Below are 272,500 nucleotides of genomic sequence, written 5' to 3'. Positions count from 1 at the left end.
TCTATCAATAATGAATGTATATATATATATAAATATATCTGTTGTTATTGGGTATTTAAGTAATGACATTTTATACTTATTTATAGAAAATTTGTTTTTTTGTGAGAGAAAGATAATTGGTAAATAAAACTTTTGGAATTGTGTTTGAAAATAATTGTTATTCTGGGTTATAACTACAAAGAAACTAGGTAATTAATTAAGTAATTATTTATTTATTTATTCCTAACTATATTCTGAAGGTATTTTTTTTACAATCATTCATACCCTAATTTTGGATTAATACAACATTATATTCTCACAAAAAAAATCAAATCTACCAGAAAAAAATCACAAATTTACGAGTATAAACTCTAAAAAAGAGTCAGCTCTTTCCCTCTCAGAATATACAGAGATAAAGTATATTTCACTGTATTTTTTTTGGGAAAGTAGCAATTCTTTTCAAGTCAACAGGCTGAAGTCCAAGTGAAGTCTTTACTTTTTGTCATGTCGAGTCAAAAGTCATCAAATTCATGACTCGAGTCCACTCCTCTGCAGAAATGTAAGACCAAATAAAAAAAAGATCTGCAGAGGGTCGAGTACGAAGGTGAAGGGCTGAAATCTATTCGCACAGTTATTTCTTATTTGTTGGGAAATTAACAAAGCAACATGGAACCAAGCATCTGTTTGATTCGTATTCTGCTCTGGTGTTCACCAAACTAATGTGGAGAGAAACGGTCAGAAGGAGCTCCTGTTGAGGCAACAACGTGTCGATCCATTATTTCCACAGACGATGTGCTGCGATCAGACAGCTGTTGAACCACAGAAGAAGAGTCTTGATGCTGCTACCACCAAGGAAATATTCAGTTATTCTGAGCAATATGTTGATAAAACTGCAGCGTTTTGGTTGATTTCCTTTAATCGGGTTGAATTCTGGTGGGATTACATTCACAGTGAATCAAACCACACTAGTGTCCGTTTGTAAAAAGAACAGAGTCCCTCTCACAGGAGGTCTGGGACCGGTTGTTCTGGTCCAAACCAGACTACGACTTGATCGTTCACAAGAGACCAAACGAACTGGAACGGAAGGATTTATCAACCAGAGTTTGATTACAACGGACTAAACTTTGGGTTGTTAAAGTAAGAGACTCTTTCAGTCTTATTATGTTCCACTCTGTCCACTCAGTCACAGCCACACCTGGTGGTAAAATTAGTAGTCCGGTCGGGTAAGTTCCTCTGCTGCTGGAACCGCCCAGAGACCCTCACAGGAAGTCTGGGACCAAACCAGAGTACAACTGGAGCGTTCACAAGAGACCAAACGAACTGGAACGGAAGGATTGAACCACCAGAGTTTGATTACAACGGACTAGACTTTGGGTTGTTAAAGTACCCTAAGAGACTCTTTCAGTCTTATTATGTTCCACTCTGTCCACTCAGTCACAGCCACACCTGGTGGTAAAATTAGTAGTCCGGTCGGGTAAGTTCCTCTGCTGCTGGAACCACCATAGTTCCATTTAAACGGACTAAACTTTGGGTTGTGAAAGCTTACCGTCGGCTCACCAAGATTAAATAATTATGATTTCAATATTGACCAAAATAGTTGTGATTTTGATTTCTGCCATAATCAAGCAGTCATTTAAAGACTTATTTTAATGCTGTAAAGTTTCATATTATACCTTTAAGTTTGAATACTGGATCTTTCTTTAGGTTGATCTGTTACGGCACAGAGAGCAGCTGAGGCTGATGGGAGCTTCATCAGTTCTGCAGGTTTTTTGATACAAACTAAAGTGTTGGAGACGTTGACATGTTGACCCGATGATAGAGCTCAGATTCACCTAGAAGTTGCCATGGTTCATCCTGAGGGGAGCATGAATAATAAATCACATTTCATAACAGAGTTGTTGCTGCCGCGAGCCTGACCAGAACCAAGACGGACGGAGTGAGAAAATGTTCAGACTCAGAGAGGTCAGTCAGTCACACACACACACACACACACACACACACACACACACAGATGAGCAGAGGGAGTGTGCAGATTAATCCGTCTCAAACGTTTTACAGTCCAGATTGGAGATGAGTAAATGTTGGAGCGAGCTGAGCTTCTTCTGGAGAATCTTTCTGTTTAAAGGACGTGATGGTGGAGTTGTGTCTCCTGGGAGACAGCTGGACGTCTCGAGTAAAACTTTATGTAAGAACGACACATGAACGTTCTCTGGAGCCAGTTTTAACAATAAAACCTCATTAATCAGGCTATAAAAGTGTCGATCAATCACGCTGCTCATTCTTTTTAAAAAAATGCTTCATTTTCTTGCAAAAAAACTGATTTTACATGTGAAAAAAGTACAGTTTATCAGCAGGAAACCCTGAATATAGTCAGGAGCAAACAGCATGTGGAGCAAATAACCGTCTGATATGTTTGTTATATATGGATGATGGGGATTAAAAAACAATTAATGGGAAAGAAAAACAAAAAGCAGCAGGATAGAGTCTCTGAATGTTTGATAATTAGAACTAAAGCAGCGACTGTGAAATTCTTGGCCGGTGACCATGTTTTTTGTTTTTGTTGTTATTGATTTCCCCCTTTTTCGTTCCAGTGAAATGAAGAAATAAGTCAACCGTAACAAAGTCAATTAGCATTTCATTACACTAACTGTGAACGAAGCACGAATTTAATCATATAGACGAATGAAACGACCTTCATTCTCACCTTCTTTTCTTAAAAAGCAGCTGCTTTAACAGACTTAAACTAATCCAGTCAATGAAGAATGCTACAACAACAGAAACATTTATTTTGTGAAACATTAATTAAATATCATTAAATGTAACTGTTCAACAATTAGAGACATGAATAGGACGATCAAATACCTATTTATGTACAGAATATAAAGATCCTGTTAATGATCTTTCTCAGAGACAGAAAACAACTCTGACTGCAAATAAGTTCAAACTTGAATAAAACTGAATGTGATCATTTGCAGATAAATTCAACTGTATAAGACGAGATATTTAACGTTCAAACTGATTACTTTTTTATGAAGTTTTAAGAACTTGGATGCATTTCTAGAAGTGTCTTTCTACATGTTAAATCTATTTTTGTCACATTTAGTGAAGTTTTTTTTGCATAGACAGCTGTTTAAATCACAAATATCCCATTGTGTTTGTGTTTAAACTTATTAACCTTGTCTACGTTTATTGACTCCCGGTCTGTTTGTGTTCCTGTTTCACTACATGCAGATTTCTCTCACTCACAACTGTGGGCAGAGAAATAAAATCAATATAAACATTGATTTCTTCCCATGAAACTGACATGAAAAATAATTATGTGAATCAGTAGTTTCAGTACATTTCTGCTGTCAGCCAGCTGCTGTCCACTCAAGCTGAGGAAACTACAAGATTTTTTGTGTGAATACTGTAAATGGGATGCTTTCCGTTTTTATTTTCGTTTCACACAGCGTCCCAATTTTTTAGGAATGTGGCTTGAAAACTCCCACATTTCTCTTCAGATTTTTGTCTAAACAAACTACACATTGGCAAAAAAAGAAAAAAGTGAAAAGAAATGTGGGAGTTCTTGTAAATTTGTGATTTATTTTCTACTAAATTTGATTTTTTTTCTTGTAAATTAGCAAAAAAAATTCTCATGAATTTGTGAGCTTTTGTCTTGTAAATTAGATTTTTTTTTTCTTGTAAATTTGTTGTTTTTTCTTCATAAATGTGTGAGCTCTTTTCTTGTAAATTTCTGTTTTTTTCTTGTTAATTTGTGATTTCTTTGTTAATTTGTGTGTGCGTGGGGGGGGTTCTTGTACATTTGTGATTTTTTTTTTTTTAAATGTGCAAGTTTTTTTCTGGTAAATTTGTTAGGTTTTTTTTCTCGTGTGTGACTTTTTTTGTCTCAGAAATGTGTGATGTTTTGCATAAATTTGGGATTTTTTTTCTCGTAGGTATCTAATGTTTATCATTTTTGGTTGCAGTAGTCTAAGCGTGATGTCACGAGGGCCTGTACCAGGAGTTGTGGTGATGCTCGGTCAGTAGAGTCTGAGCTTCCTGATGTTGTACAGGGCGAATCGACACGATCTGGCAATTGAAGACACATGAACCTTGAAGGTCAGTTGGTCATCAGTCATGACACCCAGGTTCCCGGCAGAGCTTGTGGGCACAAGTTGCATTAATCCAAGCTGAACATTGATAGGCTCATATATGTGGCTGGGCGGGCCGGGATAAGCTCCGTCTTAGAGAGGTTGAGCTGAAGGTGATATTTATTCAAAGTTGCTTAAGATTTGGGTGTTGGATCGGGCCAAAATGTGCAGTCACAAGCTCTTTTTTCGTACTGCGTTTCTGCAAAAGGGTCCCAATGAAGCTTTGCTGTCATTACGCCTTTCAGACAGATTCTGCAATGGCGTAATATATAACAACTGGCTCATATTAGACAACACACAAAGTATTTAAAGGATCTTCAGACTGAGAAATGAGAAGAGGGGAGTGAAGAAAGAGCCACCATAAGCTACTGATCGTCCAAGGCAGCAGAGAAACCTGTGAGTGTAAAAACTGACATAATCTCACTTTAAGTTTCTGACTGTAATCTTCCATTTGTATCAGTTTGGTAAATGGAGACAGTGACACATGTTCTGAGGCAGTAAAAACTGTTTGTTCACAGCCTGAAGGGTGAAGACAAACACACAAAAGCACCGAAAAAACAAACAAAAAATACGAGAGCTGCCTGCAGTCAGACTGCTTCTGGCCTTGAGGAGGAGGAGGAGGAGGAGGAGGAGGAGGAGGAGGAGGAGGAGGAGGAGGAGAGATGGAGGAAGAGAGAAGGAGAGATGGAGGAGGAGGGAGAGGGAGAGGAAGAGAAAGAGGAGGAGGAGAGATGGAGGAGGAGAAGGAGGAAAAGGAGGAGAGGAGGAGGGGGAGAAGAGGAGGAGAAGGAGGAGGAAGAGGAGAGGGGAGGTGGAGAGGAGAGGTGGAAAGATGGAGGAGGAGGAAGAGAAAGAGGAGGAGGAAAGATTAACGATGAGTAAGAGGAGAAGAGATGGAGGAGGAGGAAAAGGAGGAGGAGAAGAGATGGAGGAGGAGGTGGAGGAGGAGGAAAATGAGGAGGAGAAAGAGGAGGAGGAAGAGGAAGAGAAAGAGGAGGAGGAGAAGAGGAGTGGTGGAGAGATGGAGGAGGAGGAAGAGAAAGAGGAGGAGGTGGTGGAGGAGGCGGAAAAGGAGGAGGTGGAGAGATGGAGGAGGAGGAAGAGGAGGAAGAGAAAGAGGAGAAGGAGAGATGGACGAGGAGGAGAGGAGAGGAGAGGAGAGGAGAGGAGAGGAGAGGAGAGGAGAGGAGAGGAGAGGAGAGGAGGAGGAGGAGGACCCTCAGAGGTGATCAGCTCGGGCTCAGAGTGGATAATAAGCTCTCGGTGCAGAGAGAAGAGATGTTCCCGTGGTAGCAGGATTGGATTTTTAAACGGTCAGAGATTGATGATGTGATTTGATGTCACATGTGGAAGTGATGAGGAGGAGGTGGAGAGAGCACGGAGGGATGAAGGCTTCCTCTTTCTCTCAGCGAGTCCTCAAAGATAAACCACAGGAAAAGTTTAGCTTCTTCCAGAACTGCCCACATGACTGTCTGCAGGAGTGACTCACACAATGCCAGCTCTCTGATCTGCAGCTTGTTGGTTCAGGACTGTTTGAAGAATCATTTTACAGAGTACAAAGTGTGCACAATCAGCCATTTATGAGTAATATATATATTGAATAGTTATCTGTGGCAGGCAGACGGTTGCAGGGGAACATGTGTTTGATGGTAGGTGTGTGTACCTGTCCGTCACTCTTTTGTACTTTTCTTCTGTCTGTCTGCTCAAGAACTCTGTGATTCACAGTTTTTGAGACAAATTTATACTGTTTCATGTCATTATTGACTGCTGACTCCTCACTCCTCTGGCCTTTATTCCCTTAGTCAGGAGGCGTCGAAGACAATCAGATGGCTGAAATACACATTTCTAGAAGTGTCTTTTTACATGTAAGTCTCTTAAGTCTATTTTTGCCACGTTGAGTGAAGTCCTTTGCATTGACAGCTGTTTAAATCACACAAATATCCCGCTTTGTACATGTTTAAACATATTAACAGCGTCAATGTTTATTGACTCCCGGTCTGTTTGTATTCCTGTTTTACTACATGCAGATTCATCAGGCCCGCAACATTGGGCGGATGAATAAAATCAATAGAAACATTGTTGATGTCTTCCCATGAAGCTGATATAATAATTAAATCAGTATTTTCAGTACATTTCTGCTGTCAGTCAGCTGCTGTCCACTCAACAAGATTTTTAGTCAGATTTTACCCATGATTCCCAGTTGGGCAAAGTCAGACGCAGTATGCATGAGTTGAAGACAGTCAAACATGTGTTAGTATGCGTGAGCCAGATCTGGACTGATTACCGACCCAACTGTAAACATGTGCCGCCGACAGGGAAACAGGAAATGGCACCAGAAGATGACAGGAAGTAGCGGGAATATATTGACCCGGAGGAGCAGCGAGCCAAATGTTGTCCATGTTTGTTCACTTCTTCTTCCTTTTCTTCTTCTTCAAGTTTTATTGGCAAACAACAAACTGATGCATTACCGCCACCAACTGGTCTGTTTGTTTAACCTTGAAACTGTGGAGAGTTTGATGGGTTCAGTTGCTTTAGTCGGTTTGACAGATGATGCAGTCTGTGATCATCAGGAACAGTTTTGTGTTCATCAGTCTGTCAATCATCACACAAACATCTGCTGAAACCACCATGTAGCGTGTTCTCCAAGTCTTTTCAAAATCTGTAAAGACTGTGGAAGTTGTGTAGTATATCCCCAGCTTCAGCTGCTGCAGAGTGAAGCTCACAAACAGACCGGGAGCCTTGCTTGATCAATTAACATGTGGTAAATAAGTTTGAATCACCCCTACAGCAAGATATTTCTCTATATATTGCCAGTCCAGAGGAAACTCATTTCAGTTTTCTTGTATCCATCTCATTCATCTCGGTCACTACCCACAGCTCCGGAGCAGAGGTGAGAGTCTGAACGTAGATGGACGGTAAATCAAGAGCTTCTCCTTCTGGTCCAGCTCCTTCTGAATCTGCATTACTGCTGACGCTGCAGCAAACCGCCCGTCCATCTCACGCTCCACCCTGTTCTTTTGTGAACATGTGAGACATATATGACTCAATATATATCCATGAAGTGATTTGAAAACAAGTAAAATCAATTTAAAGTCAAGACAGGCCACCAACAGAAGGACCTCAAAGTCCACAGCTTTTAATCTCCAGATGAAGGAAGCTGAGTGAACATCGATGACAACCAGTCAAGTTGAAAAAGTGCCAAACATGGAGAAAAAACCTCTGGAGAAATGTGTAAGCAGAGTGTGACTCAGTGACCCCGCAAAGCTGCAGCATCAGCAGAAAGCTCCTCTCAAAGAATGAGCATAAATGCATGACTAACAACTGCAACCCTGAGCTCTCCGAGAGCAGCCTCTCATGTAAATATCCACGTCCCAAAATCAATTATGTCCCGCTGAACGGCCCTCCAGCTCGTCCTAAAGGTGCACACTCCAACACACACTCCAAACACTCAGCGCGCGCTTCTGCAGACTCACACGTCGTTGTTCCACTAAAAATATTCTGTAGTGCTGCGCTGACTTTAAAATCTGTTATTTAACACCTGGAAGCTGAAGAGACGAGTGAAGTGACTTCATGAATATGTAGATAGAGATTTATGATAAACAGAGGAGAGTTTATGAAAACCCTTCAGGGAAAAATTAAAGCTATTAGAAACCGATCAAACTTTTTGCACAGATTAAAATAAAAAAATAAAAAGCTGCAGCAATAATATTCTTTATCCATGTAATGTGATTTATTCATTGCTATTTTTAACAAAAAAACAAAACTGGACTCAAGGTCCGAACCCTTGAGATGTCCTGAGATGATCCTCAGTTTCATTATCGGCTAAAATACAGACGACAAATCAAAATGTGATCTTTTCTTTACTGTGTTTTGTCTTTTCATCCTTCTGCTGCCGCTTCAATCCTGACAACATGGTCTCACAGAAATCAGTGAAATAGCCACGGCTTTCGCTTAACAAAAAATCCGTGGAATAGCCACGTAATCGCTCAAATTTCCGTGAAACTGACACAGATTTCGCTACAATGCAAGTTAATGACAGTCACATCCCGTGGCTATTCCAACATACAAAGTGATTATGTACATTCACTGAGTGAATATTTAGAAAATAAAACATATATTTCTCGCTAGAAATGTGATCAAAATCCATTTTTATGCAGAAACTAAGTCAAAATATTGATTTTTCACTAAAAATGAGAGAACTGTCCGCCATGTTTTTTGTTCTGACCGCTGGGACCTTGAAAGTCACGTGACTTGGAACAAACCAATAGCCACGGGATATGACTGTCATTAACTTGCATTGTAGCAAAATCCGTGTCAGTTTCACGGAAATTTGAGTGATTCCGTGGCTATTCCACGGATTTTGAGTTAAGCGAAATCTGTGGCTATTTCACAGATTTCTGTGAGACCAGGTTGATCCTGAAGGTGGCTTCATTTTAAAACTTCTCTGGTGTTTTTGAAATTTAATTGTCTGTATTTAATTTATTTAATAGTTGCTCTTCTTTTGTTTGGCCATAGTTTCGAATCGGATACAGTGTTGGAGGTGGGGCTCTGTTCATTCCTATGAAAGTTGCTCAGTGCTGCATGATGCCCAAAAAGTTAATCTTTTGTCTATTAAAAATCGTCATATAGATCATATTGGTCTTGTACCACAGTGCACGGAAAACTTCTACTTCCTTTTTATCGCTCCGCTAACTTGAATATGAATAAAAGGATTAATTTAATCTGATAGATAGATAGAAGCCTGAGGGAAAAGTCTTTCTCAGCCCAACGGCACCAGGTCATCCGGCCAAAAACTGTGATTCCACTGTTTGTCAGATCAGCATCAAAACCTGGCGCTCCTCCAAGACGAGGCTTCATCCTTTGCTTCTTCTCTTTCTATGTATAAGAAGTCAGCAAACCAGCGTACAGCTGCATAATTCCACCAAGTGGACTGGAGTCACTACACTCTTTAAGGGCGCTTTCACAACCCAAAGTATAGTCTGTTTTAGTCAAACTATGGTGGTTAAATCCTTGTTCCGGTTCGCTTGTCTCTTGTGAACACTCCAGTCGTACTCCAGTTTGGTCCCAGACCTCCTGTGAGGGTCTCTAGTGTGGTTCTATTCACTGTGAATGTAATCCCACCAGAATCCCACCCAGTTAAAGGAAATCAACCAAATCGCTGCTCTGGTTCCACATCGTCTGTGGAAATAATGGAGCCTTAACAGGACCTCCTTCTGACCGTTTCACTCCACATTAGTTTGGTGAACACCAGAGCAGATTACAGCCGCTAGAATGAAACGGACTCGGTTTGCGCTCGGTTCCATGTTGCTTTGTTTATTTACCAAACAAAAAGAAATAATGGTGTGAGTAGATTTCCAGCCCTCCAGCTTTGTACACGGCCCTCTGCAGATCTTTTTTGGTCCACTTACATTTCTGCTCTATGAAAGAAACCAGACTGAATACAAAACCAACCAAATGTATCAGTTTCACTCTGACTCAGATGAAGCAAACGGACTAGGGCTGTGAAAGCTCCCTAAGAGACTGTTTTTGCCTTTCAGAGGCTGATGTGAACAAAATTTTAAGGCTGAAGAGAAAATATTTATATCATAAAAAAATGCAAGATCCGAGGAATCCATTGGACAGATCATCCTGTGAGGACAGAGGTTAAATAACCGAGGAATGTATATACGACTGTACAAACTTGCAGTCGTTCACTGTGGAGGGAGGCCAGAAAAACAAAGTTTCTTGAAGTATTTAAAGCGACACGAGGCAATTTTAAAACCTGACTGAATACAAAACCAACAAAATGTATCAATTTCAATCTGATTCAGACAAACCAAACAGTCTGGGGCTGTGAAAGCTCTCTATGAGACTCTTTCAGTCTCATTATGTTCCACTCAGACCAGAGCGATACCTGGTGATAAAAGCAGTAGTCCGGTCGGGTACGGGCCCTCTCCTCCTCCGCTACTGAAACTCTCATTCATACCTTCATAACCTCCAGACTGGACTATTGCAACAGCTTTCTTTTTTGCCTCCTCTCCTCCGACCATCAAAAACTACAATATGTCCTGAACTCAGCTGCCCTGTTTCTCACCCACTCACATCACTCCCATCCTTCAGCACCTTCACTGGCTCTCTATCAGCTCACTCCGCTCCTTCTAAAATAAACTCAAAACCTCTTCAAGACAGCTTACAAGACCTGACTCCCACAACCAAACCTGAACAGAATCATAAGCTCTAATTTCTGTTCTGTTTGTACTCTGTATTTTGTATCTCTATTTGTTTCATGTCTTGAATAACTTTAAAATCACCATATAAATCAGATTTATTATTATCATTATTTTTATATTAGTGTTGGGAAGTTTCAAACTCAAGGACGCATAGTCGAGTTGCAAACTAATCATTTCTTTTTCCGGATGGATGGATACATAGATAGATGGAGAGGGTACATTGGATGGATGGATGGATGGAGAGGGTATATTGGATGGATGGATGGATTGATGGATGGAGATGGTACATTTGATGGATGGATGAATGGATGGATGGATGGATGGATGGATGGATGGATGGATGCATGGATGGACGGATGGATGGATGGATAGATAGAGAGTGTAAATTGGATGGATGGATGGATGGATGGATGGATGGATGGATGGATGGATGGATGGATGGATGGATAGAGAGGGTACATTGGATGGAGGGATGGATGGATGGATGGAGAGGGTACATTGGATGGAGGGATGGATGGATGGATGGAGAGGGTACATTGGATGGATGGATGGATGGATGCATGGATGGATGGATGATGGATGGAGAGGGCACATTGGATGGATGGATGGATGGATGGAGAGGGTACATTGGATGGATGGATGGATGGATGGATGGATGGATGGATGAATGGATGGATGGAGAGGGTACATTGGATGGATGGATGGATGGATGCATGGATGGATGGATGGATGGAGAGGGTACATTGGATGGATGGGTGGATGGATGGATGGATAGATAGATAGATCTGAGTTTACTTGAAGTAACTTAAAAATAAATCAAAATAACAATTTATATACTCGTATATGTGTGTGTGTGTGTGTGTGTGTGTGTGTGTGTGTGTGTGTGTGTCTCCACTCTCATGCGATTAGTCTCTGCAGTGATGGGGTCTGACATTTAACCATGTCACAGCAGACCCGCAAGCACAACAGCTACTTTCTAACAGAATAACATCCTTATTTGTTATTGGATTATAACACACATACACACACACACACACACACACACACACTTCTCTCCTTCTGGTTTGTTCTTTTCTCTCCTTTTTTATCCTTTCTCACAATCATCTTTACATTGAACACAAAGATAGGATCAGACTGTATTATTGATCCCTGTGGAGGATTATAACATGTTACAGCAGCACAGAGGAAACATAAGAAATATTCCAATAAAACAAATGATATTCCAATAAAACAAATGATACACATATAGACTATGTATAGACTATACATGTTTACACAAATTAATAAACTAAAACATAGTTTCAACTGATTTTCTCTTAATTACAAAATTAAAAATAGAAACATAATTCTGCAAAATTAAAAAAACTTTCGGGTGTTTTATCGACTCTGGAATGCCATAAATTCAAATGAAAAAAACATTATTTTGCAATTACATTTTTTTTTATGCGTGAAGTGTGCAAATATAACTAAACTATATATTTCAGTTAGAAGTGATACAAGTAACAGTATCAAGACATAGCTAAAGTACTAAAAGTAAAAGTAAATTATTGTTGATAATATTTAGTCGTTCTTTACTTTCCACCACTGGTTTCTAGTTCAGTAAAATTTTGAACTACTTGCACGTTATTTGAGTAAATGCTTCTACTCCACTACATTTTGGAGGCATTATATATCAATATTTTATAAATATAATATTTGTTATTTATCACTATATATTTTTACTCCACTACACTTAGCTGACAGCTTTAGTCACTTTTCAGGTCGAGATTTAACATAAAAACATGATGAATTTGAAATTATTATTATAAATTAAAGCACATCACAGTATATTAAGTAGCTAAATGAGCCCTACATTGACAGTAAAATGCTGCTTACATAAATGCATCAATAATAATAATCCAATAATAAGTTAAGAATATTTAAAACAATCTGCATAATGAGTACTTTTACATTTGACACTTTAAATACAATTTGATAGGCTACTTTTGTACTTTTACTGTGGTGGAGTCATTTCGCAGTGAGGTATTAGTACTTTTACTGCAATAAAGTAATCTGAATTCTTCAGCCACTGATTGGTTTTATAGTAATAGTAAAAAATAATATTTCTGCTACTATAAAAAAGGACAATGTGCAGATTTGATGTGGTAGGTTTTATGAATAATTCTCTATTTTTACACTGTAAATCATTTTTATTTGCCTCCAGCAGTCAGGATCTTTCCCCTGCTCGGAGTATATTAATACTGTATTATATTATTCATGTTACAGCAGCTCCGTGACTGCGAGTTGTGTCAGTAAATCAAAGTGTCACCACGGAGTCACCTGGCACTTAACAGCAACACGGCGTTAGCCCGGCACCCTCCTCCCCCTCACCGCCCCCCGCTGACACCCGTCACTTATCATGAGATGCTGTCTGCAGCCGCAGCCGGCGCCTCGGGCTCAGGTAGGAGCCCTGAAAGCACCACGGGCTCCGAGCAGCAGCAAAGAGAGAAACAACCATCTAGATGGAAAGAAAAACAAAAGAAAAGGCCAGTTTCTGCTTCTCACTGCAGTGATTCTGTGTGATACACACAAACTGAAGCTTTCAAGAAATAGTGCAATGTTTGGGAAACAATAGGAAAAAGATATGCACTGTACAGCTATGAGGGATGAACAATTACATAAGGATAAAACAATTATAAATAAATAAATACATAAAGAATTTAATAATATGTATAAATATATAAATATAATAAAAAATATATATATGCAAATGGAAATTCTATATCTTGCATTGATTTTTATTATTTATTAAGGTAGTTCTGTGAAAATGACATAAGTAAAAATAAATAAGTAAAAATAGATAAATTAATGAATGTAGAAATAATAATAATAATAATAATAATAATAATAATAATAAAATAAATGATGTATATAATGCAAAACAAAAATGGAAATTCTATATTTTTACATTAATTTTATAAATTATTTAGGTAGTTCTGTCACATGACATAAATAGAAATGAATAAATAAAAATAGATGAATAAATGCATAAAACGACGTATATAAGACTTGTATATACATTTATTTTATTCTTTTTTAGGTAAACATGTACATTCTGTACATTCTCTACATTTTCATTTTTTTATTTACTTATTTCCACATTTCTATTTTCATTTTCACAATTATTTACTTATGTATAAATGTATTTATTTATTTTATTTTTACATTTATCTATTTTTTAATTCATTTATTTCTACTTTCATTTTTTATGAACCATCCAGATCTTCATCAGGGAAGTTTTTGTTTAAAGCTCTGATTGAGACCTAAGACCTTTTTTTAATTATTGAGTCATTACAGTAGAGACTTTTTTAATATTTCCTTCCTCATTTGTTGATGTTGGTGTGACGCAGTTTGATTAAGCACATTCATTTCTGAATATAGAAAATAATAAAGATCTTTAAAGGGCAGGCTCATTATTGCTTTTATGAGATTTTTTTACATAATTATATAATACTGTAAGTCGTGTTCCTCACTGATGAGTTGGTGATCAAAGAAGAGCATTTAGAAGCTAAAGATATTTCATCAGGATTTGGTGGTGGCAGAGCCGGCCCAAACTAAGCGGCTGCTTAGGGCCCCATGGCCACTAGGGGCCCCCAAGAGCAATTAACAAAAACATATATTTTTATTTTTTGCATGTATGAGTGATGATTTATATATGATCAAATATATATTATTGTACAAAAACACAATTTGATGTGAACAGAGTGCTGCTGCTGATGTAGGCCTAGTGAGCAGTGTGCACTGCTCACCCAAAGCACAAGAGGCAAAACAATGTCTCAAAAAAAGACATATCCTTCAGTGGCAGAGAAAAGAAAGAGGAAGAGGAGAAACAACGCTAAGATGCAAGGTTATAATAGTTTTGGATTTTTCATTAGTTTTAGTTTTAATTTTGTTGTGAATTTTTGTTTTCAAATTCAGTTAGTTTTTAGAGTGAGTTTGCTAGTTTTAGTTTAGTTTTTATTTTTTGAAAATCCTTAGTTTTTAGTTTAGTTTTTATTAGTTTTAGTGTTAGTTTTAGTTTTTTTGTAATGGGCTATGTGTTGGGTGCGAGATTCAATGTGGTCATAATAAATGTTGCGTTTATTTCCTTTGGTTTATCATCTCAGCCCCAATAAGGTTATTAACTCTTACAGTTCTGGGTGTTTTGAATTTTGGTTCGGTGTAGACATCCCAGTCTCAGTAAACATATTTACCATGTGTTGCATGTTCAAATAGAAACACTGAATTATGAATGAAAAAAGTTGACAAAAACGAAAACTAAGGACATTTTCACTATAATTTTAGTTAGTTTTGTAACCACACAATACAGTTTCAGTTAGTTATCATTTTTTTTAAAAACTCTAGTTTTTATTTTTATTTCAGTTAACGAAAATGTTTTTTCAATTCTAGTTTTCGTTATTTCGTTAGTTTTCGTTAACTACAATAACCTTGCTAAGATGAAGGTATGTTTGCTTGTCTTGGTAATGGAATATCTGTGTAGCTGTTTATAGCAGTTAAAAACGAGAGAAATGTATCTTTTGACTGGGCGGTTAAATAGCTTAATATTCATGCTAACTTGTTTGTATTTGAGTAATACTGAGCTTAACTTTGCGTTGATTCTGGGGGTTGGCTCTATATATTTTGGCTTTTTTCTTTGGGCTTCAAAATAAAGTTTTTGCTAATGTTTGATAGCAAACATGAATTAAAATGTCACTTTGTTTGCTAGCAAAGTGCGCTACTAGCAATATGTTTTTGCATCGGGCTACTAGTTTTAGTTTGAAATATGTTGTTTGCACATATTGTTTGCTGCAGAGCATGGTAATTTATGTGAGTAAAATAAACATATTCTTTATTACTTCAACTCATAAATTCTGTTAAACTTCCCTAGGATCACTGTTAAAGTCCTTTGGAGAATCAGCCAGGCTCCACTGTGGGTAAAGCATCAGGGCAGGGAAACACTGTCACCATACATTTAATTTATAAGAACAAGAATTACACCTAAAGGGACATTTATATATCTCATTAATATGTGTCTATATGTAAGTATGTATTTCATCTTAGGTCCATCTCCATCATCTCCAAAGCTCAGTCTTTGATTTGTTGTTGCATGTTATTGTTGTTCTTGCACTACAACTTATATATATATATATATATATACCAGATGCAACCTGATCTCACAGGAATCCGTGAAATAGCCACGGATTTGCTTAACTCAAAATCCGTGGAATAGCCACAGAATCACTCAAATTTCCGTGAAACTGACACGGATTTCGCTACAATGCAAGTTAATGACAGTCATATCCCGTGGCTATTCCAACATACAAAGTGATTATGTACATTCACTGAGTGAATATTTAGAAAATAAAACATATATTTCTCGCTAGAAATGTGATCAAAATCCATTTTTATGCAGAAACTAAGTCAAAATATTGATTTTTTCACAAAAAATTAGAGAACTGTCCGCCATGTTTTTTGTTCTGACCGCCAGCACCTTAAAAGTCACGTGACTTGGAACAAACCAATAGGAAAAAATATCCACGGAATAGCCACGGGATATGACTGTCATTAACTTGCATTGTAGCGAAATCCGTGACAGTTTCACGGAAATTTGAGTGATTCCGTGGCTATTCCACGGATTTTGAGTTAAGCGAATCCGTGGCTATTTCACGGATTCCTGTGAGACCAGGTTCACCAGATGACACTTTTACAGTAAGTACAATGCTTTACCATTTGGACTGTTGTGTAAATCAAACCCAGGTCACTATTGTAGTTGAATGTGCTACATTTTGAGATTAAAAACCATATGTGACACCCTGGACATTATTCATTCATATTGAATGTATTATTTGTATTATTATTGCATTGGTATTGTTTATGTAATTAACTGGGCCGTCCCCTTAAATGTGTAAAGACACATTAGCTGACAATAGGATAATGTCAACAACACTGCCAGAGCCGCAATGAGTTTGTAGTAGGTGTGTGAATGATCAACAATCAATATTATTGGCAGAAATAGAGGGCCCCAAAATCGAATCTTGCTTAGGGCCCCATGGAGGCTTGGGCTGGCTCTCTAACTGCTAGACTGTGGAAATAGTCAGATTTTTGTTAAAAAGAGATGAATTCGGGAATGAAATCACACAATTTTGTTGTCTTTACATTTCTGTTAAGATACGTGTTAATTAGAGAGTCTTAAAGGTGCTGGCAGGTGTCTTTTTTTCTCTTTAGACAGAGCCAGGCTAGCTGTTTCCCTCTGATTCAAGTCTTTATGCTAAACTAAGCTAATCTCATCCTGACTCCAGCTCTGAACTGAACATACATACACGAGATTAATGTCTATTTTCTCATCTCACTCGCAGAAAAAAGGAAGAAAAACTCCCTTTCTTTGTGTGATGGGACCTCCTGCTTCTCTCTGCTGACATTTCTGCTTCAGTATGTTTATGTGAATCTTGCATTTTTAACTGAAATGCACACAAACACTTGTATGTATAAACACCGTGAGTAATTGGAGCTCAGCTAATGTGTTGTCGTGGCTCAGCCCGCAGGTTAACACGAGGGGCTGTTTAAAATGTTTTCCTTTATACAATTTTAAATAATGGCCATACATGCATTGCAATCTTTATGACCGAGCTGCATCAATATGTAATCTGGCTGAATTATTCACAGCACTTTCCCTCCCAAGTCATCGTGAATTCACTCAGACGTAATGTACAGAGTGTGTGACCAACACGCACATACAGAAGACAATTATTAATTGATAATTTACTGCAGTAAATGTAATAATATCACACGGAAATACTTCACTACAAGTTAAAGTCCTGCTTTTAAGAACCTAAAGTTAAAGGATGCACAGCATAATGTAAAAGTATTCAAAATTATTCATACTACCAGAGGGTACATTTATAATTAAAAGTTAACTGAATAAGAAATACATTGAATAAGATAAATATAAAGAGAGATATAAAATGAAGTAATATAAGGGAAGAATTTTTACTGCTTGCATCTTACTGAATGTCATAGAAAACATAGTTGGTTTAAATTGCCTTTTTATTTATTATTTATTTTTTATTGAGCTGCCATACTGTTGCAGTTGTTTATTATAAGACTTCTGACTCATTCTATCATTGGAACTTGATCCATTCGTTCCAATTAAATTTGGAATGTCTAGAAGAGCCGGAAGATTAAACCCTACAGTCTGGCTATTTTTCTGCATTGAAGTCAAACTTTTTGGGCTTCAGTGAGCATCTTTCATATGAATGAACAGAGCCTCGTCTCCAACATGGGATCCTGTTCTCATACATCCTGGAATGCATTAGGCACTGTTTGCAGTTAGTTTGTGAACTACATCTTTTTTACTAAAGTTTTCATTGGTAACTGCTTCTCTTTTGTGCATATGACGATAAATAATGAGAAACTACAGCACCGAGCTTCTTACCTCAAATACTCCTTTTTGAGACCAACGCTGACCTAGCTCTAGTGCCGGTGCTGGTTCGCAGTTGGTGCAACTTGAACCTTCTCAGAACTTGTTCTTGTTGACCGATTCGGACAGAGATTATGCTCTTGTTAACACAGAATGTAAGATGTTGATGTTACCCTTTGTTGTAAGGTAACCGTAGCCCATATTGATCATATTCAAGTTAAACAAATAAAACTAATGACACATTTTCATTGGTCTTGTTGGTTACGGTAATCCCGCCGCCAGTCCCTGACGTAAGTGGTTCGTGGTTCGAGACCAGCAAAGAGTTGATACCACTCTGGAATCAGTTTTCCTGGCCAAAAGCCAGTTCTTTGGTTGTCGATTTGGGATTAGGCTCCGTACCGTCCCTCGAACTGCCCTGGTCAACAAGGGATATTTGTCTCCTCCACAGACCACTGCTTTGATTTTGCATCTATAGTGAAGCTTAAAAATGGGGATCACAATGTTTTCGTTGGTCTTGTTCTATAATTTTACTACAATTCTACAATGTCATTTAGCAGACACTTTTATCCAAAGCGACATACATTTGAGAGTTAATACAACACAAGCAAAGATGAAGTCAAGAAAACAACACATGAGTAAGTGCCATGGATTAAGTTGAGTGCTATTAGTACGGAAATCCTTTTAGGACGTAAGTGCAAAACTTGTTGGTCACGATAATACCGCTCCCAGCCCCTGACATAAGAGGTATTGGTGCCTCTCTGGAAACAGTATTTCTGGCTGAGAGTCGGTTATTTGGCTGACTGGTTCGAGATTAGGGAGCGGCTCCAATCCGGCCCTTGAACTACCATGGTCAAAAAGGGATATTTGCCTCCTCCACAGACCAATGCCTTGATTTTGCAGCCATAGTGAAGCTTAAAAATGGCGTTCACAATGTTTTCATTGGCCTTGTTGGTCAAGATAATCCCGCCCTCAGCCCCCTGTCTTAAGCGATCGTGGTTTGAGACCAACAAAGAGTTGGTGTCGCTCTGGAAAAAGTTTTCCTGGCCGAGAGCCGGTTCTTTGGCTGTCGAAACTGGTCTGACATTAGTCACTGGCTCCGTACCGGCCCTCAAACTGCCTTTGTCAACAAGGGGTATTTGTCTCCTCCAAAGACCACTGCTTTCATTTTGAGTCCATAGTAAAACTTAAAAATCGCAATGTGTGAATGTTTTTGTTGATCTTGTTGGTCACAATAGTCCTGTCCCTGACGTAACCACTCATGGTTCTAGACCAGCAAAGAGGTGGGACAAAGAGTTGTCCTGGCTGAGAGGTGGTTCTTTGGCTGTCGACTAACACAAGAAACTGGTTTTCGGAATTAGGTCCCTGCTCCAAACCGGCCCTCAAACTGCCTTGGTCAACAAAGGATATTAGTCCCCTCCACGGACCACTGCTTAGATTTCACGTCCATAGTGAAGCTTGAAAATGGCGATCACAATGCTTTCGTTGGTCTTTTTAGTCATGATAACCCGTCCCCCAACCCCTGATGTAACCATTTTGTGGTTCGAGACCAGCAAAGAGTTCTTTGGCTGTCAATTAGCACAAGGAACTGATTCGGTGTTAGGCACCGGCTCCAATCTGGCTCCTCGAACTACCATGGTCGAAAAGGTGTATTTGCCCCCCCACAGAACACTGCCTTGATTTCACATCCATAGTGAAGCTTAAAAATGGCGTTCACAGTATTTTCCTTGGTCTTGCTGGTCGCGACAGTCCCACCCCCAGCCCCTGACATTACCATTTCGAGACCAGCAAAGAGTTGGTGCCGCTCTGGAACCAGTTTTCCTGGCTGAGAGCCGGTTCTTTGGCTGTTGAAACTGGCTCCGAACTGGACACCAAACTGCCCTGGTTGAAAAGGGGTAAAAGAGATCTGGATACACCAGACAAGTTCAAACAAGTTCATTCACAGTTTGTATGATGCATTTTTTTTTTACCATGACAGTAATATTTATACAGAAATGAGAAAAGTTTTCTTTTTGGTGCCACTGCCTCAGCGTCTTTTCACTATATTTTTGTGCAGTCCATATTTCCCCCATTTTTCAATGTATTCTGACTGTAATTCTGTTTCTGATGGCACTGAGCTGCTTCCAGCTGAAGTAAAGTGATGTCGATGGATCCACAAAGCACCGCTGACGGAGACAAACGATGTCAGGCTTAATATGCCATCATAAAAAAGACATTAAAAATCCAATACCATAATACCTCGGAGCCATGAAACTGCCATCACGGATATACAGAAATGAGTATAATATTCTACTATTTAAAATTTTCTCCAGCACAGTGTGAGATCATTCGACAGCCGAGTGGACTTTATGATGTTTGGAGTCTAGGCTGAATTTTTCAGATGTTTTCCAGGGTGGAGGTGGTGTTTTTTAAATCCTACACATGGTGAATTAAATAGATATAAAAAAATGTTTTTCAAAAAATATCTCCCGGCCCCTGCAGACAGAACATCAGAGCTGTCCTAATTACACTAAATTATACCACTGGAGGGCTTTAACACATTTAATTACATTCAAATCATAAGTGTGTCTTCGCTGCACGAAGTAAACAACACGTTCTGCTTTCTGGCTCTCTGACAGCTCGTAGTTCACAGGTATTAAACAGCTTATTAGCTAATTATCACCTTAAAAATTGCAGATATGTTTATTTTTAGCATGTGTGTTGGTGTGTATGTGATAATGCAGCGCTGACAGGAGGTCTAACTCTCCCTTTTCTTTCCATATCCAGCATATATTTTTATATTGTGGTCAAAGGTCAGCGAAGCAGACAAAGATAATTCTCCTGACAGAAAGCAGCGACGCTAAATTGTCTGATTCCATTATTCTTTGCTCTGTAAGTGCTCGCAGCCGAGCCCACCCACCCTCCTCTCAAACAACAAGCACCAGCGTTTTTATCGTCTCACCATGTCCTTTATTCAAACCCTTAATATGAAGAGATTTCAAAATAAAAGCATATAGCACTGGGACACAACAACACAGGAGCAGAGATAGAAGATACAAATAGATACAAGGCAGATACTGAGAGGTAATTATTCTAAACTTAAAGTCCAACTGAAATCAGTAAACACGTTCCTTTTCTGGGGTTAAACATGAGTCATTTTCAAATTTGTTGCTGTTGTTACTGACTCATTAAGGGCATGAGATAAATTAATTTGCAGAATCCCTTCACACCAACTTTTGGTGCAGAATGTAGATATGTTATATTTGGAAAATTATAAGAAGGCAGATAGCTCAGATAATTGGCTCCACTGTAACTTTCCTCATTCCTGCTGCATTTTATCTTGTTTAGGCTTTGTAACTCATAGATACGCGCCTGTAGGACAACACACACACACACACACACACGCACACACACACACACACACACACAAACACATATTGTGTATCACAATCTTCAAACGAGACTTAGACAGCTGTTGGCCTGTCCATGTCATAGATAACTGGCCAATAGAACTTGGTTGCGTGTACGTTCGACTTCTGTAGATGATTAAATGTGAGTTATTACAAAAATCTGGGCTCATTCTGACTGGGTCTGAGTCCAGCACTGCATCATTTTACCTGTGACCTAAATAAAGCCTGAGACTAATCTTTATCTCCGGTTGTGTTTACTCTTGGGCTTCCAATCTACGAACCTGAAACTTTTACAATTATGTGACTTTGATCTTTAAAGAAAGATCCAAAATAAAGGAGGCCATTGTAGATTATTGGCTGTGTGTCACCATTCAGTTTTAATTTCTGTTCATGTATAAAATACTCATTAAATACTGATACTTTGGCATTTGTTAGACTGGCTGTATCCTCTTTGGGAGTGGAAAACTAAAGATCCTATTCATGTGAATGTAGTATGTTTTCATTTAATTTTGACAAGTTTGTAGGCCTTTTTTAACATGTTTAATCATTGTTTTGTGATTGCCATCCCTTCAGTCTTTCACGTCCAACACAGAAGCCACATATTACTTATCCAGACATCAATATATTTGATTGAATGGCAGAAATCGCTAATTGTTATGTTACTGTAAGTAACCAAACTGTTTATCCAACTGTTTGATCTTGTTTGTATCAAGTTACAAAATAATCCCACTGTGAATTCATTTGATTTAATTATTTATTAGAAAATATCTGTCATTCAGCATCTAAACTGATCCATGTTAGCATTAGCAGGTCAGTTTTTAGCCCTTCAGCTCATCTACCGTTAGCTTACCCTGCTGACATAAGTTTGCAGGATAGATATGATGATTGTTTGTTGAATTATAGTTCATTTAATTATATAAAAATATATTTTTATGACCCGCAGAACTAGACATTCCCATCACATTACATAACATTACATTTTGTTTACACATTCATGTTTATAATGTAGTGAAGTTTATGAGCTGCAGAACGAGACAATCGACATGTTTAGCAAACGTTAGCATGCTAACAAGTTAAACTAATAAGATGAAACATCATTCTTGCTCAACATCATGATGTTAGCATGCCGATGTTAGCATTAACTATTTCTAACTTAAGTAATCTGTAGCAGAGAGAAACGTGCGGTTTAATTTCAGTTGGACTTTAAAACAATAAGCAAGAACATATGGTTTCATGTTTAAAGCTAACTACACTGTACAAAAGCTGATTCCAACACCAGTGTTATCTTACATATGTATACAGTACTGGATGATTCAGTCAAGCAAACTTCTGTTGGCTTTCAAAAAAGATAGAAGAAGTGCATTTTGGAAAAACATGCAGCTGCAAACTCACACACACACACACACGCAGGAGAAGCGTCTTCATCAGGGATTCAGCTCGTGGTCGGGGTCAGCAGAGTTCACGTACAGTCTGTATTGCTTTGGCAGGAAGCATACTGAAAAGATATGAAGCTCGCTGTCCTTCGAGTTTCTTAAATACAGCAAATAAATCTAATAATCCAGTGGAGGAAGAAGTGCTCACATCCTGTACTTAAACGGTAAAAGTGATGTCTCTGTATTAATGTTCCTCCTGCATTAATGTGTTTGTTGTATTTTCTTGCTGTACGTGTTTCAGGTTGTGCTCATTTTAACTCCTTTATATCCTGTTGGGTAGCTGCAGCAGTGCATCATTTCCTATAAGATCATCATGTGTTTGTAGCGTGGCTGTCCTGTGAGAACCACAGATCTCTAAATAAAAATCGTAAAACACAGAAAAACAGCTGTTTACAGCTTTACAATGATGACTTAACCAACTAATGTCCTAAAAATCTCTCTATAAACATTAAAGACCATAAAACCTGAATGAATAAAAACATGGGTCTTTATACCTTTAAAAATAAAGAAATCAATACGTATATATAAGTGTAAGGATCTAAACTTCTTCTAAACAATATAGTAATTAATGAAAGACCTCAAAACCTTGAAAGAAAAAAATGATCATCAAATTATAATCCTGTGAGAACCACGTATCCCTAAAATCATAAAACTTTTCAAGGACTTTTCAAGCTTATGTCCTAAAAGTCTTTCATAAAAATGACTACCAAAAACTTTAATAAATAAAATCGTAAGGATCTAAACTTAAAATAATTAATCTTAAAATAAATAATAGTAAATACATTTGTCTTGTAAGAACCACATATCTCCCAAAAAAAGTTTTAAAAAACAGCTGTTTTGAGCTTTGTGACGAGGACTTTTCCAGCTGATCGCGTATATTTAGATTTATAAGGTGGAGAATTCCCAACTCGTCATATACGGTTGCTTGGTCAGAACCCCTTGCTATCACTTTTTAACACTTTGAGTAGTGTTAAACTATGCGCCACACTACGGATTTAAATGTAGTTAATGTTGTGAATTCAAACCAAAATAAATACTTTGCCATGTTCTGAAAAAAGATTGTGGTTTGAGTTAATATAAGTACATCAACGTAAATAGTTCAACATTTTGGTTTCACTCAGCGAACAAAAATTAGTCTCCTGGGTAAAAATTGTGGATTTTTTAAATATATCTATCCACACCAACAAGCTCCGGACACGGACTTTCTCACTCTTTATATTACATCACCTGCAGCATTCTAGTGCTGCTGCTGTGGTGGGGTTTACGGTGGAACTAGTTGAAAGCGATTCTTTCTTCAATTTATGACAGACATTCAACATCAGAACATCTGGAGATACATGGTTTTCACTGGACAGGAATGAGATGAAAAAGCAGACAAATGTTGGTTGTAGTGCAGTAAAAAATGTAATATTTATCTCTAATATGTAGAAGACTTGAAGTATAACTTTAATTCATTCTCAAAATGACCTGTTTTATATATCAATATGTTACCATGAATTCTTGAAGAAAACTTTTTCTGCCTCCACGGTGAACAAAGAATCCAAAAACAGAGTACATTCTTCATGGAGAGTGCTTTTAACAGCAGCAAAATTAAAGCATTGGTTAACAAACTCATGTAGTATAGTCTCATTTATCCAGTTGGATGCTCACTACTTCCCAAACACATACATTTTCAAATCATCAGATACCAATGCTTTGTCCAGACTGGTCTCCCCTCAAAAAACGACAATATATGGCGTTTGTACAGGCAGCAAAATATGATTCATATTTACGTTTTAGAATGTCCTCCATCACCATCTTTCTGACGTAGTTGCAATGATTGACGGTTTTGGAGGCGGACGGGTCGAACAAGCGGCGAACTTTCACACAGGATAACAGGGTCCATGTCCCATGTGATTAAAAAAAAGTTAGTTCGTTTTTACGTAACTTCTGTGGCTCACTTCACCCTCATAACTACTTCACTTCCGGGATTTACATCATTTATTTACTGTTTAAACTGTCTATTAAAATGCCTAATCAGGCACTTTTTGCCCTTCTTGATAAAACCAAAATTATTATCAATAGAACCATGGAAAATGTCTAGATATCAGCTCTGAAATTAAACTCTTATGAGCTATTTTTGTTGTTATCATTATATTTGTCCAAACAAATGTACCTTTACTGTAAACAAATGTATAATGACATGTGTGCTCTTTTCAGAACGCTCTGCTGTTTCACAAAATTATATGAAATGACCACAACCTCTTAACACCAAATTCTGTACTCGTGACATAACCCTAACCCATACCGGAGCCAAATATCTGAGCTGAAAACATACTGTAAATATACAGTGTCATAGTAGTTAATCTAAAACCAAACTAAAGGTCACATACAGTTCTCTTAGTTCAAAGCTTTCTGCAAATTGAGAGAAAATGTCAAAATGTAGCATTGTGCCTAAGAGAAGGAAGCTACACACCTTCTTTTGACATCTGTGTCATTAAAAAAAAAAAAAGATATCATATTTTCACACATTGCTTGCCAGCAGCAAGCAGAAGTTGCGGTCATTTCATGTAATTTTGCAAGATCAGGGTGCGGTGGTAAGAGCAAAAGATGTACTATCAGAGGTTCAGCAGGTGGCTGAAAGAGGTGTCCCTGTTCCCTCAGATTAATAATAGTATATAATAATAATAAAAAATTAGGGCCGGGACTTTAACACGTTAATTGAGATTAATTAATTACACAAAAATTAATTTAAAAAATTGACGCATTTTAATCACACTTATTTTTGCACCGCGGAACGTTTCTCACTGGATGAGTTTCAGGCGGACCGATTATACTGGAGCACCAACTAGCGTTGATGAGTTCAGACAACAACAAACCACAGTGAACATGAAGGAAGAAGCTGATGAGACGCTTTGGTTGGCCCTGTGGATGGGACATTTTGTTACAAAAAACAATATTTTTGTTGCTTAAGCTCATGTATTCAGTCATTATTCAATGGTATACTAAAAATCAATGCGAAAAAAATTACTTCTCACTGTTCTCAGGTCAAATATTTATATGCGATTAAAATGCGATTCATTTCGATTAATTAATTACAAAGCCTCTAATTAATTAGATTTTTTTTTTTTTTAATTATTATTATTATTGTTAACAGCTTAAAATTGCCCAGTCATTTTCCTGCTATGGCATCTATTCAAGAAAGTTTGATACTGGATAACCATGCAGGAAAGATAAAAAGTTGTTAAAAACTTCTGGTTCCACCCGCACCAAACAAACCCCGGACTTTGACCCAAGACCTCTGTGTTCATGTACCTAAACTTTAATATTATACAGTTAAGGTTTCCTGTAATATAGAAGTTTATTTTGCCATTATACATGTAACTAGGAGAGAGACACTCAACACTACATTCAAAAGGAGGCGAAGGGGTTCAGTGTGTGTTGGTAGACACACAGTTGGCCGTGACGAAGCGTAGGTATCTGGCGAGTTGTGATGACAGTGTGCTGGTCTCATACTGGCCAGACTGGCATGGACTTGCAGCCACTCTTGCTAAATGGTACAATTTATTTTGCCAATTCACACATTTGGCTGTTGTTATAAGCGGCCCTCATTCACTCCAATTCATCGAGAATTTACTCTGTTTGTGGGCTCTGTTTACTGCAAATATATGCAGGAAAAACAACTTTTTTTCATGAACAAATGCTCTTTTTGGAGGTGAAGTATCCCTTTCAGTGCAGTACTTGAGTAAATGTACTTCACCGCTGCGTAAAGTCCTGACTCCCTGCATCATTATTAGTTCCAAGGACAGCAAAGGAAAACATTAAAGGTGGAGAAAAGATGAAAAGAAGCGGGGTAAGAAGCAAACAGCTCCGTCTTTCATGCAGCCTCTTGCTCCAGTTTCTCCCTGTTAAAGCCTCTGGCTATCATCTTAATGAGAGATTCCCAGAGAGAGGTGTAACATCCAGCAGTTCACACAGACTTGGGAATAAAAACACTCTATTCATGATAATGCACGAGTCCCAAGTTACTGCTTCACGCGGAGGAAGAAACAGAGAAGGAGGAAGAGGCACAGAGAGGAGGAGGCTCGCTTTTTCCCTGATCTCGTGTTCCTTGAGTGCCCATTTTATCTCCGATAAAGGACACTTAGTGATATTTGTTCTCTTCCAGTAAGACCCTTAGGCAACCGTCCTCTACTCCCATGCACACACACACACACACACACACACACACACAAAAACGCATCAGTTTTCCTTTAAATTACTGAACACAGACCCTGTTTCCTCTTGACTTCCGTTTCAAGATATAATCAAATCATTCTTGTTCAGAGTCATTGAATATTCAATTACACCGTATTCTTAAATAACATTAAAGATAATTGATTCGGCCACTTGACTGTGGCTTTCTCCTCTTCTGTCGGTGAGTCAGCGTTCAAGACAAACACAAGAAGAAGAGACAATGGGCTTAATTTCCTCCTTAATGTACAAGCGTGTTGAAGAAGGTCATTCCCCGTCAGATACTGAAAGAATGAAACTGTTTTTTCATGTTGGGATAAATTATCATTCTGTCTGCCAGCAGTTTTAACACCTTCTAGAAGAACGTACCCTTCGTGTCCCTGCACAGTATCCTCTTGAAGGCCTTCCTGAAGTCATTGTTGAAGATGGTGTAAATGACGGGGTTGAGGCACGAGTTGCAGTAGCCAATCCAAAAGAAGAATTTAAACAGGGGGTTGGGGATGCTGCAGGTCTCGGGGCACACCGCCTGCAGAGAGTACGAGAAGAAGAAAGGGAACCAGCAGATCACAAACACGCCCATCACCACGGCCAGCACGAAGGTAAACCTCTTCTCCCGGTTCACCATCGCTTTGCGGCGAGACATGGGCGTCCCCTGGATCTTTGGCATTTCCTCTGGGACCAGTTTGGTGCCAGACGACGTGGCGATAGTGTTTTTGTACCTGCAGGCAAGGTTCAGCATCTGAACTTTGAACCCTTTTGTTTGGACCACAGTTTTCTTGCCAGTCTTGTTCTGTGTCTCTTCTTTGCTGTGGACTCTCTCCTCGGAGCCGGAGCTGGACGAGTTTTCCCCCTCTTCATCTGGAGGTGTCTGGGGCTGTTTTTGGGGAACAGCTGAGAGGATTTGGCTCCCACGTTGGGGGATTGAGGGGGAGGAGGCGGATTTTTGGACCGTAGCGGCAATCGGATTGGCAGGGTGAGCATCCTGGCTCTGGGAATCCTCAGGCGGGTTTTGAAGTGATGATGGCGTTGAATCAGAGCCAGAAATTTTGGTCGGGACTTTTTCTTGGTTCTCGCCACCTGTCGTTCCTCCTTTATCCCCGTTCTGTTCTGATAACTTCCCCGGAGGCTCGTTAGTTCCCACAGCGGCGTTTCCTCCTGCTGCCGGTGTTTTCTGCTTCTGTCCGGGCGGGCAGCGCGTGTGCTGCTTGGCGATCTGATAGATCCGCACGTAGACGAGGATCATTATCACACAGGGGGCGAAGAAGGAGCCGATGGTGGAGTAGAGGATGTACCAGCGCTCGTTGTTCAGCTCGCACACCTCTTCGCCTCCTTCGCTCTTGTCCAGCGTGAGTAGAGGAGGGAAAGAGATGACCGCGGAGATCAGCCAAACCACGATGATGCCCGCCTTGATGCGTGTTGGGGTGCGTTTGGCGCCGTAGGACACGGGCCGGGAGATGGACAAGTAGCGGTCCAGTGCGATGGCGCACAGGTGCACAATGGAGGAGGTGCAGAAGAGAACATCCAGCGCCAGGTAGATCTCGCACCAGATGGAACTGAACGCCCAGTAGCCCTGCAGCTCGTTGGCCAGCGAGAACGGGATAATAAGCGTGGCGACTAAAATATCGGCCGCGGCCAGCGACACCAAGAAGAGGTTCTGAGCCCCTTTGAGAGAGCGGGACGTCAGCACGGCGATGATGACCAGGATGTTCCCGACGATGGTGAGCATCATCATGAAGGTGATGGCGATGGCGAAGGCCGCGGTGGCCTGCGGGGTGTAAGGCGAGGTCCTGCCGGTGCTCCGGTTGCAGGGTCGGGCACCGGACACGAGGCTCATGTTCCTGTTGGGGAGACCGCCGAGCTCCGACAGGCAGGGGGCGTCCGGAGCAGCTGTCATGGCGGCGGTGACGGGCGAAGGGGGAACTTAAACAGCGACAGACAGCGAGAGGGCGTTTCTGTGATGAATCATTCCCAGTTACAATCCCGTTACAGGAGAGACTGCGGCGCCAGGTGGATGTCAAGCTGACGCCATGTGATCTACGAAAGAGAGACAAACATCTAAGGGTCAGATACGAGTATAATCTATACGTTATTATGCATTTGTGCCGTTTTATTGTGATATTTCTTTAATTGTACTGTTATTTGACACTTTAGTTACTGAACTGTAAAAAATGTTTGTTAAAATTACAGTAAAACGCTGTCAAATTGCATCAGAAATCAGGCGCAAAATTAAAAATTGAATATCACCGTAGTAGACACTTTAAATTACCGTAAATCAAGTAATAGTACTTTTAAACTGTAGAAAACACACAGTTTTTTCATGTAAAATTAAAGGAGAAGTACCATAATGTCACAAGGACACAATTACCCTTAAAAATAAAGACTACTCAGTCTAAATTACAGTTTTTGCTAATATTTACATTTAAATTCACTCACTGTATTTGTCGCTGATTCAAAATTTTTCTATAAGTTTACAAGATACTAAACATCGTTAAAGACCCTTTCATGCATGAATAATGAAATCTTCATGTTTTCAACTCCATGTTTTCCAAACATTCATAATTCAAGGTGTTTTCCACATGTCCCTACAGGGGAGACATTGTTGGTTGAGTTTCCAACTAAAGAAAGATGTATTTAACAAACATATAAATAAGATGTTGGGAAACAATATACATATTTAATGCTTAAACTAATCCACATATCCACATTGTTTTATCCTGCAGGCCTTTAAATCACACATTGCACTAAATATAAATCTTGCATAATGTCACTTATCTGCAAGAAAATGTATTTTCTTAAGTCTTTAGTAAACAATTTGTAGGCTGGGACATCTTGCAGGACAACAATATTTAATTCAGAAGATTGTTTTGAGTCACATTTTGCCTTTAACAAATATTGCATTTTCCCTAAATTGTCAGCCTCAGTGGTTTCTAGACATGTTGCAACAACTTACCACATTGTATTCACAAGTTCACAAGTTCCATTTGAAGGCAGTTGTAGTCTGAAACTTGTCTATATACATATAGAATATATAAAATTTCTTAAGGTTACTTTTGGTTTTGTTGTGCCACCCCAAGATTTTCAGTGGGCCCTGTCTGGGGGCACCACTGACCCAGTGGTTCTGAACCTTATATAAAGATTACAATTATTATTTTATTATTATGACCTCATATAAAGAATCTGTGCATGGTTATGTCTGATTGGCATGTTTCAGATGTCTCTGTTTTACGAAAGAGACATTTTAAAAATGTATTCTTCTTAGTCCAAAGAGGTTAAACTATCCAACATGTTACCAAAAAAAGCTTATATCAAAGAAAAGTCCCAAAACACAAGAATATATTTCCCAGTTTGTGTTAAATAGTATTGAGATTGGTTAGTGAATGTCAATATAGCGCAGCTTGAACTGGAAAATGGACGAAAATTACTAACCAAATCCGAATTTCCAGAACTGTATGAGAACAAACGACGTCTAATATCGAGATCAGACCGAAAAAAATATTTTTTTTTGCAAAATATCAACATGCAGATGCAGCTACCAAGTGTCTGATTCTCTAAAACAACAGTAACAATCTACAGTTGCAACACACCAGTTTCAAACATTAACACACAATTTAATGGTTGTTATCAGTGGTTATTATGCGAGTAGGGGCCAAACTCCACCTGCTGGCAGGTTGAGAAGGTTGTTATAAGCTTATTTAATGGGCGCTCGCTAAAAACGAAGTGGTCATGTTTAGTTAAAAGGCCAAAGTTTCAGGTTGGCAGAGGGTCTGTTTTCATTCACAAGTTGTTGCTACTACAGCAGCTTGTCAAGCTTGGGTTTTCAGCAACCGTTTTCGTCACCTAAAAATGTCTTTCAGTTGTGCTAAAACGCTGTTCATTCTCATTTTAATGAAAGATGGTCTTATACATTTAACACCATTATAAGAAACCTACGTCAGGTGACATGGGGGAAAGTGTTCAAGGTTTTGTTGTGAAAATAGCTAAACTTGAGCCGAAATATGAATATTTGGATTTAAATGCTACTACATCTGTGTTTTCAGCAACATTTTTTTTCGTCACCTAAAAATGTCTTCAGAAAACATTCTCATAATAAGTTTATGGTCTCAATCATTAGTTACAAGTCTTCTTCAGTACAGTGTGATGTGCATTTAGTAAATTATGGTTAATTTGGAATCAAACATAAGATAAAGTAGGGTTTAAGGTGGGGCTACACAGTGATTGACAGGTTGCTACAACAACAACTTGTGTGTTTCAGTAACAGTTTTGGTCACAGAAAAATGTTTTGTTCAGCTTTCAGTTGCACTAAACTCTGTTCATGTTGAGTTTCAGAGTGTGAGCTGATGACATAGCGTCCCTCTGGCTCCTGATCAGTTCTGCACATGTGCTGGCTCCAAAAGAAACCAAGATGGTGACGGCCATGGGGTTAAAAAATAGACTTCAAATCCACAAACAGATGCGTGACATCACCGTTACTACGTCCACTTCACAAATGTATTAATTTTTTCTTTGAACTTTTTGGAGTTCTACATGATCTCCTTAATCCTGAAACTATAAGACACTAAAAAATTTCCATTAAAACCACCATTTCTGATACCATTTCAGCATCAAATCATGCAATATTATTTCAGACTTTTAATCCAGACCTTTGGCTTCAAAACTGTCAGTAAAGTGACAGTAGTGTGATTAAAAACAGTTATTTAGTCAGTGTTTACAGTTTACACCACTGACATTATGCGCAGCTTCTTCCAGCGACACGGTCCTCCTGTCCGCTTCATCCATCACATGTTGGAACCAAAGCAGGATTTAACTTTTAATAACACAACAAATATTTAATCGTGTTGTTTTCATCTCATTTGTTTCACATTTTAGACGTTTTTCATGCTCAGGCTGCAGCTTCTTACTGTTCATTTCAATGACAGCAGCTATTTTAGGAATCGATTAATCAGTCAAGGCATTTTTAAGCAAAAATGATAAATATTCTCTGGTTTTAGCTTCTAAAATGTGAAGATTTGCTGCTTTTCTTTGACCGTAAACTGAATATTTTGGGGAGTCACTTCGCTCTCATTCTGTGAAATGATATCAGACATATTTTATAAATCCATTTTGCTGTTAATATTTTGTGCTTTTCAGCTATTTCATCTTGTTGTTTTTGTGTCATTTTTACGACATTTAAGCCGTTTTTTCCCCCAACGCGTTCTGCAGCTTCTTGCTGCCCTTTTTAATGCCAGCAGCTATTTTCATTATTTTTGAAGCAAAAATGTTAAATATTCCCTGATTTTAACTTCTAAAATGTGAATATTTGCTGCTTTTCTATGACCATAAACTGAATATTATGGGGGTTTGAGTGAAGAGTCACAGACATTTTTCACAGTATTTTTTTTACCTTTTTACAAATCAATTCTGCTGTTGCTGATGCTGAAAATGATTAGTACATACACACACAAAATGTAATGGTCGTAATTAGTGGTTATTATGCGAGTAGTGGCCAAGCTCCACCTGCTGGCAGGTTGAGAAGGTTGTTATCAGTTTATTTAATGACTGCTCACTAAAAACAAAGTGGTTGCATTTAGCTAAATGCAGTTTCCCAACGACTACGCTACGAAACTTCTTATCTAAGGTAAAGGCAGAAAAGTTCCTGGTTAGACGTTATGAAATATATATTTTTTAATAAAATAAATTGACAAAAATGCAAAAAATGAAGTAGTTACAAGGACAACATGAACACCGGAAGTGACGCAGTTGTTCATAATAACCACATCCACTAGAGGGCGCCACTAAACAACACACGTTAATCTATCAGCCCATTGAATGAGCTGATAACAACCTGCTGACCTACCAGCAGGCGGATCAGGCTCCGACTCGCCCATACTGGTTCAGTTGTCTAATTACATTCAAATAGGGTGTGCAACATCAGAATTGTAGCTGAAATAATATAGTATACATAGTGGTTTTTAGTAGAGCGCCACCAGCAGGTCTGTGGTGGTAAATCCTGATCCTGTTGTCCTGCTGCTGTCCTGTGGAAACCCCGTCAGGACAGAAGGCGTTGTATACAGACTGTAAAGCCCCTGCAGGCATGTTTCTGATTTGTGATATTGAGGTTTGAACAGTAAATAAAAAACGACTCGGCTTCTGTTTGCACGATATTTTCTGCAGAGTCAGAAGGCAGAGAGACGGATAAAAGTATATTTGTTGAGATTTTTACAAACTGTCACTGTGGAGCCCATCTTTGTCTTTTTTGATTTGAATATTTCAGTTGATTTTCAGAGGGGTTTTTTTTTTTTGTTTGAAGCTGTCAGATTTGGGTTTTTTATTGCCTTCTCTGCAACATTTGTCTCCAGTGTTCATATAAATGAATCCTAAATCAAATGATATATTCTATGTCTTTATTTGTGCAATTCATGACGTCCAGTATGATTTTCTTGGAGTGCATAAGCTGCTAGTCCATATCTTATTTAAACCAAAGTGAAATAGTGCATTTTCAGTGTTTAGTTCATGATAATGATCCTTTTAACAGCCAGAAATCCTTTTTTTTTTCACAAACGTGACTCTGGGCTTGAGGAAAATCATAGATTACAGTGAACAAATTACTGTTTTTTTGCTTAAAAAAATCTCAAAATAAATGTAAAATCATGAAAAATAAAGACTTACTGGGATATGAAGATGGTCACTTGAGGTGCGTCAGTGCGTCATTCCACATGAGGAACTTTAAAAGTTTATTTTCTTTGCAGGAATATGCAGATTTATTAAAGCAAAGTACCCGGTGGTGCTCCGTGCAGAGATGGTCTAATGTGCACACAGAAAGCAGCGCAGGTCAGAGCAGGAAAACGTACAATCCGGTAAAAAATCTGTGCAGATAATGTATGAAAAATAAAGACGTTTTCTCAGGATCGCGCAGAATAAAAAGCTGGTAAATCCCCACGCAGGGCTCCTCTTACATCCCGGGCTCTGAGCTCTCTCTGCCGGCCGCTCTGACTCGCTCCGCTCGGTCGGAGAGCTGGAGAGGAACTGATGCGATGTTACCGGATAAACGGAGGACGCGCTTTTTTACGCGCAGCTTCTTCCAGCGACACGGTCCTCCTGTCCGCTTCATCCATCACATGTTGGAACCAAAGCAGGATTTAACTTTTAATAACACAACAAATATTTAATCTTGTTGTTTTCATCTCATTTGTTTCACATTTTAGAAGTTTTTCATGCTCAGGCTGCAGCTTCTTTCTGTTCATTTCAATGACAGCAGCTATTTTAGTAATCGATTAATCAGTCGAGTTATTTTTAAGCAAAAATGATAAATATTCTCAGGTTTTAGCTTCTAAAATGTGAAGATTTCCTGCTTTTCTTTGACCGTAAACTGAATATTTTGGGGAGTCACTTCACTCTCATTCTGTGAAATGATAACAGACATATTTTATAAATCCATTTTGTTGTTAATATTTTGTGCTTTTCAGCTATTTAATCTTGTTGTTTTTGTGTCATTTTTGACTATATTTGAGGCGTTTTTTCCCCAACGCGTTCTGCAGCTTCTTGCTGCCCTTTTTAATGCCAGCAGCTATTTTCATTATTTTTGAAGAAATGTTAAATATTCCTTGATTTTAACTTCTAAAATGTGAAGATTTCCTGCTTTTCTTTGACCGTAAACTGAATATTTTGGGGAGTCACTTCACTCTCATTCTGTGAAATGATAACAGACATTTTATAAATCCATTTGCTGTTAATATTTTGTGCTTTAAGTTAACCCATGTTGGAATCAAAACAGGATTTAACTTTTAACAACACAAGAAACATTTAACTTGGTGTTTTTATGTAATTTGATTAACATTTTAGGCGTTTTTTCATGCTCAGGCTACAGCTTCTTGCTGCTTATTTTAATGCCAGCAGCTATTTTAATCATCAATTAATCAGCCAAGTCATTTTCAAGCAAAAATGTTTAATATTTTCTGGTTTTAGCTAATAAAATGTGAAGATTTGCTGCTTTTCTTTGACAGTAAACTGAATATTTTGGGGGTTTCAGTGAAGAGTCACTTCACTCTCATCCTGTGAAATGATAACAGACATTCTCACAGTTTTTAGTTTTTATGTTGTTCATTTTTACCTGTTTATGAAGTGATTGACAGGTTGCTGCAACAACAACTTGTGTGTTTCAGCAACAGTTTTGGTCAGAGAAAAATGTCTTCTTCAGCCATTAGTTGTGCTAAAACTTGTTCATTTTGAGTTTCAGAGGTCAGCTGATGACATAGCGTCAGTGGCAGTTCTACACAGGGGCCTCCAGGGGCCACTGCCCCTGTGAAGAAGCCCTCGGCCCCTGCTGTGGCCCCTGTGTCAAATTAATAATGAAATGATCAATTTATAACGGTGAATGACGGAACAATTCTTACCTATTTTTTCTTCAAACAATATCGCATTGTACACAAAAGGAACCCAAAATGTGTACATTGAAGTTAATACACTTCAAAAACCTTGAAGTGTATTAACATGATTTTACTTTTTTTTGCAGAGATTTTTCTAATTTAGCTTTGTGCATTTAGCATTTGTAATGCAAATGTGTTTCTAATTTTTGTGTGTTTTTTGTATTTTTATTATATACTGCACTTTCAAAATAAAATAAAAAGTAATTGTGCACAAAGATGAGAAATATCATTGTCGTACAAAAATAACTGTTCTTTTTGGTAAGTCTCATCATTTCAATCAATGTATTTGTATCTTCCAAATATACTTAAATGTGATTTTTAAATAAGGTAAAATAAAGGTTTCGAATGCTTAAATATCATCTTTGCAGTTTTTAAATATGCCCCTCTGATTAAACACTGGCCCCTCCTTGGCCCCCACAGTAAAACTGGTCTAGAACCGCCACTGCATAGCGTCCCTCTGGCTCCTGATCTGTTCTGCACATGTGCTGGCTCCAAAAGAAACCAAGATGGTGACCGACCGCCAAAATGGGGTTAAAAAACAGACTTCAAATCCACAAACAGATGAGTGACGTCACCGTTACTAAGTCCAGAAACTCAGACACTTACGATAGAAAATGTCCAATAAAACCACAATTTTTGATCCCATTACAGCATAAAATCATTCACTTATTATATCAGACTTTTAATTCACATCCCTGGCTTCAAAACTGTCAGTAAAGTGACCGTACGTGATTAAAAACAGTTACGTCATTGTTTACAGTTTACACCACTGATGATGGTTAAATATTGCTCCTCTGTGTTTGTATTAATAAACAGACTTGATATAAACTCTGAGTCAATATATTAACATAATATGATGAATGATGTAAGGTGGATGAAATAAATAAAATGAAGCTGCAGAAAAAATGCAGCACTGAACGCTTTTATTAGGGATGTAAGAAAATATGAATGTACTTAAGACTTTTTCTTCATCAAACTAGTATTTATTAAATATTGTCTATTTGTTATAAAAATTTGTATTAATCTGGGGGTTTTCCAACGTTTTAATCATATTAAGCAAATGTGATCCTGTCTGCTGCATGTAGAGGCACTGGCTTTGGGTTACATCAGACCAGTGTTTCTGCTAAAAGCTGAAAAACGACTCAAAAAATGTTGTGCATCATGCCTAGTGTGTGGAAAACAGAAAGTTCAAGGTAGACTAAGACCAAAACCAGGAAAAATGCCTAATGCTCAATACCCATTTCACACAATATGTATGGACTTCATTGAATTAAATAAATGTGAGAACAAAAAATACTGTTTAGTGATCATAGACTTGTACTCTAAATGGATTGAAGTTATTCCAACTACAAAAAAAATGATGCAATAACAGTAGCTAAAGCTTTAGCAACATATATTGCACCAAGATTCGGGTTTCCAGAAGTCATATATAGTGATGAAATGAAGTACTTGCAAAACTAAGTGAACTGTTTTCCATCAAAATGAAATATCATTGTTCTTATCATCCACAATCAGCAAATGTTTTCCGAAGAAGATGTTTAGTCTTTATTCCACGGCACAATGATGAACCTGTAGAAAATCCGAAGGGGGAAGTTATAGTGTTCTGATATAATGTATGAGAAAAAGATTGACAGCAAATTGTACATACATTTAAGGTTTTTTCTTTCTTTCTTTCGTTTCAGGGACAGCAGCGGTAGGCAGGGAGAGGTCCCCGTGACTGCACTGCAAAAAAGCCAACTTGTATTTTTTGGCCTAAAATAGTGATTTAATTTGGTAAAACTTGGAAATATAAATGATTGACATTTAAGGCAATAATGTAAGTTAGCACAACAAAGGAAGCCAGTTGTCTGCTCAAAAACAAGTTAGTGAGTTGTTGTTACTTATATCTTTAAGTTGGAGTTCACAACAAGGGACAATAGTTCTGCTAACTCTTATTTCTTTGTTGTGAAATTTGGTCATTAGCGAAAGCTAGCGGCTAACTGACGCTAGTGGCTAACTGATGCTAGCAGCGCTGTTTGTTACAGCTACAAGAGTAGCCATTAGCGTATCAATGCTAACTCAAAATTGTGGTCACAACATTAGCTGATATTCATAGCGACGTTACAATCGTGCCAGAGAAATTCAGAGTTGAGCAAACTCAAAAACAAAACTTAAAATATTTAGTTTAATTGTCCAACTTAAAATTTTTATCGAAGTTTGTTGCCTTGAAATTTTGAGTTCACCCAACTTTTCTTTTTTTTGCAGTGTGGGTCCGCTGAGTTGATCAGCCCATCTGGGGACAAACTTATTTTTCTTTATTAGATTCACAATCTACCTATATGTTTGCTGTGAAATTAATCATACACCTAAATCAATGTTTCCTTTGTAATTAAGTATACTAATAACCAATGTTTTCTTTTCTTTTAAACATAGAATACATTTTGTTGTTGTAATTTTGACATGATTGTAACCTTTATAAACTGGAATTTCGTGGTCGCCGGTGGTGGCTTTGGGTTACATCAGACCAGTGTTTCTGCTAAAAGCTGGCAGGCTAGATAAGGTTAACTATTTGTTAAGATAAAGGGAAGTACACATGACAGGGGGAGTCAGACACGGCTCAGACGTATTTCTGCTGACGGTGACGGGGCCAACCACAAAAAGAGACGTACCCACGGGATTCGAGAGAAAAGGGTAAGTTGAATTTTTGTCAACCAATTTAGAGATACCTAAGTCAGGGACTTGGAAAAAAAAAAATAAGGATACCTAAGTCAGGGACTTAGAAGAAGCTTAAGGAAAGTTAAGGATACCTAAGTCAGGGACTTGGAAGAAAAATAAGGATACCTAAGTCAAGGACTTAGAAGAAGCTTAAAGATACCTGAGTCAGGGACTTAGATGAAACTTAGAGATACCCAGGTCAGGAACTTGGAAGACAATTTACCCAAGTTTAGAGCTTGGGGGGGTTGTGTCTTTGGAATGACGAGTTAAAAAATGTATCCCTCAGGCCTGAGAAATCAAAAAGGGACGTCAGGTAGTATAGTATTGCTTAAAAGTCCGGGACTTAGAGTAAATACTGAGAGTCTATAGAGACTCTGATAAAGCATGCTTTAGTGTTTGTCTATGTATGTTTTAGTGTTTGTCCGTGTATGTTTAAGTGTTTATCTATCTATATATATATAGGCTATATATACGCACCTAAAATAGACCTCAATTAAACACACTCCAAATTACCATAGATTAAAAAAATAATTCTAGATTAATAAATTAATTAATAAATAAATAAGAGTAAACACACTAAAACAACAAAATAACCTCAAAATAAAAATCATCAGAGTCGTAAAAAAGAGCAATACAGCGGAGATGCAAAACGTATGGAAACATTAAATCCTGATAATGTTAAGTACCTCAAAAGGTGGCGAAAGAAGTATGATTTTTAGATTTTAGAATTTTTAATTTAGAGATACCTAAGTCAGGGACTTGGAAGAAGCTTAAAGATAGCTGAGTCAGGGACTTAGATGAAACCTTATATATAAAGCCTTATATGCCTATAGGAGGCATATAAGCCAACAGTTTTGACTATCATGTGAGCCTTTTTCTCTGTAACCGTACTCGCTGTGTTGCGTGATTTAAACGCTCCTCTTGTACAAGACTTTAATTAAATTCAACTTAAACTTTGATACTCTGAATCCAACTGTCTTTATTGAAGGGTCCTTCTGAAAAATTCTTATAACACTATTCATTATATATTTTCATATATCATAACCAGTGTTGGAATTAGATCTCCTACTTAGATTTTTAAATTTAGAGTTAATATTTTTGGTGGAAATGCAGAAATAACTGTTCAAATTGCATTTTAAAAGTACACTTTGAAGGTTTTCTGAAAATGTGACAAAAATGTTTTAAATAATGAAAAAATGTTATAAATATTTTTATGTGGATTAAGACTTTTTTGCAACAAAATAATATTTATTACATTTTATAATAAAGAATTTAGAATTGTGAATGGTGTAGTTTAAGGTGAAAGATCCATCATTTTTCACTCACTGAGCCATCTTGTACTTTAGCACTTTTGGCCCAAATGATTCCCTTTAATCGCCCTCACACTCTGTAATTAAAAGACTATTAGAACCTGTTTATTATTCTGCTGCTTTAAAACCTATAATGTGATAAATTTGTACCTTTTTAGTAAGAGAAAACAAAGCCAGAGCTGTGTGGAATCTGTGATATAATGCCATGGAAATGTATGCATATCAGGAGTTCCTCTGTGGGTGGATTCATGCAGGAGACACAAGATTAATGCTGCTGCTGCTGCTGCTGCTGCACACAATCCACTGATTTCTGCTTTTTGTGACAGTTAATGATCTCCTGAATCCCTCGCAGCTGCTCATCTGAAACTGAGATACATAGCAAACATGATTTATCAAAGTTTTGCCGACGTCAGATACAAAATTGAGGAGGAAATTCAAAAATCAGCAGCTTGTTTTGTCACTTTATGTGCAATGATTTCTGCTTCTAACTAAGAGAATAGAATGCATTAGTAGTTCTTTGAGTTCCTCTACCAACATGCTCTTTCTGATAATCATTACATGCAAAATATTTGAGCCCCAACAGGCTCATACTTCCTTGATATTGTCAAATTTAGTCAAATTGAAACTGAACAGACAAGTTTGATATATATCCCACATCACGTCCAGCTGCTCTCTTTACTCGTGAAAACACTGAACCACTTTAAGACACAAAATGAACAAAAAAAGACGGAAAATGACAAAAAAAGGCGCAATATGGCCTAAAAAAACACAAAAAAAAGACAAAATCACCCCCCCCCCAAAAAAAATCCCCAAAAAGATGCAAAATGACCAAATTAAATCCACAAAATTACCCAGAAATATTTAAAAACTACCAAAAAAGACACAAAATTACCAAAAAATAGAAGAAAAAAACGAAAGAAAACACACACAAAATGATGAAAAGAAGATGGAAAATTACCAAAAAATGACAAACCGCCCAATACACAAAACTACAAAAAAATTGTAAAATTACCAGAAAATATAAAGAAAATACCCCAAAACACACAAAATTACCAAAAAATATATTTTTTAAATGACCAAAAAAAGTAAACCAATAAAAACACACACAAACTGACCAAAAAAGATGGAAAATGACCAAAAATAACACAAAATTACCAAAAAAAGGACTAAATTATCCCCCATATACACAAAAGTACAAAAATGATGCAAAATTACCAAAAAATATTTTAAAAAATTACCAACAAGGACACAAAATGATCAAGAAGGGGCAAAATTACCAAAAAGACACAAAATTACCAAAACCTATTTAAAAATGACCAAAAAAAGAAGTAAAACAGCAAAAAAAAAAAGACAGAAAATGATCAAATAGACGCAATATGGCCAAAAATAGCACAAAATGACCAAAAAAGACAAAAGAATCCCCAAAATACACATAAGGGGCAAAATGACTCAATTGTTTTAAATCACCACAAAGGACACAAAATGATCAAGAAGAGGCAAAATTACCAAAAAAAAAAAAGACACAAAATTACCCCAAAACTTTTTTTAAGTCACCAAAAAAAGAAGTAAAATGACAAAAACACACACAAAATGACCAAAAAAGACAAATGTGCTGGCTCCAAAAAAACCAAGATGGTGATGGCTAAAATGCTGAACTTGAGGGTTCAAATCTACAAACAAACTTTATCATGTCAAATTCAGTCAAATTTCTCACACAGAGGAAAAACAAACTGGACACAGTTTTACATTATATCCCACATCACGTCCAGCTGCTCTCTTCACTCTTCAAAATATTGAACGACTTTAAGACACAAAATTACCAAAAAAAGACAGAAAATTACCAAAAAGACGCAATATGGCCAAAAAAGACAAAATTACCCCCCCAAATAATACACAAAACTACAAAAGAGATGCAAAGTTACCAAATTAAATCCCAAAAATATTTAAAAATACCAAAAAAATAAGTAAAATGACAAAAAAAACACACACAAAATGACCAAAAAGATGCAATATGGCAAAAACACACAGAATATTACCAAAAAAAACACAAAATTACCCCCCAAAAAATACACAGAACTACAAAAAGACACAAAATTACCAAATTAAATCCACAAAATTACCCAAAAATATATTTTTTAAAATGGCCATAAAGGACACACAATGTTTAAGAAGGGGCAAAATTAACAAAAATAAATATTTAAAAAATTACCCCCTAAAAATAAATGACCAAAAAAGACAAATGTGCTGGCTCCAAAATAAAAAAGACTGCGATGGCCAAAATGCTAACACTTTCTCACTTTATGTGTAATTATTTTTGCTGATAAGAGAATAAAATGCATTAGTAGTTTCTGTGTTCCTCTGTCAACATGCTCTTTCTGTAAATCTTCACATCAAAATATTCATATTTCCAGTAGATAGCATCATTTATTCAAATTTCTCACAGAAGACAAACAAACTGGAAACAGTTTTACATGAATCCACATCACGTCCAGCTGCTCTTTTCACTCTTCAAAACAAAAGACTTCAGGGAGAAAGTTTGAACACATTTGACTTTCATTCAGTGACCGTGATGAACTTTCTTTTTGTGTTTTGTATTTTGTTTGAGTGAAGACCTTTTGCTTAATTGATTAATTAATTAATTAATTAATTAATTAATTAATTCAGCAGGTGTTCACATCAGAAAAAGTGTAAATTAAAGTCTTTTTCCAGACAAAATACTCTTTTAAATTTATTAGACCACCATTTTCCATGGTTTTCTTGATAATAACCAAAATCATTATCTAGAAAACCATGGAAAATGTCTGGATATCAGCTCTTAAATTAAACTTATCAGCTATTTTTGTTGTTATCATTATATCTGTACAAACAAATGTACCTTTAGTTGTACCAGGCATTAAAATGAACAAGAAATTTGAGAAAACAAGGGTGGTCTAATCATTTATTCCATTTATTCAATTAATCATTAGAAGCTCCTATTTTGCAGTTTACACCTGAATTCACTTGACACTGAAGAAAACTCGTTTTAGTTTGTTTTGTACCCACACAATACAGTTTCAGTTGATTAGTAACTCTTTATTTCAGTTAACGTAAATGTCAATTCTAGTTTTTGTTATTTCGTTAGATTCCGTTAACTAAAATAACATTAAAACATTTTATAAAGTTGTTGTTGGTGTAACAGCTGCAGAAAGATCTTTAAAGTCAAAAATATAAAGTATTAAATCTTAAAGACACTTACATTTTTTGTGAAGTTTAACCAAGAACTAAAAGTGAAACCAATCCAGAAGTCCAATCCAGAAGTTGGATGTGTAAACTGGATTATTGCAACTTTTACTTAAGAAGCAAAAGTTATGACCAAATAAGACACAAAATGACAAAAAAAAAGACAGAAAATGACCAAGTATCCCACAAAATGACCCACTAAAAATACACAAAACTACAAAAAAGAGACACAAAATTGCCAAAAAAGACAAAATTACCAAGAAAGATGCAGAATTGCCAAATTGAATCCACAAAATGACTCCCCAAAATACTAAAAAGATGCAAAACTACCAATTTTAATCCACAAAATGACCAAAAAATATTTTAAAAATTACCAAAGAAAAAATATGAAAAATGACAACAAAAAAAACAACACAAATCGACCAAAAAATATGTAAAATGACCAAAAATAGACAAATGTGCTGGCTCCAAAATAAACAAGATGGCGACAGCCAAAATGTGAAATTTAAGGCTTCAAATCCACAAACAAACCATATGCTGATTTTCTTTGTACACTAGTTGCAAAAACAGTTTATTTTGACAGTTTGTGTCTCGGATGGATTCTGGACAAACACAAGCTGCAGTTTAAACTGTTGTGGGGATATTTCATTCAGAAAAGTGACAGAGAAACAGGTTTATTTCATCTCTTTCTGTCCGTTCTGTGTGCAGCAGCTTCAGTTTATCTCCTCACAGCAGGTGTTGGAGTCCGTCCTCGGGTTAAAAACTCTGTTTCATGTTCACTGAATCACTTTTTTAACTTTAGGTTCTTTCACAAACTTCTTAATGTGTTGTCGACTTTGAGCCCAAAGAACCTTCGCGGTGACAGCCGAGGCTTCCTGTAATCTCACATAACTGACAAATATTTATCTGGCGCTGTGTTTATTGTCGTGCAGGTCGGCTGCTCTGACATTTACACCTGACACAGAAATCAAACGGAGCAGCTAAAGAGAAGTCGAGCGTCCGTTACTGCAAACTCACTGTGACAGAATGAGGACACACACTCACACACACTCACACACACACACACACACACACACACACTCACACACACACACGCTGCTTTCAACGTCACATTTTTCACTTTGCAGCAGGTTTTATACCTCAGATAGTTCCAATTAAATATAAATTAATAACAAAATAAATTAGATAAATATCTCAAACAGGACACACATTAATCGTTACATTAAATTCATGAATAGGCTATAAAATAAATAAATTAAAGCTGCAGAAAACGGTATGCTTTTATTGGGGATGTGAGAAAATATGAATTCAATTATTGTTTATTGATTTTATGTTTTGTGATTTTATTGACTTTGATTCTCAAAAATACTTAATAGTTGATATTTTTGTTGAAAATGCAGAAATTACAGTTCAGATTGCATTAAAGTTTGTTTTCTAAAAATGTTTTACATTTATTAAGACTTTTTTTTCCATCAAGCTGATATTTATTAAATATTATCTATTCATTATTATTTTAATTTATTATAAATAGTAGTGGAATTAGATTTTTTTTTCATTCAAAGTTAATATTTTAGTGCAAATGCAGAAATCACAGTTCAGATTGCATTAAAAAAAATCACTTATTCTAAAATCTTTAATGTGGATTAAGAGCATTTTTCATCAAACTAATATTTAATATTAATTCATTAGAAATTTTCATTTATTATCTAATAAATTGATAATACTTATAAATAACTTAAATATTCGTTTGACAGGGAAAAAGTGTTAATCGCATTAAATATTCAAATTAAAATGTTTAAATTTATAACATTTTAATTTTTTTATAACTAGTGGTGGAATTCGATTTTTTACTTGAATAAACACTTTGATTTTTAATTAATATTTAATATTTGTAGCAGACAGATTGCAAGAAAAGAAAATGTGTCAGGGACTGATTGCATTAAAAATTCATCTTTTTTTCATATTTTATGCAGATGGTGAGTTTGTCTTTGACTGTTTTTATTTATTTTTCAGTGCATTGATTTTCAGTGTTGATTTCCCTCAGTGATGTTGCACATAAATACACATTAACTTCCTGATGTGATGTCAAACCAGAGAACACAGATGCTGGATGTATGTTTAGTTTTTATTAATACATAAATCGGTTTACATTCCGTCTCTCTGCTGGTGTTGTTGCTCCCTCTAGTGGCAGCGCTCAGTTACTGCAGCGAGGCAGCCGGAGAGGCTGCAGGTGTTTGAACTTTCTCTGGTTTCTCTGCAGGAACTTGACCTTCGACCTTCGTCTTCACATCGTGGAACAACATGTGCATGTTTGCGTCTTCCTCCTTCTTCTCCACGCCGCCGCTCTCCGTCTCCGTCTCCGTCTCCAACTCTTTTCTTGGAGCATCTGGTGAAGAGAAGACACAACAAGAGGTAAGAATGATGTGGAAACATAATTACTCACTAATCAAACAGAAATGACTCAAATTATTCATATTATGCCATTAAATGTACCAAAAATATTAATAAATGTGGGAATTCATTCATTAAAAAATATGGGCCAGATTTAAAACTTTGCTTTTCCCCCTGTATGTATATTCCCAGGCTAATTTTTTTTCTGTATTATTTTGTTTAGGGGAATTAGTCCAAAGGGTAAATTTTAAAAAAGCACTAGATTACTGTCCAATTTCATTTCCCTAGTTTATTTTAAATATTTGGATTTCATTTTTTTTTTTTACATTAATTTAACATGTAATGATTTGTTTTGTATTTTGGGTTTTTTGAATTGATTTTACACTGAATTGTGTATTTTATTTATTTATTATTTTTTATTTATTTTTCTTTCAAGGGAATTAATTTAAAAGGTTAAACAAATAAAGAAGCACTAAATTATTGTCGTATTTAATTTTCCTGTTTTTTGGGGGTTTTTTAAATATGTTTTTTTTTTAAGATTTATTTTTACATTCTATTGTTTGTATTCATGTCTTTAATCTATTTTACACCGATTTATTTATTTTGTCTTTTCATTTTGTATAATTTATTTTATTAATTTATTATTTATTTTTCTTTAAAGGGAATTCATTCAAAAGGTTTTAAAAAATATATATAAGTGTTAAATCACTGTCTTTTTTAATGTGTTGAAATTAAATGTTTTTTGTTAATAATTGCTTTTACTTTAATTTATTTTTTTATATAATCATTTTTTGTAAATCTATTTCACACTGAATAACTTTTTACATTTATTATATTAAATTATTAATTTTTCTTTAAAGCAAATATAAATTAATTTCACATTTTAACAATTTATTAATGCCTATCATTCTTTTTATTTTTGGTACATTTAACAGTATAATAGCTTATTTCTCGAATCATTAATTGATTTTTTTTATTTTTATTGATGGAATGAGAAAAATAGATGGGTAGATCATGTTAGTTCAACGTGTAAACACAAAGTGCAGCTGAGGCAGGAAATCATTCATTCTGCAGATATTTGCTCATAAATATTTGACCGTTTAACATGTTGATGAGTAGAACTGTACCACAGCTGTAGAGCAGACGAACTCTCTGGACGTCTGTCTGCGTCAGGTTCTCTCTCTGGCCCATGCTCTCGGCCTCAGTGTTGGAGATGATCGTCGGCAGGCCGTTCATTGAGAAAAACTCTCTGACACAGAAATATTACCATAAAAAACACAAAATAACCAGCATAACTTAAAAAACGTGTGTATCTTCTTACTGTCCGTAGTGCATGATGGAGGCGACGTCATACGGGAGCTCAAACGTTTCACCTGGTTGCTTACGGAAGTTTCCCTCCATCCCTGAAACACACAGAAACATAAAAATCATGTTTTAATTCTGCACATTCATCTGCTGAATGAAGAAAGTTTCTCTTTGCTCTGTAGGGAGGAGGTCATGGCCATGTCTTTAAAGCTTGTATATTTGTTTACATTTTGGTAAATTGTCTTCGTTAAAGTATGCAGAATTAATCATTAGCAGCTCCTGTTTGCAGTTTACACCTGAATTTACAGAAAACAATCACTGGATTCATTTGACATGGAAAAAATATTAAAAACGTGACTTTTCTCAACCGAGTTCTGCATTAACAACAGTCTTTTTTTCTATAAATGTTAAGTGATGTATGGATGTTTATTCTCAGATATTATGATACCTGAGGATTGTGTGTGTGTGTGTGTGTGTGTGTGGTTGAGTTATGTCTGAGTGGGGTTTTTTTTGATACATTTTTTATTGGTTTTTCCATTTAGTTTAAAACAAACAAGCGGGTGTGGCAAGCATCAATTGAGCAATAATAGCAACAGCAACAAAGAAGATAAAATGCTAGTGTAGCATAAGAAACAAAAAATAAATAACACTGGCAATACTACCAACCAAACATAATATTGAGTGTTGAAAAATAAGACAAGAAATAAGAAAAAAAAAAAAGAATAGACATTGTTGGATATTGATTTGGCATTTCTGCTGCTGACGTGTGTGTGTGTGTGGTTGAGTTATGTCTCTGAATGTTTTTTTTAATATTTGTGTCACCTTTCATGATGTTGTGAGGCAGGATGGTGATGTGCTGCTCGCGGTCTGTCCTCGTGTGCTCGTGGTAGAAGCCGAGCGCGTGGAGCAGCTCGTGGGCGATGTTTCCCACCACACACGAGGGGCCCACGAACACACGCTGCTCGCCGCCGATGAAGCCCACGTAGGACGCACAGCTGGAACAACAGACACAACAGGTTTTTATTTTAACTCAACACACTGAAGACATTCACTTAGAGCTGGAGGAATAATGGGATTATGAAATTAATAATATTATTATATATTATTTTCCTCTGGGGAAATTCTTAAAGGGCCACGGGGGCTACTGCCGGTGTGTGTACACTATGATGAGATTCTTCAGAGACTTCAAACAATTAATACTAGTAATGTTATGATACTATATAATATACAAGGAGCACACCTACAACAAGCATTTTCCCAAGTATTTATTTATACAGCAACCTATGACCTTTAACCTCAAAATGTGTGTGTGTGTGTGTGTGTGTGTGTGTGTGTGTGTGTGTGTGTGAGAAACATGTGTATCTGGAGGAGTGTGCACGCTTATGCGCACATTTTTGTGTGTGTGTAACGAAAAATCACAAAGTTACGTGTTTGTGTGCGTGTATCTGTAATCACATCAAAGGATCAAAGGCTTTGGGGTTGACCAATCAGAGCAGAGCAATCAACAGAATTAACCGCTGCTGTAGAATGTTCCGGAACATTGACAGCAGCCAGACTTACGTCGCGAAAAATTTATATTTCATAGAGAAAAGTAATAGCACACCGATACGGATCAAACCGCACGTTTTGATATATAATTTGTAGCGGGACGAAATTTGTCGGGAAGAGGAAGAAGAAAAAATCCACAGTATAACAGTAGTGCGCTGTGCGATTGCCCCATGGCCCTAATTATAGGTTATTGAACAGTGTTAAATCTTTTCCCACCCTCTGCTGCTGACGAAGAGCAGGTAGTTTGTCTCTGAGGTTCGTTTATGGAAAGACACACAGGAATGTTCAGAAATCATCGCCATGGCAGACAGGATGTCCTCCGCACGACCCGCTGCACAAGAAAATAATAAACAGGAAAATAATAACAGGAAAATAACTGTAAAATAAAAACTGCCGAACACAGAGATAACAGTTGAAAAACAGCTGTAAAATAACTGTAAAAAATAACTAACGTGTAAAAAAAAAAAAAAAGGAAAAAACGTAAAGAAAAAAAACCCTTTAAAATAACTATAAAAATACTGTAAAATAACTGTAAAAAAATACCTGTAAAAATAACTAAGATAAATGCAAAATTACTGTAAAAAATATTGTAAAATAACTGTAGAACAACAATAAAAATAACGGTAAAATAGTTCAAATAACTGCAAAATTACTGTAAAAAATATTGTAAAATAACTGTAGAATAACAATAAAAATAACGCTAAAATAGTTCAAATAACTGCAAAATTGCTGTAAAAAATATTGTAAAATAACTGTAGAATAACAATAAAAATAACGGTAAAATAGTTCAAATAACTGCAAAATTACTGTAAAAAATATTGTAAAATAACTGTAGAATAACAATAAAAATAACGGTAAAATTGTTCAAATAACTGCAAAAAAGGCAAAATACAGTTTAAAAAAACTGAAATAACTACAAAAAAACCCCCTGTAAAGCCCGAGTAGAACTTGACGTCAGCTGCTCACCGATCTCGTCAGTGATGACGTACGGGATGTCTCGTGTCGGCCAGATGCTCTCTACAGCGTTACGGTCACTCTGTCAGGGTGAGAATAATATATAATCATTAAATGTGAAAGAGCAGGTGTAAATTATTCTCATTGAAATGAATAAACCTTAAGGAGGCTGTTTGACTCACAGGTAACACCATGTCTCCTTCCAGCACCGCGTGTTTCCTGGTCAACAGCTCTGTGAATGGTGGTGTGGTATAACGGGTCAATGACGTGATCTAACGCAGTGTCACTTTGTGTAACCATTCTTTCTTTTTTTCATAAAAATCTGATTATTTACAGGACAATAAATGTGAACTTAAATGAGAAAAAAATACAATCCATGTTTCCATTGCAACATTATGGTATAGAACAAATTTTACATAATTTGTCTAAACTTTAGAAAAAAATGGTTGTTTTAAGAATATGTTCTGCTCAATATTGATGAAATGTGCAAATGTAGAAATACTCAGAAATGTTTTTTTAAATTAAGTAATTAAATGTATAAGTCCACTTAAATACACTGCAGGTGGATAAAGTTATACAGTACAGGCCAAAAGTTTGGACACACCTTCTCATTCAATGCGTTTCCTTTATTTCCATGACTATTGACATTGTAGATTCATAAAAACTATTAATGAACACATGTGGAATTATGTACTTAACAAAAAAGTGTGAAATAACTGAAAACATGTCTTATTAAGCAAAGGGTGGCTACTTTGAGGAATCTAAAATAAAAGACATGTTTTCAGTTATTTCACACTTTTTTGTTAAGTACATAATTCCACATGTGTTCATTCATTTTATATATATATTAATTTGATGCCTTCAGTGAGAATCTACAATGTAAATAGTCATGAAAATAAAGAAAATGCATTGAATGAGAAGGTGTGTGTCCAAACTTTTGGCCTGTACTGTATGTATGTATATATATATATATATATATATATATATATATATAATTAATTTGTGGTTACACATTTGACATCTTGCCAACCCTTATTTGTCACTGACCAATATATTTATATTTTCCTTCTTTGTCCAAATCATAAACAAACAGAAATATTTAATCCATGTTGGAGTTCTGACCTTCTAGAGTCTCGGGGTTGGACACCATGTAACGTAGCGCTCTGCTGAACCAGCTCTCCCCCGATGCTGGAAAACACATTTATACATTAAAAAACACACAGAAATCTCAGTAATGTCGACATATTGATCCAACCAGGTTTAAATGAGACCTCGTACCTTGTTTATCCTCCCGTACAGGACCAGAGGCCACTGAAACACAACACAGGAGAGAAACATCAGGTTTCTGCAGAAACTACAATGAAAACATGCTGATTTCTTACCATCTTTAGTGGAATAAAGGAGCAGCAGAGCAGCGAGGACCAGAGGCAGCATGTTGTCAGAGGTCACACACACACACACACACACACACACACACACACAGACAGCAGCTTCAGCTCATCACGTTAAGTTAAATCACCTGCTGAGCTCCAGACTCAGTGGAGTTTAAACATCTGCTGTTAGTTCACTTCAGAGGGAAATATTCTTGTTTTTACTCTACTTTACTTAGTTTCTTTGCAGAATAACAGTTATTATAAAACTTTTGATTGCATATGTTGCATTATTGTAACTAAATTAAACCATTCAACCTTTATTTTTTAGATGATTTAGTCAATTACAAAAACAAAGAAACAAAGAAAGATCTAATATTGTAACCACATGTGTGCATTGTTGTATTTTATTTCAAGTTAATTTGTTCTTGATCTGTAAATACAGCACATATGTAAATATTTATAACTGCACAGCTACAACTTTTATTTAGTTTTTTTTTGTTTTTCACACTTGTTTTGGGAACATAAACGTCTGTTTCCCATGACAATAAAGCCACATAAATTGGATTTGATTTGAAATAGCTCTGGAATAATATGTCTGGAAGCTTGTGAATTTTAGCTTTATGCATTAATTATGCAGTCTTAAAGTCCACAAAATCTCTGTAATGGAATTTCTATTTTAAAAATTGACAGAAGGTCATGTCAATTTTAATTAAAAATAAATAAGTAATGCATATACTTTTGACTTGTTTTCAATTTGACATATTGATATTTTTAACAACAGTTTACATAGGGATGGCTCTATTAATCCAGTGGGCACATTGGTATTTATTTATATGTACTTGAAGTTATTTATATGTTGTTGTTTTTTTTAAATATAATTTTCTGCATTAAAAATGTATTTTTTATTTATATTTTTCTTAATTTTCTGCATATTTTTTATTTGTTTATATGTGTTTTACATAATTTTCTGTATAAATAGTTGTATTTGGTTTTATAGATATTTTTACATTTTTCTACATGAATAAGTATTTGTTTTGTATTTTATATTTTCTTAATTTTCTGCATACATTTTTTTACTTGTTTAAATATTTGTTTATATAATTTCATGCATAAATAATTGTATTTATTTATATTTTATGATATTCTGAATAGAAAAAAATATTGTTTATTAAGATTTTTCTACATTTTTTATTTGTTTAATATTTTTAAATATATCATTTCTTTCATACTTTTTATTTGTTTATATGTATATATAATATAATTTTCTGCATAAATAATTGTATTTTTTAATGATTCTCTGCATTAAAAAAATCTATTTGTGTATTCATATTTTATTTATTTTCTGCATACCTTTTTTATTGGTTTATATATTTTTTATATATAATTTTCCTCATAAGCATTTGTATTCATCTCTTCACTTAATTTGCACTATGTTGTATATTGTTTATTGTTAAATGTCTTTTTATATTCGATTTTTTATTTTTTATTTTTATCTAAAAGAGAAATCATTTTGTGTGCAATTTTTGTGGTCGGCTTTAACAAAGAAATTTCCCTGCTGTGGGATTAATAAATTCGAATCTAATCTCATCTCCATTTTCTGCATTGAAAAAAGGTTTATTTTGTCATTGTAAAAAAATATTTATTCATATTTTTAAATATTTTATATATAATTTTCTGCATAAATAATTGTATTTGAATTTGTGTCATCGTTGTCATACCCAGTCTGAACCAGCCGGGGGCGCTGCGCAGCTTTTCTGACCGTTTACGACCCGACAATAAACACGAAGAAGAAGACTTCCTGTAAAAACACAAACACATGGACTGAAAACTTCTGAAGGTAAATTTTTTGTTTTTAGCTTGTATTAATCTTTTTTAACTACACCTTCTACATGATACGCTTATTTATTATAACCCTGATGTATTAAACCACCTGACGAACCGTTAAATGCAATATATCGTTAAAAACTATGATATCGCTCTGTAATTTGGCTAGCTTAGCGGCTAACGTTAGCTAATAGTTTTCGTTAAAAAAAGAAAAAACGTCCAGAAAAGTCGTTTTTAGTTGTTTGTTAGTGACATTGTTTACTTTTCATGGTGTTTAAGTAGCAATACGAGTCAATAATTACGGATAATTTCAGCCACGTTTCATACTTTTAGCTAAAATTCAACATTAACAGCTTTTTATGCTTCAAACTACTGAAACTTAGGACGTGATATTTACTTTCCTGCAGTAAAAGTACTTATAACACATACACTAATGTACACAACTAAGTGATTAATTCTTGGAGGGTCAGAAATGAGATAATCTGATGATATTCTCTGTTTTTACAGTTTATGGCTGTGATAAATGGTGCCTTTTTAGGGATCTATTTCTTTTTATTTGGAAAACAAACCTTTCAAACCTGCTTGGGGGTTCAGAGAGTTAACACAAGCCTACCAAAAAAACATTTAAACTGCTAAATCAAATAAAAAGTAGCCAAACATGATGATGTCATCCATTATAAACTGATTCCACCTGAAATGAACCGTCTCTCTCCTCAGCTTCAGTCATGACGAGGTGGGCGAGAGCCAACAACGTCCACAAACACAAACCAGCTGAGGCCACGCCATGGAGCCAGCTGAGAGGAGCAGGAGGAGGAGGGAGAGGCCGAGGAGGAGGAGGTGGTCACCCGGGCAGTTCTAGACCAGAACCTCCTCAGAGGGACCACCTGAGAGGGACTCAGCCCGGCGGATCCGCAGTGAAGAAACCCAACCGGCCCAAGAAGGAGTACGTGAGCGAAGACGTGAACGGCTTCCTGGAGTTCCTCCAGCAGAGCGGACAGCCGCTGCCAGGAGGAGGCGCAGCAAGGAGGGAGCTCCGCGAGGAGGTAGAGACAGCTCTGAAGAAGGACAGGAGGAGGGAGGACCGGAGGGTGAAGAGGCAGACCAACAAGAAGAACAACATGGTGAGTTCACAGCAACATCAGCATGTCAAAGAGGAGGAGAGGAGACAAGGAGGGGAGAGGAGGAGGGGACAAGGAGAGGAGACGAGACGATGGGAGGAGAGAAGGAGGAGGATGAGGAGGACAGGAAAGCCTTAAACCAGAACTCCATCAGTGGAGGACTTAATATTGTTTTTGAAACGGTTTGTTTTGGACCTGATGCACCTGTAGCGCCTCCCTGAGGGCAACAGGTCAAAGGTCAGAGCAGGGTGGAGCTGTCCTTAGTGATGTTTCTGGCTCTGCTGAGGCAAAGGGAGGTGTAGATGTCCTTCAGTGATTTTAGAGGGCAGCCAGTGATCTTTTGGGCTGCCTTTACAGCCCTCTGGAGCCTCTCTCTATCCACAACAGTGCAGCTGCCGTACCACACTGTGATGCAGTATGTCAGCAGGCATGTGAAGCTGAGACGAGTTGTTTCCTGAGTTACAACAGTTGATTAAATGTTTATATCAAAGTCTGAAAGTTGGGAGTTGAGTTGGTGTCATGCTGAGAGTTTCTAGTCAGTTCTTTAAAGATTCGGGGGAACATTCAGGTTTAATGTTTAATGTGAGTGAGACGTGTTCCCTCATCAGCAGCAATGTTCATATAAACAACAGCATTAAAAAGACAGTTCACTTACACAGTAGAGTGATAAACACACCACTGTTCTGGTTTAAATAAACATTTTCCTTGTCTCTTGTTCATCTCCTTGTCTCCTTTCCTCCTCCCCCTCTCCCTTTCCTTTCCATCTCCTCTCCTCTCCTCTCCTTCCCTCTTCGCTCCTCTATCCTCTCCTGCTCCTCCTCCTCTCCTTCCCTCCTTTCCTCCTCCTCTCCCCCTTTCCCTCCTCTCTCCTCCTCCTTCTCCTCTCCTCCTCCTTCTCGTCTCCTCTCCTCTCCTCCTCCTCCTCCTCTCCTCTCCTTGTCTACTCCTCTCCTCTCCTTCCCTCCTCCTCTCCTCTCCTCTCCTTCCCTCTTCCTCTCCTCTCCTCCTCTCCTTTCCTCTCCTCCTCTCCTTCCCTCTTCGCTCCTCTATCCTCTCCTCTCCTCCTCCTGTCCTCTCCTTCCCTCTTCCTTTCCTCCTCCTCCTCTCCTTCCCTCCTCTCCTCCTCTTCCTCTCCTTGTCTCCTCTCCTCTCCTTCCCTCCTCTCTCCTCCTCCCTCTCCTCTCCTTCCCTCCTCTCTCCTCCTTCCTCACCTCCTCCTCCTCTCCTCTCCTTCCCTCCTCTCTCCTCTGCTCTCCTCTCCTCTCCTCTCCTCTCCTCTCCTCTCCTCCTGCAGCTGTGCTTTAACTGCAGGAAGCCGGGTCACGGTCTGGCCGACTGTCCTGAGGCGGACCGTGACGAGGAGATGGGTCGAGGCATCTGTTACCGCTGCGGCTCCACCGAACACGAGATCCACAAGTGTCGAGCTAAGGTGGACCCGGCTCTGGGTGAGGAGGCTGGACGCTCCCAGCTGCACGTCTGTCACCCATTAATATTCATCTTTAATCATTTTGAACCTCTCTCTAACAGGAGAACACCCGTACGCTAAGTGCTTCATCTGTGGACAGAACGGACATTTGTCCCGAGGCTGTCCCGATAATCCCAAAGGACTTTATGCACAAGGTACAAACACACATCATCACATTCTGTTTGATTTAAATGCACATTTTACAGCAGGTTAAATGAGTGTTTGTGTCTCTGCAGGAGGTTCCTGTCGGGTTTGTGGTTCAGTGGAACATTTTCAGAAAGACTGTCCAGAACATCAGGCTGCAAGTAAGTCTGAGGAAATCAAACAATGACCTCCAGCTGCTTATAAGAGCTCTAAATCTGAAGTTATACAAGTTATACTGAAGTCTTTTTGTCGTCATATTTGATCTATTTTTGGACATTTTGCAACTTTGATTGTTTTGCATCTATTTTAGTGGTTTTGCATCCCCTGGTGGTTGTTTTTCATCTATTTTGACATTTACATTACATCCTTTACATCTCTGAAGTCATTCTCTGTCTCCTTGTCGTCATTTTGTATCTAATTTTAGTCTTTTTCCTTTTCTGTGTGCTCCTTTATTGTCTTTTTGTCGTCATTTTGCATCTATTTTGGGCAGTTTTCTCAGTATCAGGTTCTTTGCATCAGTTTTTCGTCTTCTTACTTTTCTGTGGAGTCATTTTTGCATCTCTGTCATTTAGAAGCTTTTTAGAAGCATTTTTTCATCTCCATGTGGTTGTTTTGTGTCTATTTTTACATTTACATTCCATCCTTTAACAAACATTTTGCATCTCTGAAGTCATTCTGTCTCCTTGTCGACATTTTGTCCTTTGTCTATTTTTAGTCAAATCCTTTCCTCTGTGGTCATTTTGTCTCTTTTTGGTCATGTTTCCTCTCGGATTGTTCTGCATCTATTTTTATCCACTTTGCTCCTTGTAGCCATTAATCATCCAATTATAGTATTTAACCTTTTCTGTGTGCTCATTTATTGTTTTTTTGTTGTCATATTGCATCTATTTTTGGCTATTTTGCAACTCTGATTATTTTGCATCTATTTTAGTAGTTTGGCATGTCCTGCCAGACATTTAGCATCTCTTCATGAATGTTTTGTGTCTGTTAATGTTTTTGCATCAGTTTTTCGTCTTCTTGCTTTTCTGTGGAGTCATTTTTGCATCTCTTTATCATCATTTAGAAGTTATGACTGTTTTACATGCATTTTTAGTCCGTTTTTCATCTCCTTGTGGTTGATTTGCATCTATTTTTACATTTACATTACATCCTTTGCATCTCTGAAGTCATTCTGTCTCCTTGTTGTTTTGTCAATACACTACTGGTCAAAAGTTTTAGAACACACCAACTTTTCCAGAATTTAATTGAAAATGATGCAGTTTAATATCTCAGTGTACTCTGAAATTAATGCACATTTGCAACATTTAAAATTCTTTATTGAGCATGATAGTGTTTTGAAAGTAAAAAAAAGATTCAAAATCACATTTTATGTTGGACTAAAGGACTAAAAAAAGACACAAAATGACCAAAAAAAGACACAAAATGACTTACAAAGACATGAAAAGAATTTAAAAATGGACAAAATAGCCCAAGACTCCATAGAGTTAAGTTGTTAACCCATTTCTTGTTCCCTGAAAAAGGCCTACTTGTATAATTCTGAAATGTACATTATCTTTCAGTTTTGGTTAAGCTTACCTTTTTTTATTTACCTCTGGCAGTTCACCACTTACCTTTGTACCCTTTCAAGCTGTTCATTTGACTTGAACTGCTTGAATTTCAATAAAAGATGGAAAAATTGGGGTGTTCTAAAACTTTTGACCGGTAGTATATTTTAGTCAAATACTTTCCTCTGTGGTCATTTTGTCTATTTTTGGTCATGTTGCTTTGATAATCAGAAGTTCTACATTCTGTTGTATAGTATCACGTGAACCGGCTCAAACCGGTCCCTGCTGCTCCTCCTCCTCCACTGTGAGTCTTATCTATATTTTCTGGTTGCAGCTAACTCCATGACCGTCCCCTGGCTGTCCAACAACATGAGTGCAGATCACGAGGACTTCCACGTTCCTGTGAAGAAAACTAAACCCAAACAAACCAAAGTGGTGAAGTTCTGACTCTGATCTCTGAGATAAACGGACTGATTCATGTTCTTGTGCAGCGAAGTGAATCTGCAGACGCATTCTGACTCTGTGTATATTTAATAAACTGTTTCCTTCTTCTGTATATTCACAGTGTTACTTTGTTCTGGTGCTGAAACAAAACTTTAGTTATCAAGATAAAACAACAGCAGATTTACTTGTTTCTTGTCAGTTAATCTAACATCAATTTCCTGTAAAAAAAGGTCAAATTATGAACTTTTCCCAGGTCTTTAACCCATTGACGCCGGGAAAGCATTACCGCATTTCTACCATTAAAACCGGGAGCGCTGTTGCGTCACTCTACCATTAAGGCCGGGACAGTGGATATGTCATTTTGTAGTATTTGTATTTTTTTCCACCTATTTTCGGTCTCTTGGCCAATGAAATGCATCAGAATCATGATCAGAATACATGCGGGAGTGTCGCAATGCAACATTGGACTTTTCCAGAACTTATAAATCATGGAGGAAGACGACTATAGCGGAGGAGCTCAGCAGTAAGTGACGGAAGCGATCTGATGAAAACAGCGCCGATAATTTCATTGCTGATCCGGACTTTGAACCCTCGGAACCAATCGACTGGCATTTATGGATGAGGAATATGTTTTTAGACGACATATTTTCACCAAAGAACAGACAGATTTGTGGCCATCTGGAGATAATATTATTAATAATATATTAATAATAATAGGCTGATTGATTGTGATGATGATATAAGAAATCATGACTGTTTATGTCTTGTATTACTTTATGCGTCGTTGAGTACCCTGAAAAGTGCAATATATAAAATGTATTATTATTATTATTATGATAAAAAAAAATATTATTACAGTAGGCTAATGAGAACTATGTCTTGTTCTTCTAGTGGTCATATCATGTTTGCATCTTGCTAATGGGCATGTATTAGTATTATGCATAGGATTTTTTATTCAGTCAAATGTAACATTTGCTGAGTTTGTTGTTTTTTTAAAAAACTTTATTGAAGGTTTGGACAAATAAACTCAACTTCATATGAAAGCCACGGGTATAAGCTCTCAAATACTTTTTGAATTTCATTTTTATCTGCTACAGAGGCTGAAAAAACTATTATTTAGTAGGTGTTGAATTTCCAGAAAAACTTCTGGTTTTAGGGGGTCATTTGAAAATCGCCCATAGGTTTTCCAGGCGCTTTAGGCCTTAATGGGTTAAACTGCATCGGTCTCTGTTTCTCACTCTGTAAATAGCTCAGTGTGTCACATCTGCAGCCTGAAACTCTAAAGTTAGTTTAGAAACACAAATCAGAAGCTGCCAGAAGGGGCAAAACTCTTTACTTTAAACTCTTTACTCAACAAACCATCTTTATAGTTGCCAATAAGTTTAAATCTGAGTATTTAATCAAATCATTGTAACTAACAAACTGTAATTTAGTTCTTTGTTGAGTTTTTTTGTAAGCTGTGACAGTGATGAAGTTGCTCTCAGTGTGTTTCTGTGTTCTCATGTTTGAACTCTGGAAACATTTGCAGTCGAGTTTTCTTCTCATGAAGAAATCAGAGACGTTGGAATTAACAGCAGCTGTTTGAACCACAACAGAAAGAGACATGTTGTGAAATCCAGCATCTTAAAGAACTCTGTTACTAATTATTCTTGGTGTGTATCTTGTGGTTTCTGTGTGGGGTGAGTGTGATGCTGAGGCTGATGACAGACAGGTGTTGTTGATATTCAGGACGGTGTTCTCTGAGCTGCTGTTTGACCTGAAGACAGATCACCTTCAGGAGACTTCAGCTCTCACACCTGCTCACCAACTACAAATTGCAGCTAGACGCCTTCACCCATAAGAACCTATGGTGAGACCCGTGTAACAAACACTTTAAATCTTCTAGAATCTCCCATATTCAGCTTTATGCTTCACCTTAACTCATTAAATCCCTAAGCGACACTTATCAACACCCTGGTGTGGTGGTCCTGTATTGCATGCAACTATTTCCTAAACAAAATAAAGTCACAATTTAGATATATGTTATGGACATGCAAACAAAAAGTCAAATAGTTATTTGTTTTTATTTATTATTTTATTACTTAAAAACTTATCTGAAAGATATTATTGTTAAACAGCACTATTAATGTGACAATTTTGATCAATGTTATGGAGATGCAGAGAAAAAGGAACATTTTTGTCTCTGTAAGCAGAAAATGTGTCAACATGACAAATCATCATTTTTTGTCTTTGTGCTTGTTCAGTCGTTGATGTTGAGATGGTCCTGTAGGGGGCAGCAGTGGTTCAGGTTGAGCGTCTGCTGCTCGTTACTGATGGAGAGGATCTGGACCTGCACCTTCAGCTGATGCTTCACTGTAAAACACGCGCACTGTGCACTTTGAAATAGCAAAAATAAATGCAATTTAGCTGCAGCAGCCACATTTCTGCAGTCATTTTGCTTTGCTTTTCTTGTGCATTGATCTATTTTTTTTTTGCATTTCCTTTTAGTCATTTATCATCTAATTTTAGTAATTTTCCTTCTCTGTGTGGTAATTTATTGTCTGTCGTCATATTGCATAAATGTTTGGCTATTTTGCAACTCCCTGTGGTCATTTTGTGTCTGTGATTGTTTGGCCCACATTTTTTTAATCTCATTGTGGTTGTTTTGCATCTATTTTAACATTTAAATTACATCCTTTGCATCTCTGAAGTCATTCTGTGTCTCCCTGTAGCCATATTTGATCTAATTTTAGTCTTATTCCTTTTCTGTGTTCTTTTCATTTATTGTCTTATTGTCGTCATATTGCATCTATTTTTGGCCATTTTGCAACTTTGATTGTTTTGCATCTATTTTAGTGGTTTAGTGATCATTTGGTGTGTCTGCTTTTCATCTTCTTACTTTTCTGTGGGGTCATTTTTGCATCTCTGTCATCATTTTGACATTTATTCTGATTGTTTTGTATCTTTTTTTTTGTTTTGTTTTTTCATCTCCTTGTGGCTGTTTTGCATCTATTTTTACATTTGCATTACATATTTTGCATCTCTGAAGTCATTCTGTCGCCTTGTTGTCTTTTTTGTATCTGTTTTTAGTCAAATACTTTTATATGTTGTCATTTTGTCACTTTTTGCTCATGTTGCTTCTCTGATTGTTCTACATCTATTTTAATTATTATTATTTTATTTGCTTTTTTGTCTCCTTGTGGTCATTCTGCATCTGTAATTACTTTTGCATTACATACATTTAACATTTTTTGCAGTTTTGTGTCTTATTTTCAGTCATTTAGCGTCTCTTTGTCATTGCTTAGCATCTCTGCAGTCACTTTCTGATCCAGTTGTCTTTTTTCAGCAACACTTTGAGTCGGGGCCCCCGGTCCTATACATTAAATAATATAGATACTCATATTTACATATCCAGATATAAATATATAGAGGGAAATAATTAAATACTTACTACTTACATATGTCACCTCTTACTTATTTTAATTGGAATTTGTCTCCATTTTTGTGCATGTTTTTTTGCAGCGACCTCATGTTCGTCACTTCTTATTTGTCTTAATAGATTTTGTTCTGACTGGTGGTTTCCATGTTGTGTTCTGCATTAGAACCTGATTTCAGTGGAAACAACAAACATCTTTTTCCCTTTAAAAGATGATTCTGAGCTACAAATAAAGTCCTGGTCAGTGATGTGATAATACAAGTCTGTTTATAGTTTTCACAGCAGGAGACAGTCACTGAGTCTGTCAGCAGCCGCACCTCGTTACAGGACGACACCAAGGGTCACACCACAACTATCTCCCATTCTCTCAATGGAGATAAATGTGTGTGTGTGTGTGTGTGTGTGTGTGTGTGTGTGTGTGTTCTTGTACTTCCTACATAGTGGGGACCAGAACATGTTTTTAACCAACAGAGTGAGGACATGTTTGCAAAGTGAGGACATTTCGGCCGGTCCTTACTTCTTTAAAGGCTTTTTTGAGATTTCAGCCTTTGTTTTAAGGGTTAAGTTTACATGATAATGATAACTAACTGAAACTGTATTGTGTGGTTACAAAACTAACTAAAATAATAGTGAAAATGTCCTTCATTTTCGTCTTTGTCCACTTTTTTCATACATAATGAAGATGGATAAGGCAAAGGAAATAAAGGCTAAAAATACTGTGACCTCTTTTAATCTCCCAGCCAACAAATACCCCATTACAAAAAACTAAAACTAAAGCATTTTAAAAAAAAAATACTAAACTAAAACTAGCAAACTCACTCTAAAAACTGGTGAAATCCAAAACTATTATAACCTTGCAAGGGAATTCACTGTTCCAATGAGGGCCCTCACAAAGATAGAAGTACAAGAATGTGTGTGTGTGTGTGTGTGTGTGTGTGTGTTCCCCTGGAGAGTGTGTAGTAAGGTCTTACATCACTGATGATGCAAAGGGTTCTGGGAACTCCTCAGCTCTTTGGACAACTTACAGTTTCGTCCACATCAGACAAAAACTCTGCAGAACCGGATCAGGCTGCTGCAGAACCACGTTATGGGTTCTTCATCTGCATAAAAATTTCGCTTGCAGCATTTATGTGCATTCATTTGACTTTTTAAACTCTTTTATGATGCCTAACCAGGAAGCTTTTCTGCCCTAACCTTAGAGAAGTGGTTTTGTGGAGTAAACCAAACAAAACTGAAAGTGAAATCTAACAAAACAGCGACCGACTGAACATTGACTGAGCTGACAACAACCTACTGCACCTGCTAGTAGGCTGAAAATATTGTGCATCCAAACCTCCCTACATACAGACTCATATGGGACTAAAAGCTGTGGAATAAAGTGAGGAGTCAACAGTAAGCTCATCACATTTTTTTCTTTCAACAATCACATAAATACACCATTTATCGAAGAAAGAAACTGTAAAAACAGACATTATCGTCAGAGTTTGAATCTTTGAATCATCTTTAAAGTTCCTGTTATAAAATAGAGACCAAACTTGAGTTAAAATGTTGATATTTGTGTCAGAATCTCTTCATTCTCCATGTGTCTCCATTTAAAATAAAGTGTTTGCACTAACCAGATCCTGTTAAAAACATTAAATTCTGCTCCTCAGAGACACTGTGAAGACATGATTGATTCTGCTGAGACCAACGGTCACGTGACAAATATTCACTGAGAATCTGTTTACACAGAGCAGAGGGGAGAGGACAGGAGAGACTGGAACCATGATAGTACTTCAATATGTGGAGAACACTTAACCCTTTTTTGGTAATTTTGTTTCTTTTGTGGTCTTTTTATGTCTTTTTTGGGGTATATTTGTGTTTCTTTGTAATTTTGTGTCTTTTCTTGTTAATTGTTTGTCTTTAATTAGTCTTTTTACATATTTTTTGTATTTTTATGTCTTTTGGTATTTTTACGTCTTATTTTTGGTAATTTTATGCCATTTTCTATATTTTAATGTCTTTTTTTTGGTTATTTTTTGGTAATTTGTGACACTTGTGGGCACTTGGAAAGTAATTCAACTTGTGTTTTTTCTTTTTTGGGGGGTTTCTGTCATTCTAACTGTGTTATTCTGCAGTAAGACATGTTTGAGTTGTTCTGATTGTGCTGATTCCATAGAGCTGCAGGTCTTAAAGATTTATATAGATTCTATATGTTGCAGAGAAACACAAGGACACAGAGAGGGAGAGTAAACTTTATTGGGTTAATTTTGTGTGTTTTTTGTTTATTTACATCTTTTTTGCCACTTTACATCCTGAAGTTGGTATTTTTGTGTCTATGTTGGTAATTTTATGTCATTTTTTGGTTAATTTATATCTTTTTTTGTCAATGTATGTCCTCTTTTCTCAGTTTACGTTCTTTATTGGTAATTTTGTGTCTTTTTTTGGTCCTTTTCATCTTTTTTGTCGTTTTACGTCCTTATGTTGGTATTTTTGTGTCTATTTTGGTAATTTTATGTCTTTTTTTTGTCAATTTATGCACTCTTTTGTCAGTTTACGTTCTTTCATGGAAACTTTGCATCTCTTTTTTTGGTAATTGAATGTCTCTTTTTGGTCATTCTGATTCCATAGAGCTGCAGGACTTATAGATTTATAGAGACTTTATATATTACAGTGAAACACAAGGACACAGAGAGGAAAATGAAACGGTTTGTTGAGGGTTAAAGTTCCACCCAGCTGTGTTCTTTAACATGTTTACGTCTTGTTGTTGTCTTGTGATGACTGTAAGTTCTGAGTAACAAAAGAAGTTTCACATCGTCCAGAACTAATCAGTGAAATGACTCTCTGTGAGCTCCAGCTTCATATTTTTCTCGTTTTATAAATGAAACTGTTTTCTGGTTGCGTCCACCAGCCGGCTGCTTACACTAAGTGGAGTTGTTTTTGCTCCAGAGCCTCCCCGCTTGGCTAAGAAGTGAAGTTTAAAGTAAATAATAAATTGTGGGGGACACAGAGGCTCCTGGAGGTTACCCTCAGAAGACCCCCCTGTGTCTGGTTTCCACAGAGCCTGGTGCTTGGTTCTCATGGAGGCAGAGAGGAGCTGCAGCCAGACAGCTGCCGGCTGCCAGCTCGCTCAGCCCGATTACACAACTCATCCACAGGAGAGGCTGTGTGTGTGTGTGTGTGTGTGTGTGTGTGTGTGTGTGCCTCATAACAAAAGCACAGAGGGCTCTTTCACTGACGTCTCCTGGATCCAATTTAAGAGGAGCAGAGCGGGGGTCTCTCCTCCAACTATTGTCTTTGTGTTGCAGGATTGCCCAACATCCACTCTGCTGCTCTCAGCCTTAAACTCTACACACACATAAATACATACACACACACACACACACACACACACATACACATACACACATACACATACAGGCGTACACACAAACACACACACACACACACACACACACACATACATACATACACACACACAAATAGATACATACACACACACACACACACAAATAGATACATACATACACACACGCACACACGAATAGATAGATACACACACACACAAACGTACACACATAAATACATACACACACACACACACACATACATACACATACACACACACAAATACATACATATATACATACATACATACATACACACATATAGATACATACACACACACACACACAAATAGATATATACATACACACACACACACACACACACAAATAGATACATACATACACACACGCACACATGAATAGATAGATACACACACACACACACAAATAGATACATACACACACACGCACACACGAATAGATACACACACACACACACACACACATACATACACACACATAAACGTACACACAAACACAAACATAACTTTGGTAATCCTCTGATCATCAGGTCGTTATATTTAAATGTGCCTAATAATTTATTTTATACTCAAATACCTGCAGAACTGATGCCGTCCAGGTAAACCCTCCGAACCCTCTGGGCCTTTGTGTTTCACTGCAAGGAAAGCAACAAAAAGCAACTGAAAAATGTATTTTGTGCAGGATTAAAGAAAACATATGTAAACTCAGCCTGCAGGACTCAGAACCAGAGAACAGGTTTAACAGAAAACATTTTGCATGCATAATTACAAAGATTCTTACAGCTGGCTGCACATGGGAGGTCGCTCCTGATTCAGGATGTGGCGTTTCACCAGTTGTTGACTTTCTGTTGGTGTTTCTAGAATTCAGGATTCTGAGAAAGCAGCTGACAATGTTCATCATAGTTAATAAGACAGAAAGAGATTATTACTGTGAGCAAAAAAAAAACTAAAGAGAAGCCAACAGGGATGGAGATTAGTTTGCAGAATGAAAACATTTTTTCCCTGGGTTTTTGAAAAGTGCTGTTTTAGTTTTTTCCTTGTTTGTTTTCTGGCCTAAGTGATAAAGTGTTGGTTCATCTAACTCCTCACATACATGTGCACTGCAAAAACCAACTGACAAAAACGAATAAATAAATAACTACAATTAAGCAAATACATGCTTGAAACAAGTACAATTATCTGCCAGTGCAATAAGTAAATGTTTCTTTGTAAGATTTCTTTATATAAGTAAAAAAAAATTACCAATGCCTTGTACCAGTGACTGGATGAAAACCAATGATATCTTGAAATGAATGCAAATCTACTTATTCTGAGCCATTGTGACCCGACTATAGTAACAATACAATAAGCCAGTGATGCTTGAAACGAGCATGTTCTGGTGGTTAGAAAATGCTTTTGAAATATCATTCAACTCTCAACTGGAACCAATATTTTAGGTAACAACTCACCAGATTCAACAGTTGAATAGCCTGAAAGTATTTAAACCATAACATAATAACAGAAGCACATAATAATAATAATAATATTAACAATTTCAATAGGGTCCCTAATAATAATAATAATAATAATAATAATAATAAGAAGAAGAAGAAGAAGAAGAAGAAGAAGAAGAAGAATTAAATAAGCATATAAAGTTACGGTAAATTATACTCAAAACAACATAATTAAGATACTATTGCTAGATGTAAGAATAAAATACTTGGTAAGCTTCATGTTTTTTGCAGTGTGAAGCATCCTCATGTTGCTTTCTGTGACCTGGATGCAGGTTTATCTTCATGCTGCTGCAGCTTCGTGCCATGCAGAGGACCCCACCCTCGGCCCCCTCGGCCCCCTCGGCCCCTCTGCGTCGCCTCACTAATGAACTTCACTGCCTGTGTTTTAACTGTTTCACTGTAAAAACCTAACAGGGAGTTTCTGCTTTTTATTTCTGCTACTGTAGCAAAACTTCACAGGTTAACTGCCGACCTAAACGCCCCCGACCCAAAAACCCTCTGAACCACCGCCACCACCAACACACTGTGACAGCCGGCTGGAGCTGCTGCAGCCTCACTGTGGAGTAAAAACAATAAATCAGTTTTCTTTTATAGATTAAAATGGCATAAAAACAACTGAAACCCACAATTACCCAGAAAGATCCAAAGAAATGACGAATGTATCAACTGAGAATTATTGGTAGTGACGTTTTCCTTCATCGCCATGAAAACACACACACACACACACACACACGATATGAAACCAGCTAAACTACACACACACACACACACACACATAATATGAAATCAGCTAAACTACACACACACACATACACATACATGCATACACACACACACACACACACATACACAAACATACACACACACACACATAATATGAAACCAGCTAAACTACACACACACACACACACACACACACACACACACACATACAGAAACACACACACACACACACACACACATAATATGAAATCAGCTAAACTACACACACACACACACACACACAGACACATACACATACATGCATACATGCATACACACACACACACATACACACACATACATGCACACACACACACACACACACACACACACACACATACAGAAACACACACACGCACACACATAATATGAAATCAGCTAAACTACACACACACACACACACACACACACACATACATGCACGCACACCCATACACACACACATAGACATGTACCGTCCTGCTGCCACTCTACAGCACCAAATGTTTGATGATTGATCCGCTGCTGAAAATAGTCCCCAACAAATGCAATTCTTCCTGTTTGTTTGATACAAACAGTAACCAGCTGTCAATCAGTTGCATGTCTTTTACTTTTAAACATCTTTTACTAAGCATGTACTTTTCCCCTATAACCTTAACCAGGTAGTTTGTTACCGAAACATAATCAAATGCCACTATTTCACAACGTTAACGATGTGTTTAAAACAGTGATTGTTTTTGGATATGAGGAAGGTTGATCTCCTGCCAGACGTTACAGATGTTCCCGTGGGTCGTATCTGAGGGTAGAAGACTTGTTGGGTGAATTAATTTCTGCACAAAATGTAAAAGTGCTGCTTTGACCAAGTTTTAAAGCTGCAATGAACATTTATCTAACAATGAATTTCTCAGCATATTTTGATGCTCATGAGAAAAGCTTGATGGAAACACACAAAAAAATCAATAAAACTTTCAAAAAGCGCATAAAAGTTTTTACACTTGCTTGAGGTGTTTTTGTCTTTATTGAAAAATAGTTAATGCTCTAAACAGGAGATGGAATATAGAAAATTAACTCACATGACTGATCAGCTGAAACCCAAAAGAAGAAGAAGAAGCTGTTAATACTTTTCCTACTTTTTTAAGTTGTAAATTGTTAATACTTTCAATATATTTTTTACTTGTTTATTTGCTAATATCTTTTTGGTATTTCTAGTTTTTACTGCTTGTTTATTGTTATTGTGCTTTCCACTTTGTTGCTGTAACTCTGAAAATTTCCCCATTGTGAGACTAATCAAGGAAACCTTAATCTTAATCTTCTCTCCATTTTCTCTCTTGTTGTTGTTGTTGTTGTTGTTGTTGTTGTTGTTGTTGTTCTCTCTCTTCTTTTTCTCCTGTTTACTGATGGATTAGCCTACAGCAACACATTACACTTCCACCTGCTGACCAAAGTATGTTACTGCAGCTTTGTTTATTGATGGAAACTCAATAATTCACATTTTCTTTCATGCAACATTTCACTTCAAATTGTCTTCAGCTTTAATAGAAACACAGTTTTTGACAGCTACATACAGTCACGGAAAAAATGATTAGACCCTTGTTTTCTCTTCAATTTCTTATTCATTTTTGATAATGATTTTGGTTATTATCAAGAAAACCATGGAAAATGTCTAGATATCAGCTCAAAAAGTAAACTCTTATCAGCTATTTTTGTTGTTATCATTTTATTTATCCAAACAAATGTACCTTTAGTTGTACCAGGCATTAAAATGAATGGTTATCTGACAGAAACAGACAGAAGAATCCAGAAAAAGGCTTCAGTATGACGGAGACAGGACTCGGAGACACCAGAGAGTCTTCAGTGTCGGCGTTTGTCCTCAGGCGGACAGGAAGCGCTTGTCACCTGCAGATTGAGCTGGAAGTCATTACTGCAGGATCTGGCCTGAAGAGCCTGACGCAGGCCGATGCTGCAGACGGGCGGAAGGAAGGATCCCTGAGATGAAAGTGAAGACTTAATGACAGAGAGGCTGAAGGCCCCGTGTGGATCTGTTTGACTCTATTGGAGCTAATAAGGCTGAGCTGTCTGCCCGGGCCCTTCGGGGACGCCTGGAGCTGCCGGGGGGAAACATGTTTCTGTTTATCTGACGGGTCCAAACCAGTTCTAAAGGCTCCGGGTGGGTCCACGGCGCAGTCAGAGTCACTTTCTCATAATGTGGAGAAACTCTGTGGAGTCATTCCATGAAACAGAGGAGAGAAGAAACAAAAAGCAGCATTTAGAGCAGGGGTGGGCAAATCATTTCCCCAAGGGGCCACATGACATATAGTGGGGCAGATAAGCTCATAATATATGGAAGATATTGTGCATTTTATGACTAAAGCATGAAACTTCCTCCATGGTTTCTATAGTCCATGAAGTTTATTTTCAGGTTCGACCACTGGTTTCAGGCTGTTAAATTTCAATTTTGTGGGGATTTTTTTGCATAAAAGTGGTAAAAATCAATTATGTTTTATTTATGTGCTCTTATTACACATAGACAGAAAAAATGGTAAATGGACCTGAATGTTATGCAGTAAACCAGCAATTTTTTTTATTTTAAGCAAAAAGCAACAAGTGTTTTTGACAAGGTAAAAGGGTAACTCAGGATTTTGTGCAACAAATGCACATGGCTAAAACAGCCTTCAAAATAAAAGCACTAAGGTTGTATTGATTTCTATTGCCAAGGTCTGATTTAGAGGATCATTCTCTTCAGTTTTCTCTCCTATTTCCATCAGCTCAGTAATGATGAAACTGTACTCCCCAAGTTTATGTCAGCTAACCAGCCAATGCATCTGGACTCTCTCCCATTCACACAAATTGTCTTAAATGGCCTCCACTGGGCCAATCCCAAACCTTTATCTCATATTGGATGACTGATGTCCAGCAAAACTCAGATCAAACTGTCAAACTGATCAAATATGAATCCAGAATCTGTTACTGCGTTTTCTATTTCTCTCCAGAAGCATTTTTAATAAGGTGATAATAATGGATAAGTTATGTGTAAATGTTTCAGTCTGCTGCCCCCTAGTGGCCAAAAAACACTAACAGCTTTAGTTTTTCTTTAAACATTATTGTTTGCATTAAATCTGCATGTTTCTGATAGTTTCAGGTCTGATATTTCTTCTCATACTCCCTCTCTGTCTTCATACAGAGACTCAAAGCGTCGTCTGTGTTTAATTAGAGGCTCTGATAGAGGCTCCGTCCTGCTGCAGGCCTCACTAATCTGCCTCAATCAGTTAACAAACTGGCTTCTAGACGTCTGTGTAAACACATCTGTGCTTGTGTTTGTGTTATTGTTTTTATTGTTGATGTTATTACTGTCCAACATATTCACCGACCCCCTGGTACTGCTGGAGAGAGACGAGAATCTTTTATTCTTTACGTTTACAAAAGCTCTTTTCTCCAGCTGGATCTGTGGTGGAACGCTGAGCGAAGCAGCTTCTCAGAAACCTTCTTTATGTTGGCTGAGAGCAGCTGGTGACTTCAGGTTTCTCCTTAAACCGCTGAATGATAAGCACTCAGATGTTTGGACCCCTCGGCTCGGACGTGCGTTTGTTTCTGAGCAGAATAAAGAGTTTATTCACCGAGCTGCTGATAGAAAAGGTCAACAGAGTCCAGGACGAGGTCATTTATTTAGACTGGCACACGCAGGATTCTGCCGCTGTGGGAACAAACCATCTGATCTGAACTTTAAGATCAGTGTTTGGAACAAGAGTGGACTGGTGGTTTAGTCTGGTCCAGAACCACTCAGACCTCGATGTCAATCACTGTTTGGACCAGGTTCAGAGCTGGTCTGGGTCTGGCCTGTAGAGATATGTCATAATGCTTCAAACTTCTTTTTACATTACATTACATGTCATTTAGCAGACGCTTTTGTCCAAAGCAACTTACAATAAATGCATTCAACCTGATGGTACTAGACATAGACCATAGGAATCGAGTAAGTACATAACTTTAAGAGCTAACTGTCATTGCTAAGGAGTGCTATATGTTAAAGAAGAAAAGAAGAGAAAAGAATAAGAGTTTTTTTTTTTTTTTTAACCGAGGTATCTTTGACTGAAAGACGCCAAGAAAAAGATCCAGTCTGTAATGTTTTTATTTCTTCTGTGAGGAGACTTTCCCACCAGGTGGCGCTACAGTCCTGTCAGCCCAGCTGCCAGAATAAAAGTCGGTATGTTATGTTTCTGCAAACCAAGATAACAAAGAATCTCAACGTTTCTGAACCACAAATATGCTGAATGTGAACATTTCTGAACTGCTGCAAACTGTTTTCACTGTACATGTGACGAAGCTCTTTGGTTAAGGTTAGGCACCACGATGACTTGGTTAAAGTGCACTGCAAAAATGAGGTGACTAAAAACAAGATAAAAACACTAAATCTGAGGGGAAATGATCTTGCTGCATGGACAGATAATTTCACTTGACAATATTTCTTGAATTAAGATGATTAAATCTAGAAATAAACATGTTGAACACTTAAAAAATGAAATTAATTCTTAAAACAAGATAAATGATCCATCCATCCATTTTCCTCCGCTTAACGGGGCCGGGTCGCGGGGGCAGTAGGATAAGCAGGGCATTCCAGACATCCCTCTCCCCACAACGTCCAGATAAATTATCTAACACTTCTTAATATACGTAGTCTTTTTTATCTTGGTAAGAACCAAATAATCTGCAGTGTGAGTAAGAATCAACAGGGTAAAGCCTTTACACACCAGGGGCGTGACAAATAACTTACATGAAAATGTAAAATACCGGCCGGATGTGAATTTGCAACAGATGCAATGTTTATTCAATAAAATTATTGAATATATTCATGTTGACAGAGGACCGACTGACCAACTTTTTTTTTTAAAAGGTCACCTAAACAGACCTACAACTAATAATATGCAACCTAAAACCAATCAGAGAAATAAAAGACTGAAGTGAGATGAATAGACTGAACATTTTCTTTTATTTGATAAAACAATTCTTGATTAGATTTAATTTTGTGGACACAAAATGTAGCTAAACAGTTAAATCTCAATAAAGTGTATACACTCACCATATCGCAAAATGCTTAAAATCGCAATATTATTGTATCGTGACTCAAGTATTGGGGTAAAATTGTGTAGTGGGGCAGATACGTTGATTCACACCTCTAGCATTTTATACTAAATATATTTGACCTTACCTCCAGTTTTACTTGTTCTATCATCATCAAACACAAACTGGCCTCATGAGTTTGCAGCAGAACTTTAGAGGGAAGCTGACGGCAGGAAACGCTGCTGAAGGGTTTGAGTCACTTGGTGAATTTATATCTAATTTCCCTTTTTTAGCTCCATTTTTGGTCCCCACCACCAAATTCCTGAGAGAAATCTCTCTTTAAACTAAAATTTTGGCCACATCTTACACATTGCATCATCCAGAATCTAAAATGTTCCTATAATTATAGCATATTTATTATGACTTTCATAGCCGATGTTTTTCTTTGTAGAATTTAGTTATTTTATTATTTACTTTTTACTTTTAATTCCACATTAAAGGACTTTATTACTGGCTTTTACAGATATTGCTTTTTTAAAATGATTTATTGAGTTAAGAGTTGCTTCTGATCCTTTTTAAATACTGCATAAAGGATAATTTATTAGTTTTTGAGACTTTAATCGACCAACGGAAGCAGTACAAACAGTGAAGCAGGGCACAGTGTGATGGACATCCTGGGAGAAATTAAAGAAGATCACGGTGAGAAACAGAAAAACATAAACAGGAAGGAATTACTGTCGGGATCAACAGAAACGTTTAAGCAAACACAACAGAGTTCATACCCGAGTCTTTCAGCTTCCAGCGCCAGGCTCAGAAACACATCGAGCTCTCTGCTCTCACACTGAAAATACATCACCTACACTTTATTGTTTACGTAAACAACAGAAACAATCAAATATTTACTTGACTTTTAAAAACATTTAGTTTTGGAGCTCAAACAAAACTGTGAGCGGCCAATGTACAGCTCCTTCTAACCCGTTAAATTAACTGCAAATAATTATACACAAACTATTTGTTTTCATATATCTATACGGCTATTGATCATTTATTAATCCGACCACTATTTTCTATGTTTTGTCCATGAAGTCATGAAAAATGTTGCCCAAAGTGATGTCTCTAAACCTCTTCTTTTCAGTCTAAAACTAAAAGATATTCAGTTTAAAATGATATCATTTTGTCTTGATCATCAATTTCTCTTTTTGTGGTCATTTAACTTCTTTTTGTGTGTTTTTTTTTGGCATTTTACATCTTTTCTTGATTATTTTGTGCCTCTTGTGGCATTTTTTTGGTCATTTTGTGTCCTTTTTGTCATTTTGTGCCTTTTTTTGTCCTCTTTTGGTAATTTTGTGTCTTTTTTCGGTCATTTTGTGTAATTCTGTGTCTTTTTTGTCATGTTGTGCTTTTTTGGAATTTCTGTGCCTTTTTGTCATTTTGTGTCTTATTTGGTCATTTTGTGTCTTTTTTTGTAATTTTATGTAATTTTTTTGTCATTTTGTGCCTTTTTTGTCATTTTGTGTCTTTTTTTGTGATTTTGTGCCTTTTTTGGTGTCTTATTTTTGGCAATTTTACATCTTCTTTTTGGTCATTTTGTGTCTTTTTTTGTCATTTTATGCCTTTTTTTATGTCATCTTGTCAATGCAGCTGGAACATTAATACAGAAAGTCAATTTACTTTCCACCTCTTATTTTAAAGAGACTAAAACTATAAGCTCCTCCAGCTCCATGTGCACGAACACTGACAGAGAAAGCTAGTTGTGATTGCTCAGTAATTATTGGACAATCAGAGTTTTGGGGGAAGAGGTTTAGCGAAGCTTGTTGGGCAATCTGAGGTCTGAAGGAACCACAGAGTCAGAATTTACTCAGAGATTCTCTGAGTGAAACTTGATCTGTCTCACAGCAGAGAGGCGTCCTAAGCTGCAGGTAACTCTACCTGAACTGTTAAACATTAGAGAACAGCTGATTTGGGCCTCAGAGAGTTTCTGTAGTGTCCAAGCAGCCTCCTGCAGTAATTATTGTTGGAGAGAGTTTGTGTTTGCAGAACTCTGCAGTAATCCTTCATTTCCCTCCCGACAACATGTGGCACGCAGCTTGTTTCCTTTGCCCCTCTGACGAGGAAACGGAGACGAGAAACATCGTTATATTCAACTTTAACATCAGATCTCTGTCTGCTCTCTGCCGTCCTCCCAAACTGGGTCAAAGGGACAAAAAGACACAAAGTCTCAGAGTTGTATAGGTAATTTCCTGTTGTCTTTACCTGCACATCAGAGAACTAAACTATATTTACCATAATGTTTATTTTTATGTAAATGCTTTTGTACCTTTTACTTGAAGTACAAAAATATTAGCATCAAATTAGTATAAGTATAAAAAAAAATAATTATTTATCCTGTAAACCAGATGTTTTCAAGATTTAAAGAGCTTTTTATCAATATTATTTGATCTTTGTAAAACATATTATGTTGATGCTATAATAATAATGCTATTTATTATTATTATTATTATTATTATATTTTGAATATGATAATATGTATGATAATATGTATTATTTAATGTATTAATAAAGTAGCCTTGACAATGAAACTTTTTCAAATTTAATCTGAGATTTTTAATGTTACTCATTTTTTGTAATCTGATTAATTGTAATCAGTAAAGTAAATGTTTCTGTTATTACCTCTACCCTATTTTTTTACACCTTTAATAATACAGTGCACATATACAACACAACAGACATTATTTATTTATTTATTTATTTTCAAGCATTTGTCTTCTTTTCTTGGGTTTTTGAAGAAACAAACATTTTCCCATAATCATATAATATTAAGTAAATATGAAATATGATCAATAACAAATGTAGCTACGGAGTTATTGAGGTTAATATATTTTGTTTTAAATATTTTGAATTCTAATTACATTTTAATTTTTTAATTTTAATTTTTAATTTTTATTTTAACTTTATTTTTTAATTTATATTTATATTTTTTATTACATACATACATTTATTACATTTATTTTGATAGTATTCTGGGTAATATTTAAACAGTTTTATTAGACAGAAACCACGTGTTTTTAAATATATATTGTTAAATATATACCACGTGTTTTTAGATAATATTATTAAATACAAACTACGTGTTTCGCTTGCGCCCACTGCCGTTGAAATCAGCTGTTCGGCTGCTGTCGCCTGGTGATGACGCAGAGCTCTTCTCCCCGGTGCAGCTCTTTTTAAACCAAATAAACGTTAAATTCTCCTCAAGAAACCGTCTCGGGTGGAGCAGGTGAAGCAGGTGAAGCTGCAGGTGAGAATTAACTGTCCTGTTGTTGTCGGAGGAGTCATGTTCCTTCTTCTTCACGTGTTGAAGCTTCTTCTGTTTACAAACAGTTTCTGACAGTTAGCGGCTAACTGCTAACAGCTAACTGCATCATTCATTGTGTCTGATCATTATTTTCAGGTGATTTACTGCAGTAAAAGTTCTGCTCCTGCTCCACCAATCCTAACCTGCTGTTTCTGTATTAATGTTCCTGCTGCTTTAATGTGTTTGCTGTGTTTTCCTGCTGTAGAAGTTTCAGGTTTCTCCTCATTTGAACTCTTCATATCCTGTTGGTAGTTTAATCTGCAGCGATGCATCATTTTCTATAAGATCATCATGTGTTTGTTACTGTAGGCTGTGCTGAGAGAAACACGGAGCTCTAAAAAAGTCAAAAGTAAAAAAGTTTTCAGCTGATCCGAGATTGGTTTTATTTTAATTTAATGTCCAACTTTTTTTTTCAAAAAATATATAATAAATAAATAAAAGACAAAAGAAATAGTGATCTTTTTTTTAAAATTAAAGGTCTAATTTTTTTTAAACATAAAAAATAATTGGACCAGGACATAAGGACCATGAAAATATAAAAAATAAATTAAAGGCAAAAAAACGTATATATATATATATATATATATATATATATATATATATATATATATATATTGCACATTTAGTTTAGTTTCCTCAGGCCTCTCTCTGCTTTTTGGTAAATTAATTGTTAATGTTTTCTGTCTGTCGTTAACAGCCCTTTTGCCTTTTTGAGTTTAAAGGTAAATGCTGTGCTCCAGACTTTTTATTTTTTCCTCTTAGTACATGTAGTACACTGTAGCTGCAGAGTGCCTTCTATTGCATGCAGTGCAGACAGATGGGACTTTTTACATCATCCCTCTCATCAACTCTTGTTCATCTGTCTGTTGTGGCGTCTGTCAATGAGTCTGTTCTCCCTGCAGCTCAGATGATGTGATGGATCTTCTGCAATGCAGAGAATTGTGGGTGAGAATACCTAGAAAAGCATGCTGGCTGCAGACTGCAAAATGTGGCTGGATGTAGTAGGATATTAGAGGTGGGGTAAATATGGGGCAATATTATGTTGATGTTTCGATATTTAGCATTCTGATGGCCGGCGGGTCAGTATTTTAGACGGCTCACTTTTATGAATATGCTGGAGATATGACACTAGAAGATCTAAGAAATCTATAGGCACCATGTGTGTCAGGAAGTTGTGGAAATAACACTGCAAAATTAGTTTGTTTTAAAAAAAAAGAAAAAGATTTCTTAAAAAAAATATTTTTAAATTAAATTAATTTTTTTTTTTTAATTTAAAGTTTTAGTGTAAGAAACCAGTTAATCTGCCTTCAGAAAAAGTAGAATTACCAGAAAAAAAGGTCAAAATTACAAGAAACAAAGTAAAATTATCAGAAAAAAATTAGAAATTGTGCGTCAGGATATCGTGTCGGAAGCTGTCGAAATAACGCTTCAAAGTAAGACTAAGGGTTTTTTTTTTCTCCGAAAAAAGTAGAATTAACAGAAAAAAGGAAAAAATGCAAGAAAAATGTAGAATTACCAGAAAAAGTAGAAATTACCCAAAAAAGGAGAAATTGTGCCTCAGGATATCATGTCGGGAAGTTTTGTTGTCGTCCATACATGTTTGATATCAGTTCAGTTCAGTTTGACTGAATACTTTGTTGGTCAGTCTGTGGGTTTGACTCTCATTGTGGAGAAATTAAAAGACTGAAGTGAGATGAATAGACAGAGAATTTTCTCTTACTGGACAAAACAATTCTTGATTGAATTGAAAACAGTTAAATCGCAATGGAATGAATCGTGACTCAAGTATGGGGATAAAATTAAGTTTAAAAGTACCGTGGGGCCTCTGGGGATTCACACTAAATCTCTCTGTTCTGTACTAAGTAGGATGATAAAATATCTGCAGTGAACTTGACTGTCCATCCAGTTATTGTTCAGACTGAAGCCAGTCAGATTTATGGCGTTGGGATGATGAATTTTCCATTCAATCCATCCTGAAGCTGTTGAGATATTTCAGTCTGGACCAACAGCAGCATCTCCAGAGTTGTGCAGCTTCATGGTTGAAACACTTGGAATAGCAGAGACAGATGCACTTGTTGCTACAGAGAATCTTGAAGCATCTTTAAGTTTAATGAACGACTCCTCCGCATATTTAGCGGTGTTGCAGGTGTTGTTCGGATGTAGTTAAAGAGCTGAAGGTGTCTGTGTGTGTGAGCAAGCTGCTGCTGCTGTGGCCGGTCATTAGCATGCAGCTAACTGCTGAGCCTGTACTTACACAGCTAATGAGAGGCTGCTGCTGTGTATTAGAGCATTACAGTGGTACAGCAGCTGTGATGACACGTTAGCATGGAGCTGCACTCATCATTTTCACTTTACACAACAGAGCTGCAGCGAGGAAAACCTGTGTTTACACTTTATATAACTGCTGCTCCTGACATGTTTCAGTGAAGGGAACGCATGATAAATACCTCATGTTGGTTACAGCAAAGGTCAGCTTTTAATGATTACATTTATCAAGGGGAAAACCAAGAAAAAAGAGCCCAGACATTACAATACTGGAGCAAATACAAGAATAAGATCATAAAAAGGTGGATAAAATGGGACAGAACTTTGTTTTTGTGCAGCAGTTGTAGAACAAAGTAGGAAAGAGTGCAAACAAACAAAAATACTATCAATACAGTGCAAAAAAAACCCCTAAATGTACACACATTGAAAAAGATGTAAAAATGTAAAGTCAGCGTTATAAATAAACTGGAAAAGTAAAAACCCATAACAGCAGAGTAAGAGGCTGTAAAGTGTTAAAATTAAATCTTTTATCTAAACAGAATATCCACTTTTGTCTATAATTTCCCAGCAGTATAGTTCAGATTTTGTTGCATCATTCCACTTTTATGCTTTTATTTTGACAATCTCCCTGTTTTGTCTTTAATGCATGCTTTTATTTTGACAATCTCCCTGTTTTGTCTTTAATGTAGGCTTTTATTTTTTACAGTCTGCCTGTTTTGTCTTTATTGTATGCTTTTATTTTGACAATCTCCCTGTTTTGTCTTTAATGCATTCTTTTATTTTTACAGTCTGCCTGTTTTGTCTTTAATGCATGCTTTCATTTTGACAATTTCCCTGTTTTGTCTTTATTGTACACTTTTAATTTGACAGTACTCCTGTTTTGTCTTTAATGCATGCTTTTATTTTGACAATCTCCTTGTTTTGTCTTTATTGTACGCTTTTAATTTGACAGTCCTCCTGTTTTGTCTTTAATGCATGCTTTTATTTTGACAATATCCTTGTTTTGTCATTGATGTATGCTTTTATTTTTACAGTCCGCCTGTTTTGTCTTTAATGTACGCTTTTATTTTGACAGTCTGCCTGTTTTGTCTTTAATGTACGCTTTTATTTAAACAATACCCCTGTTTTGTCTTTAATGTTGCTTTTATTTTGACAACCTCCCTGTTTTGTTTTTAATGTAGACTTTTATTTTGACAATCTTTTAACCTTTGCACTATTTAACGTGTTGTATTTTCCATGCATGTTCCTCCTTCTATAGATGTATAATGGTAGAGGTGTGAGGAGCCTGAGGCTGATGACTCCTCTGTGATTGTTGTGCAGCAGACAGTAAACAGCAGCAGCTCCCTGTTTGTTTTCTCTTTTGGGGGCTGGAGCTTTCTCCTGGCCAAGCCTCATGGGGTCTCTGATGGTTTACAGATCCGTTCTCCCTCCGGACCTGCAATATGTCTTCAATAAAACAATAACTGGCCCCCTGCAGACGCTGCTGCACACATAGGAGCTGTCTCTTAGTCTCTTAGTTTTTAGTTTAACAGGAGGAGGAGGAATAAAGTGCTGGCTGGCACCTGAACAGCAGGCTGCGACACATGTCAGGAGAATGATGTAACACCAGCTGGACTGACACACCTCCAGTTGTCAGATTACACACTGAGCTTCACCGTGTACTGTAAAGGGTTAAACCTGAGGAGAAAGAAGCTCACAACTACTTTTATTTTGTAGAAAATGACAGAAATCTAATTAGAAACGTGCAGATGAAACTCCCAGGTGCACACTTTAACCTCTTTTATCCCTGATATGGCTTTGTCAAAATGAAAGCATTTATTAAAGACAGGCAGACTGTAAAAATAAAAGCGTACATTAAAGACAAAACAGGGAGATTGTCAAAATAAAAGCATATATTAAAGACAAAATAGGGTGATTTTCAAAATAAAAGCTTACATTATAGACAAAACAGGGAGACTGTCAAAATAAAAGTGTACATTAAAGACAAAACGGAGCGATTGTCAAAATAAAAGCACACATGAAATATAAAACAGGCAGACTGTCAAAATAAAGTTGTACATTAAAGATTTTTGGTCTTCTGATGATTTTGTGTATTTTTTTTGTCTTCTTTGTCCTCTGTAACTTAACCACTTTTCCCATCTCTTGGAAATTAGCATCAAATATTATATATGGAGACACAGTGAGATGACTGGATCGTCATTAGTACTGGACATGCAACATCTATTAAAGTATGAATTATTAGATTTAAACTGTAAACGTCGCTCAGAGATGATTTTTTTGTGTTTTGTGTGTTTGTTGTGCAGGGATGCACGAGTCAGTGCGTGAGGTCCACGTCTCGTCAGAGCCCGACTCCTCCTACTTCCTGCGGTTGACCTGGAAGGGGCGGGGCTTAGCTTCGGGCTTCCAGTTGCTGCTGACTGATGGACAGGATGCCTGGAGAGGAGACGGTAAATAAAAGTCTCACCCATCGTGACCTCACGACGTTTCCTCTTGTCCCACCTGACAGATTTATGCTCCACCTCACCTGCTCGACCACACACACACACACACAGACACACACACACACACACACACACACACACACACACACACACACACACACACACACAGACAAATCAGGCAGATTGTCAAAATGAAAGCAACATTGAAGACAAAATAGGGAAATTGTCAAAATAAAAGCGTATGTTAAAGACAAAACGGGGAGATTGTCAAAAAGCGTAAGTTAAAGACAAAACATGCAGACTGTCAAAATAAAAGCATATATAAAAAACATAACAGGGAGATTGTTAAAATAAAAGCGTATGTTAAAGACAAAATGGGGAGATTGTCAAAATAAAAGCATATATTAAAAACAAAACGGGGAGATTGCCAAAATAAAAGCATATATTAAAAACAAAAGGGGAGATCGTCAAAATAAAAGCGTACATTAAAGACAAAACAGGGAAATTGTCAAAATAAAAGCATGAGTTAAAGACAAAATAGGCAGACTGTCAAAATAAAAGTTTACATTGTTAAATAAAAGTCTCACCCGACCTGCTGCGACCTCACAACATTTCCTCTTGTCCGACCTGGCAGATTTATGCTCCGTTGATCCCTGCACCAGCTCACCTGCTCGACCACACACACACACACACACACACACACACACACACACACACACACACACCTTGCTCAGCTCACCTGTGAGGGTTTAGAGCGTTGTTGACCTCGTCACAGATCAAGCCAGAGGAAGATTTATTAGTTTCACCTCCAACAGTCTGAATTCTCTCAGTGAAGAAACTCAGAATAACATTATTTATTTATTTATTCTTTTATTTATTTATCAATCATCACTGGAGATCAGTAATGTGAGCAATTGTTAGAATTTTATTTTATATCTGAGCTGCTTTCAATCCTAACTTTACACATCCCTACTTTTCTAAAGTTTTGCTCTGGTATCCTTCGTGTTGAGCTCATCCTCAGAATCTGCAGCTGACAAACAGTTTCCACTAAAGTTTCCAGATAATTGAGAATAAAACCATAATTGTACCACATTCTGTTTCACAATAGTGCTCCTGTTTTGTTTCATGTTGTAACTCAAATTTAGTCTTTTCGTTTTTCTTTGCTTTGAATTTCATCAGACTGATTCTGCTGCTCTCAGTTTAAGGGCTTTTGTTGGTCTTTTGTGACTTTGGTAATTTGTCTTTTTTTGTTATTTTTTTTTTTATCAGTTTACATCTTTCTTTGATGATTTTGGGTCTTTCTTTTGTCATGTTGTGTCTTTTTTGTGGTAAATGTATGTGTCTGTGGTCAGTTTACCTCTTTTTTGTGTCTTTTTTTTATCAGTTTACATCTTTTAATGGTGAATTTGCGTCATTTTGTCATATTTTAATTGTGATTTTGTGTTATTTTTTGATCAGTTTACGTCTTTTAATGGTGGTTTTGTGTATTTTTTTGAGGATTTTGTGTCTTTTTGATGATTTTGTGTAATGTGTCATTTTTTTGATCAGCTTACATTTTTTTATGGTGATTTTGTGTCTCTTTAGGTCATTTTGTGTCTCTTTTGGTCATTTTGTGTAATTTTTTTGGTTAGTTAAAACATTTTTTTGATGATTTTGTGTCTTTTTTTGGTCACAGTCGTCCTCTCTGTAACTTAACATGTCTTTGGTCCCCAGTGAGCGAGGCGGCGGTGTGCGAGGAGGCGGAGGAGCTGGAGATGCAGACGGAGCGCTACGTGGACGACCTGCAGCGGGCGTTGAGCGAGCCCGACGGCTCCGCCTCCTACAGCTTCACGCTGACGCCGTCCCCGCCCGGCCGAGGCGCCGCCGTCACGCTGGGGTACGAGAAGGTTCAGAAGGACATCTCAGTGAGTCACACACACACACACACACACACACACACACACTCCTCTGACAGACCCGTGTGTGTTTATTTAAGTCTCCCTCGCCGCCCGGCTCACGAGTCACCGGGTTAACTTCTCCGAGTGCTGGTGTGTTTTGGTTGTGCAGCTTTATCAGCTGCTTGTTGACTTTAGGAGCTGTTGATGTTCCTCTGCGTGGGATTACTCTCCTAATCTGCTCCGCACGTCTCAAAGCTCCAGAGAGAAGCTGTTTCTGATCTGCAGAACGAGCGAGGAAGTGATGGATCGAGTGTGAAATGTGAATCTGTTGTTACAGAAACTGGAGTCGCAGCTTCACGCCGTCGTTGATTCAGATTAGAGAATAACTGCGAGCTTTAACTGAGTCCAATCATCTGCACGCCACAAATCACTTTAACCTTCACAGCTGCAGCAAACTGTTCACAGATCAGAGCTTACATCCAAACTGATTTATCGCGTCATAAATATGCTGATTATATTCTGCATCACTGGCTCTGAATGTTGCATCCAGCTCAACTTGTGTTCCCATAAATTAGTCCAGTTTCAGAACAAAACGTCTTCATCCATCCGCCAGATTCTCACGCAGATTTCTGGTATTAATCAGCTTCATTCACAGCGTTTTTTTTCTTTAATTTGTTCTTAAAAAAGCTCCTAAGAAAACCTCTTTATCTCCATCAAGGTGTTCTTAAACTGCTGAGTTGTTTGTGTCTTCTGTGAGAATCTTTTTGGCCTTTTTTGGTCATTTTATGTCTTTTTTGATGATTTTGTCTTTTTTTGTCATTTTGTGCCATTTTGTTGCCTTTTTTGATCAGATTACTATTATTATTATCTTTTTTGGTTATTTTGTGTCTTTTTTTTATGATTTGGTGTCTTTTTTTTAGTAATTTTGTGTCATTTCTTGGTCACTTTACAACTTTTTTTGGGTCATTTTTTGTCTTTTTTGATCATTTTATGTATTTTTTTTATCAGTTAACATCTTTATTTGGTGATTTTGTGTCATTTCGTGTCGTTTTATGTCTTTTTTTATTGGTTTACATCTTTTTTGGTGAATTTGTGTTATATTCTGCATCACTGGCTCTAATTGTTGCATCCAACTCAACTTGTGTTCCCATAAATTTGTCGAGCTTCAGAACAAAACGTTTTCATCCATCGGCCAGATGTTCACACAGTTGTTTGGTATTAACCAGCTTCAATCACAGGGTTTTTTTCAATTTGTTCTTAAAAAAGTTCCTAAGAAAACCTCATTATCTCCATCTCCAGTATCTTTGAGTTGAAAGAAAACTTTTTGGGTTGTGTTTTTGTCTTATTTGGTCTTTTTATGTTTTTTTTTTTGTTTTTTTTTATCAGTTTACGTCTCTTTTTTGGTGGTTTCTGTGATTTGTGCTGTTTTATTTCTGTAAAAGGCTAAAAAAGGAAATAAAACAAATTTGTTATTTACCTGAAAACATGTGAAAAACAATTTTATTAAACAATCAAGGCACGGCAGCTTTATTTATACAGCACATTTCATAAAACAGAATGTAAAACATACAATTAAAAGGAAACAAAATGCGAGAAAAATAGGACAGAAAGAACAGAGAGCTAGATTAAAATGGAGCATAAAATAATGATTTACGTTAAAATTATTGGAAGAACATACAGTGCAAATAAAAAATTAATATGTTAAAGTGTTTTAATAGAAGTTCATCAATAAGCACATGAAAAGAGAAATGTAACTATCCATCTTACTCTGTTTCAGTCAAAAGTCTGTTAACAAATGGAGACAAACGGGTTTATAAACCTTTTTTATTTAAGATTTTTTTCACCAGAACAGGTTAAATATCATAAAATGACCTTCTTTATAAAGTCAGTGTGCTGATTGGTAGACTGATGGCGGACTTCTGGTTTTTACTTTTTAACATTATTGGACCAAAGTCGATTTCTAGTCGATTCTGATAATTAAACAAGTCTTTTCGCTGGTTTTGATGCTCAAAACAACCAGTTTGTAAAGTCAAGTCAAGTCAAACTTTATTTATAGAGCACATTTAAAACAACCGGGGTTGACCAAAGTGCTGTACAGATATCACAGTTGCAGGAAATACGGTAAAAACTAAGATACTAAAATACATAAACACAGTGCAACAATAGAATAAAATAAAAAAAATATATAATAAAATAAATAAAAAATATAAATAAAATTTTGTTTTTGCAAGATGTCCACTTAAACTTGATTAAAAGCCAGGGAGGAAAAAGTGTGTTTTTAAGGAGGATTTAAAAACCACGACAGTAACTGAGGCGGACAGCTGTCAGAGACGAAGCATAAAAAGTGTGTGAATGATGCTCAGACACACAAAAGTCTGAATAGGGTGGAGCACCAGAGTCCAAACTTAAAAAATGTAACATTAATCAGTGATGAGTGGAGCTTCTTCTGCAGGAAGTGAACGCCAAACGAGCCGTCAGATTTAATAAAGTTTCAAACTGTCTGCAAATAAATCTGAGCGTCATCAGAGCTCTATCTGAGATTTGATTGAGGGTTTAAACTTGTGGCCCGGGGGGAAAAAAAAATATTTTTTTAAATATTTTATTTATTTATGTGTATATAAATAAAAATGATATACATATAAAGCAGCACAAAGGGCTTTGCAATAAGGACATTGCATGAGAAATAAACATGGAACAAGCAAAAATGCTTTAATTATATGAAAATAAACACATTAGATAATATTAAAAAATAAATAAAAATAAGATAGAAAAATAGAAAACATAGAATTCTTAAAGTATGGAGGAAAATAAATCCCACATAATAATAATAATAATAATAATAATAATAATAATAATCACAATAATAAAGTTAAAGAAAATTAAATGATATTAATAAACACAACAGCAGCAGCAACACGTCTCTATTCTCTTTTATTCTGACATTTTTCAACAAATTCCTTTATCTGACAAGAATATACAACCCGTAGTAGAAATCCAATTAAATACATATAATTATACTAGTGAATTGCCCGTTTTGTACGTTATCACACGAGTAGCAGCCGACCCACCTGCTGGTCGGTGGAGTAGGTTGTTATTAGCTCATTAAAGTGGTTACTTTTAGTTAAAAAGTTGCAGTTTTGTTCCATTTCTGCTACAAAAGAACTTCTCTAAGGTTAGAGCTGGAAAGTTCCTGGTTGTTTGTTATAAAAGACAGTTTAAAGAGTAAATAAATGTACTTGCATGCCAAAAGTTAAGCAGTTAACAGGGTCACATGAGAACAGGAAGTCAAGTGACTTTCCTTTAATTACCATCGTTGACATTGCATCAGAAATAGACATGGAACAAAGAACAGGAACAAAATGCTGTAATTATATGAAAATAAACACATTTGATAATAATATTAAAAGAGTATAAAAAATAAGATAAAATAGAAAACATAGAAATCATAAAATAAGGAGGACCCCCCCCCACTAAATAATTATAAAAATAAGTTTAAAAACTTAAAAATAATATTAATAAACACTACAGCAGCAGCAGCAGCAGCAGCAGCAGCATGCCTCTTTTATTCTCTTTTATTCTGTTCTTTTTTCTTATTTCATTTTCTACATCAGTGTTGGAGATTTAAATTTGCACGATGAGAAGAAAAGTGATCTTTGAGGTTATAAATACACTTAAGATGTATAAATTATTAATATCAGAATACTTTATTGAACAAATAACTGCTCAACTCAAATCATACAATATAAAGTTGCTGCTGTGATGAGTATCTCTGCTCAGAGGTCAGCTGAACACACTCACACCTCGTCACCATGGCGACCCTGACCTAATGGAACCGTGTGTGCATGTGTTTCCGTCACGAGGAAACGAATCGATGAATCAATGGTGGAGTTCCTAAGAAAATGAGAGTTGGGAGCCAAGGTTTGCAGAAGTGTGCAGCATGTGTCATCGCAGCAGTTTTTCTTTTTTTTCCTGTTGCTTAACTTTTAAAATCACCAAACTGTAATACATCTGTCATAAAGTTATGAGTCATAATGAGAGGGCTCGGGCTAATGCCTGGGCAGCCCCCCTCTAATCACACACACACACGTACAGGTGTTACCTCAGCTGGTCAGCATACCAAACGTGTGTGTGTGTGTCTAAGGTTAGAGCTGAAAGTTGTTATAGAAGACAGTTTAAACAGTAAATAAATGCACTTAAATGCCAAAAGTTCTTACCAGTAGGGATGGGAAAAATGAATCGATGATCGTTGAATGCTTGTTAAGAATTTGGTCGATCACGTGGAATTTTTCATCAGTCTGTGTGCTTTACAGAGCCGGCCCAAGCCTCCATGGGGCCCTAAGCAGAATTCGATTTTGGGGCCCTCTATTTCTGCCAATGATATTGATTGTTGATCATTCACACACCTACTATAAAATCATTGCGGCTCTAGCAGTGTTGTTTACAGTATCATTTGTCAGCCTGATATGTCTTTACACTGGCTTTACATTTATGGGGGTTGCCCAGTTAATAACATAAATAGTACTAATGAATGAATGATGTCCAGGGTGTCACATATGGTTTTTAATCTAAAAATATAGCACATTCAACTAGAAGAAGAGAAGAGTGAGCTAGGGTTGATTTACACATTGTTCCAAATGGTAAAACATTATATAAAAAACCTACATTATATATGTTTAAGTAAAAGTGTCATCTGGTTTATTATTTTTGCCTTCAAAAAACTGCAACAGCATTGTGTGAAAATAAATTGTAGTGCAACAATAGAGAAAAAGAAAAGAACAACAATAAAGTGCAACAACAAATACAATCACTAAGAAATATCTATATCTATATATATATATATATATATATATATCATATAACATCTTTACTTCTTGACTAAGTCAACCAGTCCGCTTGACTTTTTCCCCATTGACTAACTGTCTACAGGTATAGTGACATGCCTTTTGGGGAATCTGAGAGGAATAATAAATATATTTTTGAATTGCTCTTGGGGGCCCCCTAGTGTCCATGGGGCCCTAAGCAGTCGCTTAGTTCGCTTATGCCTTGGGCCGGCTCTGGTGCTTTATAATATTAATTTTATCTCTGACTGCGTATCAGTATCACTGAACTAAAACACGTCGAGCGTTCAGTTCTGCGGCCGCACATCAATAAACCAATGAGCTGAGAAATAAGTTGCTACAGTTTGCAAACTGAAAGTTGCAATAACAATTATAAAACACACAGAAATACAAGATTACCTAGCTTACTGTATCAAACCTTGCTAGCATGAATTACTGAGTTTAAATTGATCCAAAACTTATTTAAACACAAAACACATTTGAATATGAAGATTACTGTGAAAAACTAACCTCATGTCTCTTCGGGGACTAAAACATTGAACTCTTACCATCGACAGGATGTCTATTTTCGTCCTTTCAAAATAAAACGCATCTGTTATCAAAATAGGCTTTTGCATAGTACTGTATATATATCTTTTATTTTGCCCATGTATGCATTCAGCGATTAATCAATTAATTGATTAAGTGTGTGTATTCAAACAGATTCACTACCTAAAAAATGAAAGTTAGCTGATTGAATATAAATGAAACTTTAAAGTGCACTAAAACATGAAGTGAAGCTAAATTTCAGATGACTTTCTTTTTTAGAAATGACTTCCAGTTTCACTTTTAACATGTGTGGAAACACAGAATCAGCTCCTAGAAACTATGACAACAACTAAAGATAAATCAACACAAAACTCAAGTTTCCTTTTCAGAAAATAAACTGTAAATTGGAAAGAAATAGAAAGTTCTGCTCTGTTCTTTCCCTCTTGTCTTCCAGTTCGTCTTTTCCTCCAACTCTGTTAGTCAGTGAAGATCAAAGTCATCAGTTTGTCTCTTTGTCCCAAAAATAATAATTCTGTTCTGCAGCTCAAAGTTTTCTCTCTCTGCTGTTTGCTTCTGACTCTGTGTGCATGTGTGAAGAAAAGTATCCCAGCATGCATTTCACATCAAGAACTGATACAGTGTTGGAGGCAGGGCTCTGTTCATTCCTATGAAAGCTGCTCAGTGGTGCATAAAGCCAAGAAAGTTTGACTTGTGTGTATAAAATCTCCGTACAGATCTTCTGCAGGTCTTCTGCATCTGTTGCACTAAAGACTTCTACTTACTGTAGATAACTTGAATGTGAATAAAACTATTTAATCTTCTAGACTTTCCAATTGTTATCGGACCGAACGGATCAAACTGTGACAGTGAAACAAATCGTTTGTTGGGTTGTGATGTTCTGATTTACAGACGTTTATTTACCGATGGAAGTCTGTAGGAAGAGTCTTTCTGGGTCCAAACTAGGGATGGGAATAATTAATCAATGATCGACTAATGGCTGTTAAGAATTTGGTCGATCGTGTGGAATTTTTTATTTATCGGTGTATTTTTTTATTTCATGTCTGACTGCGTATCAGTATCACTGAACTGAAAATTAAGTTGGATAAAGCTACAGTTTGCAAACTGAAAGTTGCAATAACAATTATAAAACACACAGAAATACAAGAGTAACTAGCTTACCGGATCAAACCTTGCTAGCATGAATTACTGAGTTTAATGTTATCCAAAACTTATTTAAACACAAAACTAATTAAATCATAGTGCTAAAACATAAAACATTGAACTCCTTGACGTTATCTTTACGATTGACAGGATCAAGTCTCTTTTTGTCCTTTCATAATAAAAGCGTCCGTTATCAAAACAGGCTTTTGCATAGTACTGTGTATATATATGTCTTTTATTTTGCCCATGTATGCATGCACTGATTAATCATTTAATTGATCGTCTCTTCAGGATAACGTGATAACTTCTTGAGGATACATTTTGCTGTGAGAGTTGAAATCAAGTGTTAGTTGTTGCTAAATTGTTTTACGTGAAAGTGAAGTTAAAGTTTATGTTTTTAGCTACTATCCTACATCAATACTGCAGTAAAATACAAAGCCACAGTGAGGAAAGTGTAACCAGAGGGAAAAAAAGGCCCCGACTGTTAACTGCTAACTGCTAAGAGGGTTAAAAGTCGGTTCTGCTTCTCTGGTTGTCGTCGTGACTCAAAGTGAAGAGAAAGAGCAAGACGTTTGAGTTCAGTTCAGCAATGAGTCGGAGTTTAACTGTTACTTCATGATGTTTCATCACATGCTGAACATTTAGATCATGATTTACGACATAATACGTCTGAACATATGTCTTTGTTTTCCCCTGATGGTCTGAAAACTCTTTAAATCTGTCGCTGGAAATTAAGATGCTCAGAGAATCTGAAAAGCCACTAAATCTAGTCACCAAGTCTGTGACACTGATCTCACCACGTGTGTTACATTTTTATTTGTAATGGTAAAAAAGTCAGTATATTTATGTATAAATGTTCTGTATATTTCATTATTTTTAAGCCATTTGGAGGCCCAGTGTTTATTTTATCAAAAAAAAAGACAAACTTACTTCTCCAGTTTCAGTCATTTTTGTCCCTTTTTTCCTGAAAGTTGTCCCCAATTATCTAATAATAATAATCTGATTTCTATTTAAGCTCTTTGTAGTTTTGCTCAATTTTGTCAGTTTCTGACTCCTTTTCATCCTGCTTGTATATACCAGTTAAAAAATGTTCACCATGCCATGTTGGTTTCATTTTTTTCAGGACAACCTCAACTTTATGACCTGATCATTATTGTTTCACTTTGATTCACTGGATCAACATTTACAACCCAAAACACACACACAAAAAACATAAAATCTGTAAAATATAAGAGGTAAAATCAGAACATCTAGTTCTACATTTTCATTTACTTATTTCCACATTTATTTATTTTTATTTTATTTTTTTTATTTCCACATTTATTTATTTTTTATTTCCACATTTATTTATTTATCATTTACTTATTTCCACATTTATTTATTTTTTTTCCATGTATGTATTTCTCTTCTATTAAATAAATAACTAAATAATAGATAAAGAAATGAATAAATGTATAAATAAATATGTAAACTGATTAAAAAATATGAATTTAATTTAAATTTAAATATAAATGTATGTATGACAGCAGAAACACTGCTGAGTCATTACTTTAGTCATGTGATCTGATTATTGATCATTAACTGAGCGTACATGCAACCTGCTGAGTGGAAGATCTGTCTTAAAGTGACAGAAACAGAGCGTTTACGTCTCATTTCCTCCTCTGTGATTCTCTGGTTATTTACAAGAGTCTAATATCTGCCAGCTATTACTTCAGCAGGTCTCAGGTCTGTTAAATAAACAGGCTGGGACTTAAAATACTGCTGGAGGTGGAAATACCTCTTCTGAGAGAACACTTCCAGTTGTTGCCTCATCGTGTAGGCTGACGGCTCACATTAGAGCTGAAGCTGCTGCTGCTGACGTGTGTGTGAGCCACCGGTGTGTGTTTGGCTGCAGAGTGTTGATGTGGGCAGAGGCTTCACATGTCGTCATAGAGACGCTACTGTTTCTGAAGCTGTCTGTGACTCACTGATTCACTCTAATTAACTGCTGGACACTTTTATTTGGGTGGAAAGCTGTGAGAGCTGCTCCACCTCTGCTCACTCTGCAGCCACAGAGTGTTTCATGTTGCTGCTGATGCTCTGCAGAGCTGCTGGATGCTACCGTCGGTTCATGGGCAAAGAATAAAGCCTTTTCTTTATACGGTTTGTCCTCAAGTGTTTGAACTTCTCTTACTGGAGATTTCCACCGGGCGTGTTACAGCAGCAGCAGCACGTCTCCACCGCGGTTTTGTTGCGTCTGCTGCCCGGCGTCAATTCACACCGGGCGCGTTACAGCAGCAGCACGTCAGCTTAGCGAGCCGGTCGTATACACGCGAGATAACGAGATCACGCGATAATCCTGACCATACGGGAGACCGCAAGATCCCGTGATAAACTCTAAACTCTATTTATACAGTCTATGGATAAACTGTGTGGATAAAGTAAACAACAACAACAAAAACCAACTTACTTTGCTTCTCTGAGGTGAAAGATCTGTTGATCTGACCATCTATCCTTATAAAAACAATATGTTATGTCATAAATGATTGTATGATGTTCCACTTCAACAATCAGTCTCTTGTCTTCCGTGTGGCCGATCCTCTGAGACCCTTTGATTGATTGATTGATTGATTGATTGATTGATTGATTGCTGATCTGGTGCCCCGGTCATAACATAATGTTGATGTGAAGTAGTTTTAGGCTGCATGAACTGCGTATTGTGTTTTATTTTGAAAGGGGCGGAAGTGTTTTACGCTGATTCTGAGTTGGACTTCCTGTCTGGTGCGATCTGCTCTGTTGAGATTCACGCGATTTGGCAGCGTCTCGCGGAGAAATAGAAGTCCTACCTAATGCTCGCGTAGAGACGCTGCTGGGACGCTGCTGTAACGTTACGCTACGCGCCCGGTGGAAATGCTCTCATTGATTAGAGTGTTACCTATTTGCAACGCCGAACGCAACGCTGACGTGACGCTGCAGTAACGCGCCCGGTGGAATTCAGGCTTAAGGGTGCTTTCACACCGCTAGTTCGATTGTTTGGTCCGCACCAGGTAGTAAAATTGTTACATTGTAGCATACAGACTGCGTGTGGTCCACGTTCACACATGCAAACAAACCACATTGGTCTGAATGACGTTTCGTCATCTTCCGGTGGAAATAAACGCCAATTTCAACTTTCACAATGGAGCGACACATTTGCACACTGTTCCTTGCACTGGTCCTTGCTTTTTGTATCGTCAACATTACACATTTCTGGCCAAATAAGGTTCCAGAATGAGTCGCAGCTAATGAGATACTACCACATTATTTCATGATAATGACAGTTTCTCGTTATAATGAGATACTATCACGTTATAATATAGTCCTAAGCAAGAATAGGCTATGGCTCATTTGGAAGATTGAATTAAATTCTACTTTAAGCTTGGTTTGAGACATGGTGAGATTCTACAGTTATTGAACAGAGTGGATGATATTGTTATCAGTATCCATACTCTGAGAAGGATTTTGAAATGTATGGGTTTGTACCGAATGAAACATGTATATTACAGATTAAATTAGTTTCAAACCAGTGTGTCCCCTACATTCATTCAGCAGCAGCAGCAGCAGCGCAAATGTGTGTCAAAAAAGCTGTGACCTGTCAACACATGTACACGATTTGAGCTGCTGCTGAATGAATGAAGGGGGATATCCACGCAGCACGCAAATTAAGCTTTAGCCTAGCCTATAACCTATTCATTTATGGACATAAATTGTTATTTTGCCTTAATAATAATGAACAAAAGCGGGAAAAATGACTCACCATCCTCAACATCTGGGTCAGATGTCCGATGAGGCGGTAGGTGACTAAGGCCTCTGATCAGCATCACGGTCTTCATTCACCACATCCACCTGGCCAGATGTGGAGGAGGGCTTGAACCTCTGGGTTAGCCCACGCTTGGCCACGGTTGGCGGTGCGCGGCATGTTTACTCCTTTCTTCCTCCCGTGATGCATTTTGAATAGTTGGTTTAGACCTGAGTTGGTCCAGGATCACGTTCTCACCAGATTGACCGCACCAGAGGTTGTCATTTGGTGCGGAATCAAGCGGCCCGAGACCTCCTCTTTTTGGAGGTCTCGGTTCGCTTGATTTAGTGCGCACCCGAGTGCGATTGATGCTTTCACATCAACGAAAACGAACCGAACTAAGAGCTTTTGGTTCGAATGGACTGTTTAGTGCGCACCAACTGCTGTTGGTGTGAAAACACCCTAAAATTCAGCTTCAAACTCCATGAGGCCAGTTTGTGTTTGATGATGATAGAACACGTAAAACCAGAGATGAGGTCAAATATGTTTTGTTTAAACATATAGAACTAGATGTTCTACTCCTCTTACCTCCTTATATTTTACAGATTTTATGTTTTTTGTGTGTTTTTTGGGTTGATTTTGATTTTTGTAAAGCACTTTGAGTTGCATTTATATGTTTGAAAAGCGCTATATAAATAAAGTTTGATTGATTGATTGATCCAGTGAGTCAAAGTGAAAGTAATAATGATAGGTCATAGAGGTGAGGCTTTGCTGAAAAAAATTATACCAACATGGCATGAATCAGTCAAAAATAGACAAAATAGAGCAAAACTAGGAAAAAATAGAGCCAAAGTTAATTTTTTTTAAATTATTAGATAATTGTGGGCAACTTTCTGGAAAAAAGGGACAAAAATGACTGAAATTAGCAGTAAGTTTGTCTTTGTGTTGATAAAAACTTAAAACTAAATGAAATATACAATTAATTTATCCATAAATATCTATTGATTATTTTTACCATTCCAAATAAAATGTAACAAGTGTGGTGAGATCAATGTTGCAGACTTGGTGACTAGATTTACTGGCTTTTCAGATTCTCTTAGCATCTTTATTTCCAGCGACAGATTTAAAGACTTTTCAGACCATCAGGGGAAAAGAAAGAAATATGTTCGGACGTATTATGTTGTAAATCATGATCATGATCAAACATCATGAAGTAACAGTTAAACTCTGACTCATCGCTGCTCTGAAACGTCTCAAAGTCTTGTTCTTTCTCTTCACTTCGAGTCTTCGAGGGCTTGTTATTTATTGCAATATAGATGTAGGATAGTAGCTTAAAACATAAACTTTAACTTCACTTTTACACAAAACAATTTAGCAACAACTAAAACTTGACCTCAACTCTCACAGCACAATTAATCCTCCAGAAGTTATCACATTTTATGGTGGGTTTTTAAAGAACTGTCGGCATATCAGAGAACATTTTTAAACAAGTAATACTTAAATAAAAAGTCACATGACGCCGTTGGACCCAGAAAGACTTTTCCTTCAGTAAAGAAACGTCTGTAAATCAGAACAAACGACTCGTTTCACTGTCAGATTTTGATCCGTTCGGTCCGATAACATTTGGAAAGTCCAGAAGATTAAATTGTTTTATGCACATTCAAGTTTGCAGAGCACCAAGAATGGGTAGAAGTCTTCATTTATACATAGATTTTATTTTTTTTACCATTACAAACACAATTTAACAACAAAGTGCCTTAATATTCTAAAATATAATTACAATAAATAATAAAATAATAACAAATAAATTAAAACAACAAAACAATAAAGGGTGTACAATTACATAAAGATAATAAATATGAAACTAATTTAAAAAAGAGAGAAAAATGCTTATTATACGATAGATTAATGAAAAACTTCAAAATATGAGTAAAAATAAACACAATTTAACATCAAAGCGCCTTAATATTCTAAAATATAATTAAAATAAATAAGATAATAACAAATAAATTAAAACAATAAAGGGTGTACAATTACATAAAGATAATAAATATGAAACAAATTTTAAAAAGAGAGAAAAATGCTTAATATACAATAGATTAATGATAAACTTCAAAATATAAGTAAAAATAGTTAAATAAAAAATTCTAAAATCAATTTTTTAAAGCCACTTAAGAACAAATGTGTTCTTGCACGAGGCTCGATATGTGTATTTGTGTTTATCACGATTAAATAGTTCACATTTCACTGTTTATCTCACACACACACACACCTGCAGACACACAGCTGTCCCTCTGCAGAGGTTATTTAGGGCTGCAGGTCAGAGGTCAGCAGTGACCGGATCTTATCTGTGTGTAAACATGTCTGAGAGCAAACTCTGTTTCCCAGGAGACACCACTGACCGGGGCACACTTTCTGTGTCTTATTGTTTCAAATGCTGAGCCGAAAGTGGGAGTTAGTTTATTATTTCAGTGCATTGCAGCCACCCTTTTTATCACATTATATGAGCTTAATTTTCCACTTTTGATCTAAATTAGTTTTATTTTTGTAGCATCCCAGTTAAGTTTTATTCCCAAATATTTCAACACTTTTGGGATCTATTTAAAGCCAAAATTTGTCAATTATTTGGATATTATAATCCAGATAACGGTACAGCTTCCAGCTTTGTCCGGTTCATTTTTAAATCCTGATGATTTTGATTCAGATTGTGTCTGTATAGTGTGGAATTTAGTGTCTTTTAGCAAACATCGAGATATGGTCTGCAACAGTTTTTGCTTCTTCCACTACATTAATATTTGCATTTGCTAATATCAGAAGTTAAAATCAGATGTGGAGCGTCCAGATTTAAGTGTTAAACTAACTTACAGCTACTGTAATACTCTGATCATATAAAACTGAAAGACCAAAGGAAACCGTGTCATGATATCTTATGGAGACAACTTTTAACGCGGAAAAAACTGACATGCATTTTCAAAAGGGGTCCCTGAACCTCTGACCTCCAGATATCTAAATGAAAATGTGTTCTGTGTGACCCAGGAGTCTCCTCTTTACAGACATGCACACTTTATGCTTATTGCATGCAGTTTAAAGGGGAAACCTGCTTTAAACTGCAAAGTAAACTGTGGCATTTTGTTCTGTTGCATGTGAATCTTTGTGCATCCTGGGGTCCCTGAACAGCCAATCTGTATAAATCAGGTTTGACTGGAAAGCTGAGAATCTTATATTGATAATTAGGGCGTTTCTCAGCAGTTTTTTCCTTTCTTTTCTCCGTGTTCTTCCAGTTCCGGTTGGGTTCTGTGGTGCTGGAGGCGGTCCCGGAGCCGGCGGAGGCAGTGAGAGAGTTACTGATCCACAGTCTGCAGAGAGGAGACTCCCTGCAGCAGCACAACCAGAACCTGGAGGAGCAGAACCAGAGACTGAGAGCAGAGCAGCAGCGCATCACTGCACAGTAAACACACATCACACACCAGAACCAGAACCAGGACCAGAACCAGCACCAGGACTAGAACCAGACAGTTTCATAAATCCTCCTTTTTTACAAATAGAGTTAGGGAATGTAAAGTACTTCTTAAAACATATTTATGACCTTAAATCCCAAACCAAACTCACTACACTTTCCTTTTTTATTAATAATAATAATAATAATAATAATAAAATAGTGGTGATGTAACCAAATACATTTATTAAAGGACCCTCTGTAGTAATGTAACCCTTCACTACATTTTTCTGACAGATAAAGCTACTAGTTACTGTGTAAATAAAAAAATATTATTGTTTGTAAAATATGATTTATTACTGTAGAAAAAGTAGTATATAAAGGAGTTCATCTATATTGACAAAATATACGAAATAGCAGCATATATCATTCATAATAGTCAAAAATCTGCATAATAACATCTTTTATTTTGAAAATGTAAGGCAATGGTCCCAAAATTATCCAAAATATGCAAAATAATGTTTTTTATTTTGAAACTGTAATTCAGTGCTTCCCAAAATAATCCAAAAATATTCATAATAATGTCTTTTATTTTGAAACTGTAAGGCAGTGGTCTTTTTTTTTTTTAACTCTAAGGAATTGGTTCCCAAACTTTTTATATTTAAATTAGTATTATAAATATTTTATTTGTTTTTAAATGCAAGTTTTCGGGCTAGCATTGTTTCATATTATAATATATTTATTTATTTAAAGCCTAAAACCAACAACAGATCCATCCCTCTCTGAAACCTGACTTCCTGCCAATAGCTCTCAGCCCAAAGCTTAATGGTTCCCAACGGAGACAGAAATCTTGAAAAACACAAATATATATCTTAATTAGCAGAAAAGTGTGTGAATGTGTGTTTGTGTGTGTGTTTGTGTGTGTTTGTTGCAGACTGAAGCGTTATGCCAGAGGTAAAGAGACTCTGGAGGCAGAACTGTTCTCTCGCTTCGTTGTGGTTCTGAATGAGAAGAAAGCAAAGATCCGCAGTCTGCAGCAGGACGTCACACACCTGCAGGAGGCCAGGTACACACACACACACACACACACACACACACACACACACACAGGAGGCCAGGTACACTATACACACACACAACCACACACACACACACACACACACACAGGAGACCAGGTACACTATACACACACAACCACACACGCACACGCATGCACACACACCTACACATAAACACACACACAAACACACACCTGCAGGAGGCCAGGTACAACACACTCACACACTCACTCTCACACACACACACACACACACACACACACACACACACACACACACACACACACACACCTGCAGACACTGGCTAAACTACACACACATAAACACACACACACACGTGATTTTTCAACCGTATTTGAGTATATTGGGGGGTTTTTTGTGTTGCATTTTGCAATAGAAAAAAACGAAAGCTGCACATTTTCAACACATTTAAACTTTTCAAGTTGCTCAACAAATTGCTTAAGACTCTTTAACTAATTTTCCTGAGATTACTGCACTTCTCTGATTCATCTCTGTGTTGTAATAGTCATGTGATTCCATTAGAGTTTTAGTCATTTTTATGAACATTAAGTGGTGATTGTTAAACTATAATGTCTCGTTATTGCAGACTAAACTGAGCCTGGTCTCTGCTGTGTTGTAGGAGTTCTGCAGGACAGAAACAGAAAAAGGATTCAGTGAGATCGGAGCAGACAGCAGCTCAGGAGGACGACGAGTATGGAGGAAGTACTGATGAGGAGCCAGAGGAGGAGCAGTCCACCTCGGCCTCTACCTCCTCCACCCAGGGTGAGACTCTGACCCATGACTCATAAGTCATCAAACTTCATCTGACCTCTGTTCACCCTTTCCCAGTTCCTCCCAATCCTTCACAAAAGTTTCTTTTAGTTGAGTTTTCACTCCATCAGGTGCTTTTCCCTCTAGTGAGCTGCTATGGGTGTGGCTTGGGAGAGAGGATCCGCCCAACTTCACCGGTTAGCAGATCAGTAGCCGCTACCTGAGCCGCTACTAACTAGTCGACGCTAATTGGATACAGTTGAGTCGCGATTCCACACATGCGTGATTAATTTCCAGACTGGTGCAGACTGGACGCTGAGGGGTTAACGTCTCCTGCTCTGACTGCAGCTGGGAGAGACTGCTGCAGGAGGACTGGGCCGCTTGTGAGTGCTTCAGGACGGCGCCTGCTACTTGTTAAGAAGAGTAGGAACGAGTCTCCAAAAGTCTCCAAAAACAACAGAAAAAAGTCGCGAGATTTGTCTCTCGTCACTTTTTTGAAAAAGAGTCTCTAGAGGGTTCTGAAAAGTCTGAGTATAGAGACAAAGTCGCTAAGTTAGCAACTCTGCTTGCCGCGTCGGTCTGTTGTCAAATTGGAACTCCGTTGGTTAGCCGCTACAAAAGTACCTGTATGGGAACCATAGACTGTATATGAATAATGGAAGTAGGAAGCATCGAGTTCAGCATTTCACTCGTCACCATCTTGTTTCCGATTTGGGTAGCAGACCATATTTGGACTGTGGAGGAGCGAGAGGGATCTGATCACTGACTACACGCCTCTCTACACCTCAACCTGACTGATTCATGTTAGCATTAACTGGGATGTTTATTTTGGCTAGCAAAAAACTAAAACAAAATGTACGTTACTTACAGAAGAAAAATGAACAGCTAATCCTTGGAGTGTCTGTTAGTCCAACCAAACACTGAACAGGACATTTTTACTGAACAAAACGTTCAAATAAACTGTCATTCAGTGAAAATACATCTATGTTTACGAATATATATATATATATATATATATATATATATATATATATATATATATATATGTGTCACAACTTTTAGGAACTGTGGTTATGATGCAATATGGGCATTAAAAAAATATGTTTATATTCTTAAATAAACCTGCTTCTCAAAACGTGCTGGCAAATTTTGAGGTTCGGAGGTTAAAAGACTACAGTCGTCTCAGATGTTTGTAGTTCTAACATCGCCTCAAAAACCTCCATGTGAGCTGCAGCTACTCAAAATAATGCTCGTATTATTCTTAAAATCATCACGTTTTCAACTTCTCATGGAGCAAACCTTCAATGCACAAACACTATTTTGCAACAAAGACCTCTCCGGTGTTGCAGGAGTGTTAAACTTCCTTAAAAGGATGTTTTCTGAGAGTTTTTCCAGCTCTTGATTGATAGCCCAGAAGGACAGTTTTTAAAAAATTGAACCCTGGAGCTCTGCAGCCGCTCACCTCACTGATGACTTAAAGTGCTGCTAATCAGCAACATCAAGTGAAAGTGTAAACTCCCCAAAGTTACCACACACTTTCCAGCTCTGTGTCAGAACTCCTTAAAAGGGGAACTCTTTTCAGGAACATTAGTTACCGACTAAATGGCTGTGACCTTGTCTCCATTATACTGCGTCTTCATGTTACTTAAAGTGAGCACAGTGACAGTTATGGAGTGAGTTTTCAGACTGCAGAAAGTACATTTTAACGCGTAGGTCAACATTAAATCACTGAAGGCAGAACTTTGCTGTTGCAGGTGTTGTGGATGATGGAAAACACCTGCTGTGACATCACTGAATATTAGACATGACACAAAACCTTAACCTCTTTCACTCCATCCATCCCGACCAGGGAGTTGTTTTTGCCTTTTTTTAGAACATTATGATATCAGTATATGACATCCACATTTAAGCTCAATTACGTGGTCATGTTGCAGCAGTTTTTGGGCTGATGCCATTTGTTGCGCAGATTTCATGCTAAATTTGACCTTTTTACCACTCTAGAATTGTTAAAAATGGTCACAAATCCCTCCAGAATCCTACATAAGACACAGAGACCTTTAGAACAGCAGAGAAAAATCCATGCCGTGATTCAAATTCTTTTTGTAAATGTTGTGTATTTTGTGCTATTGTATGGTGAGCGCTTGTTTTGTTGCCTGCTGAGAAAGCAACTTATTGTGAATCTAGTGTCTCAGCCACCCATCCTCTGAATGCTCTAGGTCTCTAGTTTATGGTTGTAAGGTTTCATGAGGTCACAGCATCTTCATTTTTATCATCACACATAAAGAAAATTGGGCTCATTGAAGTCTCAGCTTTCCAGTCAGACCCGATTTATGCATTTCACAGACTGTTTAGAGACCCCAATGTGCAGGAATGGTGAAAATGCATGAAAAAAATGCAGGTTTGTGTACCAAACTGCAAGTTATAAGGATAAAGTGGGCATGTTTGTGAAGAGGAGGCTCATGGTTATTAGTATAAAGTGGGCATGTATGTAAAGAGGAGACTCATGAGTTATTAATATAAAGTGGGCATGTCTGTAAAGAGGAGACTCGTGGGTTATTAGTATAAAGTGGGCATGTCTGTAAAGAGGAGACTCGTGGGTTATTAGTATAAAGTGGGCATGTCTGTAAAGAGGAGGCTCGTGGTTATTAGTATAAAGTGGGCATGTCTGTAAAGAGGAGGCTCGTGGTTATTAGTATAAAGTGGGCATGTCTGTAAAGAGGAGACTCATGAGTTATTAATATAAAGTGGGCATGTCTGTAAAGAGGAGACTCGTAGGTTATTAGTATAAAGTGGGCATGTCTGTAAAGAGGAGACTCATGAGTTATTAGTATAAAGTGGGCATGTCTGTAAAGAGGAGACTCATGGGTTATTAGTACAAAGTGGGCATGTCTGTAAAGAGGAGACTCATGGTTATTATTATAAAGTGGGCATGTCTGTAAAGAGGAGGCTGGTGGTTATTAGTATAAAGTGGGCATGTCAGTAAAGAGGAGGCTCGTGGTTATTAGTATAAAGTGGGCATGCCTGTAAAGAGGAGACTCATGAGTTATTAGTATAAAGTGGGCATGTCTGTAAAGAGGAGAGAACCCAATTTCATTCAAATATCTTGAGGTCAAAGGTTGAAAATTTTAATTTTTTCCGCACCAAAAAATTAGGTAACTTTTGAGTGTTATTTGGCCCACTTCCTAATGAGGTATCATGGCATGGTTGGTACCAATATATTCCTTAAATCCTCTAGTTTCATATGATATCACATTTTAGTAGAGGTAAATACTCACTGTCACTATGTTTTTCACATTAACAGTCACACTTTGTTACCTCTAACTGTGATTATGATATTTTCTGGGAGCTGTTGTCATGGAAGCTAAATGTGTTTGCACCGTCGCTGTGTGTTTTTCATGCCCAGAAATTTAACCATGACATCACTGAGGAGTTATGTAATGCAGAGACATGAGTCGTGGGGCCTCCGTGAGCCCACATCCCTAAACACCTTTAAATACAAGCAGCTCCATAAGCTTGACGTTACACTTCATCAACCTGTAGACCGGAGCTCCCAGAAGGGCCCCGGCGTGATTAATGTGCCACCAGCAGCAGGGTGGAGGTGTGGAGGGGAGACATTAGTTAAAAGAGAGGGATTTTTCGGGGAGTTTTTTGCCTCCACTCAGCTGTTTACCTCTCTGATTTTTCCACTTTCTCACACATGTTGAGTCTGCAGCCAGGCCGGGTCCGTTAGATACGTCAAAGCTTTTTCACGGCGACGTAGGTGTCCCTGCTCTCCGGGGCTTCCCCTCCGTCAGATGAAGGATCTGTGTTGTTTCTGTTGCCACGGCAGTGACTCAGATGGCCGCGTGTTGCCAGTTAGAGACAACAGATTGAAAGAAGGGAGGGAAATCTGAGGAAATTAGTGGTTTTAGTTTTGTGTGGTATGTGCCGAGACGGCTGCTGCTGAGAGAAGCTTCACTGACAGATCCACACAACAAAACAATCCATGTTCTACTGACGCAAGTGTGTGAGAATAAAAACCTTTTATTAATGCTCCCACCCAGCCAGAAGTCATGGAAAATTAATTAATTTCTACCTCATAGTTCTTAGTATATTTTTAATCATGACGGTTAAGATGAGTTCATTTACAGCAAACAATCTTTATTCATTTATGATTGAGTAAAACCCAATCATTAAAAACGTTACATATAATATAATATAAACATATTTTTAACAATTAGTAAAAAAAAGTTGTTTAAAATGAATTAATTTCCTGAAAAGCATCCAAAATATACATTTTTTTTCCACACAAAGAAACTGTAGAGTTGCTTTCGGAGTTTTCGACAGTCGTTGAACATATCAACGGTTATGAAAGATTATGTTATAAAAAGTGACCAAAACTTGTCTTAAAATGTTGATATTCCTGTCAGAATCAGTTTATTCTACATGTGTCGTTTAACTGTGTCCAAAAATAAAGCATTTGCACAAACCAGACATTAAATTATTCATTTATATAGTCTATTTCATAACTAATAAAACCAACAATAACATTATTTTTATAGAGAAGTAGAACAAATCGGGTTTCAGGTTCTATCGGGAGCAATAGCTCCATATTCTACAAGAACAAAAACAAGAACGACGTGTATTTCATCTTTTTTTTTCATTTCATTTCATTTTTTTCATTTCATCTTCTATTTTTTTTTTCTATTTTTTAACTATTAAAACCAGGAAAAACATTTTTCTCTTTAAATCCCAGAGACACTCTGGAATAAATAAATCTGGTTTCCAGTTCTATCCGGAGCTTTTTCACTGGTTATATATTTCAGACATTTTTTACAAAAACAAATTTGTATTTAATGTAATGTTTTGTATTTAATATATTTAACGCTATAGTTGGGGTTTTTTTTATAGTCATCATTGTTCAAATTATGACGGAAATTCCTTTGACGAGAAGTGGAACAAATAAGGTTTCCAGTTCTATCTGGAACTCTTTCATTCGCACCATATTTTAGACATTTGACAAGAGGAAAAACAAGAACTTTTTGAAAGTGTGTATTTAATGTTATATGTGTAATATATCTTATGTTATAGTTGGATTTTATAGTCATCAAATAGGAGATTTAAACATTTTTATTACATTATTTTATTTGAATTCTGATGGAAATTTCTTTAACGAGAAGTGGAGTAAATCCGGTTTCCGGTTTCTATCTGGAACTCTTTCATTTGCACCATATTTTAGACATTTGACAAGAGGAAAAACAAGAACTTTTTGAATCTTCATCACCAATAAAACCAACAATTACATTTTTTAATTTTCTCAGGAATCGACAAGAAGTTGATAAAATCGGGTTTCCAGTTCTATTCGGAGCTTCTTCACTGGTTTCACATTTTAGACATTACTTACAAAAGCAAAATTGTATTTAATGTTGTATGTTATAATATATATTATGCGATAGTTGGTTTTAGTTGTCATAAAATAGGAGATTTAAACATTTTTATTACATTATTTGATTTAAATTCTGCCAGAAATTCCTTTGACGGGATTGGAATAAATCGGGTTTTTGGTTCTTTTTGGAACTCTTCATTAGCTCCACTTTTCAGACATTGGACAAAAATAAAAACAAGAACTTTTGAATCTTCATAACTTCAAAATCATAGTTTTAAGGTGGCTTCCACCACACCAGTTATCAATAACACATTGGTTACAAGCTCTCCTTGAGGTGATCTACCTGGAGTGGTCATCAGCTCGCATTAATGGTTCTAAGCAACAAACACTGGAAATGTGGAAAAAAGCTGCAGAGGATGTTAAAAAATTGCTGTCATGACCTCTGAGGCTCACTTGTAACGCTGTGTGTTTGTAATCCTGTATCTGACTTTATCCTATCTGATTATTTTGATTTTGTTTTTGTAAGCATGTCTCTGTACAACTGTGTGTTCCGTGGGGAAGGTGAGGGTATGGGGGGTGTTCTGTGTATTTCATAGGGGGGATGGTGTGGAGGGGAGAGGGAGTCTCCCTTGGGGAGGGGGATGTAGAAGGGAGGGATGGGTGGGGGTGTTCTATGTGTTCTATGTATGTTCGATTCATGTGCTTTTTTTTTTATTTAATGTTTAAAATCAATAAAAAGTTGATTACAAAAAAAAAAAAAAAAAAAAGAATCTTCATAACTAGGGGTGTGACGATACTCTCAGCTCACGAGACGAGACACGATATTGGGTTCACGAGAACGAGACGAGACGAGATTTTAAGAAAACTACAATGACACAATATATGACTGAGTTGCATATGCATTTAGAAATGTTTTATTATAACTCTTTACATGCATGATGTAAGCATGAGCGTTAAATAAACTTCTTCTTCCACAAATTCAAACTAAAACTAAAATTTATAAAAAGTTAAAATAAGATAATCCTTAATCCCAAAAGGGATTAATGAAACCCCGGAGATGACGTATGGTTTTCTATCGGCGCGTAATCACTTAGCGACAGTTTCGACAGTGATCACATACGATTACACACGGGAGACTCAACTGTGGCCGCCGTTGCTAACTGCACAACATCAGCAGCTGATCAAAACAAAGCAGCATGGCTAATTATCATAAACATAGAGATCTTGACCGGCATCGCTAACTGTTCACAGAGTGTCCGGTGCTTGTTGTGAACAATCAGAGATCGCTCAGTGAACACCTCCTGCAGCAGCAGCACATACACACTGTACTGCTACAGAGCTAACTGTTAGCCTGTTAGCACATACACACTGTACTGCTACAGAGCTAACTGTTAGCCTGTTAGCACATACACACTGTACTGCTACAGAGCTAACTGTTAGCCTGTTAGCACATACACACTGTACTGCTACAGAGCTAACTGTTAGCCTGTTAGCACATACACACTGTACTGCTACAGAGCTAACTGTTAGCCTGTTAGCACATACACACTGTACTGCTACAGAGCTAACTGTTAGCCTGTTAGCACATACACACTGTACTGCTACAGAGCTAACTGTTAGCCTGTTAGCACATACACACTGTACTGCTACAGAGCTAACTGTTAGCCTGTTAGCAGGACTGTGCCGATTCGATTCGTTCTTACTCTTCTTAACAAGCCGCCGTCCCCTGCAACGTCATTCTGGCTGCTTGCTGCTTCCCCTCATTCTCCTCCTCTTCTTCTTTTCCTTTTACTGCCCCCACAGGTCACAAATAGAAGTTTAGATAGCTCACAAATCTCGCGCTACAAGAAATATCGTCAAGTTTAATCTTGCAAGATCTCGTGCCACGAGATCTCGTCACACCCCTATTCATAACCAATAAAACCAACAATAACATTGTTTTATTTACTCAGGAAACGACAAGAAGTGGAACAAATCTGGTTCTGGTACAGATTGTGTGTCTTGTCCTCTACAGAGCGATCTACTGCAAGCCCATTGGACGACAGCCTGAAGGACATCACAGACGTTGCTCCCTGTCGCAAGCGGCGCTTTCGTCACCTCGGCCGCCCGGACACTGTGGTGAAGCGAGCGAGCCCACAGAGCTCCCACAGACTGAGGTACGTGGTTACCGCATGTAATGTCTCCTACATGTGTCTCTGTTTGTTTTGACAATGTGAGTAAAGCAGTTCCTCCTGCCTCGTGGTTTCTATCTTGGAGCAAAGTTTACTGCCTCTGCAGCTCGTAAAACTCTTCAGATTTGTTTGGTGCAGTCGGGTGGGACACCTCCGACCAAAAATAGGACATTAAAACACTGATTTAATCTCTTTAAATGCACTTTATTACAGGCGAGGGTACACCTCCCTTCTTTACTGGAGAACCAAAACACAAAGATGATTTGGCTTCTCCTCCCCCCTCCTCCTCCTCCTCCCCTCTCTCTCCTCTCTCCCCCCTTGAATGGGAAAATCAAACATCATAAAAGTTTCCTGTCAGGGGTCTAGTTTATGTCGGGTCGTTACACCCGATCTGCAGCGTTCCTCTCTGGACGTGAACGATCACACGGTTGCACGTTGACCCCCAAATTGCCGTTGAGCTGTACGTGAAACACACACACACACACACACACACACACACACACACACACACACACACACAAGCCCTCAGACCTCCTTCACACTCTGATGGACGGCAACGCAATCAGTGACGTGAATATGTGGAGGAATGTGGCCAGCAAACATCTGCAGAACTCTGCTGTTGGTCGGTGGTTTCCAGTGTGGATTTCCTCAACAGCAGCGATGATGAAATGTGGATGGATGATACTTTTTACCCCCAATGAACAGAGACAAATACTGAAGTCATTGTAAATATAAACTAGAACAAAATATATTGAGTGGAGCGGATAAGCTCATATATGGAAGGTAATGTGCATTTTATGACTTAGGCCCTGTTCACACGAGGACGCTCGCGGGTAAAAACGACAAAATATTTCATCGGAAGTGCCTTTCGTTTAGACGGTGACGGCGTTTTTGGGGCTTAAAGACGCAAAAATCTGAAACCACCTTCCAAAGTGGAAAAGTTAAATACGCTCCGCCGTACCGTGTCCGTCTTGTAGACGTGTTGGCGCTAAAGACGCGACGCCACTTTTGCGTCTTCTGTTCAGACCGTCCTCGTGTAAACGTAGCCTAAAGCATTTCCCATGGTTTCTATAGACGATGAAGTTTATTTTCAGACGTTGAGGCGTTTCAGATCCAACCCCTGGTACTGGGCAGAGGGCAACACATTTAGAGCTGTTAAATTTCGATTTTGTGGGTTTTTTTTGCAGGCATAAAAAACATCAATTATGATGTTTTTTTAGTATTTTAAATTATTTATTTATGTTCTCTTATTACACATAGACTGCACAGAACTTCTGCAAAAATCTGTTTTTAATTCTTCTTTAATATCCATATTTATGTATATATTTTCTTCTCAGTCATAAAAGTCCATGTAACAAGTCCAAGTCTCTACCTTTTACCTGGAAAAAACAAACATATTCTTGTAGGGTACATAGCCCTGCTTGCCAAATTGAGGCTTTAAACTAAATGTTGTGACAGGACTATGGCTGAGGCAGCAGAAGTATCTTTATTAGAACAAAGATAAACATGGTTATAATGCAGAGTGATGGGGCGAAAAATGGAAAAATGCAACACTGAGATTAACGACCTCTCAACGTCACCAGAGGAAAAATACAAACTGCCTCCATGTCTAAAATACAACCTTTATGTGTAGATTATATGCTGAAACTGTCATGCTTTAGTCATTAAATGCACCATTGGTTTGCTTATCTGCCACACTAATTAACTTCTTTATCAAAACATTAATGTGAAAGACAAATAAGTCTTGTTCTGGAAAAACACCCAAAATCCATTTTCTTGGACCTGTTGACCTCATTGACAGCATCTTTAGTAATGTTGTGTTTCTGGCAGTAATCATGATTATGTTTATGACTTTTAAGAAAAAAAATTATTTATGGGAAACTAGAAGTGCACCGCAGACCTCCACCAACACATGTCCCATCTCACAACATTCACGTTCAGGTTCGAGGTGGCGTTGGAGAGATTTTTCCCAGATGGGAGCTAATTACTCTGATTATTCCAACGCCACATGAATGCAGCACAAATTCTCTGTCTCACAGTAAGTAGTGTATTTGCGTCTCCAAATCTTCTCCAACATTGTTTGGGTTCTTTCTTGATTCATGCTACAACCTTCTGCCAAATTTTATGAAAATCGGGCCAGTAGTTTTTCTGTGATTCTGCTGACAAACAAACAAACAAATAAACAAACTGAAAACATGACCAAAACACCAGCTATTGCAACCCAAAAAGTCAATAAACTTAAAAAAAAAAAATATTTTTTGTTTTGCTGCTCTGAAAGTGGTTTAGAAACTTAACTTTAGACCTGTGTATATGTTCTATTTATTATACAATTACTTATGAAATATGTAATACAATATGTATGCAACGTATGTAATAGTGTCATGGAAAACTGGACTGATGTCTATTAAATCTTATAAATAAAGTCTTATAAATCACAGATAAATTACTTTATTTTGGCTTCATACGGCCTATTTTTCCTTGTTGAGCTCCTCATTTTGTCTGAATTATGGACCTAAAATACTCCAAGACAAGTGGAATAATCAATTCTTTGCACCACACTGAATCTCATCTCTGAGGCTCAGTATCTCATTCATAAACGTGACGCTTCAGAGCTCTATGCACTCAGAGGAGTGCTCGGAGGAGACTCGTGCTGCAGAAGTGTAGAAGCTGAGTGATTGTGACCTTGTTCCAGTGTCCGAGCTCCTGCAGCAGCAGCAGCAGCAGCAGCAGCTTCCTGCTCCGGTCCCCTTCTGTTCTGGCCAGCTGTTCACCTTTAGGGCGTCATCACATTTACAACATTCCTCTGAGAGGGAATATCAAATTCAGCTCTCAACACTTTTTATTGGTGCTAAAGGAGCAGCGTAGTCCTGCAGGTTTATGATTTCTTCTATCTGTTTTATCTCTTTGAGCGCACTAACACATGCTGCCTGGCTGCAGGCGGAGCAGCTGGGGATGAGTCCGCCTCGGGACCAGAGACCTTTTCCACTCTGGACTTTATGTGGAGACGCAGCTCCACTAATGAGAGCGTGGAAAACATCAGGAGGCTGCAGCAGCAGCTCTCCCAAATGTTCATGAACTTAGTGTGTGAAGCCACCAAATTACTTTCTCAGCAGTGAAATGATTCTTCATGCAGATTTCTTTTACATTTTTAGCATTTCAAGTTTTTTGCATGGCAGAATTAAATACAAAATCCATTGCAAAAACACAAATTCACGTCCGGCATCACAATTCACATAGTTTGAATTGTATTTGAAGTATTTAAAACTAGTTTGACACTGTGCTGCAAAAGCCTATAAGCACTATGATTCTCCTGCACAGCATCGCTCTGATTGAACCAGACTCCATTCAGAAAACAGTCTTTTTAACAGCAGTGATCTTGTGTTCTTGCAGACAGACCTGATAAAGCATCAATTCAGACATCAGCATCATGTCGGAGTTGTTTCTGAATCATTTGATCCATTTATTGACATGAAATCACAAGAAAATACATTTATTTTGGGTTTATACTGCTAAAGTAGCGACATGCATGCAGATGCAGTTCCCAGACGTGATGGCGTTTAACAACAGGTACAGCGTAGTACAGCAGTAGTGTTTTTTTTGCCCGTTTTGATTGATGACAGAGAGAAATATCCAAAGGAAATGTTGGTATCTACACCTGGTCGTCTGACGCAAGAAAGCAAATGAACATAAACGAGTCAAACTAGCATGAGAAACACAAGGTTGTGCATATGTACATGTTATTATTGTTCATATCTACCCCATTTAAATGAAGTGTAAACAAAAGCCGTTTTGTTAGATTGTGGTTGTTTTCATAAGGTAGTGTTGTGTTGGAAATCCATGGTATTTCTGATCAAAAATGAGTGTTAATAATTGAACTTATCATCACAAACAGTCTTGGATGTATGTTTCAAAACTAGTGCAACAACACAAGATATAGCAAGCCAGATAATTTTACGAGTCAAGCAGTAAGAAGTTCAGCTCCCTGGCTCACAAAACTCTAATCTTTTCATGTTGAAAAAGTGTGAAAATCCAGCTGCACTGTGAGATAAAGACAGATATTAATTTCTACTCCTGCCTACAAAGCTCTAATAAACAGTGTAGATGTTGGTGGTGGGTGAGACGTCTGTATCCAGGCTGTAGAAATTTCCCAGATAGATATCTGAAAACCTGGATACCACCAGAGTAAAGAGAGAAAATGAAGCGAGCCTTTGATTATCTTGGATATCGGTGAATGCCTGTTATTCTCAGGTCCGAACACAGGGCAGCGGGGGCATTTCTAAGGGAGGTCTTAAGACAGCGACAGGGGAGCCAAAGTCAGTCAAAGAAACAATTATGCAACTTTCTCTTTTTCTCTCCTTCACACTCGTCTATGGTCTCTGTATCTACACGCTGCTGCACATCCAAAAAACCCACAATACCCACGCTTTTATTCCAATATCTCCCATTTGCCAGTTTCTCTTTTGGACATGGCCATTTAGAAAATATTCCAAAGACACGTCTCAATCTGACATTGTTCCCGACAGAGGGCGAATAAAACTGCGTCCAAGCTGCCGAGAGTGCCAGCGACTGTAAACTGTGGCCTCACGCAGATGGCCGCAAGTGGTGCCATCCATCCCCAGCTGCTGTCAGAGCTGGTAATAAGCCCCGGTAATGGGCACCACCAACCAACCACTCACTGCTGCAACAAGACGCAGCAGTGAGCCGATGAGCAGCTGTGGCTGGCTGGAGGTTTTGATGCCTGCCTCCCTCTGAGCTGGCACACAGCGGCTGCAGAAGAGAGGCCTTTGTCTGGGGGAGGTGGCTGCTGGCTGCTCCTACACCCACCCTATTGTGTTTTTTCCACTTCCATCACCACTCAACCCAGTCACCTTTTAGTGGAGTTACCAGGCGCAGGTCGTCTGCAGGGAGCGTAGAAAGGAGGAGGAGGAGGAGGAGGAGGAGAAGGAGCCCGGAGAGAGTTTAAATGAAGGCCACATGAGCAGAAGATGAGGAATAATTAAAGAAATTGCTCTAATTTTTGGGAAATAAGATTATTTGCTGCAGTAAAGATGTCCTGCTGTGGACGGCAGCAGCTTAAAAAGGAGATCAGTTGAGGGGTACAGTGTATTTAGAACAATTTCTTCACTTTATCTTAGTGTTAGACAGCTCTGTTGCAGTTTTTACAACTTGGACTGGAGCTGTCTTTAAAGCCACCAGACTCCATTGACAAAAACATTGATTTTACCTTGCAGAAAACGAGTTCTTGGTCAACCACAACCTCGATCAGTTAGTTTGTTTGGATTTTTTTTGTAGACTTCTGTTTTAAATTTTTAGTTGAGATGTCCAAAGTCACTCTGTAATGCAAACAAACTAACAAATCGAGGCAGTGGTTGACCAAGAACTCATGTGTTCTGCAAGGTAAAATCAATGTTTTTGTCAATAAAGTCTGGTGGCTTTTAAGGTGGCACAGAGCCTCAATATTAGTTTAATATTTAGTATCAGCTCTTTGTGACAGGAAACTGAAGCTGTTATCTGTGCTCTCTTCAAAGCCACCAGACTCCATTGACAAAAACGGTAATTTTAGCTTGCAGAACACAGGCATTTCTGGTCCACCACAGGCTCGATCAGTTGGTTTGTTTGTTATAATGTCTTTTAAAAGGTTAGTTTGGATTTACCAAACTGTTCCAGTTTCTGTTCCACAGAAACTGAAGCTAATTTACAGATTGAGGCAGCGGTGGACCAGAAACTCATGAGTTCTGGGAGGTAAGATTTGTGTTTTTATCAATGGAGTCTGGTGGCTTTGAAGAAAGCACAGATCAGCCTTAATATCAGTTTGAGTGTTGCTATTTTTAAAACATTTTTATTGCTTTAACTTGCTGTCAGACAGCCCTGTTTTAGGTTTATATTAGGCGAACTGAAGCTGTTAGCCGTTTTTAAAGCCACCAGGCTCCATTGACAAAAACAGTAATTTTACCTTATAGAAAATGTGAGTTGCTGATCAACCACAACCTCGATCAGTTACTTTATTTGGATTTTTTGGAGACTTCTGTTTTAAAATTTTAGTTAAGATTGTCCAAACTAACAAAAATCGAGGCAAATGGAGGTGGCTATTAGTAGAGCACTGCGTCTCAATATTAGTTTAAGTGATCGGGTAGCTCATTTGTGTTAGTGTGCGACTTTAGTGTTTTGAAAGGGTCAGTTCAATAGCATAAACTAACAGATCGAGGTAGTAGAAGAGCAGCAACTCTTGTGTCCTGTGAGGTAAAATCACTGTTTTTGTCAATTGAGTCTGGTGGCTTTGAAGAGAACGTAGGTGCTTGGAAAAAGTTGTCTGATGTCAAGGTGAAGGGGTGAAATTATTCTAAATATAGCCTAGATTTAAACTGATTATTCTTAAAACATGTTTGAAGTTAAGTACTGGAACTATTACTTTTGTAGATTTTTTGTGTACAGTACATATTAAACAAACCAGATATATTATGTTGGTTATTGAGCTAAAACCAGCTGATTCCAGTTTTTTACTTGTTTTTTTTAACTCTGAAGTCATTGCTGTTTTCTTTGCTTGTTAGATTATAGTTACCATTTACTTGCAATGGTTGCAGAAAGAAGAAAAAAATGTTTCTTCACAAAATATTAAGTTGATTTAAGACTTTTATTTTATTATTATTAGCATACTGCATGGAAAAATATGATTAGACATCCTTTATTTTCTTCAATTTCTTGTTCATTTTAATGCCTGGTACAACTAAAGATACATTTGTTTGGACAAATATAATGATAACAACAAAAATATCTGATAAGAATTTAATTTAAGAGCTGATATCTAGACATTTTCAATGGCTTTCTTGATAATGATTTTGGTTATTATCAAGAATACCATGGAAAATGGTATATTAAAAAGGTATATTATGTTACTTATTGAGATAAAACCAGCTGATTCCAGCTTTTTACTTGTTTTCTGCAGTCATTGCTATTTTCTCTAGTTGTTTGCAGAAATCAGAAACAAATGCATGTTTCTTGACAAAAAAGTCAGTTGAAGTTGATTGAAGCTTTTATTTAAATGCATATATTAAAAAAAAAAGATAAATCTTCTGATCTCAAAAGATCTAATAAGCTGAGCTGCTCCTTATGTTTCTCTGGTTTAGACACTTCACAGAAAATGAGATTTATTTCAGTAAACAGCTGGTTGTTGATGTTAAAATTCTCCTTTTTTGACTCATTGTAGTTCCTGTTAACACGAATGTCTGTGAGACGTGTTTGTGTATTCAGAGGACAGTTTTCCCATGAAAAGCAGTGCAACACACACGCACGCACCCGCACACACACACACACACACACACACACACACACACACACACACAGAGCGGTTCTGTAAACTATCAAACATCGCTCGCAGCCATCACAGATAATCACTCCAAGACCTGGGCCTGCTGCAGCCTCATTGGGAGGGTTTAGAGCTGCGTCCCTCCAACATGATCCAACATCAGGACAAGTTATGAATGGATTCTTGTTAAAGCTGTGTGTTTCTGTCACAGGAAAGGATCCATTACAGCTCTGAGTCCAACTCTTAAGAATTAAAGATAAATCTGCGAGGTTTCAAGATGGAAATAACATATATTTTTTGTATTTCATGATGCATGTCCCTTTGATCATCAAACACTATTTTTCTTCTTTAGCTTTAAACTATAATTCAATAATCTCAAAGAGTGACGTCACTCTTTCGACCTGCGACATGTGGCTGACAGTAGCTACTGTTCTGCTTTAAAATGAGACAAAAAGCAAACCAGACACACAAGTTACAATCATGTTCTTGTGTTTGTCGTCTCTGGCTCTCCGTTCCCTCAGAGATCAGCTCTGTCAGCTTCACTTCTCCTGTTAAAGTTCCTCCACATCCAAAGATTCAAATCCAACAGTCATGAATCCATCTTTCCTTCCATCCTCCATTCCTCTTTCCTTTGTTCCTTCTTCCTTCCTTCCATTCCTTCCTTCCATTAATTCCTTCCTTCCTTCCTTCCCCCTTTCCTTTCTTCCTTTCCTTCTTCCCTCCATCCCTCCTGCCTTTGTTCCTTCCTTCCCTACTTCCTTTCTTCATTCCTTCTACCTTCCTTCCTCATTTCTCCCTTCCTTATCTTCTTTATTTCCTCCCTCCTTCTTCTCCTCTTTCCTTTCCTCCCTTCTTCCTTCTTTCCTTCTTCCTCCCTTCCTTCCTTTCTTCCTTCCTTCATCCCTTCCCTTCTTCCTTCCTCCCTCCCTCCTTACTTCCTTCTTCCCTTTTTCCTTCCTCCCTTCCCTTTCCTCCCTCCTTCCTTCCATCCTTCCTTCCTTCTTCCCTTTATCTTTCCTTCCTTCTTCCCTTTCTCTTTCCTTCCTTTGTTCCTTTCTTTCCTCCCTCCTTCCTTCCTTATCTTCTTCCTTCCCTCCCTCCTTCCATCTTTCCTTCCTACCCTCCTGCCTTTGTTCTTCCCTTCTTCCCCTTTTCCTTCCTTCTTCCTTCTTTCCTTCTTCCTACCTTACTTCCCTTCTTCCTTTCTTCCTCCATCCCTTCTTCCTTCGTTCTTCCCTTTTTCATTCCTTCCCTTCCCGCCTTCCTTCATTATTACCTTTCTCCCTTCCTTCTTCCTTCCTCCTTCCTTCCTCCCTGCCTTCTTCCTTCCTCCTTCCTTCCTCCCCCTCCTTCCTTCCTTCATTTCTTCTTTCCTTTCCTCCTGCCTTTGTTCCTTCCTTCCTTCCCTCCTTCCTCCCTTCATTTGTTCCTTTCCTCTTGTCTTTTCTTCCTTTCATCCTTCCTTCCTCCCTTTTTCCTTCCTTCCTTCTTTCCTCTTTTCCTTCTTTCTATCCTTCCTTCCATCCTTCTTCCCTTCCCTCCTTCCTTCGTTCCTTCTTTGTGTTCTGTTTGCATCCAGTAATTTGTTGTTTCTTAGCATGTCCGTCACGCTGCGGAGCTGTTTATCTCTGTAGTGCAGTGGAAACCTCAGACTGATACCTGCTTTTTGGTTTCATTTAGACAAAACTAATCCTCGTGTTTGGTTTGTGGAGCTTCAGACCAGCAGGTAATTGGTGCTCATGCTGCAGCTCTGGTATGTCCCCAGACCGGCTCTGTGTGGGGGCTCCTGAGTGCCCGGTGCCGGAGCTTAACCTCACCTCTCAGAGGTTGAAGCCGCTCTGGTCCCCTCCCCTCGCCACCATGTGTTGGAGTCTCCGGTGGTCCTCCGTGGCAGCGAGGACGGAGCAGCTCCCCCTCTGCACTGAACACGTCTCTTGTTTCCTCTTAACTGGTTCCAGCAGCGCAGCGGCAGTGTTTGTCGTACAGTTGGTAATGATTTAAATGAGCTCGGGGCCTCTCTGCTCTTTTCTGCTTTCTCACACCGGCATTTTCTCCTCGATCTCCTTCAGCTAATCATCGTTACATCGGAGCGAGAGAGTCGGCAGTCTTGTGTTCTTGTTTCCTGAACTCGTGACTTAAAGCTGGAGATTCTGGATTGTTGGTGGTCCTCAGATCACCTGGATTTATGTTCATCAGTCAGGGAGAGATGCTCCATGTTGGATGGTTTAAGACAGAAGGAAGTTAAGAGAAGTTAAGTCTCTAGAGAGGTTGTTTTTCTGACTATTGATTACCTAGGCCTGTCACCATTACACATTTTTGTAGGATGATATATTTTCCCAGAAACTATCACGATAAACGATAGCATTGTTGTATCGATGTCGTTTTAGTTTTATAACAATATTAGGGCATAATAAGTACATCCTTTTACACTGCAATGCATTTTTAAATCTTGAAACATGATGTTAATATTAGTCAGTCCAATGTGTCAGCTTTCATCCCTACAGAGAGGGAAGGAGTTATACAGTTTGATTACCACAGGTGGAAAAGACCTCCTGTGGCATTCTGTGGTGATCTCTCGTAACCTCAGTCTACTAGTGGAGGGTATAAGCTCATAATATATGGTAGATATTGTGCATTTTATGACTAAAGCATGAAATTTCCTCCTTGGTTTCTATAGACCATGAAGTTTATTTTCAGATCCAACCTGATACTGGGCAGAAGGCAATACATTTCAGGCTGTTAAATTTCGATTTTGTGGGTTTTTTTGGCAGACATAAAAGTGGTAAACATCTTTTTTTAATTCTATTTTAATATCCATATTTAATAGAATAGAAGCACTTACTTGATTGGCTTGACTTGAGGCCTGATGAGGTCGAACTAATGACGGTCATAAAATTCCATGTAACAAGTCCAAGTCTCTACCTTTATACCTGAAACAAATACCCATATACTTGTAGGGTAAATTTGCCGAATTGAGGCTTTAAACTAAATGTTGTGACAGGCAATTTAGAGTCACCAATTAAACCTATGTGCAAGCCGGAGTACCCGGTGAGAACCCATGCTGACACTGGGAAAACATACAAACTCCACACAGAAGAGCCGCAGGCGGGAGGCGAACCAGCGACCCTCTAGCTGTGAGGCTAACCACTACACCACCGTGTAACCAGTCAGTTACATGAAAAAATGACTGTAAACTGTCAAACTACAGGAACATTTGGGCAGATAATCTGTTCAGACCAGCTCAATTGTTGGAAGGGTCTTCTGAGGAATTTAAGTCTCTCTTTTAGCTCCATTTTTGGTCTCAACCACCAATATCTGGAAGGAAATATCTCTTTTTAGCTGCTGAATGAACCACATAGAGACCTGACATCATAGAGACCTACAGGTCAGGCAGGCTAATGGGTTGGTCCAACTATTCTAACCCTAACCCTGTTAAGAGAGGAGGAAAACATGTGATAAAGCTTTTACGTAAATGAAAGAAACACAAAGTTTACGGCCTGGAGAAGCACCTCTAAGGAAAAGTTTAACTTTTAATTTAGGGTTTAAATTATGGTTGTTCACTTTATTGATAAGAGTAACATGACAATTTTGATACAATTCTAATGTTTTTTTTTATCCAATCCACTTTATTATTATGTATATAGTATTTTAGCTGCACAAAATGATAGACATAATAAATAGATAACACAATAAAAAAGATGAAGTAGACAATAGAATGGTAAATAAAAACAGAATAAAATACAAAATAAATAAAAAGCTCTTCCCGCACAAAGTAAATAAAATAAAATAAATTAAATTAAATGCACTGCCTGCACAAAAGGAATAAAATACAATAAAATAAAATAAAATGCATTGCCCACACAAAATATAATATGCATGTATACACATAAAATCAACACTCTATGTGGTGTCGAAAGCCAAAGAGAAGAGGTGATTTTTATTTTTAATGGAATGAATATTGAGCTCAGTTAGCTTAGCGTAGCATAAAGACTGGAAACAGCTAGCATGGCTCTGTCCTAAAGTCATAAAATCCCCCAATCAGAACCTTTGAAAGCTCAGTATGTTACATCACCAGCTGGCTGTCCTTTCATATCTACCGTACAGACATGAAGGTGGCATCAATCTTTTCATCTAACTCTCCAAAAATGTCCTAAACTTTTCCTTTAAAATGGACAGTTTGAGCTCTTCAAAGCGGCGGGCCCTCAGGATAAAGCTGACCTCTGCCTTCATCCCCTCTCGCCCTCGTTTCTACCCACTGTGCATCTTTGATCCTTCCTCCATCTCCTGCATGTCTCGCATTTTGTTTCCTGGCTCCTAAACATCACACGGTGCTGCATTCAAGTGAAGGCAGAATATATGAGCTTCTGTAACGCTGCTGCAGACTGGAGCAGGAACACACACACACACACACACACACACAAACATACACACACATCACACACATAGACACAGGTAGTCGACAAGTCCAGCATTTAATGTAGGCCACTTAAGGTGGGGGAGCTGCTGGGCCACAATTACACACACACACACACACACACACACACACACACACACACACACACACACACACACACACACACCTACCTACACACAGGTATAAAAGTTGCCCATGTGTTTCTAGTCTTGTTCCTTATGGGCCACATGATACACTTCCCGTCTCAACAGGAAAACTCTCCTGTAAACCAGCCTCATTAGCCCACTGACCTGTTCTGTGTGTGTGTGTGTGTGTGTGTGTGTGTGTGTGTGTTGCACAGGGCCGACCCCCCTGCAGGATCTAGTAAGCAGCAGCAGCAGACTCCCCCTCAGCGCCCTGCAGAAGCTGCAGCAGCAGCGGAGGACCTGTTTGAGGACTTCTGACCCTGGTTCCACTGGTTCCACTGGCCTGCACAGAGAGAACACTGGTTTATATATCGGTTGGTAAAGATGACATATTTTTATACTTGATGAATGCATTAAGGGTCATGAGTTGCAGTAACTAATATTTGTGACAAATGAAGGGAAAAAACACAATATGGCCGCCTGTCATGATAATTACAATATCAACTTATGTCCATGTAGCGTACCATATCGTCACCAGCCATAAAAACAGCAGTTTTCATGACTATTTTAAGACTTTGGCTTCGTGCCTTAGCATTTTTAACACAACACCTAAGCCCAATGAACAGAAAAAACCATGCTGAGACACGTTTTTTCTTTCATTTCTGGTAGCACGGCTTCATGAGCAGGGCTCAGACAACTACTCCACATACATGAAGTGGCATTAAATGGTCCTTAAATGCATTTGTATTGTTTATTGCAATTATTTCTGGGGCAATATGTTGTCCAACAAAATGTAGTTATCGTGACAGGCATAATTTGGTCTTTTGATGATGATGGTTGTGTTCAATCACGTAAGGATCCATAAAATCTTGTGAACCACATAATCCATGAGATCCAAAATGTAGTAAATTAGAGGATAAACAGATGCAACCAATAAGCCCTAGATCATCCTAAAGGATTGCTAGAACCATCTTGTTTTGCTGAAGGAATGCTAGGAGCACCTAAAGAAACCTTAGAACCATCTAAAGGAATCCTAGAACAGCATGTAGTAACATTGGAGCCACCTGAAAGAAGTGCAGAACATCCTAAATGATAAATCAAACCACCTAAAGGAACTTCAGAACCTTCTGAAAGACTATTCAAACAACCGAAAGGAACCCTAGAATTTCCAAATGGACCACTTGAACCACCTAAGTAAAAACCTTGAACCTAAATATCACAAAGGAATACTAGCCACCTAAAGAAAGCACAGAACATCCAAACTGAACACTAGAACCACCTAAAGGAACTTTAGTACCTCCTGAAAGACTATTTGATCCACCTAAAGGAACCCCAGAGTTCCCTGAAGGATCACTTCTACCACTAAGAAGGAAACCTTCACAAGAAAAGGGAACCACATAAATACTCGCACCACCTAAAGAAACCTTAGAGCATTATGAAGTAACATTACAACCACCTAAAGGAAGCCTAGAACATCCTTAATCAACTCCAGAACCATCTAAAGGAGCCCTAAAACATCCTTAATGTCCCAAGAACCACTTTAAGGATAACTAGAACCACATAAATGAATCTAACTCTTGACCTAACTTGGAGAACCCTAGAACGTACTCAAGGATTATTAGAACCCCTGAAAGAAGGCCCACCTAAAGATCTCAAATGACTGCTAGAACCACCTATTGAAACTCTATGACATCCTAAATGATCACTAGAACCACCTAAATGAGCCCTAAAACATTCTAATTGATCTGAAGAACCACCCATATACCCTAAATGATCCTCAGAAATACTCAGAAGACCCCAAAAACATTCTAAATGATTGCTAGAACCACCTAAAAGAACCCTCTCAATATTCTTTAATCTCCCTACTTCAACCTCCCAAAGGACCTCTAGAACACACCCAATAATATAAGAACCACCTAAAGGAGCCCCATGAGCTCCTTAAGGACTACTGAGACCGTCTGAGGATATCCCAAACTATGACAAGAACCTGAAGGAACCTTTAATATCCTAATTGACTTCTAAAACCACCCAAAGACCCTCAATAAATACTAGGACTACCAAAGACAACCCCATAACATACTAAAGGATCATTAGAACCTCGGAAAGGAGGCCAAGAACACCATAACTGATCATTAGAACCACCTAGCGATCTCAAATGATTGCTAGAACCTCGTAATGAAACTACAACATCCTAAATGATCATTAGATCCACCCAATGAGCCTTAATTATCATTAGAAAAACAACCAGAGGATCCATAAAACTTCCTAAATGATTGGTAGAGGCACCTAAAGAACACTCTAAATATGCTTTATCCACCCAAAGGGCCTCTAGAACACCCCAAATAATCACGAGAACCAGATAAAGGACTACCGAGACCATCTGAAAATAGGATAACAAGAACCTAAAGGAACCTTTAACAACCTAATGCATTTCTACAACCACCGAAAGAACCTTGAGAGGTTTATTCGAACCTCGGAAAGAAGGCCCAGAACATCATAACTGATCATTAGAACCACTTAACAATCTCAAATGATTGCTAGAACCACCTAATAAAACTCTACAACATCTTAAACAATCTCTAGAACCACCTATAAGATCTAGAACCTCCTGTGTTCCGGTGTCAGGGCCGACCAGTAGCCTTTTTTATCCAGTTTCTTCCTTTGACTTGTCGCCTGTCTGACGTTCTGCAGGATCATGATGTAATTTATTGTAACTGGGAAGAACTTTTAACTTTTGTATCGTGCTTCATGAACTGGAAATTAATTGTAATATCTATATTTTTTACAAACATGTCAATTTAATATTTGTACCAATAAACAGTGTGAACGTGTTGTTGTTGTATCATGTAGATTAAACGTTGTAGATTTACTGGTCTCCACAGGGTCTCTTCTGTGTGTGTAATACAAGTGTGAAGTGTGAAATGACGGCAGATGTTTACATACGTGGCTGATGCTCCAAACTGTTCTGAAGGCGGAGGACGACCTGGAGCTAACTAGTCCGTACGGCGTGTCGTCTGACCACATCTGAGGGTGAAACGTGTCGTTAAAAGGTGTGATAATTGTTTAAATATGGGAACAACGGCGTGCGTTCTCCTCGCAGACATTCACGGTGTTTCACTCTGTCCTGGAGTTTTAGCTCCTGCTAGAAACGATTCTCTCTTCAGTCATTTTTCAGCCTTTTTTTTTTGTCAAAAACATCTGTCCTGCTGTTATTACAGACATGTCTGAACTAACCACAGACATTTTAATTTGCAGTGGTCTGGGGGCTTGTGGGAAATGCTGTTTGTTAAAAATGGATATTGACATGTATATTTCCAACAACGGGACATGAACAACCGGTCTCCTGGTTGAAAGAGGGAAGTTTGACCTTTTGTCTTTCAGGAACCCTGGAGGAACCCTAAGGAAAGATCTGAAACTGAACTTCTACCACTGAAAAAAATCCTTCACAAGAACAAGAACCACCTAAATACTAGCACCTCCTAAAGAAACCGTAGAGCATTATAAAGTAACATTAGAACCAGCTAAAGGAAGCCTAGAACATCCTTAATATTAATATATAAGAGAACCCTATAACGAAAGGATTATAAGAACCACCTTAAACCACGCTAAAACATTCTTAATGATCTCAAGAACCACCCAAGGATCCTAAATTATCCTTAGAAATACCCAGAAGACCCTAAAATAATAAAGAGACATAAGCCCACGGAATAACAATTAGTGTGCTTTTGCAAGCAAGCACACAAAATTATTATCTAGAAATAGCTGATCTTCTCACTGATTGTCTCATTTCCTTCTGTGGGTCATTTAGAGGCATCAATATTAAATTTGAGACTTATTTAAAACCAGTTAATTTAGTTTTATTGCATTTTTATCATCATCTGTTCATGTTTTTGCCTATGTTTTTATTATTTCTCTTGGTTTATAATAATAACTCTTCTTATGGCTCTTAATTGTTTCTTTTCTTAATTTATTTAACTTATTTTTATTACATTTTTAGCCTTTTTTTATTTATTTAGTCCATTGCTCTATTTTTTTTGTCTTTTTTAGGGTTTTTATGGTCTCAATAACATGCGCTTGTCAGTCACAAATAAAGTTTGATTGATTCAGTTAAATTCTTGAAACTTTAAAGTTAAAAAAAGATGCTGTTCTGTTGCACCATGGGAAATGATGGATCCAGTGATTTTTGGTGAGCTTGACTCACACAGGGAGTAAAAAGACGTGGAATTTCTTTTTATGCTGCTCAGTTTTTAATAAATATCTTTTAAAATCTGTGTCTTAGAGGTCAGCCAAAATGTGTGATGATGAATCAGGGAAATGCCCCTTTAAGCTTTCTCTGTATTTCTCTTTCATTCCTTGTAATTTCTCTCTCTCTCACTCAGGCTTTCCCAATTCTCACTTCCTCTCCTCTCCTCTCCTTTCTCTCTTCTCTCTCCTCCTCCCTCTCTCTCTCTCTCTCTCTCTCTCTCTCTCTCTCTCTCTCTCTCTCTCTCTCTCTCAATTCAGTAAGACTTTTTCCAAATATCTGGACAAGACACAATAACAGTCAGATATAAGAATCAATAAATCAAAAATAGATACATTTCATCAAATATATGTGTGAGACAAATCAATGACAAATATATAATTCATTAAGTAAAAATAGTAAGTAAAGACAACAATATATCAATGTGTCAGATGCGATATTGTGTAGTAGAGGAGTGAATGTGTGCTTGTATATGTTTGTAGCAAGATCAAATTTGTACAAAAAAAGATCATCATTGGTATACTCTGCAACAAAATAAACATGATTATTATATAAAGAGTCACTTATTACAACACATTTTACTATAATTATCATGTCTTTGGGTTTTTATTGCTTAGACTTTGTGTTTCCTTCTTTCCTTAATGTATAAATCTGAACTCTTGTTTCTTTTGTCAGAGATATGAACACGGTTGAGATTTATTGGTATTTTTGTCACACATACATATATATCCTCTCCCTCTCTGGGCGGTGTGTAGTCGGGGAGGTGTGCGGACGTGCCGCCCCTCCTCTCCTCCCCTCCTCTCTCCTCCTCTCCTCCCCTCCTCTCTCCTCCTCTCCTCTCCTCCTCTCTGGATAATAGCGGGTGTAAAGTGGATTTGAACTTGCAGCCGGTCTGAGAGCTGGAGGGTCCGTGTCTGAGGAGCTGCTGCTGTTTGTTCGGGACCTCCGGGACTTTCTGACTTTTCTGGAAAAGTTTGAAGTAATAATCCAGCAACTGGCAGCTTGGACTCTTTTCTATAGCCTACATATATATATTTCAGCATTTACAAGGTAAGATAATTCATTTGGATTCATTTCTTGCAGAATTCCTGCACAGAACATGCTGCATGGTGTCTGAATCTGACTCTTTAGTCACTTAAACGCAACATTTCAGATGATTTTAGAGTTTTTTCGGTCGCAGCAGCAGATGTTTCGGCTCGGCAGGAATGTTCCCACAGTGATAAACACACATGATAACACACTCATTGATAAAAGTGACACTTGGGACCAATTAGGTGCTTTTACATCCACTGACAGTTTAATCACTTGATCACCTGATAAGCTTTTATCAGCACAGCTGCTCCGGTCTGCTGCTGCTCCAGCTGTACAAACTTCAGCTTCATTAGCATATTAAATCATACAAATAAACCTTAATTATGCATGTAAAAACCGTCAACTGGTTGGATATCTCATGTGACTCATGAGATTAAAATCCTGGACGCTGATTTGAACAGTTTCCATGAAGATGCAGCTTTAAAAGTGGAAAGAAACTTCCAATAAGTTAATTTATGCACAGTGGTGGTGGAAGAGGCACTCAGATATAGAGCTGCAACAGTTGTTCAGCAACTATTTTGACAATTTTTTTTTTTTTTTTGCCAAAAGTGTGCAACATTCTCGACTTCCAGCTTCTCTAATGTGACAATTCGTTGCTTTTTTTTGTCTTATTTCATACTATATATTTCGTCTTTTACATTTTGGACAAATTGGATATTTATAGACATTTAAACCTCTATTAAAGGGCACTTTTGTCACATTTAGATAAAATATTTGTTTATATTTCATAGTGAAAACAATCGGATTAATAAACAATAATAAAAATATCTTTCTTTTTAACTCTTTTCTTTCTTTTAGTAAAAGTGGCAACAATAAAAGAAAAAATCTAAAAAGCCATCTAAATCATACGACCACATATGTCATTTGTTCTAACCCTCTTATAGTGTTTTTATAATTAGTGCTGATCCACAAATTCTTATATTCAAGCTTAGCATTTTCTGTTTTTAACACTTTTGCAATGTTCTGAAACAGCTGCATGTTGGTTAGATTAAGCAACAAAAGTAGTTGGTTAAAGTTCAGGGATAAAGTTGATGGTTAGGGTTAGAAAAAGAAGTTAAAAAGTAAAATAAAAGGTTCAGTCTGTGCCACGGCAGACCTGGCTTCAAATCCCTCGTTGTCACTGTGAAGTAGAGCTGAAAAATGAAAAAAGAAAGAAAAAAGAAAATCTTTTTTAAAAAGCCAGCAGATTGAGGTCAGACATGTTCGTGATGCTCTGTGTGATGTCGCTGCAGTTGGAAGTTATGTTATGTAACTTTAAATAACTAATTTCTCTCTGCTCATCCTGCCCCAGAATCAGCCAGAAACACAAACTATAATGTCAAAAATTAAAATGATGTTAAGAAAAAAAAATCTCCTCCTGCTTCCTTCAATATTTATATATTGTTCCTAATTTTTAGATTTCTTCCTGTTGAAATTGTTAATACTTTTGCATTTCTTGTTAATATTGATTGTTTACTATTTATTGTTATTTTATTGATGCTTTCTTTCTATTTTTGCTGCTCTGACACTGACACAAATGTCCTCATTGTGGGACTAATAAAGAAATATCTGATCTTTATTATAACTGGCTAACATAAAACATGAATATATAGATATAATATCAACATAAAGACTCTTCTTGTCTGTAAATCTAGAATAATTGTCTCGTCTGCTTCTGTAGGTCATAACGAGGCGTCAGCACTAAATCCAGACAGTTTGATAAGCAGATAAAAACTCTTTATAGTAACTTTATGCAGCAGAACTTCCCCTGACAGAGTTATTACTGATTTCTTATTAAATTATGTTTGAGCTTCACTCTGCAGGATGAAGGTTATCTGCTACAAAAAGAGAAAACGTTCCTCTGAGCTCACCTGTAGATCTCTTTACCTGCTGCAGGGTTTGTGACATCACAGCTGGTTTGCAGCCAATCAGGGTTCAGTGTGCAGCTGCAGATGGAGACCTCTTGTGTCCAGCTGCTAAACTTCTGGCATAGAGAAAATATTTGCATATTTATTTATAGATTCTGAGTTTTCCAGTGAGGGAGGAGAAGATTACATTATGTGCATTTTTAAAAGGGAAACTTAACCATTTATTTATTTTTGTTTTATTGAAAAGTGCAGAAATCAAAATATCAGCAAAATGTAATAAAAGTATCAAAAGATAAAGTATTATGTGCAGCAGAACTGCATTTTCATCATGTTTTATCTATTTTATTTGCACTTTTGCTGCATTATAAATTCACATCACTAAAAGTAAAAATTAAAGTTTTATTAATTTAATAAATAAGGTACCTTTTCTTTTCTTTTTTAAGCATTTTCAAAGTTGTGTTCATTTATGATGTAATTACCTCCATATGTTTGACATTCTTTACCAAAACAAGAAATATCTATCATTAGGAAATATTTATTTAACTCTACATATTTGACAGCCTTAAATAAACTATAGATAATAAATATAATATATATGTCCACTTTATTATCATGTATTTAAAAGGCTTGGAAAAACAAATATTGATCGTTTACTGAATATTTCTTGATAAATGGATTAAATGTTGCAGCTTTATGATAAATGCAGAGCAGTAAATGTACAATATTTCACTTTAAATGTTGTGAGAATGAAGTATAAAGCAGAACATGGAAATATCAACTAATAAACTCTATTTAACCATCAAACTTGAGGGTGAAAAATGATTTACTTTCCATTATCGTTTGCTCTTGTTAATATTTGATCTATTTCTGATTTATCCCTGACTCTTTAGATCGTGTTGAGATGATTCCTCACATCCTCACACACCTGCTCTGCCTGGTGTGTGTGTGTTTTGCTCGTCCTCAGCCAGGTGAGTCCAACAGGAAGTGACATCACAGAAGCTTCAACCCAGAAATCTCCCTTCTGTCTCTCTCTCTTTCTTTCTTTTCCTCCTCGTCATCTCTCTCTGAGGTCCAACACTGACAAAGTGGAAAGTGATGATGACAACGCAGGCTTTCCAGTAATCACACACACACACACACACACACACACACGCATGGAGCTTCCTGCATTTTTGCAGCAGTGTGTGTGTGTTTTGGAGCCAGGGTCTGATTGCTGCTGTGTTTGCTGCCAGTTTTATTATATCTGCTTCATGAATGACTTCATTGGGATTCAAAATCAATTTGTGGAAACTGAATATTAATTCCAGGAAGACAAGATTCTGGGTTTCAGATGAATTCTTGATTTCTAAGGAGCAGAAAATAGAAACTAAAGTACAAAGACCTCAACATTGGCGGGATTCTAATGGTCCAAAGCGCATGGTGTAAGTGGGTTTATTGCGTGTCCAGTTCCCTTTTGCTCTTAAAACGGCATTTGATGTTTTCTTAAAAAGATTTCCAAAAATAAATTGTTTTGTCATAGAAAGAAACTTTGAAAATGTCAAAATTTGAACTTTCTGACAGTAAACACTAGAAGAAACCAAAACAAAGCTTGGAAAGTAAAAGTCTCTCAAAATTCTATTTGAACAAATTTACTTGGTCTCATTTCACTACTGCAAAAAATCCATTGCTTGTTGAACACCGAAATTTAAAAAACAGGCATTATTGTCAGAACTTGAACCTTTTGGACTTGATCATTTCCGTTTGAAAAAGTAACCAAAACAAAGCTTGGAAATAATAAAGTAAAGTACAAGTCCCTCCAAATTGTACTTGGATCAATGACCTCTCACAAGAAGACATGCTCACCTTTTTTTTTTTTTTTTTGTCATTTATGACTTTATTAAACTTAATTGGCTGGATCTAAACGGTCCAAAGTTCATGGTGCAAGGCATTTAGGGGCCTCGTCAGGATGCTGAAACTCAGTTAGATATGATATTGACACATTCATGCTCATTGAATACATTTTATTCTATTAAGGAAGTGTCACTAATAACAAAACCTGTATTTGAGGGAATTTTTTTATTTATTTTTCACTGTCGATAAAAGATAATCAAGAAATTCAAGTACAAATTGATGCACCCTTGATTCCTCCAGAAAAAATATTGTATTTGAGCTTCAAAAGAAACAAACTGCAGCTCTGACTGAATCAGCAGCTGAAGAGCCTTGACATATACCTGTAAATATTGCAATGTTTCATCTACTGGATGATGGATTTGGAAACTAAGTCACAAATCTGTTCTTCCTGATAAAGATTTTTTCTTTGAAATGTCTGTAAATGTGTATATTTTGGTAAGTATTAAATGAAACCCATCAGGTGAGTTGATTGTTGGTGTTATGACCCGTGCTCATGCAGGATCCTGTCTTCCAGCGCACTCAGTGAAGCTGCAGGCGACTCCAGCGAGCGGCTCGCTGGCGGGTCGGGTGGTGCTGCCGTGCCACTTCTCCATCGGCGCCGTGCTCGGCCCCTCGGCCACCACCGCCACTCCAACGCCCGCCCCGCTCCTGCCGTCCCCCCACACCACCCCGAGCCCCGATGGCGAGCTGAGGATCAAGTGGACGAAGCTGGAGGAAGGCGTGGAGAAGGTGGTGCTGGTGGCACAGGCCGGCGTGGTGAAGGTGGGGCAGGACTACATGGGCCGGGTGTCGGCGCCGAGCCACCCGCTGTCGGTCGGAGACGCCTCGCTGATCATCGTGCGGCTCAGGGCCAGCGACGCCGGACTGTACCGATGCGAGGTCATGCACGGGATGGAGGACACGCAGGACACCGTCAGCCTCGGAGTCACGGGTGAGGAAAACTAACGCACACCGACAACAAATTAACAATCTGTATGAAGAGTATGTAGCCGATTCTACGACAGCATATTAGGGCCAAGTATGAAAAAAATTAATATATGGACCCATGGGAGGGGGTAATATTTCGAGGAAAAACTCGTAAATTTTCGAGATTAAAGTGGCAAATCTAGGAGAAAACAGTAGCAGATCTATGAGGAAAAAAAAGTCGAAAAGTAGTGTTTTGTCTTTGTCAAGGAACCTGAACACACCACAGATGCCACGAATTAGACGAATGTTATGCACACAACTGTCGCTCAAGGAGCAGAGGAGGGTAGAAAAGACAGCACTCTGTGTACCGACAGGCTGGAGGGGAGCGCTGTCTTTTCTACCCTCCTCTGCTCCTTGAGCGACAGTTATAGTGCGTAATGTACGTTTTTTTTGCTCAAACTCATGAACAATCACTCTGATAAAACATCTAAAACAGAGTGAGTCATGGAAAATCGTGCAGGTAGAAAGGAATGAAATGTGGTGTTGTAGTACCATCACCTCATGTGATGCGTTTTCACGTGTGCCATGGTGGCTGGGTTTAGGGATTCTTTATCCACCAATGAAGTGAGTTTGTGTTTGTGCTTGCACTTGTGGTACTGGACGGACCCAGTGAGCCATTCACCATTTTCTACTTAGCCCATAACCCAATAGCAATAGCTCTTAGAGGGCGAAGCCTATACAAAATAGAACGTTAGTTACTTACTGTAACTCCAGGTTTTATGAGTATAGGCACAACCCTTCTTCTTTTTGAAGAATCACCAAAAATCCACCGTTTATTGTAGAACGGAACTGTAAAAACATAACAAAAAATTTGAACTTTTCGACAGTCCTTTAATGGATCATTAGTTTTAAAACCTTCCGTTACAAAAAGTTCAGAAAGTTTAAATTTTTTCTTGATCATTCACTTCTTTTTGCCTCTCACAAGAAGACATGCTGGGGTTTTTTCAAAATAGTTGCAGATAAATGATTGTGCTTTTTAAAAACTGGTGCACAGCGGACCAGTCTGCAGAAAGAGGCGTAACACTGTTGCTGAATAAAGATTTGTTCGCATAAAAATGAATATTAAATTGTAGCAGGGCTGCACGATTTGGAGAAAATGTCTAACCGCGATTATTTTTGACTGATGTTACAATTGAAATATGATTCACAAGAATGAAAGGAATTATTATTTTTGCATTTTTTTTCCAATCTTCATTGAAAAATACATTGATATGATCAAACAGAGATTATTTTTCCTAATTTTCTAAATGAGATTTTGCCATATTTTACCTTTAATAAACATTGCATACATCCATATTCTGATTACACTAAAATTAGATAAAATCTTCAGTAAATATCAGATATTTGTGGGTTTGGCTCCCACACATTAACATAGATTCCACATTAACACTGAACAGTTTGACAGTTTGAGCAGCTAAAAAAACATACACAAAAAAAAGATGCAAAATGACCAAAAAGACACAAAATTACCACAAAAAAGACACAAAATTACCACAAAAAATTACAGAATATGACAAAAAAAGACACAAAATTGATTCCAGATTATAAAAAACAATGGAAACAACATAATCCTGATTATTTGGTCAATTTGGTCATACTTTTTTTCCTATCTTCGTTCGAAAATATATTGAAATGATCAAACAAAGATTCTTTTTCTTCATTTTCTATATGAGATTTTGACATATTTTACCATTAATAAACATTGCATGAGTCCATATTGTGATTCAGCTAAAATGAGATAAATTCTTCTCTAACATTCAGTAAATATCAGATATTTTTGGGGTGGCTCCCACACATTAACACAGATTCCACATTAACAGTGAACAGTTTGACTCTTTGTGCAGCAGCTCGACACAAAGACGACACACAACTCTCCATTTAGCAGCTCAGTCCTCCTGCAGCGCTGCCAGGGTAATAATAACCTCCAGAATAAAGACTCTAATGACCACATAGAGTCTGAGGATGACAGCTCCAATAGCTGAGCGGATCCTGTTCCTCCATACTGTCGCCAATCGCTCCACTTCTCCGGTTTCTGTACTGGAGACGATCTCTGTCTCATCATGTAGACGGGGACTCTGTTTCTTTCACTTCATCTCCTGCCTCCAGAAAGATGCTCACTTCCACTTTGAGTCCCTCCAAATGTTGCAGATAAGCAGCTCTATTTGTGCTTGTTGAAAAAGGAAATCTGTCCAAATAAGACGTAAAATGACCAAAAAAGACACAAAATGACCAAAACAGACACAAAATGACCAAATAAAGACACAAAATGACCAAAAAAAGATGTAAAATGACCAGAAAAGACAAAAAGACCAAAAAAAGGCGTAAATTGACCAAAAAAGACACAAAGTGAACAAAAAGATGTAAAATAACCAAAAAAAGATGTAAATTGACCAAAAAAGACACAAAATGACCAAAATAGATGTAAAATGACCAAAGTAGACGTAAAAATGACCAAAAAGACGTAAAATGACCAAAAAGATGTACAATGACCCAAAAAAGACGTTGCATGACCAAAAAAAGACAAAATGACCAAAAAAGACACCAAAAATTCCACAAAGTTGGTAGATTTATCATAATGTGCTGAAAAAAACAGAAACAGTTGTGTCACCTGATGAGTGTCTGTCCAACATTTCCTCTTTTAGCTCCATTTTTGTTCTCCACCACCAACTCCAGAGGGACAAATCTGTGTCTTTAGCTGCTAAATGCTCCACTGTGTCCGAGTCGAGTTGTGTCTAACTGTGTCTGTCTGCTGTTTGCTGCTAAAAGGTCGAGAAAAGAGGAATTTTTTTTCTGTTTTTTCACAGAAAAATGACTCGATGAGAGTAATGAACAGTAAATTTGCAGCGGACGAAAGCTAAAAAACTCACTATAAATCTCTGTATAACTGCAGAGCTGGAAGATAATTTGTTGTGAGTTGAAAAAGGGAAATATCATCTTTTCACAAAGTTGGCAGATTTATCAGCATGTGCCTTAAAAAGTTGCCAAAAAGTGACCAAATCTAGTGAGAATGAACAACACTGGCACCATGAACATTAACAGTTTGTCTTTTTTAACGACAAAGTTGCAAATAGAAGGAACTCATTTTTCCTCTCCTGTTTACTACAGTTAAAGAAATCCTGTTCTCTCTCTTTCTCTCCGCTGACAATGTGAACTTTTGAGCTCCTTTTCTAAAAACCTGCAAATTACTTTTTTATCAAGAAACATCTAAACACAGCTCCCAGGAGAGCTGAATTTAAAATAACACTGCTAAGAAAAATAAAACATGAGAATATATAAGCTTCTGCTACAGTCGAGGCTTGTTATGACCAGAAGCTTTTAGTGGCTAATGTCAACCAACTTATTATAAAAATCAAAGTGTAATGACATTCATGAGTCGGTTTTCTAACTTTATGGCTCTTCTCATATGTACATTGTAGGATTTCCATTTGACCACGACATGATTCATGAACAAAACTGTGTTTAAAAAAAATACGTTTTATGGTCTGACTTTGAATCAGTTAATTTTGAAAGTAAGTGTCTTTATAACAAGTCCTTTATTTGTTGTGTGCAAAATTATAGTGAAGCTGTGGTGTGTGACACAAAATGAATGCAAGATATTCCCAGTTCTAAGTACTAAATAGATTTTTTTAAAATACTGTACAAGTACAATTTTGAGGTATTTAGAGGCAAATATATCACGTTTATGACACAAAATCACCAAAAATAGATGTAAAATGACCAAAAAAGAAACAAAATGACAAAAAAAAAACACAAAATTACCAAAAAGTGACAAAAATCACCCAAAAAGGTGTAAAAGTGAGATCAGAAATACTGTTTTAAATGTGTTTCAATGTCTCAACCTGAAGAGTAACTATTGTTTGTACACAGTGTTTTTTTCCTCACTGCAGGAGCTGAGCTGGAAATAACTAGAGCAAATAAAAAGAAACAATCTGGCCAAAATTCATGCCAAATTCTTGACCACAGCCAAAACTATTAACACGTGAAGGATGAAAAGTGCCTAAAATGTGTCAACCTGCTCTCAGGGTTAAAACCTGATTCCTCAGATAATTGAGCCTGGTGTTCCCGACATTAACCTGCAGGATAGTTACCAGCAGAGTGAGAGTGTGTTGGTGAGAAACATTAACCCTTAATAGGGCACTCATTGAAATACTTGCAAATTCCAAATTTCAACCCTAGAGAATATTGGAGGATATTACATACAGCCAGAATGTGTAAAAAAAAAACATACGAAAATAATATTTTGAGAAAAAAGTTTACGAGACTAAAATGGCCTAAAGAGATTTAAAGTGGTGAATCTGGGAGAAAAAAGTTGCTTTTTTCTCGTAAATCTGCGACTTTTTTCATACAGATTTGCCACTTTAAATCTCTTAAATCTGCAACTTTTTTTCTTCTAGAGTTGTCATTTAATCTAGTAAATTTGCAACTTTTTTCTCGAAATATTACCTGAAGTTACCAAATATAGTTCTTTGCCTGATAAAGGGTTAAGGATTTAGTGTAAAGTAAAATAATCTGGTGTGTGTTTGTGTGCAGGTGTGGTGTTCCACTACAGATCGAGCACCAGTCGTTACACTCTGGACTTCCCCGGCGCGGTGGAGGCGTGCATTAACGCCGGCGCCTCCGTCGCCACGCCCGAACAGCTGCAGGTGGCTTTTGAAGACGGCCTCGACAGATGTGACGCCGGCTGGCTCGCCGACCAGAGCGTCAGGTGAGTGAACAGAGGAGAGTTTGGAGATTTTTACTAATTGAAATTAAGAAATTTTAACCTGTTTTAATGCATATCAACTTATTTCAAGTATTTTCTAAAATTAAGGTTTCATTTTCTTGATTCTGCAGCAGCCAGTGTCTCATTCTCTATTGTTTCATGACACATTTCTATAAAAAATTTAAAAAAACTAGGTCGGGAGGCTGTGAAAAACATTCTAAGGATCAAAAAATGTAATTTTACTTGAATATGTACTTTCACTACCGTTCATTGTCATGTTCTTGCCTCTCACGATAAGATATGCTGTTTTTTTTGTTGTTTTTTTTCTTTTGTTCTATATGAAACTAAACTTAATTGGCTGGATTTAAATGGTCCAAAGTGCATGGTGTAAGTGCATTTATTGCATGTCCAGCTCACAGTAGAACAGCACATCATTTGAAAAGTCTGTTTTATTTGAAAAATCGCCATTTTTTCATAGAAAGAAACTTTCATAATGCAAAATGATTTTCAACCTGTATTTAGTTGAAAACTGTGCAAAAACAAGATATTTTATGCTCGAATAAACACGTGCAATCTGTTTTTATTTGCACAACGTTACAACTTTTTATGGAATCAGGGTTTTATCATTAGTACATTTTTTTCTTGCAAGCAGGTTTAAATATTCCCATTAGGGCTGAAATATCAACAGAAATGACTTTTACTTACAGTTAACGTCTGTGTGTTGCCTTTTCATTGTTTTGTTCAATCAGGTACCCGATCACAGAGCCGCGGCCCGGCTGTGAAGGAAACCTGCTGAACCGACCCGGAGTCAGAACGTACGGCATCAGAGACCCCACGGAGAAATATGACGTGTACTGCTACGTAGATAAAATCAACGGTGAGCACACACAAAGAACATGCAAACTCAGCATAAAGACTGGAAGTAAAGGGGAAACAAAGAATAGTTAACTAAAACTTCCAGCAGCTGCAAAGATCACACATTAATATCTGATTAGTTTATTCTGTATGCAAACAGAAACAAATAACTTGTTAAAGGGCAGTTACATGCTTGAGCAACAGTTTAAAGGTCTTCCTGGAGCGTTCCTGCACATTTTTAAAATATATTTCTCTATTTTTACATTTTAATTTCTCTCCAGATTATAAAAAACAATGGAAACAACATAAAACATCTGCACAATGTGTTAATCCCTTTGGATAAAAGCCTCAAAATGACAAAAAATATGTGTGCAGATTATGAAAAAACAATGGAAGCAACATAAAAAATATATTTTTTAATATAGAATTCGTTAATCCCTTTGGACAAAAGCATGCTCAGTTATGGCAAAAAATATAATCCTGTTTATTTTGGTCAATATTGAGATCAAGATTACTTTAGAAACATACTTTTATTCATTAAAATACAATTCAAGTGAAAAAAAATGTAAAAATGAGATAAATAAGTACAATAATTTGTATATAATGTACTTTAAAATAAATAATTGTTAGTTTGATCATCACCAGTCTCATAAATTCTCATAATAATGTGTCTTTAAATGCTTAAATCTGTTCCTGTAGTTTAATAGACTTCATATTTAACCTCTTATTGACTGTGTCCGTCTCTCCTGCCTGCAGGAGACGTCTTCTTCCCGTCCTCTGTGAAGGACAAGCTGACGCTGCAGGAGGCCAGAGACGAGTGTGAGAGACACGACTCGGTGCTGGCGTCTCCTGGTCAGCTGTTTGCGGCGTGGAGGGCGGGGCTTAACCGCTGCGACTACGGCTGGCTGTCTGACGGCAGCGTGCGCTACCCCATCACCGTCCCCAGGCCCCAGTGTGGAGGAGGCCTGCTGGGGGTCCGAACCCTCTACAAGTACGAGAACCAGACCGGGTACCCCGACCCAGAGGACCGACACGGACTGTACTGCTTCAAGGGTGAGACGCAAACATTCACAGAGTCTGGATCTGCTGGTTTCATCCACACACAGACTTTAATACTTCAGCCAAGAAGGAAAACGTTCATGCAAAATATTTCAAATTCTAAGCACAAAGTAGATTTTCTCAAATGCTGTACTCAAGTACAATTTTGAGGCAAATATCGGTAACGCTTTATATTAAGGTCCTTGTAATAACCATTAATTAACAAGTAATAAGGCCCTTGTAAGTCCTTACAAGATGCTTATTAACATTACTGTGTGTTTATAAGCCTATATAAGTGTTAATAATGGCATTATAATACAGCTAATAGCAGGCTATAAGAGATTTATAATAAGAACATTAATGAGTATCTTATAATTCTTCATAATAGCATTACAAACACCCATAACCCACCCATTATGTCTTTGCCATGCCTTTATTAATCTTTTGTTTGCTTATTGATATTAAAATATACTTTATTGCTCATTTATTATAAGTTAACCATGCACTTGTTAACAGTTAACTATGCTTTTTGCAGCTAAAGGGATCTAAAGCGAGAGCAATGCCTTATTACTTGTTAATTAATGGTTATTACAAGGACCTTAATATAAAGCGTTACCCAAATATCAATGTTTTTACTCAACTACATTTACAGCTTTAGTTACTTTTTACTTTTATGACACAAAATCACGCAAAAATGACAAAAAAATACACAAAATGACAAAAAAAAAGACACAAAATCACCACTAAAAGGTGTAAACTGACCAAAAAATTACATAAAATGAATTTTATGTAATATTTAAAGGCAAATATCATACTTTTAACTCCACTACATTTACAGCTTTACTTACTTTTCATGTCGAGATTCAACATAAAAACGTGATACGCTTAAACTGATTACACATGTTTATAAATGAATCCACATAAAAGTAAATTTAGTGGTTAAAATGTGCCAAAATTAAAATGCTTCTTACATAAATGTATCAGTTTATTTTGTCATAAATGCATCATATTTATAATATATAAAACAATCTGCATAACGAGTACTTTTATTTTTGATACTTTCAGTACATTTTCTGATACATTTGTAATTTTACTTCAGTAGTTTTGAATGCAGAACTTTTACTTGTAGTGGAGTAATTACACAGTGTGGTATTAGTACTTTTACTGCAGTAAAGTAATCTGATTACTTCTTCCACCACTGCTTTGAACCACCAAGTGTCCCGTCTATCAGTCCGAAAGATATTGCATTAATGATATCACGGTGCAAATAAATCCATTAACTTTTTCAGTTGAGAGAAAAAGAAAAACGTGAATGTTCGGAGCTGCAGGTCCTGCAGGCGTTCCTCCAAACCTGCAGGAATTTAAATGTGACAGAGATTTAGTACCCCAAGTGGCTTATTTGCATTGAAAGGGGCTGGACTTTTGCATATTGGCTCATTGTGATATTTGCCAACAATGCTCTACAGTACAGTTAAGGCTGAAATATGACACAAAATTACCAAAAAGTGACAAAAATCACCAAAAAAAGGCATAAACTAACCAATATATTAAGTAAAATGACCAAATAGACACAAAATCACCAAAAAAAGAAATAAACTGACCAAAATAGACGAAAAGACGAAAGAAATAAAACATGTATGTGTGGTTTAAAAGCAAGTTTAACTGAGCCTTTTAGGGTTTGTTTTTGTCTTGTTTTTTGTTTTGTTTTTGTCTTGTTTTGGTCTTATTTGTGCAGGTCTGATGGTTGCAAAAGCTGCACAATTCTTTCACGTATTCACCTGTTAGTGTCTGTTCAGCCTCCTGTCATGTTTCAGATCTCTCTGAGTTGTTACCAAAGAAACATTTACTCTCTGAACGTCTCACATGGTTTCATTTTAACAACTTTTTCAAGCTCATTAATCATCTGATGAGCTCTCAGAGTAGTCCAGACCGTCTTGGCTGTAGAGTTTTAGTGCAGGACTCGTATCTGCAGACACTGAGCTGTTTACTGGCCTGCAGACTCGGGGGATCGGCCGTGGTGTGTTCTGGTGTTTCACACCGTGCAGGAGACCCTGACTGCATGCTCGGCCCTGCCCAGATATGATGTCATATGTTTGGCGAGCTGCAGAGGTCTGGCGGGGCTGGGGTCTGTCCTCATACTGTCACTTTGCTGTACGTTAACTCTCCTCGCTGCAGCGCTGCCACCTCGCTCCGCACAGTACACACAAAGTACCTTTACGTCCAGCCAAACATGTGACTGCCTGCAATGATATCATCTGTAAAACATCATAGATGGAGAGTATGATCGCTTTATTTGTACCTGCAAACACAAATCTAACAAGTTTAACCCTCTGAGCACCAGGAAAAGTCTGTTTTATTGTGACACATCCAAAAAAAAGACCAAAAAAGATATATTATGACCTCAAAATGACCAAAAAAACACAATTACCAAAGAATGACACAAAATCGCCAAAAAAAGAGATGTAAACTGATAAAAAAAAGACATAAAAATGCCCAAAATTAACCTTAATGGTGTTAAATTACCCAAAAATTATGTAAAATGGTCAAAAATTGACACAAAATGTTCTTTTAAAATAGCCAAAACACACCGTTTATTTTAGAAGGAAACTGTAAAAACAGCCGCTATCGTCAGAGTTTGAACTTTCCGACTTTCCTTGAACAGATCATCAGTTACAAAAGTTTCTGTTTGAAAAAAAGTGACCAAAACTTGTATTAAATGTTGATATTTGTGTCAGAATCTCTTTATTGTCCATGTGTCATTTAAAATAAAGCGTTTGCACTAACCAGATCCTGTTAAAAACATTAAATTCTGCTCCTCAGAGACACTGAGAAGACATGATTGATTCTGCTGAGACCAACGGTCTGTTTACACAGAGCAGAGAGGAGAGGACAGGAGAGGCTGTTTACACAGAGCAGAGAGGAGAGGACATGAGAGGCTGTTTACACAGAGCAGAGAGGAGAGGACAGGAGAGGCTGGAAAAATGACAATACTTTAATATGGACAATATGTGGAAAAACCTGTTTTGGTCTTTTTTTCATATTTCTGTGTCGTTTTTTTCTTTCCGGTAATTTTATGTCTTTTTTGTCCTATCATTCTAACTGTGTTGTTCTGCACAAAGACATGTTGGAGTTGTTATGATTGTGCTGATTCCATAGAGCTGCAGGACTTATAGATTTATAGAGATTTTATATGTTGCAGTGAAACAAAAGGACACAGAGAGGAAAATGTAGAAACAGTGAAAAACGCCCTGAATGATGCTGGGCGACCTGCTCTCCTCCCTCTGTGTGTCTGTGTGTGTGTGTGTGTGTGTGTGTGTGTGTGTGTGTGTGTGTGTGTGTGTGTCTGTGTGTGTCTATGTGTGTTTGGCAGGCTCCAGCTGTGAAGCATTAGGGACCTGTCCCCTTTCTGCAGTATCTGTGTTAGAGTGCATGAGTTGGGTTTTCCCCTCGTAAAAACAACGTGGCCCTCCATAAACAGGGCAGGGGGAGTTTATCCTCCTGCTGTTTGGGTTTGTTCTCTCTCTGTTTGTGCTGCAACACACCTCAGCGTTTCTGTGGCCGAGCTGCAGCTTTCTTTGTGACTTCATGAGTCAAAACTGTCACAGATTTAGACTTTTAGAGGAGAGGAGGGTCGGCCTGGAGCTGTGCAGAAAGGTGGAGTACAATGCAGAGAGAGGAGGGAGGAAACCACGGGAAAGCATCTTAAAACCATTTTTCTTGTTTAAACACCAAGACATTGATCATAAGTCTGAGGGGTCCTGCCTAATTAGGTCCATATAAAATTATTTAAATTCAATCAGACGGCCAGAAACAATCACTCTGACAGGACCTTTATGCTCTTCTCTGTTATAATTCATGTTCATATTGTCATTTACTGTTATCATACACAGTGAAAGGATGCCCTGTATGTTGGTGTCACACACCGAGGCCTGTGTGAAAGAGACCGTCTGGTTTACCTTCATTTGACCTTTGACTGCAGATCTTTTAGTCACTTATTCTTCTTCTGCTGTGGGTTAATGGCACCAATTGAAGAATTACTTCAACTGGCTGTTTATCCAGACTGGTCTCCTCTCAAAAACCACCCCATGGGTTGTTTGTACAAGCAGGTTAATACAACCTATGTTTACGTTTGACACTCAACCTCCCCCGCCGATATTGTGAAAGACCAAAGTTTCAGTAGGGTGGTAGGTGGATGAGTCAAACAAACCCAGGGCTTTCACCAGGAGACGTAAAAAAAAAGATGTAAATGACATAAAATGACCACAAGAGACACAAAATCACCTAAAAAGACACAATATTACAAAACGAACCCCCACATCACCAAAAAAAAGATGTAAACGGGTCAAAAATGACACAATATGACCAATAAGGACACAAAATTACCAAAAAAGTCATAAAATTACTTTAAAAAAGGCTAGAAATTACTGAGAAAATCACAATACGACCAAAAAAATAAGTAGAATGGCTACAAAATGACAAAAAAAAACTAAAATGACCAAAAAATGTGACAAAATTGCCCCAAAAGGTGTAAAATTACCTTCAAAAATTATGTAAAATGGTCAAAAAGTGACACAAAATGACCAAGAAAATGAATAAAAGACCATAAAAAGCCCTTAACTGTCTCCCTCCTCTACTGTTGATGTCCATGTGAAACCAAAGTGCAGCATGTGATTCAAACATCTCTTAACTTCCTGCATCACATTTTGTACTGAACTACACTTCCAGTAGTCACGTCGTCCTCCTAACTACTTCACTTCCACCATTTACATCATTTATTTCCTCTTTGTTCTGTCTTTTAGAGCCGAACCAGGAACTGTTTGTACCTAACCTTAGAAAAGTGCTGATGGAGCACAAATTCAACCAAACTGCAGCTTTTTTTTTGCAGCAGTGAACCTTGTTATGTATAGTGGTTTTGGGTGTTTGGTGCGGCCAGATGACTTGTTCTGTCCTTTTGGTTGGAGATCCTGTTGGTTTATCTTGATGCAACTCCTGTTTTATTTTTGCATTATAGTGAATGGAAAGGAGCATTGAACTGTTTTTTTTTCTTCTGCTGATCATCTGGAAATTTGGTTAAAGGAACATATCTACTGCTTTTCAGGGGTCACAATACAAATAGGTTTGCAACACTTGGCATAATCTTTACCAAAAAGTATTTTTTTTCTGTCCCATCAAATGCTTTTCTTTTCTTTTCTTAATGGTTAAAACACTGACCACGAGTAAAATGTACAATCTGTGCCCGAGGTGTAGCGGAGAAGCAGTGTCATTAAAATGCAAAGACGTAAGTAAAGTACCTTAAATATAATATTTAATAAGGACTCAGAGGAACAGGGAACCCCACCCAACATCACCGGTCCACCCGTCCACCGTGTCCCTGACAGGCGGCGCGTTGGGACGGAGGGGAGTCGGTGACGTAGCGTTTATTGAAGCATTATGTCAGTGACGTTCAAAGCCGGCTGCTTTCTCCCAAGACACCAACTACATGAAGTAAGCACTTAGTCCTGCACAAAGGAGAGCATTGTGTGTGTGTTTAGGAGTCATTTCCCATCTCTTCTCATATGGAACGTGTTCCATCATAATGAGATATGAATCTTTGCAGAAGAGGTCCTTATGGTGCACTGTAATCACTTTGTGTGTAGAGCAGGAAGATGGAGTCAGTGTGAGAACTACTGTAGACTCGCATAAAAAGCAGCTCAGACATGGTTTCAGTAATAATAATAAAGTATGTTCTGGCCCCATAAGTGACTGTTTTCCTTCTGACACCAGCCAGTTTTATTTCTGACAGCTGACTTCATGTTTCAGAAGTCAAAGCTGCTACATTTCCTTTTAAAGCTGCATGATTAGCACATTTCCAGATAGTGCACTTTTCTTTTTCTAATGAGTCACCGTGATGCTGATTCATTCTGTAAACATTTTCTCTTGGATATAACTGATGTTGGCTGGACAGGACCAGGCCCAGAGTTTTGCACGTTTTATTTATACAAATTATGTAAACTTTCACACCCATGTGGAGCACTTTCCAGAGCATACCTCAGTTTTTTAAGCTGATTTTCTTCCTCTTTAGGCAGCTATTTGTATTTTTAACACATTATAGCAAAGTTATATGATGTCGTTTTTGGCAAAAACCATTTTTCGTTAGAAGAGTCATCATAACTCCAACATTTCAGTCAAGCTTTATGAAGCTTGTAACAATAAAAACTGACCAAATGGAAAGAAACAGCAACTTATGCATTGGGGAAAGTGTTGTTTGGCAGAACATAATAAAAATAACACAATGGCCAAAAAAAAAAGATGTAAAAAAAATATAGAATTTTTACACAATATATCAAAGTTACATGATGTCATTTTTGGCAAAAAACCATTTGAGCTCTTTGTTGGGGGATTCACTGCCACCTAGATGTCAGAACTCCAACATTTCAATCACACAAACCTTTATGAAGCTTGTAACAATAAAAAAAAAAATCTTTCAGAATGTAAAGAAACAGCAATTTATACATTGGGGAAATTGATGTTTGGCAGGTGTAAAGGATGAAAAAACTCCAAAAAAGAAAAGGTGATGTCCAGTAAAGTCAAAACAATTGCAACTAAATTTCTTTCTGTTGATGATATCCTAAATTTATATCTAAAAAATGACACCATAGTTTATGGTACGGATATCATTTTACATTTCTCTCAGTTTATATGCTGAGACAAAAGGTTTTTTACTTCAATACTGAATTACCTATGGGCCTTAGCTGCCATTCCTGTTGAGACGAAACCATCTCTTTGATAATATAATTATCAATAATAAGATATATTTATCAATAATAATAATAATAATAATGGCTTCCTGGTAACCTGCATTCTTCCCATAGTCCAGCGGGGGGTGACTCCAATGGTTACAAAAAGAGGTCAGATTGTTTAGAAGTCTTTGAGGAAATGAGCCTACTTCTGACTTGATTTCAGACTTCAGTAAACATCTTCCCAATGAGTTTATGGTCTTAATCGTTAGTTTCAAGTCTTCTTTAATACAGCATGATGTTCATTTAATAAATTATGGTCCATTTAGAGTCAAACAGAGCAGAAAGTAGTGTTGTCCAGTTTGTAGATTTCCATCTTTGAACTTTGACTCTTTCCTAAGGTGTTTTCACTTCATCAAGGTTGACTGTAACATTTTGGTCATCTAAACTTTCTTTGTTCTGTTTGTACTAAAAGAGGCTTTAAGGACTTCATGCTGTAATAACTTGCAATTTAGTCCTATCTGATAACTTTCTCATCCAAATAATATGGCCACTTCTGGCTCCAAAAAACAAGTTGGCGATGGCTGAACTTGAGTCCACATACTACAATATGTGATGGTGATTGATGATTCTTGGAGCTAATTCCACTTCTTTTATTCAGTCAACAGCCTTTCGTTTATGAGCCTCAACACCACGAAACGGATGACTGAATTTGGTCTGTTTTGCAATGAACTGATGATTGTTGCAATGATTTGTTTGGCAGCTGAACTCTCCACAGACTGACGCCTCTCTTCTTCTCTGTCTCCCTCTCCTCCAGCTAAACCAGAGCCGACGACTACCAGTCCACCGCTGACACCAGCCTTACTCCCTGAAAGAGCCGAACTCCAAACCGGAGCACACACAGCTTCACCAGACCTGCACACCTCCCCTCACACCACCGTGACCCCAACCGTTGTGTTAGACGACTATGATGGTCAAGATTTTGACCCAAACAGATTAGAGTCGATACCCATTAGAGGCAACATTCTGCACCCCATGCAGCTCCCTCCTTTACCCACCACCCGCTCACAGCCCGCCCACCTGGACACACCCCATGAGGGGACGGACGGAGGCCAGGCGGGGTCGGGGCGAAGTGAGAGCAGCGGCAGTGGCGAGGGAGGCAGCAGCGATGACGCCTCCAGCGGGGCAGGGGTGGGAGTAATGGTGACGCCAACTCCAGCGGGGATGGAACCAACATCGAGACCATCTCAGCTTCTGGAGTCCACTCCAGCTGTTCACGGAATCCACACCCCAGGACCAGGCCTACCAGCCGTGACCGTGACTGGAGACGGGCAGCAACCAGCAATTGTTTTCAAAGAGGATGCGACTGCTGGACCTTTATCAACGCTCGACTTCGACACATCGCTGGCCATTCCTGAAGACGGACAGTCTTCAGCCAAACCACCTTTCCATCTCATCATCGTCAATGTGCACGACAACAATCAGACAGGTGAGTTAATGATGAATATGATATTGGTTTGTGACGACTGATGGGACCAAGCCGGACCATGTCGTTTCTGATCGATCTTAGGACCCATCAGCTGTTTGTGCAGGGGGTCTGGTGTAGCTGTCAGATATCTGGACCAAGACTTCCTTTTCCGTGCACCAGCTATTGTTAAGACTGATAAGCAACATTTGAAGGGGTTCAGATGACTTTTCAGCTAATCTCTTAAAAGATACCGACATATAAATGCATATAAAGTTTAAAAAATGGCAAAAAAAAAGCTCTCTGTTCTCATCAGAACATAGCTTATGGGTTCAGAGATTGAATTTCAACCAATTCACTCTGCCACTTTTACATACTTCACATAGATTGTTTACTTGCAAACCAAAGCCTGCATCATTGTTCAATATTAGCTGGACTACAAATGGAAATCATAAAACGTCCGGTACAAAAATCCATTGCCAACAGACTATGCATTCAGAAATCTGTTAGTAAAGATAAAGGTCAACTGGACCTGGTCTGGTTCCAATTGGCGTCAGTTGGTATTAACGGATCTGATCATATAGTGTGTCATACGTAACGATACAGACATTCTCACAAAGATTTTGAAAACATGTTTGGTATGACTGGCGCCACAAACCGATGATGTCACCAGTTTCCAAGGGAGACTAAAAACAGCTTCAACTGAAGTTAGCTTCATTTTAAAAAGTTCCCTCTGTAGCTCCTCCAGTCCAACACGTCTCCCCAACCAGGCTCTCACCAGACTCATTCAGTCATTCCTTTTAACCTTTTTTGGCTTTTTTGGCACAAATGTTGCTGCGTATAAACAAGCTGCTGGCTGGCATCCACGTTTGCTCTGGAACACGTAACAGTTGGCATCTCAAGCTGCACCGATTAGTCAATTGACAGAAAAGTAATCACCAACTCTTATGATAATCAATTAAAGTAATTTTCCATGCAAAAATGGCAGAAAACTCCTTTTTTCAGCCTCTCAAATGCCATTCCGATAAAAAAGCAGCATGGCAAAAAATACCAGGATGTCCAACTGCATCAGATTGCATTTGCAGTCTGTAAGCCAGCATGCTTTTTTGGCTTTTCTGGCTATTCACAGCATATATGAGCAACTGGGTAGAGGTGCAATGTTACTGCAAAGTTTTTTTTGTCCTAGTTGTATGCATACTGCATGCAACAATGCTTACTTTGAAGGGCAGCGGCAGTACGTATGAAAAAGTATGTGATTTGTAACGCACATATGTTTGTTTTCGGATAAAGAGTGACAACAGTGACAGTTGGCGTTCTCGTCAACTCCAGTCTGGTGTCAAGGCTAATACATACTCCGCAACAACAGAGAAATTTGTTCTCTCTCCCAGGGATGCAAGAACACATTTCTCTGTCCTTGACACGTCATTTGGGCAGATCTTTGTTCTTGTGTGATTGGTTGTGTGCTGGGCCCTGTGACGACTTCCCAGGAGTTCTGCAGTGGAGTTTCCCATGAAGTATGAAATGTCCTGGCAAAAAAAAATTCCAGAAATAACTTTTTCTTGTTCTTGCCACCTCAGGAACAAGAACTAACTTCTCTGTTCTTGTGGAGCCTGTAAAGGGGATTAAGCCTTAACATTTCTGAATGTCAAACACTAAAACGTTTTTGCAATTTTGCCTTTACAAAGTGAACAATAATAGCTTTATTTACCGATAGGACAACAGCACATCACAAAGTCAGAATGTATTTTAAATTCGGACAGATCGTTACTAATCAAATATTTAAATATTCAAGTTAAAGCCATCGTTTGATTTGATTGATTTGATTGATTACAAATGGTGTTTGGAATACCGTTTCCATTCTGCAGAGATGAGAATTCAGATTTCCATAAGGTTATGGTCAGAATGAGCATGATGTGAGTAGGGAAACTCTTCTGGCAGATTAAACGTCAGTATGGATGCTGTGGGATTAACTGACAGAGCTCCAGAGTGCGATTACTGTCAGACGAACAGAGTATTTCACACCAGTCTTCTGTCTGACATCTCTGACCTCGACTCAACTGCAACTTCTATCCATATTTCCATATCTCCACTCATATTTACTGTAATGTATTTCCCCTCTGCACCTTTCGCAAGTCTTTTGTGCTTTGGGGCCGAACACTCCCATATGAAACTGTGTCGAGAACATTTATCTCTGAGTGTGACCTTTAGTTTGTCATGTCTGAGACTTTGAATCTGCTGCATCTGATTTAGTTTTGTTTGTTGTCTACGCAGGAAACAACTAAGTGTTTGTTACCTTTTGTGTCTGCATGCTTAGAGATTCACACACACACACACACACACACACACACACACACACACACACACACACACAGTATTCAGAGCCAGATGTGGAAAGTTATGAAGTCAGTCATCTCTGCTCGGCCAGTTTTATAGTTTAACGTATTGTAAACACATCACAGTGTCTCCGGTGGGAAAACCAGCCTCATGAATAGTCAAATACATCAAAGCAAATTACTTTTTCACTTGACATTTCTTTCTTTTTCTCACAGAGACACACTAATGAAGTGATTAACATCCTCTGTGTCCAACTCTCAGGTCTAAATATCTGACCAAAGAGCCGATAACAACCACAAATATTTGAGCTTAATTGTTTTTCCGTTGGGAGCTGCTTAAATTGCTGTAACTTCCCCAACTATTTCAGAGCTCTTTGTTACCCAACATTTGCCTGTGTTAGTTTTATTACTAACACGAATGGATCAGTGAACAGACTTCATGCCCAGGGGTCCGAGGGCTCAGGGGAGCGTCTGGTTACTGTGGCTGTAACTAACAAGTCTTATTGGAAAGACCTCAGTCAGAAGCTCTGTAGGGACGTCTGGATCATGTTTCTTTTGTTCCTAATCTTTTGATGGATTAGAAAGATACTTAAGAAACTTAAATAAATGCATGCAGATGTCGGGAGTGAAGTTCTTACAACTAGACGTCAATACTGGACATAGTTGCATTGGTAATGTAAACGTGATGCACCGGAGTTTAGTGACGTAACTTCAGATAACATCGTTGACTTCACTGATTGATTTCACTTTTGTTTCCAACCTGACACGAATCCCGGTCTCCTGGGTGAAAGTCCTAGGTTTGTTTGACATCCACCTCCCCTCCTACTATGAGCAACTTTTTGTGCTTTATACTTTGTTTGCTTGCTTCAACCTTTGCTTTTGGTTTTTGACGAGACTGTTCTAGCATGGACTGATAACGACCTGCTGGACCTACTAGACCTAGGCCCCTTCTCGCCCATATTAATGGAATGATAACAGCAAAAAACACCAATTGAATCCTGTGAAAACTTTCGAAACGTGAAATTTCAAAGATGTACAGTTAGATATTTGCCCAAAGTATGTCTCTACCAAACCTCAAGACTACAGAATGATCAGGGCAAATATTGTGGCAGTTTTCCTCACCTTTCTTCATATCTTTATGCACAAAGACTAAAATGATTGCATCCCCTTCATAATGCCAATAACATTCTCAACAAGAGCAGTTAAGAATGCAGACCCTCACCAAGGCCATGCCCTACTGTGTGTGCCAATGTTAATCCAAAATGCAAATCCAAAATGTTAATTGAATGGGTTCTTCCTTGTCCCATGCTTCACCCTTCCACCATTCCGTTCCATGGAAATCGGGGCAGTTTTTCTGTAATCCTGCAGACAGAAAGACAAACAAACTGAACTGAAAACATGCACACCTTGGTGGAGGTAATAAGAGAAAGAGAGTGGTAATAAAGCATGAGGGAGGCCTCATACCTGGGTTTGCCTAAATGAGAGGAGGGGGTTGGTGCAGAGGCCACACACTCACATTACAGCACTGTGTGTGTTTGTTACCCCCTCGGCCTCGCGGTGCCATCTTCCAGGACTTGTGTTTATTATTGAAATGTTGAAGGCGTATTCTGTTGCAGTGGTGATCCATCATACGTCTGTGTGAGGCCCACCAACTCACTGTTTCCACGTCCTGAGGAAATTAGGAAAATTGAAGCACTGAGTGTTTTAATGAAAACTCGTATCCAGTTCCGAGTCACACAGAGGCTTTTTTCACTTGCTGAGGCTAACGCGGGTTAACTAGTCAGATGTGTTCAGTTCAAAGAGGAGCTCATAATCTGGTCACAGCGTGTGCTCCTGTTCGTCCTCGAGATAACCAAATTCAGGTCTGTGTTTACGTCACGTTTTGCACATTTCTAACCTCAGTTCCCACGATATAGCTTCCATGTGTACCATAAAGTCTTAATAAAGGGACACAAGCGTGCATTGTTTGAGAGCAGCCGCTGGCACCGACTGACCTTCGTCAGAAGCTCACTGTTAACCGTCCAGATATGCACCTCGGCTTGTTTTAATAAACATCATAAATGAGCTCCTGTAAGAAAGAGGAGCTGTTTTTAGGTCTGAGTCTCCAAATCCAATCCTTTTTTTCATGCTGACCCTTATGCATCTGTTAAAAGAAGGCCCAGATGGCTTTAGCCTTTATTTAAATCCTCTTCTTCTAGTAAATAAAATGCATGTATGTATTTTATTACACTATCATTTGATAACCCCTTGCACATTTTATCAGCAGCTTTTAGCAGACTCATATAACTGGGACAGATGCATCACCTACTATATGTGCAGAAGCTCGTTATTGCACCATTAAATGGCCAGTTGCAGTTCTGCCAGGTTTCATTTTCAACTTTTGGCACTAAAACTATGTGGTTAAGTTTGGGAAAAATAACTAGTTACATGGCTAGTTGGTTTGTGTTCAACACTTGAAGTCTTTCACAGAATGTAAACCTGGGTCTCCTGGGTGTTAATCCTGTATTTAAGGAGCCATCCACCACCCAAACTATCTTTTTGCACAGACGATGTTGCTCCTTATATGACTTCACTTCCTCCTTCGCTCCTGTAATAACTAGTACGGCCACTAGAGGTCGGCACCTAACAATAAACATTAATGATAGCAGCCTGTTTGGATGCATTGATAACATGATCCTCATGTTCAGTTAATAAAAAGCAAAAGTGTTTAATGGGAGCGTAGAAAAACATGTAACAAAATTTAACCCAAGCCTAGTATTACGAGTCAGACATTTATGTTATATTACACAAAAACATTTTGTCAATCAACAAAATTTTCATCTATATTTCTTTCTGCATTTGCATTTGTGTTGACTTTTGCATCTTATTTGTCCGTTTCCTGTTTCTAGTTGACCAAATCCTGGACATCCTGAACAAGCCTGGGATCAGCGGCTCCCAACCCCTGTTCCCCCAGATCACTGATTTCTCACAGATGACTAGTGAAGCCATCCAGGGCAGCGGAGACATCAGCCCTCCGGAGGTTTCTCCCATTAACCTGCCTCCAAGCATTAGCTTTGTCAATGGAAAACATGAGGTAACGTCCATACAGTGGACTACTTAACTGATAATTCAACTTTTTGTGCTTTATACTTTCTTTGCCTGCTTCACCATTTGCTTTCGGTTTTTGACAAGACCGTTCTGAGAACAACCTGCTGGACCTACTAGACCTAGGCCCCTTCTCGCCCATATCTATGGGATGATAACAGCAGAAAACACAAATTGTATCCTGTGATAACATCAGAATCGCATGAAATTTCAAAGTTGTACAGTTAGATATTTGCCCAAAGTCTGTCTGTACCAAACGTCAGGACTTCAGAACAATCAGAGCAAGTATTGTGGCATTTTTCCTCACTTTTCTTAATATAGTGTTTGTGCACAAAGACTAAAATGATTACATCCTTGGCTATCAGTAACCTTCGAAATACCAATAACATTCTCAACTAGAAGAGCAGTAGAGAGTGGACTACTTAACTGATAATTCAGGTTTAAATTGGGTCTTATTTGTGTATTTTTTGTATGGTTTCTCTCAGTAATGATAACTTGTTGACTAAAATACTGCTTATTGTCAGTGTTTAACTCCAGATGAGCAGCTAAAATATCCAATAAAATCACTCCAGGAATGATTCCTTATTAAACATGTAGATGTAGAAGAATTCGAAGGTTGACAACCAGCGTTAATCTGCAATCTTTCCTACTTATGGCTTTAAATACAAAAGATTACAGAGGAAAAGAGGTTGGTGGGTGGGTGGAGAGATGCATTCTCCTGAGAAACTTTGCCATTTAAATACATTTTAAAAACTGCAGACACATGAGCCACCAAGTGCAAAACACAGCCAACAACAGTCTGAATTTAATTCTTAAGTAATGTTATTATCATCATGAGGATGGAGATATTGTTTCATGTTTAACGTGATAATGTGAAAATTATGTCTGAATGAGGAAACGATGTGCAGAGTACAGATAAATTGAGGAATATATGGTAGTTCTGCTTCTTTCTTGGGCTGGGACAAAAAAAATCCTCCCTGATTGTCTTGGGGTTTTTTTCACCCCTAGTCTTTTCCCACCCATGTTCCTTCAGGGGCTTTTTTTCCACTTGTTTTTCACAGATTAAATAAAAAGAAACATGAGAAATAGATCTGGGAGAACTTTTTTTCCAACTGTTTCACAGTTAAAAGAAAATAATTTAGAAAGATTATCCTGACAAACTTTCTTCATAAATTATGAACACAGGAGGGAAAAGAAAATTAATTATTTTTCACTTTAACAGCTAGATTAACTTCTGAAGTACATATCATTTTGTACATTGGGGAAAACTCAAGCAAGTCTTTCTATAACTCCTTTTTATTTGTTTATTCGTTTATATAGTTTGTATTTCGCCAAGGTTTTTATTCACAAATCTTACTTATTTAGTTTTAGCTTGGTTGTTAAAAAAAACATTATATTTTCCATTAATGAATTAAACACATTTTATTACCGGAGTTTTGTCCAAACCTATGAAGGTAAAAGTTACAAAAAAATCTACTTTTCTGATCCTTTCAGGTGACATTTGAGCCCCAGCTGCCAGAGGAAGCCAAGGGAGATCAGTTTGAGACGGCCACGCCTGTTCGGGTCAATGAGGTGCCGGAAGATAAAGAAGAAGAAGAGACGGAGGAGAGCGTGACTCCTTTTGACTACAGTGCCATAGAGATCCCCACAGAGGAGATTCCTACAGAGGAGACGCCTATAGAGGACATCAGTGATGCACACTCTCATCTCGGAGATATTTATCCAGATGTGGACTCGGGTGTTGATGCAGACATTTTCCCTGATGTCTTTGAGGGAGTCAAAACTGAAGAACCAGGTGATCAGACAGCGATAAGAACCACCACCACCACCACCACCACCATGAAACCATCTACGCTCCCTGTCTCATCTCTGGCGTCCACTACACCATCAGGCCCAGTCCCCCCCAGTGTCACTGAAGGGGTCTCCAGCTTCGAGGACGTGGAAGGCTCTGCAAGCCGTGGCACTGATGACGAGGTCGGAGCGACGCCCGAGGGCTCCGCAGACGACGCTTCGCCCACGCCGGCTTCAGGCAGCCAGTCCGGCATCATGACTGATGAGACCGAAATCGGTGGGACAGAGCTTCCTACTTCTAGCCCCGCCACCCAGTCTCAAGAAACCACCACACAGACCCAGACAGAAGATTTTGAAGGATCTGCCTCTGGGGAAGAAGAAGCTTCAGGACAAGACCCACCAGAGATGCCAAAGTTAACCAGTACACTACCACCAAGTCATTCTACCCTGCACACCCAAGTCCCAGAAGTGCCTGTGGTTTTACCGGCTGTTGACACGGTCACAGAGGCAGGTTCAGGTGCAGAGCAGCTGTCCGCAGACGGGGAGGTTTCTGGTGAGCAGGGTGGTCTGGTTGACCCTCTGAGAGAGGTCACTGTTACTGTTTTACCAGATGTGGCAGCTGTGACTGTTGGGGACCAAACCACACTCACCACAGACATTAAAGACCCAACCTCAGAACCTAGCACGCCAAAACACTCCTCACACCCCACCCCTGCAGACACAGATGATAAGAAACATCCTGCTCTTTCTCTTTCCACCATGCCAGCACCAACAACCCCTGAAGTCCACACGCCCTCCACCACCGAGTCCTACCGGGACCAGACCGAGCGGTCCACCACCAAGTCCACACAGATGGTTTCCACCACTTCGCCCTTGTACACTTTTGACGGCAACACCCACTCCGTCCCCCAGTGGGCTCTGATCCCTGACCCCGCTGCCACCCCTCTACCGGATGATGATTTTGTGGACTACGACAAGGAGGTGGCCCGTCTTTTGCCAGAGGCCCTCCCTCCGATACCGGAAGGAACCCAGCAGGCCACAGAGCAGCCAGAGAGCGGGACCTATCCTGTGGAGGCCAGCACCGTGGATATCAGAGGTACAAGAAGCAATGCAATGCCAATATGGAAAGCTGCAGCAGGACCTTTGAGCTACAGCTGATTGATTCGGCAGCAAAGTTCGGGCTTTAAATTTAAATGTTAAAAAACATTTATTACCACATAAACAAATGCAAAAGTACCGAAAATTGGTACCGTTGAGTACCGATACTGATTCCCAGGTACCGGGTATCAGTACCGTATCGGTTCAAATGTGAAAAGTACCCATCCATTTCTTAAGTTTCCTATAACAAAGTACAGAGCTAAACAGTTGTTACCGTTAGCTTAAATTATACCGTAGCATCGTGGACTAGCTAACACACTAATCTTTTAGTCCTGAATTGGGCTTTTTTTTTATATACTGTAACTTGTAACCCCAAAATAAGGAAGTTGGGTAACATTATATTCCTAGCCTTTGGAAGAAGCTAGTTAGCAGGCATGCTAACGTTAAAGACACTTCGTGTACAGATTATGTGTCATTTTAATGGACTTTTATTTGCATTGTGTCATTGTGTAGATCTCCTGCCTTGTTCTAGCAGCGAGTGTCTGAATGGAGGCTCCTGCTACAAAAAAGGAGCTCAAAATATCTGCGTTTGTGCACCTGGATTTAGTGGGCCGTTCTGTGAAACAGGTACACTCACACTAAATCACACACACAGAGCCATTTGCTCTTATTTCTAACTAACCACATTGACCCCACACTGACAGATGAATGATGTGGGATAATGTGAGCTTGTGCTGTGTGTCTGCAGATGTTGATGAGTGCCACAGTAACCCGTGTCTGAATGGAGCCACCTGTCTGGACGGAGTCAACTCCTACACCTGTCTCTGCCTGCCCAGCTACTCAGGAGAGCTCTGTGAACAAGGTCAGCAGCTCAGTGTACTGACAAAGTGCTACTGTGGAGCCGAAAATATACAAAATTCAGGCCATACTGCAGTCTGTGGCAGACAAAATGTGAAGGACAAACCTGTCTTTTTACATCTCAGGCCTTATTTTTAAGTTTTGGGCCATGAAAAGAAAAGAAAAGACAAAAGAAGAACTTTTATTGATCCCCAACAGCTAAATTACTTTATAGATGTAGAAAAAAATGTAATAATTGGTAGGTATATTCAAGTAATTGGTAGGTATACTCAAAGACAAAATACAAGGTAAATGGTGCATTTGTGTGGTGTCGGAATAATTGGAAAAAAAGAGTTCCTGACTGGGAAAATCTAATCAAATCTAAAACCTAAACGCTCCTCAAGTCAGGGCCAACAACTCGGAAATTTCTTGGCACACGTCTATATAAAACTATGGTAAAACTAAAAACTAAAACTAACTGACATTAACACTATTCTTTCACAGCATCAGATTAAGTGGCACAAACAGAACTTGCAGGTTGAAAATCTTACAAATGGATGCTACAAATTCCAACTTCATTCGTCATTTGAAATTGCACAAAGAAGAGTAAATCTATTCTAATATCTGTTTGCAAGGTAATTACTAACTTTGTTAGTTAATGCTAGTAACATACACGGCAATCTATGCAGAGCCCCACTATAAAAAGCATTGAAACTTTTTTGTAAACGTAAAAACTTAAAAAGCATTTTTTGTGAAATTGCTATCTTACCATTCTGTTGTTAAAATGGTTATTGTGTAGGTGATGGCTAACAGATTTTAATTTTGGAATAAGAAATCCAAAATGAGAAAACGAGCCGTTTCTGAACACTTTTTTTTTTTTTAGACCAGTTTTCTAATTATCAGTAAACAAGCTGGACGACCATCAAGTCAAGTTCGTAAGGACAGCAAAGAAATCAATGCAAAATCAAGAAATAGACAATAATCCAGTCTTCTCAATATTGAGGTTCCCAATTTCCATTCATGAGCACAAGATCAAGCAACAGGTCATTTTTTCGTTTACTGTTTTCTACTATAAAACAAACAGAAACACGGAAAACAGGTCATTTTTGTTTTTTTGGCTCGTTTTCCCATTTTGGTTTTCTTTACGTTAGCTACACGGACCTGAATATCGCATTATGACCAGTTTAGGTCTTGAAACTCAAAAGAGACTTGATGGTCTGAACTTGGGACTTGAATGCAAAGACTTGCAAAGACCTACTTGTGACTTTCAGAACAATGACTGTGTCTCACTTCTGCTGGGAAGTTTTAATCTTAATCCTTAAAGTTTTCCAAGATGTGTAAACCCAGCTCATCGTAAACTGTGATGATGGATGTTTACAGCAGCTTTACCTTTTCACCTTTGATTTCTCTTTTAAATCTGTTTTTCTAACCTGGAGGTATGTTTGAAACCTGTCTGATCGTCCAACGACATCAGACCTCTGCTGGCCAAAGCTGCAAAAATCAGACTCCAGTTACTAAACATATAAATGACCATGTGTGCTCAGTGACACGCTGTCATGCAGGTGGAGCGTATACGGCGTTTGTCTGGAGTCCTGACAGTCTTTACTGCTCAGCTGTCCTGCAGCTCTGGGCGTCGGCTCGCTGCAGATTAGTTCCAGCTTCTCGTCCAATATTTCTGCCATTACTCAGCAACTCATCGAGGTTCAGGCAAACACGCGGACTCTGGGGATTAATATTTTCCAGGAAAATGTAACCAGCTCTCACCGACTTTAAGATGTCTCTCCTCATATTCTTTGAAGAGAATTAAGATGTTATTAATTTTTTTAATAAGTTAAATTATAAGGTCACATTCTTTCTTTTAATAGTGGGGTTTGGTTGTTATTGCAAGTCTGAACTAAAGGCTGATTAAGCATCAGTTCTGTTACTTTTACAGATTTAATAGGCAGGATATTATTTATAAAGTAGTAAAAGAATGGACTCTTAAAGTTTTGTTGGAATTTCTCTCTTATTCAGCTTGTTGCTTCCAATTATTTCTTGAATTTTGTTCAGATTACTAAAGGGGTAATTAACAAAATAAGGCATCAATAAATATCCAAGCTTTATGCGTTTACATATTTGTGCATATTTTTTTAAGTATCTATTCAGAGGGTACTAAATATTTGAATGTTTACAGATCAATGAATTTTCTTTATCAGAAAACAGCTTGTGGAAGAAATACATAGATCCATAATGTTAAAAAACATGTTTTTTTGACAGTTTTTATAGTGTCAGTGACTGCTGACAACTAAAACTAACATATTTTGCACAAAATCACAGAGCAGAAGGCTTAAAACAAGATTTACCTCATCTGTTGCAGGCCATATTTTGGCTTCTGTTGTCGCTCAAAAATGGAGTTTGGGCTCATTTTTAAACTAAAACGTGTAGATTAGTTTCAAATCCAACATGTTCTGATCCACCAAAGTTAGACACGATATGAGACAAATAAATCTTGGTACGAGTTGTTCTTTTTTCCTTCCTTCTAGCTCATATCAGTACTGTTCTGTTAGGGGTTTATTATCTTCAACTAATCAGAAGGTCGATGGTTTGATCCCAGGTCATGGTAGCCGTGATGTCAAGATCCTGAATCCAGAATTGGTCCTGATGGCTGTTCCATTGGTGTATGAATGAATGTGAATGTTTGAGTGGTCGCTGTGACTAAAAAAGCGCTTCCAAAATGCAGTCCAACCCCCATTTATTAACCCTAACCATGACGTCTTTGCCCAAACACTAACTGAGACCAACTAAAACACAACTACTCGCCAATCACAGCCCCCCTCAAGTGGGACTAAACAGGATAAGAAGGAAGGATAATAATGTTTGTGAAGAGAGATGGTAACATAATGGATGGATAATTTTTCTAGTTACTCTTGTATAAGCAGCAATTTAATGTTATAGTTATCAGTTGGAGTTAAATTGATTAAATTTATATTCTGTTGGGTTTATTTGCTGGGTAACAATGCACCATATTTTAGTCCTTAAAATCTTAATCTGACAAATCAGAAAACAGATAAATGTAGAGAAGAAAAATGACAATTTTTACCCCTTAAAAGCAGAAAATAGTATCGAAGAGAAAAGTTTACTTATTTTCCACTGCTTCTTTGTAAAGCTGTTATCAGTTGCCATGTTCTCCTCGTGTCAGGGTGGGTTCTCACCGGGTACTCCGGCTTCCTCCCACCATCCAAAAACATGCACTTTTATTGGTGACTCTTTATTGGTGAGCGTGATTGTCTGTATCTATATGTCAGCCCTGTGATAGTCTGGCAATCTGTCCATGGTGGACCCCGCCACTCGCCCAATGTCAGCTGGGATCGGCTCCAGCCCCCCACGACCCGAGTGTGGATAAGCGGTTTAGGATAATGAATGAATGAATGTTGGCGAATCAACTCGAACCAGTTTGCGAAACATCTTTCCTATGCTGACTTTTACAAATACGACTCAACCTTTGACCTCCATTAAAATAGATTAAAAGCATAGTAAGAAAGTCGACATTCAAAGGATAAATGCCTCTTTATTGTGCTCTTTTTACTTGCTGTTCATTGTCAGTCTTTGGCTGAAGGAGGAGTGAGGTAAAGTGGAAATCCCCTGACCTAAATTACCAGTGTGCAGGGTGTTTCCATGTGCATCCATGTATGCAGGATGTACACAGTGTGTACGGCACAATGTAGACGTGTATTATATATCTATGCAGATCTGTGCAGCAGTGGACAGACCCAGCTGTCCTCTCGTCAGTGGAAAGATGGAGAGAAAAAACAGATAATTGCTGCATTATTTTTGCCAGAAAGCTTTTGCAGCTGTGTGGCATTGAATCAGTGGTAAATACGGCTAAATACAGACTTACTCAACTTCTCCTTCATCCTCTGGACGGAGCTTGTTTCGGCTGATTCTCCACCTTCAAACTGCCAGGAGGAGAATCATGAATCAAACCTCTGGAGACCTCACCTGACCCTCCAGGTGGCCGCTCCGTGGAGTTATTAAGATGAGGAGGGCTGACGACGGCTAATACCCCGAAGCCTCGACAGCAACTTTCCATCACGACTTTATTGGCACACGAGTCGCTCTGAAGCCACTGATACAAACCGTCCATTGTTAACTGAGGCGAACAAAGCACAGAGCTCATTATACGGCTTACACTCGCTCTATATCAGCCTCAGTGTGTGTGTTGTACATTAGCTCTGTGTGTGTGTGTGGTTGACCCGCAGACAACTGGAGAGTTGTGAAGGTTAATGAAGTCCAACTGTGTTACTGAGCTCATTCAGTCAGAGGCCTTTATTCCCCAGCTGGACCTCAACTATCTCTCTTTCTCTTCCTCCCTCTCTCTTTCTTTGGCCCGAACAAAAGAGTTTGATGAGAAATAAACAAATTTAACTTGTGTAGCTGCAAAAAAAAGGGATTATTGTTGCAAAAGCAATGAGTCCAAACAAGCACCAACCTCTGGAACTGAAAGGAGGAACATGCACAAACCTGCATTCTGTCTAACGGCCAGCAGGGGGCGACCCCACGGGCTGCAGAAAGAAAAAAAATCTTTTTTTCAAAAGAATTTTTTAATTTGCCGTAGGGGAGGGTTAGGGCGTGGATCTTGGGTTGCTTTAATATCTTTATTATTGGTTCAAATAGAACAGGTTTGAGAGCAATGTGCATTCAAAAAATGTTTTTTTGCAGGTTGAATAAATTTGTGATTAAAAAATGCCTTTATATGGCTAAAAAAAACAAACATTTATTGCCATAAGTTGAGGCTTCAGGACAATCACGCAAATGTCCATTATATTTTACAGTACTCTGCATTTTCTTTTCTTTTGTACACCCAGTGCTGCATAAGACAAGATTAAAAAACTTTTGGATTTACAAAGAAAACTTTTGGATTCGTAAAAGAACCTTTGGAATTTGGAAAAACTGAATGACTGGATGAACAAAAGAGTTTGATGAGAAAATAACCAATTCAACTTGTGTAGCTGCAAAAAAAAAGTTCCAATCTGCAGTCAAAAAATATTTTATTGTGGATCAAAAACCTTTTGGTTTTGGATTCGTAAAGAAAACTTTTCTGTAATAATACATATATATCTAATAAATATTTATTTTACTTTTACTTATTGATTAAGTAGCAAGTTATGACCAAAAAAGACACAAAATGACCAAATAAGACTTAAAATGACCAAAAAGCTGTAACATTACAAAAAAAGACACAAAAGTATCAAAACAAACACAAAATTACCAAAAGAAGACAAAATTTCTCCCCAAAAATGCACAAAATATAAAATAAACCCAAATAACGACGTAATACATTTTAAAAAAATTACCAAGAAAGACACAAAATGATCAAAAAAGATGTAAAATAACAAAAAAAGACACAAAATTACCCAAAAATATTTCTAAAATTACCAAAAAAAGACAGAAAATTGTCAAAAAAGACAAAATTACCCCAAAAAAAGGAGTACTTTGTCTATCTCTGGATATTTATTCATTCGTGCAAAGCAACAAATACTGTAGTTATACTCTTCTGGGTCTGTATACAAATGTATAAACAGTTCACTATAGTAGCTTCTGCAGATATGCACATTAAGTGACCATAATGTTCTTTAATACTTCATGTTTGTCCCTTCCTTTGCAGACATTGAGGTTTGTGGATTCGGCTGGCAGAAGTTCCAGTCTCACTGTTATAAGTACTTCACACACCGGAGGACGTGGGACGCTGCAGAGAGGGAGTGTCGGCTGCACGGCGCCCACCTGACCAGCATCCTGTCGCAGGAGGAGCAGCTCTACGTCAACCGTAAGTCTTAGTCCACCATCTAGTTTAATATGTTACTACACTGGTTTCAGTCAATTCAATTCAATTCAATTCAATTGGCTTTATTGCAACATGATCTCACAGAAATCTGTGAAATAGCCACGGATTTCGCTTAACTCAAAATCCGTGGAATAGCCACGGATTCGTTCAAATTTCCGTGAAACTGTCATATCCCGTGGCTATTCCAACATACAAAGTGATTATGTACATTCACTGAGTGAATATTTAGAAAATAAAACATATATTTCTCGCTACAAATGTGATCAAAATCCATTTTTATGCAGAAACTAAGTCAAAATATTGATTTTTCACTAAAATTGACAGAACTGTCCGCCATGTTTTTTGTTCTGACCGCTGGGACCTTGACAGCCACGTGACTTGGAACAAACCAATAGCCACGGGATATGACTGTCATTAACTTGCATTGTAGCGAAATCCGTGTCAGTTTCACGGAAATTTGAGCGATTCCGTGGCTATTCCACGGATTTTGAGTTAAGCGAAATCCGTGGCTATTTCACGGATTTCTGTGAGACCAGGTTGCTTTATTGGCATGACGTAAAACTGTACATATTGCCAAAGCAAGCGTCAGGAAAAAAAAAAAAAGATAACAGTAAGGAAAGCAATATTTACAATAAATTATTATAATTCTATTATTCATTTGAAAAGAAAAGAAAAACTAATAACAATAAAAGAAAGCAATATTTACAATCATTGAATTACAATCAATCTATCATTCATACAATCTAACTGTCCCAGCAAAGAAGAATAAAAATAAAAATAAATAAATAAAAACAAACAAACAACAGCTGTGTGTCACTGGCTGTCCCTCAGTGTGTGACAGGCAGTGGTGGAAAAAGTATTCAGATCCTTTACTTAAGTAAAAGTACTAATACCACCCTGGTAAATTACTCCACTACAAGTAAAAGTTCTGCATCCAAATCTTACTGAAGTAAAAGTAGAAAAGTATCAGCATCAAAATCTACTTAAAGTATGAAAAGTAAAAGTACTCGGGTTATGCAGAATGGACCCACTATGATTGTTTTATATATTCTAAATATATTATTACATTATTTGTATTGGTGTTTTAATGTATGCAGTGTTTTAATTTTGTGATTGGGATTCATTTAATTCATTTAATTTAGATTGGGCTCATTTAATTACTTAATATACTGTTAATAGATTTAATAAAAAAAAACGTCTAATCACTTTACATTGATCATATATATTATGTTAAATCTCGACCTGAAAAGTAACTAAAGCTGGCAGCTAAATCCTAGAGTAAAAAGTACAATATTTGCCAAAAAATGTAGTGGAGTAGAAGTAAAAAGTTACATAAAATGGAAATACTCAAGTAAAGTACAAGTACCTCAAAATTGTACTTAAGTACAGTACTTGAGTAAATGTACTTAGTTACATTCCACCACTGGTGACAGGCAGAAACATAGACTGCTGCTAATCTAACCTACAGCTCTGTGACTCTTCCCTGAGGAGGAGCGGCAGTTTTTCCTCATCTGACCATTTTAAAAAACCTTTTGTGATGGATTCAAATTTTTGGAAATATGTTTCTCTAATTAGTTTATATTTTTTACATTTGGTGAGGAAGTGTAGCTCTGTCTCAGGCTGACTGAGGCTGCAGTGGCAGCACAGCCTCTGCTCTGCAGGGAGCAGCTCCTCCTGGTCCTCCCTGTTTCCACAGCCAGCCTGTGTTCACTCAGTCTGTACTTTGTCAAGGTTCTGTCCTTCAGATACTGTTTCACTGTTTGAATGACTTTGAAACAAAACAAAAGCCTTATTTTAACATTTTTAGCCAAAGAAGTGGCATTGTCTTTCTGTCGGTCAGTCCATCACTTTGGTCCTGACTGAAATATCTCCACAACTATTGGATGGATTGAGATGGAATTTTGTGCACATATTCATCTTCTCCTCAGGATTTTATACTCCTATTGGTGATTCTCTGACTTTTCATCTGGCACCAACATCAGGTGACATTTTAATGTGTCCAATACTTTGGTTTATGACCAAATACCTGCAGAAATAAGGACAGTCCGGTACAATTCATTCGACAATCAGCAGCCATTGACTATCACCAAATACTTCTGTGGTTCTAGTGTAGCCAGCAGACTGTCTCTTCTGCTTGCTGCTCATTGTTTACGGTCCAAATTTAGAGGCAAGGATGAAGTTGAGTTGAGAGATGACGACTGCTGCCAGATTGTTCCTCTGCATATGAACAGAGATGCATTTAAAAACGGCAATAAAATACTAAATCGGCATCAGACGACAGCCGATATGATCTGAGATTTCATTCCGGACCATTAATTTCACCTCTTTTGTTCTCCACACCTGCAGGCAACAACACCTGCTCACACCTGATTGGTTAATATTGCTTGAACTTCAAATAGAAACCAGACTGCTTCTCCTGCTAGACAAAATTATTCCAACTCTATGGGCAAACGTATATATTACAGCAGCGTAGTGCAGCCAGGTCAGGAAATAAATAAACACATCAGTATCACATGAAAACATAAGATGAGAAGTTTTATGTTATCACAAGATATTTTCTTGTTATTAATTACAGACTTTTCACGTTATTAGAATATGATATAGTTATACTGTTATAACATGAAACTTATTAGGTTACACTGTGAGAAATTATACCATAATATAACTTCAAATGTTTATTTTTAAACCGTGACAAATTGTTTTCAAATAAAAACATAAAACAAATTACGTTAAGATGTGAAAAATTGTACTTTCATTATGTAAAACTGATACAATATCAAACTTTTTATACATTTTAACGCAATAATTTGTTCTGTTATAACATGAAACTTTTCATGTAATAACTAGAAATTGTACTGTTTTAACGTTGAACTTTTTACTTTATAACGTGAAAATGTTTTTATGTAATCACAATAAAAATGTATGACGCTTTATCTTGAAACTTTTCACCTAATAATGTAAAAAATTGTTCTGATATAACACAAACCTTTTCACCTCATACGCTGAGAAGTGTATCATCATAACATGAAACTTTGACCTTATAACATGGTAAAATATTCTGTTATAAAGTAGAAACCAGAACGCTCGTCCTGCTGCCTGCAGATTCTGCAAAATGCACATATCTGTTTATTAGATTTACTTCAGCTGCACTTTATGTTTACTGTTCATTTGCAAATCTTAGCATGCTAACATACTAAACTACAATAATGAGTATAAAGTGTCTACCCACAGCTTTGGCTTCGTTCCTATCGGTTGTTTCGACATTATAACTTGTTCACTTACTATAACTATCAATACTTCAACTTCACCAGAAACACTTTTACAGTGTAGTCCATCAAAGAGGCCAGATTATATCAGTTACACAGCGTCTAATAAAATAAACAGAACATGAACATGAACATGAACATGAAAACGAAGAAGAAGATGAAGATGACTCCCCGAGCTGTGGAGTGGAAACATCTGTCGCTGCGTCCTTGTTTAACTCTGACTCACAGTATTTACTGCAGAGGAGCTGAAACAGTTTGATAGTTCAGTTGGTCCTTATACAAGACGTGTTGAGGGTATTTATGTTCATTTATAAACAATACTTCACATGATGCTGAGCAAAAACTCTCCGATCCAGGTTGTTAACAAACAGATTTTGTGCTTTTTTTAAACTGAACTCTTCCAGTCAGTATGTCTTTATCTTTATCCTTAAAGTAGCTCTGCCTGTTTGACCTGTGCTGCAGTTTTATAGGTCAGTGCACTTTAAGGAAAGTGTGTGTTTGGAAAGACGCCACTCATGTCTTTGCTCTAATCCCACGATGAGTCCTTCAAACAGATTCAAAGCAGCAGCATGTAAACATCTCTCAGTTTATTGGGGGGCTGAGATGAAGATGAGTCGTGTTGTTGGGCTGAACGTTTCCTCTCCTTCTGCTCTGATCATTGTTCAACAGACGTGTAAATCAGCTCTCCATCTTCTTCTGTCACATTCCTCACTCCTCTACAGAAACCTGCCTGTAATAAACTACCACACTAAGAGTTGTTGTGTTGTGTGTGCAGGTCTGGGCAGTGACTACCAGTGGCTCGGCCTCAACGACAAAATGTTTGAGAGAGACTTCAGATGGACGGATGGAAAACCAATGGTGAGAAAATGTAACATATCAGTCTGTGGGTGAACCAGGAGCAACCTGGTCTCACAGAAATCCGTGAAATAGCCACGGATTTCGCTTAACTCAAAATCCGTGGAATAGCCACGGAATCGCTCAAATTTCCGTGAAACTGACACGGATTTTGCTACAATGCAAGTTAATGACAGTCATATCCCGTGGCTATTCCAACATACAAAGTGATTATGTACATTCACTGAGTGAAGATTTAGAAAATAAAACATATATTTCTCGCTAGAAATGTGATCAAAATCCATTTTTATGCAGAAACTAAGTCAAAATATTGATTTTTCACTAAAAATGAGAGAACTGTCCGCCATGTTTTTTGTTCTGACCGCTGGGACCTTGAAAGTCACGTGACTTGGAACAAACCAATAGCCACGGGATATGACTGTCATTAACTTGCATTGTAGCGAAATCCGTGTCAGTTTCATGGAAATTTGAGCGATTCCGTGGCTATTCCACGGATTTTGAGTTAAGCGAAATCCGTGGCTATTTCACGGATTTCTGTGAGACCATGTTGATCAGGAGCATCTAATGCAGTGGTTCTCAAACTTTTTCTGTCAACCCAACCCCAACAAAACTGAAACAATGACTGAACTAAAGTTTCATTGAAAGAAACATCAATATATAACTATTCTTTTCGTTTTCCTTCGTTATGCAAATTAAAAACAAGTTCTATTTTTGCTTGAACGATACAAGTAAACTCTACAAGATCCCTCTTGAAAAAGTCTTTGCTGCTAACTGCTGTGATTGGCGTGTACAGTCTCTAGCGTAACTGTATCCCACATCGGCCAGCTTTTGGCTAACATTCTATCAACATTTAACATTAACTATTAATATAAATGGTAATGTTATGTTTCCAATTAATTAAGTGGTGTTAAACTAGAGTCTAACTTCTTATCTTTCAGACTGTATATTGTTTTAACCGCGTACGTTATTCTCGGGTTTACCAAAGTCGGCAAAAGGACGCTAACGCCGGTGAATTAGCCGTACGCTAACTGTTTTCCAAACTGGTCCCTTTCATCTCCTCGCTGTAAAACAATGGGGGCTGCTGATTGTTTCTGGGTAAATTGGATGTTTCTGGGTAAGCCAATTAAATATCACCGTTATCAACAATCATTATCAACACACCTGGACCGTACTTCTGTCCTTCACAATAAAATACAGTACAGTTAATATACAGATGTACTTTTAAGATCGTCACCTGGGTGACGACCAAGAGTTCTTACTGCTTTCTCTTATCAGAGTTACTTTCCTATTGTAATTAGACATGTAAATCTCCATGTACATCAATGAAATTTCACATGTAGATATTAGATTAGATTACGTAATACATTTTAGTGTTATAACTGAACAATTTTCACTTTATAAGGTGATAAAATGTTCTGTTATAAAGTTTCACTTTGCAAGTTATCATGTTATGAAGTGAAATGTTTCACATTATAATGTTAAAAGTTTTATGTTATGACATAAACTCAGTATATTGTTATGCTATGCTGAAAAGATGTAAGACACATGTCTATTGGCCAGTTTGGATTTGTAAACTGGATTATTGCAACTTTTACTTAAGTAGCAAGTTATGACCAAAGAAGACACAAAATGACCAAAAATAGATGTAAAATGACCAAAAAAGAAACAAAATTACCAAAAAGACGCAATACAACCAAAAAAAAAAGACACAAAGTGATTAAAACAGACACAAAATTACCTAAAAAGACAAAAATAAAGTTATAACAAAAACGTATATTGTTATGCTTGTGGATTCAGGATTGATAAATATGGTTAATTTACTCGATTTGATTCAGTTCTACTGATATGAAACCACTCATATGAAACCATATGAGATTCTGCAGTTATTACAGCTTTACAGTGATGAAAAACAACAGAAGAACATGAAATAAAAACAAACAGAAGCACACACAAAGTTTCTTAACAATGTTCAAGGTGCAAAACATGAAAAATGACTGTGACATCCATATTCTATTCATGAATCTTATTTAACAGACACTTTTCTGGTGAAGATCAGGCAGTTGAGCATCTTTATAACTCAGTTAAAGCAGGATTTTGTTCGGTTTGATGCCAGCTTCACTCTTCAGTTGAAACAGAGCAGAAAGAGCTGCAGAGCCTCAGAGTTACTGAGTCATGACGACACGTTTCTCACACGGCGAGCGAGCGTCTGCAGGGAACGCTCAGCTGCTGCAGCATGTGAGCTCTGAAACCTGAAGCTTGAAGCTGTCGTCATGTGTTATCATTCAGAGAGGAGGCACGCCCTGCTGCAGAATGCGCTCCGTGACTTTACTTTCTACAGTTTTTGACAGTTTTACACAAAGTGAAGCAGCTTATGTGTTGCTCTCCTGCTGCAGAACGCTGTAGGTTTCTTCATGTGTGACGTGTTGGGCGTCGCAGCAGCACCACTGTCTGCTCCGTCTGTGAATTACATCCAGCCACATGTTGAACAAGCTGCAGCTCCTCATGGGGATCAGTGGTGGTTACACACATGAGCAGCATTCATTCTGGCAGGAAAATCATCCAGAATCTCTCAGTATAATGCAGTCAAGACTCGTTTTAACAGGAGGAAGGTGAGGAGGAATCCTCACAGGGGTTAGGTAAAAGAGAAACTTAGAGTTTATAGCAAGGTTTATTGGGTGTGTGAGCAGAAAGTTAAAGAGTGAAATGTGTGTTCTGACAGCAATACGACCACTGGAGGCCCAACCAGCCCGACAGCTTCTTCCAGTCCGGAGAGGACTGTGTGGTGATGATCTGGCACGAGGGCGGACAGTGGAACGACGTGCCCTGCAACTACCACCTGACCTTCACCTGCAAGAAGGGCACAGGTACACACACACACACACACACACACACACACACTAAAACACACTAATACACTCTTTTTGATGTAAAAAATCAATTAACTGTAAAAAAGGCAAAACATTTTGGGAGTTTTTGTCAAATCTGAGGAAAACAAAACATCATCTAAGATTTCTGTGCATGAGGATTTACCGTACAGCCCCGCTGATGCATTATGGGAATTGTAGGATCCAGTGTTTTGGGAGCTACACCCATATTAAGGACTAAAAGTCAGAATGAATGGGCCTCTGCTGCTTCCATTGTGATTTCCCTCTGAACACCAACAAGCAGTTTCAGGGTGATTTTTCCCCTCTCTGTGTTCTTATATTCTCACTGCAACATATAAAATCTCTATAAATCTATAAGTCCTGCAGCTCTATGGAATGAGCACAATCATGGCTAGAAGTGGGAATAACTCTTACATGTCTTTGTGCAGAATAACACAGTTAGAATGACAGAAATCGGTAAAAAAGAAGAAAAAAGCAAATTAAACTCAGTTTCTCTCAAACTAAGGAGCCATAAAATGTAGCTTCTTTTAGCTCATACAAATGCAAATGCTCATGCAAATCATTTGTATTTTACACCTGTATCTACAGCTGCCTCTGAATGGCCATAACATCTCTGCCCTACAAAGCAAAAAGGCAGTAACTACGCAGAGTGCAGAACTGAGAAAAATGACTTTAAAGTTATCCTGTCATCCAGCCTAAGTAGTTGTAGGTAGATTATTGGACATGTGGCTGTTTTGTTACTTTATATTAGCTTATTCTTTGTACATATCAATCCTCATATTTAATTTTATATTTTAACCCTATTTTGCAGTTACTGTATTCTTGCTTTGTTTTACTTACCAAAAACGTGGCACCATACCAAGGAAAAAGGCAGTAGATTCTCCAAAATAAAACAAACATTAAACAAAATAATTTTTCGTGAGGATGCCGCGAAATCAGCTGTGTGTGTTCACCATGGAAACAGTAACTTCACTGCGCAGCAACACGGTTATTTTTTTGTTAGGTAAAACATAACAAGAATACAGTAATGGATGTTACTGTACTCTTGCTTTGTTTCACTAGGGCTTTTTGCAGTTACTGTACAAACGACTACCATTTTTCTCCAAAACTACACACATTTGAGATAAGATGTTTGTCACATAACAAAGGATGCCTTGAATGTCATGAAAATGATAATAACTAATTTTTGACCAAAAATGCAGTTACTGCCTTTTTGCTTTGTAGGGCAGATCTGTTGATGAAAGTTTAATCCTAAGAAAAAGGGTTCTCTGTGTACCTACGAGTCTCCTCTTTACAGACATTCCCGCTTTCTGCTGGTGTTCCTTAAGGTCTTGGTGTCTTACTGTGGTTTTTTTGACCATTTTTATCCATTCTTCAGAGGTTCAAACATGGTTAAATTTGCACCAAATGTGTGTTGCAAATGGTATCAAGCCAAATATAACTGCAATAACTTATAAGACATAGAAATAACCCAAATGTAATTCGATCACAATGTTCTAAGCCCTTAAACTTTCATGTTTGAGGAGCCGCCAAACCAAAACACCTATTATGACCAGAACATGTTGACTCTCAGTGCTGAGCAAGGTTATAATAGTTTTGGATTTTTCATTAGTTTTAGTTTTAATTTCGTTGTTAGTTTTAGTTAGTTTTTACAGTGAGTTTTCTAGTTTTAGTTTAGTTTTTAGTTTTTGAAAATGCTTAGTTTTAGTTTAGTTTTTATTAGTTTTAGTGTTAGTTTTAGTTTTTTTGTAATGGTCTATGTTTTGGATGCCAGATTGAAAGAGATCATAATAAATTTTGCCTTTATCTCCTTTGGTTTATCCATCTCAGCGCTAATAAGGTTATTAACTCTTACAGTTCTGGGTGTTTTGAATGTTGGTTCGGTGTAGACATCCCAGTCTCAGTAAACATATTTACCATGTGTTGCATGTTCAAATAGAAACACTGAATTATGAATGAAAAAAGTTGACAAAAATGAAAACTAAGGACATTTTCACTGTAATTTTAGTTAGTTTTAGTTAGTTTTGTAACCACAAAATACAGTTTCAGTTAGTTATCGTTTTTTAAAAACTCTAGTTTTTATTTTTATTTCAGTTGACGAAAAAAAAAATTCAATTCTAGTTTTCGTTATTTCGTTAGTTTTAGTTAACTATAATAACCTTGGTGCTGAGCTGCATCAGATTAATCTTGGGCTTGCAGCTCTCAGATGATGAACACTTCTCTGCGACATCTACTGTTGACCTGTTATCTCCCCCTTAAAAAAAGACCTTTTCCCACATTAAAGAAGCACAGAACTGGTCCAGGATGGTGGTTGATCTGTCTCTGTTGTGTCTGTAGTCGCGTGTGGGCAGCCTCCTGTGGTGAAGGAAGCTCGCATGTTTGGGGGGATGAAGCCTCGCTACGAGATCAACTCGCTGCTGCGCTATCACTGTAAGCAGGGCTTGATCCAGAGACACGCCCCCACCATCCGCTGCCGCGCCAACGGCCAATGGGACACTCCCAAAGTGACGTGCACGAGCCGTAAGTCCAGGAGCTCCAGCTCACAATCACCAGGCTGTTTGAGTAGAAACATTTTCACTTTTAACTCTCGTTTCCCTCCGTCTCCTCAGCCGCCACCTACCACAAGTCCATCTCCCTCCGGCGCCGCAACAACCAGAACAACGAGCAGCAGAACCGGCACTATAACCACCACGTCCACCACACCAAGACCCCTCAGAAACACCGTGAGGAGGAGGAGCAGCAGCAGCAGAGCTACAGCCTCTTCCAGAGCCTCTGGAACCCGTTCAGGAGGGAGAAGAGGCAGCAGGAACACAGCCAGGAGCAGGAGATCAGACACTGAACGGGTTGGTGGGGTTTGTAAAGCAGCAGCAGGTTGGCGGCGGCGGCGGCGGCAGTCCAGAGGCATCGATAGACAGAGAGACGCACTGAACTGTCTATCAATGGCTCTCTAAAGGACAAGGGACACTCCAGGATCTGAACCGAAACACCAGAGAGAAGTTAGTTTCATTTGTAAAGAGAGCAGCCTGATCTTATCAAATCACAACAATCTGAACAGGAAGTCTGGAGCAGTAACGGCTTCACTGTGTGCTACTCTGAATACACACCAGTCTGAGAGTCTTCAGCTTTAGACTGAAGCTTCGTTTCCACTGTATGGTACAGTACAGTACAGCTCCACTCGGCTCCGTTTTCCACTGCGGATAGTTCCATCAATGTAGGCAGTGTGGTGCACAGTTCTCCATGCATCCTTTTATTTGCAACCAAACTAAAGAACGCCTGCACGGCATCAGTTGACTGCAGCATGGTTTTTGCAAAATGCAGAGTTCACACTACACAATTTGAGCTCTCATCCCACATATTTAGTAAACCAGACAAAACCAACACATCAAAGAGTCAAAGAGGTTTCTAGCAGGTTAAATACTGAATACTGTAAATATTGTTTTGACCAGAAATAACAGCAGCAGAGACCTAAAACCAAGATTGCACAAGGGTCAGAGGGAGGAGTCATGACACCTGAAACAGGACTGAATGTGGCTCCCTAACTCTTCTCTCCTTCCTTTTTTTTTTTTTTTACTGCAAATCAGCACGCACAAAAAACTTGCATTGCTAGGAAAGAACTCGTGTCTCGTGCATCTTTTCTTGTATCGCTTCTCAGACGCAACAACTTTAAGATTACCCCATTATAAGACAACAATCTGACCACACTTGTGTAGCGTGAATTGTGGTCACTACTGGCAAAAGCTTGGCTGTTTAAAGACGGCAGGTTTGTGCAGGAGGTCCTGTTTCATGTTCTAACTCCACCTTCTTCTATCAGCAACTTTTGTAAATGGAAAACCCAAAAAAAACAGATTCCCAGTGAGTGGAGTCGAGCTGTTCTTGTACCATACAGTGAAAATGAGACCTGTGTTGCCTTTCTCTACGGTCCAGTCCACATGTACACAGGTGTTTTTAAAAACAGGCTTGTCCCTCTGATGTTCACTATAAAAGGAAAATACTGTCCACACAAACTATTTCTAAAATTCTCTGTCCAAAGGGAAGAGGGTCTGAGTGCAGTTTTGTAGTAATAAAAGTCAAGTTAGCAGGTCAGAACCAGAGCTGTATAAAGAGGCGGGGCTCTGTTCATTTCTATGAAAGTTGCTCAGCAGTGCAGGAAGCCCAAAAAACTTGGATTCCTGTGCATATTACCCGTGGAGCAGTGAACTAAAGAGTTCAGCACTCCACTAACTTAATTGTGAATAAAACAATTTAATCTTCTAGACTTTCCAAATATTATCCAACCGAAAGCATCAAATTCTGACTATGAAACCAGTCCGAGAAAAGAATCCACCGATGAACAAATGTTTCTTTACTGATGGAAGTCTGTAGGAAAAATATCTTTTTAGGCCCAACAGCATCACGTCACGCACCCAGAAATTGTAATTCCACCATTTCACCACCACGCAAATCGCCATTAACGCATGCCACTCTTCGGGGCTTTGATTAGAAAAAGCATTGTTTTGGCCACGTCCAGTTTTTCACAAAAAGTAGAGTTTTTGAACATTTTCGCCCTGGAACGACTTAACAAAAGATCAGTTTTTAGTGACCTAAAATACTGTTTGTGTGGACAGAAGACCAAAACGCACAGAAAAAGAAAAATGCCCTGTTTACATGTGGACTAGACTGAAGTTCACAACCTTTTAGAGGATCTGAACATGATTTTAAAGGTGCTCTGTGGAGTTTTAGTTTGTTCGTACATGTTTCCATAAAACTTTGCTCCATAGTGCCCCTAGTGGCCATAAACTCCACAGGTTACCTTTAACTTTGGGAACATACAAACTTGGTGGTGCAGCTTTAGTCTCACCACCAGAACATTAAAATATCTTTATTTTTCTAAGTGCTAGCCCTTCAGTTTGGAGAAGTTCGATGTTATTAATAAACTCATGAATTCATCACTTTAAATTATTATCATGGAATCATCATTTTTCCAATATTTGTCCATTTGTTTCGGTTCGTTGCTGCTCGTTATGACCCATTTTTTACTGGCAGATTTCCACGTGTAGATTTTTGTACAAAATATTTTAGCTGAGAAAAGTTTTTTTTTAATCATCTAAATAAAAAGGGAGCAGGGAGATTTCCAGAGCGGCGGCACACGGAGCTGGAGAGATTATCATGAATGTGTGTGTGCTATTAATCATAGGAGATATAATATAGATACTATATGAAGCCATATGAATTTAACTTATTGTATACTTTTAAACTATGAATGGACTGTGATATGAAATAAAGGTCACTGAATGTTTCCTTGCTGTTTACAGATCTGATCACGTAGTAAAGCTGCAGGTGCTTTTTTAACGTGCTGTGACTCGAAAACTCACCAAAACGCTCCGGATTTTAATTTTCTACGACATTAATTTGGGTTTTGAGCCAGAGAAACTCTACGTGTTGCTTCCTGCTGCAGATCTGGAATCTGTGTTTTTAATCTGACCAATAAGGGAATGTGAAAAATGTGCAACAAGATTTTTTTTTTATGTGCATTTGACCGTCTCCTCTTCATGTTTTCATACATTTTTTTATACTATGTTTGTCAGTGTATATGCATTTTTTAAATGTTTCTCCTCCATGTGTTTGGGGTTCACTGTTTCTGTGGCACAAGAGCTTATTTTTATGTAATCATTGTGTTTTTTTCTCCATTTGAGTTACTGTAAAAATGTCCATCATCATCCTGGTTTCAGTCATTTGTCAGCTGTGTGTGCAATAATAGGAAATATCATAACGCAACCTGTGTTTGTCTACTTTTTGTGTTATATCTGTTTATTATCTGCAGGAGATCAGGGTCTTGGTGGTCCGTGTGCATGTCTACAGATAATCTCTCCTCCTGTAGCAACGATCAGCTTCAGATTTGTTATTCAGATTTATTAATTTCTGCAGAAGGACCGATCATGGTAGCAGTGTTTTAAAGTTTTGAAAAGCTTCAGATTTGTTATTCAGATTTATATCTTTCTTTCTCTTAATTTCTCTCTTTTTTCTCTCGCTCTCTCTCTCTCTCCCCCTCTTTCTTTCTTTCTTTCTTTCTCTCTTTCACTCTCTCTTTCACTCCCTCTCTCTCTTTCTTTCTCTCTCTCTCTCTTTCTTTCTCTCTCTCTCTCTTTCTCTTTAAAAATACTTGTTTTACTGGCTGTTTTATATCATCATTCTATCAGTTTCCTCCACCTGTTTCATTTGCATTTTCAAGTTATGCACAAAAGAACCTCAGTGGAAGTGTTGTAATTTCAGAAAAGTCTTGAAATATCACACAAAAAAGTTAGTTAATACTTGAAAAAAGTAAAATGTTACAAAGTGCAAAAACAAACTCAGCAAATAATGACTTAAATTAAGTGCTTGTGAGGCGGGACAGGGACGTTTGCTGCTGTATTTGCTACTTAAATTCAGTCAGCAAAACTCCTGCTGCTATAAAGCTCCTAACTGGCGATTTAGTCTCCTCCGTTCGAGAGTGAGACAGAGGGTCCGTGTGATGTGTTCATAGTCTAATTCTTGTCTCATTTGTGGTCTCATAAACAGAGAAAGAGAAAAATGATCATGTAAAGTCTTTAGGTTTTAATGAAAAAGAAGACAGACTTCAGCTGCACGTCTCTGCATCAACGTGAGACGTTCAACCACTGGAGGTCAGTAAAACAATATGCTCAGGTGGTGTTCAGTGACTCCTTAAACAGCAGGAAAAGGTGCATTTGTTGGGGACTATTTTCAGCAGCAGATTAATCCACATTTGGTGCTCTAGAGTCTGCATGAGCTACAGTGTGTTCATGCTGCAACAGGGTGACTCACTGATGGGTTTTTAACAACAAGGAGCACAGAGGAAGGATAAGCTGTAGTACAGGTACATCTAAAAAAATTTGAATATCATGAAAAAGTTCAACATTTTTTGTCCATTTCTGAAAGTGAATCTCGTATATTATAAAGATTTATAACACATAGAGCAAAAATATTTCAAGCCTGTGTTCCTTCTGTAATTTTGATGATTCTGGCTTAGAGATAATGAAAACCCAAAACTCAGTGTCTCAGAAAATTATAATATTGATCAGAAGTGTAATGTGCTGGTCCTGGGTCAGTGGTGGTTTGGGCTCATGTCCTCTGCTGGTGTTGGTCCACTGTGTTTTCTGAAGTCCACAGTCAACATAGCAGCCATCTAGCAGGACATTTTAGAGTCTTCATGCTTCCACAAGCTCTTTGGAGATGATGGTTTCATTTTCCAGCAGGACTTGGCACCTGCCCACACTGGTAAAGGTACCAAAAGCTGCTTCAATGACCATGGTGTTACTGGGCTGGACTGGCCAGCAAACTGGACTGACCTCAACCCCATAGGAGTCTATGGGCTGTTGTCAAGAGGAAGGTGAGAGACACCAGATGACCTGAAGGCTCCTATAAAAGCAACATGGTGCTGTAGGCTGATCTCCTCCATGTCACGCCGTATTAATGCAGTAATTCATGCAAAAGGAGCCCAACCAAGTACTGAGTGTATAGAAATGAAGATACTTTTCAGAAGCATGGCATTTGTGTTTAAAATATCCTTTTTTAAATTTATGTAATATTCTAATTTTCTGAGATACTGAATTTTGTGTTTTCATGATCTGTAAGCCATAATCATCAAAATTACAAGAAAAACAGGCTTGAAATATTTCACTATGTGCAATGAATCTATATCATAAATGAGTTTGACTTTCTGAAATAATTGACAAAAAGTATTGAACTTTTTCACAATATTCTAATTTTTTGAGATGTACTTGTACATAGCAAGTCAGCATGTTTGTCAGCAGATGGCGCTGAAATAATTCTGAAAGAGTTTGAGCTTCTGTTTAGATTTTAACCTTTCTATTATTGTAGGAAACTGTTCTCATTCACTGTCTGTAGTTTTATCCACGAAAAGTTATGCGCAATAATTTGTTGATAACCCACGAAATGATGAGCCAGGAGGCACTGCTGATTGCGACCCCTATTAGGGTTTGTTAAAGTAGTATAAAGCGCGCTAAAGTCCACTCACAGAGTCCTGGACTTCACCTGCACGTCTCTGCAGCAACGTGAGACGTTTAATGACTGGAGGTCAGTAAAACAGTATGCTCAGGTGGTGTTCAGTGACTCCTTAAACAGGAGGGAAAGTGCATTTGATGGGGACTATTTTCAGCAGCGGATTAATCCACATTTGGTGCTGTAGAGTCTGCATAATCTACAGTGTGTGTTCGTGTTGCAACATGGTGACTCACTGATGGGTTTTTAACAACATTGGAGCTCTGTGGTACAGAGGAAGGATATACTAAGCTGTGATATGCACACAATACTTAAATGCAGCTTTTTATTAAGAATTAGTGACAGTAAGACAAGTATATCTATCTATAAAAACAAGAAGAGTCTGTGTGTGTGTGTGTGTGTGTGTGTGTGTGTGTGTGTGTGGATATCTTGCTGACCGTTAGTCAGACTGACCTCAGATTTCATATGTAGCTTGTGCATGGCATGAAGCTGTGCATCCTCGGTTTTGAAGATTTTTGAATTCAGTTTTCAAAATATCATTATTTACGTAGGACGTGTTGCAGCATTGCACTGTTTCTGATCGGATGCCTTTTAGGGGAGCTCCACCCCATTGTGTGATAGGCCTACACCTGGTCAGTAACACATTTAACTCTGGTTTTCCACGCCTGACTCATCTCATCTGTAAGTCTGTTTTGCCTAACTATCTTTAGGAGTTATAAAGTGCGCTACAAGGTTCGATTTTCCAATAATATTCAAATAGTTTCCAGCAAATATCAATGTTCAATGTGTATGTGCTGGATGGTGTGCATACTCTATGAAAAGTAAATGTTTTATGGAGTTGCAGAGCTTGTAGTGGTCTGCATGTAATGTGCAAAATTCTGTTATTCACGATTAGCATGCTAAGCAGAGATTTAGCTTTATTCACTTCTTATGTTGCATTACTATGTAATTCAGGGATGACGTTCATGTTGCTTAGCGTAATTCCCATAATCATTTGATATGAGATACTTACATGCAATATAGTATATCTGCTAACTGGGTTTATGTTAATGTACTTTTGGTGCAGCATACTGCGTAATGTGCTATCTCACGATTAGCATGCTAACGAATACATACTTCCTACGGGCACTGCACTAGTATCAACAGATCATCCTTGTTGCTGTGGCTTGTTGTCAGCAGATGGCGCCGCATGAAAGAGTTTGAGCTTCTGTCAAGATTTTTACCTTTCTATGATTGTAGGAAACTGTACAAATGTGTATTTTTAGTGATGCTGACACCTGTGTTGTCCTACCTCTGAGACAAACAGCCTCTTAGAAACCAGCGTGTGAACATGAATCACCACCACGTCAGCAGCATGCCGTCACTCAAACAGCTCAAACAGTCCCGTGCTTCTGCTGTATTTGGACTGAAAGCAGCACCATGAATGGCCTCGGTGTTCCTGCGAGGAAAACATTGAGTGTGTGCAGGAGTGCTGGGCAGCCCCTCCCTGTGGAAACATTACTGCATTACCCAGGAATACACCTGGCACTCTCCAGAGTCTATTACAGCCCTGACATCCACTCTGCTGACTGTGACTCTGCTGAGCTGCAGTGGGATCGCTCATGACTTGTTGTGATCTATCATATTTTTGATAATAGGCGGACTCAATGAGCCCTGTGCAAAGAGACGGAGGCAGAGTCGTGGTTTATGTACTGTTTTATTGTCTTTGGGTCCCTAAAGGTTTCCTCCTATGCTGCAGTTATTAACAAGGCGAGCAAAGTTGGTCAGATTTTACACAAAATAAAAGGCAACAGAACTCTTTGAAGGAACAGTTTGACATTTTGGGGAACACACTCAGCCTGTTCTCATCCACTCTTCGTAGTTATACCCATGAAAAGTTATGCACCATAATCTGTTGATAACCCACAACATCGTGAGCCAGGAGGCACAGCTGATTGCGACCCATATTAGGGTTTGTTAAAGTAGTATAAAGAGCGGTAAAGTCCGCACCAGCAGAAACGTTTGTTCGAGTATGAAACCAAACTTGTTAGTTAATTTCTGTATGTAGTTCTGTCGTATTTTACTTCTAACATACATAACTATGTCACTTAGTTTAAAGTTTTGTCATGAAAGGGTTTGTATGATTTTCTATAAAAACTTTGCACCACAAGTCATATGACATCCTGTGAAATGTGACGTGATGAGCGCTGTTTTAAGCACCTTTTTAATGTTTGAAATGGTTTTGTTTAGCTACCAAAACCACTTCTTTTAGGTTAGGCATGAAAACTACATGTAAGGAGCGCTGTTTTCAACACGTTGCTGATATGTGACAAACACTTTTTTGTGTTTTGTTTTGTGTGTTTAAGTTTAAGCTTATAAAAACTCTATTTCCTGACATAATTTCCAACAATGTAACACAAAAACGACAAAATGAGGTTAAACCTATCCACCTCCCACAGAATTTCATGGGATACCAACAAATTCCGGTTCATTACTTTTCATAGGAAATCATATGAAACGTTCAACCTACATTGTGACCTACTGACGTAATTATTTTTAACCCAAAGATAATGCATGATGCAGTTAACCACGTTTCACATCGAACAGTCAAACTTCATAAAATATCCTACAAACTGTTTTAAGAAGACACATTGCTTTACCCTAAATATTACATGAAGCTTGAGCCAGCAGGTGTTGTTAGCTTAGCTTAGCATAAAGACTGGAAGCAGAAGGGAAACAGCTAGCCCAAAGTTTTAACAAAAAGACACATTACAAAACAACAAAAAGTGTAAACAGGGTCAGAAAGATACGAATATGGCCTCAAACTGCAAAGTCTCACAGGTATTGTTTCATTAATCCGGAAACAAAGTTTTGGTTTTGAACGAGTTCAGGGTTGTGTGTTTCTCAGCTCAATATCCACTGAAAATGACACATTTCAGGGGGTTTTATGTTCTCAGCACTGTTTGTTTTTCTGGGTCAGTACACCCAACAGCTCACAGCCTAGACTCGTGATATCTCCTGAGTGGCTGCACAGATTTTTTACCTTTCTAACTGCATCAGAAACGTCTATCTCCCTTGGTTCTGTTGTAATTTAAACTGCGAAGATAGCCCTTATCAATCTGTTGAAATGTTGGTTTATATCAGGAGAACATAGAACCCTCGGAACGTAGAGGAGGTTTTTCGAGGAGTTACGAGCTTCTTTCCGTGACTTTGCGCTCCCAAAATGTCAAACTGACACATAACATTTTTTCTTTTGCAAACTGTTAAAACAACACAAGTTAAAAGGAATAAATCTTTTTAGTTTTGCAATCCTGCAGAAGACTTTTCAGTGAGCATTTAACTTCACAGCTGTCCTTCTGTAAAATCACCTTTTTTTTTATGTCTCCACCGTGTCCAATCATTACAGAGAGCTATTTTAATGTACAGCAGTTCTGCAGAGATAAGTGTCGCTGATTGTTCAGTGGCTTGTCAAACGTGGAGCCAAGTTAAGCGAGCTCTGCAGCAGGCCCCTGTGCATGACCTCAACCAGGTTCAGGGGCCAGCTGGGACCACGTACAGTGAGCTTATACTTGATCAATGTGCTCCGTTTACTCTGTGATACCCTTACATGGAAGAAGCCCTCAGTGGCTCCATGCGGGGATTATCGGTGTTTTGGATGTATTGTATTTCTGTCAGGTTCAGCAGGCTGGCTGCGGGCCCGCTGGGTCGCCCGGTTCAGAGTCTCTGCAGAGCTCCGATAGCAATCAGAGAGCCAGTCACTGCCAGGAGCACCGTGCTCATCAGGGCCGGGCTCGGTCCCAGCTGTGACCTCAGACAGCCCAACGTTACTCCGGGGCTCAGTTACAAAGTGTTTCCTACAAAAAACTCACGGGGGAAAACCTATTGTTGGGTTTTTGTGTCATCCAGAAATGGGTTGCATCTTGACTTTAGCACCTGGTTTAGTTCAGTCTTTGGACAAGTTTTAATCACATTGTCATTTCATTATTTTTAGTTGGATGGGACCATCACCATATATCTGTATAATGTTTTAGTTTGGCTTTCGCTTGCTTAGAATGAAGATAAATGGGAGGAAAATGCCCGCCAACGTTAATTTTGTGGATGTATTACTGTGCCTTTTGTCTCATTTTGGTCATGCTTTTTTACTTAAGTCTGTTGAACTTAGAGGTGGTGTAAATTCATGCAAACTAAAAAGTTTTGCAACACTTTTTAAATTCATGAATGTACAAAGAACTGCAGAAAGAACCAGAGTTTCTGGGGAATAAACGTAAAGTTGGTACATTTGGTTGTTTTCGGGTAAATAAACACAAATGGTCTGGTGGTTAAACTTGTTCCAATTATGCAAGATGAAAACTAATTTAATTTACTGTCTGAACATGCCGCTAAGGTCGCAGCAAGTTGAAATCTCAGAGGCAAAAAATGTGAAGACAAAGTGGAAGTTCCTGCATTCTTTCTAATGTCCAGAAGGGGGCGACTCCACTGGCTGCAAAAATAAGTCAGATTGGAATGAAATCTATTAGAAATATCTGTTCTGATTTGATTTCTGACCACAGTAGTTTCTGACCCTAACTGCCCGCCACAGATGGTATAAATGAAGTGGCAGTAGCCTCCAGGTTTAAAAACAAAGCCAATGAAATGTTCCCTTAAAGCTGCATTAGTTCTAATGTCCAGCAGGGGGCGACTCCACTGGCAGCAAAAGAAAAAGAAGTCAGATTGTAGCAAAAAATCTATGAGAAAACGACTCTACTTTTGACTGAATTTGTGACCTCAGTAAAAATTGTCATGATGAGTTTATGGTCTCAGTTGATAGTTTCAAGTCTTCTTCAACACAGCATGATGTTTGTTTCATAAATTATGGTCCCAGTTAGAGTCAAATAGATGATAAAACGGGAAAATTTAGGGCGTGGCTACCTCGTGATTGAGAAATCACTACCACAAAAATCTGATCTGCATATATTTTGCACTGTGTATATTTAGATCGCTGTGAACTTGCTTGAGAGTGGTTTATTTTTTCAGTTTTTCAGATGTGAACATTTTTGTCACCTAAAAGTGTCTTACTTAGCATTGGTTGTACTAGAAGACACTCTAAGGTATCGTCAAAAAATTAACACCCAAATTATCATAAAAAGAGTTGTAACTTAGTGTTTAACTTAGCTACTCCTCCCAAGCTAACCCTTCACGCCAAATTTGGTCACTTTCGGCTCCAAAAAACCAAGACCTCACCGCCTAAAATGCCAAATATGAGGCTTCAAAACACTCCACAAAATCATATTGGCTATGTCCACTTTGTTTATACAGTTTGTGGCACACGTGGAATCACAAAAATACCCTAAATTTTCAACCCACTGCTGGATAACAGGCTAAAAATAACATTTGCTTGGGATAATAATACGAGACAGATTAGTGGAGTTATACAACGACAGTCTGAGGTCACACATGGTGCTGGCCGGCTCTGCTCGTTCACTATAAGAAACTACAGTATTTGTATCAAAAATAGCAGTTTATCAAGGCGCTAGATAGATAAGATAGAGTGTAGGCTGACACTGACAGCTGCTTTGTGCTTGTAGAAGCGAAGTCATGCTCTGAAGTCTAAAGATGAAGCCAAACAGAGAGATAAGAGCCACACAGAGTGACTCTGCAGCACGGTTTCTACTCATGCCAGGCATTTTATACTGCTGCACCACTATCGTCTCCTCATTTAGGCGTCTTCTACATGTTCAGTGCAAAAAAATCATCTTTTTTTTTCTCTTTAAATTGTGGATTGTTGTTTGTTTTGTTGTTGTTTTTATTCCACTGTTGTTATGTTAATGTAAACCAAAGAGACTCGGATAGTTTGGCCAATAAGACAAAGAATAATAATGTAAATATTTCTACAGTATATCAAAAAATAGTCATAAACAGAAGTACATTTCTAGATAATAACATTCTACATACTTAGAAAACATAAACAATGTTGGATTTTTTTCTGTTATTCATTTTGGTGACGATGTTTGGTCCAACACATTCGTATAAAAACATAAAATACTGGACGGTAAGATGACGTACAAAGTACCGCTCGTAGCACCTTGTTGAGTACGGACAGCAAAGATCGGTGGACTTGTGCGAGGCTTGTATTCCTACCTGACCACACAGGATTTCATTTTTCTCTTTCCGCTTGTGTTTCGTGGCGTTTGTTGTTGTTCCAGGTGGTGAACAAACAAGATAAGTGCCCAAAGTATCCGTCCAAACCCCGAGCTGTGGGACTGTTCAGACGAGTCGTTCCCCTTTTCTATGATATGTCCGTTGGATGACAGTATGGCTGTGATATCCTCCAACAACCCGCCCACCCCCGTTTCAAAGGCATTGATTAAATAATAAGAACCTTAAATATGTGTAAACTATCCCTCAGAGAGTATCGACTGACAGTAATGTCTTAAGGTTTCCATGAAATAAAGCATCACAGTTTGAATGTGTCTCTTTTCCCACCAGTGTGTGAATGTGTGTGTGCATGCTGATGTGTGTGTGTGTGTGTGTGTGTGTGTGTGTGTGTGTGTGTGTCTCAGTTGTGGCCCTTGAAGCAGTACACTCCGTACAGCTTGTGCTTTTTGTCGGGGAAGCCGCTGAAGCGGACGGCAGCCTCCGTGGGGCTGCAGCGCCGGCGGGGGCGGGAGATCGGGTAACGGACGCTGCCGTCGGCCAACCAGCCGGAGTCGCAGCGGTCGTAGCCCAGCAGCTTCCAGGCGGCGTACATCTGGCCCACCTTGGCAATCTGAGCGCCGTCTTTTTGACACGCATGGACCGCCTCGTCGTAGGTCAACTTGGAGGGGTGGATCAGGTAGTAGAACCGACCTGAGAGGACGAGAGGAGCAAAGGGAAGGCAAGTTTACAGCTGCATACATTAGAATATCATGGAAGAATCCATTTCCAGTAGTTCAAGTCAAATAGTCAAATTATAACTAAAGCTTTTGGTCATTTTGTATCTTGTTTGTTCATTTTATGTCACTTTTTGGTCGTTGTATGGCTTTTATGGGGTAGTTTTATGTCTTTTTTGTTTATTTTATGACCTTTCTTTGCTCATTTTACATCTCTGTGGGGTCATTTTGTGTCTTTTTGGTTTGTTTTGTGTCTTTTTTGTACATTTTGTTAAAGAGCTTCTACATGCTGCTGTATTAACCATTACAGAAACATAAAAAATAATTTTGCTAATTACTAATGCTGTTAATTTAGGACACGAACTGGTGCTCTAACACATTTGTTAAACACTGTATGTAGGTAATCACATAATACAATACATCAGAATATGATGGAAAGTCCATTTCCAGTAGTTCAAGTCAAATAGTCAAATTATAACTAAAACTTTTGGTCGTTTTGTATCTTCTTTGTTCATTTTATGTCACTTTTTGGTCGTTGTATGGCTTTTATGGGGTAGTTTTATGTCTTTTATGACCTTTCTTTGCTCATTTTACATCTCTGTTGGTCATTTTGTGTCTTTTTTTTGTCACTTTTTGGTTTGTTTTGTGTCTTTTTTGTTCATTTTGTTAAAGAGCTTCTACATGCTGCTGTATTAACCATTTCAAAAACATAAAAAATAATTTTGCTAATTACTAATGCTGTTAATTTAGGACACTGTGGCACGAACTGGTGCTCTAACACATTTGTTAAACACTGTATGTAGGTAATCACATAATACAATACATTAGAATATGATGGAAAAGTCCATTTCCAGTAGTTCAAGTCAAATAGTCAAATTATAACTAAAGCTTTTGGTCATTTTGTATCTTGTTTGTTCATTTTATGTCACTTTTTGGTCGTTGTATGGCTTTTATGGGGTAGTTTTATGTCTTTTATGACCTTTCTTTGGTCATTTTACATCTCTGTTGGTCATTTTGTCTTTTTTAGTCACTTTTTGTGTGTTTTTTTTGTGTCTTTTTTGTTCATTTTGTTAAAGAGCTTCTACATGCTGCTGTATTAACCATTTCAGAAAAATAAAAAATAATTTTGCTAATTACTAATGCTGGTAATTTAGGACACTGTGGCACAAACTGGTGCTCTAACACATTTGTTAAACACTGTATGTAGGTAATCACATAATACAATACATCAGAATATGATGGAAAAGTCCATTTCCAGTAGTTCAAGTCAAACAGCCCCAACCAAGTATTGAGTCATATAGGTGGACATACTTTTCAGAGGCCAACATTTCCATATTCAACATACTTTTTAAAATTGGTATTTTGTAATATTACATTTTAGTTTGAGACACTGAATTTTAGGTTTTCATTAAATGTAAGCCATAATCATTATAATTAGGAGAAATTAAATGAGTCAAGACATGAAATGTTTCATTCTGTGTGTAATGGATCTATGTAATGTGTTATTTAAAATTTTTGAATTGAATCACCTCGGTTAAGCCATGGTCACCTAACACATATATATATATTAAAAATAAATAAATAAATAAATAAATAATTGCTCTTCTTCTTCTTCTTTTCTCTTCTTTTCTTCTTTAACATATAGCACTCCTGTAGCAATGACAGTTAGCTCTTAAAGTTATGTACTTACTTGATTCCTGTGGTCTAAGTCTAGTACCTTCAGGTTGAATGCACTTATTGTAAGTCGCTTTGGACAAAAGCGTCTGCTAAATGACATGTAATGTAATGTAATTACTGACATAAATAAACTTTTCTATGATATTCTAATTTATTGAGATGCACCTGTATTTTTATAGCACCTTTCAAAAACAAGGCAAATCAAATTTCTTTACACAAAACATTAAAAGCATATGTAAAAATGACCTTCAAATATAAAATTTGAATTACAATTGAAAACGAGAAGATAAAATATAATGTCAAATAGAAGTTACAGTGCAGAATTAGCAATTATTGTTTATCTCTACCGCTTAACAGGAGATCTCTCTTCTACAGTTTATTAAGGAAAATATGAATTAATCCCCATAGAGGAAAAAAAGGGGAAAATAGTGCCATCTCCAAAGAAGGACTGAGAGACAGTGGAAAACAGAAACAGTAGATAAGGAGAAGGAAAGAGATAAAGGGATAAAAACACATCATGCACAACTAAAGCATCAAAGAGCTGTCGCAAAAAACAAAGCCAATGCTTTTAACCTGCATTCTGTCTAATGTCCAGCAGGCGGCGACTCCACTGGCTGCAGAAAGAAGTCAGATTGTGTAGACATCAACAGGAAAATGATTCTACTTCTGACTTGATTTGTGACCTCAGTAAACATTCTCATAATGAGTTTATCATGATGTTCATTTAGTAACTTTTGGTCCATTTAAAACAAAATAGAGCACTTTTTCACTCACAGGGGGGTTGCGGAAATTTGATTTATGTCTTTTATAACAAAAGACACTGAATGTAATATTTAAAAAGATAAAGGGAAAAATTCTTACTTTTACTGTTGAATTTTAAGACATAAATGACAAGGAATGTTTATAACAGAAGACTGATCATTAATTATTAACAAAGAAATAAGGAAAATAAATTCAGAATTTAGTAAAGTTTCAATGCAGGGCTTTAACTTAGAGTATTTCTACAGTGTGATATTCCTTTTGTTTTACTTGAAATTGATAGATTTGAATACTTTTTTCCACCACTGATCATGAGTACTTTCACTTTTGATACTTTAAGTATATTTTACTGGTTATATTTTGGTGCTTTTACTCAAATAAAAGGACCAAAATTAAAGACTTTTACTCGCATTTTTTCCACATTTTTTTCTTCAATAATGAAACATATTAAGAATTTGAAAATTTTGAAGTTTTGTCTACAGTGTGATATTACTTTTATTTACTTAAAATTAAAAGATTTGAGTACTTCTTCCAGCACTGATAGTGAGCACTTTTACTTTTGATACTTTGAGTATACTTTTCTGGTTATACTTTGGTGCTTTTGGTCAAATAAAAGGACCAAAATTAAGGACTTTTACTCATATTTTTTTACTAAAACATTTTTCCCACACACACACACACACACACACACACTCTCACACCTTTGTAGTGGGCGGTGAAGCAGAACACGTCGTAGTGGTTCTTGTCTTTGTCTCTCAGGCCGTAGTTGCGGATGCCCGGCACCGTGTTCTTGCCGCCGCAGGGCTCTCTGGGGGTGGTGATGGGATACTGCACCGTGCCGTCGCTCAGCCAGCCGGCGTTGCACCAGTCCAGGCTCCCTCGCCACGCCTCGTACAGCTGGTCGAAGGACGCCACAATGGCGTCCTGCTCCCGGCACGCCCGCTCCGCGTCATAGAAGTTGAGATTGTAGCGGCCGAGGCGGGGGAAGTACGGGAAGACGACACCTGCAGATGTGACAGACGAGGCCAGTTAGCAGGAACTGTCCTCTGGGCTTTGTTCTTGATCCTCTTATTTAACCTAATGAGTGAAAGTGGAAGCACGTCTCGCTGTGTAAGCACAGCTGTTCCCCCGTCAGCTCGCTGCCAGCATTTTTGGCTTGGGGCAGTAATGGCTGATACCTCAGACATAATGAAGCCACTGTGACACTGATGCACACTCTGCTGACGCTCCTGACTTTCCCCCGAGCGCTCGCCGCTCCAGCTGCTAAATTTAGTTACAGCGCCCTGACATTTAATGCACATTTTATTTCTGGACTCATTTTAAAGACTTTGTTTCACCTTCCAGGTCGAGGGACACCACCACCGTTCCGTCTTCCAGACCGTCAATAACTTCACATTTATATCTCCCATAATCCTCTAGGGTCAGCTCCGTGATGACCAGAGAGGCGTCCATGGGGGAGGAGCCCTGCAGGTGGACACGCCCGTGGAAACTGCCATAGCTCCTTTTGTGATAATCCATGGCCACAAAAACATCCACCTATAACAAGACAGAGAAGGGTCAGTATATTATTTTTAATATTATTATTATTATAACGTTTAATTTAAGATTTTAGAATAGATTAACCTGATGTATACAAACACAAATTCACCCCGGGCAACGCGAATGATGCTAACATGCAAAAATGCATTTTGCATCCAAACAATCCATTCAGAAAACAGTAATTTCAACAGTAGTTTTCTTGTGTTCTTGCAGACAGACCTGACAAAGCATGAAGTCAAACTTATTACCCATCAGCATCACAGCTAAATCACTTTATTTGGCTTAAACACCATAAAATTGGCTAAATAACATGAAAGCATCCCTTAATTTAATCCTTAAATGATCTAAATGTTTCAGTAAACGTTTTGTGTTTCAGCCTCTTAAAAACTGCTTAAACTGTTAAACCAATACCAATACACTGATTTATAACTCTGATGAAGCAGACTCCATTCGCAATTTGAAAGTAGTTGTCTTGTGTTTTCTTTACATCAGTATCATGTTGGAGTTATTTCTGCATCATTTTGATCGTTTTGATTGTAATATTATCAATTCAAAACCTTTTTTTTTTGGGTTCATACAGCTGTAGTAGCAGCAGTCATCCAGACACAGTTTGATGTTCTGAATCCAGATATGAAAGAGTTTGGTTTTCCGGCAAATCAAATTTCTAGAAGTCTTTATCTGTATATGGGTGTATTACTATGTTTTTTTGGGATATTACTGAAACCAACTGTTGATCAGTGCAAAAGTGTGAAAATGCAACAGTTGCAGACTTGACACATTTACGTTATGGACTTCTGCAGACCTGCTTCCCAAAATAATAAATAGTTAAATTTAAAGATTGTTCACAGGAAAACCAGCAGAACCCTCCTTCAAATGTATAACTTAATAATGTTTAGAATGCTGCACATGGTAATAACTTTGTAACTGATAAAAGAAAAGTTGACCTCTTTAAGGTAGTCTGACGTCAGCTTGGTCCATTTGATCCTCATCTTCCGACTGGGCGTCAGTGATTGGTCCATCCGGATCTTGCATGGTAACGTGGCGTTTCCTCCTCGCCGCGACAACACCTTCGACTGTTCTGCCGACACGGAGAGTCGCGGGCCGTTTTCTGCAACAAAGAGACACAAAACATAGTAAAAACTGATTTCATACAAACACAAACCGATACACTTTACATTTATAGAAGATTTCTTATTTGCAGAAACAATATTTGATTTCCCAACACCACCTTATAAAGAACAAACAAAAGCGTTGAGCCAACACACTCATGCATGGCCTCTTTCAGTCTCTTTATGTTCCACTCAGGAGCAGCTGCTGACACCCAGTGGTTAAATTAGGTATACTGGTTCAGTTCTTAAATTGCTTTTGTCTTTTCTATGTTTTTATGGTGTTTTGTTGTCTGTCTTGTTATCAGATAGTCAATAATCTGTTAAGCATGTTGAACTTATTTATTTGCACATTTAAAAGAAAAGTTATAGAAAGAGTTAATGAAAAATAAATGTGCTAGAAGACATGACAAAGATATAATATATACACATACAAATAAATAAAAATAGATTAAAAAAATAACACAACACAAAATATCCATAAATATGCATAACTTGATTTAGCTGTCAATTAATAGCACAGCACTACTTTGAAATGAAAAAATAATTACAATGATTTATTTCTAGATTCCACATTGACAATTGATCACATGTACTTTACTATGTATTTGAGTTGAGTTAGGTTAAATATCAGCAGGAAATCATCCATGCTCTGACTGCATCCTCAGAAAGAAATGCAATAAAGTTTTTTTAATTACTAAATGTGGAACTCATCCGTTACCAGCCAGTTGTTCTCAGCAGTTTATTTATCTGAGTTTTAATCTGAGCAGCATTCCCAAGGTGAAATAAATCGATAACTGGAACCATTAAATAATGTCCTGATGTCTGTCAACAGGCCAACTGATGAGTGTTTCAGTGTAAGCATGAATATATAAACACTGTTAGTGCACACAGGACATTTACACATTTACACTAACATGAGTCTCTGTGACCTTCAGTCACTAACAGGCGATCGGATTGGCTGTTTGAACACCGCAGCGTTTCTCTGCCTGCTGTGTAAGCATGTGTGTGTGTGTGTGATCAAACAGCTGATGGATCATTGATCGTGTGTTGTGAACCGTTAAAGACAGAGCTGATGTTTCACTTTCAGCTTCTTCTTCACTTTCTGATTCATCAAACTGAAGTTTTTTTGTGAAGTCAATGAAAAGACTGAAGAATCCTTCAGTTGTCTCTGTTTATCAGAGGTGGTTGGTTGGTTGGTTGGTTGGTTGGTAGGTAGGTAGGTAGGTAGGTCGGTCGGTAGGTAGTTTACATTAAAACATAGTTAGTTAGTTGGGCATACTGTTGGTTGGTTGGTTGGTTGGTTGGTAGGTAGGTAGGTAGGTAGGTCGGTAGGTGGGTGGATGGTTTAGGTAGGTAGTTTACATTAAAAGTTAGTTAGTTGGGCATACTGTTGGTTGGTTGGTTGGTTGGTTGGTTGGTTGGTTGGTTGGTTGACACTGAATTGCAGGTATACAGTAAGTTAGTTACAGTTTGTTTATTTTGGAGCATGTGCCAACAACATCTGCTTAGTCAGTTAGTTAAAGTAAGTTGCATCATGGGCATATAGCTAATTAGTTAGTTACATTTAGTTTACACTGAAACATGGGTTTACACCTTATTAGTTAGTTTGTTAGCTAGTTAATTATTAGTTATTGATAGTTAGACATTGGTACGTAAACAAGTAACTTGTGTGTTTGTTTTTGAATATTATGATATGTTTTACTTTTCTATTAATTATTAGTTCATTTTTACTGAGTTAATTATACTATACTGTTTTATATTTTTAGTTAGTTATGTTAGTTCAGTGTTTAATAAGTTTGGTTACTTCAATGAATTATTTAGATAGTTAAGAGTTTGTTTGTTAATTGGCTTCATTATTAGTTTGGTACATCCCTCATAGAACTCAAACTAAATATATTTATGCACATAATTTTAAATAAATTGGGAACTGAAAATTACCTTCTACAAGCTGAAGTTTTTCTTGTCAAGGTCCAATTTAAATGTTTCACATACAATTCCAAAGATGGTTCAGATTTTCATGGTACAAAAGTTCACACACAGTATAAAGAACAACCTGGGGCTAATTTTCCAAAATCAACTGTCTCCATGTTTAAACATTAAGTGATTAAACTCCAGCTGGGCTCATTAAGACCTGTGCTTCTGTGATAAATTATAGACCAAATATTCTCGTCTCCTCTGCTGTGTTTTTCTTACGATGTTTGAAATCTTGACAAACTTTTCATGTGTGAGTTGAGATGAGATAAGTGTTATCTCTGTGAGCTGATAATCCCACACAGCAGCGTTATCTCCGAGCCTCAGCAGCAGAACCGGCTGATAACCGGAGGGAACTAATGACACTGCAGAGTGAGTGTCGGGAACGAAACTCAGGGAAAGGACACGAGGAGAGGTCTCTAAAACTCTGCATGACATTCACACACACACACACAGTCTCACCTGTGACATAGATGGTTCTGGAGTGCTCCAGTTCGGGGTACAGAGTGTCTAAGTCGTTGTCGGCCACACTCAGAGAGATCAGCGCACAGATCAGCACAGGAAGCATCTTCTTCACCAAACTGGGGCTCTGATCACTGCAGAGAGAGAGGAGGAGGTTATTCAGTTATATTGCATTGGTGCAAAACAGAGAAATGAAAGTTATACAGGCGTGATCTGCATGCAGCTCGCTCCAGGACACTGTGCAGTGTTTCTCTCTGCAGTGCTGTTTCTCCTCTGTAATCACTGCCAGAGAGCAGAACATCATCCTGCAGCACGTCTGCACACGAATAACCTCAAATCTCATTCCAAAGTAATCCCAAAATAAATAAAAAAAACTCAGCATGGTGCAAACGTCACTTTGAATCGTCCTCGATGCACAAATTGGACGTCCCATGAGAAGCTTCACACACACACAAACACACAGTGTATTAAACACACACATGCAGTACGTACTGTGCATTAAACGTTCCCGGCCGTCCAACATGTCCCGGTGACACTGACAGTCCACAACTTCAGAGGGAGAATGTGGCACAGTGCAGCGTCACCCTCACACACCTCAGGCTTCATTCACACACACACACACACACACACACACACTGCAGCCCATCCTCTACACACTCAGCCCCAAAACAGAGGGAGGGATTCACCATTTCACTTCCACTTTGTGTTTTATGGAAGTCCAGGGCTGACAATATTACATTTAAGTCACTACATCAAGCTAAAATTACCAAAATTCCAATTTAAAATAAATGTCTAGAAGCTTTCAATCTGCGTTAAAATTCAAGCTTTTTCATAACTCATTCAAATCTGAACACAGACGTGATATTTATAATTTTAGATCCAGTGTGACTCTGTCCAGAGGATACTTTATCCTGCAAATAAACATCCATATAAGAAGCATAGAGAAAACACACTCCTTGCAGCTGCAGAACTTGCTTGAGAATCTTCACGTTTTTAAGTTTTCTTCTGTATCAAAGTAATATTTGTCTGTAAGTTCATGGTTGCACTGCAAACTGGAGCTGCTAATAGATAATTCTGCGAACTTTTAATGATGCTAATTTGTTAAAATGTAAGCAAATATAGGCTTCTGATGTCCATAAAGAAACATGCACATAAATCCACAAAGTGCTGCAGAACTTGCCCTTGTCTGTATGTTCATGTTTACACTGCAAACAGGCGCTGCTAATAAATAACTCTGCAAATCTTTAATGGTACTTGTTTGATTAAAAAAAAAAAATGTAGGCAAATACATTCCTCTGATGTCCATTATGAATAAATGCACATAAATTCACAAAGTGCTGCAGAACTTGCCCTAGAATAGTCAAGTTTTTAAGTTTTCTTCAATATCAAAGTAGTCCAGTGATATTTGTCTGTATGTAATATTTACACTGCAAATAGGAGCTGCTAATAAATAACTCTGCATACTTTTAATAGCACCATTCATAAATATAGGCTAAAAATATCCCCACAGCTTCCTTACAATGGCAACAATATTGTTACTGTTAACATCTCCAAAAGATCCCAAATCATGAAACTTAAATAGAAATTGAAGTAAGGTGCTTTAGTAATTCCTGAAAAATTTCCGAAACAAAAAACTACTTTAATCTGGTACTAGATCCAAAAAGGTAATTGAAAGAAATCCATTTAAAAAAAAAAGTAAATATGAATTTATCTTACATTTATTATGCTCAATAAATGTAGAATTTCATTCTTGACCCACAGACAAATTCCCTAATTTTTTTAATGTTCAACTGACTAAATGACTCTACAAATCGCTTTATAATTTAGCTGAAATTATCAAGTTGAAGGGCACCAGTAAACATGATCACTTCTTATTTTCTCTAATAATGCGAAATTATATTTTACTTGATTCTGAGATAATCATTCATTCTCATCAAATGAGTGTCTGATGGACAGATACTTGATTAACACTTTCAGTGAGAAGTCTTTTTATAAGTAGTGAGTTCCTAAACAAAAATGTTTTAATATAGTTTTTCTGTTGTTAAATTTACTTCAATTCATCAAGAATTTTCTCAGCTTTTTATTTTTCGCACACCGTGGAGGTGAGAGGCGAGAAAAAGAAAGTTTATTTTCCTATCAAGACAACACAAGGTGAGTAACTGATACACAAATGTTCATTTTGTTGGTAAAGTATTGCTTTAAACCGAAATATTCTGATTATGTATTCATTATACATTTATTTTTGGAAACTTTACTCTCAGTAAATGTAGAATTATTTGTTTTCCTGCAGAAAGAATTCTTATTTTGTCTCACTGTACCTGCTGACTAAATTACTCTCAGATAATTTAAAGTGCACAAATTGAACATTATTACAACTTTACTTGAAATAATTATAATAATGCCAAATTAAAAAATGCTTTGCAGAATCTTCTGGTTAATTATCAGATTCTAAAATCTGTTAGATGTCAATTTCCTGTTGATGGATTCATCTTAGTTGTATTCTTGGCGGCCCTGGACTTCCATATTGTGTGTGTGTGTGTGTGTGTGTGTGTGTGTGTGTGTGGTCATTGGGATTGATCCCCTCCACCCTCCTTATCTTCATTCACTCCATCCTGAATTGCTGATGCGCTGCCCCCTCTGCCAGGTGGAGCTCCTGCAGTCAGCAGAATAACTCTGCAGCACACACACACACACACACACACACACACACACACACACACACACTTACTGCCCCTCCCTGCCTGGAAACAGTCATTACGCATACCGGGACAGGACGAAGTGGTGGAGGGTGGAGGGGAGGAGTTGTTGCAGCGATAAGTGGGTGGAGCGTGTGTGTGTGTGTGTGTGTGTGTGTGAGGGGGAACATGTCCTTTTTGAAAAGGGTAAAAACTCGGAGTGTGTGTGCTCTCTGCAGGACACGAGGGGAGCAGCTGATGTGTGAAATGGGAACAGAGGAGATGAAGACACTGAGATACAGAGAGGAGGAGGAGAAGGAGGGGGAGAGGTGCAGGTGGAGGAGGAAGAAGAGGGGCAGGAGGAGGAGGAGGAAGAAGAAGAGGAGGGGTGAGGGAGAGAGAGAGGAGGGGAAGGAGGAAGAGGAGGAGGAGGAGGAAGGAGAGGGGGTAGGAGGAAGAGGAGGATGTGCAGGAGGAGAAGGAGGAGGAAGAGGAAGAAGAAGAGGAGGGGCAGGGGGAGGAGGAGGAAGAGGGGAAGGGGCGAGCAGGAGGAGAAGGAGGAGGAAGAGGTGCAGGAGGAGGAAGAGAAGGGGGAGCAGGAGAAGGAGGAAGAAGAGGGGGGAGAGGAGATGGAGGAGGAGAAGGGAGGAGGAGGAGAAGAAGGAAGAGAAAGAAGAGGAAGAGAAGGAGGAGGAAGAGGTGCAGGAGGAGGAGAGGAGGAGGAGTAGGAGGAAGAAGAAGAGGAGTGGCAGGAGGAGGAAGAGGAGGAGGGCGAGCAGGAGGAGGAGGAAGAAGAGGGGGGAGAGAAGAAGGAGGAGGAAGAGCAGGAAGAAAAGGGAAAGGAGGAGGAGAAGTTTCAGGAGGAGGAGGCAAGGAGGAAGGAGAGGAGGTTGAGGAGTCACACAGTCACATATAACGCAGAACTTTAACTTATATTATATTTCCTCCATCACTGAGCGACATCAGCTGTTAATAGGGTTAGTGTGTGTGTGTGTGTGTGTGTGTGTGTGTGCGTACGTGTCTATGAGGGGGATTTTATGTCAGTGAACTATACTAAAACGTGTGTACAGCTTCTATGTGATGACATCAAACTCTAATGTGTGCGCGTAAATTACATTCACTTTCAATGGACAGACGAGCGTCACGAGACGGGTGAACTAAGCCTTAATAAAACGCCTTAACCGCGTTGCCTGCGCCTGCATAAAGACTGGTAAATAAGCGTGCGTTCAGGCACGTGTATTGTGAGTACACCAGATAACGAAGGGGTGATGGGTGACAAGTGTTATGCCACGTGCAAACGTAGCGGACGCCTGTGCGCACGCTCGTCTCAATGTACAAATAATGATTTACTTTATGATGACGAATTTTCAGTTTAACAGCTGCTTCGCTTCACAATTTAAGCATTATGTATTACCAAGAGAGACCGATGAGACAGTTAAGGCTGTTTCAGTCTATACATGCACACGTTAAGGCGTCTGAAGCGTTGGCTTTAGGACAATAACACACACGCGTCAACACCTCTGATGCGTGCACGCCTATAACAGTATATCAGGACTGGACCGTTGCTCAGGTGCCAAACTGAGGAAGAGGCTGTGCACATTTACGCACGAGGTCCACTGGATCATCAGACCTGACAGTTATTCACTTTCTATGTTCTGCAGCATATTTACACAGATCAGCTGTTACACACAGTCTCAGGTTCATATGGGATTGTTTATAAGAAAGCAGAACTCATAGATGAACCCCAAGCCCCAACAGAGCTGTCGGGGTATTTTTATTTTTAAGTGGCTGACATTATTATAATTATCCCTTTCACCCTTGCTATCATTAAATATCAATTCAATATCATTCAAACCTTAAGAGAGAGAAAGAGAGACAGAGAGAGACTATCTCGTAGGTACGAGATAAACTTAAACCAGGCAAAACCTGAGGCTTAATTAGGCTGTTTTGAGGGAAGTGCCTGACTCACGATACAAAGGGAAGTGAAAGTCAGCAAAATGCAGCATAAACAAAATATTTTACCTCATTAGCTAACTACAAATGTCAGTAAAACATAATGGGACTGTGCATAGGTGCTGAATTGGGTTAAACAGTGTAGATATAAGGTCTGATGGAATCATATTGTGAAGAGACTGCTGTCCACATGGCTACTTAATATTCAGTGGTGACAGCGATTATGGTGTCTGCAGGCAGGTAAACCTACATAATAGCAAGTTAAGTACACACCTGGGCATTGTTTGTACATCTCAGCTGATGAGTAATGAACTGTATGTCCGCATGCATACAATTACTCACAAAGCTGGGAACTGGCTGTGTGCGTCGCACTTTAGTTTAATTGCACTTTAATGGCTATAATGTTAGCTGTGACATTGATTTCATCGCTGTGTGTGTAGACTTCAAACAGCCTAAACCGTCTCATCGGTCTCTCTTGGTAATATATGGACTGCTTGAATTGTGAAGCGAAGCAGCTGTTAAACTGAAAATTTGTTATCATAAAGTAAATTATTATTTGTACATTGAGACGAGCGTGCGCACAGGCGTCCGCTACGTTATCACGTGGCATAACATTTTTCACCCGTCACCCCTTTATTATCTGGTGTACTCGCAATACACGTGTCCATACGCACGCCTATTCATCATCTTTATGCAGGCGATGCGGTTAAGGCGTTTTAGTATAGTTCACTGGCATAAAATGCCCCCCATAGTGTGTGTGTGTGTGTGTGTGCGCGCGCGCACGTGTGCGCATGTATGCATGCATGCATGTGTGTGCAGTGACATCATTCCATCTGTGTGGGGGGTAAACAAAGCCATGTCTTTATAGGCCAGGTGAGTGTGTGTGTGTGTGTGTGTGTGTGTGTGTGTGACAGTTCTTTTCATCGACAGGTTTGTTTCTCTGATGCTAAAACAGTTAAAAGTCTGCAGAGAGTTCAAGACTCTGTGTGCAGGAAAACAAAGCTTTTAACTTTTAACTCTGCGTTTCCTCAGTGATTTTAAGTCGATAGAGCTGCTATTAGCTGCATTTCCATCAGGGTAAAAAGTGGCTGCTGGGAAAGTTTCAGGCCACGCCCTCTCAAATGGACGCTCACTCAGCGTGTCTCCATTACATAAGTAGGCCCCAGAGGGATTTACTAGACTCAGGAGGTGACCTATGGTTTTCGATTGTTGGGTAATCACTCAGCGACAGTTTCGACCGTGACGTCAGCAACACAAGACATAGCAAGGCAGTTAATATTTCTCACTAGTGTAACAGCCAGATAACGAGTAGAGGCAGATCAGACAACAGAAAACAAAAAACTAAGGTGTCCTCTCATGTTTTATGTGCAAAATAATCCTAATTTGGTAAAGTAACTGCAGCTGTCAGATAAATGCAGTGGAGTAGACGCAGAAAGGAGACAGAAAATGTAGTTTCAACATGTGCCGCTCACTGCAGCATCTCATGTTCAAAGAAATAAAACAAAAAGAAAGAAAACAACATGGTGATGAGATCACAGCCTCTGATTGGTTAATTGTCCCAGTAAGAACCGCAGGACTCCTCCCCGTCCCCAGAGTCCTGCTGGACGCCAGTAAGGGATGTAACAGGCCAAGACAAACACACACACACACACACACACACTAGGCCGTACTGAGGGGTGGGAGCTTTATTTTGAAAGGTCAGCAGTGCGTGTGTATGTGTTTCTGGCAGCTGATCGAGTAAATAAAGACGGATTGTCATGAAATTTTAAATCAGCACTCATGTTCTAGAGCAGATGAGTCCTGCTGACTCTGGAGATCCTCTGACTTTTCTGTGCAGCGCCACCAGCAGGTCAACATGTGAATGACATTCCCATCAGCATCGTCATGTTTCTGCATGTTCCTGTTTTTAATCGATCTCAAATAAAAACCACAATCACTGCAGTGCAGCTGAATGACTCTGAACATGAGGATGATGATGATGAAGCTATTGTGTAATTTTCTGGCAGAAAACAAGAAAAAACAAACACATGAGTGTGTTTTCACAGCGAGACACGGGAACGAAAGAAAACAAAACAGCTTCAACTCTGAGGTCAAACAAACTGGAGACTTCACAGGGTTCCTCACATCCACAGTTACTTTGTTCTGTCAGTGGAAGTGTTGTCAGAGTCAGACCTCCACTATTCTGTTGAACTTTAACTTGTCCATAATTAAACCTTTTATTACTTTTTGGGGTAATTTTGTGTCTTTTTCTGGTCATTTCTTTGGTAATTTTGTGTCTTTTTTTGGTATTTTCGTTGTTGTTTCTTGGTCATTTTTTGTCTTTTTGGGGTAATTTTGTGTCTTTTTCTAGTATTTTGTGACTATTTTTGGTAATTTTGTTTCTTTCTGATAATTTTGTGTCTTTTTCTGGTAATTGTGTGTCTTTTGGGGCAATTTTGTGTCTTTTTCTGGTCATTTAGTCTTTTTTGGTATTTTTTTCTTTTTTTAGTAATTTTATGTCTTTTTCTAGTAATTTTGTCTTTTTTGGTTATTTTTTGTCGTTTTCTGGTCATGTTGTGTCTCTTGGTAATTTTGTGTCTCTCTGGTGACTTTGTGTCTCTTCTGGTGATTTTGGTGATGGGATTTCTCATAATTTTGACATTAACTTTCATTCTTCTTGCAGTTTCTTCATAAGTCACAGTTTAATAATGTGCCTCTGTAACTGGGTGAAATCCTTTCAGTGGACGTGTTGTAAGAGCTGGACCTCCACTGCTCTGTTGAACTTTAACATGTTCACAATTAAAGCGTCACTAGGAGTTGGCTCGCTCACTCAGAGTTTCCACTCCTTGTTTGGTTCTTCTCTGCAGATTCTGCACTTTAAAGTCCATTAATAACATGTTTACACAACCTTCAACCTCTTCTACAAATAATAAACACTTTTAGTGAGTTCAGGCTCGATTAGCGGCTCGAGTTCGGCCTCACAGACTCTCCGTCTTGTTGAATTTGTCTGATTATACGAGCCGAGTGGCAGAGCCCTCAGCAGACTCAGTGTGTGGCTTCTCGTCTGATTTCTTCGTTCAGACACAGCTGCAGCTCTTCCACTGGATCTACAAGCTGCTCTGTCATGTTCAGGACGTCATCATGCTCCGTTGAAATGCTGCAATAATGACTGTTTGTGTGTTTCACCTGTCCCAGAAGTGTGAGTCATGATGTGTGGCAACAACATGAAACTACAACAACACGAGAAGGACAAGACCTCTGGACCTCTGCACAGTTTCTGTTTGTGATACAAACAGTGAACCATTCAGAGCTTTAAGTCCAGGATTAACTGTGTCTTCGTTTGGTCATTTTTAGGGCCGGGACTCGATTAAAAAAATGTATCTAATTAATTAGAGGCTTTGTAATTAATTAATCAAAATTAATCGCATTTTAATCGCATATAAATATTTGACCTGAGAACAGTGAGAAGTAATTTTTTTACATGGATTTTTAGTATACCATTGAAAAATGACTGAATACATAAGCGTAAGCAACAAAAATATTGTTTATTTTTGTTCAAATCAACAGACCAGCGCAATTTTTGCCATTAGGTGTAGCAATATCATATTTAGAAATATAGTACATTTCATAAATTCAGGTAGCCTATAGGTCGGTAGACCTTCTCTAAACTATAATACTTTGGTTTTTTAAGTAAAACACAATCCACGCTATTGTTTTTAACTTTTCAAAACTTTTTGGCAATTTTGTAACTTTTTTGGTAATTTTGTGTCTTTTTTGGTAATTTTGTGACTTTCTTTGGTAATTTTGTGTAATTTTAAGTATTTTTTAGTCATTGTGAGTCTATCTTTAAGAATTTTGTTTCTTTTTTTTTTGGTAATTTTGTGTCTTTTATGGTAATTTTATAAAAAAAAAAATCTGTCTGTTAATTTTACATAGTTTTTTGTTGTTTTTTTAAAGAATAAATAAACATGAACTAGTTTGTTTTTTGGGACTTAATTCTAAACTAAATGTTGTGAATGAATGATTGATTTTAATTTGTGTAAACTGAACTTGCACTGTGTAGAGATACTCTGTGACAATTATTTACTTAAAGTACCAAAAGTACTTATTAAGAAGAATTATGGCCCACTTCAGAATAATAAATATTCAACGATGGGACTCCTTCTACCTTTACTCTGAGTGATCCCTTCTCCTTTGTCTGTAACTGTATATGTTTGATATTTTATTATCTAGTATAAAACTGATCTGTCCCCTGAGACGTTGGTTCTTCTCGTCTTGCTGCTGGTTTGACAGATATTTATGACGGAGCTGCAGAGAGTCCACCTGACCCTCGCAAACCTCCCTCAGACGGAGAACTAAACCGAGTGTGAAATGGCCGAAGCCTTCAAGTCTGACGGAGACCCGAGGGGACACTTAGAGACAGAGACGAAGACAGACAGGAGTTAGATTACAGTGAAAAGATCCAGGTGATAAAACCTCTTAGCGCGTTAAAACATGGCCGACAAATACGCTTTTTACAACCGATCCAAACAGATCTGAAGACACTTTATCTCCAGGTGGAGAACACATCCAGCTTCTTTATGAGGCAGAAACACACACACACATACACACACACACACACACACAACAGCCAGAGTCTGTGTGGAGGTGTGATAGATCTTCCACGTGGTCCTGGACGACCTGTTCATCAACTTTGTTGGGAAGTTTTCCTGTGTGAGCTGCTGCACAGGATCAGGACTTTATAACACTACTGAATGGTTGTTTCACAGTATGTCATGTTGGGGAACTGTGTTTCTGGGACATTAATGAGCAGCACAGGAGCTCCACAAGGCACTGTTCTGGCTCCATTCCTGTTCACACTGTACACAGGGGACTTCAAATAAAACTCTGAGTCCTGCCACATCCAGAAGTACTCAGATGACACTGATATTGTGGCGTGTATCAGGAATGGACAGGAATCTGAATATAGGGATCTGATAAAAGCCTTCAGTGACTGGAGTCACAAGAACTATCTCCTACTGAACACCTCAAAGACTAAGGAGATGATCAGAGATTTCCACAGGTTCAAGCCCCCCCTTCAGCCAGTGAATACCTGTGGGGTGGACATGGAGGTGGTGCCAAGTTCTAAGTATCTAGGTGTTTACCTGGATAATGAGTTGGACTGGTCCCTAAACACAGACGCTCTCTACAAAAAGGGGCAGAGCCGCCTCTTTTTCTTCTTGAAGCTCAGATCTCTGGACATGTGTAGTAAGATGCTGCAGATGTTTTATCAGTCTGTGGTGGTAGTGTGTTGTTTTATGCTGCAGTCTGCTGGGGAGGCAGCATCACACACAGAGATGATCAGACTGGTCTAAAGAGCTGGTTCTGTGGTTGGAGCCAGGTTGGACACACTGGAGGAGGTGGTGGAGAGATGACCTGTCAACATGTTCCAGGCCATCCTGAAATACCCAGATCATCTGCTACACAAAACCTTTATGGACCACAAAAACAGCAGTGGACGGCTCCTCTCTCTCTGATGCAGGATGGAGAGATTCAAAAGATCCTTCTCTCCTACAGCCATCAGGCTGTCTCGTTCTAACAGAGATTCTACCAGACTCACTGAATTTACCCTCGGGGATAAATAAAGTCATTTTGAATTTTTGAATTTCAATTTGAATGGTTGTTTATTAGCAGTTATTATCCATCTGTTTGGGCCAGTTGTAGCCTGTTCCTGCTGCCTGTAGGTGCGGCAGGTTGTCAATCATTTACTTTAGTTTTCACATGGGACACCAACGCCTCATCCTGCTCTCGGTTTTTTTTCAATTCCATTGCTTGATTGCAGACTTTTCTACAACAGTTTTTAGCCTGGGTCATTTTAAATAGCATTTTACTTATTTATTTATTAATCTTGTATGTTATCTATATATTAAATTTGTATTTCTGTACAGTTTGTTAATGTTCTTGTTGTCACTGTAAAATACATTTCTTGGTCAATTTATGTGTTTTGTTGCCCCTTTTTTGCCTTTTTGGTAATTTTGTTTCTTTTTTTTTTTGGTAATCCCATGTGTTTTTTGGTAAATTTGTGTGTTTTTTGTAATTTTGTGTCTAATTTGGTAATTTTGTATCTTGGTTTGGTGTTTTGTGTCTGTTTTTCGTAATCTTATCTTTTTTTTTGGTAATTTTGTGTATTGTTTTTGGTACTTTTGTGTCTTTTTTTGTAATTTTGTGTCTTTTTGGTAATTTTGTGTCTTCATTTGGTATTTTTTTCCCTTTGACAATTCTGTATTTTTTGGTACTTTTGTGTCCTTTTTTTGGTCATTTTGTGTTCTTTTGGTACTTTTGTGTAATTTTTTGTGTAATCTTTTGGTAATTTTGTGTAATTTTTTGTACTTTTGTGTCCCTTTTGGTAAACGTGTGTCTTTTTTTTGGTAATTTTGTGTAATTTTTTTGTAATTTTTCCCAAAGAGACACAAAATTATCAAAATCATAATTTAAAGTGACGTGTTTTCTTCTTTCCTGCCACAGTGATGAGTCGTTACTGCCTGATGCACCACAACAAAGACAAGACTCAAACACAAATCTGGACAAAAACATAAAGGTGAGATTTCTGTTCATCAGAGGAGTTTAAAACTCTGTTTCTCAGTTTAACAAGAGAAAAGATTAAATGATGAAGATTACCTGCTAAACTTCTCCATAATCACAGCATGCAGTTTGAGTAAAATTCACAGTTTGAAACCCTGTGAGCTGTTTTAACTTAAATCCATCACTCAATGCAGAAATAGGCACCAAATATTACGAAAACTGATTAATTTCTGAAGCACAAACAAAAAAAGAAACTTTTCCAGCTGCTCAGATGTGCTGAATTACTCAATATATTTATTTAAAATGAATATCTGTGAACATTTTCACTATAATTTCTGACTTTTAACCAACTAATCAGTGATGAAAATGAGGCGTAAGCAGGAAACAGGAGCTATTTTCTCCTGACAGAGGACAGAAACTGACAGAAACTGAGTGACTGAGGGCTTTTCTTCTTTATCTGCCTCCATCAGTCAGGTTTAGATGTTGCATCGGTGAACTGTTCCTGCTCGGCGGGGCCCCTCAGCTCTGGAGCCTGGAGGGGCCCCGCAGATAAACGTATGGCTTCCATTACACGCCTGTTTTACTGACGTCAACACTGATTTATGTTGGAGAACATGATGTCAGCTCACACAGGGAGTCTCTGTTACGACACAAACCTGTTTACAAAAGATTCACTGATATAAAGCAGCAGAGTCACTGCAAAGAGGTGCATAAATACACAAAAATGCATGAAAAGTATCTGTATAATACATAATATTATTATTAAGAAAGATGTCCTGCACTAGGTCATGACAAACCTGCAGAAATATTATTTTTTGTACTATTGTATGACTCTCTTTCTAGGTTATTCCAATTTATTCAATTATATTTATATTTTATGTATTTTTTTTATTATTTGAAATTCACATAAAGATTTTAGTCTGTTCTGACAGATTCAGACAGATTCACTGATATAAAGCAGCAGAGTCACTCCAAAGAGGTGCATAAATACACAAAAATGCATGAAAAGTATCTGTATAATACATTATATTATTATTAAGAAAGATGTCCTGCACTACGTCATGACAAAACCTGCAGAAATATTATTTTTTTGTACTATTGTAGGACTCTCTAGTTTATTCCAATTTATTCAATTATATTTATTTTTTATGATTTTTTTATTATTATTGGAAATTTACATAAAGATTTTAGTCTGTTCTGACACATTCAGACAGATTCACTGATATAAAGGAGCAGAGTCACTCCAAAGAGGTGCAATATTTTCTGTTATGTGCATTAAAAATGCATGAAAAATATCTATTTAATACATTACATTGTTATTAAGAAAGATGTCCTGAACTTTTCCTTTTTGCAACGTGAAGAAACACGAAAAACCTGTATAAAAAATGACCAAAAGAACTAAAACTTCACTGAAATATAATGATTTTATATACTTTTGTATGACTCTATTTCCAGTTTATTCCAATGTATTCAATTATAATTACATTTAATGTATTTTTTCATTATTATTGTCAGTTTACATAAACGTTTTAGTCTGTTCTGCTGACGATTTGACCGTCTGGTTGCATTGTAAGTCCTTTACATCAGTGTTTAAGTTTATGCAAGTTCTATCATCTTCAGTTCCCTCGTCTCTCAGTCTGTTTGGTTCTTGTGTTTCTGGTGGTTGAGAGAACTTGAATAGACTTTACGAGGTGTTTCAGACACTGTTAGACGACCCGACAGGCACTTTGTTTGCAGGACGGATGCAAATTCTGCATTTGACGTCCTTCTAAACAACTCCAGATAAACCCTCTGAGGTGATTACAGGCTGCTCTGTGTAAATAGACTTTAGCGTGTTGCTATCTGAGAGGTCTTCCCTGCAGCAGGACGGCTGAGACCTGCAGAACATTCAGCTCACCAGCTGACTGAGACGCTGATAACAGAGTCAAACACTCAACACTTCTGCTCCGATAAAACAAGAACGTTTAAAGCCACAATGTGTCATTTTCTGCAGCTAGAAAAGGTGTTGGTGAGTTTGGTGATGGGATCATGAGATTGTTTTAGTTTCTCCTGTTATGTTTCCTTCAGTGTTGATGGTTCAGCAGCTGAACCCTCCTCAGAGGTCTCCTCCTCTCCAAAAAAAAACAGAGCTACTGATTAAAACCAATCAGAAAGACTTGTCCTTTGTAACATATTAAGTTGATTTATCCCAAATGTTTCCAGCAATCAAACCAGAGAAATCTGTAGTTTTAAACAAGATAACGGTGCGTTTCAGTTGAGTTTGTCTCACAGAAGACGTCACAAATTCACTTTTTATCCAGTTTTAAGTTGCATTTTTATGCTCAACTTTCAGATCTTGGTGGTTTTTAACTCTAGATATCTGAACCCAGATGAAGGATTTGAGTCTTCAGACATCTGAAGTTACAAGCTGACAAACATTAGCAGCAGCCTGGACGTCACGTGTGCACCAAACTGCATCACAAAAACACTGATTTTTAACGTGAAACTGATTTTTTTCAGTGTTTTTACTGGTTTTAATCAGCACCTCTGTAGGTGGTTAGCTTAGCTTAGCACAAAGACTTGAAACAGGGGAAACTGCTAGCCTGACTCCAAATTAAACAACCAAATTCGATGCTTGACGTATCGAAATGTTTTCTGATCCGACATAACTAACAATAAAAGGACATCATTTGTCGATACAAAACATTATTATTATTATTATTATTATTATTATTATTATTATTATTATGTATATAAATATATTAATAATGTTTTCTGAATCTACTGTATTGTGGTTCAGGTTAAGTTGTTAAGTTGAAGGGTCATGATTACGTTTTAGGGTCATTTTTGGGGTCAAGAAACTAAGTTCTGACACAAATCTGCCTCCAGTTTCTACTTTTCTCCTGGTTTTGTTTTTGTGAAGCTCTCCTCCTCTCCAAAGCAAACAGAGCTGCTGATTAAAACCAGTAAAACACTGAATAAAACAGTTTCATGGTAAAAATCTCTGTTTTCCTGATGCAGTTTGGTGACACAGGACGTCCTAGAGCCGAGCTGCTGCTACTGTTTGTCAGTTTGTTTCTCTGATAACTTCAGATTCAGACGTCTCAAGACTCAAATCCTTCACCTGGTTCAAATATTCAGTGTGGAACCACCAAGATCTCAAAGTGGAGTGTAAAATTGTGGCTTAAAACTGAATAAAAAGTGAATTTGTGACATCTTCTGTCATACAAACTCACGATGCATAGACAACTGAAACGCACTGTTTTCTTGTTTAAAACTACAGATTTTTCTGGTTTAATTGCTGGAAACATTTGGGATAATATATGCTCACAACTCAACTAAAGGAGTAGTCTTTTTTTTTAGATATTTTAATGAAACGTTACTTATTTTACCCTTAACCAACAGATTTAAGAGTTTATCACATCTGATTTTTGCAAATCTAGCTTTCTTTATGCAAATCTAAAAATGGCTAAATGCTTAAAACCAGTAAAACACTGAAAAAAGCAGTTTCGTGTTAAAAATCTGTGTTTTTCTGTTGCAGTTTGGTGAACTCAGGACACACATTCACCTGGTTCAGATAAAGAGTTTACCACTTTATGATCTGACGGCCCGCCAACTTTTCTGACAATTTTTTTGTAACAGTTTTGAGACGACAGAGATCGTCTACACATCGTCTGAAACTAGAATATCTAAGGAATATATCGGTGCCATGCCATGAGATCTGGTTGGTAAAGGAGGAATTTTTTGCTGTTACACATCTGTATAATCAGTCTTGATGTTTTTACTACATGATTTATATTTGACTCCCAACATAAAGAGAATATGACGTCACTGACAGGCGAACAAATTAAATTACATGATTAAAATGACTAAAATTATTTCTCTGGTTTGAAAATTGTTGGATACACAACTCACCAACATATATAACAGGTCTATTCATTTTTAGATATTTTTTATGAATAAAAGTAACATTTTATAGTTTAAATTTTGTCTGTACGCGGAAAAAAAAGAGTTAAAAATAATAATAATAGTTTATATAAAATATAAACAGAAGTTCTGTGTCATTCTTTAAATAAAAAGCATGTAATTCTCCAATTCTCCTCCCTCCAACAGAACACAGAGTCACTGTGTGTGTGTGTGTGTGTGTGTGTGTGTGTGTGTGTGTGTGTGTGTGTGTGTGTGTGTGCAGGTATTTCCTGCAGCAGAGAAGCTAAATTGAGCCTCTGATGTAACAGCAGCTGAGAGTCAAACTGCTGTGGAGAAGTCACCACACACAGACACAGACACACAGTGTGTGTGTGTGTGTGTGTGTGTGTATGTGTGTTTATGTATTTGTGATTTGCTTGTGTGTGTGTGTGTGTTTGTGTGTGTGTGTGTGTGTGTGTGTATGTATTTGTGATTTGCTTGTGTGTGTGTGTGTGTGTATGTATTTGTGATTTGTGTGTGTGTGTGTGTGTGTCTGTATGTATTTGTGATGTGTGTGTGTGTATTTGTGATGTGTGTGTGTGTGTGTGTGTGTATGTATGTATTTGTGATTTATGTGTGTGTGTGTGTGTGTGTGTGTGTGTGTATGTATGGATTTGTGATTTGTGTGTGTGTGTGTGTGTCTGTATGCATTTGTGGTGTGTGTGTGTGTGTGTGTGTGTTTCTGGGTGGAGTAGGAAGTGCTGGGTGGGGTATTTACCGTACATACACACACACACACACACACACACATGAATGAATCAGGTATGTTCCTGGTGGTTTGGTGGGTTCAGACCGGTCCACTCTACAAAGAGTCCTCAGAGTCTCAGAGTAAATCAGGGAATGAGGATTAAAGACGCTCCGGGTGAAGCTCCAGGAAACGACTCACTTCCTGTCAGTGCCCCGCCCCCCAGTGACCTCAGCTCGCCGTGTTCTGATCAACCTCTCTGGCAGCAGGTAGAAGTTTTCCTGCTGAACTCAGTGTGAGAAAAACTCTGATATCTGCAGCTTCATGACGTCATCAGACTCTGTTTTTTGTTGTTGGAGCTTGTACGCAAACAAAATCTTTAGGATTTGCAAAAAAGAAGTTGGATTTGCAGAATATCTGGTGTGATGTATCACACCTTTTATATCTGCTGGTTGAAGGTAAAAAATAAGTAACTTTTCTGCATTAAAATATCTAAAAGAAAGACTAGTCCTCTGTTATATATTAAGTTGATTTATCCCAAATGTTTCCAGCAATGTTACCAGAGAAATCTGTAGTTTTAAACAAGATAACGGTGCGTTTCAGTTGAGTTTGTCTCACAGAAGACGTCACAAATTCACTTTTTATCCAGTTTTAAGTTGCATTTTTACGCTCAACTTTCAGATCTTGGTGGTTTTTAACTCTAGATATCTGAACCCAGATGAAGGATTTGAGTCTTCAGACATCTGAAGTTACAAGCTGACAAACATTAGCAGCAGCCGGGACGTCCCGTTTGCACCAAACTGCATCACAAAAACACTGATTTTTAACGTGAAACAGTTTTTTTTTTCAGTGTTTTTACTGGTTTTAATCTGCAGCTCTGTAGGTGGTTAGCTTAGCTTAGCACAAAGACTGCAAACAGGGGGAAACTGCTAGCCTGACTCCAAATTAAACAAACAAATTCGATGCTTGACGTATCGAAATGTTTTCTGATCCGACATAACTAACAATAAAAGGACATAATTTGTCGATACAAAACACTATTATTATTATTATAATTATTATTATGTATATAAATATATTAATAATGTTTTCTGAATCTACTGTATTGTGGTTCAGGTTAATTTGTTGAGTTGAAGGGTCATGATTACGTTTTAGGGTCATTTTTGGGGTCAAGAAATGAAGTTCTGACACAAATCTACTTTCAGTTTCTACTTTTTGTTTTTGTGAAGCTTTGGGTCATTTTACCTCTCTGGACCTAAAGTAATCATATAAATGAAACCATGTGAGGAAAACTCAGAGACATGACGAGGAGACTCAACAACACACCAAGTTAATGTCAGAGTCTAACAAAGTGTGTTGATCAATTTTCACCTGGAAGTAACTGAAGCTGTCAGATAAATGTAGTGGAGTAAAAGAACTGATGGGAGAGGACAGAGCAGCTTTACTTTGGTGTCTTTATTCTGCAATAACAGGATAGTTTTCAGAGCAAAACTTTGTTCAATGCATGGGGGGAAAAAAATTCCAGTAAAATAAAATTTTGATTAATTTGCAAATCAAAAGCTTGTTTTATTAGGACAGAACAATTGTGGAATTGACCCCCCCAAAATCTGGATTTTCTAATAAAAAAATTGTATTTGCAAAAGCAAAAATATATATTTTACAGGGGATGGCAAAAAAAAAAAAAAACTTTTAGATTTGAAAAAAAAAAAAAAATATTGGATTTGTAAAAAAGAGAAAAAACTTTTAGATTTGAAAAAAAAAAGAGAAAAAACTTTTGGATTTGAAAAAAAGAGAAAAACTTTTGGATTTGCAAATTTAACAAAACAGATTTGAATGGGGGAAAAATTGTCAGATTTGCACATTAAATACTTTTGCATTGGCAGAAAATCAGGTTTGCAAATAAAACTTGCATTAATCTATTTGAAACCACAAATGTATTTTACTTGCAATCACATTTTTTTAATCACAAGTGTTGATAGTTTTGTTCTAAGAGCTGTTTCTTACTCTCTGACTTTTTCTGTTTGATCTCATAATAAAGACACAAAGTGACTCCATGAGGAGCTTCAGTGTGACAGACAGAGAAGAATCTCCTCTTCTGCTCCTCTGATTTACTCTCTGCTCAGAACTCGTAATAAATCTCCCGTCGAGTTCTCAGAGTCACGTTCAGGTTCGCCTTCATTATTAAACTCTGAACTAACAAAGAAACCTATTCTGCTTCTGAGGGGACAGATTTAAAGAGACGCTCATCTCAACCTTCACCCTTCACCTCCTCTCCCCTCCCTTACCCTCCTCCTCCTCTCCTCTCCTCTCCTTCTTTCCTCTCCTCTCCTCTCCTCTCCTCTCCTCTCCTTGTTTCCTCTCCTCTCCTCTCCTCTCCTTTCCTCTCCTTCTTTCCTCTCCTCTCCTCTCCTCTCCTCTCCTCTCCTTGTTTCCTCTCCTCTCCTCTCCTCTCCTTTCCTCTCCATATAGTATATATATGTATGTAGGATATATATATATATGTATGTATGTGTGTGTGTGTGTGTGTATAGTATATATGTATATATGATATATGTATATGTGTGTGTGTGTGTGTGTGTGTGTATAGTATATATATGTATGTATGATATATGTATATTTGTGTGTGTGTGTGTGTGTGTGTGTGTGTGTGTGTGTGTGTGTATCTGTAAGTGTATATATATATGTATATATTTTATTTTATTGTTTTTTTATTTACTTTGGTTGTTTGTTTTTTTGTTTTGTTTTTTGTGGCGTGAAAAGGGCGTATGTCTAATTTCCTTGCATTTGTTTTTGTGATTATAAATTGGACCAATAAAGGGTTTGTTAAAGGTCAAAGGTCTCCTCTCCTCTCCTCTCCTCTCCTTGTTTCCTCGCCTCCTCCTCCCCCTCTCTCTCCCCCTCTCCTCCCTGGTGGTTTACGACTCTTTCTGTCGTCTCTGAGGAGAAACATACAGTCAAAGTTAATCTTCTTCTGCCTCTGTGTTTTATTCTCTCCGTCTTAAGGTGTCAGGGATAAAAAGTCAAAGGTCAGAGTTCAGCAGAGTGTGAAATAAAACATCTTCATACTTTCAGCTTCAGGGTTTTATCTTTTTTACTCCTCATAAACACACTAAAAACTCATTCAAGATATTTTCAATGAAACACGTGAAAAAACTCTAATGGGAGGATAGAGCATCGACTCTAGACTCTCTTCGTCTATCAGTATTTTTAACATGATACTATGAATATCTGTATGATTAATTGTTTAACAACTTTCTCTATGACGGCCTGCTTTCTGTGCTGCGTTCAGGTGAGGACGTTTTCAACACTTTCACTAGTTTTTGCATGTATGACACGTCATACAAGACGGTTCATTTTGCTCTTAAAGAAACAATAATCGTCCGAAACACTCGTCTCTTTGTCGGCAGCTCTGATTGCTGCCACAATGTGCTCCACAGAATGAACAAAACAGTCACAAAAATTACTAAAAAATAATTCAAACTGATAAAGAAAACCCGCAATATTACCAAAAAATGGCATAAAAGACGAACAAAAGACATAAAATTACCTAGAAAAACACACAAAATTAGTAAAAAATTAACATTAAAAAAACACACACAAAATTACAAAAAAAGATTAAAGAATTACCAAAAAAGTCACAAAATTACCAAAATAGTCCTAACAGACAAACAAAAATATAAAATTACCAAAAAAGAAACAAAATTACCCAAAAAAGTCATAAAACACAAACAAAAGACACAAAATGACAAAAAAAAATACCAAAAAAAATTGTAAAAATGACAAAGAAAGAAAAGAAAACTACAAAATTACCAAAAATGGCATAAAAAACAAACAAAATGCATTCATTTACCAAAAAAATGTAAAAAAGAAAAAGAAAAGAAAAATTGAAATGCACAAAATTACCCAATAATTAAAAAAAAAATGACCAAAAAAGTCACAATATTACCAAAATATTCTTAACAGACAAACAAAGATATCAAATTACCAAAAACGACACAAAAGGACAAAAAAGATTTAAAAAATACCAAAAAGACACAAAATGACCAAAGAAAAGTTATAAAAGACTAACAAAAGACACAAAAGACATGAACTATGTCACTTCCAGTAGTCACATCGTCCTCCTCACTACACTCCCCACTCTCTTCCATTACATACAGCGGTCAGCTGTTCATGCTGCATTCAAGTGGAGACGTTCAGAAGAACTTTAAACACTTGTTCCTTAGTTTTTGCACATTTGACACGACGTACAAACTAGTTAATTTTTCTCTGGAAAAAAAAAACTACTTATTGTCTTGACTTATTGTCTGACTTATGTTGGGATTTTGCAAGGTTGCAGGGTTGATTGCCGCCACAATATAACACATGTAACACATGTAAAACATAAAATTTTTTGGTCATTTTTAAACACTTCAAACTAGTTTCTTTTGGTGTTAGAGAAACCATTATTGTCTGACCTTTTATGATATAATGGTCACCTTTTCATGCAGCATTCAACTGGAGATGTTGAGAAGAACTTAGTTTTTGCATGTTTGGCACGACATACAAACTAGTCAATTTCCCGACCTGTTCGTCTTTTTGTCAGGACTTCATGATCAATTGTGGAACCAAACTCTCTTTATTTATCACTAGTTTTAACTCGACATGATGCTTGATTGTACGATTCATTATGTCTCAACTCTGTCTCATAACGGTCAGCTGATCGTGCTGTTTAGAAGAACTTTTGTATGCATGACATTTTTTGCTTTAGCCTAAAAGAAATGATTATTGTCTGCTATGAGAAAACAGGGAATGAATGTGAAGGTTGTAAAACCTGAAGACAACTTTCAGATTCCACCTACAAACATCTGAATATATCCTGCGTCTGCATCTGATTTTCATTTGTTTGAGCTGTGGACAAAGTCTGTTGATGTTCTCGCACTGAATAAATGTTGTTGCTTCATTTATATTTCTGCTGAACAGAGGAAAGTTCTTAACACACACACACACACACACACTCTGGCTATTTAGAGGAACATTTCCCTTCATGCTACAGCCAGTAGATGGCAAACACATTACTCAACACGACACAAACTTCTATTCATAAAACACTTCTTCTTAATTAGCATGTGCACACACACACACACACACACACACACACACATTTAACCTGTTGTTTCCTGGTCACCAGCATGTTACACAGATTGAGGCTGACTGTGAGTGAGTGTGTGTTTCTGCAGAGAATACACCCTCCTTGTTATTTGGGGGGTTGACATGGGCCACAGTCAGTGTGTGTGTGTGTGTGTGTGTGTGTGTGTCGGGTGGGTGCAGGGCTGCAGGGTGGGGGTCAGGGTGGAGCCGCCAAGTCTCAGCCAGCACACAGAGAGGGGTTGTTGGTTGTTGGGCTGCGAGCGGCTCACAGCGCCTCGATGTTCTCGGCTCTAAATCACTTGTTGTGCTGCTCGACATGGTCGACCACAACTATGACAACTGTGACAAATATGATCGACTGAAAAAAACCCGCAGTTTATCGAGACGTTTTCACACTCCAGATACCCTCGGGTTTGCAACAAAACCCATAAATCAATCAATCAAATCAGAAAATGTCCATATAAACATTTCACATCCATTATAGAAGATGGTGTCGTTTACAAAGAAGAGAACCACGACTGGTTTTAATCAGAGGACTTCTTCAATCTGCGTGCAAATAACACGACTTTACACTTTCAAATTACGTGCAATGTGGACACTAAAATCCATCATATGATACACCAATCCCTGATGAAGTGGGCCGCTACAAAAGATGTTAAATGACCAAGGAAGTCACAAAATTACAAAAAAAAAAACCTAAAATTACAAAAAAAGTCATAAAAGGCAAACAAAAGACACAGAATGACCAAAAAAATATTTTAAATGACCAAAAAAGTCATAATTTGACCATAAGAAGTCACAAAAAAAAAAAGTCATAAAAAAAGATATAAAAAATGACAAATGACACAATAAAAAAATTACCCCAAAAAAAATATAAAAGACAAACAAAAGACACAAAATTACAAAAAAAATCCAATTGTCAAAGAACACCACAAAATGACCAAAAATGTCATAAAAGACAAACAAAAGACTCAAAATTACATAAAAAAGGAATGACCAAAAAAGTTATAAAACACAATATGTGAAATGAGACAAAACAAGATTTAAAAAAATCTTATTTATCTCTTATTTAAAAAGAAAAAAGAAAAAAATAATAACCAAAAAAGTCCCAAAATGACCCCAAAAAAATCATTAAAGACTAACAAAGACTGTAACAATTCTGTAAACTGTCTCTAAACTGTTCTGTAAACTGTCTCTAAACTTCAAACATCTCTTAACTTCCTGTATCACGTTTTTACTGAACTACGTCACTTCCAGTAGTCACGTTGTCCTCGTAACTACTTCACTTTCACCATTTACATCATTTATTTCCTCTTTAAACTGTCTTTTAGAGCCGAACCAGGAACTGTTTGGCCCTAACCTTAGAGAAGTGCTGAGCACAAATTCAACCAACGAACATCACATTTATGTATCATGATCATATCTCCTGCAGCCGGTAGCTGCGCTCTTTGTCAGAAATGCTCCTGTGCCTCTTCTGCACACAGAAATTCGTTTCTGGCATATGGATTGCACATTATTTGTGCACATGTTATCTGTACACAGACTGAAGAGACTGTGCTAGTTTAGATTGATACCATTCTCCAGTATGTACATAAATATGAAGCTACCACCAGCAGACAGTTAGCTTAGCTTAGCATAGAGACTGACAACAGGTGGAAACAGCCTTGCTTTATCCAAGAAACATAAAAATACAGTAATGTTAGAAGTCACTGCACCCAGACAAGAAAAAATCCAACACACAGCTTATTCTAATGCATGCTCACGCCACATGGGCTGCAAATGTTTGTCTTGCATTACTTTCTTCTATATCTATTAAACCCAGCAACACAGCATCAGGTAAAATTCTGCTTCAAGCTGAAAAACTTTGCACATTTCTGTCATTCTTGCTTTTTTGCATTGACTTTGCATGTTTAACCTCAATAAGTACATAAGTTAAATTACATGTGATACAAACAGCGACTTCTATCCTACACAGACTTTGCCGCTCTTCATAATCGATTCATTTCTGTAGGTATAAGCATGTACAGTGAATGAAAGATGAAAGTTAAATGCGGACACTAAAATCCATCATACGATACGCCAATCCTTGCCCATGTGTTCGTTTGGAGTTAGTGATGCCCTCTAGTGACCCACGACACAAAATGATTAAAAAAAGACACAAAATTACCTAAAAAGTGTTTTTAAATGTCAAAAAAAGTCATAAATTACCAAAAAAATACTAAAAATGACAAAAAAGTCCCCAAACACAAACAAAAGACACAAAATAACTGAAAATGATTGAAAAATAACCCAAAAAAAAAAGTCAAAAAATGACTCAAAAAAGACACAAAATGACAAAGGGAACCACGGAAATTCCCAAAAGTCATAAAAAGACAAACCAATCACATAAAATGACCAAACCTTTGCCTTGCATTACTCTCTTCTATATTTATTAAACACAGCAGCAGGTAAAAATCTGGTTCAAGTTGAAAAAGGTCCCGTTCGCTTTTTTTGCATTGACTTTGCGTATTTAACCTTCACAAGTTACATAACATGTGATACAAACAGCGACTTCTATGCTACACGGACTTTGTCACTCTTGATAACAGATTTCTGATTTCTGTTGGTATAAGTATGTACAGTCAGTAAGAGCAGCCTGTTTACTGCTACAGAGCTAATAATAATTACGAATTTCTAACAAATAACCATTTGTTGTTGTGAATTTATATTAAATGTTTTTCTGCAAAGCAACTGAAGCTGAAAGTTGCGTAGACATAAAAAGGGCATCAAGTAAAAAGCTTGAGAAAAACCAAGTAACTCAAAGTTTATTTAAGTTCTTTCTTGGCAGCGACCCAGCAGCTTTCATTCAGCCTCAGTCTGTGTGTCGAGGTGACGTCTGCCTCATTAATTCCACCTCAGCCTGCAGCTCAACACCACGCTGCAAATATTCAAATCTGGCCTTTTGTGAATCAACTCCTCTTTCACCAATAAACAAAAAGTCTCTTCTTTTACAACTTTTCCAGCAGCACTGTGAACACAAACATGCACCAAATATAGACCAAAGAGATCCACCAACCAGAGAGAAGGACACTTCCACTAAACCATCAACATGCAATCGATCAAATTCAGCAGAAAACAGTTTCAATAATGTCAGTTTCTAAAGAACAATGATTCACAGACCACAGAATTAACTCATAATCCAAAGGAATCCATTTCAACTGCATGTCAGTTTAAAAAAAAGACAACAAGACTGTGAGTAACAGCACAAACTAACAAACTGTTTTCTACTTATATTTGTCATAAAAACATAATTTAACTAAACTTTTTATCAGATTTTTTTGTAATTTTAATGTCAGGTTTATGGTGAAGCTGCTTTTTGTAGTTTTGGACCCAAAAAGTCAAAATCAATTGATGCTTTTATGTAAAAACACCCCTTTTTATTCCTGATTCCCTTTATTTGCACATCAGTTATTAAGATTATGACCCTTCAGGCTGTTTAAAGTAAAGATAAATTATGTTGTTACACTAATTTACTGACTTTTAAAAGGCTTTCCAGATCCTTAATGTTAATTTTCGTTTGTTTTGCAGAGCACTTTGTTTCCACATGGCTTTATGAATAAAAGAGAATATAAATCTCTCAGTGTTTCCAGACTTCTCAGACCTTACTGTAAATGAGTTGTTGCAACAAAAACAGCAGTTAATCAAGTGGCATAACGATTTGGCGCCTTGGTGCAAAACATTTAATCATTTCTTTACTGGTTTTCTTTGTTATATAGCTCAATTGTGTGTGTTTTGTGTGTATTTGTGAAGGCAAAGTGCCAAAAGCAAAGTGCCATCACTATCCTGAGCAACACAGAGTCAAACAGGAGTCAGAAATGTCTTTAAAAGCATTAAATACAGATGTTTATAGGTAATAAAAGCACTGTACCTGCTCTGCGCGCTGTGCTGCGGTCAGTCTGAGCTCTGCGGCGGTCAGGATGCGGAATGAGGCGCAAAACGTTTGCGCACGTCAAGGTAGGACTGAGCGGGCGGTGAGTGGATGTTTGCAGCCTCTCCGGGTCTCTGAGAGGAACAGGCGCACCCCTCCTCCTCCTGCGCGCGCGCGTGTGTGTGTGTGTGTGTGTGTGTGAGGAGTGTGTGTGCAGGGATGAGAGGAGTGTGCGCTCTGACGCATGCAGGTGAAATTTACGCAAAACTGCGGCGACTGCTGCAGGTTTTTTTCCAGCCAAACATCAAAACCAGGACGGAGTCAGGGGGCTCAGTTTGCATCACTGCAGTGCAGATCCTGGGTCCTGATCCTGATCTGGATCTGCAGGCTGTTGTTGTCGGACTAAAGGAGGTCCCAGCCCCGGACTGTTGCTCAATCTGCAGCTCTGTCTGCAGCTCCGCCTGTCTCTCAGCTCTAACACTCATATTCTGTGCGATAAAATCCATTATTTTACCTTAAAAAACCTGAGAGAGCCAAAAAAGACACTTTACTGTCACAACACATTAAATAATAACGGCTTTATTAATGTCCTGAAACTAAACTCTCCTGGCGGGAAAGAAAACTTAATTTGTTTTGGAAATAAAGCAACAATGAAAAGTTTATAACCTGGAGAAGTTTCACCTGAAACGGCTCCAGACAGTAAACACACTCTGACATAAACAGACATGATTTTAGGAGACGAAGCTGCTCCAGTGCTCCTCCGCCTAACTCTTTTATTACTTGAATTTTATTCATTTTTTATGCAATGAAAAAAATAGTTTTGTCACAGAAATCCGAACGGAGAAAGTGAAGCTTGACCTGGAGTTATAAGATAGAATCAGCGATTATCATCTCATCAGAATGGGTGAGTGGAGGCCTGCTCCACCTTCTAGCAGGTGCAGCAGGTTGTTATCAGCTTCTATAAAAGACAGTTAAACAGTAATTTAATGGTGGAAGTGAAGGAGTTATGAGGACAGAAGGAACATAGTTACGTTGGTCAGGTAAAAGGTAATGCATAAAAAGTTACATAATGTTTTCTGAGGGGAATCTGCCAACCAGATCTGCAACCTGAACGTCAGAACAGACCGTCTGTCAGACTCCTAAAGAAACGCTTCTAAAAACACTTCTAAAACATTTCTCAAACGCATCTAAAACAATTCTAAAAACGCTCCTAAAACGATTCTGCAAACACTTCTACAAACAATTCTAAAAACGCGTGTAAAAATGCTCCTGAAAATTGCTTCTTAAAACGCTCCTAATAAAGCTTCTAAAAACGCTTCTTAAAAAGCTCATGAAAACGCTTCTAAATACTCTTCCAAAGGCGCTCCTTAAAACGCTTCCAAAAACATTCCTAAAAATGCTCCTAAAAACGTGTCTAAAATCTTTCCTAAAAGCGCGTCTAAAGCGTGTCTAAAATCGCGTCTAAAATGATCCTAAAAACGTTCCTAATAAAGCTCCTAAAAATGCATCTAAAAACACGTCTAAAAACGTTCCTAAAAACGTGTCGAAAAACGCATCTAAAAACGCTCAAAAAACGTTTCTAAAAGTGTCCAATGGTGACTGGACTTCAGCAGATGAGATTAAATTTGGCTTCTAAGAGTTGCTTGTTGGGCAATTAGCGTAATTAGCATGATGAGCAAATGTATTGTTGAAAACTGACTGTAATTTTGCTTCTAGTTAACATATAATAGTGATCTAAAAGTCAATATTTGTGATGTCCAGAAATGTACATGTTTTAATACATTTATAATTGCCATAAATTATATAGAAATGTCGATAAAAAATCGGGTTATATTGTCACTTTTTTGTTGCTAAAAGTTGCAGGTTGGTCAACTTGTGTCATTAGTTCTTTATCAGGAAAAAAATGAAGAAAAATACCTTTCAGAGTGGTTTTGTTTTATGATAATGTGTTGAAGTGCATCAAATATGAGAAGAAATGTCTGTTTTGTTGCAGATTTTTGGTGTACAGAGACAGAGTGAATGTGATCTGTGTGTGAGGGAGGAGGACGTGTAGTGAGCTGAATGGGACGCGGCCCTTCCTCTGTTTACATCAGAGTAAGTGGAACAGTTTCTGGCTGTTGGGCTGGTCTCCGTCAGACGAACCGCACGCTGTTTCACAACTAATTCACCCAAGAACTTATTAACACATTCCCTGCTCTCCGCTATCTCTCTCTGCTCCTCACCTGATTTATGGTGTCTCTCCACCTTCATTCTGTCTTTTCAGACTCTGAAGTCTATTGTTTCTAACAGACGTCAAGCAGTTTATTCTCACAGCCTCTCAGGGTTCCTAAAACAATTCATGAAGGACGCAATAAATTTTCCGAATGAGCTGTAATATTTTATTTTGTCAGTGATGTCTAATGGGCTTGTCATAAGTGGTGGAAGAAGAACTCAAACCACACTGTGGTACAAAGCCAGAGGAACAGCTGTTTTCAGCTTTGTGACTTTTCCAGCTGATCCAAGAAGGTTTTTTTTTTTAACTAAAAGTGTTACCAAAAATCTGTAAAAGAAAAAGAAAGACAAAAAAAAAATAAAAAATAAAAACATACAAGTCTAAAAGTAAAAAGAGAAACATAACTTTCTAAAAAGAAATCTTTTAAAATATACAAATAAATTAAAGAAAAAAAACCTTAATAATGAAAAACATAAAAGTAAAAAAATAAAATGATAATAATAATGATGATAATAATAATAATAATAATAATAATAAATAGTATAAACTGTAAACATTATTACCTTATACATATATTTTATTATTTATTTTTTCAAATAACAGAATGAATTATAATAATAAAATTAATAATAAAATTGTTATAATAAATAAATAAATAAATAAATAAATAAATAAATAAATGTAAGGATCTAAACTTTTTCAGAAAAATATATTTTTTTAATTATGAAAGCTCAGAAAACCTTAAAAATTAATCAAAATTACCTAAAAATCTACGTAAATGTATTCGCTGTCCTGTGAGAACCACACATCTCTAAAAAATCTGAGAAAAGAGAGCTTTGTTTTGAGCTCTGTGACGATGAAAACCTTTTGTTAAAGCAGAAGCTGCCTGGTTAAATAAGACACAGACTCAGGTTTATTGATGGGAGCTGAGGTGGATTATCAGTTTGTGTGCTGTGGAGCTTTAACTCTGCTCACTCTGTTCAATCTGCTCCATTAACTGCAGCAGCAGCCGGTCAGCGAGCTTCAGCGCTGAAGGTTAGAGTCATAAAGAGTTAAAAGGTCAGCCATCACTGAACGGCAGAGTAAATCTTACTGGGGACTTAATGAGCTTCAGTCCAGATAAACTGCAGACACTCGACTGACTCGACTGACTTGATGGTTCCACAGCACACGTCCAAAACATAAAGATATCGACTCAAACATTACAGCTTTAATAGTCAGTGGTGGACTGTAACTAAGTACATTTACTCAAGTACTGTGCTTGACTAGAACACTAGGCACTTTTTACTCCACTACATTTATCTGATAGTAAAACATGATCAATTGAAAGAGATAATTAAACCAGATAACAACATATAAAGTAGTTAAAATGAGGCCTATTAACTATTTACACACTTAAAATGCTGCTTACATTAATGCATCAATAATAATTATCAGATAATATAAAACAATCTGAGTTGGGCCATTCTGCAGAATAAGTACTTTAACTTTTGATCCTTTAAGTACATTTTGATGCTGATACTTTCAGTTAGTTTTGAATGGAGGACTTTTACTGTAGTGGAGTTTCTCAGTATGTTTTAGTATTGTACTGCAGTAAAGGATCTGAATACTTCTTCTACCTCTGCAGTTGTTTTAGTTCTCATTTGTGCATCTTTCTGCTCATTCAGAGGATTAAAAAAAGTTTGTGGAGTTTGTTAAGTGTGTCTCAGGTCTCTGTCTGCTGCTGCAGGTCTCTCTGAATCTCTGAGTCTCTTGGTCTCTGAGTCTCTGGGGTCTCTGAGTCTCTGAGTCTCTGAGTCTCTAAGTCTCTGAGTCTTTGAGTCTCTCAGGTCTCTGAGTCTCTGGGGTCTCTCAAGTTTCTGAGGTCTCTGAGGTCTCTGAGTCTTTGAGTCTCTGAGTCTCTCAGGTCTCTGAGTCTCTGGGGTCTCTGAGGTTTCTGAGGTCTCTGAGGTCTCTGAGTCTTTGAGTCTCTCAGGTCTTTGATTCTCTGAAGTCTCTGAGTCTCTCAGGTCTCTGAGTCTCTGAGTATCTGATCCAGTTTTTTGGTTGTTCTTCAATCAGATCAAGATCAGGACAAAAGCAGGCTGTGTTTCTGAGGTTGCAGCCTCCAACCTGAGGAACTCTCCCTCTGTGGACTGAAGATCTGTGCAGACGTGTGTGTGTGTGTGTGTGTGTGTGTGTGTGTGTGTGTGTGTGTGTGTGTGTGTGCAGTGGACAGGGGGTCTTTGTCCTGGTTCTGGGTGGGGTTCAGGGGAATTTGGTTTAATGACAAACACACACACACATACACACACACATGTTCCACAGTGAGACTTTAACATGCTGCTGCCCCTCCCCGACCACTTCACTGACTTGTAGTGAGCTCCATTCACAATTCATGCTGCACCAGAAACCTTGTGAAACCTTATGGTTTTATTGTTTGCACCTCATATTTTACTATCCTGGGTCCTGTTCTTCGTTTATGGATTAAAAATGATGATGCAAAAGTGCAGATTTTTTCATCATCAGTTGAAAGCCACCAGTAAAATGTGTGTTGTCTTGCTGAAAATCCACCATTTATCATAGAAAGAAACTGTAAAAACAGGCATTATCATCAGAGTTTGAACTTTCCAATGGTCCTTAAACATATCATCAGTTAGTCAAGTTTCCGTTATAAAAAGTGGCCAAAACTTTCCAAAAATCCTGTTAAAAACATTAAATTCTGCTCCTCAGAGACACTGTGAAGACATGATTGATTCTGCTGAGACCAACGGTCACGTGACAAATATTCACTGGAAATCTGTTTACACAGAGAAGAGAGGAGAGGACAGGAGAGGCTGTTTACACAGAGCAGAGAGGAGAGGACAGGAGAGGCTGTTTACACAGAGCAGAGAGGAGAGGACAGGAGAGGCTTGAAACATGACAATACTTCAATATGTACAGTAAGTGAGAAACTGGTTTTACAACATTCAGGACACTTGGAAAAGTGTTGATATATACATTCTGTTTTATTCACATTTTTAAAACTTTTTTTCTGATTTCTGTCATTCTAACTGTGTTATTCTGCATAACGACATGTTAGAGTTGTTCCCACTTCCAGCCATGATTGTGCTGATTCCACAAAGCTGCAGGACGTATAGATTATATAGATTTTATATATTCACAGTGAAATACAAGGACACAGAGAGGGGAATGTAAAAAGACTAAAAAAAACGCCCTGAAACGGCTCATTGGGGTCCTGAGGATAAGGAGTGAAACACAAACTATGAACTCCTTTTCAGATGCAGATACGTAGAACTTGTTTACATCTATAAATAGTTGAAGTTGTATCTAAAAATGACTTCATGTTTGGGGTTTACCTTTAAAAACTCCCCATCCAACTGGGAATAAATTGTAAATAAGTTGTAAAACTAACTTTTAATCCGTCTCTGACGGTGTGAACAATGCAGACTTGTTTGTCAAACCGCCAACAATCAAACGAAGCGAACTCATTTATCCACTTCGGCAGCTCAGACCTCCTGCAGGGCCCTGATCTGGAACTTCAATAAACTTCCTCTAAGTGGAGTCGGAGTCCTGAATCAAACTCTGTCCCAGTCCAGACAGAAGCAGCTTTCTGAGTCCAGGTCCTCCCCTCCTCCCCCCGCTCCCCCCGCTCCGTCTCCAACAGGCGGAGCGTCTGTCTACGCCTCTCACTCGTCCTCTCATGTGGCTCCGTCAGAAAGCTGCCTCTGTGCGGCCTGCTGTTTCTGGATAAGGTAAATACGATCTGCGCTCATTATGGCCCCTCCTCGTGTTCGACAACAAGCAGCGAGTTCAAGGTCTGAAACACAACCTGAGACTGAGTGAGGCTGCAGGTCAAACTCAGGACGCCTCTCTGACCTCACATGGACTCTCAGGTTTATCCAGACGCTCAAGTCCATCCCATTCAGTTGTTATCACCTGATTGAATGGAAGTTTGTCAGCAATTCCCATCAGTATGGGTGAGTAGGAGCCTGCTCCACCTTCTAGTAGGTGCAGCAGGTTGTTATCAGCTCATTTAATGGGCTGCTATGTTAACGTCTTGTTTGCAGTGCCCTCGAGCAAAGAAACAGAATATAAATCATGAAAAGTCCATCTCATTTCTGGTACTCATAACACCTTCACTTCCCACATTTATGTCCATTTATTTTACCTTTTAAACGATCTTTCATAACGCCAAACCGGATTCTTTTTTTGCTGGTTTATTCGCTCTAATCATCCTATCAGTATCTGCTTCACTTTCTTGTAGGTGCAGCAGGTTGTTATCAGCTCATTTAATGGGCTGCTATGTTAACGTCTTGTTTGTAGTGCCCTTGAGCAAAGAAACAGAACATAAATCATGAAAAGTCCATCTCATTTCTGGTACTCATAACACCTTCACTTCCCACATTTACGTCCATTTATTTTACCTTTTAAACGATCTTTCATAATGCCTAGCCAGACTTTTTTTTATTATGTTTATTAGCTCCAATCATCCAATCAGTTTGGGTGAGTAGGAGCCTGCTCCACCTTCTAGTAGGTGGAGCAGGTTGTTATCAGCTCATTCAATAGACTGCTATGTTAACGTGTTGTTTGCAGTGCCCTCGAGCAAGGAAACAGAGTATAAATCACAAAAAGTCTGTGCCACTTCTGCTACTCATAACACCTTCACTTCCCACATTTCCATGCATTTACCTTTAAACTGTCAAACCGCGGTGAGGTCGTGTCTTATTTTGTGATCTGGTCTTGTTATTTCCTGTTTTATTTTGAAATAGTAACTCTCCTCTCATTTCAGGTCACTTGCCCTTCCCTGTGAGTCATCTGTCTGATTGTCTTCCCTAATCACCGATTGTATTCACCTGGTGCTCCCTTCCCTCCATGTCTTCAAATAGTCTGGGGTTTTTTTGTGTTCATTTATATTTTACCCCTTTAGTCATTTCTCCAAGTTTTTCAGAGTGTTTTGTAGATTCTTTAATTTCTTTATCAGGTTTGGTCCCTCCATTTTGGAGAGCCTTTTGTTTGTTAGAGTTTTCATTTGTTAGTTTTCCCCTTGTCAGGTTAGATAGAATTCCCCGTTTCATAGATTAGGACTTGTTCGTTTAGTTTATTAGTGTAGTTAGGCTTCCTGTTGTTTTTTTCTTCCTTTAGGAGCAACTTTTCTTTATTAGTTATCTCAGCTCAGCTTCAGGAGTTTTTGTAACACCTTTGTTTTTTCACTCTGTTTAGGATAACTCTTGCTGCTTTCCTGAATAAAGAGACTTTAAGTACACCTGCTCTGCGTCTGAGTCCTGCCTTGAGCCCAGTCTGACATAAACAACCTTTTATAACGCCTAACTAGTCTTTTTTTGCCTGTTTTCTCTAATCATCCCATCAGTACCTGCTCTACCTTCTTGCAGGTGCAGCAGGTTGTTATCAGCTCATTGAAAGTGAAACATCTCAAGTTTGATCTGATGAGTTGTACTAAATGCATTGATGTCAAAGGAGGAGGATAAAACAAATTATATTTATTAATATGCAATGCAGCAACTGCCAATTATCTTGAATATTTAGTCAAGTAATCATAGACAAAATATGCATTATGCATAAATTATGCAGTGCCACTTTAATGCACTACCACAAGAGCTTAAGGATCAGACAGCTGCAACCTGATTCTCCTCAATACACCTAAATCCAGCGACCAGCAATCGAATGAGCTGATAACAAACTGCTGCACCTACTAGAAGGTGGAACAGAACTCTTCTCACCCTAACTTATCGGATAATTAGTAACTGCTGAGAAGCACTTTAATTTAATTTAATAGTCTGGTAACATTTGAAACTGGTGTTCTGGTCGTCATGGCTTCGGTCCCAGCAGAAACATTTCAATAACTGTTGGAAGGATCGTCCTTAAAGAGGATCAAAATGTAATAGGGCTGCACATTTTTTTTATCAAAATTACAATGTGGACTACTGCAATAACAGAACCGCAAGATGCAAAATATCACACCATGATCATTTTTATACAGTTTTCAATGTAAATAATAGTAATTATGTACATAAAATTGCATCACAATTGCAACATCACAAATTTTATTTCCAATAATTTAATTTTCCAAATCATGCAGCCCTGATTATTCATTTCTGTTCATTACCTCCTGGGTGCCTGCTGCAGACTCTTTACACTCCACCACAATATTTTCTTTACATTCTGCAGAAGAAAAAGTTGAAGGTGACGTCAGTGGATTATCCAGATTATTTTTCAAAGCTGTGATCGTTTCAGAGACTGATATATCTCATATATGGATGGAAACACCAGTTGTGGGGGAAAAAATGTAGTTTTGGATGAACCGACCCTTTCAAGTCTGACATATTATAATTTTTCTCATATTTTAGGCTAAAAAAGATAGAGCGTATTTGTGCAAAAGCAGTCCCACCCAGCTGATGTTGAGCAGGAAGCTTTAGGAGCCTCGAGGGAGATCGAGTTCCTCGCTGGGTGTGACTGAATGTTGCACAGATAAGTTTGTCATTGCTGTCAGTCTGCATATGTAAAAAGTCTTCAGGGATTTAGATTAGTATTGGGAGGGCTGCATTTTTTTAATATTTCAGGATTTTTTTTTTGGAGGGAAGAAGAAACGTTAAATGTAGGCCACGAGGTCGGAGCCGTCGTTGAGTTTGTTGTGCAGGTTTTTAAATCCACTGATCCGCCCATTCTCACTCTGCAGAGGTAGTGGAGCCGATAAGCTCATAATATATGGACGGTATTTTGCATTTTATGACGACAGGATTAAACTTTCTCTATGGTTTCTATAGACCATGAAGTTTAGTTTCAGATCCAACCGCTGGTACCAGGCAGAAGGCAACACATTTCAGGTTGTTATATTTAGATTATGTTTTATTTATGTGCTCTTATTATACATAAACTGCACATAACTTCTGCAAAAATCTATCTTTAATTCTACTTTAATATACACTACCGGTCATAAGTTTTAGAACACCCCAATTTTTCCAGTTTTTTATTGAAAATCAAGCAGTTCAAGTCAAATGAACAGCTTGAAAGGGTACAAAGGTAAGTGGTGAACGGCCAGAGGTAAATAAAAAAAGGTAAAATATAATGTACATTTCAGAATTATACAAGTAGGCCTTTTTTCAGGGAACAAGAAGTGGGTTAACAACTTAACTCTATGGAGTCTTGGGCTATTTTGTCCATTTTTGAATTATTTTCACGTCTTTGTAAGTCATTTTGTGTCTTTTTTTTTTGGTCATTTTGTGTCTTTTTTTAGTCATTTTGTGTCTTTTGGTGTCTTCTTTGTCATTTTGTGTATTTTTTTGGTCATTTTGTGTCTTTTTTTAGTCCTTTAGTCCAACATAAAATGTGATTTTGAATCTTTTTTTTACTTTCAAAACACTATCATGCTCAATAAAGAATTGTAAATGTTGCAAATGTGCATTAATTTCAGAGTACACTGAGACATTAAACTGCATCATTTTTTTTGCAATTCTGGAAAAGTTGGTGTGTTCTAAAACTTTTGACCGGTAGTGTACATATTTAATATATTAACCTTCCTCTTATGTTAGGGTCAGCACCAACCCGTTTTAGGTTTTAAATGCATAAAAGTACCACAGAACTTTTGCTTATTGCATCAAGGATTTTTGACTTTGTCAGGGACTTCTATTTAAACAAAGTAAAATGAAAAATCAATTTTACAAAATTATAAAATTCCCTGGTGAAAATGATAACGTTTGTTTTTTCAGTTATAATATAAGATAATAAAACAATATTTAGTGGAATATATATGGGTCAAATTTGACCCGTAACAGCATAGATGTTACTATAGTTAATATTAAAATAAAAAAAATATTTGAGATTTCTTCTAATACCCTTCAGTAATAGTCACATAACAACCTTTTATTTTATATCATTCTCTTGAGCAGGGATTCCCAAAGTGTGGTGCGTGGACCCCCAGGGGTGCGCAAGCTGCTGCTAGGGGGTGCGCGAGATGAAAAATGTAATGGCGGTCTGATAATTACACAATTACACTTTTCCCCACACACAATAAGGCTATTCAAAATGCACTTCATCTTAAAATGAAGCGTAGAAGCTATCTTCTTCCATTTTTCCAACCTGTGTTATGATGACGGGGTTGTTTAGCTCCACGCTCATTTAAACTTGCTGCAATTTTTGTTCAACGTGGCTCAAAATATTATAACATTTCCCACAACTTATCTGCTTTCTGCCTCTGATCCTGAGCCTGTCATCATCCTCTTTGCTCTTAAAAGTGCAAGCTTGCAAATAGAGAATGGCAGTCTAACCCATTGCTTATGGTGCTGCAGGAATATACAAAAGTTCTGGCACATGGTGGGGAAGGAGATTAATAGGATTTTATCTAAGAATCTGCTATGTGACCCATTATACATGTTGCTTGGGATATCAAATGGCTTTAATGTTGATAAATATGAGAAGAAATTGTACAAAATGTTAACTTTCTGTGCTAGAAAATGTATTCTCTTAAACTGGATAACAGATAAAACATAATTGATGTTTACCACTTTTATGCCTGCAAAAAACCCACAAAATTGCCTTCTGCCCAGTACCAGGAGTCAAACCTGAAAATAAACTTCATGTTCTATAGAAACCATGGAGGAAGTGTTATGCTTTAGTCATAAAATGCACAGTACCTTCCATATATTATGAGCTTATACGCTCCACTACAACAACCTCTCAAGATCACCAGAAGTCGAATACAAACTGCCTCCACGTCTAAAATACAACCTTTATATGTAGATTCTATGCTGAAACTGTCATGCTTTAGTCATTAAATGCACCATTGCTTTGCTTATCTGCCACACTGAGGGAGATAAAGTGTGCAGGGAGAAGACGAGTCCTGGTCTTTCCTGGGACGAGTTACGCCTCTCTCTCCCAGCCTCTATCACCAACACACACATGTGGGACAGGAGACCCGGGTGGAGATAAGAGGAGACCCGGCGGCTCCTCCTCGCTGCTTCTGCTCAGAGCACCGTGTGGGAAAGACGTGATAGTGCTGAAAAGGATGTCAGGGGTCGACACGGGAGGGACAACATGAAAGAGACGGATGTTGACGTGGACAGGAGGGATTAGTACACAGCTCTGGGACATGTTTCTCACAAATATCTGTATTCAGTCAGACGACTAAAAGAGGGTTTATAAGAAACATGTGAGGAGACACAGAGAGCCTCAGTAAAATCATAAATTTGATGCAACTTAATGCAGAGATATTAAAGAAACAAGATATTTATTATGACTTTCTGCCTGAAGATTCAAACAAAAAACAATCGGATATGTATATATCATCTATCTATCTATCTATCTATCTATCTATCCATCTATCTATCTATCTATCTATCTATCTATCTATCTATCTATCTATCTATCTATCTATCTATCTATCTATCTATCTATCTATCTATCCATCCATCCATCCATCCATCCATCCATCCATCCATCCATCCGTCCATCCAGACCTGTAGATGGCGATATTTCCCCAGAAATTGAACCTCAGCTCCATTGAGTTGCCTGCTCTTTATGAAAACTTTCTTGAGATAATTTTCTGTTGTGAATTGGCACAGTTATTCAATAAAATTGTGTTGACTTGACATGAGTTCTGCAGCACAATCCATCCAATAATTGTTGAGATATTTCACTTCAAATCTCATTTTTTTTAACAGTTCATCCTCTGGAAAGGATCATTAATATCGATAAACTTCATTTGTAAAGCAATTTTCAAATTAGAAATGTAGCTCAAAAAGTGCTTTACAACATAAAATATATATTGTTGTTTGTATTATTATTATTTATTGAACAAGAAATAATATCCAGAAAAAAAAAATCTCAGAAGAAGAGATCCTCCAGGTTTGAACGTGCAGGTTTTATAAATAACTCCACCTCCATTGAGTTGGCTGCTCCTAATGAAAAATGTCTTGACATAATTTCTGTTGTGAATCATACGGAAGCCTTAAACGGCCATGCATTCATATATTTTTTTCCCTCCATTTTCTCGTGATAACGAGTTAATTTCATTTGTTTTCCCGAGATCTCGAGAAAATTATCTTGTTATCTCGGGAAAACGACAGTTGTTATTTCGAGATAAAAGGATCATTTTCTCTGGATCTCGAGAAAACAAATGAAATGAACTTGTTATCACGAGAAAACGGAGGGGAAAAAATATACAAATGCATGGCCGTTTAGGGCTTCCGTAGATTTGGCACAGTTAGATAATGAAATTGTCTTTACTTGACATGAATTCTGCAGCACAATCCATCCAATAGATACTGGGATATTTCACTGCAAACCTCGTGGTGGCGCTGGAGACAAAACTTCCTCCTTTGGAAAGGATTATTAATAACAATAAATTGTATTTTTAAAGCACTTTTCACATAAGAATTGTAGCTCAAGGTTATTTAAAGTTAAGTTAGTTATAGTGTTGTAATATAAAGTACATTTTTGTATTTAGGAGTTAGAATTAAAAGTCTGAGAGCTTTTGGGAAGGAAAATATAAAGATCCTCCAGGTTTGAACGTGCAGGTTTTAAATGAGGAACCCAGTCTGACATCTCAGGATGTTAAACTCAGTAACTGAATAATCAATGAGCTGTGTGAATGTGTGTCTGGTGCCTTTATTCTCTGCAGACTGACCGAGCCTCAGCCTGCTGGGTAACAAGAGCAGGGTCGGGGGGTCCATGTGGCCCTTTCAGCTGTCAGTTTGATCCTGGTGATAGTAGTACTGAACGTTAACCAGCAGGTGTCAGCGACGCTGCAGGCTGGATTCAGAGGAAAGGGTACACTGATGCTCATTAATGTTGTATTATAGAGGCAGTGTTATTGTAAGAAGGGTTTTTTAATTCTAGTAATGCTGTTTCAGTTGTTATAAATGGTAACTGGATGATGAAACATTATCCTGCAGAGCTGTGAAAAAGTATTTGTGTCTTTTAAATGAAACTGAATACCAGAAATCAATGTTCATCAATGAATTAATTATCAGATATTGATCTTCCTGCTGGATCACAGTCCAGCTGTGTGCAGCAGCAGTGAAATACAAGTACATTAACTCAGGTACTGTACTCTACTGAGGTGATTTACATGAGTATTTTCTTTTTCTTTTCATGTCACTTTTTATCTGACAGCTTTAGTTACTTTTCAAATTAAGATTTTTACACACAAAACATACAAAGAGTTTACAAGATATGTGTTATGCAATTAGCCTACAGCTGAAATGATTAGTAATTTAATTGAGTTGATTGACAGAAAATTAATTAGAAGCTATTTCAATTCTACTGTGCTGTGTCAGTCATATTTTGTGCAAAACTGAAAAAAGAAATATGTATGGTTTTTAGATTCATAAATGTGAAGATTTTCTGCAACATTTTTTTGATATTTTTTTAAGGTTAAATTTCTCTTTTGGAGTATTTTTCTTTTGTTTTAGAAATAATTCCTTAAATGTTTATTGTTTCATTTGTGTCATCCTTTAGTTTTAAAATACAGGGATGACAGCAAGGATTTTTTAATATTATTTTATTTGTGTGTATAATAATAATAATAATAATAATAATAATAATAATAATAATAAATATTATTTTTTTTAACTTGAACTGAACAGTAGGTGGCGATAACGCTCCACTTGGTTTTCAAAGCAACCATAAAGAAAAGACGAATAGGACTTCAACCAATCAGAGACCACTATTCCGCTGCCTGGAAACCAGCGACCAATAGGAAGCCTCTCTGTGAGCGCGGATACACGGATTTGTTGTGTTGTGTTGTAGTTCTAGCTGTGTGTTTAACGGTAAAAACGTTTCGTTTTAGCGTTTTAAAAGATTTAAAATCCACCAAAAATGAGTTTGTCCCTCAGGTAAACATCTCCGTCTCAGTTCACATTACTAATTTAATCAGCACAGCTCGTTTTAATGCAGCGAAGCCGAAGATAACTAATGTTAGCTCTTAGCTAGCGTTAGCATGTTCGGCTTTATTTACATCATTACAGTATTAACGGTGTTTTATGAATTAATATCAGCTAGTTTATATGTCACTAATGTTAAAAACTATGTTGCCAACGAGCAAACTGATTCTGTAAAGTCATTATTTATTTCCTACTGGATTGTTTAAAATGTATTTAACGCCAACTGTTATCGTTAAATATAACTAGTTAGCTAAAGAGGTGTTACATCAAATTCTGTGTCTTGTAAGATTCTATGACCGGATGTGGAATTCCCAATGGTTCAAAATACATTAAGTCAAGTACATACTACGTACTACATTTGTCTGACAGCTTTAGTTTCGTTTCAGATTAGTTTTTCACCTCCTATACTGACTTTTACTTTAAGTTCTTTAAGTACATTTTGCTGATTCCTACTTTTACTTAAGGTAGGTTTCCAGTGTAGGAGTATTTTCACAGTGTGGTATAAGTACCTTTAAGTAGGTAAAGTATCTGAATACTTTTTTCCACCACCATATGCTTATTTTGATTCCCTATTACCTACTTTGTTTTGATAGCTGTTATTAAAAATGGCACTTCATAGTATTGGGTTGGGTGACAAAATTTGATAGCTGTGTTTTCAGTGTATTAAATCTTTGGCAACAAAGGGTTACACCAAATATTGACTAAATTTAGTGTCTCATAAGATTCTGTGAACAGATGAGGAATTCCCAGTGGTTCAAAAAACATTAAGTCAAGTACAGTTCTTCAGTACAATTCCAGATACTTGTATTTTTTTTGAATATTTCCATTTTCTGCTCTTTTATAATTTTCTCCTCTACATCTCAGAGGTAAATATTGTATATATTACTGCACTACATTTGTCTGACAGCTTTAGTTACTTCCTGTCCATGTATTTCCAGATCTGTTGATGTTGAATATTTGTTACAAACTGAAGGATGAAGAGTTTATTCATGTGTCGAGAAAATTATCCTCCTACAGCTAAATAAACTCTTTGAAAAACCCTCTTAGATCACCTGGAAAAGTCCTCCTCACCAAGCTGAAAACGGCTGTTTTTCTGGCTTTTAAGACAAACGTGGTTCCCACAGGACAGCAAATTAATTTATTAAGGATATTAAGGTCTTTGTTTGTTAAATAAACCAAATATTAACAGCTAAAATATCAGTGTCTAAATTTGATGTTTCATTCTTGGTAACAGCTGCTGTGAGTATGTGACAAAGTATATTATGGCAGCAACCTTAATTGTTTTTTCTCCATTATTTGTTTGGTCTTTGTAATGTCTACCCCGGATTCTCAACGTCTAATGAGATGCCTATAAATGAGTCTTGTTTTGTCCAAAACAAAAAAATATTAATTCTAATATAATATAAATCAGAGAAAAACAAAACATTTCCATATTTGAGAGTGAGAAAACAGCATTTTCTGCCAGTTTTGAATGAAAATAACTTTAACAATTGATTATCAAAATAGTTTCTCATTATTTTCCTGTCAGTTGACTCATCAACTAATCGACTAATCGTTGCCGCTCTAAAGTATAATATAAATGTAACACTGATATCTCTCTTTCCAGAACTGATCTTGCGGCAGATAAAACCAAGCGAAAGAAGAGGAGAGAGCTCACTGAGGATCAGAAACATGAAATCAAAGAAGCTTTCGAGTTGTTCGACACCGACAAAGATAAAGAAATCGATTATCACGAGCTGAAGGTGAGCAATAAAAGGACAAGTCAAGGAAAAGAGGCTATCTTTCAGCTAATATTCGGCCAAATGTGCTAGATGTATGTAATTAAGATTGATTGAGAGCTTTTAAATGTACATCAGTATCCTGGTTTTCAGTCTTATCGTGGTTCTGATCATTTTGGGTTTTTTTTACATTTATGTGGATAATAAATAATATCCATTTATTCATGACCATGAAAAAGAAAAGACATAGGTTACATAGGTTCTTTATCACAGTCTATGTTCTTTATCTATGCACACTGTTCATTGCACCTTATTTGTTTCACGGCACCAACATTTTTATACTGTATATTCATATTTATTCTGCACTGGAATTCTATTCTACTCCTTAATACATATTCCTTCTTTAGACACTTTATATTTTAGTGTATTTTTATTGTATTTTTATATTTTATTGCTTGAAGTATGCTTAGGTTGTTCTTTTTATTTAATTGTGTTGTCATTGTCTGTGTGTAATGCTGCTGCTACACTGCAATTTCCCAGCTTGGGATAAATAAAGTATATCTATCTGTCTGTCTATCTATCTATCTATCTATCTATCTATCTATCTATCTATCTATCTATCTATCTATCTATCTATCTATCTATCTATCTATCTATCTATCTACATGATATCAACTGGGAGGAATGTTGGGCTACAGAAATGATGGAGAGGTGTTGCATACAGATCATGTAAACCCACTCCTTGATTATGTTTCTGATTAACATATTCCATTTAAATTTACTAGTTTGCCAAATTAAAAATCCCTCCAGGTGGCGATGCGTGCGCTCGGCTTCGAAGTGAAGAAAGTTGATGTTCTGAAGATCCTTAAAGATTATGACCGAGAGGGAAATGGAAAAATAACATTTGAGGATTTCAATGAAGTCGGTAAGTTAATATAAATCTCTATCTGGAGGGATATTAAAGGAGAGAAGTTCTTTAGTAAATCTTTAATGTGTTCACATCTCTGTGCAGTGACTGACCGCATCCTGGAGCGAGACCCGAAGGAGGAGATCATGAAGGCCTTCAAGCTGTTCGATGACGACGAGTCGGGCCGGATCAGCCTGAGGAACCTGAGACGAGTTGCTCGAGAACTCGGGGAGAACGTCAGCGACGAGGAGCTGCGCAGCATGATCGACGAGTTTGACGCAGACGGAGACGGAGAAAGTAAGAAAATCATTACTGGCGTCTGACTGTAGTGTCCATCCCTCTGCGGCCACTAGGGGGAGACAAACGCTATTCTTTATTATTAAGTGTAAATGGAAGACGTTTATAAATAATATTGTAGGCTGAAATGTTGCTAATAACAATAATTATTGCTAATTATTACATTAATTATCTTATAGGATATAAGTTCATTTACTTCTCTCCAGATTAAAACACAATTTTTTTTTTTTTTATGTTTTACTTTTCAACAAAATCGACTTGAGCTGATTGATTTATTCATTTAAGTTGATCGACAGAAGATTATTCCACAACCAGTTTGATAGATTTGATAGTAAACAAAATATATATTTTTCTTTTTTATATTGTTGCTCGGACAAATGTGATGTTTAGGAATTCAAAATGGAATTTTTGACTTTTTTTCTGATGTTTTATAGACCTTAGTTTTAATAGATTAATCAACAAAATAGTGTATATATATTTTAAAAAATAAATGTATATATTTTATTTATTATACATTGTTATAATATTTCATTTTAATATAATTCTATTCGATATTTACAGGGTTTTTTTTTATGTTTTACTTCTGAACAAAATTGACTGAAACGATTTATTAATGTAAGTTGATCGACAGAAGATTATTCCAAAACTAATTTCACTGTCTAATAACGGTTAAAGCTATTTAACCTGTAAAGTAAAAGCTGTTACATAAAAGCTATACATATACGTTGTTATCTGTGCAGTAAATCAGGAGGAGTTCCTGTCCATCATGACCGGAGACTCGTGATGACGACTCAGAGACTCAACGTGTCGCAGTGAGAGAAGGTAAACAACAGTGGGCTCATCTGAACCTGACAGGACTGGATTATACTTGATTCTGTAGAAAAGAGGACCAACTTTGTGCCTCCAGTCTCTCCTCAACATGTGATCTGTTGACATCATGACGCTCTTTAATCTAAATGAACTCCACGTGACTATTACATCATTCTGACTTCATAAAAACATCCAAATTCACCTCAAAAGTAACATTCAGATGAATTTAATGTTGTGAGTTTATTGATTTATATTCTGTGTTTGCTGGGAGTAACACACACATTTCATACTGTAGAGGAACTTTCTGACCGGTTGTATTTGCAGCGTGAATGTTTAAATGTGCTATTTATTTTGTATACAAATAAATCGGTTTGACTGCGAGTCTGTTTTTAATATTTTATTTCACATTTTTAGTTTACAGCTGACAACAAAAACTTTTTTCAGACCCAAAGCTGTTGGTTGCACTATCCAAAACACAGTGGATCTAAAATGAACTTGAGAAAAAAACAGAGAAGCTTTTAGTATTTTTTCTTCACAGTTTCAACTCGACAACCATCAGATGGATCGCCATAAAATTGTGTTCATACATTTTTGGATTCCAGAGGATATATCCTTGAGATGTTTTACCATGAGACTTTTCCTCTAGCTCTGCCTTCAGGTTAATATTTAAGACTTTGAGTGTTATTTTGCATCTCTTTCTAGTAGTTTGACATCTTTTTGTGGTCATTTTCAATCTGTTTTTTTGTAGTTTCGCACCTCTTCTTAGTCATTTTACACTTTTTTTAGTTGCTTTGCATCTATTTGTGGTCATTTTGAATCTGTTTTTATTAATTTTAAACATCTTTGTCATTTTACACCTTTTCTTAGTACTTTTATATCTTTATGTCGTTATTGTGCATCTTTTTGTGGTCATTTTGTATCTGGTTTTAGTTATTTTGAATCTCTTTGTAGTAGTTATGCATGTATGTGGTTGTTTTGCATCTTTTTCTAGTTGTTTATCATGTTTTTGTGGCTAATTTGTATGTTTGTTTGTTTTGTTTTGCATCTCTTTTTAGTCATTTTACACCAAATTGTTATTTAGAGTCATTCAGTTGCCAATTTTGTATCTGAATTTTGTTATTTTGTATCTCTTTTTAGTTGTTTTGAATCTTTTTTATTGTTGTCTTACATCTTTATGTGGTCATTTGCTTCTGGTTTTAGTTATTTGCACCTTTTTATTAGTAGTTTTGCATCTCTTTCTAGTTGTTTGTCTTTTTGTGGTCATTTTGTACCTGGTTTTCGTTATTTTGCATCACTTTTCAGTAGTTTTGCATGGTTTTGCAGCCAGTTTTAGTTTGTTTTCATCTCTTCTCGGTGATTTCCCGTCTATTTTTAGTAGTTCTACATCTGTGTTTGTAGTTATTTGGCCTCTCTGTGACTGTCTGATTGACTTTCCAACAACAAATGTCAAGAGTCAGTTCACACAGAGACTCTGTGGGTCTGTTCAGTGATCCGTCTGTCTGGCTTCTATCACCCCTGGCCAACCTTCAGGCCCCTCCTCTGGTATTTATCACTATTAATATCGGCATTGTCATAGTTAAAATGGCATAACATTTTATCCTAACCACAGTGATAATATATGTATGCATCACAGCTAGAGTTCCCATAATCCTGCAGGACATTAAGGCTCAATATGTCTTCCATATATCCTTCTATCTGATATTATGATCAGTTTATTACATCTAGTTTTAGAAAATAATGCAAGTTGTCGTCCAGCAGAGTTCCTGCTGGCCACCAGATGGCGCCACTCATTCATCAAAGCCTCAACGTTACAGTATGATGACACTGAATCATTCTCACTGCACACAGTCTAATCATTTAACCCTCCTGTTATGTTTGTTTCTCAGGAACAGCGGAATGTTTCATTATCTAAAAGTGTCAGAAACCAAAAAATCCTTATAATCCTTTATATTTCATTAATGACTCCATTGCTAACCATCTCAATCAATATTTAGTGCAATGGTGTTCTTTACAGGGTTCGTACGGGTGCTTGAAATCCTTGAAAATGCTTAAATTATAATGTTGTATTTTCAAGGTTTGAAAAGTGCTTGGATTTTGGATAAAGTGCTTGAAATTCTTACTGTATTTCTCGTGCAATCTGACTTTAGATAATCACATGTTCAATGAATAAAATAATACATTGAATATTGAGATTAGCTGTTGGTGTGGTTAAGTGAAATTACCCCTTTTAGCATGTAAGTACTCATCTAAAACATGCATTTTACAACTGCTGTACGGTACTGGAAAAGCTTGAAAATGGACCTTGAAAAGTGCTTGAATTTGACCACTCAAGAAGTGTATGAACCCTGTCTTTACCTCTCACAGATTATGGTTCAATGAGGATATTTCACTCGTTTTTCATTTAAAAAATCATGTTAAACTTTTTTTATGTAGAGTACAGGCCAAAAGTTTGGACACACTTTCTCATTCAATGCGTTTTTCTTTATTTTCATGACTATTTACATTGTAGATTCTCACTGAAGGCATCAAAACTATGAATGAACACATATGGAATTATGTACTTAACAAAAAAAGTGTGAAATAACTGAAAACATGTCTTGTATTTTAGATTCCTCAAAGTAACCACCCTTTGCTTACTAGAATATAAGACATGTTTTCAGTTATTTCACTTTTTTGTTAAGTACATAATTCCACATGTGTTCATTAATAGTTTTGATGAATTTATAATGTCAATAGTCATGAAAATAAAGGAAACGCATTGAATGAGAAGGTGTGTCCAAACTTTTGGCCTGTACTGTACATTTGAAAGACCTACAAATAAAATTCAATATTTTACATCACATTGATTTTTTAAAATAATATATAAATATGATTTTTTTTAAAGTAAAAGTTCACTTAAGTATATAACTGTAGTCCTTTTGAAAAATGTCCCTTTTAAAATAAAATATACTTTTATGATATATTTATTTTATAGGCATTTTTGTTCATTGTATTAATTTATTCATATATAGCATCGGTATAATATATGCATATAAATAAATATAAATACTTGACTGTACGATATATACACACAATAGTTAATATACTATGAGTAAGTTGTTACCATCAACAGATGATGTAACTGTATCGGAGGATAAAAGAGACTTTTCACTTTAAAACCACAGTCCTAACAATCAGGGCAACACTGAGATCCTATATGCTGATGATAATGATGTATATGTAGAAGGCCTGTGGGCGGACCCTCCTCCTCCTCCTCCTCCTCCTCCTCCTCCTCCTCGGCTGCTCCCTGTCATTTGTCTCCCCACAGAGCTTCACATATGATCCAGATGAAAACTTCCCGTCAAGTAAAAAAACAACACTGGAAATTATTTCTTTTATTCAATGGCGTAAAATCTTTATAAAAATAGGAAAAAAATGTAATAATTTAAAACTTAAAAGTCTTAAAAAGAAGGAAGAAAAAATACAATGGCCTAAAAAAAAAACTTTAATAATGAAAATGATAAATTCCAGAACTAAAAAAGAAAGTTGCAACATAGGGAATAAAACATAAATATATAATAAAACATATATAAAATAACATTAAAAGATATAAATATAAGTAATAATTTAATCAACAGATGATGTAACTGCATCAGAGGAAAAAAAGAGACTTTTCACTTTAAAACCACAGTCGTAACAATCAGGACAACACTGAGATCCTATATGCTGATGATAATGATGTATATGTAGAAGGCCTCTGGGCGGACCCTCCCCTTCCTCCTCCTCCTCCTCCTCCTCCTCCTCCTCCTCCTCCTCCTCCTCCTCGGCTGCTCCCTGTCATTTTCTCCCCACAGAGCTTCACATATGATCCAGATGAAAACTTCCCGTCTGCTGCTACGTGACGAGCAGCCTGCGGTTCTCTGGTTCTCTGACCTCGTTTTCTTTGGTAATAAGTCGAGCCAATCACACAATGACAGAGCAGACGAGTCGGTTTTCAGTTTCTGAGGGAGACGAATGAATGAAAGTGATGCTGTAATTAAAAGGCTCATACACACACACGCACACACACACACACACACACACACACACACACACACACACACAGAGCAACTGGAGGAAGAGTTACTTAGATCTTTTATTCAAGTAAAAAAACAAACACTGGGAATTATTTCTTTTATTCAATGGCGTAAAATCTTTATAAAAATAGGAAAAAAATGTAATAATTTAAAACGTAAAAGTCTTAAAAAGAAGGAATAAAATACAATGGCCTAAAAAAAACTTTAATAATGAAAATGATAAATTCCAGAACTAAAAAAGAAAGTTGCAACATAAAGAATAAAACATAAATATATAATAAAACATTTATAAAATATCATAAAAAGATATAAATATAATAAGTAATAATTTAAAAAATATAAAGTAAGCTAAAAAAAATTGAAATATAGTAAAATATATATAAAATAACCTAAAAAAAAATAATTAAATAAATAATTTAAAAAATACAAATACTTTAAAACATTTTTTAATTAAAACAATACATACAAAACTTTTAAAAATAAATTAAAAAAATGTTAGGACCTCAACCTTTTTAAAATACAGAAATTCACAAGAACACAATACCTTTAAAAATAAGTAAATAAATAAAATGACCTTTAAAAGCTAAAACCATAAATGTCTAAAAACCTTGAAAAATAAATAAAAACAAAGACCTCAACTTTTTTTTTTAAATATAGAAATTAATGAAAGAAATCTAAAAACACAAACCTTTAACAATAAATAAACTAATAAAAACATAATGAGTCAAAGAAATCTTAAACAATATACAAATAAATACAATTAATAATAATAATTAAAACAAAACCTACAAAAACCTTAAAAAATAAATAAATAAAAACATAAAGACCTGAACTTTGTTATGTAGAAATTAATGAAATACTTAAAACTCAACTTGACTCAACTCAACTGTATTCAACTTGAGTACAAATTCCTTAAACTTGTACTAAAGTACATGAGTTGATTAAATGTTGGACATGCGTGCGTGCGCTCAGACTGAAGGTCAGTGGCGGCGTTGATAATCAGACCCTGTATCTGGTCTGGGATCAGCTCCGTGCCGTGCCCTTGCTCCGCTACATGCTCAGCTGTCGGTCCGGAGCGCCGCATGCTCCATAAATAACCCGACCAGTTCCTCCCCAGTTACAACCTCAGAGTCTCCCCCTGTGGTTTACACTCCGCATACACACACACACGCACGCACACACACACACACACACACACACATACAGAAACACACACTTTTGTATTGCTAGTAATCATGTGTGTTGATGAGACGTCTATAAATAGAGTTGAGAGTCTGGCAGACCCCGCCTCGGTCTGATTGCTCTCTGGTTTGGTTTAATTAGCATAGGTTAGCTCCGGCTCCAGATTTAGACGAGCTAATGGGACGAGAGCACATCTACTGATGTTTAACACTGATTACCTTTGACTCTGAGGATTCTGTTTAGTCTTTTTAAAACTTTTACGGCAGTCAGTGCCTGTCCTCTCCTCTCTGCTCTGTGTAAACAGCCTCTCCTGTCCTCTCCTCTCTGCTCTGTGTAAACAGCCTCTCCTGTCCTCTCCTCTCTGCTCTGTGTAAACAGCCTCTCCTGTCCTCTCCTCTCTGCTCTGTGTAAACAGCCTCTCCTGTCCTCTCCCCTCTGCTCTGTGTAAACAGCCTCTCCTGTCCTCTCCCCTCTGCTCTGTGTAAATAGCCTCTCCTCTCCTCTCTGCTCTGTGTAAACAGCCTCTCCTGTCCTCTCCCCTCTGCTCTGTGTAAATAGCCTCTCCTCTCTGCTCTGTGTAAACAGTCTCTCCTGTCCTCTCCTCTCTGCTCTGTGTAAACAGCCTCTCCTGTCCTCTCCTCTCTGCTCTGTGTAAACAGCCTCTCCTGTCCTGTCCTCTCCTCTCTGCTCTGTGTAAACAGCATCTCCTGTCCTGTCCTCTCCTCTCTGCTCTGTGTAAACAGCCTCTCCTGTCCGCTCCTCTCAGCTCTGTGTAAACAGATTGTCAGTGAATATTTGTCACGTGACCGTTGGTCTCAGCAGAATCAATCATGTCTTCACAGTGTCTCTGAGGAGCAGAATTTAATGTTTTTAACAGGATCTGGTTAGTGCAAACGCTTTATTTTAAATGACACATGGAGAATAAAGAGATTCTGACACAGATATCAACATTTTAACTCAAGTTCTTGTCACTTTTTATAATGGAAATATTCGTCACAAATGCTCCGTTCAAGAATTGCGGGAAAGGTCAAACTAAGACGATAATGCCTGTTTTCACACTTTCTTTCTACAACAAATTCTGTATTTTAAGCTATTTTTTTTAAGAAAACATACTTTTTAACCCCTTGTCTCGTGTACAGACAGTAGCTTTGTTTAGTCCCTCACTCACTTACTAATAAGAGCTGCTGAAAGAACTTCTCTGTACAAACATTTGAGGTGAGTTTCTGATTCTTGTCTCAACCACTGTTATATTTTGTTCAGTTTGCACAGTTAATCATTTTGCATCTTTTTAGTACTCTTGAAGGTCTTTGTAGTCATTTTGCACCTAATTGCATTTAGTTGTTTTGCATTTTACATCTTTTTAGTTGTTTTGCATCTATTTGTAGTAGTTTTGCATCTATTTATGGCCATTTAGCATCTGATTTTAGTTGTTTTACATTTTTTGTAGTTTGCATCTATTTATGGCCAATTTGTATCTGATTTTAATTGTTTTGCATCTTTTTTTAGTAGTTTTGCATCTATTCATGGGCATTAAACATCTGATTTATTTAGTTTTTTTGCATCTTTTTTTAGTAGTTTTGCATCTATTTATGGCCATTTAGCATCTGATTTTTTTGCATCTTTTTTTAATAGTTTTGCATCTATTTATGGCCATTTAGTATCTTATTTTAGTTGTTTTGCATCTTGTTTTGCAGCTTTGCATCCAATTATAGCATCTGTTTGTAATTGCCTGATTGACTTTCTGACAAAAGGGGCAAAAGTCAGTTCATACAAACACTTTGTACTCAATTAGCTGCTCATCCAATATCTATGACTGAATAAAGGGCTATAAAGGGATTTTTAACTTACTATCAGAACTAAGATGTTGTAAAATATAAAGATTTTTGGTGGAATAGCAGGTCCTTGCTTATCAGTACGAGTAAGGAAAAACTTCCCCAGTGACCCAGAGTTATCTTAGAATATATTTGAATATATTTTTTTCGTCCCTTACTTACTAATTTACTCGGAGAAGAACAGAAGGAGCTGGTGAAATACTTGATATTGTGATGTTTGTTGTTGGTAACCAGAGTCAGAGCTCAGCTCTGAGTCCAGCTGTCAGTCATTTGGGAGATATGCCGACCATGTGACAACACTTAGCCTCCGACCCTCGCTGGGACCAGGGACACCAGGGAGGAGGGGTTGTGGGGACTGTTGGGACTTCTGGGACTGCTGGGACTGTTTACTGGCAGGTTAAGATCTGTGACCACTTCCACAACTGTTTGTTTATATAGAAACAGTCTGTTGTTTACATAATCTGCAGTTATATATAGAAAACCTCTATACCTGTGAGATAACCACCACTGGTTGATTTAAATAAGTTAAAAATAGTAATTATTATTATTAAAAAATTAGTATAATAAATGTGACATCACGAAATGAAAAAAATAATACATTTGGTATTAGAAAATAAAAGTAATCTGAAATATATTTATAAATAAATGTGGCATTAAAAAATAAAATCCCCCTAAAATGAATAAATGATAAATGTGGTATTAGAAAATATTATTCCCCTGAAATATATAAATGAAATGTGGCTTTATGTAATATAATTCCCCTAAAAATAAATAAATGATAAATGGTGATGAAAAAAAAAGTTAAATATATAAATATAGATTTTTAAAAATAAAAGTCCCCTTATAAAAAAAAGGAGTCCTTTGAAAAATATAATTTTCAAAATAAAAACCTATTTATTTATTTAATGAACAATATTGACTAATTTATTCATTTGTATTTATATTTACATTCATTTATATTTATTGCATTTATTTCGATGTAAATATATTTATTTTATAGCCACTTACAGTCATGGACAAAAATATAGGCACCCCTGCACTTCTGTCAGATAATGCACCACTTCTCCCAGAAAATTATAGCAATTACAAATGTTTTGGTATTCACATGTTTATTTCTTTTGTTTGCATTGGAACAACACAAAAAAAGCAGAGAAAAAAAAGCCAAATCTGTTCATTCCACACAGAACTCCAAAAATGGACTGGACAAAATTATTGGCACCTTTTCAGAATTGTAAGAAATAATTGTTTTTCAAGCATGTGATGCTCCTTCAATTTGTATTTAAACTCACCTGTGGCAAGTAACAGGTTCTGTCAATATAGAAATCACACTTGCAGCCAGTTAAAATGAAGAAAAGTTGATTCAACCTTTTGTGTTGTGTGTCTGTGTGTACCACACTGAGCATGGATAATAGAAAGAAGAGCAAAGAATTGACCGAGGATTTGAGAACCAAAATTGTGGAAAAGCATGGACAATCTCAAGGCTACAAGTCCATCTCCAGAGATCTTAATGTTCCTGTGTCCACTGTGCGCAACATCATCAAGAAGTTTACAGCCCATGGCACTGTAGCTAACCTCCCTGGACGTGGACGGAAGAGAAAATTTGATGAAAGATGAATTGAAAGCAATGTAGGATAGTTCAAATGGTGGATAAAGAACCTTGATCAACTTCCAAACAAATTCAAGCTGACCTGCAGACACAGGGTACCACAGTGTCAGCTTGCACTATCCGTCGCAGTCTGAATGAAATGGGACGCTATGGAAGGAAACCCAGGAGGACCCTAACTTGACACAGAGACATAAAAAACCCAGACTGGAGTTTGCCAAAATTTACCTGAGGATGCAAAAAAATTCCAAAAAAGTTTTTGGGTAAAGCACATCATTGTATTGTTTATAGAAAATGAAATGAGGCCTTCAAAGAAAAGAACACCGTCCCTACGGTCAAACATGGTGGAGGTTCACAGATGTTTTAGGGTTGCTTTGCTGCTTCTGGCCCTGGATGCCTTGACTGTGTGCATGGCATCATGAAATCTGAAGACTACCAAAGAATTTTGGGCCGCAATGTAGGGCCCAGTGTCAGAAAGCTGGATCTCCATCAGAGGTCATGGGTCTCCCAGCAAGACAATGACCCAAAGCACACTTCAAAAAACACCCAGAAATGGTTGAAGACAAAGCGCTGGAGGGTTCTGACGTGGCCAGCAATGAGTCCAGGTCTAAATCCCATAGAACACCTGTGGAGAGATCTCAAAACAGCAGTTGGGAGAAGGCACCCTTCAAATCTGAGACCTGGAGCAGTTGGCAAAAGAAGAGTGGTCCAAAATTTCAGTAGAGAGGTGCAAAAAACTCATTGATGGTTACAGGAAGCATTATTATTTTTTCCAAAGGGTGTGCTAGCAATAGGATGAGGGTGCCAATAATTTTGTCCAGCCCATTTTTGGAGTTCTGTGTGGAATGATCAGATTTGGCTTTTTTTCTCTCTGCTTTTTTTGTGTTGTTCCAATGCAAACAAAAGAAATAAACATGTGAATACCAAAACATTTGTAATTGCTATAATTTTCTGGGAGAAGTGGTGCATTATCTGACAGAAGTGCAGGGGTGCCTATATTTTTGTCCATGACTGTATATCAATTTTGTAATGGTATTAATTTGTTTAACTAAATCTACTCATGTATATATTTGTATTTATATATGATTGTCTATATTTATTGTCTTTTTAGTATTTATTTTCAGGAATATTTATTTTATTTATTGAACAGTGACTCACATGTTATGTTCCGTTGTTATAATGACGAAACTGTAAATGATGACGAATCGTCTGGTCAGAGGAAGGTGTGTGTGTGTGTGTGTGTGTGTGTGTGTGCGCGTGCGTGTTCAGAATGATGCTGAGTGTTTATGACGTGTGTCAGCTGGATGTGTGGCACCAGCGTCCAGGTGGAGGACGTGACCTTTGACCTTTGACCTGGCCACCAGGAGAGGAGCTGCTGAGAAATGATCAGCATGTCCAAGAAACACTTTACATTTTGTTTAGTTTTCTGCTTCGTCATTCTTCACTTGAGTTTATATTTTATACATCTCACCTGCAACTCTACAACACAGAGAAACACTAACGCTAACAAAAGCGTTATCCTTTCCATAATGCATGTTCTGACTCTAAACACGTCAATAGTATTTGGTCAAATTGGTCTTCAATTTAATTTATATTTATTTTAATGCAGACATTTTTCACATTCTTTTTAAATAGAAAAACAGAAAATGATCAAGGAACTATTCTGATAATTAATTAATGTTTATGTTCTTTGAACTTGAACCATTGTTTTTTTTTAACAATATAAACCTTATTTATTTATTTTTTTTATTTAGTGTATGAAATACCATTTACATCAACATTAAAATGAATGAGTACTTAAAAAGCTAAATATGCCTATGAAATAAATTATATAATAATAAATATAAAGTACTTATTTAAAAAAAACGTTAGAATTAATTTATTTTATAAACAATGAACAAAGTTGAATCATTCATAAATATATATTAAAATCTATTATTTTTTTAAATGAATTTATATATTAATCAATTTATTTATTGCCTCATTTGTTTTTTTGAAGATTTATTGTGTAGATTTATTTATGCATGTATATATTATATAAATAATGATTGAGTTATATATTATAAAATATTTTTTTTAATTTATAAATGATTTGGATGTATTAAAAGTATTTCAATGTGAAAATGAATACAGTCCCAATAAATATACAGTTTCAGACAAAAGAAGTTTATCATAAATAAATTAAGGCAACAAATAGTGTAGAAAAAGAAAGTAAACATCATTTACTTCACACAATATCTTCATAACTTGATAATATATAATTGTATTGTTATGATTTTATTAGTAGCAGGTGGACTTTCATTATAACATAAGTGTGTTTGGTGAAAGGATGAATGAGATGTGTCTCATGTGTTGTGTGAGATAAAGAGGTGAAGCTCTGGAGACTCTGAGGAGGAGGAATGCTGCGGAGCGCTGCGGAGCGCCGGGAATGCCCGGCAGTTGGGTGAGGATGGATTAGTTTACACTCGCTCATGGCTTTCACAGTAACTGTATCTGTAGGACAGCCCGACCAGAACACAACACACACACACACACACACACACACACACACACAGCTGATCAGACATCAGGACCCTCAGACGGATCAGTGTTTGTGTGAGAAACTGCAGATTCCACCGTCACACCGTCGATATTTAATAAAACGGATTTAATGAAAGACTTTCTGATTGAGTCGAGCTGCAGGGAGGAAGTATTCACGTCTTTCACTTAAGTAAAAAATACCAATACAATACTGTAAAAATAATATAATATATATATAAAAGTAGAGTTATAAAGTAAATGTCCTCATTAGATTTGATTGTTAAAAAGTCAAATATATTTTTTAAAAATGGAAATATACTATATATATATATATATATATATATATATATATATATATATATAAATAGTATAATAATAATACTATATATATATATATATATTTTTTTATATTCTATCAATAAATTTAAAGATGGACATGAATATTTGACTTTCTGCCTCAGTGTTCACTTTACACACCTCGATCAAATAATTTTAAGAACTTTCAAACAAAACACTGAAAATGTTACCGAGTTAAAGTATTTAAGTGTAATCAGGAACATTTTGTAAGATGGAAAATATCATTTGTATATATATATATATATATATATGACAAATATTTTTTTGAATGAAAAATATATATATACATATATACTTTAATACTTTATTTATATAAAGTATTGATATATCTACTTATGATGATTATATTGATTTGTAATATTATTAGTATTGTTATTGTTTTTATTATTATTTTAAATTATCTATGTTAAGCTCATGAGGTGGGTGGGATATAAACAATATATATAAGTAAATAGTTTACAAATAATATTAATCATAAATATGTTTAAACTATTTTTAAAAAATAAATAAATATCTTTGTCAGTGATTGAATATCATACAAAATAAAAATGTATATACTTTTAATTCCAGATATTTAAATTATTTTTTATATTTTTATTTATTATTATTATTTCCTTTTTCGTCCTTTGCCCCTGTTACTTAAGTTACCTTATCAAAAGTTTTACAACTCTTATTTATTTATGTATTTGACATGTTGGATCATGGTGTGGGGTGGGATGTACAGTAGCCATTATAAGAATATTTAAAAAACAATAATCAGTAAAATGTTAACATATATAATATATGAATGTCCATATCCATGTAAATGTACATTAAAGCATAAATCTATTTCACGCTCAGAAGAAGGAAAATGCTGCTAGAAGTTTAGTTTTTTAAATTGAAGACGAGTTGAACAAAGCAGAAAGTTTTAGTCTCGGTGTTTCCAGGAATAATATTTTCCGGATCTTTCTGCACATCTGGTTCTCTTCAGAACGAGCTTATTGCTTCTGTCGCAGCTTGTTTATGTTTCTCCAACACCTCATCCAACTCCCACACTATCTGCCTCCACAGAGAGAGCAGGCATGGACGCACACGGACAAACACTGTCATACATTACACAGGAACCACACACACACACACACACACACACACACACACACACACACACACATATACTGCACATGAAAGCATAATTTATCTGAGACTTAAACCCTGAAACTACAGAACATGTTACATGTTTTGTTAAATATTTTTTCTAAAATTGAGTACAATGAGCCTCTTTTCATAGAAAGTAAAGTTTACACAGATACAAAGCTTTTGATTGAATAGAAGTCAATAGAAAAATGACTCTACTTCTCACTTGTTTGGACTTTATAGAGATTATTGAAAAATAGGGCTGTATATATATATATATATATATATATATATATATATATATGTGTGTGTAATTGCAATCAATTTGACTAATTAAATTATAATTTCTTCCATTATTGTTCAAATTTTCAGATTTTTTTGTCCGTAGTAAAATGTGTTGGCTGGGACATCTTGCAAGACAACAATACTTAATTAAGAAGATATTTTTGGATATTGCTTATGTCCATATTGTGATACAGTTAATTGCGCAGCAAACCCTGCAACTACAAAAAAATGTTGTGGATTCCAAGTTTTTTCCCTAATTAGTTGCAATTTAGAGCTCCCAATCTTTGAGTCCAGTAACACAATGAACTTCTTTTCCCAGAATGTTATACAAATACAGCAAAACTTAAAGAAATAGAAACAATGATTGCAGATTTAAATACCCAAAAAGTTCAACTTAAACCAAGTCAACATGTCTTAAACCTGTATTCTCGCTACTCTCCAGCAGGGGGCGACTCCACCGGCTGTAGAAAGAAGTGAGAAACTTTGCATCACTAAATGTGTGTGACAGCAGGTCAATAGCATTAAAGCTTATTAAATGTTTATAACAGGGGTGGGCAATTAATTTCCCCAAGGGGCCACATGACCAACACCACGAAGGTTGCAGGGGCCGGACCAAAACTCAGAACTAAATTCTGCTCAATATTAATGTAATCACTTTATAAAATATAGTAAATTATCTGGTTTTGAACTGCTACTGATAAGAATACATGTTATGATAAGACTGTTAATGTGGAGTAAATCAAATATAGCAGTAAAAAGTAGTAAATACTCCAATCACTATATCACTTTTCCATTTATTTTAAACACAACTGTAAATTACCTTTAGCAAGGTTCCTATTTATGTTTTTGTATTATTTAGCTTGTTTTTCATGTTTGTACATTTTCAAGGTTTTTTACAATGTTGTGATGCTTTTATTTTTGAAAAGGTGCCGTCCAGTGTAAAACGGGTGCTTTAATTTTGAAAGGTAGTGACAGGAAATAACCGGTAGAACGGTTAAATGAAAAAACGAACGGTAAATAACGAGTGCGTAGTAATTCATATAAACTTGATATAAAGTATCAAAAGGCTTCTATAGTGGCTGGCGGACAGGACACAAGGTTTGTTAGAGTTTATTTTCTTCTGTCATATATATTAGTGGCTATATTTGTTGTCTTAACTATAGTAAAAGTGTTGTTAGCTAATGCTAATGTTTGCTATTTTTTTCAAAATAAAAGCACTGCGGTTATATTGATTTCTAATTTCTGGGTAACCTCATGAGGGCCGGACAAGGACAGCCAACGGGCCGGATGTGGCCCGCGGGCCGCCCAATGCCCAGGTCTGGTTTATAATTTACTTATTGTACTTATTGGGCATTAAATCCATAATGATTTAGTAAATCTTAGCTTCAGTAAAAGCTACTTTCTCCTGTTTAAGAACACGCTAAAGTAAAACTGTCTGGACCGCTGTGGGTGATTTGCCCTGTGATGGGAGTGATGGGAGCTCAGGGACACAAACAGACTGAAGCTCCAGTCTGAAGGTTTGTTTCAGCCTTTAAACAGACCAGAACCAGGAGGATTTCCCTGACAGTTTTAATCTGCCATAATTCAATTTGGTCCGGCTTCCTCCAGACGGGCTGAAGTACAAACAATCAGTGGGCCGCTCCCCTCCGGCCCTGCTCTGCTCTATTCCTCAGGTCTAAGCGGTGCAGACAGGAGTCTAAACAGCTCGCCGTGGGCGAGAAACAGGAGGTTAGATGAACAGTGTGTTTCTTTTCCAGGAGGAGGTAAAGGATGGATGCAAACCAACGGCGGGGAAACTAAAACACGTAAAGTTAACACACCAGAACGCTTCACACATTCCTCCAACCTGCCCTCCGTCTCCGCCTGCTGTAGGAGGAAATCATGCACAACATTTATTTTCAGGTGGAATTATCGTTTACGCTCCGACTGTTTCCTTTTCCATCAGCAGCTCGACACTGACGGAAACTCTCTGACCTGCAAAAGGTTCCTGGAGAGCCGAAGATCTGCTGCACACGAAGACACATTACATAATGAATATTAAGTCGGTTATATCTCTGATAATAAGATCAATTTAAATGTTGTATTGTATCAGCTTCTGTCATGAAATTCTGAGTTTTCCCTGGTTGTTTAACTTTTATGCACACTTAATCAAATAACTGTCCCAAGAGTCCCAAACAGAGTTATCAGGTTAGAAACATTTATATTCATGGCTTGGTGCAACTTATTGGTACAATTCAAGCTGTTTAACCCTCTGAACCCTGCAGGCAGTTTAAAAAGTATGTTTTCTTTTAAAAATTCACCAAAAATCCACAGTTTGTCATACAAAGAAACTATAAACGGTCCTTGAACAGATCATTAGTTACGGAAGTTTCTGTTATAAAATAGAGACCAAAACTTGAGTTAAAATATTGATATTTGTGTCAGAATCTCTTTATTCTCCATGTGTCATTCATTGAAAATCTGTTTACACAGAGCAGAGAGGAGAGGACAGGAGAGGCTGTTTACACAGAGCAGAGAGGAGAGGACAGGAGAGGCTGGAAACATGACAATATTTCAATATGTAGAATATGTGGAGAAAACTAGTTTTACAACATTCATGACACTTGTGAGCACTTGGAAAAGTGTTTGTATATTATTTCTGTTTTATTTCATTTTTTTAATCAGAGAAACTCAACTTTTTTTCTTATTTCTGTCATTCTAACTGTGTTATTCTACACAAAGACATGTTTGAGTTGTTCAGATTTTGCTCATTCTATAGAGCTGCAGGACTTATAGATTTATAGGCATTTTATATATTTACAGTGAAACACAAGGACACAGAGAGGAGAATGTAAAAAGCAAAAAATGCCCTGAAATCTCTCTCTGGACTTCAGAAGGTTAAAGTGCTTTGGAATAGTAGAAGATGCCATTGAAAGGCAGAAAAGGAATAAAGATATAAGTAAAAAAAGTTCAGAACAAACAACATTAGCCAAATTCCTCCTTAATTAAGGCAGACTTTAATTGTTTTTTTATGAACATCCAATTTTACTGATCTATAGAAATGCAAATACTCAAGAGAAGTGCAAGTATTTCAAAACTGTATTTAAGTACACAAGTTGAGTAAATGCTCCCTGATGGTCTCTTGCAGGTCCTGCTAGTTTTACTGGAACTGTGTGTGTGTGTGTGTGTGTGTGTGTGTGTCTCACATCCTCCTCTCTGTGTCCTCTCTACAATACATACAATCTCTATAAATCTATAAGTCCTGCAGCTCTATGGAATCAGCATAATCGTGGCTAAAAGTGGGAACAAACGTCCTTGTCCAGAAAATAACAAATGTCACAAAAATGTCACAAAATGACCAAATTATGTCACAAAAGATTAATTATGACCTAAATTACCAAAAAGAAGACGCAATATTACAAGAAAAAAAAGTAAACTGACCAGAAAAAGACATACAATTCCAAAAGAGACACAAAAATACCAACTTAACGACATAAAATGACAAAAAAAGAAAATGCCAATGTGTGTGTGTGTTGCTTCTGTGCTTCTCAGTTCTGCTCTGATATTGGATGGATTCATGACGGTGGAAGTGACAGCAGCAGACAGCTGACAGTGATCCTGCAGCTGGCAGATGCTCTCTCTCTCTCTCTCCTCTCTCTCTCTCTCTCTCTCCCTCTCCCTCTCTCTCTCTCTCCCTCCCTCTCTCTCCTTCTCTTCTCTCTCTCTCCTCTCTCCCTCCCTCCCTCTCTCTCTCTTTTCTCTCTCCCTCCCTCTCTCTCTCTCCCTCTCTCTCTCTTTTCTCTCTCTCTCCCTCTCTCTCTCTCTCCCTCTCTCTCTCTTTTCTCTCTCTCTCTCCCTCTCTCTCTCTCTCTCTCCCTCTCTCTCTCTTCTCTCTCTCCCTCTCTGTCTCTCCCTCTCTCTCTCTCCCCCCCCCCCTCTCTCTCTCCCTCTCTCTCCTCTCTCCCTCTCTCTCCTCTCTCCCCCCCCCTCTCTCTCTCTCTCTCTCTCTCTCTCTGTAATGTGTAGAGCCGGGCGTCTTTGCTTCAGTAATCCGGGGCTCTCATTGCGAGGCCCGCCGAGGCCCCTGAGTGTCAGCAACACATTTTTCCTCTCCCACACACACACACACACACACACACACACACACACAGAGGCAGCATCACTGACACCTCAGAGCTAAATATACCTGTGAGTGGCAGCGGCAGGTGTCCGGGCTCCTCCACAGACCGGCCCGGCTCGGACACAGGAGGTCAGCGGGTGTGAGATTGTGAGTGTAGCAGCCGTGTGTGTGTGTGTGTGTGTGTGTGTGTGTGAGGGGGTGGGTGGTGTCGGAGCGTCAGGGTCTGAGGATTGCAGGCGACCTCTCCTCATTGCGGTCTGAGCTCAGATCCAAACGCAGCCCGGTCCTCTGGGTCGCCCCTCTTCTCTAAGCCAGCTGGTCTGGCTTAATATCTTTCTTTCTTTCTATCTTTCACTTTTTCACCTTTTTTTAAACCCTTTTTCTTGTTTGATACAAGGGATTGAACCCACAGCTGGAGCTGCTGGGGAAGCTTCCAGGTGAAGACAGGAACAGAAAGCAGCGGTGAGTGAGCAGACGGATGATGAATGGGAGCTAAACTTTGAGTATTGTTGAAGGGGAGAACATGTTTACTACACAGCAGAAAAAGTGTTGAAGCTGGTGGTTTTAGTTTTTAGGAATTCAGGCATGTTGTTTGTTCCCCTTTTTGGCCACTTGGTGGCAGCAGAAACGAGCTGTAAACAGAAGTTAGCATCACCTCGACAAATAGCTAACAGGATTTTTGGAACTTTTATGCATTGAACACTAAATCCTGTTTACATGTTTACTAGACAGCAGAAAAAGTGTTGAAATTGCAGGTTAGTTTTTAGGAATTTATATGTTCCCTTTTTAACCACTTGGTGGCAGCAGAAACAAGCTGTAAACACAGAAGTTGAAAACTGTGGAGGGGGTTTGAAAAGTATGTTTTCTTTTAAAAAATCACCAAAAATCGACCGTATATTGGATATTGTTGAAGGAGAGAACATGTTTACTAGACGGCAGAAAAAGTGTTGAAGCTGGTGGTTTTAGTTTTTAGGAATTCAGGCATGTTGTTTATTCCCCTTTTTGGCCACTTGGTGGCAGCAGAAACGAGCTGTAAACAGAAGTTAGCATCACCTCGACAAATAGCTAACAGGATTTTTGGAACTTTTATGCACTGAACACTAAATCCTCTGAAAACGGCGGGAGGAGAGAACATGTTTACTAGACAGCAGAAAAAGTGTTGAAATTGCAGGTTCGTTTTTAGGAATTTATATGTTCCCTTTTTAACCACTTGGTGGCAGCAGAAACAAGCTGTAAACACAGAACTGTGGAGGGGGTTTGAAAAGTATGTTTTCTTTTAAAAAATCACCAAAAATCGACCGTATATTGGATATTGTTGAAGGAGATAACATGGTTACTAGGCAGCAGAAAAAGTCTCGAAGTTGGAGGTTTGTTTTTAGGAATTAAATATTTTTTCATGTTCCCTTTTTGGCCACTTGGTGGCAGCAGAAACAAGCTGCAGGGAGGACGAATAGATGTTAGCATCGCTTTGACAAAAAGCTAACAGGATTTTTCTCCTGTGGATTTTTGCAGAAATGTTTTTTTCTTCTGCAAACAAAAGTTTATGTTGCTTGGTTCAGCAAAAGATAATCTAATCATAATTTAACAAGATAAGATAAGATATTCCTTTATTGATCCTCCATGGGGGGAATTCAAGTGTTGCAGCAGCACAAGTACAAAGTAAAAACAGATTATAAAAATAGAATAATAAAAATGATATAGAATAAAGATAAAGAATATATAAATACAGTCGTGGAAAAAACATGATAAAACCATTGTTTTCTTCAATTTCTCGTTCATTTTAATGTCTAGTATCTAGTATACCTAATAGCTGATATCTAGCCATTTTCCATGGTCTTCTTGATAATAACCAAAATCATTATCAAGAAAACCATGTTAAATCTCAAGATATCAGCTCCTAAATTAAACTCTTAATAGCTATTTTTGTTGTTATCATTATATTCGTCCAAACAAATAGACCTTTAGTTGTACCAGCCATTAAAATAAATAAGAAATTGAAGAAAACAAGGATCTAATTTTTTCCATGATTGCATGTGCAATGAGACACCACTTCTTATCTTTTATGACTTTTAAATCAGAAGTAAAATATTATAATTGAACTACACTACAGTTACATGACAACTTTAACTTCCAGAGCGGCCACAAGGTTTTCAAAAACTTTTTAACGACTTTTTAAGGACCCATAATGATATTTATCAGGTGGATGCAAGTCTGGAAAACTGTAGGAGTTTTTGGACAAATTCAGAGAAATACAACCATTTGAGGGATTTTTTTTCTGCTTTGCATTCAAACCGTCAAGAGGAAATGACATTAGCTGGTTGCTAAGTCAAAACTGTGTTCTCATATTGCATATGTTCTCAGTAAATCTGGACTGTCTGTCAATTCTTTCTTCCATTTATTTAGTTTCAGGCTGTAGTTTGAGGCTGTGTCGGGACTCATGTCATTTTCTTTCACTGGCTTAGTTTGATCATTTGTGTATGTGAGAAATGTCTGGATGTTTACTCAATAATCGTGAATTTCATAAGTATGCTGGTGATGAGACTTAACACAAGATATCCCGTAATGCATTGCTGCTAGTTTTGTTTTAAACTTTCCCTTATTAATAATAATGATTTTACATGGTACTCAAATTAGCTTTACAGTTAAAAAAGTGAAAATGCAGTTACAAATAAGAACAAACTATCAAAATCAACGACACTGGTCACACATTAAAAGCAGATTTGAACAGGTGGATTTTGACAAATTTTGAAGGTGGGAGGATCTGAGCAGTCTCTTATTGAACTTTAACGGCAGATCATAATTATTGCTGATATTTTTAAGGTGGGAATTAGGGTTGCAAAGGAGTGGAAAATATCAGGTAAAATCAGAATCAGAATCATCTCTATTGGCCCGCTGTGTCTGCACATACTAAGAAATTGACTCCGGTTTGTTGCTCTCTCGTACAAAAATACAGAAATACAAATATACAAATATTATATTGAAAATAGCAACAAAGAGAAAAAAGACATTAGAAAAAATATGCACAAGGTCAGGTTGGTAAAAAACGTGTACAGGTAGTGCAATGGTAGAAATTAATCGTTATACATTTCTGGTAAACTTCCAGAAACTTTTCTGGTGAAGTTAAGCTGGGGAATCTTGGAAATATTCCAAATCGGAAACCTTCCATGGAAATCTATGAGAATTAACTGGACTTTGGGGTAATTTAAACAAACTGTATCATATCCAAACATAAACATTGTGTTTTGTCATACAGCAGACATCCTTCAAGTAAGTAAAATTACCCAAAAAATCCCCCCAAAAGTCCCATTCAACATGTAAATGAGTTGAACATGTGATGGAGGAATGCACAGTGCATGCAAGGGGCGTGGCCGCAGTCATGGGGGGCGTGGCTTCGCTGACAGGCGTGGTCTGTATAGTAGGGGCGTGGCCTCAAGTAGATTTGAATGTAAAACTGTAAATTACTGTAAAAATGTAATATAATGTAACAGCGGGAATAAAACTAGGGCTGGGCGATATGGACGCAAAAGTAATATCCCATATATTAAGGCTGAATATCAATATACAATATTTTTATTGTAAAGTGAGAGCAAATGTTCGGTCAAAGCCAGATATGACAGTAGTTTTATTGAAACCATTTATTTAAGTGAAAATAAATACTGTATAACAATATATATATAAATGTATTTATTTTTTAATTTAATTTATTATTATTATTTATTTATTTTTTATTTGTATTTATTTATTTATTTTTTAATGTTATTCTTCTTGTTACTCTCAACTGCTGTTGGACATGTTTCCTGTTTCCTGACAGAGTTGAATATTAAATATATTAAATATTAACATATATAAAGCTGCTGCAGTATTAATGTTACTGAGGGATTACTTATAGATGAGCTCATGTGTTTTATTACATGTAGACGCGTCGTCATTAAAGCTGCTGCAGTAATCAATATTTCTAATGGATCAAATGACTGTTGACTGTTTGTTCTGAGGCTCAAATGCCAAACAAACAAACAAACAAACTCGACAGTTCGTCTCAGCTCCGTCTGCCTTTAGCTGCTTTCAGCTTCTTGGTTTTGGTTTTACAACAACAAAAACTGTTTCTATTCAGTCTCATTAGAGCTTTCCAGCAGCTGATGTCATGAAAATGCTGCAAAATTCAACTTTACACTAATTTATAACGACTTCAAAAAAAAAAAGATTATTTATAGATGGATGTGTTCACATTACAAGTGGACTGATCATATGTTTGACAGAACATGTGAGTCAAGTTGATGAATTTTGATTCCAAATGGGAATATTTGTTGTTTTTCTTTTGTATTAATAAACTGAATTTCTTTGGGTTTTGAACTGTTGGACAGACAAAAACAGACATTTTCATATTTTTTTGACACATTTTAAACTAAATATCAATTAATCATTAAAGTACTTTTTTGAGCAAAAAAAAAAAAGAAACAAAGAAATGGCTATGGCTTTAGGTTAGATTCCAAATGTAAATATTTGTTGTTTTCCTTTGTAATAAACTGTATTTCTTTGGGTTTCAGACTGTTTGACACTCATTTGAAGACGTCACATTGAAACCTTTTTTATATTTTTTTTGACATATTTTGAACCAAATACTAATCAATAAATAATTTTGTTACTTTTTGAGCAAAAATAAGAAGCAAAGATTTGGCTATGGCTTCAGGTTCGATCACAAATGTGAATATTTGCTGTTTTTCTTCATATTCTTCAATAATACATTTAATTTCTTTGGGTTCACCCCAAATAATAAAGCATTTATTTATTTAACCCTCCTGTTATGTTCGTTTTTCAGGAACAGCATAATGTTTAAGTGTCAGAAACTAAAAAATCCCAATAAACATTGTTTATATTTCATTCTAAACTCCATTACTGACCATTTCAATTAATATTTAGTGCAACGGTGTTCTTTCCCTCTCACATATCAGGTCCAATGAGGATAATTCACTAATTTCTCATAAAAAAAAATGCACGTTAAAACTTTTTTTTTGTACATTGGAAAGACCTACATATAAAATACAATAGTTTATATGACATTGATTTCTAAAAAAAAAATCAATGGTCAATTTGACACGCAACATAACAGGAGGGTTATATCATTTTTTTAATCTTTTTTTTTAACATAAAATATTTACATTTTAAACGTCCACTTGAGACTCTTGGAGACTTTTTCCGCCATATTTTCACTTTTTTCTGACACATTCTATACCAAATAATTTCCTAAATGAACCAAGAAAATAATCATCAATTAAATCAATGATAAAAATAACTGTTTGGTGCAACATTATTGAATGAGTTCTGCACTTTACTGCACTATAATTGCATTGTATTTGTATGCAGCAGCCTTTATATCCGAGATAAATTCCCCTAAAGACAAATAAACCAAAAGTAAACGTGCAGCTTCATGAGTGTCCACTGAGGGGCAGTCAATACAATAAATGATGAGGAGTATTCTCACAGTTTGGAGCATGGACCTGTTGAAAACTGAAATAAAACATAATAAACATAAACTTGTTTTAAATGTGTTTCTTGTTGATTAACTTTAATTTATTCAGAAACAAAACGTGTTTCTAAAAATATCCTTCTGTTTCCTTCGTGTGTCTTGTGCGCGTGCATGCGTACTTGCACGTGTGTGTGTGGGTGTGTGTGTGTGTGTGTGTGTTTGTGACGTCCAGGTGCTCCCGGAGACACGCCGATGGACTGAACCGCTGGACGGAGACACGCAGAGACACAGAGACATGCAGAGCTGAGCGCAGAGGTAAGCTGTGCACGTGTGTGTGTGCGCGTGTACTGTTACTGTAAGTGTGTGTGTGTGTGTGTGTGATGCGGCGCGTGCGGGCTTGACACGCCACAAACAACAGGAAACAAACAGGAGCGGGATAATCCTCCTCAGCTGTGGATCTGCTCCTGTCCTCTCCTCGCAGCAGAGACTCTGCAGAACTTGTCCCGGTGTCCTCTCCGTGTCCTCTCCGTGTCTCCCGGCTCGGCTGTTAACGGTTCTTCCGCTGCCCCGGAGCTGGAGCTCTGTTCCCGGGCTTTGAGCTGCGTGTGGAGCCGCTGTCCGGACTTCTTCTCCCGGCAGAGAGTGCGTGAGAACAGTCGGGAAGTTTGTGCGTCGTGCCATGTGAGGAATAAAAGTTGTTTTCTGCAGCAGCGCGCGGTAAGAAACTGACACAAAACTGGTCTTATAGGCGGAGAAAGTTTATTATATTTTCTGTTCAGGGCTGTTTTTGTCTTTTAGCGGTTATATCGACATCTGAAAGGAGTTGTGGGCGATTCTAGCAGCCAGGGCCGGAGTCAGGGCAGGAATTTTTGGGTGCCCATTCAACACTCTGGCATGCAGGACCAGTTTTTATTTATTTATTTGGTGTCAGGAGGTAACAGGTTGACCCTGTTACAGCAAACAGCCACATGTTTTATGATCTAAAAATAGTTCCAAAAGGAAAGTTGTGTTGAGGAAAGAGGGCTGAAATATGCTGCTGACTGTCTTCCTAAATGACTATTACTAGATTATCTATAATCACACAGATTCATGTGTTTACATTGCAAGTGGACTGTAAACTGGAGCTGAAGTGACAGAAAATGTTCAACATCAGTCCTTCTGTTTGGTTCAAAATGCGAATATTTCTTGTTTATTTATGGTTTCATTATTTCCTCCCATGTTTTAGACCAAATGATGCATCAATTAGTTGTTATTACTCATGTTTTAAGCAAGAAAATACCAAGTATTTACTGGCTACAGTTTCAGTTTTTGGTTCCAGTTATGAATATTTGTTGTTTATTTATGGTTTCATTATTTCATCACATGTTTTAGACCAAATACTGCATCTATTAGTTGTTATTACTCACGTTTTAAGCAAGAAAATACCAAGTATTTACTGGCTACAGTTTCAGTTTTTGGTTCCAGTTATGAATATTTGTTGTTTATTTATGGTTTCATTATTTCCTCCCATGTTTTAGACCAAATGATGCATCCATTATTTGTTATTACTCATGTTTTAAGCAGGAAAATACCAAATATTTACTGGCTACAGCTTCAGCTTTTGGTTCCAGTTATGAATATTTTTTGTTTATTTATGGTTTTCATTATTTCCTCACATGTTTTAGATCAAATAATGCATCTTTTAGTTGTTATTATTCATGTTTTAGCAGAAAATACCAAATATTTACCCACTACAGGTTCAGTTTTTGGTTCCACTTATGAATATTTGTTGTTTATTTATGGTTTTCATTATTTCCTCACATGTTTTAGACCAAATAATGCATCTACTAGTTGTTATTATTCGTGTTTTAGCAGAAAATACCAAATATTTACCCACAACAGGTTCAGTTTTTGGTTCCACTTGGGAATATTTGATGTTTTTCTCGGTCTCTCAGCATCTTGAAGCTGTTTTCAGCTTGTTGTTCATGAGAGTCTAAGCAAAGTTGAAATATGTCGTTAAAAACATACTTTTCAGTCCCGTTGGCGGGATGGTGGGGTTCATATATGAAAGTCTAAGATGTGGTGCTCCATCCCGACTGTTCTTTACATATATTGAAGGTTGTCTTGACCAATTTACAACCAAACAGCTTGGATTAAGACTTTCGGATCTGCAAATCGCTCCCATTACCAGATAATTGGGACCAAAAAAGTTCTGACCGAGAGTTCACACTACATTTCTCCGACTGTCAGGGTTAAATCGTCCCGAAACTCTTGAAATAATACCTATTTTCTACTATATTATTCTTGTCAGGCTGTGATGTTATGTACACCATTTGTCGGCTAATTTTGGATCAAACAAACGTGATGATGATCACTTTTTGGTGTATACCATCACATTAATAACAAGTACCAGGTTGTTGTAGATGCAGAGGGTTTCCAGGTCAGACCTTCAGTCAATTTCAGCAAAAGTTGAGTGAGTTTTGTATCCTTACGCTGTGTGAAATTTGACTTTTTTGTGACAACAGAAAAAACTGAAAGCCATCTGGAGAGTCAGACTCCGTAAAAGCTCATGAAATATGCTGTGAGCCCTGGTTTTTTGGCCTATTATTAACAAATTAGAACGTTTAAAAGTGTGCAGAATTATCTGTTAGCAGCTCCTGTTTGCAGTGTACTCATAGATGTACGGACAGATATCACTGGGTTACTTTAGTACAGAGGAAAAACCTAGAATTCGTGATAATTCTCAGGCAAGTTCTGTAGGTATAAGGAGAGTATTTCTCATGATTTCTGGACATTTATTCATGAAAAACGGACATTTGAACCCTGAATTTTGTTGAATCTGTTTCTTCAGTCCTCCTGGTTCGTGGAAGTACAAAACTAAACTGTTGGAGTGTTGATTTGAAGTGACAAGCAGAGACTTTAAGCCTATATTTCCAATTGGCTCCATTAAAAGTATGCAGAATTAGCTGTTAGCAGCTCCTGTTTGTGGTGTACTTATGGATGTAAAGATAAATATTACTGGATTTGTTTGTTGATGAAGAAAACCTTCCCTAACCTGTGTTCATTCTGCCTGGACTTCGGCGATAATGATCACCTCGGAAAGTGTACGTGACACTGATTATATCAATATGTTTTCATGCCTGCGTGTTCAGGTTTGTCTGAGTTATGACGCGGAAAAGCAGTGTGATTTTTGACTCAGAGTCACCTCATGCAGAAAGAGAGAAGCTGTATCCTGTAAAGATGTTGCAAGTATGATATCATCCACGTATGCTGAGCATGTGGTGCGGCGTCTGTGGCCCACAGTGACTCATTCACTGCTTTTAGAGGGGCATCCCTCACCAAACCGCAGACATTAGATCCAGTTACCTCCCCTCGACATCCGACACGTTTAAAGGACTTTAATTTAGCTCGTATTTGTTTTTCAGAGTTGATTAAACTCTTTGAACTGTGCTGACACAGGGCTCGGCCTCATATGATGCATCCAAACATGCACTTTATACACTTTTCATGACAACAAACAGGTGTTTGAGAATCAGCTGTTCACTAGAAAAGCCCCGTTTTTTTATCACTGAGGGGATTTCTGTAATCTATAAACTGCTGATGCGTCCCACCACAAACGCTCCACAGAAGAAGTGTTGAACTTGACCACCGCTCCAACTGTTCTCCGTTTAATGCATGTCATGCTTTATAGCACAGTAATAAAGACGCTTCACAACATGCTTTGTTTAAGGCTGCAGCCTGCAGGACCGAAGCACAGAAGTTTCTTTTCAGTGGCCGCACTGTACCAAGACTTTACATTAAACTTAAATTATACGCTTTACAACATTGCTAACCTCTTTCCAGATAACACGTTTGATGTAGACACATCCAGTTGGTTCCAGTTTATTTCCGTCAACTAATCCACTCAATGGACTTTTTGCTGGAGACGTCCTGAGCTGGTTCTGCAGTTTCAGTGAATTTAAGCTACAAAACTGCAAAAAAGCTTCCTGGTTAGGCTCTAAAAGACAGTTTCAACAGGAAATAAATTATGTTAATGCTGGAAGTGAAGCAGTTACGTAAGTTACCCATTAGTTAGTCATTTAAACTCTGCATCACCATCAATCATAACTATGTCAGCAGGGTGTTGGAGGATAGTCTAAAGCGTAAATGTGAGTCATATTTAACTGCCCGTACAAACGCCCTGCATCGATGTTTTTGAGGGGAGACCAGTCTGATATTTAAACAATATTTAGGTGAATAGAAGTATCAGATCAGACTTACTGCCAGCAAGACAGTAATCACACAAATATCCGTGTAAAAAAACAGACTTTATATAAATAATGAAGCATCAACATCGCCGTTACGTCTGTCTCCATCTTTGTTTGTTGAAACCAGGGGAGACCAGATCTGGACTGTGGAGGACCGAGGACGGGTTTATCAAACATAAACTAGATGTTTGTTACAAACTGAACAGCAAATTCTTGGAGTCTTTTAGTCCAACTGAACTCAGAACAGTACATTTTATCAAAGGTATCAAAGGTAACCAGGCACCAAATCATACCCTGCTTTATCATCAATTTTCTTCTAACTGGGATCATTATTTACACATTAACATCACATTGTCTTGAAGAAGACTTGAAACTAGAGATTGAAATCATAATGTTGCCACCAGAATTTATTCTGAGCTAATAAATGAGGGGAGAAGTTGTCTCACTTTAAGACCGGAGTGCATTTGCATCTGCCGTTAGCGAACCCTGCTGGAATTTTTGTAGGAATGCAGTCTTATTGCTCTTCCAGGTTTGCTTCACTGGTCAGTCGGAGGTTGCCACCCGGTGAAAACGTGTCTAGTGGGGATTGGACGTTAATATCAAGTATTAAAAGATTTGGATTGGGATTATTTACTGTCCTGATAAGGGTTACTTACGTCAGGTGCTGGGGTTATTGTGACCAACAAGACCAACTAAAACGTGTGTCATTCATTTAATTTGTTTAACTTTAATGTGATCGATATGGGCTAGTGTTTGCCTTACATAGTTTTAAGATTAACATGTTACGCTTAGTGTTAATAGGAATGTAATCTCTGTCCAAAGCGATCAAGACAAGTAGAACAAATGTTGCTCTTGGCTTTGCAACATAGTCAGCAACACAACTGGTACATTGTGTTGGTGACTATGTCGCAAAGCCAGGAGCAACATTTGTAGAGAGATGTTGCAGTCTGCCATTATTGTTATTATTCTTGCGGAGACATATACGGAGACGTAATGACGTGGCTCTCGAGCCTGTGGAAAAGCAGAAAGGTTCGCAAGTTGAACTAACTGGGAACCAGCACTGGTATGAGAACTAGAACTAGGTTCACGTTGGTGGTAAAGGAGTATTGGTCTGAACGTCCCAGAGTCGAAAATATCACGGTTTGAAATGTCAGTAAAAGGAGCTAGTTCCAGCTGTCAATCATGACATCGCAGCACCGTTGATATCACATCGGATAACTTATTAAAACGAGAAAGAAAGAAAAGGAATAATCCCAAACTGCTGAACATTAACTTGCTCTTTTATAGCTTGATAACTTCAGTTAGCTTCCTTCAGTGAGACAGAAGCTGCTTTTTTTTATACCCCCTAAAGACTTAAAGCGTGATTTTCAGGACTCGTGACTTGAAACAGACTCGCACTCTGATGACTCTGACTCATGTATCCTGGTGCACAAGGACGTGGACTTGGACTCACGCTCAATTCGGGCTCTTTGGTGACTTTGACTAGGACTCCACTGGGGATGCAGACTTGAACTTAGATATTGATGACTCAACTGAGGCTCTTCTTGGTGACTCTGACTTAAACATGAACACTGGGGACTCGGGACTTGAACTCAGGTATTGATGATTTGCTGACTTGGACTCGACTCAGTCTCTTGGTGACTCAAACTTAAACACTGAGGACTCGGGACTTAGACTCAAAATCAATTCTGGCTCTTTGGTGAGTTGGACTCGGACTCGGGCTAGTGATAGCTGTCAGTCATGACGTCACAGCCCTGTTTTATATCATATCAAATAACGAATTAAAACCAGAAAGAAAAAGAGTAAACAATGAACTTGTACTTGCTCTTTTATAGCTTGATAACCTCAATTAGCTTCATTCAGTTAGACAGAAGCTGCTTTTTTTATTCTCTTAAAGACTAATTTAAAGTTGCCGGGGCTCGGACTCAAAGCACGATTTTCAGGACTGTTGACTTGAAACAGACTCACAGCCAACTCAGACTCTTCTTGGTGACTCTGACTTAAACTTGAACACTGGGGACTCGGGACTCGAACTCAGGTATTGATGACTCGACTCAGACTCAATTTGGACTCTTTGGTGACTTGGGCTTGACTCGGACTCTTGGTGACTTAGACTTAAACGCTGGGGACCTGGGACTTGGACTCAAAATCCATGTGGGCTCTTTGGTGACTTGGACTCGGACTCAGGCTAGTTCCAGCTGTCAATCATGACGTCACAGCCCTGTTTTATATCATATCAATTAACTAATTAAAACCAGAAAGAAAAAGAGTAAACAATGAACTTGTACTTGCTCTTTTATAGCTTGTTAACCTCAATTAGCTTCATTCAGTTAGACAGAAGCTGCTTTCTTTATTCTCTGATTTAAAGTTGTTTGGGCTCGGACTCAAAGCTCGATTTTCAGGATTGTTGACTTGAAACAGACTCACAGCCAACTCAGACTCTTCTTGGTGACTCTGACTTAAACTTGAACACTGGGGACTCAAACTCAGGTAGTGATGACTCGACTCAGACTCAATTTGGACTCTTTGGTGACTTGGACTTGACTCAGACTCTTTGGTGACTTAGACTTAAACGCTGGGGACCTGGGACTTAGACTCAAAATCCATTTGGGCTCTTTGGTGACTTGGACTCGGACTCAGGCTAGTTCCAGCTGTCAATCATGACGTCACAGCCCTGTTTTATAGAATCAAATAACAAATAACAATAATAACTAAACCAGAAAGTAGTAAATAATGAACCTGTACTTGCTCTATACAGCTTGATAACTTCAGTTAGCCTCGTTCCATTAGACAGAAGCTGCTTTTAAAGACTGATTTACAGTTGCAGGTAAACAGTCTAAACATGGGGCTTCCTGGAAGTCGGGTCTGTCGGCCCGGAGCAGCCGCGCCTGACACCCCTCACCCTCCTCACCCTCCTCACCTCCTCCTCCTCCTCACCTCCTCCTCCTCCCCCACAGAGACATGCAGAGTGTCCTGCCAAGGAACACAAGGGCACCGCCACATGTCCCCCATTAGCTCTCTGCTGCTCACACACAAATTAAATGTACAGCAGCACATATGCATAAACACACACGCTGTCTCCGTGAGGTTCGGCGTGTTGGAAAATAATTGGCGAGAGGAGAGAGAGAGAGCGAGCGAGGGAGCAGCTGAGGACTGCGTGAGATGGCTGATTTCCATCTCTCCGCTCAACAGTCTCTCTCTGTCTGTGAACCAGAAACCAGTCGTATTGTTGTTTGGGGTAAAAAGTTCAGTCTTTTATTTTTGGAGTCCTTCTGCTTTACACTGAGCCTATAAATAGCCGGGAAGGTTTGTGCGCGTGAGGGTGAGCTGGGTGGAGATTTGCTGTCATCCTGGAAAAGATCAAGCGCTGCAGTAAATCACACCTACAGATACACGGCACACGCTCAGGGTTTTATTGTTTTATGCAATCTTCAGTTTGGCCTAAAATTCCCTTTTTCTCACGACGACACGCTGAGTGTGCCGAGCGCTCTAAATTTAAACCGTGTTGTTGATCCCTGAGCTGAGAGGTAGAGTGACTCAGACTCCAGATATTCCTGTAGCTCTCTCTGGCCGGCGTGTTGCTGCTCGCCGCAGACGCTCCTGATACCGTTAATCACAGCGTTTCATGTGTTGTGACAAAACATGTTAATTACTGCTTGATGTCAGGGAAGCTGACAGCTCTTTTTTATTCATTCCTGCTGCAGAAAACAGGAGAGGAGGTTCATTAGGCTGCAGATAGTGATTAATCGATTACTTCAACGTTAAAACCTTCAGCAGCTTGTTTCTAAAGTTCTGCTTCAAACTCCATGAGGCCAGTTTGTCTTCGATGACGACGGAACAAGTAAAACCGGAGATAGGGTTGAATATATTTAGTATTAAAATATGTGTTTTTCCACAAACTAACAAAACAGTTTAACAAGAAAAAAACAAACAAAACTTTTAAAAAAGGAAAAAAACAACAACAATAAATTCTAGACCTAGTTTTCGGTACTCAAGACACGGCTTGGACTCTGATGACTCGGACTCACAGCACGATTTTCAGGACTCATGAGTTGAAACAGACTTGGGCTGGTACATTTATAACGTGTGACTCAAACTCAGGTATCGATGACTTGACCCCGGCTCTTCTTGGTGACTCAGACTTAAACTCGGACTTGAACACTGGGGACTCGGGACTTAAACTCAAACTCAGGTATTAATGACTTGACTCTAACTCAGTTTGGGCTCTTCTTTGGTGACTCTGACACGGACTCTGACTTAATCACTGAGGACTTGGGACTCAGACTCGGGTAAAGATGACTCAATTCAGTCTCTTCTTGGTGACTCAGACTAAAACACTTGGGACCCAGGACTTAAACTAAACTAAACTAGAACTCAATTATTGATAACTCGACTTGGACTCAATTGGGGCTCTTTGTTAACCTAGACACGGACTCTAACACTGTGGATGCAGACTCTAAGTCAGGTATTGATGTTTTGGAATCGACTGGAACTCTTCTTGTTGACTTGGACTTAAACACTGGGGACTTAGACTCAAACTCAGTTGGGGCTCTTTGGTGACTTGGACTCGAACACATTGGGATGCAGACTCAAAGTCAGGTATTGATGACTTGGACTTGACTCGGGCTCTTCTTTGGTGACTCTGACTCTGACTTGAAAACTTGGGACTCTGGACTTGAACAGGTATTGACGACTCATCTCAGACTCTTCTTGGTGACTTGGACTTGAACACTGGAGACTCAGACTCGGACTCTGACTTTGAACTCTGGGACTCAGAACATGGACTTGCACTCAAACTCAGGTAATGATGACTTGACCGCGTCTCTTCTTGGTCACTCTGACTTGTACACTGAGGACTTGGGACATGGACTTAAACTCAGGTATTGATGACTAGACTCTGACTCGACTGTGCTCTTCTTTGGTGATTCAGACCTCGACTTAAATCGGTATCGAAGACTCAAACTCATACTCTAAATTTAAACACTGGAGACTTGATTGATGACTTGGCCTAGACACTTCTTGGTGACTCCGACTTGGACTCCAACTTGAACACTGGGGACGTGGGACTCAACTGTACTCTTCTTTGGTGACCCTGACTCAGACTTGAAAACTGGTGAAAACTCAAACTCTGGAAAACTTGAACTAACATGACTTGACTCAGACTCTTCTTGGTGACTTGGACTTAAACACTGGGGAGTTTAACTTTAACTTTAACTAAGGTATTGATGACTTGGACTTGGACTCTTCTTGGAGACTTGGACTCAGACTTGAACACTGAGGTCTCGGGACTCTGACTCAAACTCAGGTGTTGATGACTCTGACTTGACTCTGGCTTTTCTTTGGTGACTTAGACTCGAACACTGAGGACTCGAGACTGACTTGGACTCGACTACAAACAGCATCGTTTAATAATCATAGGACATAGTTAGTCGTTTAGTTTAGTAGTAATTTTTGCTTCTTTTTCTCGTTTTACGTCACAATAAGCTGAATCTTTTTTGTGTTTTGGACTGTTCTTCAAACAGAATGAGACTTTTATGAATGTCTCCTTTGTCAAAACAGATTATTCGTGTTATATTTATGATGATGAGGAGCATCATTTAAAGAACTGCAGTAACTCAAAGCAGCTTCTCCTCCGTCATCCTTTTACGTCTTCGAATCCCAATTTCATTCTCCGTTTCCTCTCGTGAGCCCGAGGCCGGGCACCGCCTGGCAGCGAGGACGTCTTTGTCTTCTCCTTTTCTTCACCTGCTGCGATGACAGAGAGATGCCAAGAAAACCTGCCGTGTGTGTGTGTGTGTGTGTGTGAGTGTGAGTGTGTGTTTGTGTGTTTGTTGGCGTCTGTCTCAGTGTGTGTGAACATCTAGTTAACTTGGCGACCCGAGCTCTTAAGCTCCACCTGAGGAGCAACACACGGGTCACATGGCACACACACACACACACACACACACACACACACACATGCAGACGCTGAGTGCTGACAGTCCTGCACAGGTTTCAGCTTTAATCTGTCCCTGCAACACACTTTTTCCTCTGTGTGCTCTTCTAGTCCGTGTGTCACATTTTCCTCCCTGTGTCCTTGTTTTTAACTGCAACATATAAAATCTATATAAATCTATAAGTCCTACAGCTCTATGGAATCAGCACAATCAGAACTCGAACATGTCTTACTGCAGAATAACACATTTAGAATGACAGAAACCAGAAAAACACAGTTTTCTCCACATATTTTACATATTGAAGTACTGCCATGTTTGCAGTCTCTCCTGTCCTCTCCTCTCTGCTCTGTGTAAACAACCTCTCCTGTCCTCTCCTCTCTGCTCTGTGTAAACAGCCTCTCCTGTCCTCTCCCTTCTGCTCTGTGTAAACAGCCTCTCCTGTCCTCTCCTCTCAGCTCTGTGTAAACAGATTTCCAGTGAATATTTGTCACGTGACCGTTGGTCTCAGCATAATCAATCATGTCTTCTCAGTGTCTCTGAGGAGCAGAATTTAATGTTTTTAACAAGATCTGGTTAGTGCAAACGCTTTATTTTTTTGTGAATTTTTAAATATGAATTGACTGAGCTTTCTTCACACATAATTCATTCATTGACTGTTGGAACTTTAAGAATCCAACAATAATGTCTGTTGCATAGTTTTTGGTTCTGATGCATGGTGTCATTTAGCAGCATATTTTCCTCTGAAGCTGCAAATATGCACATAAACATTTGATCGAACATGCACTGAAAACAACACAGTCACGAGTCCATGCACTAAAATATCTTCAGGAAACAGAAAAAAAAGTTTCAGCCTATTATACGTTTTTTAAGCTCTTTATCAAGTTCAAATTCAAGTTTGAAAAAACAATGCCCCTCCACTGGTTGTTTGTACTGCAACTAATTAGAAGTTATGTTCCTTAACTAAGCTTTATTTGTCTTAATAAGTTATAGTTTTAGTTATATATCAGTCTACATTTAATGCGTGTTTTTTTCTGCTCCTATGATCTTCCTTTTGGTCCTTGCTTCACCACCAGAACTTTTAAAATAGCCTTAATTAACAGTAATTCAAGTATATTTTTTAAATTTCCTATTAGTTTAAATCTCTTAAATTGCCTCTCTATCCTGTTTTATGTTTCCTGTTTTATGCTTCTCTTTCTGTGAATCACATTATTCTGCATCTTTTGTCCTCTAAGAATTAACTTTTATTGCCCCACCGTGGGTCTGAGCTCCACCCGCCGCGCAGTAAAAACACAACCCTGTCTTCAGTTGTGGTTTGTGAAAAACCCTCCAGATGTTTTTGTGATGGCGGCGAGCTCATCACTCCTTATTATTTGCATTGTGACGCGCCGTTTTTTTCACTTCCTACGGAGCGTGCAGTAAACCCCCGAGGAAGCCTGGGCGGAGGTTTGTGAGCGTGTCATGGGGATCCTGCAGCAGCGAGCGGACGGACGCTGCCTGTCTGTGCGTGCACCGCCTTTAAACCCTGCACGCCACCACTAGCACGCCATCCTCCTTTTACTAATTAAATGTGTTGTTCATACATGTTTCTGTTTCTCTTTGGTTTTGCAATGTTTTTGTCGTTTGACACGCCACCTCCTCAGGTGTGACACACTTCATTGACCTGCTCTGTGTGTGTGTGTGTGTGTGTGTGTGTGCGCGCAGGAAGCAGCAGGTTTTAGAGAAAGTTTCTCATTATTTTGAGAAAAATTCTCATTATTTCGAGAAAGTTTCTTATAAATTAAAGAAATGTTTCTTAATATTTTGAGAAAGTTTCTCATTATATAGAGAAAATGTCTCATTATTTAGAGAAAAGTTTCTCATTTTGAGAAAAATTCTCATTATTTAGAGAAAGTTTCTCAGTATTTAGAGAAAGTTCCTCAGTATTTAGAGAAAGTTTCTCAGTATTTAGAGAAAATGTATTATTTAGAGAAAAATTCTCATTATTTAGAGAAAGTTTCTCAGTATTTAGAGAAACTTCCTCAGTATTTAGAGAAAATGTCTCATTATTTAGAGAAAAGTTTCTCATTTAGGGAAAGTTTCTCATTATTTAGATAAAGTAGAGAAAGTTCCTCAGTATTTAGAGAAAATGTCTCATTATTTAGAGAAAAGTTCCTCATTTAGAGAAAGTTTGTCATTATTTAGAGAAAGTTTCTCATTATTTAGAAAGTTTCTCAATATTTAGAGAAAGTTTGTCATTATTTAGAGAAAGTTTCTCAATATTTAGAGAAAGTTTGTCATTATTTAAAGAAAGTTTCTCAATATTTAGAGAAAGTTTGTCATTATTTAGAGAAAGTTTCTCAATATTTAGAGAAAGTTTGTCATTATTTTGAGAAAATTTCTCAATCTTTAGAGAAAGTTACTTAAACTTTGACACGCCACCTCCTCAGGTGTGACACAGTTCATTAATCTGTTATGTGTGTTTTTGTGTGTGCAGGAACCAGCAGGTTTGGGATTGGAAAGTGAACATTTGTAAGCACCTGGAAGTCAATCAGAGGAGCCAGAGAAGAAGAAGAAGAAGAAGATTGTGGAAGAAGAGGAAAAACTCAACAAAATAGCGAAGATGGGGAGGAAAAAGATTCAGATAGCACGGATTATGGATGAACGGAACAGACACGTGAGTAAACAGAAATCTTTCACCTTTATATGTGGATTTGAATGTCAGAACAAACCTCAGAGTACATAAGAGTTGCACCTTGAACACTACATAAGTCCAAAATAAATGCAATAAATGCTGCTGATTGAAATAAGTCCCATATTTTGTGTATTACACTGGGGCGGGGCTCTGTTCATTCTTATGAAAGTTGGTCAGTGTTGCATAAAGCCAAAAAAAGTTTGACTACCGTGTATAAAAACCTCCGGATGGATCTCCTGCAGTACTTCTGCATGTGTTTTTCCCTTGGAGCAGCGCAGTAAAGACTTCCACCTCCTTGAACCTGAATAAAACTATTTTATCTTCTAGACTTTCTAAATGTTATCTGACCAAACGGATCAAACTCTGTAAATCAGAATGTCAAAACCTCCGAGAAATTACTAATTTAACTGTCAGATGTTTATTTACTGATGGAACAATGAATAAGTCCCACACTTTGCAATTTACACTGATGTATAAAGAGAACAGACACAGTGTTGGAGGCGGGGCTCTGTTCATTCCTATGACCACAAAAAAGTTCAAACTGTCTCCCAACATTTTGCTTGTGCACTGTCGGTAGAATTTCAATATGTAATAAAATATTAAATTCATGAGGAAATAGTTTAATTTGAGGATTCGCTAAAGAGAAATTGGAGTCCTTATTAATTTAGTTTTATTAACTCAAATGCAATTAAAATTTAGCCTGAGAGAGAAACAATAATCACTAAACATATTTGTTTTTTAGGGTTTTTTGTCTCGTCGTTTTTATGCAGGTGTCAAATATCGTGTCTGTAAATATGTTTGAATAAAGTAATTCTTTGTAAAAGCAGCTTTATGTATACACACACACACACACACACACACACACACACACACTCGGCAGTTCCTCAGACTGGTGACATCACGTCATGTGATCCTCACAAGAGGCTCAGAGCAACAGATATGAAAAACTGAGTAATGAGAGCTTATTGTCAATGGGGCTGACACACACACACACACACACACACACACAGTTCGGTCTGGGGGAGCGGTTCCTCTCTTCCTGTTATGACAGGAAATGCAGGCACATGTGCTTCCTGACCCCCGTTAGCAGGGAAACACTGAAGCACACTGACCTCTCAGTCCTGCTGCTGGACTGTGTGTGTGTGTGTGTGTGTGTGTGCATGTGCGTATGTGTTTATAAGTTTCAGCTCCTTTTGTTTAAGTCAAGATGTAAAGAAGTACATTTCTGCCAGTAAAAGAAAAAGATCCTCTAAGTAGTTATAATGAAACCTTTCCTCAAAATTTGAGATTTCATGACACCAATACCAGTGAAATCCAAATACCCAGTTGTATTCCACCATAAAAACAACAAAAACTAAACAATAAATCTCATTTTATTCTATTTGACCGGAAAATAAATATCATAGTGCCGTAGTTACATCTGTAACCTGTAATTTACTGTCAGTTCCTCTCCTTTTTTCACCTTTTTTCCACCATTTTTTGAATACTTGCTGGTTTTATTACATTTGATGACGTCAGCTTTTTATGGACACAACAACTAACTATTAGTACTTTTAATTAATATTTGCTGGTTTTCTTTGATTTAAAACTGAATATTTTGGGGGTTTTGAAAGACCAAAAGCTTAAAAATTGGATTTTTTTCCCGTTTTTTTGAGAAGTCATTTTTGAGACATTTTTCATATAATTTCTGAGATAAGTAATTCCTGGAAATGTTCTCCTTATTTTGAGATACTTGGTCAATCATTTAATAACTACTTCTCGTTATTTCCAGCATGTTCCTAATTATAATGACCTCCAGGATCATTAATTAATCATTATTTTCTAGAAGGTTTCTCATTATTTCAACATACTAAGTAATTTTTTGAGAAATGTCATTATTTTGAGATTACAAGTCATTATTTAGAGAAAGTTTCTCATTATTTAAACATCTGAAGTCATTATTTTCGAGAAGGTTTCTTATTATTTCAATGTATTAAGTCATACTTTCTGGAAATTTTCCACTTCATTTAAGATGCTCAGTCAATAATTCAAGAAAGTTTCTCATTATTTCGAGATACTTTTTGATACATTTTTGTCATTATTTTTCTAGAAGGTTTCTCATTATTTTAAGCTACGAAATCATTTTTTGAGAAATTTTGCTGTATTTTGAGATATTAAACCATTTCTGTAAAGTTTCTCGTTCTTTTGAGATGCTCAGTCAATAACTCAAGAAAGTTTTTTATTATTTCGAGACTACTTGGTCATCATTTTAAGATACCAAGTCGTGTTTCGAGAGTTATTTTGAGATATTTAATCTTTGTGTTTCAAGATAAGTCATTATTTCTGGAAAGTTTCTACTCACCTTAAGATGCTCAGTCAATAATTCAAGAAAGTTTCTTATTATTTTGTACCACTTCTCATTATTTTTGAGATATTAAGTCATTATTTCGAGCATGTTTCTAATTATAACAACTTCCAGGATCGTTTTTCCCATCACGGTCGAACTCATGGTGGAAATGTGCTCACACAAAAAGGAAAACTCTAAAACCTGAGTTTTATTTTCGTAGCGCTCGTTATAATAACCTCAAACTTCTGAAGTTAATTGCTGACATCTGGTCATAACGCCAGTAAAAACAGGAGGTGGGGAACAAACCTGCAGGTGAATTAAACTTATTTAACAGAGAAAACAAAAGCTGAGCTGTAAACTTCCAGCGCAGACCTCTGACCTTCTCTGTTTACAGAAGCGTGCACGCCGTTTATCTGAACAATGAGGGATTATTACGTCTGACCTTCACAAGAAACCGGTTTGAAATCCATCTGTTTGTCTGCAGCCTGATCCAGTTCGGTGGAACCTATTTTTAGTCGACAATGAAGCAAATAAAAGTTGTAACTCACGTGGTCGTTTCCTGCAGCTCGGTGCGGCTCGTCGCTTTGCCTTCTTTTCTGTTTCAGTGAAGGATTGGAAATCAATTAGCAGACTCTTGAGCTGTTGTCATCCATCACACTGAACGTCAGCTTTGCATTTACTTACGTACATAATTTATGTCGGTGATGCTGTTTAAGTGCAGATTGATTTTAACCGTCTGCACTGCGATGCTTCATATTCTGCAGAAATCTACGGGAACAAACGGACGACTGGAAACCAAACAGAGAGTCCAAAGAGTCAACATAACTCATGTTTATCATAAACCAATGTCTCCACTCAAGTAAAGTTTATTTATATTGCACATTTCATTTCAGACTCAATGTGAAAACAGACTCAGAATGACTCAAAAACAGAGCAAAGATCAAACATGATGGTAGATATAAAACTAGAAAATTTCCCCTGGGGAAATTCTGAAAGGGCCACGGGGGCTACTGCCGGTGTGTGTACACTATGATGAGATTCTTCAGAGATTTTAAACTATGCCCTTTTACCTCAAAAAGTGTGTGTGTGTGTGTGTGTGTGTGTGTGTGTGTAGCGAAAATCGCACACCTGTTCCGGCACAGTGACAGTACAGGTGGACAGAATGAAATTTCTGGCCTCGAACAGATAGCATTTTTGGCAAAACCATAATACCTGTCATTGATCCGACTTCACTTTGAGCGTACTGAGTTCTTCCTGAACGTCTACATATGTTGGGTTTTTTTTCAGAATATACATGATTTTTTGCTTGTAGTTACAACATTAATCTAAGAGAATATTGAAGTTTTTTAATAAAATAAATATTGACATAATTTGAGGTTAATAGAGAAATGTTCAAACACAGAATTATTATTATTAATTATAATAATAATAATACATTTTAGCGCTTTACATGGTACTCAAAGAGGCTTTACAGTTAAAAATTCAGTGAAAAATGCATTTACAAATGGAAACAAACAATTGAAATCAACATCACTGGTCATAGATTAAAAGCAGTTCAGAATAAAAAGAGAGATTTAACATCAGATCACACAACGCTTCAGAATGTTCCTTTCCTCAGATTTAACTCCAGCTCCCTGAAACTAAACCCTGACACGTTTCCTCCTCTGTTTGCGGTCAGGTGACCTTCACCAAGCGTAAGTTCGGCCTGATGAAGAAGGCGTACGAGCTGAGCGTGCTGTGTGACTGTGAGATCGCTCTCATCATCTTCAACAGCACCAACAAGCTGTTCCAGTACGCCAGCACCGACATGGACAAGGTCCTGCTGAAATACACCGAGTACAACGAGCCGCACGAGAGCCGCACCAACGCTGACATCGTGGACGTGAGTCACACACACACACACACACACACACACACACGCAGACACACATACACACACATAGACAGAAACACACACACAGAGACAGACAGAGAGAAAGAGACACACGCACACACAGACAGACAGAGAGAAAGAAAGAGACGCACACACACACACACACACACACACACACACAGACAGACAGACATACACACAGAAACACACACACACACACACACACAGACAAACACAGACAGACAGACACACACACAAACACACACACACAGACACACACACACACACAGACAGACACCCACACACAGACAGACACACAAACACAGAGAGACACACACACACAGACAGACACACACACACACAGTCACAGAGACAAAAACACACAGAGAGACAGACAGACAGACACACACACACACACAGACAGAGACACACGCACACAGACACAGACACACACACACACACACACACACACACGAACAGAGACACAGACACACACACACACACACACACAGACACTCAAAAAGTGACTCTAATGTTTTAAAACAAGAACTAAACTGTGTTGTGTTGTTGTGACCCACAGAGCTCCGAACCTTGTTCTCACTCCGCTTATGTAACAGAGTTAGGACACAATGGCAAGTGTGTGTGTGTGTGTGTGTGTGTGCCTCTGTGAACACACACACACACAGACACACACTCTGCTGGACACATGCACACGCACACACTCTCTGCTAAGCTCAGCGTGTCAGAGGTCAGAGAGCAGCAGGTCTTATTCTCCTGAGTCAGGAGGCAGAAACAGCAGAAACACAGGACTGTTTATTTATTTACCTGAATTTTAAAGATTAAAGTTGTAAATTTACAAGAAGGGAAAAATTTGACATTTTTGCGATATCGGCTTTTATCTCAGAGAATATTCAAGATTTTTTTCACTGTGAATTTTTTTTCTCTATAAATTTTGTGTGTTTTTCTCGTAGATTTGCCACAATAATCTCACTTTTTTATATTTAATTTTTTAATGTTTTTTTCTTACATTTTGTGTGGGGTTTTCTCATAAATTTACAACATCATTCTAAGAGAATTTTAAAGTGTTTGTCTCGGAAATTTACCACGTTAATGTCAAACAATATTCCGTTTTTTTTCTCAATAATGTTTTTAATTCATATTCCTTTTTTTTTTTGTGAATCTGTGAGTTATCTCTTTATAAATGTAAACTCAGAAAGCTATTTTCTATTCTGAACATTACATCACTTTCTGGCTTTATTTTTTATTTATTTATTTTATAATAGGCATCTATCTAAAGTAATGGCAGGTAAACTCTAAGAAAAGTTGAGAGTCAATAACTCAAACATACACAGTAAACTAGTTATAAGCTTTATGACGTACAGAATAAAAGATTCATACGGTGGCCCTGAGAGCTCACAGCGCTGCAACTTACGAAAACACATGCAAATACTCAAAACACAAGCAAATTAAGAAAACATATTCATCAATTTGAAAACACAAGTGTAGCATTTAGAAAAAGCGCTGCAAAGACCACAACGCAAACAATAAGAAACAGCGCTGCAAATAGACCAGAATACAACAGAAGTATTTCCAGAGGACACTTAAAAGTGATGCACACGTCTGGACACGCTTGATATTATCACGTTATTTCAAGATTGTGATAATTTCACGATATAACGATCGATAGCACGCTAACGTTAGCAGCCGATTGTTAGCATGCTAACGTTAGCCGCCTATCGATATCGTGTTAGCATTAGCAGGCTGGTGACCAACTGAAACATGTATCATTCATTTATTTGATGTGTTTAACTGCAATGTGATTGATATGGGCTAGCGAGCTACGCTAGCGGGCTAACGCTATATAACACGTTACAACGTGAAATTATCATAATCATGAAATAATGTGATGATATCACAAGTACGTCCAGACGTGTGCATCACTTTTAAGTGTCCTCTGGAAACACTTCTGTTGTGTTGTGGTCTACTTGCAGCGCTTTTTTGTTTTTGTGTTGTGGTCTTTGGATCGAGTTTTCTAAATGCTGCGCTTGTGTTGTCAAATTGATGAAGATGTTTTCTCAATCTGCTTGTGTTTTGTGTATTTGCATGTGTTTTCTTAAGTTGCAGCGCTGTGAGCTCTCAGGGCCACCGTAGATTCAGGTTTGTTCGGAGGAAAAATGTTGAGAAGAAGCAGAGAAACATGTTACGGCTGTGATCAGTGTTCAGTTTGTTGACGGTGTTTACAGTGTTTACTGTCCTGTCCGTGTTCACATGTTGTTGATGTGTTTACAGTGTTTACCGTGTTCACATGTCGCGGCTGTGTGTGTGTGTTGGTACTGAGCTGTCCCTCCACGCGAGCCGCCTCATGGCCTCTTGGCCGGCGGGTCAGAACCGAGCTTACAAGCTCTGTAATCGCCTGTAATCCTCTTGAATCCGTTTATCTCGTTACCGTAATCTCGTTCATCTCTGCAGCGTATCGAGTGTGAAGCAGCAGCCGGATTATTTACTGCTGCTAACACGTTTCCTCCCCGACGCTCGCTGCTGCTCTTTATCTTCATTGTCTGCTTTTGTTTCCGTTAATGAGAATATAGCGTTTATATTTTATTTAATTTTTTTAGGTTTCTTCTTTAATTTTTTTTTATTATTTTACTGCAACAGAACATTTCCTGACGTAACTTAAATATAAAAAATATATGAAATAGTTAATTTATTATTTTTATAAAAAGGGGCATTTGCACTTGGAGATAAGCATAATGTTGGTTGGAAGAAAAAAAAATCACAAAAAAAGTTATAAGAAAGTAAAAAAATATATATCTCTAAGCTTACATGGCAAATCTATGTGAAAAACCCCAAACATTTAAAGAAAAACTAGTGTAACAACTAAGTATATATAATACTAAGAAACTATAAAATATTTTAAATGTAAATGTGTGTTTTGCATTTTAACCAAAAACGAATCTGGAACCTGAAAAGTTGGTTCCCAGCTGTTTCAATTTGCTTCTTTATTTATACAACTTTTGTAATAATTTACTTAATTTTTTCCCTATTTAATTTATATATTATTTGTAATTATTTTCTGTATTTTAGATTTATTTTTTTAATTTATTCATGTATCAATTTACCTTTGCATTTTATTTGTTTCCCACATATTAAGCTACACAGATTTATTTCATTATTCAGTATTATATTATACATTTAAAACAGAAATATCAATTTATATAAAGAATTAATAATAAATTGTATTTTTTGTGTTTTTTTTGGTATGTTTATATGCATATTTTATTTATTTATTAGACATTAATTTATTTATGAATTACTTTATCAGCTAATGTGACTTTTTTAATAAACTTTTTAATCACGCTGATGAACGCAGGATGGCTGCAAATATTAACAGAATAAATCACATTAATATTAAATAAAAGAGCTTTACTTCAGTTTATTAATGAACGTGTTGAAGCTCGTGCTCACACACACCTCAGTGTGTGTGTGTGTGTGTGTGATCTCAGTGTGATTCTTGTGTTTCACTGTTAACTTTTGATCCGACGCCAACACACCTAATGAATCAGGCTGTTTTCTGATTGGATGATGACAGGGATCACTGTGAGGTGTGTGTGTGTGGGTGTGTGTGTGTGTGTGTGTATGTGTGTGTGTGACCTCTCAGGGTAATTCAACAACACATGGCTCATCCTGGCGGTGCCAAGGTTGCGCCCGCCGTGCCACAGCGAGCGAGACGAGCAGCTGATGATTCAGAAGGAAGCTCAGATTTTATTCTGAGTGCGACTAAGAAGCTGCAGGAGGAGGTTAGCTTAGTTTAGCTTAGCGTAAAGACTGGAAGCAGAGGGAACAAAAAAAAGACCAAAAATTATCGAAAGAGACACAAAATACCAACTTAAGGTTAAAAAAATGACCAAAAAAAGACACAAAATTACCAAAAATGAACGTAAACTGACAAAAGGACGGAAATTGACCAAAAAATACGTAAAATTACCAAAAAGAGACATTCAATTACCAAAAAAAGAAACATAATTACCAAAGAAGAAAAAAAAATTTTTAAAAAGACACAAAATGACTATAAGAGGACATAAAATGACAAAAATACACAAAATTACCCCCAAAAAGTTAAGTTGATGTATGGAGAATTAAGATATATTTTAGTATTTTAGAGTGTGATATTACTACTTTTACTGCAGTAAAGCATCTGAGAACTTCCTCAAAAACTGCTCAGAATAGTTTCAGATGAATTCTCCTGTTATTTACTTATCAATTAATATCTTTTTATCCACTTCAGGAGTAAAATAGAGCGTATAGTGGGCTGAACAGAGTGATAGTGAGCTGTGAAAACACTCACTGAGATTTCTGCCAGACAGGAATTCAGCAGAAGAGAGGCTCCTTTGTTTTGGTCATTTCTTTTTTTTCTTTTTTTCTCCTCATGTGGCGGGTTGGCATGTTGCCCCCCGAGCGTGTGTGTGTGTGTGTGTGTGTGTGTGTGTGGGTGTGTGGGTGTATGTGTAGATAACTATCAGCTTATTGTATTGTGCTCACTTAGCCTGGGAACCTTGCTGCTATTTATAAAACAGAGAAGTTCTGCATTCCTCAACTTTTACTCTGTTAACCTTATTTTGCTTTGGCCCGCTCTGCACTGTGTGTGGGTGTGTGTGTGTGCATGTGTGTGTGTGCGTGTGTGTGTGTGTGTGTGTGTGTGTGTGTGTGTGTGTGTGTGTGCTATTTCAGATTAGAAACAGATTTTCAATAAAGTCAGGCACACACACATGCACACACGCACACACACACCCACAGTGACGCTGCCTGCAGAGTGAGTCCAGTTCCTTTGTGTTGGCTGCGCTCCCTCCCAGCTAAATGGCTGGAAACCGGTAGTGGTCTAAAAATAACTGGTACACACTAAAAATAGACATGACGGCTGAGAGTGTGTGTGACTGTGGTCGGCCTGAGGATGACTGTGTGTGTGTGTGTGTGTGTGTGTGTGTGAGCGGCTGGAGGAAAATAAAGAGAAGCAACTTGAGGCTGAGTAACCTCCTCCCCCTCTTCCTTGTCTCCTCTGCTTCTTTCCTCTTCTCCTTCTCTCCTCCTCCTCTTCCTCCTTCTCTCCTCCTCCTTTTCTTCCTCTTCTCCTCTCCTCCGTCTCCTCTTTCTCCTCCTCTCTCTCTCTCTCTCTTTTTATATATATATATATATAAAATTTAAATTTACAATAATTTAAAAAACTTCAAATAATAATATATATTACTTCTATATCTAATGTCCCAACATATATATATACGATATTATATAATAATATTATAATAACTATATATATATATAGTTATATATAGTTATATATATATATGTCCCAAAATATATATAATATTATAATATAGAAAAATAACAATATATCTTTTTATAATGAGAATTATTATTTTCATTTCTTTTTTGTTGAAGCTGAAATAAATATTGTTACTGAACAGAAAATACAAAAAATCTGAGACTAAAGCCTCCTAAACTCTCCTTTTAGAGGCCTGAAGTCTCTGATTTTCCTTTATTTAATACTAAATTACAGTACGTGGCTCTATTATTGTATAATCTGTCGATATAAATCTGATCTGTGGAGTGAACTCGTTGTTTCTTCGTGTCTCTGTGAAACTCGGAGCTCCGGTAAATAAACATGTTTTCTATAATCCTGGACAAAAAGTTCCATCTGCTGCCGGAGCGGCGGCCGTGGGAAGGTGTGAACACA

At 37.6% G+C, this 272,500-nt stretch overlaps 8 protein-coding genes across 10 annotated transcripts in view; 5 read left to right on the top strand and 3 right to left on the bottom strand.

Annotated features, from left to right (window-relative positions):
* Positions 1-26,617: 26,617 nt before the first annotated feature.
* Positions 26,618-28,722, bottom strand: LOC131992959 (alpha-2B adrenergic receptor). Its single transcript, XM_059358671.1, has one exon. It carries the CDS (start codon positions 28,676-28,678, stop codon positions 27,140-27,142), a length of 1,539 nt encoding a protein of 512 aa, XP_059214654.1. The 5' UTR covers positions 28,679-28,722; the 3' UTR covers positions 26,618-27,139.
* Positions 28,723-44,515: 15,793 nt separating this feature from the next.
* On the bottom strand, positions 44,516-50,077 carry LOC131992603 (low choriolytic enzyme). Its single transcript, XM_059358223.1, has 10 exons — positions 49,990-50,077; positions 49,886-49,918; positions 49,730-49,795; positions 48,790-48,839; positions 48,620-48,689; positions 47,870-47,984; positions 46,928-47,100; positions 46,122-46,203; positions 45,928-46,049; positions 44,516-44,795 (listed from the first exon to the last, which is right to left on the bottom strand). The coding sequence occupies exons 1-10, from the start codon at positions 50,039-50,041 to the stop codon at positions 44,608-44,610; spliced, it is 951 nt and encodes a 316-aa protein (XP_059214206.1). The 5' UTR covers positions 50,042-50,077; the 3' UTR covers positions 44,516-44,607.
* A 1,580-nt stretch (positions 50,078-51,657) lies between these two features.
* Positions 51,658-56,631, top strand: zcchc9 (zinc finger, CCHC domain containing 9). The gene is made up of 6 exons (XM_059358182.1): positions 51,658-51,817; positions 52,522-52,925; positions 54,217-54,367; positions 54,450-54,542; positions 54,624-54,692; positions 56,410-56,631. The coding sequence occupies exons 2-6, from the start codon at positions 52,530-52,532 to the stop codon at positions 56,520-56,522; spliced, it is 822 nt and encodes a 273-aa protein (XP_059214165.1). The 5' UTR covers positions 51,658-51,817; positions 52,522-52,529; the 3' UTR covers positions 56,523-56,631.
* A 21,776-nt stretch (positions 56,632-78,407) lies between these two features.
* xrcc4 (X-ray repair complementing defective repair in Chinese hamster cells 4) lies at positions 78,408-115,979 on the top strand. Of its 2 annotated transcripts, none has more exons than XM_059358528.1 (7): positions 78,408-78,654; positions 80,362-80,552; positions 94,091-94,257; positions 95,180-95,311; positions 95,944-96,086; positions 103,454-103,595; positions 115,668-115,979. In XM_059358528.1, exons 1-7 carry the CDS (start codon positions 78,513-78,515, stop codon positions 115,768-115,770), a joined length of 1,020 nt encoding a protein of 339 aa, XP_059214511.1. In that variant the 5' UTR covers positions 78,408-78,512; the 3' UTR covers positions 115,771-115,979. The 2 variants fall into 2 exon arrangements, with proteins under 2 accessions (XP_059214511.1, XP_059214512.1); XM_059358529.1 differs by lacking the exon at positions 115,668-115,979 and adding an exon at positions 108,504-108,803.
* A 4,602-nt stretch (positions 115,980-120,581) lies between these two features.
* Positions 120,582-165,075, top strand: LOC131992195 (versican core protein-like). Its single transcript, XM_059357681.1, has 16 exons — positions 120,582-120,745; positions 123,525-123,602; positions 125,039-125,455; positions 130,021-130,195; positions 130,942-131,069; positions 131,804-132,100; positions 139,619-140,290; positions 145,488-145,672; positions 147,178-148,570; positions 149,086-149,199; positions 149,321-149,434; positions 155,054-155,212; positions 159,272-159,354; positions 162,071-162,215; positions 164,574-164,756; positions 164,846-165,075. The coding sequence occupies exons 2-16, from the start codon at positions 123,536-123,538 to the stop codon at positions 165,073-165,075; spliced, it is 4,362 nt and encodes a 1,453-aa protein (XP_059213664.1). The 5' UTR covers positions 120,582-120,745; positions 123,525-123,535.
* A 6,833-nt stretch (positions 165,076-171,908) lies between these two features.
* Positions 171,909-209,533, bottom strand: hapln1b (hyaluronan and proteoglycan link protein 1b). 2 transcript variants are annotated; one of them, XM_059358544.1, is made up of 6 exons: positions 209,408-209,533; positions 184,576-184,709; positions 181,978-182,141; positions 180,832-181,030; positions 180,196-180,498; positions 171,909-177,035 (listed from the first exon to the last, which is right to left on the bottom strand). In XM_059358544.1, the coding sequence occupies exons 2-6, from the start codon at positions 184,679-184,681 to the stop codon at positions 176,746-176,748; spliced, it is 1,062 nt and encodes a 353-aa protein (XP_059214527.1). In that variant the 5' UTR covers positions 184,682-184,709; positions 209,408-209,533; the 3' UTR covers positions 171,909-176,745. The 2 variants fall into 2 exon arrangements, with proteins under 2 accessions (XP_059214527.1, XP_059214528.1); XM_059358545.1 differs by lacking the exon at positions 209,408-209,533 and adding an exon at positions 185,068-185,188.
* Positions 209,534-223,315: 13,782 nt separating this feature from the next.
* cetn3 (centrin 3) lies at positions 223,316-227,611 on the top strand. The gene is made up of 5 exons (XM_059358116.1): positions 223,316-223,450; positions 225,105-225,240; positions 226,027-226,141; positions 226,229-226,420; positions 227,161-227,611. The coding sequence occupies exons 1-5, from the start codon at positions 223,434-223,436 to the stop codon at positions 227,202-227,204; spliced, it is 504 nt and encodes a 167-aa protein (XP_059214099.1). The 5' UTR covers positions 223,316-223,433; the 3' UTR covers positions 227,205-227,611.
* Positions 227,612-249,967: 22,356 nt separating this feature from the next.
* The window catches only part of LOC131992979 (myocyte-specific enhancer factor 2C-like), a 34,672-nt gene continuing 12,139 nt past the window's right edge, over positions 249,968-272,500 (top strand). Inside the window, exons 1-4 of the mRNA XM_059358703.1 lie at positions 249,968-250,055; positions 250,222-250,457; positions 262,376-262,555; positions 266,578-266,781. Coding sequence (XP_059214686.1) covers positions 262,502-262,555; positions 266,578-266,781 — 258 coding nt within the window. The 5' untranslated portion in view covers positions 249,968-250,055; positions 250,222-250,457; positions 262,376-262,501. The remainder of the gene's footprint in view (positions 250,056-250,221; positions 250,458-262,375; positions 262,556-266,577; positions 266,782-272,500) is intronic.

The sequence above is a fragment of the Centropristis striata genome, chromosome 19, assembly GCF_030273125.1.
Source record: "Centropristis striata isolate RG_2023a ecotype Rhode Island chromosome 19, C.striata_1.0, whole genome shotgun sequence".
In the NCBI taxonomy this organism is placed as follows: domain Eukaryota; kingdom Metazoa; phylum Chordata; class Actinopteri; order Perciformes; family Serranidae; genus Centropristis; species Centropristis striata.
Note: the sequence above shows the minus strand (reverse complement) of the source record. Positions and strands in the feature narration are given on the sequence as shown.

Coding starts and splice junctions, on each gene's coding strand:
- cetn3 (XM_059358116.1), top strand. Junction 226,142..226,228: donor TGAGGATTTCAATGAAGTCG/GTAAGTTAATAT, acceptor ATCTCTGTGCAG/TGACTGACCGCATCCTGGAG. Junction 226,421..227,160: donor CGCAGACGGAGACGGAGAAA/GTAAGAAAATCA, acceptor TTATCTGTGCAG/TAAATCAGGAGGAGTTCCTG.
- xrcc4 (XM_059358528.1), top strand. CDS start 78,513: ATGCACGAGTCAGTGCGTGAGGTCCACGTCTCGTCAGAGCCCGACTCC. Junction 94,258..95,179: donor CAGCAGCGCATCACTGCACA/GTAAACACACAT, acceptor TGTTTGTTGCAG/ACTGAAGCGTTATGCCAGAG. Junction 96,087..103,453: donor CTCTACCTCCTCCACCCAGG/GTGAGACTCTGA, acceptor TGTCCTCTACAG/AGCGATCTACTGCAAGCCCA.
- zcchc9 (XM_059358182.1), top strand. CDS start 52,530: ATGACGAGGTGGGCGAGAGCCAACAACGTCCACAAACACAAACCAGCT. Junction 52,926..54,216: donor CCAACAAGAAGAACAACATG/GTGAGTTCACAG, acceptor CTCCTCCTGCAG/CTGTGCTTTAACTGCAGGAA. Junction 54,368..54,449: donor TAAGGTGGACCCGGCTCTGG/GTGAGGAGGCTG, acceptor TCTCTCTAACAG/GAGAACACCCGTACGCTAAG.
- LOC131992195 (XM_059357681.1), top strand. CDS start 123,536: ATGATTCCTCACATCCTCACACACCTGCTCTGCCTGGTGTGTGTGTGT. Junction 131,070..131,803: donor CTACGTAGATAAAATCAACG/GTGAGCACACAC, acceptor TCCTGCCTGCAG/GAGACGTCTTCTTCCCGTCC. Junction 149,435..155,053: donor AGGAGAGCTCTGTGAACAAG/GTCAGCAGCTCA, acceptor CTTCCTTTGCAG/ACATTGAGGTTTGTGGATTC.
- hapln1b (XM_059358544.1), bottom strand. CDS start 184,681: ATGCTTCCTGTGCTGATCTGTGCGCTGATCTCTCTGAGTGTGGCCGAC. Junction 182,142..184,575: donor CAGAACCATCTATGTCACAG/GTGAGACTGTGT, acceptor TCTTTGTTGCAG/AAAACGGCCCGCGACTCTCC. Junction 180,499..180,831: donor GGTGTCCCTCGACCTGGAAG/GTGAAACAAAGT, acceptor TCACATCTGCAG/GTGTCGTCTTCCCGTACTTC.
- LOC131992603 (XM_059358223.1), bottom strand. CDS start 50,041: ATGCTGCCTCTGGTCCTCGCTGCTCTGCTGCTCCTTTATTCCACTAAA. Junction 47,101..47,869: donor CTCTTCGTCAGCAGCAGAGG/GTGGGAAAAGAT, acceptor CTGTTGTTCCAG/CTGTGCGTCCTACGTGGGCT. Junction 46,204..46,927: donor GCCTCACAACATCATGAAAG/GTGACACAAATA, acceptor TGTGTGTTTCAG/GGATGGAGGGAAACTTCCGT.
- LOC131992959 (XM_059358671.1), bottom strand. CDS start 28,678: ATGACAGCTGCTCCGGACGCCCCCTGCCTGTCGGAGCTCGGCGGTCTC.